The 288,358-nt window shown below is 37.9% G+C and overlaps 2 protein-coding genes and 2 long non-coding RNA genes across 7 annotated transcripts; 2 read left to right on the forward strand and 2 right to left on the reverse strand.

Annotated features, from left to right (window-relative positions):
- Positions 1 to 38,996: 38,996 nt before the first annotated feature.
- Positions 38,997 to 63,740, reverse strand: LOC123384960. The gene is made up of 4 exons (XR_006596810.1): positions 63,613 to 63,740; positions 61,004 to 61,172; positions 40,420 to 41,117; positions 38,997 to 39,232 (listed from the first exon to the last, which is right to left on the reverse strand). It is a non-coding gene; the product is annotated as an uncharacterized LOC123384960 (long non-coding RNA).
- An 8,027-nt stretch (positions 63,741 to 71,767) lies between these two features.
- Positions 71,768 to 175,746, forward strand: TNIP3 (TNFAIP3 interacting protein 3). Of its 3 annotated transcripts, XM_023252839.2 has the most exons (14): positions 71,775 to 71,905; positions 82,945 to 83,030; positions 119,813 to 119,933; positions 138,401 to 138,487; positions 142,211 to 142,291; positions 143,983 to 144,048; positions 145,494 to 145,625; positions 148,809 to 148,937; positions 153,633 to 153,752; positions 156,660 to 156,785; positions 160,844 to 160,894; positions 161,797 to 161,895; positions 165,062 to 165,122; positions 174,882 to 175,746. In XM_023252839.2, exons 1-14 carry the CDS (start codon positions 71,903 to 71,905, stop codon positions 174,911 to 174,913), a joined length of 1,194 nt encoding a protein of 397 aa, XP_023108607.2. In that variant the 5' UTR covers positions 71,775 to 71,902; the 3' UTR covers positions 174,914 to 175,746. The 3 variants fall into 3 exon arrangements, with proteins under 3 accessions (XP_044911855.1, XP_023108607.2, XP_006930946.2); XM_045055920.1 differs by lacking the exons at positions 165,062 to 165,122; positions 174,882 to 175,746 and adding an exon at positions 162,006 to 162,064 and having other exon boundaries at positions 71,768 to 71,905; XM_006930884.4 differs by lacking the exons at positions 71,775 to 71,905; positions 82,945 to 83,030; positions 119,813 to 119,933 and adding an exon at positions 127,977 to 128,132.
- LOC102899288 lies at positions 131,937 to 145,495 on the reverse strand. The gene is made up of 3 exons (XR_440123.3): positions 145,287 to 145,495; positions 138,108 to 138,173; positions 131,937 to 131,990 (listed from the first exon to the last, which is right to left on the reverse strand). It is a non-coding gene; the product is annotated as an uncharacterized LOC102899288 (long non-coding RNA).
- Positions 175,747 to 225,371: 49,625 nt separating the features above from the next.
- Positions 225,372 to 266,581, forward strand: NDNF (neuron derived neurotrophic factor). Of its 2 annotated transcripts, XM_006930885.4 has the most exons (5): positions 225,372 to 225,884; positions 239,800 to 239,888; positions 251,424 to 251,612; positions 260,190 to 260,314; positions 262,193 to 266,581. In XM_006930885.4, the coding sequence occupies exons 3-5, from the start codon at positions 251,425 to 251,427 to the stop codon at positions 263,584 to 263,586; spliced, it is 1,707 nt and encodes a 568-aa protein (XP_006930947.2). In that variant the 5' UTR covers positions 225,372 to 225,884; positions 239,800 to 239,888; position 251,424; the 3' UTR covers positions 263,587 to 266,581. The 2 variants fall into 2 exon arrangements, with proteins under 2 accessions (XP_006930947.2, XP_003985088.2); XM_003985039.5 differs by lacking the exon at positions 239,800 to 239,888 and having other exon boundaries at positions 225,373 to 225,884.
- The last annotated feature ends 21,777 nt before the right edge of the window (positions 266,582 to 288,358 follow it).

The following is a 288,358-nucleotide window of genomic DNA, read 5'->3' on the forward strand; positions in this document are numbered from 1 at the left end:
CTGACTCCCTGTTCAAGGCAGTGGAGGGAGGGTGAGAAGGAACTGTTTAGGGGGGAAAAGAATTTAAAATCTAAAACATGGGAGGTAGTGCGGTAAACTTAAAAAAATGGATTTTCAGATTTGGAACATGGAGTTAGAAAAAAGCATAGAGATGGAAGTAAGCATGTAATCAGAAAGTAAGGGTGGTGCCTTGGCTGGAAGGAGCAGGTAATAGTGAGAATAAGGAAGCCAATATTAAGGAAAATTTCTTTTTTTTATTTTCTTTTTTATTTTTTAAAATTTACATTCAAGTTAGTTAGCATATAGTGCAACAATGATTTCAAAGGAAAATTTCTAAAGGCAACAAACACATGTCACCTGCCACCAATTAGGGTCATTGTTGCTATGCATCATCATCACCCGGATCATTTCTTTGACAATGATATTTTAGAGGAACTTCCCTGACACTCTGTTTCCCAACACCAATGACATTTTCTTTTGTGTACTCTATAAATATTTTGTAGATTAGTCAAAATTGTTTGCCATGGTATCCATAAACTGAGGGGGTGGGACTATGGCAAAGATTCTGATCTGGACTCCAAACTTTATGTACAAATTTTCCAGAATCAAAATACCTGGTTCATGGACCCAGATGCAAGCTGGTATATTGCTTACGTGTCTCACCATTTGGCTGTAATGAGATATCCATGATGTTCACTGTCATTCCTGGAATACGCATCTCCTTACACTTCAAACACTCTTTGAAGGCTAGGATTAGATTTTGTCAACCTCTGCAGGTCCCTTGCCTACCAATGCATGGAACATAGGCGGTGCTCAGTAGGTATTGTTTAAGTCCATGAAGGATAGATGAGTGAATCGCTGTCACTAATGACATGACCTAGTGAGGTTGAATTGCCTGGAGCATCTCAAAGAGAACTTGTTACTTATTACATACAAGAAGCCCTGATAAAATGTGATAACCAGGCAATTACTGGAGCATGTCCACCCCCCAAATAATTTTCCAAACCTGTGAGCTTTTTTCATGACTCAACTCTTCTACACTTTGTAATAACCAAATACAGAAATGAAGGCCACATAGATCTGTATTTAATCTATTCCATCGACCTTGTTTCACTCGTCAATCAACCAAAGTCAATGAAAACTGCCTGAAGGAGCTAAATTTTAGTGAAACAAACTTTTAGATAAAAATCTAAAAGAAAAGCACACTCTGACAATGTAGCTAGTGGATGGGGGTTTCTGTTTTTCACACTGCTGAAGGTAAAAGTCACAGCAGCAGGGAGCCCATGTCACTACGGAGCAATCAGCCACAGCCCTAAAGTTCCCCTACTAACAGAGCTGCAGGTGGCCTGGAGCCAGCACAGACTGCCCTAGCCAGGCTCTGTCAACCTCACCAGGCTTCCTCCCTGTCTGCAGTATCAGTCCCACAAATGAGAACTGTAATGTCAGTTTCCATCAGAAAAGTAGCTGAAGACTATTTTTAAAAGGCTTCTGCATGCACTGTTTTGACTGATGAACAGTGGAACTGGTAGATATCCTTTTCTTCCTGGTACAGCTAGCCCCTTTGCAAATAGGATGCATCGGAGAGGGAAGGAAATTTAGAAGCATATGAAGTAAACAGTGGCCAATCATGAGGCCTCATGCCCCCACCCCCCCATAACCTTCACTGGGGGGAAAATGGGCACATCAATTAAGCAGCTAGGACATTTTTGGAGGCAGATTCTGTTACCTAGGAAGAGTCAATCCCTTTAAGAGAGCATAAAAACGGCTCTTTGGGTATTTTCAGAGCAGTGTACCAGAGATGCAGGTTAACTCAGGTGTTCAAGAAAAATGTAATTTCCTCCTTGTCAGAACTCACTTGATCTTCCTCAAGAGATCCTGCTCCTCTGAGTAGGAGGAAAAAAGTATTTAGTACAACTTGGAAAACCAAGTTTGATCTAATAATATAAATATTCTCTTGAGTAACGCTCAGTGTTTCAGGAATTGCCTCCTTCCTCACCCCAGGGCTCTAGACAGGTAGACTCCAACGGAGAGACAGAGAGACTCCCCAACAGTGTGTGGTGGGGGGTCGAGAGTTTGCATAGCCTCACAGTGACAGAGAAGAGGGGGGTCTTGGGGATCCCTGCAGAGGTCACTGAGGATCCCTCAGCTCTTCTGTTGCCATACAATGCTCCTTGCATCTGATTAGTGTACAACCGATTGGCGTATAAAGCTGAATTTTTCAGCAAATGTACTCAGCTTTCTCAGGGCCCCTTCTTGTGCACTTGGCACTACCTTGGCTCTTACCAGATCCATTTCTGTCCCTGAGTTTGAGCTCCAACTCAGCTTGTGGCCTTGGATCCAGGGTCATTTTGCCTGTGCAGCTGTGACACTCTTCTTTCACCTAAGCTGATCGACCTGGACCACGGCCTACTGTCCATGTCCTTCTGAGGGAACTCAAGATGTTTCTAATACATTTGTGCCACAAAGAGTTTAATGGGGACTCTGGAAAGTTGTATTCAGAACTTCCACTCTGGCCATATGGCCACGCAGTTTGTCGATCCCAAAACAAGAAAGGTGCAAAAGTCTCTGTTGGTGGTGGTGACAGCAGCGGCCGCAGCGGTGCTGGTGGTGGTGGTGGTGTGTGTGTGTGTGTGTGTGTGTGTGTGTTGTGCATTGCCTTCAAATTATTTATCATGCCTTCTACGTTCAAAACTTTTGCTCAGAGTCAGGTGTCTACCTGTTTTGTCTTCTATGTCTACCCTCCTCCCACAAGCCAGCAAAATGAAAAGAGGCAGACCTTCCCATTCTTCTTCTCAGGTAAGGAATTCCCTTACAATAAACTTAAGGATTAGATCTACCAGACCAGGATTTTGATATGTTTAATAAATAGGTTAGAATAAGTTAGAACATCTTTTAGTATTTTGAAAAGGCTGCTTCAGTACTATTGTCTTGCTGGAGCCTAGAGAAATCTACCTGTGAGAGGCAATGTTGATGGTAGACCTCCTATTCTTGGAGGGACTCAGCCAAGGGACTTCCAGGGGGCAGGATTCACAGGAGGAAATGAAACACATCAGTCTGTTTTACTCCAAATACTATCCCCCCTGTGGGAGGGGGGGTGGCTGCTGGATCTGTTCTGTCCCCCACTTCCCTCTCTAGAGGGCTCATGTGCCCTCTAACAGCCTCTAGGCTACCCCCTCTTCTTTCCCTGGCCCCCCTTAAGCCTGGAAGCCCCCATAAACCTGACCTCAGCCATTAATGTAAGGAATGAGGAGAAGAGCATGCCAATGGGAAGTATAAATGAGTGTGCAGTTTTCCAAGACAACCTCAGCACTATCTTAACTGTGTTTAACGAGAAAGGTACACAGGCAGCACTATTCTTGAGAGCCCTTCCTTCTATAGTAAAGTAAATTCATGCTTTGCTTCATGCAAGTGAAAACAGAAAAGAGTCTTTCCATACTTCTCTTACCTCTGTCATCAAACCAGGAATGTGATATTATAAACTGATTTCATCCTTATGTTCAGAAATTCCAGTGCTTTTTGTGCAGTTTGACAGAGAGGCATGGTATACTAATACCAATAAAAACAACAATAATTACAATTCTTCTAAGTGAATGGAGTGAGGACTTTAAGACTCACAGACGAAGAGCTCTTTGAAGCAGAGTCCTCATTTATATACATTGTGACGAATTTAAAACTCAGAATTGAGGCAAAAATTACATTTTAATTTCACACTGTTAAAACCAGAACAGTCCTTGCCAGGTCCAACTCACCCTAACAGATTTTATTTTTTGCTTTTTAGTATTTTATAGTCTTCTAATTCTCATGCTTTTGTGGTGCAGTAAAGACTAATGAGAAGCAGTAGGGAAGAATCAGAACCATCTTGCATTTTAAAAGGTGGCTCTTGAGGGGCACCTGGGTGGCTCAGTTGGTTAACCATCCCATATTTGATTTTGGCTCAGGTCATGCTTTTACTGTGAGATCCAGCCATGCATTGGGCTCTGCACTGACAGAGCCTGCTTGGGATATTCTCTCTCTCTCTCTCTCTCTCTCTCTCTCTCTCTCTCTCTCCCTCTTTCTCTTTTTACTCCTCCCCCACTTATGCTCTCATGCTGTCTCTCAAAATAAATAAAATAAACATTTTGTTAAATATGGCTGTTAAAAATAACCTTTAGAGAAGATCTAGCAGCTACCTATTAGCTCCCTGACCAGGATGTACCAAGTCATTTTGGCCAGAACTTCGTTAATGGAGGGTGGAGAGGAGGAAGAGGTGAGAATATTCTAAATGGCCAATACTCCATGCCCTTGGAGGATATGATTCAGAGTCAGACTGTTTTGACTTTTGAGTAATTTTGTTTTGTTTTGTTTTGTTTTTGTTTTTTTACAGGCTATCTTTTTTTTTTTTTTTAAGTAACCTCCACATTCAACATGAGGTTTGAACTCACAATCCCAACTGAGATCAAGAGTCACATGCTCTACTGACTGAGCCAACCAAGTGCCCCTAGTTTTGTTTTTTAAATATAGAAATGCCCTTTGGTGTGCAGAGCTTAGAAAAGGGCTGGATAAATTTGTATCCGGAGCCCAAAAGTCTTCTTGGAAGGAAAAGAGCCATCTGCTCCTAACAATTAGAAGTTAGGGAAATAGGGCATGGTGGAATGATGTGGCCCTTCCTAGAACCTGAAGGCACAAAAGAACATCTTTTCATCCTTCAGGGAAAGAGTAATGATGTAAGCTGGTGACCCAAAAGTTATGACCTGGGGCTGATTCTTGCACAAGGCTTGCTCCATATAGGAAGGCCCTCTGCTAGAGTACAGTGCTTGAGAACAAAGACCGAGCTTGTAGGCCTAATCTTGGAGCCTGGCAGAGCACCATCGAGGCTTGGACAGGGACCTGGGCCAGCATGGACATCCTGCGTTAATGCAATCACAGCCACCAGAACATGCAGGATCCAAGTAGCCATGCAGCAGCAACCGCCTGGTGTTTGGAAGAGAAGCTCTTTCTCGATGGTGTAAGTCCCTGGGAGCAAATGAAAGGAAACTTGATGACCTGTACATACCTAAGAGGTATGAACACGTTTGTATTCTGACCTGGGGAATGAGTACACTTAGGTTACAAATCAAGCCATAATCAAGATTTAGTGAACTGCTATGTTCCTGCCCCACATTTAGGTGCTTAGGCATAGAAAGTAGTTTACAGCATGGCACCTATCTGCAAGGAGTTACTGCTGAATGTTAGAGAGGTAGTTGCGTCAGAGAATAAGAGAGTGTATTGAAAGCATTAATTGTGCATAAATAATGACACATATACAACATTTACTAGTTACCAGATGCTGCTCTTGATGCTTCACATGTTTAAACTTGACACTAATCCCATTATTTCCATTTCACAGGTAAAGACAGTAAACACAAAGAATTTCAGTAATTTGCCAAAGGTCACACAGCAGTATGCGGAGAAGCCAAGACTGGAAATCCATAGTCCAGTTTCAGAGTCTGTGCTCCTAAGTAACTATGCCACATGGCCACCATGCATGAGGTCACGGGAGCTCAGAGTAAACAATAGCAAAACTTAGTGTAGATAAATGCACAAGACTAATTTAACATGGAGAATAAAAGCAAAAGTTACATTTTACAGAGCAGCAAAGAGATGTATTGAGAGCACGTGTGTTTAAGCAAAGTTAGATTGATTTCTTTAAACTACAGTGATAAGATAAAGAAATTTAAAGAAGCCATCAAGATGTTGAACACTATGTTCACGTTCTCAGAGGATTACCACAGGAGCTTAATTTCATTTTCATACATCTAGCTTCTTATCTTTTTATCTTCATGTTTGTATTCACTCAGCAAATATTTAATAAGCACTGGAGATTCAACAATGAATACGATATATTCCCTTCCTTCAAGGAACTTACAGGTAAACAGGGATGATAAATAATCAAGTAAAATGATCAAAATAGTGTGAAAAGTGCTGTGCTACAGGGGCAAATATAGAGAGCTGTGGGCACCCAAGGTGGGGAATGGCTAACTCCTGGTGCGAGTCAGGAAGGGGTGCATAAGAAGGGGTCATTTGAGCTTATGGGAGAAAGGGTAGTGTGTGGAGGACAAAGGAAGCAGCACATTTAAAGTCCTGGCAAGAGAAAGCATTTTAGGAATTAAAGTTATTTAGTACGTCTGGAAAAATTAACTTTATGTGGGAAATGGCTTGGCAGGCATGGTATCTAACGAGACAAGACACCTCTGAGTTGTATCATGAGGGTCTTACTGATTGTATTGTGAGGACAAGGGGGAATTGTGGAAAGGCTTAAAGCAGGGATATAACAAAATTTGATCTATATTAAAGAGAACAACCCTAGTAGCAGCATAGACAAGGTTTGGAGGCTGCTGATACTGGGGATGATTCCAATGAAATCAGATTCAGTGAAATTAAAGTGGAAATCAGATCCAGGAGGGTGAGATATGAATGGTGAGGAAGTAAACACTAAAAGCAAGCAAACTCTTGCTAGAAATTTGGAAATTTAGGGGATACTAAGCTAGTTTTTTTTTTTCTTCAATAGGAAAGATTAAAAACTTAACCCCAAAGAAAAATGGGACTTTGTTAAGCAATCTGAACCCTTACTCTGAGTTCTTTCTTGACTTCTAGAGAAACTAATTCTGTGGGGAAAACTTTTCAGACTTAAAAATGGTAGTAAAAAAAAAATACTTAAACCTTGACTGAGAGGATTACAGTAAGTTAATTCTCTCCTACTCTTATCCTTTCCTTCTTGGACCTGAGATAGAGTGAAAATAAGTCTTGTGAAGATAAAAATAATTTAGAGGAATTTGATGTTTGAATCTTTAGTTTCTTGTTGATTCAAAAATCTTTTCCCCATCTTGCACAGTCCACTTTAGCTTAATGAAATATAACAAGTGATGCCTTGGTATAAAGCAGAAATCATAATTAATATTCACAAGAAAGCGTTGAGCAAACATTGGTAATTACATCCATGAATAATACATTATGGGCTATTAAAATACAAAATATAATTTTAATTAAAATGAAGTTTTACAAATTTATTTAATCCCATCTTACAAATAAACACCATACAATTTTTCAGAATCATTTTTGTTGCATTATGTACAAAGACATGTAATCAATGTCCCTTTTTTTTCCCCCAGCAGGCTGATTTTTATTTAAAAAGTAGCTACTTCCTCATTTAAAAAGCTACACAAAATATTCTCAGAAATCTGGTCTGAAGACTATTTTTCATTTGAGGATTCATCCTCCTAATGGCCCTCACCACATTTTTCCTGTAAGAGAGCTTCCTTCTCTCCCTCAGTGAGTCCACCCATGTCTGGATTAAACCAGTCTTGAGTATTTACTCCACACAAGCACACTGTCCCAACAGTCTTTGCCTCAGATATCTTTATTTTATACTTTCAAAAACAGACGTGTAATAAAAGACCTTCCTTTCTTTATGGACTTGATTTAATGATCTACAATGTGTTTTTCTTTTTGTAGTCAGGAGTTTACCCAATCCATTTATACTCATCTTTATACTCCTTTATGTTCCTTTGCTCAAAGTAGGCAGGGACAAAATTAAATAATTAATTCAATAACTATAATGTATGCCAAGGTCTGTGATAAACCTTAAGAACACAAAAATGAATAAAACATGGTTTTATGATCTAATAGAGGAAGGCAGGTGTTTAAATTTAAATGTATTAAATTTGTTAAATATGTTAAAGATGCTGTCATAAAATTATGTCTTTGGTAAAGTGGATCCACAAGGAAAGGAGCAGTCTTTCTGTGGAGGGTCTGGAAGGAGTTGGGGAAAGCTTCATAAAGAAGATGGTTAGGACTAATTAAATTACAGTGCCCAGATCTTCAGTGCCTCTCTATAACAAAATTATGCCTCCACACCATTTTCTATGAGACATTACAGCTGACCTCTGAACACATAGAACTTTTGACTCCCCAGAAACTTAACTACTACTAGCCTACTGTTGACCAGAAGCCTTACCGATAACATAGAGAATTAACACATATGTTGTATGTTACATGTATTTTATACTGTATTCTTACAATAAAATAAGCTAGAGAAAAGAAAATGTTCTTAAGTAAATCCTAAGGAAGGGACGCCTGGGTGGCTCAGTTGGTTAAGTGGCTGACTCTTGATTTTGGCTCAGGTCATGATCCCAGGGTCATGGGGTTGAGTCTTGTGTTGGGCTCTGCATGCTGAGCTTGGAGCCTGCCTGAGAGTCTCTCTCTCTTTCTCTCTCTGCCCCCCCCCCACTGCCCCTCTCCTCCACTTGTCTGCACTCTCTCTAAAAAGAAAGAAAGGAGAAATTCATGAGGAAGAGAAAATACATTTACAGTGCTGATTGTAAAAACTTCATGTATAAGTGGACCCTCAGAGTTCAAACTCATGTTGTTCAAGGCTCAACTGTACTGTGACTCTGAATGTTGAATAAGGAAAGCGTACTTTTCTGCTCCATTAATTCTGTCCTTGGCCACGCACCTTGTATCGAGTAATGGAGTGTTAAAAATCTTTAAATTTATGTTAGTGATTGAGTGCTTTTCTGGACCTGCCATTCACCAAGGAGAAAAATGGGCCCTAGGTAGCCACATGTCCCTCAATGAGGGACATGAGGAATAGATGTAAACCTGACCCACAGCCTGAAACTGAGCTTCCCCAGCTCATCTGAAAACCCATCAGCATGAGATAAATGACTATGGTTGTAATCCACCAAAAATTTGGGGATTATTTATCACCTAGCATATAGCTAGATGAAAAGCTACTGAAACTTCAGTAATACAATGATCCTTCATCAAAGCAAGGAAGATGTATGTGTCAGGTGGATGGTGTATGAATGGCATTCCAAGCAGGAGGAACAGCATGAGCAAGTTCCTCCAGGTCCACAAAAGTCTTGCTGTGCACTGAAGTTATTCAATAGATGGTAATATAGGACATGAGTGGGGCATAGAATTAGACTGCAATAATCAGGATCAGACTTTCATAGAAGAGTTTGTTGCCAGGCTATGACAGTTTAGCCTTTATCCTATAGGTGTTAAAAAACCACTGGAGGGGCGCCCGGGTGGCTCAGTCGGTTAAGTGTCCGACTTTGGCTCAGGTCATGATCTCACTGTTCGTGAGTTTGAGCCCCACGTCGGGCTCTGTTCTGACCACTCAGAGCCTGCAGCCTGCTTTGGATTCTGTGTCTTCCTCTCTCTCTGCCTCTCCCCTGCTCATGCTCTCTCTCTGTCTCTCAAAAACAAATAAACATTTAAAAAGTTAAAAAAAAAAAAAAAGAAAAAGAAACCACTGGAATAGTTTAAGCAGGTAAGAGGTATAGTTAGATCCACATTTTGGAAAGAATTTAACAGCAGTGTGGGGCCAATTTGAAGCCAGGCCAAAACCAAGGAGTTTCGGGATACCATTGAGCAATACTGAGGACAGAGGAGAGTGCAGGCTCTAGAGAGGTTGTGGGATTAAGATCATCATCAACAGCATCATCATTGTTCACAAAATCAACCTTCTACAATATTTTTCTAAGGGAGCTCGGGGGAAGTTCTCAAAAAGTCAAAATTATTGACTGCCAATATTCAGACAAAGCACTGCTCTGAATAATAAGCTTCTTGAAAATCAATTAGCCAAAGGCACATTCATTTAAAGCCAATTGGCCAAATAATTCATTTCTCCCTAAAGCACCATTTCTCCTTAACCAATAGTATAAAATGAGTACAGGATCCTGTGAACATACAGAAAAGGGAGAAGCAAGGCCACATGCAGGGGCAGACACAGGAGTTAGTGTGGGGAAAGGGCACAGCAAAGTTGGAAGGGCAGGGAGAGCAGGCAAGAGGAATGGGGAAACCACAACAATCCTTAATAATTCAGCAAATTAGCTTTTGGCAACTGGCTTTCATTGATTTTTGGTGAATTGCTATTCATCAGTTGGAACCCCCCAGGGAGCAAATAGCACATTCCTGGGATAGAACTCGAAAGACTTTAATGAAGGGACGATTTAGAGAGGAATGAAAGCGAGGTCTGACGAAGCATTAAGAGACAGGCAGTAGCAAAAATGCTTTTCCACTTGGGCCTGCCGGGGTAGGCCCTGCCTTTGGGAAGAGGACTGCTGGAGAGGGATGCAGCTTCTGACCATCCTGCTGAAACTGCACCGCCCGTGCGCCCTCTTGAAAGTGTGCTCCACGGAGTTTGACGCCCTGCAACCGGAGCGTAGTGGGGAAGAGGTCCCTGGTGTATGTGCACGCATGCATGCATGTGTGCGTGTTTGTGTGGACACAGGTAGGTGAGAGAAAGGGCTTGGTCTTCTACCTCTACTTAACTGCTTCAGTTAGGGTGGCTCCATTAGTTGTTACATATTAGAGTTTCTTATAATAAAAACAAAATTAAAAAAAAAAAGACAGGACTTACTGAATTATAGACCTTCTATTATATACACACTAGAAAATACAAAACAATATGGAAGGGTCTCTGCTCCAAGTAGCCTACAGTTCAGGTGAGGAGAGAAAACATGTATCAAAATAAACAACTGTAAAAACTAATAGGCACTAGATAATAAGGGCCACAGAATTCAGAAAGAAAGGCAGCATTAAAGTTAAGGATGGTGGCTCTCTTTAATTTCTCATGATTTTGTGAATCATGTTGGTGAAAATGCTTCCCTCTTTTTTGACCTACTTTTTGGTTATTATTTGTATTTTATTTTATTATTAAATTTTTTTTAATCTTTATTTATTCTTGAGAGAGAGAGCATGAGCAGGGGAGGAACAGAGAGAGAAGGAGACACAGAATCAGAAGCAGGCTCCAGGCTCTGAGCTGTCAGCATAGAACCCGACATGGGGCTGTAACCCATGTACTGCGAGATCATGACCTGAGCTGAAGTTGGATGCTCAACCACCTGAGCCACCCAGGCGCCCCTATTATTTATATTTTAGTTGACATTCCCTGCAATATTGGTTTCAGAAGTAGAATTCAGTGATTCATCACTTACCTACAACACCCAGTGCTTATCACAGTGCCATCCTTAATACCCATCACCTATCTGGCCCATCACCCACCCACCTCCCTCCATCAGCCCTCAGTTTATTCTCTGTTGTTAAGAATCTCTTGTGGTTTACTTTACTTCTCTTCCCTACCCCCCTCTTCCCCTATGTTCATCTGTTTTGTTTCTTAAATTCCACATATCAGTGAAATAGTATGATATTGTCTTTTTCTGCTTGACTATTTCACTTAGCATAATACATTGTAGTTCCACCCACGTTGTTGCAAATGGAAAAATTTCATTCTTTTTTATGGTTGAGTAGTATTCCATTGTGTCTGTCTGTCTCTCTCTCTCTCTCTCTCTCTATATATATATATATATATATATATGCACATCTTCTTTATCCATTTATGGGTTGATGGGCACTTGGGCTTTCTCCACAGTTTGGCTATTGTTGATAGCACTGCTATAAACATCAGGGTGCATGTATCCCTCTCAATCAGTATTTTTGTATCCTTTGGGTAAATACTAAGTGCAATAGCTGGATCATAGGGTAGTTCTATTTTTAGTTTTTTTGAGGAACCTCCATACTGTTCTCTAGAGTGGCTGCACCAGTTTGCATTCCCACTAGCAATGCAAGAGGGTTCTCCTTTCTCTGCATCCTTGCCAACACCTGTTGTATCCTGTATTGTTTATTTTAGTGTTCTGACAGGTGTGAATGTTTCCGTTTTTTATTTCAGAGCAAAATTTGTGGTCCATCCTTAGGCAGTATATTGAACTTTATGGCATACATTTTATTAATATAAACTTTATCCCTGACTCCATTTTATAACATGATCTTTGTTTTTTCTTGTTCTGCTTTTTCTTACATAAGACTAGTTATTTTCATGTTTTGGAATCAGAAGAGTATGATTCAAATTCTTATGCTACGATTTATTACCTAAATGACCTCAGATAAATTATCTAATTTTCTCAGTTTAGTCACTTATAAAAGTTTAACCTAAGATAATTTTGTGAGAATGTATATTTTTAGCACATAGTACCCTAAGTATAGATTAATCTGAAGCCTCTAGTGGTGGTTTTCTTAGTCAGGACTATTACCTTCGAGATTTAGCTAAAGGGTCAGAGTTAAGGACATGAGGCAGTAATTGTCCCCATGTTCAAAACTTAACTGCTGGAGGTCTCAATGAGGGCAGTACAACTCCTCAACGGGGAATTTCTGGGAACTTGAGGGGGTAATTTTGGCTGTCAAAGGGGGTTGGAGTGCTGTCTCTGACATTTAGTGGGAGGAGGTGGGGATGCTTGACATCCTGCAATGCATAGGACAGTCCCACTCAGCAGAGAATTGCCCCACTTCCCCCACAACCTTCAACTGTCCCACTGATGGAAACCGTCTTTATAATTCTCTGAACCCAGAATTGCACATGTAAACACTTGGAACTTTTGGCACCATTTTAACAAAGTCTGATATTTCAGGGATGGAACTACTGAGTAAACAGTAGAGAAATTAACCGAGAGTTGTTCACCATTTTGGAAAGTTCCACAGGGACCCTCCCAAAGAAAATCACAAATGTGCTCAAAGGGCATCTGGTTCCACCTGCCCTGCAAGGCACTACTATCACATCAATTATAGGAACCTCTGGAGCTCTGTGCCTTTCCCCTACCCATACCTTTTGGCCACAACACACAAGAGAAGGAAGCAAGATGCAAGTAGCAGAGTTGCAAAGGCAGTAGGAAGAACAAATCATCTCTCTTCCCCACTGAAGTCTCCAAGCCACGGCACAAAATGGACACTATGAGATGATTGTATTGATTACAAGAGTATAAAATCGCACTTCTGCATTGGATTGGACTGGGAAGTTTTAAAGCCTGAAAACAAGTTGTAAGTACTGGAAAAAAAGGCATAAGAGCAAACTATGGGGCCTGTCTCAAGGGTGATATCTGACAGTGAAGATGTGTAAGAGCTGTGATGAGAGAAAAATGCAGTCAATCCCTGTCTGTTCTCCCTCTGAGATATCCCCATTCAATTCACCAGCTGCATAAGGGATCTAAACACTATTATCACCTACCCCTCTTATGGTCATGCTCTAAATAGGTGAGCTGGCAGATACTGGAAGTGAGACTCTCCTGACAACATTGTGTGAGGCACACTCTAGCCTTCAGGTAGGGGGCACATGAGTCTTTTCCTTCTAGCCTTGTTTCCACACCATACAGGGGAAGCTCTCTAAAATCAAGTCAAAGAAAAATTGAACTTTTAGGAGCTGTCAATTAGACAACCAATATGGAGATAGAACTTAGGATGTTTGAAAAAGACTGGACTAGGGCAAATACTATTCCTTTAGAAATCCCTTTCTTTCCCAAAAACTTCTGCTCCTTTAGATAGCTACACTATATTGCTGGGTTGGTCCTTAGAAGATCAAGAAGGGACTGAAAAGGGATCAGGGAAATGGAGCCATGAAATAAGTAGCCTGGTGCTGTCTCCATGCTCCATACATTTCATGGAGCCCACATCACTAGGATTGGCATGAAAAGAGTGATTCAGGTTCCACACCAGCTGGTAATCAAACAAGGTTGTTTACTATATGTTCTAACCATGTACTTTTCAGGAAGCTGGTGTATTTGTAGGCAGCTGGACAAAGATTTGAAAGTTAAGACCTAGAGAAATCCTTTCTCTAGATCACAACAACCAACTAGCCCCAGAGCAGCCCATTCTAATAGCTTTGTTTTATATCCTGGGAGAACTTCAAACATTTTCTCCCCTAGGGAAATTTGTTTCTATCATTATTTAATTATGATTATTAATAATTTGGGTTGGTAATTTGACATTTCATCTATGGAGCTGGGTTTAAAAATACTTATAAACAAGAGATAAAAGAATCTCATTTTCTGCTACTTAGAGAATGTTACATTTTTGCATGATTATTAAGTAGCAAGTTTTTTGTTCTTTTACAACTTATAGTGAAAGTATTTTTAGGAAATTTTAATTCTTAAAGTTTTTTCTAAGTTTAAGAAGCAAAAGTTGTGTTTACATATTAAAATTGTACGAGCTGTTAGATTATTGACAATTTTAATTGTCATTTCCTGAAGAACTAATTCCTAAGAAAGCTCTTTTTAGACTTAAAAACTCCCAAGTGTGGGATCTGTGTTGATTTTAATCAGTGCCCAATGGCACTCTCCCTGACTTTTCTTAAGGCTTCAATGCCGTATCTTTCCTTTCTGAATCTGAGCCTGGGAAGTATGATAGAACAAAACAGGAAGAAATGGAATAACATTAATTAATCATCTATACCAGTCATGGAGCTAAGTGTTTACTTGCTGTGGAGAAACTTATTGCATTTTAAAGTCTCTTTTTAGAGAGAACCCTGAGGACAAACTTCTTTCTGTTGGCCTTTCTGTCGGTACTAGATGTGCTCCTGAACATTGATTTTTTTAGATAACAAATGGGGCTGATCATGCTTCCCTTTCTGTTGTTTTTTTTTTCCCCCACAACAAAAATTAAAGCCAAAATTGAGTTCTCCATTTTGTAAGTATTTAGAACTTTATGGAGTGCATTTGCAGAATAGCTTCATTTCTGCCTTCTTATCTCATTTCTTATCTCATTTCTACCTTCTTATCTCCTTACATCAGTTCCAATTTATGTTATCTTTCTGCTTTGTATTCCTCTTTATAAGTTTATCTAAATCCTTATAGTCTGGAAAAAGAAGGCATCAGGCATTCATACATGAAAGCTCTTAGAATGCTGCCAGCAATATATATTCTAGAACTACTTATCAGTTGCAGGCATTACTCAGGGAGAGAAAGCCCATGAGAAAGGGAATTTATTCTATTGTCCTGGAATATTTGTACAGCTCTAACACTATGGAAAAGGGTTTCAAGCACCCTCACTTTATTTTTTTTTTTATTTACTTATCTTGAGAAAGAGATAGAGAGGGAGAAGGGAGGGGCATAGAGAGAGGGGAGAGAGAATCCCAAGCAGGCTCTATGCTGTCCGTGCAGAGCCTGACATGGGGCTTGAACTCATGAACTGTGAGATCATGATCTGAGCTGAAATCAAGAGTTGCACACTTAGGGGGGTGGGAGGGAGGGGAGGGTGGGTGATGGGTATTGAGGAGAGCACCTTTTGGGATGAGCACTGAGTGTTGTATGGAAACCAATTTGACAATAAATTTCATATATTGGGGAAAAAATAAAAAATAAATAAAAATAAATTTAAAAAAATAAAGAGTTGCACACTTAACTGACTGAGGCACCCAGGTGCCCCCAAGCAATCCTGCTTTCTAAAAAAACTACAAGACATATTTCTATGGACCTGCTCAGAGGTGTCTAACCCAGTACTTTGCTTTTTCACCCTGATATCTAGTTCTTTGGGAGGATTCAGTGAAGAGATTACAGAGGAGTGGAGAATGTTTAGATGTTTCTTCCCATTCCTACCTTAAGCCTATAGGGACTTCTCAAAGAATTACCTAAATTCTAGAAATTTGAGGACCATCTCTAAGAAGTCACCAGGCAAAGAGTGAGTGCAGTGGAAGAGCTCTTAAGAGAATGTGATGGGTGGGGCACCTGGGTGGCTCAGTTGGTTAAGTGTCCAACTCTTGATTTTAGCTTAGGTCATGATCTCATGGTTCATGAGTTCGAGCCCTGTGTTGGGCTCTGTGCTGATGGCATGAAGCCTGCTTGGTATTCTCTCTCTCTGCCCCTCCCTTGTTCCCTCCCTTTCTCTGCCTCTCTCAAAATACATAAATAAGAGAATGTGATGGGTATTACCTGGGGTTAGGAAATGTGAGCATAGAACTGGTCCCTTCTATCTGAAGAACTCTGAAGTCAGGAAGCTGGTGGGAATAGTGTACAATGGCAAGGCAAGGAGACAGGGCAGTAGTGAGAGCAGCCCCATTCAGAGAAAATTTTATGGTAATAATATGGAAGAGTTTTTCATTGTCCAGGTAGGTACTCCCAAAGGTAACTAAACTCAAGCTTATTTGTTTTATTTTTTTATTTTTTTACATTTATTTATTTATTTTGAGAGAGAGAAAGAGCACAAATGGGGTAAGGAGAGAGAGAGGGAGAGAGAATTCCAAGCAGGCTCCACACTGTCAGTGCAGAGCCCGTCGTTCAAACCCATGAACTGTGAGATCATGACCTGAGATGACATCAAGAGTTGGACACTTAACCAATGAACTACCCAGGTGCTCCTACACTCAAGCTTCTTGAAACCACTCCACTCAGTGGAGATCCCGTGCAAGGGCAAGATTACTCCAGGGGTTGTAAACCACTAGAGGTGGGAGCCCAGTAGGGGTCATGGAGGTCAGTTAGGAAGTATATTGCTCTTGTCAAGAAATTGCAGTTCGGAGGTTTCCATGGAGCCCACATATATGCCTAGGAAATTGCCAGTATTTGATTATCTGCATAATTGGAGGGCATTATTTGATCCACCACTGGAGGACATTCTGAAATCCAGCCTGTACAAATCAGCACCAGTTAAATGGTGGCTAACCCAGTACTTTGCTTTAATATATAAATATATATTAAATATATATTTAATAGTTATATTTAAATATAAAAACCTGGTCGTTTTTTTAATTGAAATATAATTGACATGCAACATTATCAGTTTCTTCTTTTTAAGTTTATTTATTTATTTTGAAAGAGATAGAGACAGCACCACTGGGGGAGGGGCAGAGAGAGAGGGAAAGAGAGAGAATCACAAATAGACTCCACATTGCCAACGCAGAGCCCAACATGGCTCCAAACCCATGAAGCCACCAGATCATGACCTGAGCCTAAATCAAGAGTTGGACACTTAACTGACTGAGCCACCTAGGTGACACACCACATTATTAGTTTTAAACATACAACATGATTCAATATTTGTATATTTTACAAAATGATCACCACAATAAGTCTAGTTAATACCAGTCACCATACATATTTATAGTATTTATTTTTCTTGTAATGAGAATTTCTAAGATTTATTCTCTCAGCAACTTTCAAAATATGCAAAGAAGTATTAACTACACTCTCCATATTGTACATTACATTATCATAACATTATTTTTTAACTGGAAGTTTGTACCTTTGGACTCCCTTTATGCATTTTTCCCCCACACAATTCCTGTCTCTGGCAACCACCAATCTGTTCTCTCTTCTATAAGCTTGTTTTTTGTTTTGTTTTATTTTGTTTTGTTTTTAGATTCCTCATACAAGTGAGATCATACAATATTTGTCTTACTCTGTCTTACTTATTTCACTCAGCATAATGCCCTCAGGTTTCATCCATGTTGTCAGAAATGGCAAGATTTCATTTTTAATGACTGAATAATATTCCATTGTGTGTGTATAATATCTATTATATTATGTATTATATTACTATTGTATATATTATCTTTATCCACACTCATCCATTGATAGGCACAGGTTGTTTCCACTTCCTGGCTCTTGTAAATAATGCTTCAATGAATGTGCAGGTCCATATATCTTTTCAAGTTAGCATTTTTATTTTCTTCAGATAAATACCCAGAAGTAGAATTGCTGCATCATATGGTAATTCTATTTCTAATTTTTTTTGAGGGAACATCTATACTCTTTTCCTTAATAGATGTACCAATTTGTATTTCCACCAATAATGCATAAGGGTTTCCTTTTCTCCACATTGTGGGTGTTGAATTATCCTTGCATCTCTGAAATAAATCCCACTTGGTTATGGTAAATGAATCCTTTTAATATCTTGTTCAATTTGGTTTGCTAATATTTGTTGAGAACTTCTGCATCTATCTTCATCAGAGATACTGGTCTGTAGTCTTGTGGTATCTTTGTGTGGCTTTCTCTTTGTCTTTGGTTTTCTGTAATTTGAACATGGTATGCCTATGTGTGTAATTTGTTTTTGTATGGTATTTATCCTGCTTGATATTCTCTGAACTTCCTGGATCTGTGGTTTAGTGTCTGTCATTAGTTTTGGAAATTCTTAGCCATTTTTGCTTTAAATATCTCTTCTTTCTGTTTTTGTATCCCATTTATACATATGTTACACCTTTTGAAATTGTTCCACATTTCTTGAAAGTCCTGGTTTTTGTTTTTTGTTCTTTCTTTCTTCTCTGTATTTTAGTTTGGAGATTCAATTGACCTATTTTGAAGCTCATGAATTCTTCCTTTGGCTGAGTGCCAGTCTGCTGGTGAGCCCATCAAATGCATTATTTATTTCTGCTACAGTTTTTTTGTTTGTTTGTTTGTTTTTCCTAGCACTTCTTTGATTCTTTCTTAGAGTTTCTGTCTCTCCGCTTACACTAACCTTATGTTCTTGCATGTTATCTATGTTTTCCATTAGAGGTCTTAACAATGTTAATAATTATTTTAAATCCCTTGTGTCACATTTGTGTCTGGCTCTGATGATTGCTTTATCTCTTGAAGTTGTGTTTCTTTTTACCATTTAACATACCTTGCTTTTTGTTGAAAGCCAGATATGATGTGTAGGATAATAACTGATCTAAAGCCTTTTATTGTGTGGTTTTATGTTAATATGGCTATAAATCAAACTATGTTTAATGTTTTTTTGTAGCTGTAGATATGAGAAGCTTTAAACTTCTCTAGTGTTCTTGATCTTCTCCCCCTATTGTCTTTGGGCTTTCCTAGAAATTCTTTAAGTCTGAGCCATGAAACTCTTTTAGTTGTAGTCCACTGTTATTATTCTGCAGTCTTATTGCTGTGACATAAAATATTGAAAGGGAAAGCATTCTATACTCTTATGATTAAATCTCAATCTGCTAGTGGGCTAGTGCCCCAGGCTGTGACCTTCACAAGTATTTCTTAGATTTTATTTTATTTTATTTTTTCCTTTTTAGGTGAGACAGGATGACTTGAGGGGCTGAAGTTGGTTAATGTTCATCCCTCTAAGTAGGATAAGGCTTTGGTAAAGCATTTTCACCAGGATAATAGCTCTTTCTTATGGAGAATGCTGTGAGCACATTTTGAAGTATTTTTCATTTCCCCCTGCCAGAGCCATAAGGGGATCTTTCCTGAGTCTTTATTGTGAAGACTTGGTGGGGTTTCTGGAGGAAAAATGCATAATAACCACAGGAGTGATGTCACATTCACTGGGGCCACCCATACTCAAGGGGAAGGGAAATGTACTAGGACAAGGCTTATTGAGGATAATATTAGAGTTCTGCCTATCACAGTGACATTCTGGCAAGCTAAATTGATAGCAAGAATTCTAGCTTAATTGAAGTGCACAATGAAGGGTCCATTTTATTATCACTCCATTGGACTGATAATAAATATAAGTTGTAGTATACTTAATACACTATATTAAGTTATAGTATACTTAGTATAGTATACTTATAGTTATAAGTATCTTTCTGAGGATCAGTTTCCTCTTCAGTAACATTCTTAACCTAACACAGTTGTTGCAGGTGTTTGTATGTCTAACTTTTATTACAGTGACAACCATGTAGTACTTGCAAATGTGGTTGTATCTGAATTATCACAGTAGCTTTGAATTTCTGTGTGCCAGAATGACCTTAAACACTGACAGCAAGAGAGAAAATTGAGGGTTCTTTAAAGCACAAGAGAGTGATAAATGAGTTCACATTGTAAATGGAAAACTGTACACATATATTAAAGGTTTCAAAAGTAGCCTTTAATAGTGAGACAAATGGAATTGCCCTTCAGCTCCTCTTAACAAAACCAATGTCCTCTTTCAAGTACCAAATAGATGTGATGGGTCAAGGGATCCAAGCTACTGTTAGAAAAGAGAAAATAACTTTTCTAACTGATAAAAAGTTATATTCTTTATAGAAACAGATCATCTGAAAGAATAATCAGGAAATAGTAGCAAAGAAATTTCTTAATAAATCATGAAATTAGTATGAGAGTGGGTGGAAGAAGCTAGTTTTACAAGCTACTAAAATACATAAAGACAAAGAATATAGTATTAGCAACACAATAGGAGACAGAGTTACAAAATTGATAGCTAAGCCCTAAAACAGATTGTTGTTTGTTGTTGTTGTTGTTTTGAGGGGAGCTAAGATATATCTGTCTGGAAAAAAAGAACAATTTGTAAATAAGAAAAAGTTATTACATCCCCTTCTTCTGCAATGTTCCAATATAAATTCTAACCTTATTTAGCTTATTGCTACTATTAATAACAGAGGCAATAATCATTACTATTCAGGAAACAGCCCTCAAACCTCTGAGTTACCTGGTTGATTGTTGTTGTTTTTTTAATGTTTTCATTTATTTTTGAGACAGAGAGAGACAGAGCATGAGCAGGGGAGGGGCAGAGACAGAGGGAGACACAGAATCTGAAGCAGGCTCCAGGTTCTGACCTGTCAGCACAGAGCCCAACACAGGGCTCGAACTCACAGAATGTGAGATCATGCCCTGAGCTGAAGTTGGACGCTTTAACCAACTGAGCCACCCAGGCTCCCCTTACCTGGTTGATTGTTAACAGCCATCAGTCCATGTCCCTCAGGTAGATGGTGGTAACCTATCAAAAGTCCTGTGCTCTGTTTCTTTCCTCCTTTTTCCTACAGAACAACACAAGGCTACAACCCTGGATAAGTGCTTCTATTCTGGAGGCTCCTATATCTTTCAGAAGTGGTAGGAAGGATAGGTTCCAAGGTGAGCCTTGTAGAGAAAACAATAGTATCATTTGACTTCCATCCCAAGCCATATTCACCAATAAAGCTTTATAGGTAGTAAAGGTTTTATTTTTATTTCATATGCCTGACTTCTACAACTGTCTTCTAATTGCTACTAAACTTGGGCTGGATAAAGCACTGCTTTATTACACCTGTCAAACTCCAACAACTGTTTGCTGAAGCAAATTATGTTTGAGCTACTCATATTATTTTACTCATTTCTTTTTACTAACTTTAGGGGCCAACGTTAATAGCTCCATTTTATAGAAGAAAGTGTTGAAGTTGAAAGACTAAATCATTCTAAAGGTCACATAAGTAGTGTAAAAAATAAAAGAGAAACAAAACTAGGTGAACATAGAAATCATTATCAAATCTCTAAAGAGAACAAAGTTGTCAGAGTTTAAAAGCAGTAGAAGTATGTAAATTTTCACTCTTATTCAACGTAGTCCTGGAAGTTCTAGCAAATTGCAATTAGGTCAGAAAAAGAAATAAAACCATACAACGTGGAAAGGGAAAAAAAAGAAAGCTTTTCTGATTTACAGGTGACATTATTGTCTACAAACACAATCCCATGGATCTACCAAAAAATCTCCTAGAACTAATGAGTGAATTCAGCAAGGTCATAGGTTACAAAATCAACACACAAAAGTGAATCATACTTTTGTGTGCTAACAATTAAACATGTTAAAACCAAAATTAGAAATTCAATGCCATTTAAAATTATTTTAAAAAATGAAATGCCTAGGTGTACATAAAATAACATTTTAGGATCCACCTGATGAAAATTACAAATGACTGGCAAAGTAAGTGGCTCAGTAGGTTGAGTGTCCATTCTTGATTTTGGCTCAGGTCATGATCTTATGGTTTGTGGTTTCAAGCCCTGTGTTGGGGACTCTCTCTTTCTCTGCCCCTCCCCTGCTCATGCTCTTTTTCTCTCTCCCCTTCTCTCTCTCAAAGTAAATAAATAAAAAACCTTATCCAAAACCTCACACCTTATACAAAAATTAACCCAGAATGACTTGTCAACTTAAATATAAATATAAAATCATAAAATGTTTATAATGTGTATTATGTTTTACAAAATTTATTTAAAAATTTTATTAAAAAACAATGAGAATTTTTTTAAGGATCTAGGGATAGGCAAAGAGTTCTTAGGACTGACATCAAAGCACAATGCATAAGAGGAATATTGATAAATTGAACTTCATCAACATTAAAAATTTCTTCTTTGGAAATACCAAGTAAAGAGGATGTAAAAATAAAGCTACAGACTGGGAGAAAGTATTTGTAAACCACTTATCTGATAAAGGGTTAGTATTTACAAATATAAAGAACTCTCAAAATTCAGCATGAAAAAATTCAATTAGATGGGATGCCTGGGTGGCTCAGTTGTTTCAGCATCCAACTTTGACTCAGGTCATGATCACATGATTTGTAGATTCAAGTCCCACATTGAGTTCTGCACTGTCAGCCTGTCAACATGGAGCCCCCTTCAGATGCTCTGTCTCCCTCTCTCTGTCCCTCTCCACCTGCCCTCTCCCCAAAATAAATAAATATGAAAAAAATGCATTTAGAAAATAGACAAATTTGTTGCATACACCAATAATAAAGCAGCAGAAAGAGAAATCAAGGAATCAATCCAATTTACAATTGTACCAAAAGCCATAAAATACCCAGGAATAAACCTAACCAAAGAGGTAAAAATCTATACACTGAAAACTATAGAAAGCTTATGAAAGGAAGAAGACACCAAAAACAAACAAACAAACAAAAAACAACAACAACCTTCCATGCTCATGGATTAGAAGAACAAATATTGTTAAAATGTTGATACTACCCAAAGCAATCTACATATTCAACGCAATCCCTATCAAAATAACACCAGAATTCTTCACAGAGCTAGAACAAACAATCCTAAAGTTTGGTTGGAACCAGAAAAAGTAATGGCTACGAAAGAAAGAAAGCCAAAGCTGGAGGCATCACAATTCTGGGCTTCAAGCTGTATTACAAAGCTGTAATCATCAAGACACATAATCAAGTATGATACTGACATGAGAACAGACACATAGATCAATGGAACAGAATAGAGAACCCAGAAATGGACCCACAAATACTGGCTGACTAATCTTTGACAAAGGAGGAAAGAGTATCCAATGGAAAAAAGACAGTCTCTTCAGCAAATGGTGCTGGGAAAACTCGACAGTGACATGCAGAAGAATGAACCTGGACCACTTTCTTACACCATACACAAAAATAAACTCAAAATGGATGAAAGACCTAAACATAAGACAGGAAGACACCAAAATCCTAGAGGAGAAAACAAGCAATGACCTCTTTGACCTTAGCTGGAGCAACTTCTTACCTGACATGTCTCCAGAGGCAAGGGAAACAAAAGCAAAAATGAACTACTCATCAAGATAAAAATCTGCACAGCAAAGAAAACAATCAGCAAAACTAAAAGGCAATGGATGGAATTGAAGAAGATATTTGAAAATTACATATTGGATAAAGGTTTAGTATCCAAAATCTATAAAGAACTTATCAAACTCAACACTTAAAAAAAACCCAAATAATCCAGTGAAGAAATGTGCAAAAGATATGAATAGACACTTTTCCAAAGAAGACATCCAGATGGCTAATAGACACATGAAAAAGTGTTCAACATCACTCATTATCATGGAAATACAAATCAAAACCACAATGAGATACCACCTCACACCAGTCAGAGTGGCTAAAATTAACAACTCAGGGAACAACAGATGTTGGTAAGAATGTAGAGAAAGGGGAACCCTCTTACACTGTTGGTGGGAATGCAAACTTGTGCAGCAACTCTAGAAACCAGTATGGAGGTTCCTCAAAAAATTAAAAATAGAACTGCCCTATGGTCCAGGAATTGTACTACTAGGTATTTATCCAAAGGATACAGGAGTGCCTATTCATAGGGCAAATGCACCCCAATGTTTATGGTATTACTATTGACAATAGCCAAAGTATGGAAAGAACCCAAATATCCATTGACTGATGAATGGATAAATAAGATGTGGTACATATATACAATGGAATATTGTATTCCTCGGCCATCACAAAGAATGAAATATTGCCTTTAGTAACAACATGGATGGAACTAGAGTGTGTTATGCTAAGTGAAATAAGTCAGTCAGAGAAAGACAAATATAATATGATTTCACTCATATGTGGAATTTAAGATACAAAACAGACGAACATAAGGGAAGGGAAACAAAAATAATATAAAAACAGAGAGGGAAAGACTCTTATATACACCCTAAAAGACTCTTATATACAAAGAACAAACTGAGGGTTGCTGGAGAGGTGTTGGGTCAGGGGGATGGGCTAAATGAGCAAGGGGTATTAAGGAGGACACTTGTTGAGATGAGCACTGGGTGTTATATGAAAGTGATGAATCACTAAATGCTATTCCTGAAATTATTATTACACTATGTGTTAACTAACTTGGATTTAAATTAAAAATAAATAAAATAAAATAGGCCTTTTGAAAATAAAAAAAGAGAAAATAAACAAAAGACATGAAGAGACATGTCATCAAAGAGAATATACAGATTGCAAATGAAAAGATGTTCAACATAATTAACCATTCAAGAAATGCAAATTAAAACCACAATGAGTTACCATTATGCATCTATCACAATTCCTGTAATTAAAAAATAATGACAATACCAAATGTTGAAGACAGTGCAGAGAACCTGAATCAGTCATACACTGCTGGTAGGAATGTAAAATGGTACAGTTACTCTGGAAAACAGTTTGGAAGTTTCAAATAGAACTAAATATGCACCCCTATTAAGATGGCTATTATTAAAGGGGAAAAAAAAGCAGAAAATAAGAGTTGGTGAGGATATGGAGAAGTTGGAACCCTGTGGGCATATAAAATTGTATAGCCACTGTGGCAAACAGTATGGTGCTTCCTCAAAAAATGAAACACTGAATTATCATAGGATCCAGAAATTTCATTTCTGGGTATATACCCAAAAGAACTGAAATCAAGAACTTAAAGAAATATTTGTACACCCACGTTAGAACAACATTATTCACAATAGCCAAAATGTAGAGGCAACCCAAGTGTCCATCTAGGGATAAATAGATAAAATGTGGTATGTACATACAATGAAATATTATTCAGCCTTAAAAGGAAAGAGATTCTGACAGATGCTACAACATGTGTAAACCTTGAAAACATGCTGAGTTAAATAAGTCTGACACAAAAGAACAAATATTTTATGATTTCACTCATATGAGATTTCCAGAATGGTCAATTTATAGACAGAAAGTAGAATAGTGGTTATACAGTGGCCTGGGGATGGGGATTAATGGAGCATTATTGTTTAATGGATAAAGAGTTTTAGTTTTGGATGAGGAAAATGTTCTGGAGGTTGTCAATTGTTACACAATAATGTGAACATACTTAATGTAAAATGGTTTAAAGTGCAAATTTTATGCTATATATCTTTTACCACACACAGACACACAAACTAAATTAAACATGCAACTACCATAGGACCCAATAACTACACTCTTGGGTATTTATCTGAAAGTAATAAGAACGTGTATGTAAATAAAATACTGTATACAAATGTTCACAACCACTTTATTTGTAATAGCCAAAACCTGTAAACAGTCCAGATACCCTTTAATGGGTGACTGGCTAACAGTCTAGATACCCCTTAATGTGGCATGTACTTACCATGGACCACTACTCAGCAATAAAAAAGAATTGACTACTGGTACACAGAATCACTTGGAAGGATCTTTAAAGAAATATTTTGAGTGAAAGAAAGCCAATTCCAAAAAGTTATATGCTTTATGGTTCCATTTATGTAACAATTTTGAGAAAATTTTAGAAATATAAAACAGATTAGTGGTTTTCAGAGGTTAGGGATAGGGAAAGAAGGGAGGCAAAGGGCAAAAGATTGTGAAAAAACCATGTAGAATAAGGAAATGCATACATTTCATACACACAAATGAATACAAATAAAACTGGGAAATCTGAATAAAACCAATGCATTATATCAATATTGGTATCATGGTTGAAATATTGTACTATTTTTTTGTAAGTTTTTTTGTTTTGTTTTGCTCAATGGTACCATTGGGAGAAAACTTGGTAAAAGGCACTTGGATCTCTGTGTATTACTTCTTACAGCTGCATGTGAATCTACAATTATATCAATAAAAATTCAAATAAAAAAAGAAAACAATAAATAACATTACACACAAAAAAAGATCAGTGTACAGGAGTTTATAAATGCTTAAAAATCTGTGCATACAAAATAAGAACATGGCCAAAATTCTAATATGAAAACAAACAGTTTTGATAGCAAATGTTATAGCAAAAGGTTCAATGAAGCCATACCCAAGAAGCCTCTGAGGGGCAAATGAGAAAAGGATGTGAATAAAAAGTTCGCTTTAGTAGTAGTGTTGTCTACTGTGTTGTCTACAGACCTGCGGAAGTCCCCAAGACACTCTATGTTGACAGTGTACAAAGTAATGGTGGGTAAACAATGCCTTAGCATGAAGCAAGACAATGGCACCAAAGTAGTAATCATTGCATTTTTCACTGCTATGCACTCAGAGTAAACGGAATGAAACAAAATAAAACAAAACAAAAAGGCCAATTTTACTGAAAAATGTCCTTGATGAAGCAGTAAAAGTGATGTTATGAGTCTTATTAAATCTTAATCCCTGAGGACACATATTGTTAATTTTCGGTGAGACAAAATGGCAAGTAGAACAAAGCACTTCTGGTGACTACCAAAGTAAAATAGTGTCTCAGGGAAGCACTTTGTCATTGTAGAAACTGCAAGCTATACCAGCCATTTTCTTTTCATGAAAGATTTTTACTTGAAAGAAATGACAGGCAAATTATAGCTACCCATACTCAGGTATTTGGCAGACTTTTGTTTTTTGTTTTGTTTTTTTTTTTTTTTTTTGAAACCAAAGGAAGTGAGCCTGTCACGTGCCAATGATGAACTCTGAGATTTCAGGTGAAAATTAGAATACTGGAAAATATATAACTACCATTGTAAACTTGGTATATTTCCATTTCTTCAAGACTTTTCTGATGATATTGGTGGCAATATTAACAAGTATGAGTTTTTGACATTTTATAATAAAATATGATAACATTTGGAAGATTTGCAGTACTCGGTGAACTAATATTTTTAAATATTAGTAAAAAAAAAATCTATCCAAAGACTAGAAACATCAGTGGATTTTAATGAAAAGAACACTAAAGCTTCATTGATATGGTTTCAGATTATGCTTTGCAAGTAATCCTCAAGGAATAGCCACTTGTCAAGGTCTGGTGTATTATCAGAAAAGAATGCCTCTATTTTCTCAGAAAAGAGAAATATCCCTCCTTTACCAAGTAGAGTAGACCCATAAACAATGTGAAGTTTAGGGACCCTGATCCCCACTGAAGTCCTAAATCCATACATAATTTTTGACTCCCCTCAAATGAAACTACTAATAGCCTATTAATTGACCAACAGATTTACTGGTAACATAGTCGATTAACAGATATTTTGTATGTTATATTCATTATATATTGTGTTTTTACAATAAGGAAACTAGGGAAAAGAAAATAATATTAAGTAAGTCATAAAGAAAAGAAATTACACTTAGAGTACTGTAGTGTAAAAAATTTGTGTATAAACAGACCCACACAGTTCAAGCCCATAAATTTCAAAGGTCAACTGTACATATCAGTGGGAGACTGAATTTTCTTCATATAATTCAACCAAAGCAACATATTGTGACTGATTAATTAACAAAGCAAGTTTGAGAATTCAGTTGTCTTCTAATCAGTGTGACATTAGAAATATTTGTAAAAATGTAAAATAATGCCACCCTTATCAAAATGTTTTTTGTTTTGGAAATTATTATCTTTCATTAAAATGTTATATGTGATAATATGTAATAGATTTATTTTTTCAGTGAATTAATAGTACATGTTTTAAAACGTCTCAGTTTCAATTTCTGATATAGTGACTTATCAAAAGATATGACCCACATAAGCAAAAATTTTAAGGTCCTCAATATTTTTAAGAGGTAAAGGATCCTGAAACTAAAAAGTTGAGCACTGCTGTAGGATAGGAAATAGAACTGGTTAGAATAACAACAGAAAGATGTTTGATCTCATTTGCAATAAAAAAATTCAAGCTAAGACAATACTAATTTTTCTTTGGAAAAATAATGCTCAAGGTGGGTAAATTATTCAAGGTAAAATAGATGTGAATGTTCAACACTTTTTTGGAGGGTAGGGACAAATTAAAAATATAAGAAGTCTACTGGGCACCTGGGTGGCTTCGTCAGTTAAGTTTCCAATCCTTGATTTCAGCCTAGGTCATCATATTACTGTTCCTGAGATTGAGCCCCATGTTGGGCTCTGCACTGACAGCACAGAGCCTGCTTGGGATCCGCTCACTCCCTCTCTCTGCCCCTATCCCACTCACATGCTTGTGTGCGCTCCTTCCCCAAACAAATAAAGTTAATAATAAGAAGAATATCAAATCCTTCAAAATTTTTGACCTGGTATTTAACTTTTAAGGATTTCAGGAAGGAAATATACCATAAGGGGAAAAGAGTACTGTGCATGAAGATGTTCATTGACACTGACTTGTACATTAATAAGAGTAGCAAAATTTTTAAATTATTTTTTAAGTTTATTTATTTATTTTGAGAGAGACAGAGACAGCATGAGTGGGAGAGGAGCAGAGAGAGAGAGGGAGAGAGAGCAAATCCCAAGCAGGCTCAGCGCTGCCAGCACAGAGCCAATGTGGGGCTTGAACCCACGAAGCCAAGAGATCGTGGCCTAAGCCAAAACCAAGAGTTCGATGCTTAACCAACTGAGTCACCCAGGTGCCCCAAAAGTAGTCAAATGTTTAAAACAATCTAAATATTGGAAAAAAAGGACAATGGCTTAGGAAACAAGAATATTGACAGTAAGTAAAGTTTTATGCAGCTCTTTAAATCACGTTTCAAATAATTTGAGCTAACATAGAAATACCTGCGTTACAACTTAAATTTTAAAAATAAGGTATATACTTTTGAATACAATAGGATTAGAAGTACACATATAACTATGAGTTTAAAAAAAGACCAGAGGGACATACACTGTAATATATGTCGTTTTTCTATCTTTATTTCTCTTATCTTTTGTAATAGGTGTGTTTTTGTTTATAACTGATTTAAAGATAAACTTTTTCAAAAAATACATGGCATTTCTACACATTCAATGTAATCCCCATCAAAATAACACCAGAATTCTTCACAGAGCTAGAACAAACAATTCTAGAATTTATATGGAATCGAAGGACTCTGAATGGCCAAAGTAATGTTGAAAAAAAAAAAAAAAAGCTGGAGGCATCATAATTTTGGACTTCAAGCTGAATTTAAAAAATGTAATCATCAAGATAGTATGGTACCGGCACAAAAACAGATACACAGTCAATGGAACAGAATAGAGAACCCAGAAGTGGGCCCACAAATGTACGGCCATGTAACCTTTGACAAAGCAGGAAAGAACATCCAATGGAAAAAAAAAAAAGTCTCTTCAGCAAATGGCTTTGGGAAAAGTGGACAGCAACATGAAGAAGAATGAATCTGAACCACTTTCTTACACCTTACATAAAAATAAATTCAAAATTGATGAAAGACCTAAATGTAAGACAGGAAGCCATCAAAATAATAGAGGAGAAAACAGGCAACAACCTCTTTGACACTGACCACAGCAGCTTCTTATTAGACTTCTTACTACTTGCCTCTGCAAACAAGGGAAACAAAAGCAAAAATAAACTATTGGGACCTCATCAAGATAAAAAGCTTCTTCACAGCAAAGGAAACAATCAACAAAGCTAAAAGGCAACTGACAGAATGGGAGAAGATATTTGTAAGTGACATATCAGATAAAGGGTTAGTATCCAAAATCTACAAAGAACTTACAAACTCAACACCCAAAAACAAATAATCCAGCCAAGAAATGGGCAAAAGACATGAATAGACACTTTTCCAAAGAAGACATCCAGATGACTAAGAGACATATGAGAAGATGATCAACATCACTCATCATCATGAGTGTTAGGTACAAAATGATAATTTTCCGGGGCACCTGGGTGCCGCAGTCGGTTAAGCGTCCGACTTCAGCCAGGTCACGATCTCGCGGTCCGTGAGTTCGAGCCCCGCGTCAGGCTCTGGGCTGATGGCTCAGAGCCTGGAGCCTGTTTCCGATTCTGTGTCTCCCTCTCTCTCTGCCCCTCCCCTGTTCATGCTCTGTCTCTCTCTGTCCCAAAAATAAATAAACGTTGAAAAAAAAAATTAAAAAAAAATAATTTTCCATTTCAATTAGTCGAGATTCTCCAAAGAAATAGAAGAAATAGGAGATTTTTCTGTACACACACACACACACACATTTATATGTGTGTGTGTCTATATGTATATATATATGTATATACACACATATACATATATATATATATATATTTACACTGGTTTCTCCTCATGGGAGGCAGATGTGGCAAAAGACTTTACATTCATTGTTTTTAAGCAAAGTACAAGATCTGTGTGCCTCTTGCCAGAGTAATTTTACTTATAGGAAGAGGAATGGAACAAATATTGGCATTATGTAAATATTACTTAGAATGATATTTTAGAGGAAATAAAAGGGCTGTAAAACCCTTTAGGCTTGTCTTTGTCTCTTGAACTCTGAAATGAACTAAAACATGCTTTGGTCTAAAAGGGGAGGAATCCAAAATTTTAGTAGATATGCTAAATATTATTGAATGATGAAGTAATTCCTGCCTCATATCCCTGGCAAAATAATCTTCAAGTAAGGTCGTAAGCAATCATCTTGGTAATGGACTTGATGTCCTTTTATTTATTTTTTTTAAATTTTTTTTTCAACGTTTATTTATTTTTGGGACAGAGAGAGACAGAGCATGAATGGGCGAGGGGCAGAGAGAGAGGGAGACACAGAATCAGAAACAGGCTCCAGGCTCCAGGCTCTGAGCCATCAGCCCAGAGCCCGACGCGGGGCTCGAACTCCCGGACCGCGAGATCGTGAGCTAGCTGAAGTCGGACGCTTAACCGACTGCGCCACCCAGGCGCCCCAATGTCCTTTTAAATATACATGTGTGTGTGTGTATATATATATATATATATATACACATATATATGTATATATGTATATATCAAATATATATATAAATATATATATAAATGTAAGTAAATATAGGATTTGATGTCCTTTTATATATATGTCCTTTTATATGTGATATCCTTATATATATATACATATATATAAATGTAAGTATATATAGTATTTACATATAAAAGGAAGTAGTGATGTCCTTTTACAAATATATAAAATGTAAATATGTATGTACATATGCATTTATATATATAAAATAAGGAGCAAACTGAGATATATTTCCTTGTGACCTAAAAATATTAATAATAGGAAATTTTATTTTATACAGAAACATATCAAGCTACATAGAAGCATAAAATTTAAGGAAAAAAATGATTATTAGCAAAGTCATTAGATTGATATTTGCATATTACATATTAAAAAAATTATTTTGAAGTGACACTGTGAGACTTCCAAGGTAACCTTTTTCAGAAAAGAGTTATAGCTTTGGCCTCTCTCTGGCTTTTGCTCTGGATCTCTATCCCTCTGTCTGGATGCTTGCCCTTGGAAAACATCCATCATTCTGTGAGGACGCCAAGCTGCCACATACAGGGGCCACATGTTGGTGTACCCACCCCATAACTGCCAGATGTTTGGGTCAGCAAATCTTCATATGACTTGACCCCTCAGCCTTGAAGTCACTCCAGCTTCAAAATGCAGGAGAGAGTAAATCAGATACAAGTTGTGCCCCCTGAGCCTTGTCCAAATAAAGTGAGCAAATACATGTTGCTGCTGTTTTAAGCCATCGTGTCTTGAGGTGGTTTGCTACAGAGAAAAAAAAAGGGGGAGGGGAAGATACAAGATACTACCTAAGTGTAAATTCAAAGCAACATGGGACACCTGGGTGGCTCAGTCAGTTGAGCGTCCAACTTCAGCTCAGGTCATGATCTCACAGTTCATGAGTTTGAGCCTCATGTCAGGCTCTGTGCTGACAGCTCAAAGCCTGGAGCCTGCTTCAGATTCTGTGTGTGTGTCTCTCTCTCTGCCCCTTCCTCACTCGCACTCTGTCTCTCTCTCTCTCAAAAATAACTAAACATTTAAAAAAATAGATTCAAGGCAACAGATGTTTTTGTATTGTTATAATAGAAAGCATATTATTTTAGGTTATTTTTCCCTCTTTGCATGTTCTTTCTGTCTCTCTCTCTCTCTCTCACACACACACACACACACACACACACACACACAGGTTCTAATATCTTAATTACTTAAAGTCTGGATCTAAACAAACACTGAGATCAGCCACAAAGAATTGCCTGAACGTGATCTGTTCTGGTAACAGGTGGTCCAACATTATGAATGTGCTTCCCAGCTCAAGCTATGTATTGATGATTTATAGCAAAAGAACACATCTGGAGATGACACAGCTGATTGTGAATGACGGTGGACCTAACAGAAGAGAGAGATGATGTTTCCAGCAAGCATTAGCATCCTGTTATGACTCACTGTGTCTTCGGGCATGAGAAAGGCACAATGTCTGTTCCCTTATCTTTAGAACATTGGAGGCATTTTGTCCCCACTTTGCTACACTGAAAGAACGGATGACTAAGCAAGAAAAGTTGAAGGTAGTGCTGATTCTTCTGAATACATTCAGAAAGTCTCTGGCAACAGTAATATAACTATTCAACTCTCCCTATTTTTCTGTGATGGTCCACAGATTAAACACAAGTATTGGTCCTTCTGTGTCAGGCACTGTGCTAGGCACTTGGGCTACCACCCTAAACAGGGCACAATCTCTGGCCACAGTAATCCTGTATCTAGAAGAGAAAGACACATATATAGACAATTTCGGCACAGAGTGATTAAAGCTGTAATGGAGTTGAATCTGTATTCAACTCCTCTGTAGGTATTCAACTGTCCTCCCAGAGAACAGAGGTATTCAATACCTCTGTAGGTATTCAACTGTCCTCCCAGAGAACAGACACTAAGCCAGTTTTGAGGATGGCTGGCTTTCACAAGGACTTTCTGGAAAAAGTGCAATCTGAATCCAGCCCTGAAGGAAGAATAGAAAGGGCCGGAAGGGAGCTTTCTTATATAGAGGATATACGGTGTCTATACGATCAAAAGCAAGACATTGCAGTACCATCAGGGAATGAAAAGCTCTTTTTATTCCTCTTTTGGTTGGTCATCTTTGGTTTTTAAAATAGAATGAGGCGTGCTAAGAGATGAGAGTAGATATGAGGACGACTGTTTGATCATGGGGTACACAAAAGTTTCCATTTGGAAGCTAAATCAGGAAGTAATATAATCATACTTGTGCTTTAAAAAAACAAAAACAACACCACTCCGGTTGCAGCATGGAGACCAGCTTAGAAAAGGCTGGATTCAAATGGAGAGTTATTGGAGTTAATTGGTTACATGCTGATAAGAAAGACAGCTGCCTCTGGTGATTTCCTCGGTGCTGGTGGGTGCCTCAAAGCTCAGGTCCTGGAGTGAGGATGGTGGTGGCTTTAGTGCTCAGCGCCCTCCCAGTTACCCTTTGTCTGTGTCCAGTGACATCATGCCACATTCTGGGTGCTTGTCGAGCCCCGCACTTTTCCAAACATCCCCAGCCCTAACAAACCAATGCAACCGTTCATTTCCACCTTCTGCCTTTTATTTAATTCTGCTTTCTGCTATGATGGTATTATTATGGTAAGGAATGAAAAATAATTGCCACATGATTCTAACAAGTAATTATGAAATAAAGTTTAGATAATAATACTACGGTAATATCTGGATAACCCTCAAACTCCTCTACACATACACTGCCTCTTCAGTTTAAAGGTAAGACTGTAAATAATACAATAAATAAAACAGGATAGACATTTTGATGGTAAATAATGGGCAAGATGGGGACAATTTGTGTAATGTTTGATGTTTAAAAGTGAATGTATATTATTTCTAAACCCTAATTTTAAAATATCTTGCATATATTCATTTTCTCCTGTGACTCTATGTAATCAGCATGTTACCAAAATTTGAAGCAGATTTATATTGTTGTTATCTAAATAATGCATTAAATTTCAGAAATGGCCTATATCTTCACCCCTGACTATATCCTCGCATTTGTTGCATAATTTTGCAGTGCCCTACCATTTTTACTTTGGGCTTAACCATATAACTTGATTTGGTCAGTGAGTTGTTAGCAAATTGGAAGCAAATAAAGACTTAAAAAGCACTTGCGCAATTCGGCCTTCTCTGTCCTGCACCTTTGCCTTTGTAATGAGAACACACTTAGACTCCCCTGCTGGAGGATGAAAGACATGTGGAGTGAAGCCTAGACACTGTGGTTGTCACAGCTGAAGCCAGTCTAGATCAGTATGCAGCCAGCTGCATATGAGGAAACCAAGCCAAACTCAAGAGAACCATCTGGTCAACCCCCATCTTCTTCCAGTCTCATGTACAATTATGCTTATTGTGGAATGCGACTGAGATTTTGCAGTTGGTACACAACATTTTAAGGCAATAAATAACTGATACAGAGAAAATAGAAAATTTCCTCTGGCGTGATTGGTCAAGATTTGTTGTTTCTTTTACAACTGCTTGTTTAGAAAAGTCTTTTTCAACCTCATTACTTATTATTGATAATGTCATTATTTGTTAAATTGACAACTGATCTTGGTTATACAACTTTTTAAGATCATTGTCAAGTTTGGGGACGGCTTTATCAAATTTCTTTTATATTTATCACAGATATAATTGTTGCTTGTATTAATACTGCTACTATTTATTGGTTTGTGTCCTACAAACATAGGAATTCTGGAAAGATCGATCTTGCATGATTTTTATCAAAATCAGGCAAAAAGCATATGGCACATTGATATTTGTATTTACTGCATTACTTAAAATGTTCCTGACAGGGAATACCTTCCATTTTGAATAGCTCTCTATGGGATCTGAAGCCTCTAATTACAATTTTACACATCTGATTGGAAGAGTTTTATGTAAACTATCTTCTAGTTTTGTACATTTAAGATCTTGATTTTCCTCCTGCATACGTGTACTTCTGATGTCACTCTCTATAGGATGTATTTGGATTTTGCCTTCACCACTGGCCCTATTCTGCATTTCCTAATACCTGATGAGTTGCCATGTGGGGCAGTAGGAATATTCCTGGCAGCCGTTTCTACTGGGGAAAGCAAGCAAAATTTAATCACATATGACAAAATGATTATGAAACACATACATATATCTTTCTATACTCAGATGTATCAACAACTGAACTTCCCTGTAGCTGGATCCCAAAAATGTCTGTGGCCACTCCAAATGCCATAAAATGAGGGGAATTACAAAAGAGGAAGACAGCAAAAATACCTTATATTTGCAAAACTTCAAAAAAGTATGACTAAGTAAACATATTTCTAAAGTTCCTCCTCCTAGAGCTTTGAAGGGAGCCCAAACAACTGAAGAAGCCCAAGCATAGTTCAGAGAGATTTAAAGAGATGAAGTAACTTGTTCCAGGGCACAATGTAGCAAGAGGCCAACTAAGACTCAGACCCACACTGTCTAAATTCAGAGCACAAAGATTTTAACCACCCCTTGTATGCTGATTCTTGCTGCAAGAAAAGGTTTAACATAACCTGAACTACAGTTAGTGATAGGAAAGAAGAAGAGGTTTTTGGAAGAAAGCTTTGACTAAGTTGTTACTCACTGGATAAATTGGTGTGGAAGATCTGAGGTTTGGCTAGGACTGTCTGCAGGGAGGGATTAAACATCAACTATGAGGAGAGGAGAGATACAGAGACTGGAAAGCCAGCTGGGCCTGGAAGTCCAGTGGGAAGATAACTGGTGTGGGAGTCATATTAAGTAGCCGAGAAGGAAGGTGAACTAGAGGAAGCAGGGATTAAAGGGTGGGTTGAGTGGATAAAGAGATTACAGATTTGGGTGATGCAGTAGTAAGGCCCTAAGTGCTCCTTGGTGGTGAGTTAAATCTGTTATAAATTTGAAATCCAAGTTTAGAGTTAAGAAGGAACTGTTTTTGAGGTTGCAAAGAATAGAGAGTGGGGGAGAGGATGAAAAGAAAAATTCAAGCAAAGTCATGAAGGCCTATCAAGAAGATAAGAAAGAAATTCATTGCCTCCTATTTAAAATTTTCTATTATTTGAAAGTTATTATTAAATCCTTCACACTTCTCCATTAACCCAAAGTAGACCTTAAGACCTTCATCAAAGGGTCTTTCTAACCTTATAGTTACTTTTGACTTATGAATTCTTGGGTTTCTTCTTTTCAGTTATCACATCTCCAAATGAGTCTATTGCACAACCTTCTAATAATGTTCTGGCTAAGGTCAGAAACAGAGAGAACTTCATTTCTACTGGTTAACCACAGTAGTGTGTTTGTTTACATCTATAATACTGTGGTGGTACATGGCCCCTCTTGCATCAATGCCAAATTCACAATACATAACAATGTAGGGGTAAGTTGGTTAGACCTTCAAAACCAATACCACCATGACTTCCCTTCCAGAGTTCATGGTTGTATGTTTATGATTTTTAACATGACGTCTACACCAGATAAACTTGTTCAAAGAAGGTAAGGCATTCTCGCTCTACAATGGCCAATGGACTGTGGACTTCAATCTTTTGAAATACTTTGCAATGAAGAGCTGTGAATGGATCCCAGTCTTTTCTCCACTTGACTTTTTATTTAGACCACAGTACTGCATCTTCCCCTTGGTAAGAGACCCCAGGCTAAAAGGGAATTGAATACCGGCAGGAGTATAAATTACCCCCTCGGTCCCTTAGCTCGCTTATTGGCCTAATGAATTCCATCTTTTGAAGTCAAAGGGTGTGGAGGCCAAAGCTTTCATTTCTGAAATGTCAAGAAATAATTAAAATCATAACACAAATAACACCAAAGGAACCTCATGGAGTTCTTGGTATCCTGGGGGGCGGGGGGGTGGGGAATTTCAGTGTATATCTCAGCCTTAAGTGTAGAGCTTTGCTGAAAACACAGAGCAGTGAAATTGTCAGTAATTTGGAAAGCCCAAATCAAATAGCCTTTGAGGGAAAATGGCTTTTTAATATTTTTAATGCAATTTGACCGATTCCATTACATACAGAGACCTAATTAATGCTGCTTTGAACCACTAACAGGAAAAGGTAACCTTGAAGAGACTCTTTGCACTGTCTAATAAGAATAAAATAAACCAAATGTGATTGTTATTGAGCCTCTTTTAAGGTAAAAAATATTTTTTACTGGGGAGCCTGGGTGGCTCAGTCGGTTGAGCGACCAACTTCGGCTCAGGTCATGATCTCACAGTTAGGGAGTTCGAGCCCCGTGTCTGTGCTGACAGCTCAGAGCCTGGAGCCTGCTTCTGATTCTGTGTCTCCCTCTCTCTCTGACCCTCCCCCGCTCATGTTCTGTCTCTCTCTGTCTCAGAAATAAATAAACATAAATAAATAAATAAATAAATAAATAAATAAATAAATAAATAATTTTTTTAAATTTTTTTTTTAACGTTTATTTATTTTTGAGACAGAGAGATAGAGCATGAACGGGGGAGGGTCAGAGAGAGAGGGAGACACAGAATCTGAAACAGGCTCCAGGCTCTGAGCTGCCAGCACAGAGCCCGACGGGGGGCTTGAACCCACAAACTGCGAGATCGTGACCTGAGCTAAGTCAGACGCTTAGCTGACTGAGCCAGGCGCCCCTAAAATAAAATTAAAAAAAATATATTTTATTGTTTTTATACAAAACTTGCTATTGCAAAATATCTATTAAAATCACTTTAAAGTTAAAAGTTTGTTCATAAACACAAATTTCTTTTATCAGTACAATAAACCTATTTGATAAGTATGGCTCATATGTTAGTTACAGTTTATATACGAGGAAGCTGAGGAGTTGTGATGCCAAGTTCACTTAAAAAAAAACCCACACAGCTAGTAAGGAGTAAATCCACACTTGAACTCAAGTTTCTAACTTCTGCACCAGCGATCTTCTCATTAACATCACCGTCAGACTCCTTCTGCAGTCAGCATTAGCCTTATCCTGTTCCTGGACACGAAGGGAGGAAGCTATTTACTGGATCTTCCAGAGCGCCTTTTAGGTGTGTAAGCCTCAGGCAAACAATTTTTGTGGATCCCCTGTTTATATTAACATTTCGATTAAAAAAATGTGTTATCAGATTGGGGCACCTGGGTGGCTCAGGTCTGACTTTGGTCCAGGTCACAATCTCACAGTACGTGAGTTTGAGCCCCAAGTAAGACTCTGTGCTGACAGCTGAGAGCCTGGAGTCTGCTTCAGATTCAGTGTCTCCCTCTCTCTTTCTGCCCCTCCCCTGCTCTCTCTCTCTCTCTCTCTCAAAATTAAATAAACATAATTTTTTTTTTAAATCCATGATCAGATTTATGGTCCCATGTGGAGTATAGTGTTTTATTGAGGAGGATTTAGAATAATGGATAAAGAAGAGGTACTTACGTATTTGTTTATTGTGTAATCAGTTTAGTGAAGATTATTTGTGGTGTCCAAGCACCATCTCTTCCTGTTCATATTCAGGAATCACCTTTTCATGTTCTTTACTGACAAACATGTGGCTTCTGGGTAATTTGACATCTCACCACAAGCAAATGGTAGCAATGCTGTTATAACTCAAAATGCTATGGATCTTTGAAACCTGCTCATCTGGAAAAAAATACAGCTCTTCTTGCCCCTGCAATTGTCCAATAACATTTATTTTATTTTTTTTATATATGAAATTTATTGACAAATTGGTTTCCATACAACACCCAGTGCTCATCCCAAAAGGTGCCCTCCTCAATACCCATCACCCACCCTCTCCCCCCTCCCACCCCCCATCAACCCTCAGTTTGTTCTCAGTTTTTAAGAGTCTCTTATGCTTTGGCTCTCTCCCACTCTAACCTGTTTTTTTTTTTTTTCCTTCCCCTCCCCCATGGGTTCCTGTTAAGTTTCTCAGGATCCACATAAGAGTGAAACCATATGGTATCTGTCTTTCGTAGCAATCTCTTACTCGACACATCCCCAAAGGCAAGGGAATTAAAAGCAAAAGTGAATTACTGGGACCTTATGAAGATAAAAAGCTTCTGCACAGCAAAGGAAACAACCAACAAAACTAAAAGGCAACCAACGGAATGGGAAAAGATATTCGCAAATGACATATCGGACAAAGGGCTAGTATCCAAAATCTATAAAGAGCTCACCAAACTCCACACCCGAAAAACAAATAACCCAGTGAAGAAATGGGCAGAAAACATGAATAGGCACTTCTCTAAAGAAGACATCCGGATGGCCAACAGGCACATGAAAAGATGTTCAGCGTCGCTCCTTATCAGGGAAATACAAATCAATAACATTTATTTAAAGCTGGTTACATCATTACTTTTGACATTGTGTGATCTATCATGCTGCCCATGAGTGCTGGCTTCCAATGACCCTCAGAAAGTTTGTCTGTATTTTATCGAAGGAGTCCACAAATAAAAGTTTTCCTCCATCTATGCAGGAAAATGAGAAAAATAGTTAATTTTTAGTTTTATAGTGACATTAAATTTACCAGCTAGAACTTTGTGCCTTAACTATAGAACTACATATCTTCCAAGTAAATCTTCTCTTGAACTCGTTAGGCCATAATCGTTGTATTCTTAGAATGTCCTCTCCTTCAAGGTCACTTGCACCCTTGCCTTCCATACATTGGTGCCAGTGAGAAGGACAGGCAAGAGACCAGTGAATAAAATAAGAAGAATAGTCCCATTGTGCAAGGACTGTCCACCCTTATCTGGCATGGTCTGAGAAAGATCTGAGAGTACAACATCATAATATTAATCAGAGGCAAGAGAGAACATGGAATGAAGGGGCTTCTGGTATCCCAGCACATTGGCCTTGAACACATTGAGACAGATAGGTGTGGCCTGCTCTGGGACACTGACCAATATATGGCAGGGAGCCTGCAGAGGAGATGGGCCTGGACACCAGAGGGGGTACACAGGCTAAAGTACATTTTCTGCCATGAACTGCCACCTTCAAGTTTTATAGAAGAGAGATGACACCCTGAAAAGTGAACAGGTGAGAGCCATGCTCAGCCCACACCTGAAGCTTGAGACCAAGGGTCAGCAGTCAATCAGAGTCTTGAACTTATTGTGTGTCTGACCTGAGAGTCACATCAAGTCACTGTGTCACTATCATGCTGATGGCCAATTTCATAGCATCCCATAAAAGAAATACACTAGTCCATAGGACAAAACATTTGTCTGGCTACCCTCCTGGAACTAGGGCCTGGTCAGGAATATAGGGGACAATACCATGGCACAAGTCCCAGAGCCCCTTGTTTGGGGGATAGAGCACCAGGGAGTGCTCTTGTGGGAAGAAACAAAAACCAGAGTCACACAAGTCTCAGTATACATTCAGAGCACCCTGCCCAGGTGGCTCTGCTGGCTTCAGCTGGTCTCAGGCACCAGAAGGGTCTTAGAAATTGAGGAAGATATTCCAAAGCCTAGGGCCTCCTGAAGTGCAAGACCTGAACAGGGGCCTTTCTTGCCCAGGCATGAATGTACTCGTCCCTCCATTCACTGCTTCTTCGTTGTCAAGACAATAAAAAGATCCAAAATATATGATAAAAACTCTCACTTGCTGTGATGAGTATCATCCATTTACCCATACAAATCATTTCCACCCCCCTTTTTACCTGCTCTTTGCCCCAGAGGCTGACTGGAAAGGAGTATATGTTCAGATTTTCTGTATCCCCTGACTTCCAGCTAGGTTTGAACAACGGGGAGCCCCTGTCAGAGATGAGAGGAAAATAGACAAATGTGATGAGGGAATCATTCTCCTAGATTTTTCCTCGTGAGGCCATTGTGGCCTAGTCCCTCCACCAAAGGCCACTGCTCCTCTCAGGAAGCCATCTCCACACTAGTCTCTCTCTCGGTCCTGGTCACCATCTCTCATTGGGACCAATTTTGCTGCTTCTAGCTCCAGGATATTGCACTATTCCTGAGGTGGGTTTAAGCCTCCTTATGACTGACCTTTCTAGAATTAGCCTTTACTGATACACATAAAAACACAATGCTTTGTTAAAAGATACACAGATTAGACAGATAGCTGACAACTAGAGAGGGCTCTTGTTCAGGGACCCGCTGCTGACATGAACTGCCTGCCAGCCTCATGAATAAGTTAACCTCATACAATTGGCTATTGGGGCCCACACTTTAAGTTTCAGATGAATGAGCTTTTCGTAAGAGAGGACTTGGGAGTCCTCCAGCTTGCACAAGGAACATGCCACTCTGCCTGCTTTTGGAGAGAGAAGGGTCCATTTCCTGGTCCTCTGCAGACAGTGTTATGGTTTGGCATAGGCTTGCAGCCAATCATCATGGTTGGTTACTCCATCTGTAAAATAAAGGAGTCAAGACTAGATCTCTGAATCAGTCCATCACTAGGGTTGGGAATTTGTAGAATGTTACCGACGTGGAAGTGCATCTCCCCAGACCTACCCTTAATATTTGCAGGACCCAGGGCAAGAGTACACATGGAGATCAATTTACTATAAGGCTAAATATTCAGAAGTTAAAAATAATGGTAACAACCAAATAAAGTGAGTTCTATATTCCTACCCTAACAAATATGTCTTTATAACAACAAACTGAAAAGTATACATAAAGCTATAGTTTTGGCAAAATATCAAAGATATTGATATCATGATTACTCATATATGAGTGTTACTTTGATAATATTTGGATGTGTAATAAAATGTGTATATATATATATATAACTTACAAGTTATTTTATATTAATTCCAAACCTTTTGGCCTCGTTTCAGTAAAGCTACTAATAATGTTATTGTTATCAAAATTTCTCCATAATTTGTATTCTACTGATCTAAATGATTAAAAAATTAATATTATTATATTCAAAGTATACAAAATTTTAATATATTTTATACAAATATAAATTATAGTAAATGTAAAAAATTTAAACATTAAAATTATTTTTCATTAATGTTTTTATTTTCTTTTAAATATTCATAACCATGAAAATTAAAATGCAAAATAAAATTAATGACTATCAAATACTTATGTCAAAATTATTTATATCAGGATTCACTTTTTATTTGGTTATTTGAAAATACAATAAAATTTTTGTATATTAAAAAAAATTTTAGAGTTCAATATTCTGCTACTGGCCAGCGTAAAATATTAGTGTTGAATTAGCATTGCAAAATGTTACTCACCAGTCATATGCCACTATTGAGAACATCAGACTAACTTGTAAATATCTGCAGAAGCACAAATTAAAACACAAAAAGTAGAAAGAAAATGGACTCCACACTGCCAAGAAACAATATTTCATTACCCCAGTGTCTGACACATGGTTGGGCATAATCAATTGTTATTATCATTACTAATAGTAGTAGTTACTAGTAGCATTTGTAGTAGTGATCGTACTTATTTTTTATTTTGTGGTTCTCTGGTTATTCCTTTGCTTTATGCCACAGAATTATTTAGTGGCAAATTTAACATGAAAGCCAATTTAATTCCTCCTGTAGTGCCACCAAATTTAGTTCTTAAAAATCCATTTACCAAATTAGAAGGTTAATTACGTCATCTCAGCAGGTGTGTCAATTTCACTTGGAAAGAAGAGATTTTTACTGTTAGAATCTATCCAAATCTACTTAGTAAAAAGTTATCTTTGATTCCAGTACGTCTTAAAACTTTTTAAGTTTATTTATTTATTTTGAGACAGAGAGAGAAAGTTCAAGTCAGGGAGGGGAGGGAGAGAGGGAGAGGATCCCAAGCAGACTCCTCACTATCAGCACAGAGCCTGACATGGCACTTGAACCCACGGATCTACAAGATCATGACCTTAGCTGAAGTCAGACTGCTTAACTGACTGAGCTACCCAGACACCCCTGATTCTAACATGTGTTAAACCAAATTTCCCTCACAATCTGAAACCTGAATTTTGGCTTCTAATTTCAAAGAGAGTAAAGTAATTGAAAGCAAAAATTTATGCAACATCTAATACTTACTTAATTTTTTTTTCAGTCCAAACAAGGCTAGGAATACTAAGCCATAAGAAATAAACTTTGCATTCAGTTATCCTATACTAATTTTTACTTCACTGTTATTTGCCCTTTTAACTTTGTCCACTGGCTTATCAAATAGAAATTGGCAGTGGATCACATTTTCTATTTCTTTGATTTTCAAAAATGGATTTTTTTTAATGTGGGTTAAGAAGTGGACCAAAAGAGATAGAGTTGATCAGAATTATTATTTTTTTAAGACATCTCTTCATACCAACAATTTCAAGAAGGTTTCTGTCACCCTCGTGTCTCTTATAAATTGGGTTCTTTCTCTTCCAGGAGAGAAAGCAGAAATCTTAAAGTCCTATTAAAATAGTAATGGTATCTGGAAATATTTTCTGTTAGTGCTATGTCAAAGACCACCTCCAACAAAATAACTTATCTTGAAACTGCCAGAAATATCACCTAAGTTTTACACGCAGAAACACCTTTTAGAATTAAGATGGTAAAATTTGTAAGTGCAGGGGTGACTGTAAGATTGTTAGGATGCTATTCTGCCTTCTCCAGCTGTTTGCCAATTTCTCTTTTCTCCCAAGAGTGGAAAGAGGGAGATATAGGCCCCAAATCTTTCTCTGTTCCCATGAGAGGAATAGTTTTATCTAGGAGAATTCCCTAATTTTCCCAAGACATTCTAGCCTGATGACAAAGGAGAGCCTGAAGTGCAGACTCTCTGAGACCTGTGTACTTAAAGAAAATATTTCTAAATAATCCAAACAAACGGAAAAGTCTCTGAAAAATGGGGCAGTAATTAATGTCTGAATAGGGGTACATCTAGTAGTCCCAAACATGGTTTATGAATATTATTCAGTTTTTTTTATTATCAGTGGCTAGACTCTGAGAGCTCTTGATGTAAAATAAAATGAAATTAAAAGATGTTGGAGCTAAGCTGGCTTTCAGAGTTTTTTAGTGTCAAAATTAAAAATAAAACAGGGGGGTAGTAACCTGTCCAATGCCTCAGTCAGACAGCCCAGTCTGTCAGACTCCGGCATAGACAGACTGCAAAGCCTTAGAGGAAGTATGATGTGGTGGGAAGACCATGGGTCATGTGATTGGGCAAAGCTTGGCTCCAATTCCAGTTTGCCATTTCCAAGATTATATTGGAGAAGTCTCTTAAGATGACTAAGCCCCTGTTAACCATTTTCACATTTTACAGAGTGAAGCATAACACCTGTTTGTGGATTAAATAAAATAGTGTCTAAAGTGCAATAGCAGATATTGTGAATGTATATTTTATTTTTCTCTTTCCAATTGAGCATTCTCTTAACTACATATACTTATATAAGATCCCATTAAGGGTAGTGAATAAAGGGGAATGGTGGGTGATATATACTTTTTAAAATCTCTGACCTAGAAAGTTCTTACTTTCAAAGCAATAGGAGGCAGTGACTCATTACTACAGCATTCAAAAATGAAGGAAGGATGGGGGTGGGGGGTTCCTATCAAAGCAAACCATAGAACACAGATGAATAAAAATACACATATACATGTTTTATACACATAAAGTATCTGCATATAGGTGTAACTAGATAAGAGAGTTCAATCATAACTGATTCTACTCTCTTCTGACTCATAAGCAGCATTAAGTAACTTCCTGTACTCTCCTGAAATGAGTTCTCTTTCTGCCCACCCCACCACCCTGCAGCCTGAGAACCTGGCTTTCCTTCAGAAGTTGAGTCACTGCCTTTATTTTAAAGGCTGTTTCTGCCAACAGATTTCTCCATCCAATTTCAGAAAATAAAGATTCACAAAGTGTGATTGCCCTTTAATACTTTGATCAGTGTCTTGTTTTCCAGGTATAATGCCATTAGACATTTAAGGTTGACCTCGGAAAAGTAGAAAAGTAATTCTGAGATGTTATATAAGTCAAAAAAGTTATTACAATATTCAAACTAAAAGAAAAATGCCAACATTTCAACATCTCTCACAGTTGAATTCAACTGCAATTTCTGATGTGCAGAAGGAAGTGGTGATTCATCTCAGTTCATAATGGGCCTCCAAAGTGCTAAATTTCTCTTACTTAGTCAGCCTCCAAAGGGACCTGAGAAATGTGGATTAATAATGTGGAGACTCAAAATCTTTTTGATTTCTTTTAGTTCTATCAATTAGACTATATGACCCTTTATTAAGCTAATGGATTGAAAATTGAAAGAAAAGCTAATTTTCTTAAAAATAATCAAATTATCATTAATTTAATTTAATTTTTAAATTCACATGGAATTAAATAATAGATAGGCACATTAGCTATTTGACTTGTCACATGAAATAAAAAGGTAGTTGTGGTGAATGCATTCAGTTTCAATATTTTATAAAACACCAAAAAAGAATTGTTACATTAAAAATGACACATGTAGCATAGTTTTATAGAAAGGAAGAACATAAGAAATGCCTTGTGATGTGTATGGTTATATCAAATACTCTTTGTCTACTCCTCTAGCTGTGAAGGCTGTGGCTTAGGGCAGGTTTCAACAATGTTTGTGCAGGCAAAACCTGCCAACCTTGCTTTAAGCCATGTCATGTGCCTCACAGTGTGGCATAGAAAGTTGTGGGAATCTGCTTGGCATTCATACATGTATTCTGGAGGGCTGGAGAGTTAACACCCATGGAGCTTGCTTGACCAGTGAAGAATGGGGCTGATAGAAATGCGTTTCCCTTGACACACAGTTCATAAGACTCTAGGAAGGTCCTACTGAGTGGAGCATCAATTCATCATAGCACCAACAGGTCTTTATATTGCCTACCCTCCTCCCTGCAGTTGATTTCCTGTGTTAGTTATCTATTTTTGTGTAACAAATTGCCTCAAATCTTAGTGACTTAAAACAACAAGTATTTATTCTCACAGTTTCCATTGTCAACAAATCAGAAGCAGTTTCAATGGAGTGGTTCTAGCTCAAAGTCTCTCATGAGCATGTAGTTCAAATCTCAGCTAGGGTCATAGTCATCAGAAGGCTTGACTGGGGCTGGAGGATCCACCTCTGAATTTACTCCTTTGGCTGTGAGCAGGAGCACTCAGTTTTTCACCATGTGGACTGGTGCTCACCTCATGACAGAGGGCTTTCCCCAGAGTGAGTGATCCTAGAGAGAAGCCAAGGGAGAGTGCAAGCAGAAATGTCTTATGTCTTATGACCTAGTTTTGGAAGGGTCATACCACCACTTCTGCTGTGTGCTCTCAGTGACCTAGAGTAACTCTGGTGCAATGTGGGAGGAGACTACACAAGAGTATGAATACCAAGAGGTGGGGACAATGGGCTCTCATGGTGATTGGCTACCGTATTTCTATCCTTCATTTATGATCGCTGGAATCACTTCCAGTAAACTACTTGTAAAAGCATTTATTTCAGGTTCTGCTTTGGGGCAGAAGCTATGCTAAGACAATGAATGATTTTCTCTATATAATTTTTTTTAATGAGTATATCTGTATGTGCATACAAAAATATTTCTAAAACATTATTAAGTGCAAAAAGAATAATGTAGAACTCTTCCAGTATATGTATATAACTAGAAGAATATTTGTAAAAACTTAATAATAGTTAATAGTGGCAGAAAAGGTAAGGAAATAAAGGCTTATTAATTTCAATTTTATTATTCACAGCATTATTTGAATTTTTGAAACACACTTATGTATTTCTTAAAAAATAATTTGAATTTTTGGGGTGATGAAATTATGGTTAATTTTTAATTTCTCTATAAGTTTATGTATTAAAAGTATACTTGTCCTTTTAAAAACAATAACTGTAACAGAGAAAATCTTTCCTGTGAGGAACTATGAAAAATGTTTAAAGGAAAGCTGAATTCAAACAGTATTTCAAACAGTACTGTGTTCAGTCTTTTTAGGCAGTGAGCTATAGTGTTAACCCAATTATTTCATACCAAAAGAAAAGTTGAGAGGCATTCCACTTCTATGAGAAATCCATGTCCAAGGACACATTTCTTGTCATTTTGTTGGCTGTCCATTATCTTAGCATTCTATTAAAACTGAGAATACATGGAAGAATTATCTGGAACCATGACCCAGAATTTTGCTCTTGTCTTCTGTTACTTTTCATATGTTTCAAACTAAGGTCAAATCCATTAACAATATGGTGCCAAGATAATGAGAATCCTACATAAAGCAGTTGAGAACTTGTTTCTATTATTTCCTCAAAGAACAGCTAGAAATTTACCTTGGAAACAATAGGCAACATTGGCTGGCAAAACAAGTGATAAACTAAAGAGTGCATCCTAAGTATCTTCCTAGCCCAAACTTCTCCAGTTAGAGCAGATGAAACAGGGGCCAAATAACCAGAAGATTTCTGGAATCAGTAGGTCTCTCCTGGTGAAACTGTTGTGGTAGCTGCCCCAGGTGATGCTCAACTATAGTTAAGACCAGGATGGATTTGGATTAAGCTTCTATATCTCTCTTGCCAACAAGACACATAGCTCCAACAGGCAATTCATAAATCTTAACATAATGTGACTTCACATTTTCATCTTTTTAAACCCTCACCTCTCTAGTTGTAAAGCAAGATTTTACTATCATAAGCAAAAGACATCTTTTGTAGCTCAGATGATATCTTAATAGTTGTAACTTCTATTAAAACAGATAAGAATTTATATTAATATATTAAAGAATTCGAATCATCTACTTCATTTGACTAACATTGTAAGTAATGGAGGAGACAGACCAAAAGGCCTACAATCTTTTTTTCCCTAAAGATGAAAAAAGCTAATTTTAGAAACATTTTTTTTCTGATGATAGGCACATTTCTTAGGAAGCAAGTTAATTTCCTACAATTTTAATTGTAAATCCAAGTGTCTTTGCCAAGTTTTCCATGTTGTCAATGAGGGACATCTGTGGCTAAGGCATTGTGTCTTTTGGGTGCTCTGGGCCATGACCACAGTGCTATTCCCATTCTGATACATATGGACACTAGCAAGGTTCATTATTGTAATCAGTATTGAGCCAGCTAATGTCTGAAATGCTAAGTGGCACCACTTTCCACTCCTCTGGTGTAAATCTCATTAATGTGGTAAAATTCAAAGTCTGATGTAAATACATAAAGAAAAAAAAAAGTTGAAGGATTTTTTTTTCATAAACTGCTTAACTTCCCCTATAAGTTTTGTCCCCTTAAAAAAAATCTTGTTGGGGGGCACTTGGGTGGCTCAGTGGGTTAAGCATCTGACTTCAGCTCAGGTCATGATCTTCCCGTCTGTGAGTTTGGGCCCCCGAGTCGGGATCTGTGCTGACAGCTCAGAGCCTGGAGCCTGCTTTGGATTCTGTGTCTCCATCTTTCTCTCTGTCCCTCCCCCGCTCACGCTCTGTCTCTGAAAAATGAATAAACCTTAAAAAAAAAATCTTGTTGGGTGGAGGTGTAGAGAATTGGATGAAGGTGGTCAAAAGGTATAAACTTCCTGTTATGAGATAAGTAAGTCCTAGAGATATAATACACAGTATGATGACTATAGTTGATAGTACTATATTATATATTTGTAAGTTGCTAAGAAAGTAGATCTTAAAAGTTCTATCACAAGAAAGAAATTGTAACTATGTGAAATGTGGATGTTAATTAAATTTATTGTAACAATCATTTCCAAGTGTGTGTATGTGTATGTATAGACACATCGTGTATATATATATATATATATATATATACACACACACACACACATATATATGTATATATGTGTATATATATACATATATATGTATGTGTATATATATGTGTGTGTATATATATGTATCCCTTAAACTTACACGGTGTTATATGTCAACTATATCTTAATAAAACTGGGGAAAAAAGTCATGAGTCTACCATATTCCTCCAAATAGCCTTCTGAAAGAAGCTATGTTCATTTAGAGTGATATAAATTGCTTGAATTTTTATTTTTGTCTTCTTATGGCAAGCTTGAATATATAGTGGGTAGATTTAACAAAGCACAGAACACAGTGGATAGCATGAATAAGGTTAAGTGTGGCTAAAAATATCCTTGCCAGCAACAGAAAGATGGGTAACTATAAAGTCTATACAACCTCAATTCCTTTTGCTCATTTATTCCTAACTCCTTTTAATCAAATATGACTGAGATGTAAATATTAATATAATATGCACATTGTTATAGCAAGTTTTCTAAATTTTTCCTTCTGCAGTGGAATGTCTTTTTTATTTTTTTATTTGAAAAATTATTTTTAATGTTTTTTGAGAGAGGGAGAGAGAGACAAACATAAGCAAGGGAGGAGCAGAGCTAGAGGGAGACACAGAATCTGAAGCAGGCTCCAGGCTTTGAGCTGTCAGCACAGACCCTGATGTGGGGCTCAAACTCAGTGAACCATGAGATCATGACCTGAGCTGAAGTCAGATGGTTAACTGCCTGAGCCACCCAGTGCCCCTGCAGTGAAAAGTCTTGAACCATAGAGAGAGGGAATCTTCCTCTTTTGCTGTCCCCTCTCATTCTTTTGGCTGGGAGAAACACTGCATTTTTCATGCCAAACCATATGTATTCTAGTCTGACTCATTAATTATTTTCATAATCACCATAAAATATAACCATAAAGTTCCTTCTCACTACGTCAAGTTTTTTTGTTACGGAAGTAAAACTAGAAAGAAATTGCTTAGGTGAGTTCCCTACATTGTTCATGATTTAGAGTTTCTCTTCAGAAAAGCTTCCCAAAGATTCTTATATTTTCAATGATATGGTAATTCACTAACTGTACATACCAGCCCTAACTGAAAGTTCTTTTTCAGACATGAGAGTAATTAAAGTTTTTATACCCTGGTTTTATCTAGGAAAATTAAAAAAAATAATATTTGGGAATTGAGAATATCAATTTAAATGTAAATAATAAAGAAAACATTATTTTCTTAGCTATATTCCAAAAGTTTCCCCTTGGGAGAGATTCAGTTTTGAAGTTAACACTTTGACAAGCCTATTTGGAGATTCCAGTGCTATAGTTTGGCCAGTACCACAGATGGATTGAGAGAGATGGCAGAAAGCTCTACTGTTCTATTTAGAGGAAGAGATTTGATACTTCATGGGATTGGCTCAGGGAGAAGTAATGGAGAAGAGAGATTGAGAATAATTTAATGTAACTCTGAGTAAAATATCATATGTTGTATAATGCAAGTTCTCCCATAGTCTTCTTCACAAAATCATTAGTGAATTTAAATTGCTCATTCATGCTTTATAGACAAGAATTCCTAAAGGTAGAAACTGAAGAAGTACTGAATCCAGCTTCAAGGCTCATATGAGGTGAAAGCAGGTGTCCACTGTAGAGATTACATAAGAAATGAGAAAAGATTTCAATGATATGATTTTCAGGCTAGAGAATCACTTCCTTATCTATGACCCCACATCTCTCATAATTTGCATAGATAGAGAAGAACCTTATATTTGCTAAGAAGAAATCTTTATAGTATTTTAAAAAGAATGGTCATATTTGTGTGTACCACCCCTAGATTTGTCAAGGAACAAGGGCTTAAAGACAAGAATACATAAGCATGGTGGCTGGAGTGACTTAAACCCCTGGAATTCTAAGTTACATGAACCAGTGATTTTCATTTAGGTTGGTTTGCAATATAAAATCTCCTGCCTGTGATGCAAATGCTTCTGCTTATCATCAGAAGGTCAGTCAGGACAGAGAGTCCTAGGGATTATAGATGGAGAATAGGTACAGTTAAAAAATCTGGTAGCTACGGTAATTTGCCATTCTATCTGCCTCAGAATGATCAATATCCAAGCTCTAGTCTCCACACTAGACTTGACCTCAGAGAAAGAAATCTAAGTGTTTCTCAATGAGAGAAACATTCTATTAAACTTTAGCTGTACCTTGTGTATTAAGGAGATAGCCAGATATTAACGTGGATGTGGAGGATGAGTAGAAGAGAAAGTTCTTTGTAGCTGGGTCAAACTTGGATGAGGAGGAAAGAAACTAATATTCTGTATAAAGGTGCACAATAAACTATAAAGGTCACTTATAGACTAAAGATCTGGCCCTTACTCCTGAATTAGTATTGACTTCTCCTTGGCCATGCTTCAGCAAATTTTTCCCAATTAGCTGCACATGCTTTCTATTTATGACCCTGGAGTAAGCCACCTTTTTCATCCTTGACCCTATTAGCTCAATCCTTCTTCCTCATACTTCCCTTGTTACTGCCTGAATCTGTCCGCCATTGGGCTAACCATGCCTCTCTCTCTAGCAGTGTTTGTGGTTGCACATCTAGATTACTGACATCTGCTCCATTCTTATACAGTATTTTGTCTTCCAAATGATATTAGGGCACCAACTTTGGCTGTTTGGAACTTTTGATTCCATTTGCTAAACTTTAAAAGTCATATGTGGAGACTTATGGGTAGCAATAACTGAACACTCCAGTCCAGGGGTAACTATAAGGGCAGAAAAAGACACAGCTTGGAAGAGAGTGGGAAAACAGAATTAAAAATTATTAATAATATTGATTTTTACTTTTTCAACATTAAAAAAAAATCTTTGTTGTACTTTATTCTATCTCCCAAAATTAATGGAAGAGTTCTAGTCATGTTTCACCAGTAGTTCAAAATGAGCCACCATGCTAGTTTCTTTCTACTCTTCTATCTGGCCCATCTATAAGTCCTCCTTCAAGAGGAAGTCTACTGAACAGCGGAATACCAGGTTAGTATTAAACTTGTTTCAACCTTCAAACTATTCTATTTTTTCTGTAACTCCTTCCAATTTGGTCTTCACCTCTAATAAAACAAGTCGTGACAAGATTGGCAAATAAACAACTTTTTTAAAACCCAGTGGGGGGGCGCCTGGGGGGCACAGTCGGTTAAGCGTCCGACTTCAGCCAGGTCACGATCTCGTGGTCCGTGAGTTCGAGCCCCGCGTCAGGCTCTGGGCTGATGGCTCAGAGCCTGGAGCCTGTTTCCGATTCTGTGTCTCCCTCTCTCTCTGCCCCTCCCCCGTTCATGCTCTGTCTCTCTCTGTCCCAAAAATAAAAATAAAAACGTTGAAAAAAAAATTAAAAAAAAAAAACCCAGTGGGAAATTTTCAAGCAGCTAACTTGACTTGTCAGGAGCATTTATATTCTAGATTCTCTCTCCTCCTTTTCTTCACTTGGCTTCCAGGACATCACATTCTCTGATTATCCCTAAGACTAAGTAGATGCTTCTCAGCCTTTTTTTTTTTTTCTAATTCCTCCTCTGCTCCATTCTTTTAACAATGGAGCACCCCAAAACTCAGTCACTGGATCTTTTCTCTTCTACACTCACTGTATTGGTGATATCTCATCTAGTGTCATGGCTTTAAGTGTATCTATACATAAATGTTTCCCCAATAAATATATATGACCTGGACTTCCTTCCTTATAGCTTCCCAGCTAATATATACAACCACCCACTTGCTGGCTTGACACGGATATGCATAACTGTAACATATCACAAACTGAATTCTAGATCTTTCTGTGTAAACCTCCTCCCCACATAGGCTTCCTCATCTTAGTAAATGGCAACACCAATCCATCCAGTTGCTTAGACCAGAAAGCCTGAGGTCATCCTTGAATCCTTTTTGTCTAATATCTAATATCCATTTCATCTGCAAATCCTATTGTGTCTGACTTCAGATTATACCCCACCAACACTACACTGCTTTAAGACATCAGAATCTTTTGTTCTAAATAGCATCCTCAATGGTCCCCTGTTTCCACTTTGCTCTCCTAGGGTTTATTTTCAACATAGCACCAAGATTCTTTTGAAAACAAAGTCAGATTATGTTATTCCCCTGCTCAAAACTATCTAGTGTCTTTCAGTGTTTCCCAGAGTAAAAGCCAATGGCCTCTGAAAGGCCAAGAAGCCCTATATAATCTGTCCCTTTTTACCCTTCCATCCTTTCTTTACTTGTATCTTTTCTCAACACACTCCTTCCGCAGGGCCTTTGCTCTTGCTTTCCCTCTGTCTGGCATACTATCCCCCATATATCCACATGTTTACTCCCTCACCTCCTTATATTTTGGTTTGAATCTCATTTTGTCAGTGGAGCCATCTCTGATTACAGTAACCCCTTTTATTCACAGAAGATATGTCTGAAGAGCCCCAGTGGATGCCTGAAGCTGCAGATAGTACCAGTGCTTGTATATGTTTTTTTCTATACAGGTGTCCTTATGATAAAGTTTAATTTATAAAAAAGACACAGTAAGAGATTAACAATAATAACTAACAATAAAATATCACAACTATAACACTATAACTCTAATAAAAGTTATGTGAATGTGGTCTGTCTCAAAATATCTTATTGTATGCATTCATCTTTCTTCTAGTAATGATGTGAGATGATAAAATGCCTACATGAGGAGATGAAATGAAGTGAATGACATAGGCATTGTGACATGGCTTTAGGCTACTATTGACCTTCTGACCATATGTCAGAAGGAGGAAACTCTGCTTCTGGACCGCGGTTGATCAGAGGTTAGAGGTGCTAAATGAAACACCAGAAAGTGAAACCATGGATAAGCAGGAATTACTGTACCAAACCCCACATCTCTACCACTTCTAGGTTTTATGTTTCTGCATATCATTTTTCACTATCTGACATAATCTATGTCTTACTTGCCTGTTAATGTTAATTTTATGTTCCACCAGGGCATAAGATTAGGTGTTCAGTAGATATTGACTAAGTGAATGAATGAACGAATGAATGATGAAAAATAAATCCATATTTCTATTATATTACCTTCCCCATACCCTCAAAGAGAGAAATTTTGTTAATAGTGCTATTCTCTCTCTGTAGGCAGTTGCAAAGACACAGGTTTTCCCCCACTCATTTGTATGCATTTTGGTTTTATCCTACATGTTTTAAGACATTTAAGTTTTAAAAATAAACAGGGATGCCTGGGTGGCTCAGCTGGTTAGCAACTGACTCTTGGTTTCGGCTCCGGTCACCATGTCGTGGTTTGTGAGTTCAGGCTCCACAGAGGGCTCTGCCCTAAGAGCCTGCTTGCAATTCTCTTTCTCCTCTCTCTCTGCCCCTCTCCTTCTCTGTGTGTGTGTGTCTCTCAAAATAAATAAATAAACATTAAAATATAAAATAAAATAAAAACAACAAAGCTGATGAAAAAAAAATAACACTGATAAGAGCTAAGGTTTCCAAAACATTAAATGTAAGCAGACAACTTAAAAATGTGTAATTATTATAAAAGATCTTGTGGAAAATCACATTTGGGGAATATATTAGTCAAAACAAACACTGAACAATTTTAAACAGGTAGACATAAACATGTTTTTAAAAATTGAAGTTAGATGGCGAATTTTCACTCCTGTTATTGATCTGCTATGAAATCTTTAGATTATACATAATATAATAATTCAGGGCCAAGGGGAGCTTTTCTTTAGCCAAGAACTGCTTTATTTCATCCACATAATGCCAAATGGAAAAGTTTTGAGACAATCACAGTGACATGCAGCATCCTCTAACTGACTTTATCAAAGTTTGGGGATATGTCTGAGAAACCATTTTTCTGATACATTAATGATATATAAGCCAAGGCATTGAGCAAGGGGAAAGTTCAGTATTAAATGGGAAATTTCATTAAGGTATCATTTTGACCAATGGATACATGAAACTTTACTTTGCCATATGCAAATTCGTTTAGGGAATGTGTTTTGTCAACAATTTACCTAGAAATGAATTAAATCAATTTGAGATTTTGAAATATGATTTTGTAAAATATATCCTAGAGATTTTTTTTTTCTTTCACAAAAGGAGGATTTAAGATCATTCACAAGGTGATAGTTTTCAATAATTTGAAGTTGATACTGAGAATCCCAGAGGCTGAAATGGTTGAGTGTAGGTTTAGTTTTGTTAATAATGAGGGGGAAGATGTCAGATATACCATACAGTAGCATCCACAAATATCCTGCTTCCTTTTTACTGCCAAATCTGTCTCATGTTATTTCTGTCTACCCACCTCAAAGGCTCCCAAGAATTCAAAATACCTTGGCAATATGTGAGGCAGAACCCCGCTCCCCTCTGTTTCCTTACTTTGTTTAAACTTCACTCTACTCTCCCATCTCACTAGAATCATATTCTTCCAGAAGCACTCATATTTTAATAAACACAATCATTTTATGCATACACAACCCTTCACACACACACACTCACACACACACACACACATCCTACATTATGCTTACATGTATACATTTTATGCTTTATCTATATATGGTGCTTCTATAAACATCAGTACCAGTAAACTGATTTATAGACCCTAATACCAACATTGGCAGAAGCTGAACAATGAAATACAAAATCAACACATGTTACAATTTTACTTGTCAACTATACCTTAACAAACCTGAAAAAAAAACCCATATATTTCTCAATTGAAAAATAAATGATAGAGAGACGATAGATAGATAAATGCAGGATTTTAATTATGTACAATTATGAACTCCAAATCATTGAAGAAATGTTATTATATGCTAGGACATAAAAATAAGTGATATACTATAGTCTACTTGAGGATATTATTTGTTGAAATTTTTTTCTAGTGGGTTTAAATTTCCTTTATCTTATTAATTTTGTTAATGAGATTTTTTCTTCATTTCCTCTAAATGTTTTCCTGTCTCCTGGAAATTGTACAAATTAATGTTTTACTCAATCTACTTGTAAATATATTAGGAGCTTTTAAGATATAGTTTGTGAAAGGGGGAATCACAGGAGGGAAGTTTACATGAGAAGGTGTTAGTTTTTCTGAGGCAATATTCAAGGTGGCTTCTAAGCTCATCACAAGTTGAACACAATTTCTCATGTCATTGGCACCATGCAATGGAAACTATACCCTAAACAACATCTTCATACTTCAAAGGGAATATAGACATGTTCTCGTATCTAGCCATCAGGCTCATTTATCATGTCAAGTTTTTATAAAATTGCCTGCATTTTAATTGTCCAAGGGTAATAAAGGCAGTCATAATAAAAAGTTTCCCACAGAATCATCATCTAGTCTTAATTTTTTCATTCATCAGAATAAGAGTTTGGCAGCTTTGTCCAAGTCTCCAAATTTCTAGAACTGGCCTTGGTACATACACTAGTTTATGTACAGCTGAAGTGGTTTTTGTGTAATTCAAATCATTACAGATTCATTTCTGTAATCTGAATGTCTTCTGTTACTTTGAAAATCTTTGTAAACTCTTTTGAGTGTTCTGCAAGGTGGCCAATTTTGAAAAACCTTTTCTTTTTAAGTGCCTTTCTAGAGGAAACATAAATAAAATAGTCATCAAAATTCTCTACGTCTCTGCAAAGGGTTTAATTCAGGGAGTTCGTGAAGTATTTCATCCAGAAAGTGATGCTATGATGTGGATGAAATGAAAAGAAGTGTAATGAAAGCAATCTTTATGCAACGAGAAAAAATCTAGCCCCACAGAAATTGTACAAATGCTTACTAGTTAAATCTTTAAACTATGAGTCATGACCTGTGATTAATGAAGTATTACTCTTCAGCTTTCAGTAACCATGAAGGTAATTTTTATAAAAGTAGTTTTTACCCTACCCAGAGTGATAGCTAGAAAAGATAAACTCCTACATAAGGCAGTGGTGGGGGCAGAGAGGGAGGAGGTTACGATCTGCGTGGGAAGCTGCGTAGGTTGTCAGGGAAGCTTCTAGTCCAAGATGGGGCTTCTATTCCTCTAGCTTGAGCAGTTACCAACCACTTTTCAGTTGTTTAGTTGACCTGTTCTCTCTCTCCCTCCCCCACCCCATTGTCAAATCCAACACATTTGTTTGAAAACCAGCATATAGCTTTTATTAAAACAATCCTTGAGTTTGTGTCAACTTGCATCAGCAAATGGACTAAATTATTAAGATTTTATTCACATACATTCTATCATCCAAGCCATGTGTTTCTGTAAATATCTTATTGAGTTACTTCTCTTAAAAATAAAGGTGCTGCACCCTTCAATATACTAATTCAGCATTTCATTGGGAATTCTCCAAGGCCTTGGGTCATACTGTTCCTAGTTTTCACCAAAGAAATAATTTCTATCTTTGCATTGCTCAATCTAAGACTGTGGGTCAAAATTATCTCCATAGAGAATACATTCCCCTTACCAAACAGAAATTGATATTCTGAATTTATTTTTCTCTTAAAACCGAAAACTTCATAAAATTGTTTTAATTAGCTTTCTTTTTATTAAAGACCAAGCACTCTAAAATGTCTACATTATATGTTTTGTGTAAACTTATATGTGTATCTATGTCCTTCTATGTACGTGTGTCTATGTGTATAAACACACACACACACTCATATACAGAGAGGTACATGAAATGAAAAAATAAAGCAGAAGTCATAGCAGCATATTTTCAAAACCTTTTTGTCAGTTTTGTAATCCCACCAACCTCTGAAAAGGTGTCTGGTAGGTAATGCTAATCTGAAAACTTGGCAGATCCATAGTTCCCGTGAAGAGTTTGAAATGATGATGAAGCCATTCACCTCGTCACTTTAGGAGCCCTTTAACTCCTCATTAATACAGGGCAATGAAACTGAGTACAAGGCTTACTTCCCCAGTCTTAACTGCCTGTCAATATAATCTGAGGAGGTACTTCCTCTTTATCCACAATTTCAGTATAAGCTTTTTCGGCCTAATTTCCAGAAATTAGCTCCCCTTCAATTATCACCCTAATTATTTCCGAAACCCCAAGGGAACCGTATCACATATACTCTAGGACAAAGGCCTCTCAGGTTTTTAGATTCCAGCTGCTGTGGCAGAGCTCACCCTTACAAGTTTGTGGTCTTCTGTGAGAACGCCAGTCCTCCAGTGTAACTCTGCTGGTGCTCCCTGGATGGCCTTGAGTTGTATCGCTACTCCACCCAATTCCCACATCGCAACTAAGACCAGAATGTAACTTTTATCAAGAATTTCTTCAGGAGTTGAACATAACAGATACACAACTCAGAAAGTACATTACAAGTGCTACTAGAGACCCAAAGATGGCCGTTTATAACTCTGGGTGACCTGCAGTAAGGGACAGTGTAACCCCTGACCCGGGAAGCTTCAGCTATCCACACCTCAGGGCTCACTGAGGGGAAATGTTCTTTTCTGCCCAAGCTGGTTAACAGCATGCCTGAGAAGATCTAGGGACTTCACTCCTCACAACAACCCTATTACAATGATAATAACCACCACCACTAGAATAATCCTTTTTACAGATGAGAAAAATAAGGTCCCAAGAAGCTAAAGGTTCAAGATCACAAAGCCAGGATTTGAAAACACAAAAGTGTCTGATTCCAGGAATCTAGAGGCAACTAAAACTCTGCTAACGGTCAGAGCGTTAACTTCACACAGGATTTAATGAAATTCTGACAGATTCTTGAGTGAAGATGAGAGAGCACTTTGCCCTGGGGAAGGAGTCAGGTGAGGGAAAGCAGCAACCAAATTCTGAGGGCTGCGGGGGGGGGGGGGGGGCCTCTGACTCTGAAATAGCACCTCCTACTGCAGACTTCCAAGCTATGATGGCATCAAAGTTTATGCACTCTGAGCCCGGGGGAACTTCCATACCTCCCTCACCCTGAGTAGAAATCCTAGCAGATCCTAATACTGTATCCCCACTATCCTGTGCAGCAGGGAGGGGAAGAGAGAGAGCGACCTGATATTATCTCTACTGTTCTTTAGAAAGCTTCCTTCCTATTCTAAGCTATGATTCATCTGATGGCTTGGTGGCTTGAACTATGAAGGTGAATATATATATATATATATATATATATATATATATATATATATGTGCATATATATACAGTTGACTCTTAAACAGCATGGGCCTGAACTGTGCAGGTCTACTTATAAGTTGATAAATATGGTACAGCACTGTAAATGTGTTTTCTCTTCTTTATGATTTTCTTCACATTTTCTTTTTTCTAGCTTACTTTATTGTAAGAATACAGTACATAAGACATATAACATACAAAATATGTGTTAACTGACTGTTTATGTTATTGGTAAGGCTTCTGGTCAACAGTAGGCTAGTAGTAGTTAAGTTTTGGGGGAGTCAAAGTTATATGTGGGGGGCCCTTGGGTGGCTCAGTTGGTTAAGTGTCTGACTTTGGCTCAGGTCATAATCTCATGGGTCATGAGTTTGAGACCCACATGGGGTCTCTGTTGTCAATGAGGAGCCCACTTTGATCCTCTGACCTCCTCTCTCTCTGCTGCTCCCTCACTAGTGCTCATGCTCTGTCACTATAATCTCTCTCTCTCTCTCTCAAAAATAAGTAAACATTAAAGTAAAAGTTTATGTGTTCAAGCCCTACGTCAGGCTCTGTGCTGATACCTCAGAGCCTGGAGTCTGCTTCAGATTCTGTGTCTCCTTCTCTCTCTGTTCTTCCCTGGCTCTCTTTCTCTCTCTCTCTCTCTCTCTCTCTCTCTCTCTATCAAAAATAAATAAAGATTAAAAAAATTAAGTTAAAAAGATATGTGGAGAATGATGTGAACACTATAGAGCCCAAGGTCAAAACCTGAGGACCCACAGGCCAAGGCTGGCAATAGGTAAGTTCTGTAAGAGGATGTGTGCCACTGGAGAGAACAGAGGCCAGAGGTGAAGAAAAAATAGTGCATCTGTACCTGGTGGGCAGTTAAGAGTCAAGCAATAAAGTCAAGACAAATTACTTGTCAGCGAGACAAACAAGAATGCAAGTTCTACTCTTTAAAAAGGTGGATAGCAATTTGTAGTGGTACTTGCTTGACATAATTAAACTCATGGAAGATGGTATAGTTCTTTGCATTTTCATGTAGATTTTACAAATACTGTAAAAAAATAACAATTTTAATGGTGTGTTACTTCATTTTATCTCCTATCTCAAATTATTTGATGCAATAGCTTCCTCTTCAAGTCAAAACACTTTTACCTTCAAAATTCAGCAAGCTTTAGCAGCAATTATAGTGAAAATTCCTGTAGAATGTATAAAGTATATCCTCAAATTAAAGTCTAAGCTGGGAAAATGGCATGCTATATAAGATTTTTACTGCAGAAATCTCTATCCTAACAACATGATACTATTTTTAAGGTGATGAATACAGGCCTAAGATAGCACACTTCTCCCCAGTCAGGGTGTAAACATAATTCTTAAAGATGTACAAATTATCTAAACAATGTATCTTAGCTCCACCCTCTAGGCATAACTAAATTTGACTTCATAATCCTAAATTCTCAGACTAGTAGCTAGGGAGCTGTTTTCAACACAGAACTTCCAGACTTGCAGAACCATCACCAGTCAAATAGCCTTCCTGTCTCAAGAACAGTTGTCCATACGGTAATACTAGAATCTGCTGGACCTGAAACAACGTCTCCCAGGAAGTTAAGGCTTACTGAATTTCCAGATTGTGATCCGATACAATTTAGTGCTTTTGTTCAACGGCACGGCACTTCCTACATGATCTTGAGTCATCCTTTCATTTGTCAAGCTTATTAACAAATGGCCAATGGACAAAATTGTATTCACTGAGAGAATTTTTCCAGGTCAGAGATTGTGATTCTTAATCCATTCCTCATACCTTCCCCCCCTTTTTAAGGTAGTTTCCAATAAGCACACAATGATTTCATCCATCCCTTCTAAATATTTTCAAGTCTATTTTATTGTAATTACCATAGTCACGTTTACCTTGATTCCTCTTCTTTTTGGACAACTTGGCTTTTTTATCTACCTATAACCATCACAGTAAAGATTCAGAAAGGATTTTTAGTGTAAGCCAAGATCACTGACCTCTGATCTCCAACACGCTTATTCCAAGTTATAAGGACAAGAAAAGCCCTGAGAATTGAGAATAGTTTGTTTTTGTTTTTGTTTTTGTTTTTAAACTCCTGGCCCTAATGGCTGATTCTAACTGACTTTGATCCAACAAACTATGTGAATGCATTGGCCTGTTTACTTCTTGGTTCCCACTCCTGACTTTCTCCAGTAACCTAATATCCTGATTCATTGTTTTGGCTGAGTTTTCTGTACCAATTGGCAAGTCAGACCTCCTGTCCTCCCACAGAAAACATCCTGATGCCCACAGTTCACCCATACATTTCTCTATTAGTACCACCAGCTGAAACTGAACCTATGTGGAGATGTTTCCCATTAAATTTCTAGCAACTACTATAACACTTGCTTTCTTATTTCCACTTGTTTGGGAACTGCTTGCCAACTTGAGGAAGTTATGTATATTCTTAAAAAGTTATCTTCTAATTGTAAACTTTATTTCCACAAAGCCTCACCTTGCTCTGTTTTTCCCCATTTAAACTCTTAGTCCAGATCCATTCTTCAGAGATGATGTTGGCAATACGTCCAGAAGAGTGTGTAGGCAGCACCCCATGTGAAGGTGTGAATGAATTTCATACTCTGAAGCTCCTTTATTTCCACATATCATCCCCCAAAAGGATTTGTCTAGGTAACAAGGTGGAGATGCTTTTCTTTAGAAGATTTTTCAGAGATTTCCTTGTAAGAAAAGAATTATGAGTGAATAGCCCAGCTTTCCAAGGAGCACAGACCACAGGTGTCCCATGAGCAAGTGAGGTCAAAGGAACAGACAGGTGCTGGATGTTCTGGCTCCCAGGGAGAGGAAGGGACAGACCCCTGGAATCATTCCCTCGGGGTGGGGAATGGCAGTGAAATGTGGCTTTTTGAGACATGGGAAGTGAAGAACCTGGCTGGGCAGGGCGTTTGTTAGAATTAGAAAGAGTGGGGGCACCTGGGTGGCGCAGTCGGTTAAGCGTCCGACTTCAGCCAGGTCACGATCTCGTGGTCCGTGAGTTCGAGCCCCGCGTCAGGCTCTGGGCTGATGGCTCAGAGCCTGGAGCCTATTTCCGATTCTGTGTCTCCCTCTCTCTCTCTGCCCCTCCCCCGTTCATGCTCTGTCTCTCTCTGTCCCCAAAATTAATAAACGTTGAAAAAAAAAAAAAAAAGAATTAGAAAGAGTGACTCCAGAACGAGGCCAGAAGTGCTCCAGGCCTGCTTGAGAGATTACAGAGCACCGGAGAGGGATTGTTTGTATTGTTTTGTTTATTTTTCTCAGAAGTGAAGCTCTGGGCTGTAGATTGGATACTCTTTAACGTTTTTTTCAGAAGACAAAAATAAAACTAGTATTGCATCACAAAGTTTAGTAGTTACTGTACATTTTTAAGTATCTGATAGGGCAGTCTAGCCATTTTTTCTGTGTAACAACTCACTCTAAAACTTAGTTATTTTATAAACAAACAATTATTTAGCTCACAATTCCATGGATTGTCAGTTTGGGCTGGGCTCAGAGAGGCAGTTTTGGTCTCAGTGGAACTCATGTATATGTTTTAGTCAGCAGCTGGCCAGGCTAGGCAATCATGCTTTGGGGGCTTGGCTGGCCTTTAAACTAGGTGGAGGAAAGGGGGTACCTGGGACACAAGTCTCTCCTCTTGATGAGAAAAACTGAAAAGTCACATCGGTTCTCCCATCAAGAGAATAAAGTCTATTTCTCTACTCCCTGAATCTGGACTGGCCTTCTAGCTAACTTTGACCACTATAATATACTGGAAGCAAAGTCATTTCTGAGCCTAGGCCTCAAGAGGCATGTTTGTTTCTGCTGTCCTTTTTCAGAACTCTATCAATTACCTATGAAACATTAATGAAATATCACTGAAATGTGAATTTCAATCTGGAGGGGAATATATGGTTCGAAACTGGCTATATCAGGTACAGAATCAAACTTGCATGATATCGTGTTGTTCAATAACTTAAGAAAACTCAGTATCTCACTTTTCACCCAACATCCATGAAGCACTACATTTCCCGAGAAATGACAAGTATTTAGGTTGATATCCTTCTTGATTTGACTATTGCAGGCTTTTTTGCTCTGCTTTACTAATAGAGCCCAGATTCCTTATGAAGGTGGTTATTACTGTGTGACTTGTAATCAAGCAGACTTCGAAGTATGGGCATAAGGGATTTCTACCATAAACTGGAGAAATTCACAGACAGCACTCCTCTAAGATCCTAAGGAAAAGACTTTGAGTCTTGTTAACAGTGACATGAGACAGGACAAAAATCAAGAGCCAAAGGAGAGATTTCTGGCCGGGGGAGGCGTGGGGTGGGGTGGGGGGGGGTGCGTCATGACCTCAGAGACATACAAACCATGTAGAATGACCTCACTGCCCAAGAACAAATGATCCAGAATAGAGAGTAACCAGGATTTCCATGGCTTCCTATCCTCATTGGAAGGCAACCACAACAGATCCAATGGAAAAAGTGATAGGAAGATGCTTGACAAAGGAGAAACAGGTCAGGTTCAAGTGGGATATATTTATAGCCAAGGATGTCTGAACCAATTTGATATTCCCACACTGAGATGAAGTAGGGAAAAATTAGCCTGCAGAGGCACTACAGTGCCTCCCAAAGGAGGGAGATCCAATTCTAGAAAATACAGTGGCCTGAGTACTAGACATACTGCCATAGCTTATGAAGTCAGACCCAGCAAATAAGAACCTGGTGGTGGAAATAATCAGGTTCCCCAATTATAATCAGCAAACATCCCACCAACAACTTACTCTCCAACTCCATACTTGCTTGCCTTGGTATACAGACTACATTCACTAATTTGACTTCATCAGGATGAGATGAGTCACAAACAAGAGACATACTTAACCCTGGCCATTCACAAACCCCTCCATGGATAGGCAATTAAAAGTTTCCTCCTTGGTAATGTTCAGTTTCTTAAAATAGTTGTTGTTTATACAGGTATATTTCAGTTTTTGAAAATTCATCAAGCTATATATTTATGATACACACACTATTTCTACATATTATACATCACTTAACAATTTAAAATAAAAACAAACAAACAAACAAACAAAACTACCTTCTAAATTCTTCCAACATTGAGGCTTGGACTTTGCTTTGGCCGTGTTAAGAAGAAACATGCAGTCACAGATTGTAACCACGCAATATCTTCCAGAGAAACAAATTTTCCTTTTCACGGTACCTATGGTCACAACCTTTGGAATGAAAGAAGGAATCACACAGACACTCCTAGCTGAGCCTGGCAGAGGCCCCAGAGTGCAGTGACATTGAACAGGGAAGAAGGAGATAAGGGTTCCTGCTAGACTGTGAATAGGAAGACTGTGAATAGAAAGACACTTCCACATTATGGAAGGTGACATAGATTTTACTAGGGTGTCACCAGAAATATTCCATAGTCATTTATTGTGAGAAGAGCAGTCACAGAGACAAAATCATGACACTTTTGGAGGGTGTATTAGAAAACACCCCAGTTGTCCACCTGCGAGTCTTTGTTGTGTCTCCTTTAATTACTATCACACTCACACAGGACACTTCAGACACTTCTGGTCACCAAATATGTGGAGATTTTCCCCCACAACAAGTAATTCTTTGCTACACCAGCTGTGTCCTACATTTCAACTCATATCTGACTCTGTCTATCCAAGATAGAGTCAGATCCCACACGTTAAGGGCTTAGCCCCACAAGACTGCCTACCTCCAACTTCAGAGGCCAGTTGCAAATCTAGATAGTCACATGTGCTTCTGACAGACTGGCTATAGATTGGGGAGTTCCAACAACCCCCAACTTGGATGTCAGACACCAGTCACAAGTCCAGGTTTTTACCTGTCTTTCTGATTGACACACTATAGATGGGAAATTCCCACCACCTCAACCTTGGTTAATTTGCTAGAGAGTAGTTCACAGAACTCAGAGAAACATTTTACTAGATTGATGGTTTATTATAAAAAGGCTCTAACTCAGGAACAGGCAGATGGAAGACATGCATACGGCAAGATATGGGGAAAGGGTGGAAAGGGCATGGAGCTTCCATGTCCTCACATGACGTGCCACTTTCCCCAAATCGCCACACATTTACCAACACAGAAGCTCTCCAAACCCCATCCTTTGGGTTTTTAATGGAGGCTTCATTATAGAAGCACAATTGATTAAATCATCGATTGATTCAACCTCTAGCCCCACTCCCCTCCCTGGAGGTCAAGGAGAGAAAGGAAAATTCCAACCCTCTAATCACATGGTTGGTTCTCCAGGCAACCTTAGGTTGGTCCAAAAGTCACTTTGTTAAAATAACGAAAGTAGCTTTATCACTCTCATCACTTAGGAAATTCCAAGGGTTTCAGGAGTTCTGTGCCAGAAAGGAAGACAAAGTCCAGACACATATTTCTTACCATAAATAACAATGTCACAGAGGTAAATGTCAGGTTCTATCCGTCCTCAAGGGAGTTGGGCTTTGTTTCCTTGACTGAGACATGACATCATTTTGGCTCACTTGGAATATTCAAGTAGAGTGGTAGGGCAGAAGGGATTGAAATGAAGAAATGAATAGGCAGAGGGAAATTGGAAATGGTGAAATCTTTTATTTTTAGTTTTGGATCTACCTTGTGCCCCAGTGGGCCTTAGAAATTCTTGGTTGATTTGTGAAATACAATAATCTCTGTGTAGGATAGGAAGAAAAGTATGTGTTTCTGAGACACACACACCCGGGTCTGAATCCTTGCCATGCTAATTGCTGGCTGAGATAAGATTGTTTAGATGGCACTTCAGTTCTTGCTTGCCAAAGCTGATGTTGGACACTTATACCTACTGTAGTTCAGGTGTCCCCTGTCATTGGCTGACGCCTGTGTTGAACCAGTTATCAAATATTTTGAATATCACTTCTGCATCTCTGAGCTTCACTTTCCTCATGGATAATAAGGAGCTAGTGATACCTTGTTTGCTAGTTACTATAAAGAATAAATGAGATAACTCAATGCTTCTCAAACTTTGATGTTCATTAATGAGATTCCCTCTCATCCCTGGAGATCTTATTAAAATGCAGATTTTGGTTCAGTAAGCCTGGGGTGGGGTCTGAGATTCTTCTTTTCTAACAAGTTTCCTGCTGATCCAAAGACTTCCCTTTAAGTAGCCAGGAGATAATGTTTGTAAGGCATCTGATATATAATAGATGATCAGAAATTATTTCTGGTCATTATTCCCAGTCATTATCATAAAATTCATATATGTGAATTGCTTCCGTTTATAGTTAATTATCATGCAACACAACAATGATGATATAAGTTATTAAATTTTATCCAAACTAATTTTTATCATGAATTTGGCTTAATTTCAACAATGGGCTCTGTCCATATATGTTTGTTCTTTATATTACATGGATTTTTTTTATTCACAATTTTAAAAACCAGAGAGAACGACCATGAAAACCTCTTGAATTTATGACATTATTTTTTATGTTTCCCTCCATTTTAGTAGATAGTGGAGACTATAATTTACTGAACTATAAGAAGTGTTCTTAGCTTCACCAAATCAGAAATATTATTGCCAATAGCAATACTTGTTAGTTTCAATCAGGAACAAAGTATTATACCTAATAATGATACCAATTATTATGTGTATAGAAAAAAAAGAAAAAGGAGGAATATGCAGCACATTACCTGAAAATGGTGTTATCTTAGGAAATCACAGCCTACTATAAGAAATTATTTCTCCATGTTTTCTCTTTCCATGTGGTATAATTTCATACTTTTAAACTTTGCATAATTCTCATGTTTGACATTTATAATTTAAACAGTTAAAGGAAATTAATTATTTCTTTTAGTCCTTGGATATGGTGGACTTTCTGAAATCCTAACATTTTGTAATATAGAGGAAATTTTCTTAAGAGTGAAGTACTTCCCCTTACTGTCAAACATTTTTACAGAACAGTGAAGAACATGATGACATTAGTTTTTTTCCTAAGGCCTACTTACTTCTTGGCAGTAAATTAGGCATTTAAATATATAAGTGTTTAGTTGTGCTGAGAGTCCAACTCTTTTAGGTCTTCGATGTTTTGGTTTAAGAGCTGAATGAGTTCATATGATTCCATGAGTAGAATTGACTCAAAATAGACACACGATAGACAATATGGAGGTTGTGTTTTTGATACCTTTTTCTCAACTATGCAGGGGACCTTAAAAACCATAAAAGCAATCAAAATGGTAATGTGCTATTTTTTATTTGGGGTGATACCAAATTATAGAATCTTCGAACTGGGATGGGATTTTAGGCATCATGTATCTAAATCTCATTTTTAGGTAAAGGAATAGAAGCCTCCAGGGGTTAAATGAATCTGATTTGTAGTAAGGTTGTTAGAATGAATGCCACTGGAGAATAATGAATTGGTTTAAGTTAAATTTCTATGGGGGCGCCTATGTGGCTCAGTCATTTAAGCCTCCGACTTCAGCTCAGGTCATGATTTCACAGTTAGTGGGTTTGAGTCCCACACTGGGCTCTGTGCTGACAACTCAGAGCTTGGAGCCTACTTTGGATTGTGTCTCCCTCTCTCTCTGCCCCTCTGCCTCTCATGCTCTGTTTCTCTCTCTCTCTCAAAAATAAATAAACATTAAAAAAAATTTGTAATTAAATTTCAATGGACAGATCTCAGCATTTTTTTCATTGATGTATAAAAGGACCTCCAATATAAGCTTTAAAATTCTTTTGTGAGTTTCAATGTGCTGGAGGTAAAGTTTTACATTTGTTATGTAATCTCCTGAGTCCTTTGGGATAAAACAATGAGGACCCCTCCCAAAGTTCAGCACAGTAAATGACTTTTCCTTAAAATAACCATAAAGCAAATCATTTTAGTAACTGTTTTTACAGTTTTAAAGTTCCTGTCTATTCCCAAATGCACAAACTCCACCATGCCGTAGATGTAGAGTTAAGATCTGAAGATCACATGAATACAATTGGCTGTAAAGAAGGGTCACAGGAGGTGGAAATCACAGCTTAAGATCAAAAGTTATTTCTTCATTTTAGATTTTCAATTGAAAACAAGAAACTTCTATACGAAAAATGTCCCTTGAAATAAGATGTATAGGGTTTCCAATACCCAAGCTCAGTTTTCCCACAGATGGGGAATGTGTCAATTATTCAATGTTAATCTTATAGAATTTAGTCCAGAATGCCTGACTTCTAAGTTAATGCTCTTTGGGTGGTAATTCCTTAAGATAGAAATGATCAAAAGCAAATTTAATATTGAAAACAGGTATGGTTCCTGGATTTGGATGAAAACATATATTCATGTGTATTGAAAACAGGAAGGAATACAGTTGTGGTGAGGGTACAGGTCAAAGAGGTTGAGTGTCAGCGTTCTCCTGGGGCGGCTCTACTTGTCAACACCTGGGGTTGTCTTGTAAAGATCACCACATCTTTGGGCCTGGTGTACAGTGATAACTGGACTTTGGTCCCAAGCAGCTGCATTTCTGATTTATCTACATCCGTGATTCTCATCCAGCCTTTCATCCTCTTTAGAAAGGAGATTTATGCCTCTCTTCCCTCCCAATCGTCTGCTTGATATATCCACTTTTTGGCAGAATTCTTCAGAATAAACTTGGTTCTGCTCCTTAGGAAAAAGCAGAATGATGATCATTTAATGGTTTAAATCATATGTTGTTTAGCCCTTCGTTATCCATAACTAGAGTTTTAAAAAAAGCATTCATGCACATACACCCACCCACACACACACACATGCACATACACATGGTAATGAGGGAGAACTCAGCAAAAATGTATAGAGTTACTCAATTCCTTAAAACAATAGTTTTATTGGGGGTGTCTGGGTGGCTCAGTTGTTGAAGTGTCCAACTCTTGATTTCAGCTCAGGTCATGATCTCACAGTTTCTGGGTTCAAGCTCCGCACTGTGCTGCCATCACAGAGCTTGCTTGGGTTTCTCTCTCTCTCTCTCTCTCTCTCTCTCTGCCTCACTCCTGCTTGCACTCTCTCTCTCTCTCAAAATAAATAAATAAACATTTTTAAAAAATAGTTCTATTGGGTAAAAAAAGGTGGAGAAAAAAGTAAAATTTAATCATTATATCATAAGTATAACTGTTCCCAGAGTTTTATGAATGGGTATTCAGTTTTGCAAAATGGCGACAAATTGTCTGTTCTCTATGTCAATTTTCATCCAGATGAGATTTCATCAAATAGCAAAGTCAGTTATACTCCTGGTTCTTATGAGAATTTGAATCCAAGAGAAAAAATTACCATCTTTTTTATGAAGTAGAAAGCTCAAATTAAGCACTAAGTTTTATTACCAATAAAGTAGGATAGGAGACAGTAGAGCACAAGCCATATTAGCCTTCTAGTTTGATATCCACCCAGCTGAGGCTCCTGGCACAACCATCTCTGTCCTTTAAGTAATATTACAGGTGATGTTCTTAAGTTATAATAAAAATACACTCTCTGCTCTGACGCTCTCATGGAAACAATAAGGACCAAAGTTTGGCAAGGGACCACGGCCTCCCTGTTGAAGGGCTCTAGAGGGCCATCAAATGTCCCTAATCCGCAGAAATTCTCACCAAACAGGCAGAATCTAGTTTGAACAACTCCCAAAGAAACTATAATGGGACAAACATTGCCAGGTTGACTTTACCATATTTCTTAGAAAACCTTAAGGTGGTGAAACCTTTGAAAGTATTTGAGGAATTTACATTCCTCAGCTGTGGTATCCACATTATTGTCTTCATTCAAACTCCATTCTTACCCATGATCTGGAATCTAGGATGTTGGGAAGCTGAGTTGGTGGCAGAGAGGAAGAGCGGCTGGCTTGGAATGGTGCCAGAAACCAAGCACTTGGAAGCACTTGGCTGGTCTTCCCAGGGACACCTGCGGTTGACCCAGGAGGTAGAGCTGAGGTCCGGGGAACCTTCTTACTGGGTGATACAGTCAGCTCATCCTTAGAGGCAGGTTGGATTTGCCTTTCCCAAGCCTAAACCCTCAAAACCTCCTTTCCTTAGAAAGTAATCTAGATTCAAGATTCCAAGTAATCTTGATATTACTTCCAGATAAAGGAAGAATCACTGAGTGTGACTTTCTTTTTCCAAACTCAACTCTCAATGGTCTTGTCTTACTTCACCAGTCTCATGTTTTCCTTCTTTCCCCTTTTCCCCCAGACACCTGTACCCTTAAGCCATGTGAAATTAATTTTGGATCAATCACTTTAGACACCAGTCTTCAAGTTTTATTAAAATGTTTTTCAATTCATTTCCTTGTTTTTCCCTAAAGGTAAATCACTAAGCAAAACACTCTTTTGTGAACAGTAAAAATTATTTGGTCAGCAAATAGCAAATTTTTCTTCCAGTTGATGTTAAGTGGCTTAGAGGCACGCTAGACGCAATGCAGTGCTTTATGACTAATAATGCCTTTATTTCATGGTGGTGTTCTATACCGTCCAGCTTCAGTTTTACAGTTCCAGTGGTGAGAGGTGGAGATAACAAGATCTGTCTTTGTGTTTTATGGACTCTCTCTTCTCCAGGATTTCATGAGATAAATGAAAACGGTGTCTTATTTCATTTTCCATTGACTAGCATCATCATCCCCACTGTGCATCCCATAATTTTCAGTAGAATAACCTTCCTGCAAAACCTTCAGTAGGCTCTGAAACACATTTCTATGCTTTCTTCACACCCTTTAATTTATGTGGTTGCCAGATGAAAAGGTGCATGGTTTGAAACAAGATTGGACACACTTTGAGAACACTTTAGAGTTATAATAACAGAAATTACATTGTGCATTTGTATAGAACTGTTATTTTAAAGGAAATTTCAGAAAAGGAAGATATTAATTAGATTCTAAAGATTCCAGTCTGTAAGAATGACCTAATCACCCTATTGCTGTTTGCTGATAAATGTCTCCTTGCTCTTTGGGTATCACACTAAAATGACATATTCTTGTGAAACATTAAGTAATTATTTTTCTCACATGGAAAGAAACTGACAAGGTAAGTGTCATTTTGTGTTATTTAATAATATTTTTTAAAAAACAGGTTCAAAAGACTTTAGGAGACATTGCAACAATGGTATTTTTATACCAAATGTTTAATAACTCATATTAAGGACAGATTGTTTACTTCCTAGTTTTAAGTTCAAAAATTTTTTTTTTAGGTTGAGTGTACATGCAAGCTACCTTGCATTATGGACTATTTTTTCTTTTGAAAAATTTCTGAAAGTGCAGAAGGAACTAAAGAAAAATACAATGCACATTCATGACTTCACCACCCAGTATTGATATTTATAACATTCTGTCGTAAAAAGTATAATGTTGAAGTTTCCTTTGTGATTCATTGATTTTGCAAAGTATTTTTGTAGAAGTGGAATTATAGAAGTGGGGTCCTCGTTAACCTACATTGTCAAATCTGTTTTCCTGAGGTGCAGTGCCTTGTGATGAGACCTGGAGCCAGTCAAACAGGCAAACTCTGATACACCCTGTCTGTTTACTTAACCTCACTGTGACTACCTGAAGAATGAATACTTCAACATAAACAAATGGTGTAATAACCACTGGTGATTACTATTGGGGACCTCATCAGCAATGATTTCATTCCTGAACTGATAGAAATGTCTTTATTGTTTGGAGAGATTTGCCACTGCTGATAGTTATATAGGCTATTTTCTCATATGATGAGAAAAATATACACAATTCCTATTCTATTGTGCAGTGAAGCAATATAGACTATATAGACTATAAATACAATTTCCCTTCTAAGTAGGAAAACATTCAGCAACTTTTTTTTTAAAGGTAGTGGGCTTATTTCTAAATTACTTTGAAGGATGAGTATTTAAATGTTAACCTGGGTGCTAGCTCTCTGAGGGAAAGAAATAGGAAGATGAAACAGAGGAACATTCCTAGAAATGAGTGTGTGACCTATGTGGTCCTTACAGTAAATTATACTAATTCTACATTTATGTTTATGTGTTGTGATCCTATTAAGCTGATATAATTTTTCCATTAAGTGGGCAGGTTGATTTCCTGTAGTCCCCCCAGTTGCTTGAAGAGGTACATTGTTTTCTTGTGTTTCCATTACAACATAGAGACTAAGAGGGAATCCTCTGTGGTATTTTCACATAGGTTGTGGATCTTTTATCTGGTGGCTGTATTTGTATCTGAGAGGTGAATATTAATAGCCTCTTGGCAGCAGTGACTCTTAAAAAAGGGGTTTCCCTCTGTATGGGTGGATTAACCTTTCAAAATATATGTTTCTACTTAAACCACTTAGTTACTGTTTGATTCAAAGAGTCAGAAAGACAGCCTCTTCACGTCTCTATTAGACCTTGTAGTACGTTTACCTAGGACTGAGCGGAACTTTCAGTATTGAACATGGTGAGTAACATAATGCTGTGTGCCTTTACTTTCATTTCGCTTGCTTATCAGAGTTTGCTGTAAGTTAATTTCTTTTTTAAATGCCTAAAGCTTTCATATTAAAATGCCTTGTGTGAGTGATTATAAGCTTGGTAATATTAGCAGTTAAGATATGGCTTCATGTATTCCAGGTGGGAAATGGAACTTATAAAATGTAGTAATGTGTGATGTTCTCCTTTAAAATTATGCAGCTCTTACCAGTTAGCCCCTTTGTCCACAACAGATAAACAAACTTTGAAATGACACACTTAACTGTATGGATGTCATCCGAGTTACTTTATTCTTTCTAACAGTTTTGTAAGTAGCAACAAAATTTAAGTACTCACGTGAATAATTTTACTATGCTTTGCCCCTTTGGTGTATTATGGGTATTAATCCTGACTAAGCAATAATCAGTGCGAGGATTCCCACAGCGTGTACCACTGTAGCAGGTGTCTTTCATCCTGTTCTTCACGGTGTCACCTAATCATGTTGATGGGAAACATAAAAAAGATCTTAAAAAGTATATTTCTAAACATAAAGTCACTGGACTGCTTTATTCAAATAGTCAAATTTTCCAAAGGAAATTGAAACATAAACTTCCTTGGGCATAATTTAGGTGTAAGCAAGCAAACTGACATCCAAGGAAAGTTCCTGTTAAACGCCAGAGGTGGACAAAGGGAGACTAAATGCCTGAGAGTCTAGGGACAATGTTTCATTAATCTAGCAACACTAGATTTCTGTCTTGGCCACAAAATTTCTTGCTGTGAAATGCAGAGGGACATCATTCTTAGGAATCTCTTCTTAGGTCATGCTCTGTTGCGAAAACTCCAAAAGCCTTCTTTTAAATGACAGCATCCACAAACCTGTCCTTGTTAGCATAAGGCTTACATAAGACCTTAACATTATGCGTGACAAGCAAGTATTTGTAGAACAGGTCAGTGTTAGCTCACTATTTTCAGATATGCTCTCCTCAATTTTTTGAGGAAATTTCTTTAAAAATAGGAATTGTAATATATTTTTAAAGTCCAGAAAAGAAGAGGAAACGTATCTTCTCATTGTCTCCTTTCCTTTTCACTTCTGTCTCTGTCTCCCTCTCAGCTTGTTTCTATTGTCTCTCCACTAAGTCTACATTCCATTACTATATTATTGGCTTCCAGGACAACTTTTCCAGTGAAATTTGTGGCCCCTGGACCATTTCCCAATTTTAATGAGGTAAATGACACATGAAGGAGGAAGACATAATAAATGCCATGGGAAATTGAATGTTAAATTCAATTCCTCCTGCTAAAAGAACCTGAAGCACATAGGTGCCAGAGGGACCTGTGGAATAACATAGGACAGTCAGGCATTCTACATGCCTATCAGTTGAGGTCCCTGGCTCTTGACCATCGGGACTCCTGGGTGGGGAGAGATTAGGCCTCTTTATCCAGCCAGTGGGGGTCAGGGCGGGGAGGAGAGCCAAGGTGCTTACTAAGTTTTTCGTCAGCTGGATACTTCCTGCTGAGGATAAAACTTCAATTTAAAAAGTGCTCTTCAATGCTTTATTTTTTTAGCGCTTTAACTATCATTTTCTAAACTTTGCATCCTCATTAAGATTAGATAATGAGGATCCTTCAGAGGAAAACCTGTGAGTCACAGTTTTTCTCCCATCTGGTTGGAGTTGTGACAGTTTGAACCTTTCAAATATTGTTTTCATGAAGGATGAAGGACTTAGAATAAAAGAAACTTAATTTACACACATATGTCCTCAAGTCTTTAAGAAAGAGGCAAAAATTAAAAATGTATTTCTACTTAAATTGCACAGAGCATGAGTAAAAAATTAATTTTATTTGAAAACACTGCCAAGATTAAATATCCCCACCGTTTTAAAATTAAAACAACATATGGGTGAAAATTATTCTAGCGGCCTCAAAGCAGTTTCAACAAATGGGTCCTCTGATTGATCTAAGAATGTAAAAAACCTTGGATGGCAGAGAAATAGTCACAGTGGGGCAGTTAGTACACAGTTAATAGATTATTATGGTAAGTAATCAAAGTTAATTAGTTTATGCTTTTGTATAAATTCTGCAAGAGGAAATATATTAAGCAGCATAATTCATAAAATACATTTAAAGGTAAATTATCCCTTTAACAGTCTTAAATTACATCTTACTTTACAAATATGGTGAAATGTTTCCTTTTGGTGTGAATAAATATTGATAAAGAGAATAAGTTATGTTCTGGTGACTCTGAAACAGATTGTACACTTACAAGTTACATCAGCATATTCTCTAATAGATGGCCATATTCACTTTTTCTCTTTCAACTTTAGAGAATACATTATCATTTTTCACAAACTCTTTACCAGGAGAAGGTGTTCAAAAGTCTTCTGGGAAGATAACTTACATTTTTTGAATTACAAAAGGAAAAACAGCCAAGGATACTAAATTAAGCAAAAAAAATTATCCAGCCCAACCCAAAGGAAAATGTGCTTTCCTTTTGAATTTTTCTTGAAGAGACAAACATAAAATGTTGGGATAGCATCAAAAGAATCAAGTTTGAGTTATAATTGAAAAAAAATGAGTAGAAAGATTTTCAACTTTAAAGTGTTAATGTAGACAGATTTTATCCTACTTAGATATGTGTCAAAAAATAAGATGAATTTCTAATTAGAGATTGTTCTGTTGCTTGTTTAAAAACAAGAAGAAAATATCAAAAAATATAACTGTAAACATTAACATTAAGACTAAGGTAATTCGTCTGAGAGGATCTTAAGTGTCACATGTAAAAACCAAAGCTTGGATTCTGTGGCTAGAATCCAGGGTTCAGTAGTCAAGCCTCATCTCAATGTTTCATTACTAACAGAAAGCATTTATCATAATTCCAGGGCTGAGTTCAGTCATCATTAATTAATTTTTATTATACTTAAAGTCTTTCATTTATTTCTATTTTACTCATACTGAGATAGCATAGTTCTTTACATAACATTTACTAAACTGGAGATAATCACCTGCTAAAATTCCAAGGTGATCTTTTATGTAGTCAGGGGTATTTAGAGTTATGGCAATTGCTTGATTTTAAATATATTTTTGAATTTATTTTTATTGAAATCATATGCATATATAGTTTATAACTCATACAGGCCTCCAAGCAGGCTCAGTGAGGTCAGTACATGGAGCCCGAGGAGGGGCTCAAACTCATGAAACCGTGAGATCGTGATCTGAGCCAAAATCAAGAGTTGAACGCTTAATAGACCAAGCCACCCAGGTGCCCCTATATTTTATTTTTTTAATTGAAGTATAATTAATGTCTTATACTAGATTCAAACATACAATATAATGATTCAACATTTCTATACATTGCTCCGTGATCTCCACTATAAGCGCACTCTTAATTCCCTTTATCTCACAATTGCTTGCTTTTAATAATAATAACAATAACAATAATAATAATAATATTTTGCAAGTATAGTCTCCGATATGGCTTATATTGCTAAAAATTTGGTGCAGGTCAGAACACATTCACCTGAAGCCAATTCCCATAAAACAAATAACACATCCATAATCTCCCATTTTATGGTTATCAGCAAAAGCATCAATTTTCGCAAACAATAACATATGTAATAACATTCATGTTCCATAAAAATTACTTTCTCTATAGGCTTTCCAGTGAGTTGTAGATATTAAACAAGAATTAAATTCCACCATATTTATTTGGGACTTACTGAATAGTCACTCTGATAGTTACTCTAGTACTAAATAGGCACTCTAATAGTACTGAACAGATGACTCTAGGCAGATGTCCTTGTAGTGCAGGTGAATTGGAAACACTTTCAAATCCAATCACTTGTTTAATATTTATGTTCTTCCCTTTGAAGACAGGAAGTATTATCCTTCACAAATGAGGATATTAGGGCTCAGAGAGTTTAAATAATTTGCCGCAAGTCACAAGTCTTACTAACTGTAAGAGATAGATTGGAACACACATCTTTTGACTTTTAATCCGATCCTCTTTACAATACACGTGTTTAAAAGGGTGAATTTATCACTTAGGGGACCTCAGTGAAGTTTTTCAGTAGAAATCTACAGTCCAAGAATAGTTCCTAAAACTAAGCAGGAAAAAGACCCAGAGTAAGCATATACTTATCTTGCTGCAGAATGAGGAACTATTATTTGGATAAAAAAATCCTCTCTATAGGGTAATAATTGGGTATTGGTTATATTTTGGTGAATCATTAAGACACGTGCTTCATGAGTGATATTGCAATGTATATAATCCTAGGATGACCAGTTCCAGAACACCTAAGTACTAGAAGGGCTCTTAGCCACTCTAGTCACAATCTCTTCTCATTTCAGAAATGGTGATGAACACCTTATCCAGGAACAAGCATGTTTAGTGACAACCCTGGTGACAGAATCTTGGTCTCCTGATTCTGGAACCAACTGGTTCAGAAACTTTTCCAGTTTCAGTGTCCAGATGTTAAGTTTTTCATATATAAGTAGTGCAGGTGGCCTGATATGACTGAGCAATAGAGAATCTGTGATGGCAAAGAATTTTACTTTAATGCTATAAAACAAAAAGACTTCTTAGAAGGAAATAGATGATAAAAGTCCCCTGATTTGACACCTTTCTCAGAAACATGAAATGGAAAGAAAAAAAAAAAAAAAACAGCAGTTCTTTTGGGTATTTCTTTCTTTTGGTTTAGCCAAACGATGTGTAGCCAAAAATCTTTCTTATTCTTAATTTCCCTTGAGCCATTACTGTAAATGAGAGTGGTATGTAATTTTCCTCTCTTCCAATTTCTTCCACGCTGCAATCTGTATGAAAAATGTTAAACTTCCATGTACAACTAACTGCTGACATAATTAATATTCTTCAATTCATTCACTGAATGTTGGTGGAACATTTAGCATATTACAGGCACTGGATTAGGTACTACAGATTCAGTTTTGAACAAGAAAGGTGTAAAATCACAAAATTTACAGTCTAGTGGAGAAGAATGGCCTTAAGCAAATAATTGCTCACACACCAAACTAGGGAAATTACAATTGTGATAAATGCTGCGAAAGGAAGGTGTATAGAGTTGTAAGCGTATATGTTAAAGGAATTTGTATAATATGGGAAGTCAAGAAAGATTTACTTTAAAGAGAAGAACAATCTAAGAAGGAACAGTTGCTTCAAAGATTATAGCAGATGGGAGCTTGGCACCTTCAAGAAACTGACAAAATTATCTTATGGGTGATAGAGAAGATGTTGGAAGGTGATGCTGGGGGGGAAGAGAACGGTTATCATAATGACTGGGGGTCAGTGATGTTAAGCATTTTGCAAGACCAGAACTGTTCCCACACAACAAAGAACCATCACTTTCTATATCCAGTATGTAACCCATTTAAGACATGCAGAGCCCTTTAGCTATGACAAGGACTTTGGTCAGTGTAATGGAAAATCATGATGGTGTGTTTATTGTGGGGGTGGAGAAAGGGGAGATGATAAGGTCAGATGCATATGTTGAAAAACAAACAAACAAAGAAAAGAAAACAAAAACTATGCCTACAATGTGGACAGCAGATAGAGGGGAGCTGAGGGAAGAGGCAGACCAGTTAAAATGATACTCTAGTGGTCCAAGTAAGAAGGAATGCTTTTACCAGTGGTTTATAGGTTTAAACCTATAAAATTCTTGAAGTTATTTCTTATCAGCCAATATAATAAAACATTAAGCATAAGGAAAACTTCCTTTGGCCCTTTAGCTCCAAAATTTATTCTCGAGCTTTGTATAAGTCACTTAATTCTACTTTAAGGAAAGCCAAACACAGAGGCAATAGCACTCCTCCCTTTAGCATTAATCTAGTAGTGATCTTCGTCACCATCCCATGCTGACAGTAGATATTTGGCAGTGATAGTCATGGTCATAGAATTTTAGAATTCAAGGAATATTAGATCTCACCCAATCAGGCCTTGATTCTACAGAAGACAACTGAGACCTAGAGAAAATGATTATGCTTAAGATTTCACATCTAGGTAATTTAGGAATTGGGACGAGAAAAAAAAAAAGTAAAAAAAAAAAATCTCATTTGGTGCTTCCCCCTGCCCCATATTTCTTTCTTAGTAATAATAACAAGGAACTTGAAAGTGTTACACATTACTATCTGCATATTGGCATCCAATAAGCTCATACTTTAGAAGTTACAAAAGGTAATGAAAAAACACTCAATAATTGATGAAAGAAAATGGAACATTTTTAAAGAGAATTGTGTTTTGTTTATTTTACTTTTTCTTTAAAAAAATGAATTTTAAAGCCTTTAGATAGGACATTCATTTACTTATTCTTCACAGGTCCTACCACCAAGTGTCACCAATTTATGTTAGCTTCCTGACTCTGCACGATTTTCCCACTCCTGACTGAAAGTATTGCTCTTTTTCTTACCTCCGCTTAACCAGCTCAGCATGTCTTAACCATGCTGTCCATTCTCTGTGTAAAACCTACAGCCTGGAACTCAAGGCTGCTGAAAGCTATTCACTTATTTCTGCCTCGAAAGTTGAGTGGTATGTTATACCAAGAGCCAGCCTTCTTTGTTCCCCTAAGTATTTATGACAGTCTTACTTTCTTCCAACTACATACTATAAGTAAAATGTATATAAGCCAATGACACAAGAGTACAAAAAAAGATACAATAAACGCTGTTCCTAAGCAAGCTAACTGAAACATCCAGTAAAGGTGAGTTGCCAAATTTAAATTGGATGTGGGTGAGAGAAACATAAAAGTTTAGACATATATCATAAAAATCTAAAAGCATTGTTTTCACATAGCTTTGTAAACATCTTGAAAATCTAATTCCCTTGTAAAGAAACTAAAACTAGAATTCACAGATTTGTTGTGGGCCAGAAAGTCAATGTGGAATACTATCAGTAGACTCCTACTTGGAAATGAGAGGTTGGCAATTGAAGTGCACCTGGGTATTTTAAGTTACACTAAATTAATATGGTGTCAATACATTAATCTTCATGAGTCCCAGCTTTAACTAGTTTTTTGGTCAACTGACTACCTGTAGATCTCTTATGTGATTGATAAGAAAGCTTTTTTATGTATTAGACACCAAAATTTCATTTCTAAAAAAAAAATCAATATTATTTCTTTTATATGGAAGTATAAGTATGTATGGAAGCATATTTTCATATAAAATATTTATTATTTATCATATATGTAGGTATAAGAATAGTAATTTTCATGATGGTTTAGTACTTGCCTAGAACACTTCATCCTAAACGTATTGACTCTGGTTAACACTTGATTTTGAATTTAGTATGGGTGGATACTGGAATGAAACAGAGTTTCTAGTTAAGAATTATGAGTTCTAAATTCTATACTCCAGAGGAAAGAGCACATTATATAGATAAAAATTCCTTGTCAGTTTAAATTTTTTTTCTGTCTTAAGTAAAGCTTTCATGCTTTTGATTACACATGTATTTTCATACATTCCAATGCTATAGCACAGGCTTGACCAGTACAAAAACTTCTACAATGGTAGAAGAATTCTTTGGCAATTTTTAAGGTGACATTTTCAAGGTCTGTGAAACCTATTTTTGCAGAGTTGACTATTACTGGTATTAGTCACATTCTAGTCCTTGAATTTGACTTTAGAAATCCAAGTGTATTAAAAGCTGTCACCACAAATGGCGAAAATCTCATAAAATTTGGTTTACTTCCAAAAGTAAGTTTATCCTCTAAAGTTGGGTTATTTTGGAACTGTGGATTGTGTAAACTTCTGCTTAAACAATCAAACAACTTATAATCTTCACTGATTTGCTGAAATCCATCCAAAAATCCAGGACACCTTTTGGTTATGTTAAACAGAGAGCAACAGATGCTTTTTGAGCAGGTGAAAAAAAAGAAAAAACTCCTTATAAAGAGGAGTAAGAGAGGGGGAAAGGAAGAGGCAGAGGAAAGTAAACAAATGAGGGAAACAAAGAAATGTATTTGCCGTTAGCTTAGAGGATGCTATCAGCCAGTTATTTTCTATGGTCTTTAACTGCAAATCTTTTGGTTAAGATTTAAACCCTAACTCTTAAGGTTAAGAGGGTTGAGGTACCCTATCTTTCCTTTATCTTTCTACTGTTTGGTTTTCAGATACAATTTGGTGTAATGAGAGTCCACCATGTTCTATGTCTAACTTGGTTGTCCCATTTAGAATGTGTTTCAAATACTTAAAATGTTTAGCAAATAGTAAAAAATATATGAAAATAGGAAATACATACATAAATAGTAAAAATATTTGAATTACACATTTTATTTATTTTTTTTTAATTTGTAAAAATTCTTTTTCATGTTTATTTATTTTTGAGAGAGAGAGAGTGTGAGTGAAGGAAGGACAGAGAAAGAGGGGGACAGAGGATCCAAAGCAGGCTTCATGCTGAGAGCAGAGATCACGATGCAAGACTCTAACTCAGGAAATATGAGATCATGATGTGAGCCCAAGTCAGACGCTTAACGAGCTGAGCCACCCAGGTGCCCCTAAATTACACATTTTATAAGAAATCAATGAACAACAATCAAAGGTAACTGCAGTGTGCTGCTGGACTTGGCACTTCTGACTGCCGTGTCTTCTGGTTTGTTGTAATGGCTTTGTTCTGGCCCCTTTCCATGTCTCCACACTGGGCAATAAAAATTCAGGAAATCCATTCCCTCCCTTTTAGATCAGTTTTGTGCTTCTGCTCAGTGAAAAACCATAGAAGAGAGAACTTCAGTAGAACTCCTTATCTTACAGTTTCATGGCACCCTGACTTGTAATTAGTGGAGATGAAGTTCAGAGGCACACAAATATTTGCTAAGTCTTATGAGACTTCAGAAATGGTTCATTTTCTCTATGATTAAAACAAATGAGGTGCTGGAGTTAAGAAAGGCACTGTGTCCTTGGGGTTGGCTTGATTTTATTTACTTCCACTTGAAAGAGAAGTCCTTTAATTGCTATCTTTTTCTGATTGTCTTCTCTGTCTGTTCCATTGGAAAAGTATCTCTGTCTGTGGAAACAGATAAACTATTGGAAGTTATAATATGGTTGGGCTATTAGCTTTCTTGATTATCATTACTTGATATTTTGACTTCCTAAACAGAATAATTACAAGTGTAAAATCTCAGCAGATGAAAAGTTTCTTTAGAAAGGAAATACAATGTTCGGTAAACTAATACCTTTGCAATAATACCAGTCTTGTGTGTTTGCACTGCCTCAGAGGTATTATCTGTGAATCTTAAACTAAAAAAAAATCCAAATCTGGAAATTTACCCCTCCATATGCTATTTTGGGGGTTGTTTACTACCAGAGTTAGTTCAGTTAATACAGTATCCTTGCCTGAGAAATATATTTTTATTGGGTTTTATTCATAATGTGAAATTTTTGTATGTTACTTTCAAAATATTTTAGTATTAAAATGAGATCTCTCTTTATTTCAAACTTGAAATTTAATCTGTATAATGTTCATTTATAACCACAGTAGAAAATCATAGACTATGAGTTCAAACGGCTTGACATCTAATCCTAGATTAGCCATTAATTAACCAAATCATTTGTCCTCTTCAGGTTTGTAAAGTGATGGCATCATAATTCTCAGAGTATTCTCTAAGGTCTCAAATTCTAGGACTCTCTGATACTCCAAGACTTCCTGTATCATTTCCAGTCTTCTGTGACATTAGTACTTTTTAAAAAGTAATTTTAAAAATAACGAAAGCATTGAAGACACTTTAAACAACTTTTTTTGCAAATTTATTTTAATTAATTAATTTAATTTAAAAAAATTCCAGAAATTACAGTACAGGAACTTTCTGCAAGTCACTCTTTGTCAAGTAGCACCTCCTCTGTCTGCCTGTTCGATGCATTTGCAGAATTGTGTAATATTTCCAGAGTGCCATATAAAACAACTGGGCACTCTTGCAATATTGCATAGTTAAGAGATAGCTGGACTAGTTGGTGGTCCAATTCCTACAACAGTCCTGAAAGGCATTTGCTTTCATCTAGCAACTGGCTACCATGGTGGTAACAGATGACTTTTAAACAGCTGTCACAAGCTGAAAACAAAACAAAATAAAAAAGCCACCCTCCCACGCTATGAACAGACAGCTTGCCAATAGCTAAAACAAATCCTTCTAAGATCGTTTTAACAAACAAACTTTTTTTTTTTTTTTTTGGTTATTGTTATAATTAAATAGACACTCATAAAACTCAGACAAGCTGGCTTCGTGTTTCCCACAGACCTGAACCGCCTGAATTTTCTAATGGGATCACAGCAATTAGTGGTTTCCAGATGCATTTAAAATGTGTCAAGTGCCTGCAGGGATTGGCTTTTAAAGCATACACAGTCTTCAAATGCTTCACTCTCAAGAATCTACTATAAGCCCCATGAGGTACTATGACGTCTATGTAATGTTAGACTGGAGTTTGGTGCTTAAGTTGCAATTAATAAGAAAAAAAAGGGGGGGGGATTCTGTGTCTTATATACAGTTTTCTTTTTACCTCCTTCTTCTCTTTTAATGGCCACATTACCAGTTCCCTTGTTATCTGAAAATCAGACATAACCATCAGCTCTCCTTGGAGAAAAAGCTGGAATGAATGGTGTTGGGAGAAGAAAGTTCTTGGTGTCCATGGGTCATGAGGCACTCCTGGAAAACTCATTCCTGGGCTGTGGCTAATTGAACTACAAACATGTCAGTCTAACAATGTTAATAGTTTATGGCACCTATGTTGAAATGTCCAGCCTTCTTTTACCTGCTCCTGGACAATCTCTCCCTGTCACAAGACTCTTCTTTAACTGAAAGACTGAGTCTTTAATGTTTATACCCAGCGTTTTACCTTTGCTTGAAACTAAGCAGAAGGCAAGTTTGTGGTCTGTTTTCTCATAATTGGCAGTGCTGAAAACAAGGCATGAGAATAAAAACATTTTTGATGAAAAATGCATTTAACGGGTGGTTTTTCTCCTCCAGTCACTGACATGGTTATCTTCCCTTGAGACACATCCAAGCCTCATGTCCTTCATATTTTTTTTCCTTTTAGATTCCATGTGGACAACGCATAAACAAAAACGAGAAACACGAAGAGAGACTGGTAATGTTCACCAATCAGCAAGAGGATTCTGAAAGGTAACCATGACATTTTATTTAGACGGTGTGTGCCTCTCCTAGTAATGTTCTAACTGGAGCACTTCTGCTGTCAGAGATGATGAGTCTATTATTAGTAGACGAGAACCTATCTGGATCAAACCATATAGAGTAGATAAGAAAAAGAGGATGGAGAACAATGTGGACGTTTTGAACACATTTTCTTTCATTGCTATCTCATGGGCAAGAATTATGGTAGTTTATGGAGGTTTTGCTTCTTCTTCTTTTTTTTTTTTTTTTTTTTTTAAGTATTTGGTAAATTTCCCTTGGCAAGTTTGGACCTTAAGATAATTTCTCTTGAATAGCAGAAATGTTCTCCTTGAAAACAACTCTATTTTATTCATAAGGTGAAGAGGTAGCTGTATCTTCACTCCTCAGTTATAAAATCCTTAGCTCATGGATAGGGTGAGAAATTTACTAAATCCTTTAGCAAAAAATCCCGTTGTCAGTCACTTTCCACATTCAATCAACCCCTTATGGCTTGTCTCAAGCCTCATCCTATTCGTTGACCTGTATAGTTATTTCTTCGACTTTTTATTTGGCACCTTTTGTGTGCAAGATATTTGCTAGCTACATGCAAAAGATGAATCAGGTACAGACTCTATCCTCTAGCTGTTTGCTGTTCGCAGGTAAAAAGCCAGGCACATACCTCAGGATAATATATATTCAGTGTTTGCCTCATAAGTGAGGCACAGATATATTGCTCTAAACAATCAGAGGAAGGTGAGAATCCTCTTTGCAGACGTAAAGAGAAGCGTGAAGAAGGAGTTGTTTGGCCTAACTTCTGGCAAAAATAAGATGGGAGAAAAGATGCAAAAGAGAAAAAATGGTGTTCCAGGTTGAAGGCGTAAATGTCCTCATAGGAAAGTTGAGGACTTTTGAAGGGACCAAGGGAGCAGTTAATTGCGGCTTCCACATCTGGCATGTAATACAAAACACATCCTGAGTGAGACACCAAATAGCCAAGAACTTATTCTGTAGGCTGAGGTTTCTCTGTCTAGAAAGACAAAACTTCTTTCAGGTAAAAGTTTATTTGAAGAAATAAGTCAGTGTTTCTCAAACTGGGGTTCTCATAAGCCCCTCGGTCTGAGGCATATGTCCAGGGCTCCGGATCTGTGAAAACCTATTCATGAAAAGGGGTTCATATGTACTTCCAATATGAGGATCATGACCACACACAAGGGCAGCCACTACAAATTTTGAACAGGGGACTGACAACAGGCGAATCTGCCTACAGTGTTTAAAACTGGCAAGGGGGAAGAGTAGGAACTTGAACAAATATAGAAATGATGATTTCTCTTATCCCTCTCAATCAGTATCTATAACAAGCATTTTATCCTATAATTGTATAAATTTAGCATTTTATTTTGTACTACTCTTTATTATTCTACAACGGTGCTGGGCGTGTAAGTCTCGTGTCCTTGTAACATTTTATCCACTTGAAGACAAAGAACATGCCATACAACAGCATAACCTGCTTTAACAGTAGGTCTACAAACAAGCATTGATCCATTTCATACAGTTTTACAACATGTAAATAAAATATAAATTTATATCACAGGAGTACTCTGGGGATTAACTGATTATATTGACAACCTCTAAGATACTACAGATATTATAGAAGCATAGAATACAATCTATGATGCTGAATGATTTCTAGGAAAGATGATACCCATTCTCCGTTGGTAGAAAGGCCCATATTTGCCAACTTTTACAGTTTAAGAGAATGAAGAAAAGCAAAGAAAGGACAGAAAAAAGGAGGGAAGGAGGAAGTAGAGGAAGGAAAGAAGACAGATCCATTGTTTCTGTGTTTTGAAGATATGTATATCTTTAGCTTTGTCTTCAGTATATCCACTCTATAAAGAGGTAGGGACTAACCTTTTCTTCAGGCAGAGAATCGTATGAACTCAGTTCCCTCTTCAGTCTTATTCTGTTGCTTCCTCCTTCAGTGCACATTAATGCTGAGATTCTATTTACCGATGATGAAAATTACACAGAATTTAGAAGTTAACATATTTTTTTTTTCTACGGTAAGAAAAAAAATTGTATTTCTGAGAGAAAGAGAGAGAGTAAGTAATTTTAAATGCTCAAGAGATGGTTTTTTAAGTTAACATTTTGAGGTGGCTATGACTCAGGGTCCAGAAGAAGGGTGACTGGATGAGGCGGACATTGTAGTCTGTTTTTGTCTCAGGCAAGTTGAAAAAGAAAGGTAAAAAAGGAGATGAGAGGCAAGAGGGCAACAACAGAATAGTGAGTGCTGAGTCATCTTTTCTTCTTGCTTTTCTGCATGGACTCCTTTCTAATTGAACCATTATAAGTTCTGCAGGGATATAACTTTCCATCTTTTGAAGCACTACATATTGATATTATGGACGTCATACCAAGCTTCTTTTTTAAAGCGAAAGTAAAAAGTGGAGGAAACAACTCTGATCCCAGTGGGAGATTATCAAAGTAAATACAATATTTTATAGTTTTTACATTACCCTTTAACAGGATGTCAAAGCAAATTGTTTTAAAAGCAATCCCACTCAACATATTATGATCCTGGATTGGTCTTTGTTTTAAAGTACTTTTATACTGCCAACTCCTCATCTTTATTGTTTTTTAATTTTTTTAATGTTTTTATTTACTTTTGAGAGAGAGACAAAGACAGAGCACGAGTCGGAGAGGGACAGAGAGAGAGGGAGACACAGAATCCGAAGCAGGCTTCAGGCTCTGAGCTGTCAGCACAGAGCCTGCAGCAGGGCTTGAACTCACGAACTGGGATATCATGACCTGAGCCGAAGTCGGACGCCCAGGCACCCCCGGCTAGCTCCCCATCTTAATTGTTCTTTCTTTTTTTAATTTTTTTAACTTTTATTTATTTTTGAGAGACAGAGAAAGACAGTCTGAGCGGAGGAGGGAAAGAAAGAGAGAAACACAGAACTCGAAGCAGGCTCCAGTCTCTGTGCTGTCAGCTCAGAGCCTGACATGGGGTTTGAATCCACAAACCACAAAATCATGACCTGAGCTGAAGTTGGATGCTTAACCGACTGAGCTACCCAGGGGCCCTCATCTTAATTTTTCTAAGGTAGATGTTTCCTTGTCTTCACATTTTATTTTATGAATTATATTTTTCAATGAATTGTGTGTTCAGAAAATTATAGCCTAGCAAGGAAAACTACTGTGATTCATTATAGCCTCAAATAGAGGTAATCTCAGAAAAATAAAGTGAATGGTAAATTCTCATGAAGTGTCTTTTACGTGGCCTTAAACTTATTCATGTTAGCACTCATTCAACCTATGTACTAAACACGATTGAATACAATCTCAGTTATTCGTTGCTTTCTGGGAACAATGTACTGGTTTCAGATGCACTTAAGGAGCTCCTGTGTCTTTCCACATATTCAAAGTGCTCAAATTTCTTTATTCAAAGCACTGGTGTACTTTAAGAAAATTAACCAATAGGGATGCCTGGCTGACTCAGTTGGTTGAGCTCTGACTCTTGATTTCGGCTTAAGTCGTGATCTCACAGTCGTGAGCTTAAGTCCTGTGTCGGGCTCCCTTGCTGGGTGTGGAGCCTGCTTAGGATTCTCTCTCTCCCTCTCTCTCTGCCCTTCCCCCCGTCCTTCTCGAAGGAAGGAAGGAAGGAAGGAAGGAAGGAAGGAAGGAAGGAAGGAAGGAGGGAGGGAGGGAGGGAAGGGACAGAAAAAGAAGCGATAGTTGCTGGGATTTTTGTTTTTTGTTTTGTTTTGGTTTTGTTTTTTTCCATATGAATACTACACTCCCCTCCAGATGCAGTACTTGGCAGTCAAACAGCTGCTGGCTATTAAGTGTCCCTTAAAGCTCCATTTTTTGCTCATAAAGGGAAGAGAAGTGTAGGGACTTTTATGGGGTGACAGGCAGATGTTTTTGTTGGAGCAAGACTATGTATGTGGTGAGCAAAAGCTAAAGTGATCTCTTTTATGATATCATCAGCATTTTTACAATTCCTTTGGCCTCTTTGTTTTTAACTGCCTTCTTACCTGACCTTAAATTAAAGTATTTTGGAAAGGTAGAATAAAGGGCCATTTATACAGTTGCTGTCCACAGACAAGTCAATGGGACCATCTACTTTCTCAGACAAACAGAGATTATTCTCTGTCCATTCATATTGTTTCATGGGGTAGAAGAGAAATTGATCTTGAAGTGCTGAGTAAGTATTTTTAATGACTCACAGAACATCACACATCATCATTTTTTCTCATAAATTTTACTAATTCTTAGTCATGCTTTAAGCAGTTTCAGTATTAAAGTTCACAAAACAAATTTGTCAGTTTTTCATGAGTTATAGATATTCAAACTAATAAAAAACCAAAGTCATACTGGGTTTCTGGACAATAGTCTAAGTCTTTTCTCTTTCTGAGAAAAGAAAGTGCTATCTCAACTATGTGTTTATGTGTAACACATTAAGTAAAATTAATGTTTATTGGATGGATAAATTCACAGAGATTTAAGCAAGGGACTTTTGGAAAACTCTGTAGCATATCTTCTGTTCTGCCTGTTTTTAATACCTCATACCTCCATAAATTCTTTGTTTGATTCCATGCAACAATCATTTGTAAAATCCCTACTATGTGCTAGGAAGTGCTGGGGAGATGTTGTTGGAAGGAATACCAAATTAGAATCCTCCAAAGAATCTACTTATCAGTTCTCTGGGAAGGACAAGTTCTGCCTCTCAGCATGAAATCTGTGTATCTGGAAACTGAATCTGCCAGCTTTTATCTTAATAGAAATGTCTTTGATATTAACTGTGGAGAGACAGAGCTTGCTTAGAGGTCTATACCAGATCCTGGGCAGGTCACAGACAACACACAGCCAGCTGAATGAGTTATGTATAAGTTTTTCCGTTTGGCAACTCTTTCTGTTTGGCAGCTCTCAGAGTTGCCGTTTTGTGCTGAAGGCTTCAGAATTTAAGCTAAAGGCATCTCCTCCAACGTGGTAATTAAATACACAGATCTTCTAAGCCAGTATAGTCAGTTTTCATGGCTCAAACTTGACACAGTTCAAAGCCCAATAACAGGATGGAAGGTACCGCATTAGCAAAATTCTGATTTTCAGCGCAGTTGGAAATAACAAATTCACAATTCCTTTCGTGCTGTTCAGACAGGAAGTTGTGTGAATACACTACGTGATACAATAATGAAGAAAAAAATGAAGGGACTCGAGTTTAGAAAGTTCAGCTTGGTTTCGGCTTAGATCTTTCTCTTTTATTCCTTAATATAAATTGAAAATTTAAATTTAATACCCTCAGTAAACTGGGTTCTTTTCATCTCTGGTAGGCTTCTGCTTCGAAAACTAGCTACGTCTGTTCAAACATGGGTTTACTTTAGAGAGTAGATATGTTATGCTCAGAATTTGTTTGCTATCAATTTTTACTCCCCACTCTTAGACATTTATATCATTTGCTAATTTGTATTTTGATATAATACTCTGCCTACCACTTTGTATTCTGAATATACTGCTCTGTTAGGATTGTAATTACTTACATCACACATCACCTCACTTTCCAAGGCAACTGGACTAGAGATTTATTTTTCCGTTTCATGTCTAGAAAATATTCTTAAGCCAGGGACATCTGCTTTCCGAGCACAACTGCTTCCATTGTTTTAACCATGTAAGATCCCTCATTCTCTTTATATTACCCGAGTGGTGTTTTCAATCATTGTGGAAGATACCAGCACATTAGAAAACAAAATAAAACTTATTTTAAGATTGAAACCATTTGGCTTACTTGCCTTTTAAAAAATGTTTTCATTTTGCTCTATACCTTACCACACTTTATTTTAGAACACAAGCAAGAAAAGAAATATAAATATTAGCAGCAAAACTTAAGTTTCACACCCTATGCTGTCATTATTAATACTTGAATGTGACATTGTTGGGGTGCTTTTATTCATAATTGTACTTACACTTGTTTACTATTTTACACAGCTCAGAACATCTTTACACATTCATGTCTACATTTAGAGTAGGTTACAATCTACACGGAAAAGTATATGATTCTTATTTATTTCCAACTGCTTCCAAGTCTTATCTGCTGAATAGTTAGTTGCTTCTAATAGGAAAAGAGCTGATCACAGTGAGTAGCGTGCATGGTAAGTGCCCTGAAAATGTTTGTTGAGTAAGGGGACACCTGGGGATTAATTTAGCCTGTAAGGTGGCTCTATTTTTATGCCAAGGGGAACCATTTTCTGGTCATTACAAAATAACCTGCCACCATGCCATCTTCTTATCCTCCTTGTCTTTTTCTTTCTATTTGAAAGTAGTTTTTATTTTCTAATTATAATATTAAAACATGAGCTATAAGTCAGTTCTTTCCATGTGTGGCCACTCTAACAGTTGCTTTATTTATGCAAAAGGCTTTACATGTTTAAAATACAGACAAAAAAGAAAGAAAAGAAAACTCAGGTTTAAACCCACTCTCCCAAATAACTACTGAATATTTCAGATCTCTCTCTTCCTTTCCATTTTTTTTTTTTCTTTAAAAATAGGTCCATTGTTGGGGAAACGGAGTGGCTCAGTCAGTTAAGCATTCAACTTTGGTTCAGGTCATGATCTCAAGAGTTCTTGAGTTCCGGCCCGCGTCAGGCTCTGTGCTGACAGCTCAGGGCCTGGAGCCTGCTCTAGATTCTGTGTCTCCCTCTCTCTCTGCCCCACTCCCCCTCAAAAAAATAAATAAACATTAAAAAAAAATTTTTAAGTAAGACCATAGCAAAAGATTGTCTTTGAAACTTTTTTTTTAATATTTATTTATTATTGAGAGGCAGAGAAAGACAGAGCATTAGCATGGGAGGAGCAGAGAGAGGGGGAGACACAGAATCTGAAGCAGGCTCCAGGCTCTGAGCTGTCAGCAAAGAGCCCAATGTGGGGCTCGAACCCACAAACTGCGAGATCATGACCTGAGCCGCAGTTGGATGCTTAACCAACTGAGCCACCCAGGCGCACCCCCCCCTTTATTATTTTTTTTAATGTTATATTATAAATATTTTCCCAGGTAAATATTTCTCAGTAGTATCCAGTTATATAACTATTTCAGCGTTTATTTAACTGGTTGCATGTTTGAGTTGAATTCAATCTTTGTCTATTACAAACGATGCTACAACGAGCCCACTTGTATTTAAACTTTTGTGCACATTCACTTTTGTTTTCTTTGGATAAATTCCTAAAAGGGGAGTGTTGAATAAAAGTTTGGAAAACCTCAAGACTTTTTATATGTACTCACAATGCTCTCAAGCAAAATAACACCAGTTTACCTTCCCTGCAGGGATACAGAGAGTAATTTTTCTGCATTATTAGTATTGCTCCACATATTATTTAGTGTTGAACCAAGTACTACTTCAGTCTGGTCAAAAGTTCTCTCCTAAGAATGTTCTCCCTCACTTGAGTTAAAAGTTGCTCTGCTGCTTTAGTTGGTTGACTTTCGAGAAGTCCTCCTCAGTAAATGAGACACCCTACCTCTGATATTTTCTCTACAGTCAATCCCTTCAGATGCTGTTTTTTCTAACACCCTCCCTTCTTGAACTCCTTGTTCAGCTCTCCAATCTGGACTGTTACTCTTTGGCCTATAGTGCACCTTTACTTCCTAGAATTTTCTGTACCACCTCAGAACTTCTGATCATTGGGTCTTTTCTGGCTGTTCAGTTTTTCTAGCGAGGACTTTTCCAAATGTGTAGTCTTGAGACATATGGCTGGTTATAGGTATTGTGAGCAAAAACGTGGGAAGAGATCTTCTATTACAGTTTTCTATGTAGATTTTCATGCAACCCCTCTCCCTCACCCCTCTCTGTCCTCCACTGAGCCTCTGTCCCTGAGCCCAGAGGCTTTTGGTTTTATCTTCCCAAAAGAATCAGTCTCTGGCTACGCATATAGTGTTAAAGATGGTTGCCAGGCTGCACGGGTTCCTGTGGGAAGAGACCTGAGGGATTCAAGTGCTCCAAAATCAGACACTGAATCACTTCCCTTGTTGCCCATTTTTTCTTCAGCCCTTTCAAATGCTTAGCCTCTCAGAAATTCTTTGGAGAAAATTGTCCTCACTTCTTGCCGGCATCTTTCTTTAAAGAGACTGGTTTTAACTTCCTGTGCCCCCATAATTCAATTGAAACCTCTTTTCTTCTTCTAGAAAGTGATTAAGAAAATCTCAGCTACTGGTGTCTCCTTTTCCAGTTCTCTTTGTCCTTGTGGGCTAATGATAGTTTCAAGAATTCATTTCTTGGGATTCTAACAGGGTTTCGAGAAAAGAAGAGTTAAATTCATGTGTGCTATACACCTTATTGATATAATGTTTATCTGCTCGTTACTGAAACAAAGTATGTCAAGATCAATTGTAAGAATTATTTCATAAGTGAGACTTGGTGTTTAATGTTATCTGACATTTTCAAATTAATGGCCAGAGATAGGTGAATTATCAAGTGTATTTACTTCCAATTAATTTCAGAGTGTTAACTTGTCTCATCTAATGCTTTGCCTCTGAATTTTACCTTACTGATCACAACCCCAACATTCTTGGTGCTTTCATTTGTCTGCTCAGCCTTAGCCCAGTCTTTACTTTTAGCCTCTCTGAATCCCTTGGTTTTGGAGTGTCTTTTGTTCAGCATAGATTTGTTTTGCTTTGTAAACCACATTGAAAATCCTGTTTATTAAGTAGCCGAGTTAATCCCATTTCCATTTGTTGATAAGACCAGTGTATCTGTTCTCGATTCTGTGTTACTATTTGATGTTAACATTAATATCAGATTTACTTTGTTTCTCTTAATCTGTCTTATTTGCTTAGATTTGGTACTTATTTTTGCACTTAGGAAAGCTTGTATTTTTGTTTTAGTAGTTGACTAACTCTGTGCTAATAACTCTTAAAATTCCCTTGATCTTTTTTTCCTTAATTAGTCTTCTACTATTTGTTAGATTTAAATGACATTTGTTGACTTCTATTTATAACTTATGCAGCAATCAATGAACTTATTCTAATATCTACTTTTTCCCTTCTCCAATTTTTTTTTCTTTTTCTAAGTTACTTTCACTTTGTAAGAGCACATACAATTTACATAACACTTTTTCATATTCGTCCTCGCCTTTGTTTTAGTTCTGGATGTATTCTTAGGTCTACTATTTTAATACTCATCAACAGTCCTTTTGCCAAAATTTCCTTTAGTTGTGATACATATAAAACAGCTTCACTGGATGCAAAATTCTTTACTCATACTTTCCTAAGTTAAAAAAAAAATCTGTGTCATTTTTGTCTTGTTTTTGTATGTTTCAGTCAAGAAACTTTGTAAGTTTCTTGGTATTTTTTTTTCCCAGATGAACATATTTTTTTTCTGATTCTTTAAAAGTAAACAGTTTTGCTAGACTCTGACTTGTAATTTCCAAGGTATATGATGGGCACTTTCAACAACAACTTTAAGGTTTTACTTTTCCTTTGATTACAGTTTTAACAATAGTTCTACTCCATTATTTTATTTTTCTTAATTGAGGAAAATCCATTGTATATAGGATCTTTTTTGCTGTTCTATATTCAGTACTTTCTTTCTGAGCCTTTCATTTTATTTTTGTTTCCTCTACTCAAAATATCTTATTAGACTTGCCATCAGATCTATTCTCCCTTGGATACTTTGTAATTTGGGCTTCATCTATGAGATGATTTTCATCATCGTCTTCAATTTCTTTCCTGAATTTGGTCATATCTCATTTTAAATTAAAAAAAAAAATTTTCCACTTCTGTCCTGAGTTTTCTGAATTTATGATTTAAAGTCCTCTTTTATATCTAACAATACTTATTTAGAAATGTTGGAGGAGAGGTGTTTTATTGCACTCTTCCTCTGTTTTATTTTTAATTAAAAAACACTTTGTAATGTTTACTTATTGTTGAGAAGGAGAGGGCAGAGCAGGGAAGGGGCAGAGAGAGGGAGAGAGACTCTGAAGCAGGCTCCACACTGTCAGCACAGAGCCCAACGTGGGGCTCCAACCCACAAATCATGGGATCATGGACCTGAGCCAAAATCAACAGTCAGTCACTTAACTGACTAAGCCATTCAGGTACCCTGTGTTTGTTGTTTTGGAGAATATTTTCATCAGCTAAAACCTTTTGATTGTCATTTTCTTTTTTCTTCTTTCAGTTTTTAATGGATGTTGCCTGTCATTCTGTAATCATTTTTCTGGACTGGGTATAGCAGGTGTTTCTGTGTAGATATGGTGAGTGTGTCTTACTAGGTTTCTTAGTCTAAGAGAACCCTCTTCTGTTGATAAAGATAACTGCTTTTTCTTTGGTAGTTGATGTATTTGAGGTTGATGTATATTCTGATTTTTATTTCCCTAGGGTTCAGTTCCACCGCTTGTTTGCTTATATCCTTTCACCACCAAATTCCACAGGACACTTCTTTCTTCCAAATCTCATGCCCTCTGTTCAGTGGTGCCTTCCCAGGGCTGCCACTGTTAAGAGATCTTGGGCTTCCAGCTTCCAGAACTTTGAGAAATACATTTCTCTTGTTGAAGCAACCCAATCTGTAGTATTTTGTCATGGAAGTCTGAGCAGCCTAAGATACTTATTTATGCTGCAGTTTCCTGTTATTGATTTTATTTGCTCTCCTTGTTGATCTGTAAGGATTTGGGAGAATGTGCGGAGGAATTTGGATGAGGCAGCTGTTAATATCTAATAGGCATCTAGAAGTCCAGGCAATGTATTGGTAAGTATTCCTTAGAGAAGCACAAGTGCTGTTATTATCAACCTTAGTTCGATTGAAGACTATTGGAAATGCTCTAGAGTGTACAAGGAGTTACCTCATCTCTATACAGTGGTGATCTTTTTAAAAAGTATTATATGGCATAATTTATTAGAGGATGGTGAAACCCCTTCTCATCAATGGCTCAGGGCAGCACACCTACCCTTCTGAGCAAAGCTGGTAGCAGAAGGTCTTATTTATTGACAAGAAAAGGGCATCTAATATTTCAATGACACCACTTAAAATCAGTATTGTGGTTAAGAGTGTGGTTTCTTGAGTCAGACTGCCTGAGTTCAAATCACACTTTTTATTTAAGTTACTTAATCTCTCTAAAATCTTCATTGTCTCATCTTCCCAACGGGGATAATCATAGTTGTGAGTATTAAATAAGATAATACGTTTAGAGCTTCTGACACATAGTAAGCATTCAATCAACATGCAGATCTATTTAAAACAACCAATTAGCAACCAAATTAGGTTATGGTATAGAAAACAGTTGCCTTAAAAGTATTTTCAACTTTCAGTAATTTTCGCTTAGAAGCAGTCATGTGAGATTAGGTGTAAATTATACGTAATACCCAAAAATGTGTCACGGATTTGTTTCTTACAATAACAAATATAAGGGACATCTAAGACAATTCTTGACCTATAGTAAACTTTAATAAATATTTGTTGAGTGAGTAAATAAAAAATCATATAACAAAATGATGTAACTGATATTTATCTCACCTCATTTGGGATCAAAGAGTAGAGGATCTTGATTCTTCTACAGTTATTTTATGGAACTTCAGAAGTACAAATAAATATGTGTGAGATTTCCCATAATTTTACTGATCTGAATGTATAAGGCTAATATGGAGGCTTGTTATTTCCTCTGGGCTCACTATTCCTTCTATATATGATGATATTTGGGTTAATATAAACAGCACTTATACCCTTTGTGGACATCTTTCTTTCTGACAGCAAATGAGTGATTTTTTGCACACCAAATTCTCCCAACACCAGCTGGGTGTTCAATTCAATTCATTCAATTCAATTCTGACACTAACGCCCTGGAATTAGCACAGGTGCCACAGTTTAAGGGTTGAGTCCTGCAAGACTGACCCCACGTTAAACCCCAACAGCCACCTATACTTCTGACTGACCAGCTATACACTTGAAGGTTCCACAGACCTCTCTTCAGGTTCAATAACTCATTAGAATGGCTCACGGAACACAATAAAACATTTTTATATTTACCAGTTTATTAGAAAGCATACAGCTCTGGAAAGGCCAAAAGGAAGAGATGCATAAGTAAGGTATGGGGGTGGGGGGAAGCCCGGACTGGGCTTCCTTGCCCTCTCAGTAAGCCAGCCCAAAGATCTCTAGGAGTCCCTCCTTGGGTCACCTCACTAGGATAAATGTAGGTGTGATCAAAAGGAGCTCCCTGTGAATAACAAGACACTCTTATCACTCAGGAAACTCCAAGGGTTTGAGGAGGTCTGCTAAGAACAAAGGCCAAAGACCACGTATACTTTTATTATGCCACACCCAGTTTTTGGCCTTCGTGTGTAAATTGCCCTCGCTCCTCTGTCTGGTCAACTATGCCTCAAATCTGCATGTTTGTTATCCTTGTTTTCATTCACTAACATCTTAACTCAGTGCTGAAGCAGTTAAATAAAACACTTAAAAATCATTATGAAGTAATGTGGAGAGTAAGATCTAAAGAAACATAGCACCTACATAGAATTAGTCAATAACAGAGTAAGTCAATGACATTTACCTATTATAAATCATGTATTGGTCTGTCCTGGTTTCTACCAGGCTTGAATAGGCTTAACCTTAATTAAATTTTCTCTGATTTTTCTGAGACTTGTTAATTTTTCGCTGTGATTTAGAAGTTCCTTCTATAATTGTCAGAATTTAATGTCTTCTTTATGTTTTAGGTTAAAATAGATCATTGACCATTGTTTTTTACTCATCCTGTGCTTGTTTTCATTGTACTTTTGAACAAATCTCTGAACATTCAGGGTCATCTTTTCAATTGCCAGTAGTTAACAATGCTAAAAAACAGGGGAAAAAAACAAACACCAAAACAAAACACAAGAAACAAAAAACAAAAAACACAAACCTAGACCACATACACAAGATATTCTCACTAATGTGACCCTCCATGACTGTTCTTTTCCAATGAGAAGATTTTCCTTTACCTGACCACCTCATTTTGTTCTTAGCCCTTTGCCCTTTGGAGTTAATACTTAAGTTTATTCCTATTGTGAGTCAAAATGTCAAGAGGCAACCCCATAAATACAAAATTAGATAGTTCTGTACCCTCAGGGGCTTAGTACAAGAAAAAACCCAGAATAGATCCAAGTCTAACATTTCAACACCTTTAAATACATTTGTATTTAAAAAATCAAAACACTAATGTGTCTGTGATAAAATGCCTCTGACAATAACGAATAATTTGTAGATTATCTTTAAGGAAGAAGTTCATCATCATTATATTTAACTTAACTGCAAATCAGGAAATAACTGTGGCTTCTTTATTATTTTAAGGTGAGGATTAAATTTGATCAAGTCTTATATTCATATCATTTGAATATATGATACATATCATATATCAACATAACTAAAAGTATGTCTTCATGGGGATTTTTTAAAGACATCCAAAATAAGAGGTTCAAAAAAAAAAAACCTCTATTTCTCTAAGTATCTCAAATTTCCTCCTCCCTCATTCTTCTCTGTCTCAATAAAGGACAACTCCATTTTTTTTTCAGGTGCTTAGTCTAAAAGAACTTTAGAGGCATCCTTTAACTATCTAACTCTCTTCTCTCTCTCTCTCTCTCTTTCTACCTCCCTGTCTCTCTTTCTCTCTCTCTTTCTCTCTCACCCCCACCTCCTTTCCTCCTCTTTCTGGTTAAATTACACCCCAAATCCAATCCTTTTCTCTCCACATCCCCACTACCACTCAATCCAAACCATTAGTATCCCTGCCTGGATTATTGCAATTATTTTCCAAATAAGTTTATACCTTTTTCCTTTACCTCCCTTTACACAGCAATCAGAGTGATCTTTCCAAAATATGTCACATCATACCACTTCTCTGCTCAAAACCCTCATCTCCTCAGAATAAAAACCAAGATTTTTTTCTTTAATTAAAGTATAGTTGACACACAATGTTACATTCAGGTATACAACATAGTGATTCAACAACTCTATACATTGTTATGCTCACCACACACACACACACACACACACACACACACCAAGATCTTTTTTAATACCCATAAGCCCTCCTTGGGTTGACTCCCTTTTACTTCTAGTATTATCAGCTACAGCCCCCCTTCTAGCTCCCTCTACTCCAGTCATACCTTCTTCCTTGCTGTTTGTTGGACATACCAAGCAAGCTCAAGCCTTAGAGTCTTGGCTAGTGGCTACCTTGACTGGAAATACTGCTTCCCCAGTACGCTACATGGGTCACTCCTATACTCACTGTAAGTCTTGCTCAAATGTCACCTTCTCAATGAGCCCTGCCTTTGATCACCTATATAAAATTACAACTCCTACCTCCCCAAACCAACACCCATAGTCCCGATCCCATTTAACTTGGTTTTTATTTTTTCTATGACCCCTATACCTGTGAAAATGCTAGACAAAGAACTACTGCAGATGGGAAAGAAAAAGGAGCCCATAGGGAAGTTCAGTGAAGAACCAGGACTAGCAATTATAGAATAGAACAAGCAAATAAATAATAACCATATTGAAATATGATCAACATCATTGGTAATTAGGAAAACACAAATTAAAACAACAATGGAATACCCATTTTGGCAAAGATATTAATACATCTAGAGCTAACTCGTAGCAAAATAAGTCCTACACATAGATGATAGAAAAGAAAATTGTTATAACCAATTTGGAAAGTAACCTGGAAGCATTCTTAAAAGTTTGAACATTCTGGGGCGCCTGGGTGGCGCAGTCGGTTAAGCGTCCGACTTCAGCCAGGTCACGATCTCACGGTCCGTGAGTTCGAGCCCCGCGTCGGGCTCTGGGCTGATGGCTCAGAGCCTGGAGCCTGTTTCCGATTCTGTGTCTCCCTCTCTCTCTGCCCCTCCCCCGTTCGTGCTCTGTCTCTCTCTGTCCCAAAAATAAATAAACGTTGAAAAAAAAAATTTTTAATAAAAAAAGTTTGAACATTCAAACCCTTTAACCCAACAATCTGGCTTTGGTAAATCTATTCTATATAAATAAAGTATCATTGTGTAAGAATATATTTAGATAAATATTTCTATTACATATTGATTGTAGTGAGATTAAAAGGGAAAAAAATAATTAGAAACAGCTTGATATTCCATTATAGGGAAATGATTAGATGAATTTGGTCCATTCATAATTTTCAAATAATATTTGGCCATTAAAAATAACTGGTTAGAGCTATATGTATGAACCTGAAAAAAATGTTCAGAGTAATACAGAATAACCAAATAATTAGCAGAGTAATGTATAATATGACTATATTTTTACTTATTTATTTTTATATATTTTTATTTTAAAACAGAAAGAAAGGAAATATTGTCTATATATATATATATATATATATATATATATATATATATACCTATATTTGTTATCAGCATAGGGAAAAATATGGAATACTTATGTTAATACTAATTATCACAGTAAGGTAGAACTCAAGGAAGAATACAAATATTATTGTTTTCTTTTTATCTTCTCTAATGCATACTTATTAAAATAGATGTACTTTTATAGTGTAAAAATTTTTTTTAAAGTTTATTAATTAAAAATACATAACCTTGGGGTGCCTGGGTGGCTCAGTCGGTTGAGCATCTGACTTCGGCTCAGGTCATGATCTCACAGTCCGTGAGTTCAAGCCCCACATCAGGCTCTGTGCTGACAGCTCGGAGCCTGGAGCCTGCTTCGGATTCTGTGTCTCCCCCTCTCTCTGCCCCTCCCCTGCTCATGCTCTGTCTGTCTCTGTCTCAAAAATAAATAAAAACATTAAAAAATTTTTAAAAATACATAGCTTAATATTTTGATAAATATGCAGTGTTTATGTATCATACCAGAGGACCTAGATTTTTTTTAAGATTTTTAAAATTTATTTTGGAGAGAGAAAGCACAGCAGGGGAGGGGCAGAGAGAGAGAGAGGAGGACAGAGGATCTGAAGCAGGCTCCAGGCTCTGTGCTGACAGCAGTGAGCCCCATGTGGGGCTTGATCTCACAAACCATGAGATCATGACCTGAGCTGAAGTTGGATGCTCAACAAACTGAGCCATCCAGGCATCCCCAGAGAACCTAGATTTTCATCTCCATTCTCAAAAAGAAAAAAAGTGACATTTTTAAATCAATTATATGATTTCAATATTGGGTTGACCTAAGGTTGTTCCTTTAACTTACATATGAGGAAAATGAGAGCCACATGCACTTAGCAGTTTCTTGGTTTATGACCATTGACTGAATGAATAACTGCATTAATTTTTAGGCAAAAAATGAGCTAAGTACTTGCCCAAATCACAGGTAGGTAGTGGCAAAGACACATCTAGAATCCAGATCTTCCAATTCCAGGTCCAGGGCTCTTTCCATGACCACATAGGCTTGGAAGACCAACAGGGAGAAAGTTGTTCGTGTTGCCTGAAACAGTGATAGGCTTGTCTAGAAAACTTACAAGTATTCCAGCTCTAAATTTGCCTACAGCAAAAATCATAGTGAAGAACCATTAGTTACGTTTTCCTCTTAGAAAGCTTATTTTTTGTTTGTTTGTTTTGGGTTCTTTTGCTTTTGTGTTTTGTTTCTTGAAGCATGCAAAATAATGCTTAGAAATTAATTTTAAACATATGAGACACAATACCAATAGAATACCTAATAACCAGATGTATTCTGGAGCCTGCTGCTCTGTCAGAAGCAGGCCAGTGACCACATGCCGTCTTGCATGGTTTCTATCGTGAGTCTTCCTGTGGTCCTTTCCAAGCACTAAATAAAGCATCAACATGGCTACCCAGTTGTTCCCTTTTGTGGAACATTTGATTAGCACCTTTTCTGGACTTTCCTCACACCCCAAAACTTCCTCTACTTGCCCTCTACTCATTCAGGCTCATCAGAAGCATCCACTGACGTAGCTTAGAGTCCATTCATAAATTAACTATAGTTACTGCAGCCACCAAATTTCCCCCTTGACCTTCAACTCCCACTCTCTTCCCCAACACACAGTTCCATTTTTACTAATATTCAGAGTCTCTTACCAAAAAGTGACCTTTACTTTCACTCTCACCTAGCATATCCAAAGAACAGTTTCACTTTGTGATAATCTCCTCCCGGTTAATTCTACCTCAGATACATTATTTTCCAGTACAGTTCTGGTTTTTCTCTTAATAGAGTCTGAGCAGAGGACTTGGAATGGCCAACCAGGCTAGGCTGGAGTTCCAGAAATCTGATGGATGAAAAGAAACAAAAAGCTCTCTGACGGAATAAAAACAAACCAAACAAACACACCAAAAATCTGCTTAAGAAAGGATAGCCAGCGTGCCTGTTTGCCCGCAGTAATTCCCTGGTCAATAAATCAATCATGCAGTAAGCGCCAGCCAGAGTTCTTTTGAATTAGATTGTTCTGTCATAGGAAAAGGATGTTTTCTGATCAGCAGTTCGTTGGTGGTTACCAAAAGCACTACAGGAACTGGAAGCCTGCTGGTCAGGGCTTGTGCGCTCAGGGATCTCTTTATGCATCCAGAGACTGCCAGTGGCCCTGCAGCTGCCAACGGCCAAAACTCTGTGTAAAGATGAAAAACGTTGCTTAGAAGCGTGGAAAATCCCCTCAGCCTGACAAGTTCTAACTAGGTACGGTTTTGAGAAATTGGGTCTAAATAAAGACTGCTGAGGGCCCTACTACATCGTTTTTGAGAAATCTTGGACTGTTAAGAGTCCTATTCTTAAAGAGTATGCAAAGGGAATTTGTCATTTTTGTAAAATGTCTTCTTTGTAAAAATTCTTCTGCAGGGGTCCTAGGAACTCGCTGCCATTACTTAGTACTCTCAGGTGGGGATGGTGTCCCCTGTTTGGGTGAGAATCGGCCAGAGGAAGTTCCTTTAGCATGTCTGTATCCCTGTGGGGGCAGTAAAGGAACTGATTCAAAGTGGTCTCAGTGCCTCGACACACAAACAGAAGAGCTGCCAAATTTCCACCCCAGTGGTGCCAGGGAGGGGCTCTGCCTCTGACTCTAGTTTTTCAGAGGGGACACAGTTGCCAGGGCACCACTAGCCCATAGAGTGCGTCGTGTGTTTGAGAAACAGGGGCCCCCTTCTTCTGGGTGTATGCAGACCTCCCCAGAGCTGTTGGCGTGGCAAGTGGGGAATGGTGACATTCCAGCCTCCCCCGCCTCCTATGTCACACAGCACAGCAGCACCCAGAACAACTGCACCCTGGCAGTTCCCCTGACAAGTTATCTGCTCCGAAGTCACCCCAAAAAGATCAAGCTCCCTTAGCTTCCTTTCTTATTGAGAGTATTAAAGGGATGCTTCACCTCTGAGCACTGTGAATTTGGGTTTACGTGCTCTGTTTTCTCTTCTCTAGAACATTCTTCTCTAGGCGTTGCAGCTTGGCACACACAATCAGTTCCAGCTGAGTGTGGGAGAATTGGGGAGATAATAATCAGTTCAGTTATAAGTTTAATCTCACACCTCGCAACTTGTCACGGGCTGAAATTTTTAATCAATGGTTGCTAGTTGCCACTTCCCTAATTCATTGACCCCTGACTCACGTCCAGGACATGTGGGGTCTGTGTTTCACCAGCCCATTTACCTCTGCCAGGCAGGGGCATCGCCAAACTACAAGAGGAGCAACATTCTTTTCTTACAGGCTTCATGCCCGAATTCTTTTACTTTTAAATAAAAACTGCTGTCAGTAACTGTTACATTTTATTAAACTTCTCCTAGCTCTTGCCCTTGCTGGGTCCCTGCGATCACGACCCTCTCCATGCCCAGGCAGGGTTTTTTTATTTTGTTTGAGTTTCACCAAATCACCCCCTAAGTTTTTTACAACTTTGTATTTCCAGCCATCATAGGATCTGTACCCTTTTCAAAAGAGCTCTTTAGAAGTTTTACATGTTCAAGATAGTATCTTTCTGAGGAACCTCCCTAATTCTTCCTTTTTATTTAAAAAGATTTAAATACTTCAGAGCTATGTGTTTTATGACATCAACTCTAGGGCCATAATGCAGATCATAGTCACTTTTGAAGAGACAGGTTGTTCTCAGAACGCATTCCGTGATTTTGTTAACATTCTCTTTAAAACTATTCATATTTTCCAAACAGATGTACTAAAATTTTAATTATTTTAAAGCAATTAATCTTCTTGATCAGTACTTGGCCCTCACTGGATCATCTTCTGAGTCATGTTTATTAACGTACCTGACAGCAAATTCACTGATAAGTGTGTTTGGAGGCCGGATAATTATTGTTGTTTTTAAGGATGTGAGCTCCACAAGAGCAGGGATTTTCTTTTTCTTTTTTGTTCATTGATATAATGTGCCAGCCATCAAGAAGAACATCTGGCACGTAGTAGGTGTTCAATAATTATCTGCTGAATAGCTGAATGATAAAAATCCAGTCTTTTTTTTTTTTTTTAATCTCTATAGAGCTGTGAGAATGATTTCATAAGTAAATAATATGTTTTGGGTTGTTTTTTTCTCTAAATGTAATTCCTTCTAATGAAAGTCGTGTACTACTTCTCGGTCTATTTCCATAAGCTTGTGTAACTTTCCTGTAGTTTATTGCTTTTGCTTTAGCATTTTGGTTTGAAAAGCCTTTAAAAATGTTGTTGCCATTGTTTACTTTTCTTTCTTGTAATTTTCATACAAAACAAAACAAAACAAAATCTCTCCTAACCCAGATTCCTGAGAGAAACCAAATATTTATACTGACCCAAAAATATATCTATTTTCTACACCCTTTAGTTCTTTTCTAGAATCTGTTGTTTTTAAACACGACAAAACATTTTTAATGCAACTCAATTTTTAAAATTGCTTTTGCCTACCTACAATCTTAGTGAAGTTTTCACATGTGTGTTTATTCAGTGAAGCAAGATTTGTCCTTACAGAAAGATTTCTTTCTGTAGCTTAAATTACTTTCATATTAGTAGATCTATATCATGAAATTACATTGCTGACAGGTAAAGTCTTTGCCTTTCTTATATGGTTCTTCTTATTAATTAAAATAATATTAGCCATCCTCATTTCTCTTTCCTGACGGCTAACATTTTTTGAGAAGGATTCCTAAATTTTCCCTCAAATTCCTTCAGAATCTTTGGGTGAATCCCAATGTTTTGTTTATGTGTAGCTTTATAGCTAGACTTAGAATAGATCCTACGTGTGCTTGAGCTTGGACTTAGGTGTTGAGGAACACACAAAATCTTTAACAGGAAAGTTGAAAATCAAGTTTCTTAACTCCAAACATCCATCTGCTTGTTTTCATTTTTTTTTTTCATAAGTTTTCACTTTAATTCCAGTTAGTCCACGTATAGTTAGTTTCTGGTGTACAATATAGTGATTCAACAATTCCATAAATCAGCTTTTACATTGTACTGATAGTCACACTGCCTTCTGACTGGTTTTTGCCTGTCTTGCTGTACTTAAATACATCGTATTTTATTGATGTTTATTAAGCCTCTTACTTTGAGCCAAGATGGTTCATGTTTATTCTTGAATGCTTTGAACTGAATTCCTTTTCTACTCACAGATTTCTTTACTGAAGGAAAGGCCTTTAATACTCTGACGATATATTAATCAGAAAAAGTAAAATATAAAAGTTTATATACCCTTAATCCCAATTTGCAAAAAAAAAATGCATGTGGCTTTATAAATAAAATAGAGTAAGTCTACCATCATTTTATTCTAAATTTTCTACATTAAAGTTGTATTCTTATTAATAGTTATTATAAAAGTATTTATTACAAAGTATTAAAATACTTGTTTTTCCTATTTATTCAGCATTGTTGAGATTTGACTGTGCCAAATATTCATGCTTATATTTGGTATGGATGTGTATTTTTAAGCAATTAAATTTTTTTCATCTACAAAGCTAAACTCTTTTCCCTGGACATTTATAATTTCATTTTTCTAAAAATAATCTGACCAATTTCTTGGCTTTCCAAATCTCATTGGAACTCTGAATCTAATTGTGCTATGATCTCCATTATGTGGTCAACCACACACAATTATTTCCTGTACCAGTTCCTAATTTTTTTAGTTCTTCAGGACCAAATCTTACATTTCTTACTGTCTTTTTTTTTTTCTTTTTTTAAATTTGTTGAAGGAAAACAAGCAAACAAACAAACAAAACTGCTTTTAAAAAAGATCTACCTTGGGACGCCTGGGTGGCGCAGTCGGTTAAGGGTCCGACTTCAGCCAGGTCACGATCTCGCGGCCCGTGAGTTCAAGCCCCGCGTCAGGCTCTGGGCTGATGGCTCAGAGCCTGGAGCCTGTTTCCGATTCTGTGTCTCCCTCTCTCTCTGCCCCTCCCCCGTTCATGCTCTGTCTCTCTCTGTCCCAAAAATAAATAAACGTTGAAAAAAAAAAAATCTACCTCTACCAGTGTCACTATGATCTAAGATTTTACCTTTGGCAGTCTACACATAATCCTTGACCAATGGAATGCATTGGTTAAGAGCTCAGCTTGGGCAAATTGTTTCATCCTCCGTGAACTTCAGTTTCTTCAACTGTAAGACAAGGGATTCAGTTCCAACCTCAGGAGAGACGTCTATGGATCGAATGAGATAAGACATATACAATGTTGGGTGCAATGCTGGGCTCAATAAATGCTCAATAAATGCTGCCATCTCTATGACTAGCCTGGCCAGGATGACTTTATGTTTGTCATATTTCAACAAACATCCCTGAGTGAGGGTGAATGTCATGTCTCTAGGTGAATGCTACTGTTTGCTATCCATCCTGTCATTACTCATAAAACCTATCACCTCATCCACCTCTTGGTCCCTATTTTTATTACAGAATGCCACTTGGCCTTTGAAGATTTTCCTTTTTCCACTGGATCTCTGAAATACCAGTTATATGTGAGATTCACTCCCACTGCCATGTATTCTGACCTACCCAATTTTCGTCATTCCTTTTCTAGTCTTCGTATAGTTGCATTTATACAAATACTAGAGGTTGCTTTAATATAAAGCCTGTAAAGATATATGAAAAACAAAAACAAATTTTATACCAAATAATAAAATTATTTTTCTTTGCTGGTTTCTTACATAATTCATGACCCTTGATAATTCCCATCTGAATTCAATGGTTTGATATTTTGGAAAAACATAAAGAAGCCAGTGTTTCTTCCATTTCACCTACAAATAAATAACCCATTCTCTATACTCAGAAATGAATAGACAAGGTCCATATAATTTTATAACTTTTGCAACTAAAAATAATACAGTGATAAACACTGATTTCAACCCCTGTGTGTCAAAGGTCATACCCTTGTGTGGAAAAAAAAAGGTAATTAATGAAAGGAAAAAAAAAATCCCCTTTTATGCACCTTTCTTTCTTTTCACAACTCATCCAAAAAGATGAGGACAGTCTTGGTTAATTTCGAAGGTTAAGAGGTCTCACACAAAGAGGTTTTAAAGAAATATTTATTGAATTAAAAGAAAAAAGTCTCTATGAGACTTTTGTTTTTCTAATGAGCATGGATTTTAACACTAACCCACATTTCCAAAAGTAGGCTTCTATAATATGAGAATTCAAAAGAGCTGACGTGTTTATTCTAAGTCCACAGGAAGGTGAAATGCCAGCCATTACAGAGCAAAGGTGAAGACATTCAAAATGTGGGGGTTTTGTTTTTTTATTTTGTGCTTTTTCCTACTTGGGCTTTAAATATTATGATGAAAATAGCTCATTTGTTTTTCTGGAATGGCTAGAACAGATCATCAAAGTAATTTGATTCATACAAATGCTCTTTCTCCACATTCTTTCAGAAAAGTAAAACAAAGCACTTAATCATCTTTGTTTTGGTCTGCATTAATCTCACAAATCTCAAAGAAGATTTATTGGCCTGTGTCTTAGCGGCTGTTACATAATGAAATGCTAATTTCATTTTCATAAAATGATTCCTACATTGAGCATGAGATAATTAAAGCATCAAACCAGATTTTATTTTGTAGGTTTAATATTTTAAGTGTTTTTTTTTAATTTTAAAATAATTTCAAAATTATCAAAAATTTCTAAATGTACAAAGAGCTTTTTACTCCTGAGCCATTCTGAAATAAATTATCACTGGATGATTTAGTGTGCATTTCCTACCACCAGGGACAATTCTTCTGTGTAACCACAAGATAATCACCTATCTGGGAGGAGAAACTTTTCCTCTACCCTCTTGTAGGGTAGTTTAGTATCAGGGGCCTGCTAATTTAACTGACAAAGGCTGCTTAACAGGAGAAAAGTAATATACATTTATTAGTATTTTTATTTGCACAGGAGTTCACAGAAAAGAAGTGAAGCTTAAAGAAGCAGATTCAGGAACGTATATATACTTCTTAACAAAGGAAAGAGGGTGTGAGCTTCAAAGGAAGATAAATCATAGGGAAGTGAGTAGGAAGTATATGGGGGAACCAGTGGATGATAAGGGCCATTTTAGTAAGGTTTATTTATGCAGATTCATTTCGGTGCTGGCTCTCCATCTCTGTGGATAAAAGTTTCTCTTTTTATCCTTTTGTACACCTTGTGTACCTTGTGTATCCTTGGTACACAAGAGGAGTGAAATTTATGCCACCTTCACAAAGGGAAGTTTATGCTCTGCTTTTAGAGAGATCAGGGAAGGGCAGAGAATTCTTCCTGTATTTTTCTACTCTTAATTGCCTTCAGCTTAAAATAATCCTATGTCAAAGTGATATAAATTCAGAAAATGAACATTGGTACAATACTACCCTCTAATCCTCAAACCCATTCAATTTTTTGCCAAATACTTTGTTCATACCCTTCATAGAAAAAAAAGGATGCAACTCACAATCATAGATTGCATTTATATTTTATGATTTTAGGTCTCTTTCAGTCTGAGATAGTTCCCCAATCTTTCCTTGACTTTCATGACCTGACACTTTAGATTACGGCCTGATATTCAGTGGAGCGTCTCTCAATTGGTTTTTGTCTAATGTTTCCTCATAATTAGATTCAGATTATGCATTTTGGGCAAAAATACCACAGATGTGAAGCTATTTTTTTCTTAATGCATCTTATCAGACGGTCAGAGTTTGGATTTTTTTCATTACAGGTGATTTTAACCTTGATCATTTGACTAAGGTGGTGCCTGCCAAGATTCTCCAATGTAAAGTTATTCTTTAGTATTTCCTTCAGTATTCACTAAGTATTGACAGGAGGGAGATCCTATGAATTATGTAAATATTCCATTCCTCATCAAAATTTTAGCCACTAGTTTCAGCATCCATTGATATTTCTTATTTGAATTATTACTGTGAGGTCTGCCAAATATTGATTTTCTAATCCATAATTTCTTCTACATTTATTAGTAGGCACTCCAGTGTAAAGAAAAGACTTCTCCTGGTCCTATTTAGGTTTGCTTTAAAATCCTTATAAGTATAAATTAATTAATGAGTTCCTATTGTAATTAATGAGTTATAATGTATTCTTCTTATTATTTATTTTGATGCTAAAATTGTCCCATTTTTTAACCAGCCTTCTGAATACTTCTTAATTTCTGACACAAAAAGAAATTCTAGGTTCATCCATTTTAGATTCATATGAATGTTACAAAAAAAGGAAATATGGACTATTGAAATTTTTAATAAACCGATTTACAATTATAGGAGGAAATCTATTTGGTACAAGTCTAGGGCATAAATGTTAAACAGTGACTGCAACTTAAAAAAAAATTCCTATAAAGAAATACAATTTTTCTAAGTTTTAAAAAAGAAAATAAACAGAAATGGGCATCAGTTATTACACATGTGTACACCACACATCTCTCTCTCTCTCTCTCTCTCTCTCTCTCTCTCTCCCTCAAAATTCAAAATGAAGATGTGAGCAACATCAGAAACTGGTTTTCACCTGAACTGAATGCAGAGTGCCCTCTAGAGGCTTCATTCAATCAATGCAGTATTTCCAACAGCGGATGAACCTACTTAAATTTCTGTATGTTTCAGACACAGTTCTTATTACATGCATAGCATTACTCCACACACAATAAGTGACCCTGAGTTGATTCAGCATAGGAGGGACTGCCTGTAACAAAATGAATGTAAGGGATCTGACGAAAAGTAGGCTTGTACCTAATCAACTACACAAAAGAATTGAAAACATGCCATCAGGAGATAGGAGAAGACATTAAATTATCAATCATGTCAGTTTATAACTTTGGTAAAGCTGTTATGAAATCTTCCAAAAATTTATCACAGAAGGAATGTCTTCATAACTGATTCCACTATTTCCTCAATATCCATAGCCAAACTGGTGTAGATTCTGATGGGAGAGCTGCCTCACTCCCCAGTCTTCATTGGTTCACTATATGCTGCTGCAGACCCAGAGACTGTCATAAATTAAAACCAAGAATGGCAACCAGGTCTTGAAATGAAACTTCAAAACAGATGTGAAAAATATCACATTTAAGCTGATATAGTTTAAATATTTAATCAATAATTAAGTAGAAAGGTAAACAATTTCTGCTATAAAATTTTTATACTGCTCTCAAGTATATAGTCTCTAGGGCGCCTGGGTGGCTCAGGCGGTTGAGCGTCCGACTTCGGTTCAGGTCATGATCTCATGGTCTGTGGGTTCGAGCCCCGCGTCAGGCTCTGTGCTGACAGCTCAGAGCCTGGAGTCTGCTTCCGATCCTGTGTCTCCCTCTCTTTCTGTCCCTCCCCCGCTCTCACTTTGTCTCACTCTGTCTCTCAAAAATAAATAAATGTAAAAAAACTTTTTTTAATAAAAAAAGTATATAGTCTCTAAATTACTTAATGTCTCAGATATAGTTATTAAAAGCATCTCTTTCTCCCCGTCTTTGCTATAATTTAGAGGAATTTGAATAAAATCCTTTTACCAGTAGCTGTTGTGTTAAAAAAAAAAAAAAAGACCTCAGCCAGGTCACGATCTCGCGGCCTGTGAGTTCGAGCCCCGCGTCAGGCTCTGGGCTGATGGCTCAGAGCCTGGAGCCTGTTTCCGATTCTGTGTCTCCCTCTCTCTCTGCCCCTCCCCCGTTCATGCTCTGTCTCTCTCTGTCCCAAAAATAAATAAACGTTGAAAAAAAAAAATTAAAAAAAAAAAAAAAGAGAATGTGGTTACATAGGCTCCTGAGTGGCTCAGTCCATTAAGTTTCCGACTCTTGATTTCGACTCTGGTCATGATGTTAGGATTTTTGAGATCAAGCCCCGAGTTGAGCTCTGTGCTGACGGTGCAGATCCTGTTTGGGATTCTCTCTCTCTCTCTCCCTCTCTCTCTCTTTCTGCCCCCCCTCCCTTGCTGTCTATCTTCCTTTCTCTCTCTCTCAAAAATAAAATAAATACTAAAAAAAAAAAAAAAAAAAAAAAAAAAGAATGTAGTTACTTCAGATGAGTATACCAGACCTAACTTACCTTCTTTGCTTTTTTGACATAGACTCAACTGTAAAATATATCATTTAATGTTTCTGTTGAAATTCTTATTTCTAAGAACATTGCAGGGAAGGAAAATTCTTTCCTCTGCCCATTTTAGGTCTTGGCTGGGCTTTGTAACAAAAGACAGCTTAAGAGAGAAAAACATAACACATGTTCATGTGATATGGGAGCCCTTGTATGGAAATGAAGACCCAAAGAAATGGCAAAACCTAAATGCTCTTCTACTAGGATGAACAAAGAGAAGCTTTTGTGGAAACATAAAATATGTTAAAGTAAGGTTAAAGAAAGATAAGAATTATTTAACAAGGTCTGTTTATGCAGAATTCTTTCAGTCTTCCTGTCCTTGATAATAAGAGTGTTCCTTTCCTCCTGGTACAGGGAGGACATCTTTCAAAGGGGGGGGGGTCTTATCCTGTTTTCAGGAAGAAAAAGGGAGAGCAGAATGCTTTTCTTACATCTACTGTTTTTCAAGTGACTTTAACCTCAAAATAATCCTGATGCTGAAGTGGCATATTTTGAAGTGGATAGTCAGCCACCCTTCAAAATTAATGATAAGATATATAACTTTTCTGTGCATGTATAGCTGGTTTAATTTTGTTCTCTTCCAGGTGTTCATCAATAAGCCAATACGAATATATTTACACTATAGAACAATGGTTCAAAAGCATTGACTAGATGATCCAAATGTTAGAGTAAATGCCAAGGTTTTCTTGACTTAAAAATGGAAGCTTAACTTGTTCATAATGCTGGTTAGGAACTGTGTTTTCTATTGCTTCAATCTTTAAAATTATTCGCTTTTTATAGTCTGCTTCTTCAAGAGAATGGAATTTTAAATAAATAAAAACCAACCTTGATGATAGTATCCCATATTAAAACAAAAATAACAAAAATACCAAAGAATCTACCCCCCTATTGATCCATAAAGCTATCAAGCTATGCTCTTCCTGTATCCCTGTCAGTGGGTGCATTTTGTGTTATTTTTAACTTTGTAATAAATGGTAAGCAGAGTAATGATGTTTGCATGACCTCTTCATGTTTCTCCTTTTCCTCTCCTACCATCCCTGCTTCCGGAAGTAGAGAAACTCACATCTTAACATTCTGTGCTCTTCCGGGCTCAGCCTGTTCATGAGATCTAGTATGGTGTCATTTTCCTCTTAATAAAATCTCAGAAGTACTGTTAGGAGAGAATCATGCTTAATATTTGCCTTTGGATAAGGTTTTACCCCTATTTATATTTCTTCTCAAGTATTGATCTGTGAGTTTGATTCCAGGGAATTGGAAAGGATTTCCCAAATCAGAAATACCTCCTGAACCCTGCTTACTGATCCCCAAAACTATACTTTGTAGCAGAAAGATGTGTCCCTGTCACAATACTCATAGCCTTTAAGTCTTTGTTGGCTCCTTTGCTCAGAGGCAGATGTATTGAAATGAGGAAGGAAGAAATAACGTAACTACCATGGGGGAAAATGCATCTAAAAAAGACAGAGGAAAAGCCTACACATGACTTTTTAATATAAGCTTCTCCTTCTTCAGTACTACCTTTTATCTTTATGGACTTCAGATCTAGTTGTTCTTGACTCTTTGTCCTCTTATCCAATATTTAATAATCCCAGCAAGGATCTGAACTGCAAGGATAAGCAAGCTAAACCTGTCCTGCTTCCAAAAGTGAATAATCTAGTGGAGAATACATGCAAGTAAACACACAATTACAATAAAGTGTAATAAGCTTTGTAACGGGAGAAATAGAGGTTGCTATGGAAGTACATAGTCGGACTGTCTCATGCAATCTAGGATTCAGTTTCCCTCCCATATTTAAGGTGAAAATCGTAGGATGGCTAACATTAAGCCAGGCAAAAAGGCCAATGTATGCACTTATTAGAGTATCTTCTGACAAAACTGTGTTTACTCATGGAAACTATATGCTACTCTCAATCTGTCACTCTGCCCTTGTGAATGAGAGTGTTTCACCTGTGCGGAACAGTTCCAACGAAGAGGCCAACTCAGTAGGATAACTGTGGGAGGATGTGGTTTCGATGTAACTTTGCTCACTGGTGCCCTTTCATGGCCTGAACAGCACCTGCAGTTCACTACATCTCTGCTCCAACCTGGCTTCTCTGCCTGCATGTTTGTCCTGGCTGCAGCCACAAGAGGTTTGACTTACTTGGGCACGTGGCACATCAGTTCAGCAACCTAGCACATTACAAAAGCTGAGAGGAAATGAATAGGGATACAGACACGAATGCAAATTGAGTGCTACAACAGAGGCCATGTTTATAAGAAATACCCCTATCCTCTGGGCTTGAGTATTAGACATGCAAAGACCATTTTTAGACACTATTTAAATTATTAAAGTACATAGCTTAGGTAAAACTTTAGAAATATCCATTTTTGCCTGAGGCCAATGCAACTTCAAAAATTCTCCGAGGGGCGTCTGGGTGGCTCAGTCGGTTGAGCATCCGACTTCCGCTCAGGTCATGATCTCGCGGGTTGTGGGTTCGAGCCCCGTGTCGGGCTCTGTGCTGACTACTCAGTGCCTGGAGCCTGCTTCAGGTTCTGTGTCTCTCCATCTCTCGGCCCCTCCTCTGCTCATGCTCTGTGTCTCTCTGTCTCTCAATAATAAATAAATGTTAAAACAATTTTTTTTTTAAATTCTCCAAGCAAACCTTTCTCTTCTACTACCTTCTTAAGCCACAAGTGTTAAAGTTCCTAATTACTAAAGTAATTAAGACACCATGACTTTATTCATCGAAAACACATATACACAAAGTAATCTTTTTTTTTATGTTTATTCATTTTTTAAGAAAGAGAGACACAGCATGAGCGGGGGAGGGGCAGAGAGAGGAGACAGAATCTGAAGCAGGTTCCAGGCTCTGAACTGTCAGCACAGAGCCGGACATGGGGCTTGAACTCATGAACCACAAGATCATGACCTGAGCCCAAGTCAGACACTTAACCGACTGAGCCACCCAGGCACCCTCACAAAGTAATCTTTATTGAGTAATTTATTTCTCTCCAAATTGGCCAAGAATATGCTCAGAGTACTAATCATAATAACAAAAAGTAAAACCTAAAAATTACTCCTTCACTATAGTCTTTTAGACAACACTTCTCATTCCAAATCACCAAAGATTACACTTCCTGGGCTTTGGACATCTGGAAGCATTACCGTTATAGAAGAACCCACTATCGATTTTTTCCTTGTCTTATATTTGCAAATATGCTTTGTTCTCCGGAATCTTTCCTAAAAAGTCTTGGCTTACGGTGTAAGATCAAAGCATAAAATGTGACCTTGGCAGCAGGCCGGGAGGAAATGTGGACATAAGAGGTGGGCGAGTGTGTGGAAGAAGGAAGAACATTAGTGTCCTTCATTCTTGCCCTGGCTTTGCTGTCATTTGACTCCCCTGAGCTTCCTTTTTCTGTCTTAAATGCAGGACTTGAATTAAATGAATTTCAGGTTATTTCTAAGATTGTAGTTATTTGTTTGTTCTTCAGGAATTTACACTACTTGCCAATAGCAATGATGCAACCATAGCATGTAACCATAATAACCAAGTCTGGTGGATTTGGGTTGCATGCTCACCATGACTCAGTATCAGAAACTATAAATTTGAGGTTTTAAAGTATAGATATCCAGTGATGTTAACATCAATGCACAAAATGTTAAAAACATGACCATGATACAGTATAAAATGAACCTGTTTGTGTTTTTTTTAATATTTTTAATGTTTATTTAGTTTTGAGAGACAGAGCATATGTGAGGAAGGGGCAGAGGGAGAGGGAGATACAGAATTCGAAGCAGGTTCCAGGCTCTAAGCCCTCAGCACAGAGCCTGATGCACGGCTCGAACCCACAAACCCCGAGATCATGACCTGAGCCAAAGTTGGACACTTAACCGACTGAGCCACCGAGGCACCTCTGTTTGTGGTTTAATTCAACTAATTAATTAATAATATCCAAAAAGATAAAAAGGCACATTCAAAGAGTATTCGAGGAGCTGGGTAGGTACAGGCAATTTAATAAAGGAATGTTAGAATAAGATGGTTAGATTAGATACAGTTAATGCCCTACAAGGCAGGAAACCATAACCTTTGATATTATCTTTTCTACCAGAAAGGATTTTACAAATGACAATGTCTAGGTTCTAATCAAATAGTAAAATTTAAATCATTAAATAATCCTTGGATGAGCCTATTAAACCATGGCATTCAAAGACATGCTATATCCTTTCCTTAACAATAATTTTTTGAAGGCTTCTGTACTGGAGACTCTTGAATATGTAATTGATGTCCAAAGGCTCCAAATACACCTGAAATCCATTCATCTCTTTCCCTATTTTCTCTGGTTGGGCCACTAGTGAATCATAATTTTCTGATGGTAGTCTAGGGGAAATCCGCTCACACAATTCACATAATTTAGATAATTTAGACATAATTTACACAATTTACATCATTTTAAAAAGCTTCTTTTTTTTTTAAAGCTTCATTGTCATATTGAATTAACCTACTATCCTACTGGTAAAATCTAATTCATATTAATACCACTTCTAAAAAACATACCTTTTCTGTTTGCTTTCTATGTTGCTTTATTTTTGTGAGTGAAAGGAAAGAATGAGGGGTAATAATGCAGGAGGTTTATATTCACTTAATTCTAAATAAACAATGAATAAGCCAAGGTCTAACAGGGATTTACTAGACTTCATTGAATTCTGTCACACTCCCCTCAGAGAACTGTTGGTTTAACAATAGTCTATGTAATTCTCTGTCCACTTGCAACTGAGTAGGGAGGCCTCCTCAAATAAACATTTTAGTAATAGTGTTTGAGTCAAAGAGTCATTTATGAATTTCTGTGGCTCCTTCATGGTAAATAAATAAATAAACAAATAAATGAAGTATCCTCTTAGAGAAAGCCACAGTGAAATTTGATTTTAAAGTGGTCACTCAAGACAATAACTTGTTGGATCAGTGATTTTCAGCTTTTTAGGGGAAGTCAAGAACTTGATAAAAACCATAAGCCCTTCCTTCAGAAAGAGACAATGAGCATATAACACATACATTATTTCATATTTCATTTTATCTGGGATGATTCATCCCATCCATGCACCTTGGTCAAGAACTCACAGCTTACTTTCCTAAGCTGCATATATAAGCTGCATAATAAGGAGCTGCATAAAAGATATGTGGCAGGTGAGACACCGATCCTCATAGCTTGACTCCCAAGCCTGTCCGAACATCTGACCTTATAAATCAGCTACATTTCAGTTGTAGACACTAGTAGGTTTTCTTTGAAGCTGAAGCAGACAACAGCCAACGAATGGAAAACCTAAACCCAATCATTTGGGGATAGCATAGCTCTCTTACGGTCCTGCTGTATTGACAATTCCTAAAATCGTGAACAACCCAATCGTAGAGTGAAATGTCATGGGCCTCAGAGTGCACCCTTGTCCTGCCCTTTATAAGTGAAATGACTTTAAGAAAGAGACTTCTTTTGGACATATGGGTGGCTCAGTCAGTTAAGCATCCAACTCTTGATTTGGGGTCAGATCATGATCCCATGGTTCATGAGATCAAGCCCCATGTCGGGCTCTGTGCTGACAGCCTGGAGCCTGCTTGGGATTGTCTGTCTCCATCTCTTTTTCTGTCCCTCCTCTGCTCTCATGCTCATGCTCTCTCTCTCTCTCTCTCTCTCTCTCTTTCAAAAATAAATAAATAAACCTAAAATGGAATGTACTCCTTTCTTAAGGCTCAAGTTACTCATCTGAATGATTAAGTAGCAGAATCCAGAGCACAGCTCATGGGAACCATAACCCTTGTTTAATCTGCTGGGTAGAATCGGGAAACAGATCCAAAGTTGAGGATATACATACCCAGTAATGCAGGGTCATGTAGGATTTGTTCTATTTGTATGTAAAAGTTTGGTAGAATGTTTTTCTTTTTCTACTCTAAATCTTAAGTCAAAATGTTATATTAAGATTATAACTATGTTTCATGCATTTAGTAATCTAAAGGGAAAAGCAGAGTTTATCAGCTATAATTCATTCTGCCTCTCACTTGTCAGAATGTTGAGCTTTATAAGCAAGAAATAAACCTTAGTAAATATGTTTTCTTTTGTAGAATAAATCTAAGGCCAATTGAAATTCATGAACTATATATAATACATTTCACTAGTTAAAAACAACAAAAAATATTTTTATCCAGCAAATTCTTATATTAAAAGAATACTGTAAAAAGATTTGCTACGAATGTCATAAAACCCAAATAGGGAATATGGTTACCTTTTTTATTCCAAGGTGTGACTAAACTTTTTGATTATCTTTTGAACCAAATTGAAATTTTTCTGTGTTTTTTAAATTATTTTTCTCTTCAGCAATATACACAGTGTATGGTTCCTACTTTCCAAACTCATTTGTTAGAGTGCTTGGTAACTGGGCCAGGCCCTCAGAATACTAACCATGCTCTCAATTATTGAGCGCCTACCACATGTCTGGCACTGTGCTAGCCCTTGCACATGTGTTATGACTAAGCCTATTGATGGTCTCTCAATGTAACATTATTTCTCTTTTTATAAACCACACCAATAAGGTTCATAGATGTTAAGGGACTTACCCTAGGTCCCACCACTAGGTTCAACTCTAAAAGCTTATTTTCTACTTTCTACTACATCATAATGCTTCCTTCAGAGGCTTCGGATGTAAGGCACACTCTGAGGCACACTCATTACAGCGACTGCAGTGGCTATAACCATGGCAATGAGAAATAAACTCAAATCCTAACTGAGGTACACTGTCTGGAGTCCCACCCGTCCTGTGTTCTTTCGGCTCCCAGCTGGATTCCTGACTGCCCAAACCCTGTCCCTGCCACAGCAGTCAATACTGAGACCCACCATCTCCATAGATCTTACCAGAAGCTCCTCACCTCTGGTCACCAACACACGATTCTCTTCCTCTTTGCTGTCACTTCTCCTCTTCCTGTAGTAGTCAAAGTTACCCACTGAGGCTCACACTGTACCAAGTCCAGGGTCCATCACCCCTATAAGACCATCCCTCTTTGGCCATTGTTCCGAGGAACATATGCTGAACCCCACCCTCAAAAGAGGGAACAGGGTCCCCTTTCGAAGCAAAACATTTACTCACTTGTCCGAATGAAAAAGGAAAGGGTGGCTGTAAGCCTCTAAGCATGTTCCCTATTAAAATTATGACAATTGGAGAATCATCACCGCATATAATTATTTCTGCAAAACGTGAACACTGCAATAGTGAACACTCAATGAATTATTGTTGAACATTGAAGAAATCACATAATTGAAGTATAAATGAACAAGGCAGCCATGAAGACAGTAATAACTGACTTAGGGTGTGCATTCTAAAGCTGCTGTTAGTGTTTCCTTGCTGAATGATTTATGTCTCAACTTTATCCGTCTTACGAGTTTGAAGTTATTTGCATACATTTTAAATAAGCATCAAACCTAATGATTGGATTTGAGTTAATGACAGGTATTTTGAGTTAAATTTCATCATAGAATCACACTGATTTAACAACAAGTACTTACTGAGTTCATACTATGCACCAAGGAAACAGAGCAGTAAATAAAAATGAAGACCCTTCTTTTAGGGGACATGTATAGGGCCTAGATGAGTGTCAGAGAGAAGAACAGTAAACAGATAGGAAATCAAAATAATAGAAAATAGAAAATTCTAAGAAGAACATAAAACAGAGTTAAGGGGGAGTAGTGATGGGTGTGAAAAACTATTTCAGATGCTTTACTCAGCAGAGGCTTTCTTGATGAAGTGACACTTGAGACAGGACCTGAATGGGGGAGCAAGTCATGTGGAGGGAATAGCAAATATCAAGGCCCTAAAGTGGAAGTCTTGCATAGCATGTTCTGTACACTGTGATGGGGCAAGTGTTCCTGGAAGGAAAATGCAGGAGGAAGAATAGAAGATGAGCTCAGAAACATAGCAAGGGAGCCAGAACATCATGGGACTTGGGGGTAGGTCATAATGGTCATATCAAAGTGGTGATCCTGTCTGGGGTTTGAAATGGCTCATTAACAAGTTTGCCACAGAGGAATATAGTACCAGGAAGTATTGTGAGCTTATGGTGGGCAAGTCTGGTTTAGAATAGGTCTGAAAGCCGCCTCAGGAACTTATTCAGTCTAGTCCAATTCCAGTGCTATTTGGGAATCTAGATAATCTGCAGGATTTGAGGCAAAGGAATTTTGTGACACTTCTCAGAGGGTTGTGGGAAACTTTGAAGCCCCAATGCCGTGAATATGCAATGATGTGGGCTGTGAAGGATTTTACTGTAGACCCAGTGACTTATAAAATACAGTGACATCATATGAAGGGCTTGAGGTACAGACATTTCACAGCCTGAAAGAAAGAGTATAAATATGAAGGTCAATGTATATTACTTAGGGATTTCACATCACAAATAACAGAAATCAAGCAAAACTAGATAGTTTTAACAAATGGAGACAATTCATTATAAGGACATGGAGTGGTTCCCAGAATACAAGGGTGGGAAGGCAGTTATGCCTTAGAAAGGGCTTTTTCAGAACTAGAAAATTGTCAGGACTCTCTCCATCTCACAGCCCTGCATTTTCCTACTCATATGCTTCATTCTTAGCTCCCTCCACACACAGAAGAAAATCTCTTTGGCTGGGATCAGTTGTTTTCTTTTGGTCCAATCAATTATAACCAAAGACGTGAGGTCAAGAAGTGTCAACAAGCCTGGCAACAAGCTCCTGGGAGTTACTCTCAAAGAAAGTAGTGGGTTGGGCAGACAAATCAAGTAACTTCAGCCACATAGGTATACAATTAGGTCATCCACCTACACATTCATTTTATGTGCAGACAACTTTGAAAAGTCCTCCTAAAAGATCTCCTACCCCAATCCTAGGTGTTATTTTTAGGGGCTGAGAAATGATAAGGCAGGCAAAAAAAAAATGTATGTGAAGAAAAATCACATAATGTATGCATTTTTCTTGTGAATTGTGGTTTTAGTGAGAAAATTTCTCCATCATGGCAAGATGGTATAATAGGAAAGAAAATGGACTTAAGTCAGAAAATCTGGTTTAAATCTTGGCACTGTTAATTAATGGTCATGAGAATGTAAGCAATTCATTCTGGTTTTCAGATAAATGATACAATTGGACGAGATTCTCCTTAAGGCAAATATTCTTTGACTCTAATATAATATTTCCATTTGGTAGCAAATAATTGCTTATAAATTTGTTCTCAGATTAATTGCAAACATACAGCAAAATGGTTAAGATAGGGAATAGTTTACAATGACTAAGACAGGGAAACTACCTGTCAGTAATGAATATATAAAGAAGTGTGTATACACACACACACACACACACACACACACACTGGAGTATTTTCAGCCACACAAAGACAAGGAAATTCAACTAGTTGTGACAACGTGGATGGACCTTAAAAGCATTATGCTAAGTGAAATAAGTCAGACAGAGAAAGACAAATACTGTAGGTACTATATGATCTCACTTATATGTGGAATGTAACAACAAAGCAAAACAAAACGAAATGAGAAAACCCCCACAGAACTCTTAGAAAAAGAGATCAGGTTTGTGGTTACCAGAGGGGGTATGGGGGAGCAAATTGGAGGAAGGAGATTAAAAGGTACAAACCTGCAGTTATGAGATAAATAAGTACTAAATATGTGATGTACCATGTGATGACTAGAGCTAACACCACTGTAGAATATACGGGAAAGTTGTGAAGAGTGTAGATCCTAAGAGTTCTCATCACAAGGAGAAGTGTTTCTTTCTTTTCTTTTTATTGTATCTGCATGAGAAGATGAACGTTAGCTGAACCTACTGTGGTAATCATTTCACAATATATGTAAATCAAACCATCATGCTGTATGCCTTAAACTTATACAGTGATGTGTGTCATTTATTTCTCAATAAAACCGGAGGAAAAAAACCAAAACATATACACAGGCTATAGAATCCTATAGATTTGAGTTTGCTTTTGGCCCTGCCAGTGTTTGACTTTGCATAAATTAGCAAATTAGTTAATTTCCTAAACCCAAGTTTGCTTCTCTACAAAATGAAGGTATGGGTGACCTCAGTGGATTGTTGTGCCACCGAATAAGAAAGTGTAGGTCACCGGGTTCACCGTGAGCACTCAATTCTGGTCATTGTTATCAGACTGTGAAAATGCCTAAGCTTGTCTGCATCTTACTCTATCACTTTGTATAAATGTGCAAGTAAGTGAAAATTAAACTCCAATAATCCTTAAAGTGTTCCAATGGCATGGACTGATGAATAAAAATGAGATTAGAGACCTGGAGATTCTAGAGAGGTACTGTACACAGATAAGACCTCCGTGCCATTGACAAACTCATTGTACCCCTGAATAGTTTGTAGTTAACTTTGTAAAATGTGACTTCCCATGTCCCCAAGCAGATGTGAAAGCATGGAGTTGGACAATAAAATCAGAGATCTGATCGAGAGGAATGATTCTCCTGATCTTAAAGGGGCCACCCCAGGAGCCACACCAGGTCACAGAAATTCATGTTCTCTAAAGGTAAGAAACCACCTTTTTTCTACTTTTTCTCAAAACACCCTTCAACAGTGTGTTCACTCAGAAGAGTTTGGGACAGTCCCCAGATCATTTACAGTAATGTGCTTCCTTGATGACTGAGAGGTTATAAAGCCAACCCACTCTAAAACCCTCTTACATAGTCACTTCCTGTTACTAAGGAAACCCTTCAGCACAAACACTTTCCCATTTAAAGCTTGATACCAGGCAGGCAACTGTGACAACAGGGAAGCAGGAACAAACTTGTGCTATGAAAAATAATGTTTAATACAGCAACATCTCTTTTGGGGAGAGGAAGTAACCCAATTTGTGTAAACTCTCTTACCTTGGGTTACTAAAATCAGCATAATCCGTTGTCCATTTTTTAAAGAAAAAACAGGCTTTCTGGATAAAAGGAGTGGTCCGACTTTGAGTTTCCTCTTGTTTCAGGATATTTGTTTACAGTGCTTCATGGAAGCAAATAAAATTCCAGGGTAAGCTCAAGCTAGGAACTTTGTGGATAACTTCCTAGAAATGCATCATAAATGACAATACGAACCCATAGCCGTTCTGATTAGAAACCATCTCTAATGACCTTTTAAAAAAATCCAATAGAAATAAGTTTGAAAGCATGGCTGACAAAAAAAAGACAAAAAACAAAAACAAAAAAAAACAAGGGTGCCTGCGTGGCTCAGTCGGTTAAGCATACAACTTTTGCTCAGGTCATGATATCATGGTTCGTGGGTTTGTGCCCGGCGTCAGGCTCTGTGCTGACAGCTCAGAGCCTGGAGCCTGTTTCAGATCTGTGTATCCTTCCCTCTCTCTCTGCCCCTCCCCTGCTCACACTCTATCTCTCTCTCTCAAAAATAAACATAAAAAAAAGAAAAGAAATAAATAAATATTTAAAAAATAAACAAAAACAACTTACATAACTTCCTTAGTCCTTATTTCTAAAGTAACTCATGTTCATTGTGAAAAAGTTATCCTAAGCATAGAGAGAGAAAACAATAAAAATCATGTGGAAACAGATTTCTGGTGGACCTATTGAAGCTTGGATCCCCATAGCCAAATATTTACTTAGGTACTTAATTTACATTCATACATTTGTATCTTTTTCTTTTAAAGGAGGCCTTAGAATTGTATATGGTATAAACTTCTGGCCTCACTACACTTATATCTGTCTCTGAAATCTCCTTTTGGCCCACCACTCCCAGAGAGCATCTCTTAGCATTTGGGGTCTCTCTGTGTGTCTCTTTTTGGCACACACACACACAGACACACATACGCACACAGAGGCACACAGAGGTTTGTTGAACTTACCTTGTTTCACTTTAAAAATATGTTATGGTCACTCCTGTAACTCTTTTGCAAGCATTTAATAAATGTATATGTGTAAATATGCATTTATACACGTATTGTGTGTTTGTTCGGTATCTATGTACTCCTGTTTAGAAATCCACTTCTTCCTGAAAAGGTAGTATCTATTTTTTTTTATTTTTCTTTTAATGTTTATTTATTTTTGACACAGAGAGAGAGAGAAAGAGCATGAGTGGGGAAGGGGCAGAGAGAGAGGGAGACACAGAATCCAAAGCAGGCTCTAGGCTCTGAGATGTCAGCACAGAGCCCGACACGGGGCTTGAACTCACAGACCACGAGATCGTGACCTGAGCCAAAGTCAGATGCTTAACTGAGCCACCCAGGCACCCCAGTAGTATCTATTTTTAAAGTTAGAAATGAGTATCTGCTGATGGTTAAGAGCCAAGGAAGGTTTAGTTCTCCACTTCTTTCTTCTCATCTTACCCCATCCTCCCAACCCTCACACATACACATCTAACTCCCACTTAGGACTTTCTTTCTTCATAAAAATGTATGCTTTTCTCAAGTGGCCTTCTTGTCTACTCCTGAAAATAAGATTTTACGGTGAGACTTTGAATCCCCTCCAGTACCCTAATCCTCATATGCTCTGATTATCAGCCCCGAGATTTATTTGCTCATGACTGACTTCCCTCTCAACTCTGTTCATTTTGTCTTCTGGATTCCTCCTTATTTGGTAAAGGCCTCTTCTACATCCTCATTGCCATCCTCTTGGTAACCAGTTTCCTCTGTTTTGGAGAGTTAACTAAAACTTGTACTTCTCTTTAAGATACAGCTTCTCTCATCACTTCCCTGATGAAATGTGCTCGTTTTCCTACATACCACACATCCAGGCAAAGGATTGAAGATTCTTAGCTGATGTTTTTGTTTTTGTTTTTGTTTCCTTTTCCTTGTGAAGTGTGAGATAAAAACATTTAGAGAAAGCGAGAAAATGAGAGGTGAGATCCAGTGTATATGGAAATTGGGATGGTAAGAAGTAGGCAGTGGGAGACAGAAAAGAGGCATAAAACTGCAATGAGTTGCTGAATAGCAGTGAGGATGGAGTTAAGCTTCACGGCCACCACTTTATGATAAGTCCGGTCACTGCATGGTATTTGAGTTCCTATATCTTCCATATCTCCATCACCTCTCACCAGCTTAAAATACGTTCTTGCCTCTTCTACCTTCTCCACTTTTAAACATATGTGAGATCCCATATTATTTTATGGGGAATGTTCTATCTCATTCTTGGGCATTATAGCCAAGCTTATTGATCAGGGTGTCCAGGGCTGTTCTGCCCCTTGTCACACCACCAATAAGCTCTATCTTGATAAATCCAATGGTCATTTTGCATCTGATTTTTCACTTGTCTTCTCATATGCATTTGATGCTATTTACTAATTGAATCTTTTAAAAATGTCTTACTCCATCAACAACTATAAAATCAATCTCTCATCATCTCCCCTCCCTTATACACACACTTTTATTTCCTCTGATCTTTCCTTCTCATTCACCTTCACTTTTTCACTTCCATAACCTGCTTATGTTATATCAGTGTTACCCAGGGATCTGTATGTAGTCCTTGGGTCATTAAACTACAAAATATGTGCTGATGACTCCACACACACATAACTTCCTAAACATGGAGCTCTTTTCTCCATGCACATCTATTTCACTCAGTATTTTCCAAAGTGAATTCAGTATCCTTTCTGCTAAAACTCCTTGTTCCTTCCCCCTTACATTTCCTACATTAGTTAATGGATCATTATTCACACAGTAATCCAAATTTGAATATAATCCTGTATTCCTCCAGGGCTACCATGCTGCCCAACTCCAGGAGGCATTCCTAGAATAATGGCCAGCCTTCACCCTGGACCCTCAAGTTCTTGCCTCTTCTACCTTCATAAAATCTTTGGACTTTGTTTCTTTTCCTTCATTCTTACTACCATATCATGGTTCAGATATTCATTATTTCTTGCTAGACTATCCCCAGAAGATGCCTAACTGGTTGTCCTTCTTAAGCGTTGCTCCACACTAATTCATATTGACCAATATAGATGTTGCTACTGTTCAAGTGCTTAGAACTTAAAAATAGACTTCCTTACCTGCATCATAAAGTCCAAATGCCTTGACTTAATATATAAAATCCTCCAGGGTCTAGTCCTGGCCTACATTTAGAATAAAACAGTAAGAATAGAATCTAATATTTGTGGGTCAATGACCATAACAGATATGGAGGTGTTTTATATTATGTTTGATAACTATAACAACACTTAATATGGCTATCTCTATCCTCATTTTCCAGATAAAAAAAAAAAACACTAATGTTCATAGAAATTTTAAAATGTTACCTAAATTCATGAAGCTGCAAAGTTCTAGTCTCAAGATAGGAAGCCAAGCCTGTGCATATTTTTCTAACAGTGTCATGCTGTCTTCTACTTATTCTGCCACTCTCCAAAATGCAACTTATGCTCTAGCCACCCCATAATCCCTTAGGAGACCATGCAGCTTCATATGCTATGCCTTTTCATGTGCTGTTTATTCTTTATGGAAACCCTTGCCTCCCCACCTATTTGATGAACTGTCTGTTATGCCAATTCAAACTTTTCGTTGTACCGTTAACCTCTCTCTCTAGTCCCACAGAGTGGCTCGAGCCCCTCCTGCTCTGTCCTAAACAATTTACCTTCCTAATAGGTCATTCATAGACTTTGTCATGTTGGGTGTTTAATCCTTTATGTATAGATATATCATCCCCACCAGTCAGACTTCTTGAGGATGAGGTATAAAATGTCACATGAAGTAGGTTTTTCTAGGAAGTATCAGTATGAAACAACACGTTTGACTTCATGAACCTTGATAAAGCTAGCTTTTCACTCAGCCTCTAGAGTCCATCCACAAGTAATTCTCAAAGTTTGTGGGGGAATCTCAAAGGTATACTCATAGATCCAGAGTCTTATCCTTTGCGTGGAAAGTACCATTTGTTCTTGCCCATTCTGGTCTCCTAAATTATTGTCAATGGTTGTCAGGTGCTTACCTATCACTGCTACTTCTAGATGTCAGCTGTACCACCCTGGGACTGCTATGGCACCACTCACTGTACTAAGTATGCCCAGCATGGGATATGGCCTCCAGGGTGCCAAATACAGCTAAACACTATTCCTGTCTCCACCTCAGTGGGAAGGCTTTTTCTTTCCCAATTTTAGCTACACAGGCTCCCAATGCTCCCTTACAGATCCAGTGTTTCACAGAGATATGTGTATGGTTTTCTATTTTGGGTGTTTTAGCTACCATCTACTGAGTGATTACTTTGGGCCAGCACTTTGAAAAGCATTTATATACAATCCTTACCCATCTATAGATGGGAATAATGAGGCTAAATCATTTTCCTACGGTCTAATGGAAATTAGACTCTGGACCTAAACTCAGTTCTGTATATCCTGAGTGGAACTTCCTGCTCTTAATTCCCTCTCCCTCACATAAATCATTTGGCAACTGGGCCATACCTCAAGCTATTATCAGGAGTGATGTTGTTGTCAGAGCAACCCCTCCTCTCTGGACTTGAAGCATATCCTTGGATCAAGCCACTGTGATGAATGAACAAGGCTGGAGTTCCCTGCCTCTGCCCTGAAGGCTCAGGAAGGTCAGTTTTCCCTTCTGGAAAACCAAGATGTTGTCCAGACAAGAATCTCCGTTTGTCCTTGCCCCAGCATCCAGGTATTTGGAGACAGCTGCACTCCCCCTACCCCTGCAGCAGGGACCAGTGAGCAACACGGTTTCTTGGGAAAATTCCCTTTTTCTGGCTCCATAGTATGAGGTAGGAGCTTCAGAGCAGGTCCTGGGAGTGGAGAAACTCTTTGTAGCTTTTGACCTACTTTTATCTTATGAAACAGTGTTTCAAACCCAGAAGGAAGCATAACCCTCCCATATCATGAAGGGGAAACTGAGGCACTGAGGAGCAGCCCTTTGGATATGGTTCTTACAGCTTCCATCTGAAGCTTCCATCAGGATCCCAGTGCTTCTGGCACCTTCTTGTCATCCTCTGGCCTAAGACAGAGTCAGAATGTGTGACCCTCCCCTAATAAAATGTTCCACAAAGACAAAAGCAAGCAAACAAACAAACATGTGCTTTTACTCTCTCTATGAGTAAAGTTTGCCAAAAACAACCCCTGGGAGTCCTTTTTCATCCCAATAGATTTCAGGCATATCTTTCTCAATTGTCGTCTGAAAGTATCTTCCAATATTTGACTCCTTGAGTAAACATAGTTTAATTTCCAGCTGGAATCTTGGCTGAGTTACTATTTACCCAAAAGCACTCTACAGGGGGACTTCTACATTCAAAACAAAATGAAAACTTTTACATTCTCACTGAGATATTGATAGAACTGGAAAAAGCATAAGAAAATTTCTTTTTGGTGTAAGACAAGAGTGAGCCAATGACAGAGTGACAGTTGGGGGTGTCTCTTGTTTTCCACTGGATGAAATAACAATAAGAGTAATAGTACAGTATACTTCCTTTCCAGGAGCAGAAAATGAATTTCTTTATAAGTTTATGAGATGGGAAAAGTGTTGCTGAATGAAGGAGACATGTTTTAATGAAAGAACCTGAGACATATGTCAAGTTCCCTTTTTGCCCAACTACCTTTGCCAAGAATAAGAGGGAGGATTACTAGAAGAGAAAATGAACAGACTGACTGTACTTTGAGGAAAGGGGACTGTACTTTGAGGAAACAGAGAAACATTATTGATGACCATGAGAAACTCCATCAGTATGAGAGCATGCTGGGACAGTTGAAGTAGACGGTTGGCAAACAAAGGGCATCAAAAGTCTGGTAAACAAAAGAAAAATAATTGCCTAAGTAAGAAAAATATTCAAATTACAAAATGCATGTTGAGTATGAGTTACACTAAACCAAGACACGGTCCTAATGCTATGAGAAAATTAATATATGAATATTAATTTGGGACCCTATAATTGTAGGTCTTTAAATACAAAAGAAAATGAGAGAAGAATTAAAGTGTATTTTTTGGACAAATATATTTCCAGTAATTATTTTTTTTTAAGTTTATTTATTTTGAGAGAGTGAGAGAGAGGGAAGGGGCAGACAGAGAGGGAGAGACAGACCCCCAAGCAGGCTTTGCACTATCAGCATGGAGCCTGACACGGGGCTGTATCTCATGAAACGTGAGATCATGACTGAGCTACAATCAAGAGTCAGATGCTTAACTGACTGAACCACCCAGGCACCCCTATTTCCAGTAATTCTTAGAAACAAGGATGCAACTTGGGAGTGAGAAAGAAAACTGTCCAAATTTTAATAAGATTCACTAGAATTGAATGTGCTTAAGAACCTTGTTTTGTCTCTGGATTCTATTTTGTTTTAACTGAGAGGCAGTACCCCAAATTGGCTTTTAGTAACTTTGCACAAGTTGAGGGAGGATTTCCCAGTAACTGAGGACAAATTCTAGATCCAGACATTCTTCCCAATGTAAAAAGCCCTGGGAAAATTCTTTTGATGATTCAGAGAGTAATATAAACTTATGACACTTGGAAAGACAATAAAGGAAAAACTTCCTGCAAAATACAGTAAGCTGACACACGTTTTCTGTAACCACATTGTTAAAAAAAAAAAAAAGCTAATTTCCTCTTCCTTATTTCCCTTTTTTTGAAAGCTAAGCTAGTATTCTTTATCAAAATACAATTTTGATGATCTAAATCTCGTTTTCTCATTTGTAAATTGGATTGCGATAAGAATACAAAGTGAGTGAAAAAGTAAAAGCATTTCATAAGTATAAAGAGCTAAACTAAACAAGCATAGCATTATTGCCATCACCATCACCATTATTTTTATGGTAGTAGGGTGACCTTGAACCCCCTCCATTTTTTTTCCATTTTTCTCATATAATGAGTAGCTTCTTTGAATCCCATTGTCTAATTTCAGTAGTGATGGCTTTGGAATGTTTTAATCCTTTTTTTTCTTCCTAACAGAAAAATATGTGTTGTTACATGAGTATTTGTTAACTCTTCATTAGGAAATGCCTGCACAGTTGGCTAGCTAAGCTCTGCCTGCATGTTCCCAGGCACCAAGAAGGCCTATCTTAGCTCAGCTGCCACACCTTGTGCTTGAAGCTCGGTGTTGGCAACCTGGGTGAAGTCACTTACATGAGCCATGTATCTTTCTCCATTTGTAAGTGCAGCTATTAGTTTTGAGTCTTCTAATTCTCAAAGTATAATCAAACTTCAAAACTAAACAGGTTAGTGGGTAAAGAAGCCAAGTTATGTTTCCCAAAAATATTTCCAGAGTTAAATTGATTCCATGGCTAGTCTAAGACTTATTCTTTCTTCCATTAATAACAAGGATTTTTAAAGCCTTCCACAATGCATGATTATCAGGTACATGTCCAGATACAGAGATCTTGCTGTGTATGCCCATCTTGAACTCTATTTTATAGTAAAGTATACCACCTGGCACAACAGAAAATAGAGACACGGGTCTGTAAGCTAAAACTGCACTCTAAGATGCAAGAATTAACTCTTACAAAAGAAGGAAGGCAAAAGCTCTCCCTAACATTTGAGAGGCATCCGTTTGGGGTAAGAGAAGTGAAGCAATAAACTGAAACACTTTTGAGAAGGACACTCTTTTCCTTACTCAAATGTTGCTCATTCCATTGCTGGGAGGATTTGCCCCAAGTTCCACAAGAAAGGGAGTTACAGAAAACTGGAAGATGCAGGTTGTCCTTTGAAAGATGGAAGCAATAGGTGGAAGAGTATTCTTTCTGCCTCAGTGAAAATAATAATTCTGGCAGCTCCAGTTTTGATCACTTGGGTCTGGAAGAACAGCATGACAACATGGGGTAAGAGTTGGGGTGGAAGCGGGGTGGCTGCTGGAGGAAGCCACCAAGACTTGGAGTGAAGAGTGACAACTGGGTGGATATTATAATTGATTTTATAATTCCAACTGATTAAAAGAATGTAAGGTATCCAGGAGTCTGCAAAGAGAAGAAAGAGAATTCAGAATCTCAGGGTTTCTACTGAACAGGTCAAAGGTGTGATCCTTCCTTTTAGAATTATTACTCTGCCTTTGATTGTCTTCTCCCACACTTGTATGATTTCAACAAGCAAATTTGAAAAAAAAAAAAAAAAACAAAACTTTAGCTAGGTCTTCTTTATTATGCAAGAAGAATAACATAAGCCTCTGGGTTAAGAAATTTGAAAACTTGTGATAGTATTAAAGAAGTGAAATATTTGGCTTCGGAGGTATTGTGAGTCATATGTTCGTAAGAGTTGTTAAGCAAATGTGTTCTTTATGTTCGTGATCTGTTTAGTTTTGTGACAGTTTGTAGATCACTCATAAGGACTTCTAAACCCTGCCTGGCTGGATTTTGGAATCCAATGTCTCAAAAGCCTTGTTTCTCAGGCAAGACTTCCCACTTATAGTTTGGTTGATCACAACTTCTTTTCACTAGTGTGGGAAAAGTACTAGCCAAGTGGGCACTGTCAGCTCTCACTGAAGAATGCTCATATCATTATAATGGCTACCTTCTAGATGAAATGTATTAAGACTTTTTTTACTTTATATTGTACTTGTGGGGAAAATAAGGCTCGACCCATAAAGTTTATAGATGTCTTTTCCTACAGGATTCTGGGGTAAGTAGCAAAAACTGAGATCAATTCTTTTTTTTTTTCCCTTTCAGTGAGGAAGCTTTACTTTTTAAAATACTTTTTTTCATCACTAAAGAGCAATTAGAAAATATTTGCAATTTTTCAGACTAGCATATTTTCTTTTGAGTCAGGCTCATTTTCAGACAAAACCTTCCTAATACACACTCTTTGCATCACCTGTGTTTCCACTGAGTTATCACCACAGGCTCCTCCGATTCCAGCATCATCTTTATATACACATGCTTTTTCTTAATTATACTTAGTTATATTTTTATTTAAGAATTGTACCTAAATCTATGTATATGATGTTGGAATGTATTGTCTCAAGAAGAAAGTAGTCTCTTCTACATAAAATGTCCAAGCTAATTACTTGGTAATTATGAAATGACACAGAAACAATGTCATCATCAATGCAGTGGTCCCTCTGATCTTCAGATTTATAGTCAAAAAACAGAAAATATGTGAAAGACATGTCTGTTTTGTGCATCTTTATATCTTGGTACTTAGCATAGTCCCAAATCCATAGTTCATAATCAATAAATATTTGTTATAAGAATATATACATGAATGAAACTGAGGTCAATGCATGAGCTAAGTAGGATAAAAATAAAGCAATCTGCATTAATATGGAGTGGTAAGGGAGAAAAGAAGAGAAAAGATTAAATTCAAGTCAGTTACCATCTCTAAATTTCAACTTAATCTTTGTTACCATCAAAGATACCTTTCCTGACAAGCTTATAGGGCTGTTATGAAGTTCAAATTAAAGCAAATAAAAAGTTCCAAACCACAGAGCTCATGTGTGTGAAATTATATATAATATATATATATATTATATATATACATATACATGTACATATACATACATATATATGTATATATAATATATATATACATATTTTTTTTTCTAAACTGAATTTACCTTTGGTCTAGGACCCCCATCCTATCTCATAGAAGATAATTTAATCTGGTTGGCTACAGGAAATGTCAGTCATTTTACTGTTTTCTCAGGCAATTTCATATTGCAAAACTTCTCTCCTCTCCCTCCTTCTCCCCATAATGGAACCTAGGGTCTGTGAAGCAGATTTTGTGACGTAATCCAAGTGGAGTAGCATTGTCAGATGTAGAAATAAAAGTACAGGATACCCAGTTAACTTTGAATTTCATACAAACAACAAAATATTGGATGGGGCATAGTTATACATAAACAAAAATCTGGAATCCAAATTTATCTGGAAGTCCTGTATTTTTTTGACCACTTTAGGGTGAAAACATTTAGGCTTCAATAATCCGCCATCTCACGATGCCATTGGGATTAATCTAAAGTACTCTTTATGGTCTTTTCATTGACCTATATCCTCACTGCAGTCACTCAAGCTTCCATACAATTCAATTCATCTCCTATCCTCAGGGCCATATGGTAAATATTCCATCTTCCTCAATTGACCACCTTTACATTTTTCTCAAGAAGGTAGCAAATTTCTGGTTCTGCTTCCACAGCACATTAGGGTTGACCTGTCTTAGGACCTCTCTACCTAGACATGCCACAAAATCTCAGCAAGGTACCATGATGGGATGGAGAAATTCTCTTCAAGACTTGCCCTTTGCCCAGGCTTCACCCAAGGGTGAGGCTAAAGCTGTCTCTGCTCTTTGCTGTTCAATTTGGGCAATTGGATACATGATGGATGAGTCCCTAGAAGTAGGGGAATAGGGCTCCATTTCTTCATGAACCCTCAAAACCATCCAGATACTCTTTTACTCTGATCTTCCTCGTTTCCCTCAGGCCATGAAACCACTTGAAAGGATAGCCACTTGAAAGGATTTTATGACATACACCTATGTGTCCACAACCTCAGTGTTGCCACCAATGTTTTTCTCTACTTATTTACCACACATCTATCCACTTACTCACCCCTTTTTCCATCAATCAATCCACATTTGATTTTGGATCAATCAAATAAAATCCACATTATTTTCTGAGGTATTCCAAAATAAACTGCACGAAAGGAATTAGTCTTTAAATTTTTTTAACATAATTTTCAGGAAAAAAATACTAGCTTTTGCAATTCAAAGCTTTGGTTTTCAAAGTTGGTTTTGGTCTCCAGAGTTTGGAGAGTCTATTTTGAAAATGACAGGTTGAACAGGGCTGTTTCTCCCTTTGCATTTACAGCAAATTTAATCAGTGCTGGAGACAAAAGATACCATTAACCAAATAAACAAAGGAGTGGTTACATAAAACAAAGAGCAGTGTTCATTTGGAGGGATCATCAGTTAATATTTCAAGATATTAACTTGTCTCTTAAGATGTAAAAAGCACTGTGCACATTTAGGAAATATTACTGAAGATCACATTTATGCCTTTTAAGAATTCCCGCATAGTAGGACACCTAGCTGGTTCAGTCACTTAGTATCTGACTCTTGATATTGGCTCAGGTTGTGATCTCATGGTAGTGCTATCAAGCCCCAGGTCTGGCTCCATGCTGAGCTTGGAGCCTGCCTGGGATTCTCTCTTCCCCTCTCTCTCTGCCCCTCCCCCACTTACACTCTTTCTCTCTCAAAATAAATAAATAAATAAACATTAAAAAAATAACAAAAGTTCCCCCATAGCTTGTACAATTATTTGTATTGATTATTTATTAAATAATAATCAAGAGTAAGAGAAAATTAAAGGGGGATTTTTATGGAGATAGATATAGATGATACAGATACAGATATAGATACATAGATATGGATAGGTAGAAAGATATAGATAAATGATAGATAGATAGAGAGATAGATCATATAACCAAAATAGGAAAGGGTAAAATATTTATACATAAAGAGAATAAAGTGAATAAAAAGTGAATGAAATAGAACAGTTTAAAAAAAAATACATTGAGGGGCGCCTGGGTGGCACAGTGGGTTAAGCGTCGGACTTCAGCCAGGTCACGATCTCGCAGTCCATGAGTTCGAGCCCTGCGTCAGGCTCTGGGCTGATGGCTCGGAGCCTGGAGCCTGTTTCCAATTCTGTGTCTCCCTCTCTCTCTGCCCCTCCCCGTTCATGCTCTGTCTCTCTGTCCCAAAAATAAATAAAAAACGTTGAAAAAAATTAAAAAAAATACATTGATATTCCTACTTGATCTTTTTTGATTTTGAGGCAAAGTGTATAACTTTGTATATCACTGTGGTCGTTATCCTCTGAACTGTATTACGAGAAGCATAGGTGTGTTATGATTTCCTACTGAAAATTCATGCGTAAACTGATTCATTCAATAAAAATGAACAGTATCACTACTCTGAACTCTGAAGGTACTATGTTAGTTCCCTATGTTCAAGTGATAAAAATTGAGTCTACTACCTTCAAGAAGCTTACAGTCTCACAGAAAAGAAAGGTACATAAAATTCATGACTGTTTTACTGTAAATACTGGAAGTGATACCTCACAGAGCACCCTGGGATCACAAAGGAGGAAGTAACTAACACTACTTTGGAGAGCCAAGGGAGACTTCAGAGGGGGACTGATGGTCAAACTGGCTCAGATCCTTTAATACTTTGTGCAGTGCTGAGAAATCTTCAGACATGGAAGTTGCATAAAGTCTGCAATTTTGTAAAGACTACAGACTAGTTGGCAAAAGTCAATTTGCCCTAAGATGTATCTGAGATGCACTAAAAACTAAAAGTATATAGTGGAAACAGACTTCAAGCAACACTTGTAAACTGCATGAAAAAATTGCTTCAGAGTTACAAGCTGGAGACACATAAGCATTTAGCCCCCATGAAGTTATAGGATTTGGGACTCCTCTCTCACCCAACTCTCTTAGTCCAAGCCCAGGCTTGGGGTCTGAAAGAGAGGTGATTTACTAGTTTTGAGGCTAAGAAGCTGAAATTCTGATCTTTATATCTTTCATAGTCTCTTAAGAAGATAGCTGATTCAGGAATATTCTTGATTTAGTTTTTGGGGAGGAGGGGCCATTATGTGTGTCTGAACATTATGTGCATGTGAGTAGGTACTAAAATAATTGGCATTATTTCAGATTTGAGAAATATGGAATGAACACAAGGGACAAAAATTATTGTCAATGAAGTTTACATTCTAATGGTGGAGAGCAACAAAGAAGAAAAATATATAGTATCTTATATATAGTACTATGGAAAAATACAGAAGGAAAGGTAGATAGAAAATGCTGGGTTGGAGAGTAATTTTATATTAGGAGGTCAGGTAAGAACTCAAGAAACAGGTGACATTTAAGCAATCACCTATTGAAGGTGAAGGGATGAGCCATGTGGATACTTAGGAAAAAGAAGTTCTAAGCAGAGAGAACAAGGAGTGTGCATAACAGGCTCATGGGGCAGCAGTGTGTACAGGACACAGAGCAGAGTGAGCAAAAGGAAGAATACTAAGAGGCCAGAGAAGCACAGGCTACAGTGTATTTGGTCTTGTGGGACACTCTACAGAGTTCTGCTTTCATCTCTGAGTGAGATGAGAAGTCACTGAAAGGTTTTGTGCAGAGAAGTGACATGAAATGACATGTTCTTAAAGACTCACAATAGCTACTATATTGATAATAGATGGAGGAAGGGAGCAAGAGTGGAAGCACAGAGGCTATTAGGTTATTGCAATAATCCATGTAAGGGATGCAGGTGGCTTGATCAGTCCAAAGATGCTAAGCGTCTTCCCAAGGTCACATAACTAGTAAACATAGAGGTAGGATGTGACACGAAGTCAGATTTCAGCCCCTATTGGATGCTCTCTAAAAATTTTCATGCAGGGGCGCCTGGGTGGCGCAGTCGGTTAAGCGTCCGACTTCAGCCAGGTCACGATCTCGCGGTCCGTGAGTTTGAGCCCCGCGTGGGGCTCTGGGCTGATGGCTCAGAGCCTGGAGCCTGTTTCCAATTCTGTGTCTCCCTCTCTCTCTGCCCCTCCCCCGTTCATGCTCTGTCTCTCTCTGTCCCAAAAATAAATAAACGTTGAAAAAAAAAATTTAAAAAAAAATTTTCATGTGAATAAAATCAGGACACAAACCCTAAAGTTCTCATTTTGAAGAAGTTATTAAAAGGCATGTCTATTTCACCTTGCCACTCTCTCATTGAATTGGGTCTTGTGCCAATGTGTTGCTCTCCTTTCTGGTATACTTTTGAAGTGCCTGCAAAATGTTCAGATAAATTGGATGCAGGTTGCGTGAGAAAGAGGAATCAAATATATAAACTCCAAGATTTGTAATATAGAGCGTGAAAGTCACCATTGACTGTAATGGGGAAGACAAGTTTTATGGGGAAGATCAGGAAATAGGTTTTACGCAAGCAGAGAAAGAGGTAAATCCAGATAGAGATGACAAGAAGACAATTAATATAGGAATGTTACTGATTCATTCTGAGTGCCCTAGATGAACTGATTGTTAAATATCTGGATTACCACACGCTGTTAAATATTTCAAATATTGTTTTTGATAATATCTACGAAGTGGTATTGCAGTTCTCAATCTCACTCATTTGTTACATAATGCATAAATCGATGTCTATTTTTATGAAAACACTACTTTGATCATGTAAAATTCCTTTTCTCAGGGATCTTCAGTGGCTCCCCCTGGCCTACGCAATAATCTCCAAATTTCTCAATGTGAAATTTAAAGTCTTTCACAATTCGATCCTAATCAACTTTAGATGAGCTCTACTCTAGTTACAGTGGGCTCCTTACAATTCTTTATACTTAGGTTTGTCCACTTCCGTTCTGTTTATGTTGTTCACATTATAGCAATATACCTCAGCTTTTACCATCTATCAAAATCCAATCCACCCTTCAAGGCCCAGCAGAAAGTACAGCTCCTTCCATAAGGATTAAGCCTGGGAGTGAGCTCTCTCTCTGAATTCTTGCAGGCAAGCAGATATATATTATGTGTATACATATTAATTTAATTGGAAGCAGGGACCTTTGCTTATTTTCCTTTGGCATCCATTCAGTGCCAAGTGAAACGTAAATTATCGATGGTCCTTTCCTTTTTTCATATTATTTGTTGCACAAATAATTTGATCAATGCCCCCCTATCTTTAAGATCATATTATTAGCAGTAGTATCTAAGTTTTTATATGTGTTCTCGCAAGTAGCAAGACGACACTATTAGGCCCCTAGGAGAAGGACACTATTACTATTCTCATTTTACAAATGTGGAAGTTGCACCTTAGAGGCCTTAAGCATCATGCCCAATGTCACGGGTAGTGAATGGGAGAGCCAACATATGAATCTAGATGACCTGAGTCAAGAGTCAGACCTTTTTGTCACCAGACAAGGCTCTCAGTCCTGCCTGGATAACACACTCACTTAAAAATTCATGCAAATAGATTCAGGAAGCAAAAGAGGTTTTCAACCCTCATTCTAAAAGGATAATAAAAAAAAGGGGGGTATGTTTATTTTACCTGATAAAGAATGCCTCCTAGCATTTGTAGAACTGTGATGATCTGTCTTAGACTAGTTCTGAGAGAATTATCATCAACTCAGATGAGAGTTACAAACTAACTAGTGGCTGGTAGTTCTTTGGTCCTTTTTCTTCACCATATCTCTCTTTGTTAATTATTTTTCTCTTTGTAATATTTTAGTGACTTGAAAAATGAAGGCTCTTCAGAATCCCCTTGGAAACACGTCTTTTTCTCTGAGAGTTATTGCAGCTAGTAAGACTTCTCACAAAACAAAGCTTGACTGAAAGCCAGACTCTTTTTTTGTTTTTTTTAGAAAGAGAGAGCATGAATGGGGGAGTGGGAGAGAAAGAGAGAGAGAGAGAGCGAATCTCAAGCAGACCCTACGCTCAGGGTGGAGCCCAATACAAGGCTTGATCCTCTGACCATGGGATCATGACCTGAGCCAAAATCAAGAGTTGGATGCTCAACCAACTGAGCCACCCAGGTACCCCTAAGAATCATCCTCTTAAGTACATAGTACATGTAAGCGGGCTGGAGGTGAGGTAAGAAGGGTATATGTAACAGAAAATGTCCAGTTTATTTCTAAGACTGGCCTAGTGCAAGCTCCTATTTTCTCAATCCAAACATGGGGCTCTCCAGAAGAGTTATTGTTAATTCATAAATTACCACATGTCTCTCTGAAGCTAATAGAAAATCTGTTTGCTGTTAAACTGCATAGCAGAAGACACAAAGGAATTGTAATGAAAAATGTAATGGTATAGGATTTCCATTCAATGGAAGCCATCACACCACGCTGTGCTGAAACAGTTGAGTATGCATCAGGATACTGTACAGAGGAGACCCAAAAGGCACCAAGGCCAAGCACTGTACTTTTTGTCAAGAAATGATCTTTCCAACTACTTTTCTAGGTCAATGTTACCATATCCACTGGGTTATTACTACCAAATACACAGATAAGGCTGGAAGGAACCTTGAACTACATCTATATATCTCTATCTCTATCTCTATCTCTGTAGCTCTATCTCTATCTCTGTCTCTATCTCTATCTCTATGTATATATAACTATGTTGTGGGGGATAGCGTTTGGAAGAAAATATTTTATTTTTTTTAATATTCATTTATTTTTGAGGGAGAGAGAGAGACCGAGTGGGAGCGGGGAGGACCAAAGAGAGAGAGGGAGACACAGAATCTGAAGCAGGCTCCAGGCTTCGAGCTGTCAGCACAGAGCCCAAAGTGGGGCTCGAACCCACAGACTGAGAAATCATGACCTGACCCAAAGTCAGCCGCCTAACCAACTGAGCCACCCAGGCACCCCTGGAAGAAACTATTTTCATGTTAGAGTTTTCTATTTCTTTTTGGATGAGCAGGTTTTAGTGTTAATGAAGTGTCAGTCTCCAGGAAATCTCTGCTTATGTCCCCTAAAATCAGATCATATGTGAGTCATAACTCTTACTTTTAGAAATCAGAACAATTTGATTCCCACCTGCATTTTTGGATATTGCCTTAAGGAAATATCACTCCATTTCACAGGTGTACCCCCAAACCAGACCAAGAAACTAGCAAAAAACAAAACCATGTATACATACACACACACAGCAAAAAGTCTATAAATGTGGCATGTAGATATTCATCAATTTATTCACTCAGCAGAATGTGTTGAATATGTGCTGTGTGTCACAGTACTGTAGATACGGAGGTGAACTTACAAACGTGTAAATACACTATGTAAATGCTAAGTAAAGGTTCTGCTTGGTTGGTAAAAGGAGATCAAATAAGGTTATGGGGTAAGAGAAGCATTAGGCAGATTTCCCAGGTCAACTGGTTGGAGGGGGCCCAGACAGGGGAATGTTCCAGCCAGAGAAAGCAGCAGGTGGTAGGTACATGGCTTGTTTCAGGAAATGAAGGGGGTTCAGGATGGCTGGATCACAGGCAGGGTTAGAAAGTGGCGCTAGATATGAAGTAGGAAAAAAAAAAGACAACAGCCACATCTTAGATACTCATCATTCTCTTTTAAAGAATTTGAATTTCAGGAATTGTAGGATTTATCCTGCATACAAGTGGCTGTCTCATAGGAAGGTGTAAACAAAAATGTAAATTAAGTAATTGACTGTAAATTCTTTGTTTTCTTCCTTCAGCAACACATTCTTTTCTTTCTGTATTCCTGGCTCTTCTGTGGTCCCTCTCCTCCAAGTCTGGAATGAGGTCTTCTGTTCTACCATGACTCATTTGTGTAGCTCCAAGCATCATCTTTGCACGCTTTTATCTGCATTACCCAGTATTTCATTCCCTCAATACCGTATGAGTCAACTCATGAACACTAAAATATTAGTGCCAAAAAAACAAAAGATTGAACCGCAAATGGATCATGGAGAAATCTGGACTTAACAAATTACCATCAAGACAGTCTTAAACTTGAGAACCAAGTTTAAACTTTCTGCCAGTATAAAACATTAGCTTTCCAAACAATGCCCATTTTTGCTCTAATGAATTTTCTCTTTTAGTTCCATAGGAATTAGTAGCACGTACAGAATTACGGATGACTCATTAAGTTCCACACAGCTAAGCTCACAGTTAGAAGGCATTGCCAGAAAATCTTGCCTTCAGGGAAGCAAGTAACCGAGTTGTCAAAAAGTCAATAGTTACCTAACTCTCTGGGAAATACAATGAAGTTATGGCAGTCTGGCTACTGAGGAAAGACTTGGTTTGCCCAGGCTTTCTGTGGTAACTTCCTCCTCCAGTGGGAGAAACTGCCAGTAAAGGAAGAATGACAATTTACATACCATAGTGAGGCTAATCGGCCTCTCCCTTAGTCACAGCCTGCCTACTTGAGACATCCTGGGAAATCCCTATTTGGAAGAGAAGAAAAGTTAAAATCACAGATGCTGTGCTTATAACCTTATTCTGTGTAATTCATATACAGAGTCACTTCTGTTCACTTTTAATGAAAAACAATTGCTGTTCTTTTCCACCATGAGTTAACAGTGCGGTCTTTTAAAAATTTTGTATATTTGGTTTCACTTTAAAAGATACCACAAGAGACATTTTCTTTCTCTTTTTCCTTCTGTCTTCCAAGACTCCAGGAAAAACAGCTTCCATGGCATATTGCGTACAGGGCACAACTAGAATGAGTGCTGCAGAAAGTTCTTCGGAGCACGGAGAGGTAAGAATACATCTTTAGGGGATGAATTGACCATATATAGCATCAATTGCATTTTTAATGGTTAATTATGCAATGATGGATAAGAGTAGAAACGGCTACTTTGCTTTCTTTAGATAATAGCTGCTCTGTATTTTTTTAAACTTTTTTTAATGTTTATTTATTTTTGAGAGAGAGAGAGAGAGAGAGAGAGAACACAAGCCTGGGAGGGGTAGAGAGAGAGAGAGAGAGAGAGAAGTAAAATATGAAGCAGGCTCCAGGCTCAGAGCTGTCGGCACAGAGCCCGACCTGGGGCTCAAGCTCACTAACAGGGGGATCATGACCTAAGCTGAAGTCGGATGCTCAACGGACTGAGCCATCCAGGCACCCCTTTGCTTTGTATTTAATCAATGTTATTTAAGGAGGAAAAAGTATCTGGGTGACTGTTGCATTTTCTTTGATCCCTCTGAGCTCCATTTCTTCTTTTACAAAGTGAGATTAAATCCTGTGCAAAGGCCCTACAGCTCCCCAGTTCTGTGGGCTCCATATTTTGCTCTTGATTTAAAGAAATTTGGTTCAACATAAATTTCAAAAAGAATATTTGTACGGTTGGAAATAGAATACAATATAGCAATAAAGTATCCCTAGTAAAATATTTATGGACCTACAATGAATACCATAGTTTTTGTTTGGTTACTGGTTACTGCAACACTTACCCAACTGAATGAATGAATGAATGAATGAATGAATGTTCTTTCTTAAAGTTCTATTTAGAGATAAGCCAACATACAATAGCAAATTAAGGGAACTCTTTTGTTCTTTAGATACTTAATTTAGCGTGTCAGGATTTGAATATCTTAGAAGTTGGTCCAGGTGTTATGGTAAATGAGAAAGAAATGCCCAGACACTTTAAACACACATTGCACCATATAAGGAATAATTGTACTGTAAGTGGGGCCCTTAGTAGAACTAATGACTAAAAATCTTTGTGTTTATTGAAACATCAGATACCTTCATTAGCAACTGGAAAGCAAAGCAAATACAAATGAAAAATTTCCCCAAATTTTGTGTTTGATTGACTTTGTTCCATTTTAATACATACCTGAGACATATGAACCATAGTAAAATAAATGTTGATTAATCTCCAGAGAAACTCCTGGTGATACATTTATGGCTTTTAAACAATTCTTATTACTGTGCTTTCTCTCTCTCACTTGCAGATTTAGTATCTAGCTTTTCAGTAACTCTTATTTACAAATAAAAAATCAAAGTCCAAAAGTTTTACTATTTCTTTCCAGAGAAAGTTATATATGGCAAAAAAAAAAAAAAAAAAAAAATGCACAGTATATAATTAACTTAATCTTAATCTGGATTCCCCGAAAGCTAAATCATACAAATGTTTGCTAGACACAGATTTTTTTTGTCTCTATCACAAATAGCAAGGGAACTTTTTAAGGACCCCAAATCTGTGTTCCCAAGAAAGGTCTGAAATAGGAGAACCTTGAACTTTAGTGTGAATCACTGTAACCTCTGAAATTTATTTAAAGTAGAGAAGGGATAAATACGCTGAGCACAGAGGATTTTTAGGGCAGTGAAACTATCCTATATGATACTATAATGTCATTAAACATTTGTTCAAACTCATAGAATGTACAACACTAAGAATGAACCCTAAAGTAAACTATGGATTTGGGTGATGTGTCAGTAACTATTCATCAATTGTAACAAATGTAACACTCTGGTGGGAGATGTTGATAAAGGTGTAGGTGTGGGGGTAGAAGGCATATGGGAAAACTCTGTCACCTTCCGCTAGATTTTCTTGTGAACCTAAAACTGCTCTAAAAAAATAAAGTCTATTAAAAAAAAATGGAGGCGCTATGATTCCCTTTTCAGAAATTCTTTTTCAGTGTTCGTGGTGCCCTACATTTTGCACGCTTCCATAGTGACTTCTATGCGTTCTTATAGTAAGAACCACTGATCTGGAATCTGGTCTCACTGTATCTCTGCTTTGCTGAGCTCAGGTTACACAACATACAGTTGGCTCACAGCATTTTCCAGATCAAAGGTACCTAATATTCAATCTGTTCTGATCCAGAATGAGTCTAGACTTCCTAAAAAAGGGAAAGCCCAATTTTAAGACCCAACATATCTGTCACCTGGATTTTGATGTTACTTCTGGAACTCAGACAAACCAGCTTCTTGAGGTCAGAAGCAAATAGAATAATTCTGAATTTATAGACACATGGAAGAATATCTTTTAAAATGAGGTCTTAGGGGCGCCTGGGTGGCTCAATCAGTTGAGTGTCCGACTTCAGCTCAGGTCATGATCTCACAGCTCCTGAGTTCAAACCCCACATCAGGCTCTGTGCCAACAGCTCAGAGCTTGGAGCCTGCTTCAGATTCTGTCTCCCTCTCTTTCTGCCCCTCCCCTGCTCACGCTCTGTCTCTCTGTCTCAAAAATAAGTAAACATTAAAAAAAATTAAAAATAAAATAAAATAAAATAAAATAAGGTCTTAACTGTACATGGGTCTAGGAAGAAGCTAAGAAAACTAAGGGCAGCTTCTATAAAGATGTAACATGTGATCCAGCCCTAAAATATTGAGTGAGACATAGGTAAGCAGAGAAAAGATAGAAAAATAGTTTTATAAATCATTTCTAATGAAAAAAGTCCTTGAAACCCCATGATGATTGTAAAAGAACACTCCCTGTAAGTGCTTTTGGCAAAAGCCAACATGTTTTGAAAATATTTAATTGTTCATGAATATCTTTAATTAATTTCCATAACTATTGAGCTTGAAACTAAGTAGCAGATTTAGGACTACCCTCATCACCAGATTTGTTGTACTGTTTATATGACTCAGAGATGAGATGGTAACAAGACTATTGAGTTACTATAGAGAAAACAGCACTTAAGTGAGCTTTGTTGGTGGTCCATTTAGACAGATGGCCCACAGTTTCCAGAGCATTTGTGCTTTCTTTAAATAAATACCCCCAACACTGAGGGGGAAAAAAAAACTGAAAAGAAAGGTGGTTAACTTTTTCGTTGTGCCAATGATTTATTATTTAAACTTATAACCTACTGGCTTTATTCAAAGGGCTGGTTAAAATTGCACAATGCCGATAATCTATGTCAATCTCTGTATAACATAATTGTATGAAGGACACTGAGGTAGCTAGTTCATTACAGTCTTAGAATGGATTTGCTGCCTTTTAGTTTTATGTCTTTGTCTGTTTTTCTTGATGATTCTGTCATTCCTCTGACTTTTGTCAGGGCCACTCTTCAGATATGGACATGTCTACAGAAATGACATTTTAGAAATGTTTATTACTATGTAAATACCCAAAATGTATCCATGAAACTTACCTGATTTCCATAAGCATTATACTCTGAATTTCCTTTTTGGGAAAAAGATTGAAATCCAAACTCATAAAATCCTAATTTCTTGTTTGACTAATGTATACATTTTTAATTTATTAGAGAATTATTTTGTTAATTAATTCACATAAAGGAATTTGAAATATAATATAATGCTTCTTCATCAACAGGTCTCTATGAAGGAATAATGGTGTGAGGATTGTTACCCCTAGAATAAGATATTTTTATAAATCACCATAGGAGAGTTAGCCAAATGCATAGAGTTTGTGAAGGACAACATTTCTCCTGCTTATTTTATAGAAGATTTTGTTTCACAATTTCTCTTTCTTTTTTTTTTTTTTTGTTTTTGTTTTTGTTTGTTTGTTTTAAGCATGATCAATCATCAAGCAGAAAGAACTTGACAAGTTCTCTTGAACAAAAGATAAGGTGCTTGGAAAAACAGAGAAAAGAGGTAATTTACAAATATTAGCTGAAGCAACATGTATCATGAGTTAATGCTGAGAATAAAATAGAGTCTAGAGTCTTTTATTTTTGTTATTGGGTCACAGTATTTATCTCTAGGATTTTGGACTGCATTATTTTGAGAGGAAGTACTTTTTTCTTATTCACTTCCATTTCTCTTACCCAGTCTTTCAGTGTTTGTGTAAATGAGTGAAAAATGACAAAGTCATAAATCTAATAATTATCTTAATTTTTCTCAAAACTTAGATGTTTCCTCCACATGGACTATGTGAGCTTATCACCTGTGCTTATGCCTTGCAACTTGACATACCTTGAAACTCAAACTGTCAAAGGCTTTAGGTGTAATTGACTTAGGCGCTATGATTTCATGAACTGGGTATCCAGCCACATAGGGGTTAAGGAACATTATTGAAAAAAAAATTTTGTTGTTGTTTATAAAATGCCATTAGGAATGTGATGGATATTATTATGAGTTCTGTTTTTCTGAGTTTAATGAATGATAGAACCTCTTTATTCTTCTTGAAGATGAAGAAGTGAAAAGTGTAACAATTTTAACACTGTGTATGTTGTCAAATTTTAAATTAGTTTCCTAAACCATTGTATATGTTTTATCCTTCATGTTCTTCTGTATGGTGCCTTCTACTCCTCTTTGATATTACATAAAATATTGTATCCTTCTGGAAAATTATTGAACTATAGCAGGGCAATGTTACCATGGCATAGAAATGTTAATCCTTAAAATGCCAACAGATAAGATATCTTTATATAATAATATAATATAGTCTATACTAAATACCCATAGCTATTTCCAGCGTAAGATTTACCTAGGGACTAGGTGTCTGGATTAGATATTTTGTTTTATAATTAGGAGAATATGTTGCTTCCTTTTAGTCGTTGTAACTATCTTCTCAATCTGTCCCATATTGAAAGTGTTGGAATTTCTCTTGATGTAGGAAGTTACAGGCTTCCCTTACAAGAAAACTAAAACACAGGACATAGGTTTTTTTCTTCCTTTTGATTAGCACATAATTTTAAAGCTTCTAAATTGCAGCCTAAATTATTTCTAAATATTCTTATGACAAAACTATTATTCCTTGAAAATCTATAATTTCAAAATGGTGATATTATCCATTCATTACATATACATTACAAGTCATGTGTTGATTTTAAAAAGCACAATATTGCAAGCACATGATGGTAAGCTATCGGGATTTGGAATTTGTTAATATAAATTCTGCTTTAGAAAAGCTAGAAGAAATATTTAATTATAATAATCAGTGTAAGCACACAGAAAAATATGGAAAGGTTTGAAAAAAGACCCTCATATATTAATAAATCTTACAGAAAACCATCAATACTCCCAAAGTTTTACTGGATTTTGATTGTATTAAACAAAGATGAAAATTTCAAATAACAAGCAAAGTTGAAAGTTCTAATAACAGTTCAGCTGACTAGTCAAGATATACGTAAGGCTAAATGGTTTTTCATATGTTAGCCAGTTATGAAAAGAGGGAGTGTGCTCAATTCAATCGTCCCAGCCCTACAAGAACTTGGTGGAAGGAATACTGTGTTCAACCGTGGCTTGCAAATCTTACCAGCCCCCCAAAAGTGATTTCATTTTGGCCAAATTTCCAAATGGGCAGAAATCCATATTGATTCACCAAATTTTAATAATTTCAGCTCCTGGAAGTTAACCAGCAATGGGATCAGCAATTTAGAAGTATGAAAGAGTTATATGAACGAAAGGTAAACACCTCTCTGTTTAGTGTTTGCTTTAGATCAGTAAGCTGGGGGACCAAGTCTGTGAAGATTCTCACTGGTTTCAGCTTAAGGAGACATGTGGCTAGCCAACTGTTGAAAAAATGATGGGGGGAGGGGGTAGGGAGAAGGTGCTGAGTGCATTATTGGTCTCTTGGTACTGAAGATTAGTGAAGGCTATCAGTGAATTATCTTGGGCATGACAAAAAAAAAAAAGGTACTAAAAATAGCCTTTAGCCTCTGGCGATGTCTCTAGAGTTCTTATGCACATTCATCATAGCTCATGGAATAACCTGTTTTGGATTTGTTACTAGCAGCCATAAATACACAAAGTTATATGTGAGGCAGGATATGGCTTAAAGTTCATACTGTTTTATACAAGGCCATTTCTCTAATTCTTTAATTAGTTGGCATAAGCTATTTCCACAGATAAAGAAACGAACAATGGTAACAGTGACAGTGTGAGGGGAAGTGGGGCATTCCCTCTTCCCCCTACAGCATATTCTCTGTCAAGAATCTTTTGCTTTGATGAGAAAGAACTTTTTGGAGAGAATATCTTTTAATAGGTCAAAGTCAATTTGTAACTTAAATTATTCCACGTTCAAAAATAGAGAAAAGGAGAAAGTAAATTCCCCTAAATAATTCAGAATTAAGAAACCTGACCACAAGTGAGTAACAGAGCAGTATTGCTCTCTTCTTCCCCATTTTGATACACTGAAGCATTAAATTTAGTTAAGTGCAGGATAATGCTCCCACTACAGCAGGCCTGTTATATTCAGTCTGGGGCAGCTTTGGGGTCTCCAAATTTTAAAGAACATGGTCCCAGAGAAAATGTGTAAGCTGCTCAGGAAGAACGGCCTGCAGGTGTGTGAAGACCCTTGGTTAACAGTGGGCATAATTCCCATCTTTGATAAAACACCCTTTTCTAAGGCCTCTCTTACTGGACCGTCATCGCTCTGAGAACTAGCTTGGCATTTCGTAGGGCGTCAAGCATTGCAGATTACTGAGGAGTTAAAAGCCATGTCTGTTTTTCTCTGGCCCAGGCAAATTCACTCACCCCTAACCCCATGCTGCCCTTTTCAGGTCAGGCAAGGCACATTTTGAGAGTTAGGAATAGAATGACAGGCTCAGAAGCGTCCCCGTCTAAGATCTAAATCTTTATTCTCTCGGAAGTGGTGTGGTTTGGAGAAAGGCGGGAAGGGGCTTAAGGCTGTTTCGATGTTTACCTTTTCCGGTAGGGGAAGCTCTTCCTTAAGTGCACAGGTCCTGACCTTTGCTAAGGCTGGTGGGAAATAGAACCTCTCTTAGGGGCCGCCCAGGAGTGGGGGCGTGTCCGTCCCTGCGTGCACGGGGTGGGGGAATAAATCCGGGGGTGGGAGGGGGTGTGAATTTCAGAAGTGGTGTCTGCCACGCTGTGTATACGACTTCCTCAGGTCGCAGAGCTGAAAATGAAACTGGACGCCGCAGAAAGGTTCCTCAGCTCGCAGGAGAAGGAGCGGCTTCAAAGTCAGAGAGAGAGCGACCGGCTGCACGACCAGACCCGCCAGCGGCTGCAGCTCGAGGAGGTGGGCGGGGCTCAGGGAGAAGACCTTCCGGGCCCCAGGGCCTGAGCACGCTCAGCGGAGAGTGGTGGGCGGGGAGTGGTGGGCGGAGACTGGTGTGCGTAGGAGCGGATGGGTTACGCAAGTCCCCGGGCCGATTCTCTGCGAACTGAAGGAAGGAGATGCCCAGCTTGCGTCCTCCTTTGTTGTCCAAATAAGCAGGCCTTTGCGTGCCAGGCTCTACCCACAGAAAGTGCTGATCCATAGGTTTGGTGCCATCTTTCTAGAGCATTTCAGCCTAGGAGATTAAATTTACCCTTTTGCTTTTACTCAGATACAGTTTTATTTCAAGTGTTAATAATAATGGGACACTACCTTGTGTTTGTACAGCTGCTTTTGAGCTTACCTAGTTTTACAAATAGGTATTGCGTTTGTAATCATAAAAAATAAAACATTTAAAAAACTGCCTCACCTTCACGATCTCATTTAACCTTCTCAGCCCATCTGTGAGGGAAATGGTATTTCTGCAATTTTTTTTAGCTTATTTATTTATTTTGAGAGAGACAGAGACAGTGTGAGTGGGGGCAGAGTGGGGGGAGGGGAGGGAGAGAGAGACAGGGAGAGAGAAAGAGAATCCCAAGCAGGCTCCACACTGTCAATGCAAAGCCTGATGTGGGTCTCAATCCCAGGAATCGGGAGATCATGACCTGAGCTGAGATCAGGAGCCCCACCCTAAACCGTCTGAGCCACCCAGGTGCCCCCTATTTTTGCCATTTTAAAGCTGAGATGTGAAGAGGTTCCAGGACTTGCCAAGCTTGCCAACCTAGGACCTGGGAAAATGGGATTTGAACCCAGCCTCCAAATTTGAAATCTCCATTAATCCCCACTGAGAGCAAGATGGTGGCCATTAAGGTGACAGTCTTCTAAAATACTCTCGGTTTTACTCTTAGTTATGGGGCTTAATGGATATTATAGAAAATGGGAGGAAAATCTTAAGCCCTAATGGATGCACATTTTTTTTTATGTATGTTAAGAAAAAATAAGTGTAAATAGTCTCAGGTGTAGCCTTGTGACAGATATCATGAAGCATTGGCTGTATTTTAACACGTGCACCAATCTTAAGGCAATAGCTGAAATCAATGCAGACAGCCGTTGGTGTAGATTTTCTTACCTCGATAAGGTTCTCCCTGTCCCAGTGAGTCAGAGGAAAACAAACAAGGTTTAGCAACTGCCTTCTGACCTTGTTGCAGTCCCTTCCTTTTCCTGACCAGGAATCATGACAATTGTTCCCTCATGAAGTTGGAACCATTTACAATTTGAAGTCACTTTTAGATTACGTCAAATTAGAAAATGATTGGCTCATTTTCTAAGTGTATATAAGCCCACTCTACTTAAGTGAACGCAAATAGGAATGTTTTCATTTAAAAAAAAAATCACCTCACATAGATATCTTTTTTTAAAAAACTTTTTAACATTTATTTATTTTTGAGAGAGAGAGAGAGATGGTGAATGTGGGGAAGGGCAGAGAGAGAGGGAGACAGAATCTGAAGCAGGCTCCAGGCTCTGAACTGTCAACACAGAACCCTACAGGGGGCTTGAACTCAGAAATGGTGAGATCATGACCTGAGCTGAAGTTGGATGCTTAACAGACTAAACCACTCAGGCACCCCACATAGATATCTTAAATCTAATTATTGTTTTGGGAAATATTAATTACTGAAACAACATATTCTAACATGTGTGTTAGCTATTTTCTCATCTTGATTTACTTAAATTCTGGGATGTTTGTTTTATTAGGTTAAAGTTTCAGTGCCATTAAGAATTCAGTACATTCCAGGAGTGCCTGGGTGATTCAGTCATTAAGTGTCTGACTCTTGATTTCAGCTCAGGTGATGATCTCAAGTTTGGTGGGATTGACCTCACATCAGGTTCTGCGTTGACAGCGTGGTTTCTGCTCGGGATTCTCTCTCTCTCTCCCTATCTCTGCCCCTCCCCACCACGCTCATGTGAGCTTGCTCTCCTTTTTTTTTTAAATTTTTTTTTAACGTTTATTTATTTTTGAGACAGAGAGAGACAGAGCATGAACAGGGGAGGAGCAGAGAGAGGGAGACACAGAATCGGAAACAGGCTCCAGGCTCTGAGCTGTCAGCACAGAGCCCGACGCGGGGCTCGAACTCACGAGCCGTGAGATCATGACCTGAGCCGAAGTCAGATGCTTAACTGACTGAGCTACCCAGGCGCCCCTCCTTCTTTAAAAATAAATAAAACTTAAAAAAAAATGCAATTCACTCCACAAAAAATTTACTATCTAAAATATAAAATTAAGAATTAGAAGATAGATATTGTCAACTAACCTTGCTTCAGTTATGTAAAACAGGACTTCTTGAAGGTAATCGGAAACATGGAGGAGTGATGGCACTTGGACTTGTTGATCTCTCCCTTTTCAAAGCAATGAACACAACAATACAGTGCTCTGAGTAATTATCTGTAGTGGAGGGTCTTATTTGCCTGAAGTTTTATCCTCTTCTCCCTCTCTTCAGTTCAGAATGATGCAGGCAGGATTGGTCTTTGAGATATTTCATATTTTTTATTGCAATCGTACTTTTTTTTTCTTTGTAGAACTTTACTTACTTTTACTAAATCGCTTACCCATCACTCTGTAACAGTACATGGGAACTTGCTTATTCTCTGAACCCATTTGACCCGTGAAAGTGAGGACTGAGGATTTTGAGCTTTTTCTGGGGTCATGAAACTTACTTAGTAGCACTAAGGAGTAAAGAAAGATTTTTTTCTATCTGAACCCTGTCCTCCAACCAAAGAATATTGCTTAAATGGAATGTCAAGGGGTGCCTGGGTGGCTCAATTGGTTAAACATCCAACTTCTGCTCAGGTTATGCTCTCACAGTTCGGTTCATGAGTTGGAGCCCCTCCTTGAGCTCTGTGCTGACAGCTCAGAGCCTGGAGCCTGCTTCAGATTCTGTGTCTCCCTCTCTCTCTGTCCGTCCCCTTCTTATGCTCGCTCTCTCTCTCTCTCTCTCTCTCTCTCTCTCTCGCTCAAAAGTAAATAAATATAAAAAAAAAATTTAAAGGAACGTTAAGTGAAAATCTAGCAGGTTCTGTTTTTATTGTATTTCAGAAGTTTTCCTACAACATTATCTCATCTGAATTTTATTGATTTCGGTGTTGTTTTCTTGCTGTTTATTTCAGAAGGAAAAGGAGAGCCTAAGTGAAGAATTACATGAATTGAAGAAAGAAAATAAGCTTTTGAAGGAAAAAAACACTCTTGCGAGCAAGAAGAAGGAACAGTATGAATGTGAAATAAAGCGCCTCAATAAGGTACCAGTCCAGGTCAATCTGGGGAGCTGGAAGGAAAGGTCCCTGTAGAAAGCACATTCCTAACTGAGAGTCACAACACAATCTGTGCAGCAGTACAGCTCCTGGTCTTGGGAGCCTGCACAGGAGCTTCTCTGTAATTTTATAAGTCACTCGTAGCTGCATTTTCAGCCAAGGCTTTAAGGAATACATGTCCCTGCAAAAAAATCATCATGAAAAAGAGAAATGAGGAGTAACTTCAGAAGACAGTAAGAACTTTTTTTTTTTTTTTTTTTTTTTTTAGTTCAAAGAACCACGTAAAGCAAGTGGGTGTTTGGGAACAATAGCATATCTCTTGGTCAACCACAAAAGTTTCCTGAGGAAACAGGCTGCTCTTTAAAATCATCACTATGGAGCTGGGTATGATGCAGACTGTATGGAATCATGCTAAAGGCCAGCCCCAAGGCTGATATGGTGGCCTTCCAGAGAAGAAGCCTAAAACTCATTTTTAATTAGGGTGTGGGGTCTGGGGAATGGGGGGGAGGAATGGAGGTAGGTGTGTTAGAAAAACACAAGTGGTTAAGTGCCTTGGCTTCAACTTAACTATTCGAAGGGGCTACCTGTGGAGTGCTGCCAAAGGATGACTCTAGAGAATTTGTGCATTTGTGTGTGTGTGTGTGTGTGTGTGTGTGTGTGTGTGTGAGAGAGAGAGAGAGAGAGAGAGAGAGAGAGAGAGAGAGAGTTTTATGGACGGATAGCTTAATTTCCCTGGGGAAGGGATTGCTCACTTATTCAAGTTAGCAATTAAATCCTTTGCTGTTGATTTTTCAAAGGGCCACATCAGATGTGGACCATAGGAGCACTGGTAGTACATGTTTGAGTCAAGATATTCATCTCTCAAGTTAGATATCTCTTGACCTAAGTAATAGAAATTGCCTTCCAAAACAAGAGTGGGTGATTGGCCTTGAAAAAGTGGTCAGTGCCTGTGCTTTTCGGACTGTGTATATTTTAGTCTGGACTGTGTATCTTTTTAGTGTTCAGAGGATCATTTAAAGATCCCCAAAGGGTTGAGTATGTGCCTGTATGGTTGACAGAATGCTTTACAAATGTGATGCTGCATTTGATCTGTTTGTGGGGCAAGTTACTGGTCAGGAGAAAATGGGAAAGTAGAGACTAACATCATAAACAATGCACTTCTCTATCCTCTATGAGAGGAAACAGTGTTCAGAGATACAAATTTAGAGCAAATAAATTTTCCCTTTTATCCTCTGTTGGAAATCCTCCACAGATGAATTAGAGGAACTAATGTTGGGATTATGCTTGAAATCTTTCCCATCTGTGATATGTTATTTGATAAGTTTTCTTCTGCTCTCTAATTCATTTCTGTAAATGTTGACACAAGAATATACACCCTATAGAAATTAGAACAGCCATGAACTCTGTTTTTTGCTCCTATGTGTACCCTTAATTTTTGTGTCTCTGTATTTATAGTCTAATATTTTCAAAGTTAGTAAAAAAATTTTTAACTCTTGTGATTATAATAAAATTGAGAAAATGAGAGAAATTAATTTGAGTAAAATTCAGGCCTTTATGCAAATGTCACCTTCTCAAAGAGGATTTTTCTGGCTACCCTAATTAAAATTACATATTCTGTCTCTGATATTCCTATTTTAATGTTTCGTTGGAATTTATTGCTATCTAATATATATTTAATGTCTCATATTAATTACCCTATTTGTTTCCTGTCTCCCAATCTTGATTGTAAGCTCCATGAGGGTAGGACTGCACAATCGACTTCTCTATTTGGCATAGTAGGCACAGTATTGAGGGCTCATAATACTTTTAGTGGCCTATTAATATGTTTAATTTCTCTCAAAATCTGAAAAAAAAATGGACCTTTAAGTCAAAAAAACATTTTCATATTAATATGAAATATATTCATCTTTGTAAGAATGCAAGTAGGAAACATAATTTTAATATGCATTTATTTGGAGGAATGGACTCACAAATACAACATAATGTAGCCTAAGTTTTTCTAATTTTTTCATTCCTGTGTTCTGGATGCCAACAATAGGGCATTGCTCACAGTATGTTCTTAAATATTTATTGAATGGATAAATTAATTAAATAATTTAGCTGGTACATAATATGTTCAGTAGCCAATTCTGGCCCCAAGATTCATGCTTTTTTTTTTTTTTAATTTTTTTTTTTTAACGTTTATTTACTTTTGAGACAGAGAGAGACAGAGCATGAACTGGGGAGGGTCAGAGAGAGAGAGGGAGACACAGAATCTGAAACAGGCTCCAGGCTCTGAGCTGTCAGCACAGAGGCCGACGCGGGGCTCGAACTCATGAGCTGTGAGATCATGACCTGAGCTGAAGTCGGATGCTTAACCGACTGAGCCACCCAGGCGCCCCCCAAGATTCATGCTTTAGCAGGCATAACACATTACTTATGAGTAGTGAAAAAAAAATAATAAAAGGATACTTTAAGCCAGATGTACTTCCACTACATCTATACCTTAAAATATCATTTAAAAAGCATAGGTAGAAAGTGATGAGCTATGAAAGGTTTTTTTCTCATTTAGTGAATGTATTAGTATCTAAGGAAACGTAAGCAATTACTATTCATACATACACTGTGGATTGTTTCTTCTCTTAGCACAGGAATAAATAAAAGTTACTTAAAACGTTCATTTGGGTAGTTGATTTTGCACACCCTCCATCACAGCTGGAATTCAGGGCCCACCCTGCTTGCACTAGCAGACCCCCTGCTGACCCATTCACCACAGCAGAAATTTGTAGCATATCAGCTTAGTAATTAACATATGGTTTTCAGAAGTTCACACAACTCTGTGTACTCAATTCGGCTTATTTGCTTTGAAGGAAATACCCAAGGGCATTGTTTTCATTGAGTTCTTAAAGAGAAGCCAGATGTTTAACCAAAGTGAGAGAAATTACCTGAGGCTCGTCAGCCAATGCCACCCATGGGCAAAATTGATTTGTCCAACATCTCACCATTGTGAGATGGGTAGATCTGTTTAGTATGCCTGTGCTGATAGTAAATTACTATTCTGGAATAGGTTACAGGTATTTGTTCAAGGAAGTTAAAAAACCCCAAGATGGAATAAATGTCTATTAAACTCACCTTTCAGTTATGACTCATTTGAAAATTTTCTAGAAGCCTGAATAGCATGAAAGGTAGACCAGGAAATTCAAATATAACAACACCCACAAAAATAGTCTGTTCATAGGTGTAGAATATGAAATCGGCATAGTTGATTGTCTTTAACTCGTTTGGCTCACCCCATCCTAGATTTTCTCCACTTTTAAAAATTGTAACTAATATACTACTTCTTAAAACCATGTAGCTTAACAACAAGTTCTAACAAAACATAAATTATGAAACAACTTTTATTGTTTCTTTAAATTCTTCTTGGAGGAAGAAAAAAGTTCTTGTTTCTCTTGCAACTTCATGAAAAATGATATTTACATTAGGCTAGACAGTATCCATAGACTATAAACACATTCTATTAGGAAATTCCTAGCCTACCTACAATATTTAAGACCATAACTTTGTTTTATTTTTCCTACTTTTATGATCATATTGTACAGTAATGCAGGAAAGTAAGTTACAAATAGTACCACCGAACGAACGTCATTGAAGCTACTAAAGAAATTCAGAGGAAGTGAAGTCTTGGAGTTCTGAAAGCGAAACTTTTCTGTTTGTATAAAGGGATCATTTGATAATGAGCAAGTAGTCGTATCGTATGTGGGCTCTGAGACCACACCAGGATGAGGTGTGTTGTGTCATAATTTTGGCGGCCGTTTTATTGAACTGGATCATGAACCAAGGTCTTCAGGATAGAGAGAATGTATTCTATATGATCTGACAAAGTATAGGATATGTAAGGTATTATGGTCTAGTGAATAATGATGGTTGTCTAAGAGACTCTTGTTTCCTTCATCTCCTCACCCCACAGTAAAGCCAATAAGTTGTACTGAATGTCAAGAAAGTAGAGCTTCTCTGCACCCTGTAGTGAGTTCATGCATGTTTTATTGGAGAATAAATATGACTGTGGCTAAGCCAGGGCATGGTATACTGAGGAGGACAGTACAATAGATCTAAGGAATAGTGATCTGCACAGGTTCACATTTCTGTGGGTTTTCTTCTCTCCCATTGGGAGCAGGGCTGTAGAACACAGTATCACTCAAAATGTCATCTGGAACCAGCAGCGTCAGCTTTTGAGGATTGCAGATTCTTAGGCCATCTCCTTAGATCAACTATTTCAGGATCTCTGGGGAAGGTGCCCAAGGATTTGCTACCTCTCCAGCTGATTCTGATACTCTAATGTTTGAACATTATTGACAGAGTCTGCTTTTGATTGAAGCAGGAAATCTGAAAAAGGGCTATTGATATGTTTTCTTTTCATAGTTGGCTTGGTGGAGCAGGACATCCCTGACATCAGTATCAGAAGCCCTCCTTAATAACAATGACAGTGAATAACATAAGCATCATCATGGAGAAAAGACAGATTCTGAAAAAAAAAAAATCGTATGCTAGAAAATGAGAAGGAAGAAAAGTAATTCAGTCATAAAAGGGGCATCAAAATGGAGTTCTTTCTTGTGGGGGGGCATTTGAGATAATTCTAATAATTATAGAAGAATTCATAAGATGTGGTAACTCTCAGTTCAACGGTGTGCTTATCTTATAACCTAGGCTCTTCAAGATGCCTTGAAAATCGAGTGTTCTTCATTTCCGGAGGATTGTTTGGGAAAATCTGAACTGGAGTGCAGACATAAGGAGATGAGAACAGAAATGGAAGTTCTCAAACAGCAGGTGAGAAGTGGAAAGTGACATGATCATGTGGAGAACACAGGGCCCATTGTTCATGCTCCTCTGGATGGTTTTGGAAGTCTTCCTATTCAAAATGTGTCCAAAATTATTGCATTTATTTTCATTAGAATTATGTAATTTTAAAGCTTGATAAGAGAATATACATCGGCTAGCCCAACTTCCACTTTATGAAAGAGGGAATTAAATTTCAAATGGGTTGAATGGCTTGTCCAAGATCATACGGTTAAAAGAAGGACTTACTAATTAACCTTTTTGGTGAGATTTAATTAGCACTGGTCCAGAGAACTTCATGTAGACATGATTTATTTTGAAAACACTATTAACCCAAACCCTGGACCTTTTCAGCAAATGGTAGCAGCCACGCTGTTACTCCGTAGCTGCTGGTTTTCAGGCCTTTGAACAATGAGGGCAGTTTTAAAGGGAAATACTGTGCAGTGATCATTATCTCTGAAGAGCCAGATCTGCTCATCTACCGCCACATATGGATGGCACCACCTAGCAATTTATTGATGCACTTCTCCTTCCTCTTCCCCACTCACCCAACCTCACTCCATGTCACCAAGTAGACAGAAGAGTAAAGGAGGCTTTCTCTAAGCTTCTATATATATCAGCAACATAGGGCTGTGGGCACTGCCTAACCTATCTGGGTCTAAATTTAGTTCAGCCAGCTGGAGCTAGCTTAGCCGAGGGGCCACCCATGCATAACACATCTCTTTTCCTGTAGAAGGTTAAATAAACTAATGAAGGTAAAGAGCTGGGACAGTTCATGGCGATGTCAATAAATATAGGATACATTCAGGAATTCTAATCTCTGAAGCACGCATTGTCAGTAATATATTAGCAATGGGGGAGAGGATGTTATGGAACAAAGGGCTGGGAAGTATGTCCCTGGAACTGATTTGTTGACTGTTTTGCTCTGAGCAAGGCCATTTACAAGGACTTTTGATGCAATACACCAAAGAATTAAGCAATTGTATTATTGTTGTTGCTGTGTATTGTTATTACTTCATAGGAAGTAACCTATCTGTAAATGTAAAAAATTCAGAGAAGCTGATGTTAAAGTTGAATTTTTTCTTCTGTCAACCCCATTTGAATAATCTGCCTCATTACATTTAGCTTCAAATACATAGTTTAAAATAAGCCTATGAAGAGAGTAAGAGTATTAAAACTCTGCCAAATTCTCAACTCCTAAAGTACCATTGGCACTAGCCAGGATTCCTCTGAAAAAAAAACTACTTCTTATGTTCGGACACTTGAATCATCTTGGATGCTCTCATATAATGTATCCCACATGCAAGTGAGTCACTCTTACACATGCATGGAGTTTACAGCAAGGGTTTAGCTCATGTTGGATGCAGACAGTGGCAGGTATCCTTTTTTTCACTATCCTCAAGAGGTCCAGAATCCATCTTCTTAGTTTTTCTGTGGCTCTTTTGCTAACTTTATGCATACGCATTTTAACTGTGCATATTTCTAAATGCTCAGCCACAATCACTGTTTCACTGAATGTCACATGATACACTAAAGGAGTTAAATTCACAAAGAAACTGAGTTGGAATCTTGGCCACCTGACTGACGTGATGACAGCGCTATCATATTGTATTTGATAAAGAGTGTTCAGTTTTGATCAGATGAGCTTCTCCCATTTCAAATGCCTCTGGTAATTGTTTACAGAGCATTGGTTTGACTCTGTCTGGAATTGAGCCTCAGCCCTTAACTAAAACCAAAACCAAAACAAAATGTCAGCTTAGCTGGGTGTAGTTCCCTTGCAATGCTTCTGGTGAATAAAACCTTCAAAATTAAATGTGTATATCTTCATCTAGATATATATATATATATATATATATATATATACAATATTTGATTTCATCCTCTCTTGCCTATTATATTCTGTTCTATTATTATTGACTTTAATCAGCCTCTAGTTAAAATGTGCTGCATTATTGGGGGTGAAGGTGCAGTGTGCATTAGTACTAATAGACAGAAATCTAGCCACTAAGTTCCCATGTAAGTTGTACTTTAAATCCTTGTCTTTAAAGGAACTCATTCCCTAAGCTTCATTTATTTTCATAGTTCCATATACTAGCCTCCAAGCCATCAGTCGACACTATTCCAATTAAAAACAATAATGATTAAATCTGTTTTTCTTTTGGTTTGATTGCTTTTCTGGAATATTTGGAGTATTTCATGAGAGGCACTCCACTAAAATATTACTATGTTTGTTTGTTTGTTTGTTTGTTTGTTTGTTTGTTTGTTTTTAATGATATACCCCCAAAATTACTGGGGCAAATTGTGAATGCCTTTTAACAATCATTTTGTTTTTCCACATCCATGAGCCTTTCATTTCTATCTTGTGTTCAACTTATTGTTATATTTGGAACCTAGCATGCCAATATTTACTGGCTTCACTTAACAGCTATTGTCAGTAAACTGTCTTTTAGAACTTCAAGCACCCTTGGTACATCAAAGCCTTGTGTTAGGGATGGGTGACTTGCTCCAGGATAGTGACACTTAACCCTGGGGGGCAGGGCTCATCACAATAAGGAAATGTGCAGCAGAATAATGGGTGAGGACAATGGGTGAGGATAATGGGTGAGAGGAATTGTTTTTCCAAAATATCTGTGCTGTTACCTTAGTTCTGAATTCCTGACACATACTCAAGGAGGAAAAAGTTGAGAACTGCCATTCTAAACAAAGCAAGAGATGAAATTTCAGCCATATTCATTAGAATAGAGTCTCACCATGAAAAAATATTCATGAAGAGGATAGGGATTATTCAGATTGGACAAACCCAGATAGTACCTCTTCTGAAATCCATCTACAATGACTTAGGATAAAAGGATGCTCACACAGTAACAGTAACAGTAACAGTAAATCAATATTTCCTAGGTGCAAATATATGAAGAAGACTTCAAAAAGGAACGATCAGACCGAGAAAGACTTAATCAAGAGAAAGAGACTCTACAGCAAATTATTCAAACTTCTCAATCCGAGTTGAATAGGCTGAATTCTCAGGTATCAGTCAAAACAAAAATAATCTTTACCAGCTCATGCGTGTTGTTTTTAATTTTTTCATTAAATTTTTCAAGACTTTGGGCTTCTGTTAATTGACATTGATTTTCTCTGAGAGGTAAGCACCTGGGATGAAATCATTCTTAAACAATCTCATAAAGAGATGAAAATGACTGGAGATTTCTTTTAACTTAAGTATATTAAGGAGTAGCCTAAGAATTTGGATTCCAAAGTCGTGTATAAAATCCAGGTCTTCTGATCTTTTTCTCATAATATTTATCTTGGTGGAATGGGAGTTGAACTACCTAGTACTCAAAATTCAAATCCAAAATGCGCCAGCACATTGAAGTTGTTTCTAAACTCTTGTCATTTTCTTTGAAGGTCTATGGTGGAATGTTCCTGTCTTCCAAAAACATACATATCTCTGAATGTCATTTATATAGATAAAATACTGAGAATTTTGTTCACTGGGTTCCCCAGCTAAATGTGACTGGCACACTCTCAAGGAAGCCACATAGCATTTGCCAGTTTATTGAAATAAAATATATTAAATATAAGCACATTACAATTAAATGCAGTAGGATATATTAAGAGTAGACTCAGCAAGTTGCCACGATGGGTAAATATTGACGTTAATGAGGAAGATGTAGCTAACACAATTTTGGCTTAAGAAAAGAAAATGAACCACAGAATTTTTGATTTGCAAAATCATCCAATACTTCTAAGTAAATAGGAAATTGTTGCGGGACATGGCGTGACAGCTCTGGAACTGCAAGATTCTTAGTCTCCAAAGAAATTTTTAACTATTTGTCATCCCCTTCTTCCTGATGGAAAGTATACTGTGAATTAAATTTAATTTCTTTTCTGATGTTTTTCAAGGATTCACTTGAAATTCCTAATTTTACATGCAAAATCATTTGGCAGAACTATTTTCCAAGAAATGGAAAGGAATAAAATCATGGTAAAAATATAATAAAATGAAAATAGTGAAAATAGTTCAGTTCTGATTACTCTTGGTGAGGAAATCACTCTGAATTTGTATCCTTTATATGCAGAGCTCCCTTAATTTGTTCTAAGTTGTCACTGCACAAGTTATCTTACCTCCAGCCATATTTTAACTTGATTCATTCTACTGTATTAAGTTCAGACTGATGATAAGTTTATGTCTGAAATTGGCAATGTCCTTGTCATTGTAGAAGGTCTAGTGCATCCAGGAACACATAACCATCTAATTATACTATAGACTATAATCCACAAGTAATTTTCATTTCTGTGTCATCTGCAAACTAACTTTCTGTTGATATTAACAAAATAATTCATTGTCTACATACAGTATGGGATAACTGTGTTAATGAACTAAGGGATAATCTTAATGATATCTTAAAACTACCAACATTTTTCTTTAAATAATGATAGTCCAAACATTTATTTTTCAAAAGTCTCACTCACTCTGGTAAAAGGATGGTAGAGTTCACAAAGGGAACTGGTAGATGGCTTAACAATCTATGTTAAATGTATTAACAGCAGATTAAATGCCATGATATAATAGAATCGGCATGATGTTATTTGAATAGCATATTACCTGTGGTCCAAATGGGCCATTTGACCAAAAAGGAATTTTTAGGTCAAATCATTCTGGCCCTAGTTGCTTACATACCAGAGGTTATTCATTCTATCACTAAGGATATTTTAAGTCAATGACTGATAAAATAAAAGTGTGGTGAAGGGCAAGATACTTAGAGATACTTAGGAGTAGGAGAAATTTAGGGGTAAAAGCTTTGTGTTTGTGCCCGCTTTGACAATCAGGAATGACATTGAGCAAGTTCTCCAACTTTTCTGTGCTTTCTTTTTCTTCCTTCATCTGTAAAATGACAAAGTCGAACCAGATGACCTCTAAAATATTTCTTCTAACTCTAAAAGCTCTGTCTCTAGAAGTGAGTTACTAATTCTCATTATACTCACCTGTAAAATATGGATGATGGTTCCTACCTCATAGACATCACAACGTTGTTTTCAGGGTTAAATGAAAACAATCTATACAAAAACATCTAGCTTCGGTCATGGATCACAGGTATTTCACAAATGATTTTTGTCTGTTGGAAGGGGACGTTTTTAAATAGAGTTTAGTTATACAATTAACATGCCACCTTTAGTTCCTTGTAATTTAATTTTGATGCTCACTTTCTTTCTGCAAGGCACTTTGTTATATACTCTGAGGAAATAAAAAAATGATCCTTGCTACTATTAAAGACTCACAGTACAATGAGGGGGACATATAGAGTCTATCCTTATCATTTGTGGACTCCGTGTTTGTGAATTTGCCTACTCACGAAGGTGTATTTGTCACAACAAAATCAATACTAGTGCCACCTAAAGTCATTTGTGAACATGCAGTGAAAAACTTGAGTCACCTTATATGCTTGTTCCCAGTTGAGGTCCAATAAGTCCTTGCCTCCTCGATTTGGCTCTCAGACTATAAAAAATGTCCTTTTTATGGTTTATTTTGTGTCACATTTTCTCATTCTTGTTCTTTTTGTTGGTTCTTTCATTGCTTAACATGGCCCTCGAACGTAAGTGCTGAAGTACTACCTAGTGTTCCTTGGCACAGGAAGGCTGCGCTGTGCCTTACAGAGAAAAGACACATGCTAGATAAGCTTTGGTTAGGGATTAACATAGTGCTGTAGGCCAAGAGTTCAATGTTAATGCATCAACGGTATATGTGAGATGTCTTTAACAGAATCATGCATAAAACAAAATTATATATTGATCGGTTAACAAAAATGGTATGACCAGAGGCTCATAAGAACCTAACCCTGCATTTCTCGACGAACACTGGTTCAGTTAGCCACTTTAGTGTTCATGGTGACTTTATTAGAACATAACTACCACAGATAATGAAAGTCGACTGTGCACAATACACATTGGACTATAAAAAGTCACACGGAAAATGTACAATGTTAAATGGGAGGACAAAGGAAGTAGAGAATAATTCTGATAGGTGAGACTTGGAATGGTATCATTCAGTGGGGATATATGCCTCACAGGGTTGTGGACCATGCTGTGGAGGGATGACGATAGCATGACTAATGAGTCCAAGAAAAAACAGCTTTCTGTCATTGTGTCAGAGGTTGAAGGAATCCAGAGTGGGTGACTCTGACTGAAGAGGTTTGGTCTTAAACAGTGAGAAGCCAGAAAGTACAGTAGTGTGACTCTGAACAAGTTACTCAACATCTCATGTCTCAGCGTCCTCATCTGCAAAGTAGTGATAATAATATTTAAGTATCACACAGAGGCACTGGGAGGATATGGTGAGTTACTATATGGAAAGCACTTAGATCAGTGCCTGGCATGGATTAAGTACGTGTACAACTTCTAACATTTATGATGGAAGCTTCTGAGTGTACAGCTGACCAGTTCCAGTACATTCAATTGGCAGTGGAAGCTGTTTCTGTATCTGTATGTATTCCTATGTCTCTAGATATTTATATCTATATCCCAGTATATCAGCCTAAAACTTAGACTTACAATACTTTCAACAAATAGGGAGAAGAGTTTAAAACTGTATTCAACTTTCCAAAACTTCATTTGGGAATTTCAAGATAGAACCAGTACACTTCTAGAAAATCCAAAACTTGACTGTTTTCACCGTTGGCATTGCTGCTATCAGTGCTTCACCCCTTGGGCGTCTGAGCAGGTCATTGACGGCTGGGTCAGGCAAGAGTAACTTTAGGGGGCACCTTGGTGGCTCAGTCTGTTAAGTGTCTGACTCTTGATTTCATCTCAGGTCATGATCTCACGGTGCATGGGATCAAGCCCTGCGTCGGGTTTCATGCTGAGTGTGGAGCATGCTTGGAATTTTCTCTACGCGCCCCCCCCTCCCCCGCCTCTCTCTCTCTCTCTCTCTCTCTCTCTCTCTCTCTCTCTCTGCCTCTCTCTTGCATGCGCTCTTTCTCTCTCTCTTTCAAAGTAAATAAGTAAACGTTAAAAAAGGTGGTAAAGAGTAACTTTAGAACAAACCATGTGAACTCTTTCACAAACAGATGTCTTTGTTTTGTCCATAGATAAAAGCTTGTCAGATGGAGAAAGAAAAACTCGAAAAGCAGTTAAAACAGGTATGTTGCTCCTGACCTGAATTTAACAATGTTCTTGTCATAGTTGAAATGGCAACCTTATGTTCCACCCCCGCATGTATTTCCAAGCACAGCAGTTCTTCGTGGTTCCAATTAAAGACATATTCAAGCTCTGCTAAAGATGGCCCAGAACACCCATACTTTTCCTTATCAACTAAAATGTCAGTGGACACATAATGCTTAGGCACATCCAAAGTTTCTCAACCCTAATGTGCATGAAAAACACATGCTTTTTGGAACATGTTAGCAGTAGCACAAGCCTTAGTGTGTGTTCATGCAAATGGAGATCCACGAACACCTGGGAAATATATTTCCTTGGTATTTTTTGCAATTGCTTACACAATTTACATTTCAAAAATTAAATCAATTATTTGTGCCTTTTTTTGAGAAAATACAGTATCTTCTTGGGCACCGAAGAATTCTGTCCCATTGGTTCTCTAGTAGCCTTCAGGAATGAATATTTCTTCTCTTAATTCTTGATTTCCTCTCTGGACTTTAGTTATGCTGTAGGAATCTCTGGCTACAATTTAAGAACACTTGTTTTATGGCTTACTGGCTGATTCTTCTTAAGCAAGGATCCTCTCTGAAGAGAACTCAAAAACATCATGTTAACTCTATTCTTTTCAAGTGTTTCCAACTTCTTCAAAATGAAAAGCTAATTAGAGTTTCACCCTAAGTGAAATTTGACCCACGAGCCTTATCTGTATCAGTCCAGAGCCTACATTGATACATCTACTATGTCAAGTTAGGATTATGCAAGAGTTAGACTAAACCTTAAGATTTAAGCCAAACCTGTGGTTGTATGAAGCAAGTATCAGTGAAGTGTCAATGTGGCTCCCCAGTTCTACCCACTTCCAGTGAACGGACAATATTATCCTCCTCAGATGTATTTCCCAATCTGTAACTGTGGCTTGAATTTCCATCTGCGGGATCCATGCACACTGGCAGACCCTGGGACTGCACAAGATCTACATAAGCACCCAGTAAGTAACAGCTTGCATTTCAACATACAAGTGCTTATATTATCTAATAAGTGCTGGTATTTTTTTTTTTTTTTTTTTTTTTTTTTTGGTAAAAATTATGTCTCTTTCAGGGGCACCTGGGTGGCTCAGTCGGTTGAGTGTCCGACTTCAGCTCAGGTCATGATCTCACGGTTTGTGAGTTCGAGCCCCACGTCAGGCTCTGTGCTGACAGCTCAGAGCCTGGAGCCTGTTTTGGATTCTGTGTCTCCCTCTCTCTCTCTCTCTGCCCTCCCCCGCTCATGCCCTGTCTCTCTCAAAAATAAATAAACATTAAAAAAAAAAAAAAAAAGAAATCATGTCTGTCTCTGTAATCTGAGCATGTAATATTCTCCACAGAAAGAGCCTCTTTTAATCCCAGCCTCTATGTTACAGTTACAGTGGTCAATTACACTATAATCATCTTTTGGGGACACTGGCCCCACAGACCACACATAGATATGAATGAATTAACTGAAATGTATCAAGTTAAGCTGTAATTCTTTGAAAGAACATACAACTTTTTATACGGGTCCTTTTAAATGAAATGCCTGACTCTTCCAAGAGGACATTTTTGTCTATAAAGAAAAGCAAAGTGAATATAGCAAGTCTGAGAGATGCCTTTTTCAGTTATAAACTTATGTTGAACTACTGTGGACATTGCTACATTTGTGTCACAGAGTTTTTGACATTTTCCAATTAAAAGGATATTCCCAAAGCATCCAAGAAAAAGTGACCCACTTAAGTTGCTCTCTGTGACTGTGTCTACCCAGGCAAAATGAAACGAATAGTGGAGCAATTATTTGTGAGTGGAATTGATTTGGACAGTCAACCCGAATAAGTCAGAACCAAAGCACCCTTCTTTCCTTTCTCCATAGCGGTATTCCACCCACCCTCCCCCATGGTCTGGATGCGTCTCTAATTTGTGTTTTGGCTACATAGACAGAATCTTTATACCAGAAAAAACATTATACATTTTTTTGCATTTTGGAAATGTTCAGACAACTCCCCTCCTCCTTAGTTTTTATTAGCTGTGTTTTTAATTATGCAAAGAATCTTGAGAATCCCTTTACCTGGGATTTTCCTAGCAGAATATGTATGGAGAGCATGATTCTTTTGATTGCCATAGTTTTGTATTTGAGTGTAACTCAAAGCTCTTTTCCCAAGGGAGGAGGTAATGACTCGTCGGGTGGCAGAAGGATGTCAGAATTTAATGAGCATCCTTTAGTTGACCCCAGTGTGACACAGCACACTGCTGAGAATTTGCTTCATTTTGTGTTGTTGCCCCATGTCACTTCTGTGACCCACCCCCATTTCCTTTTTTCTTTACCTGCTTGCTTACTTTTCAATCTTCACCAGAAACATTCCTTGGAATTCCCAAACATAGGTATAATTCCCTAAATTTGCTTTCAGAATGTAGAAGTAAATTAATATTGGGGGAAACAAAAAGAGACAGAAATGTACTTTGGAGTTATCTCCTACAGGTTGGGAAATTGTAGAATTATTCTTGTGAAAGGTTAACTTATAAAGCCAATGAGTCAGGCAAGCTCATCTAGAAGTAAAAATGACTATTTTCTTCAAATATTCATTTATGGAAAGAAGACAGAAATTCACCTAGTCTAAAAGCTCATCAAACTTTCCTGATCAGTTATAAGAGGAGTGGTCCAGACCTTGTAAAATTATTACCAAATAAAGGTCTGTATTTGAAAAAAGATTCTGAGTCATGTATATAATGGCTTGTATTCAGTTAAACAGTATTCAGTTAAACACGATCTTGCTATAACAATAGAATTTAACTCCCAGAGTTCATTTAAAAAGAATATTTAGTGTTCTATGCTTATTTCTAAGCCTGAATTAAAACACAAGCGATAGTGTTTGTAAAATTACAGTATATTTGCCTTCTTTTGGCAACTCTCCTGGAATATAAAACTGAGGCTCACGTCACTTATCCTACGTGTTATTTGAGACATCTAAAAATAAATGAGGAGATAAAAAACAGAGGTGATCTCATTTCCTCTTTTAGCTTTTTCGTGGACCAAAAGGAGCCAAGAGTCTAGGTGTCTGAGTGGGGGTAAAGTGGGGTCAGACTGTACTAAATGCAGCATTTCTTAGTGTCTTGTCAGATAATTGAACTTTAAGGCTACTTTCAGTGGTCTGGCAGCCCTGTAAATGCTCCCTGTTGGCTCATTGTTAGAGAAAATTTCCCGGAGTTATTTTCTGGAGGTAATTGAATAATAGAACAAAAGGTCTGTATTCTCCGTGTCTTGGGGGAGGAAGGGGGCAGGGGTGAGCATTGGCAGCAGGAAGACAGACCATCCTCAGGGGCAGGTGAACCTGAGATTGCTGTGTTCCAAGTGGTTCAACACAGAGACTCTCATCTTAGAACTGAATCTTGAAATGCAGGTCTATAGCTCATGATTTATTCAATGCAGTTTGTTTGACATGTTCCTTGATATTCAATATCTAGATGTTCTTAACTGGTGAAACCTAGAAGGAAATCCCACAGGGCAAATCCAAGTCTGCCCTTTTCTCTCACTGCCTCTCTAGTCTAAACCACCTGAGTGATTTAGAGAAGAGTTTCCACGGAGGAACACTACAAAGAGAAAGATCTGCCCTGCTTCACCATCCTGAGCCTCTACAAGCCATGTCCACAGTTAACGGCTTAGATTTCTTCCTTGTACCAGAAAACGTTGAGCTTGTAATTGTTTTCTCGGTCTTTCTTTTGCCTCCTGTGTGAGGGATTTAAACATAGTATTTATTGATGATAAACTGCTTTGTTTTGTTTATGGGCTGTAGTAAGTTTTACAGAAGTGTTTATACTTCTGCAGATATCCAAAACACATCTGCTTCAAAAAAAAAAAAAAAACAACAACAACAAAAAACAAAAAAAATAAAAAACACCATGACACAACCCCAAAGTACGAGAAATTCTGGCCAGCACAGTGCACAGTGTGGATTTAGAGGGGGGTTGGGAAATGGTAATAGCGATGACGGAGGTAAGAGAGATGAGCGTGATTGGCAACAGGTTTGGACAAAAATTACTTTTGTGTTGCCTGCATAATAAAAGCCACATAGTATAATTATATTTTTAATGCGCCTCTATGTTTTGTTTGAAGTCCATATTGCTATAATGTTGTATTGTTCCACACAGCCAGACTATCAGTGGTATGCTCCTGACCAGTTTCCGCCAGATGTGCAGCACAAGGCAAATGGTAAGACCACAGCTGTATTGAGCATTCTTTCATGTTTACATTTTAATGGGGTCTTTTCGGGATGTTTACTCAACATACATTCATTCATACTCAGGGAGGGCCTTCTCTAAAGTTGTGTTGCATACACAACTCTAATTTGATGCACCTGGGGTTAAATTGAACTCCTTCAGAAAAAGAAAATGTTCAAATGCAGAAATGCATGAATCTCAGTCCTGGCTTCTGTTCCCATTCCAGTCTGAGTCAGTATCCCATCTGGGGTTAGAAATGAAAACTTCAAGTAGAGCTATACTGTAACAACAACAACAAAGCTCTGTGATTCCACTACAAAGGGCAGATGCACATCCACTCTCCCAGGTTGAGTTTGCTAGACAGATGTTTTAAATGTCACTGGCAGACAGACAGAGGAAACAAAGACTCAGAACTGTGTTCCCTAGTGACTAAATGTCAGACTCCAAGTTTAGGCCAAGGTAGCCCACAACACCCACCTCTAAGTACACTGGAAAAAACCTGAAAAGGCACCTAGAAAGTACTCACAACTAACTACTCTTTTATCTTACTTTTCTTTGGTTTACCATTCTCCTCTTCTTTCCAGAATCTGCCATACTTTCTACTACTTATTTCTATGGTCTCAGGAGGCCATCTAGGAATGGGCTGTATAAACTGTGCTATAACCGTAATCTTACCTCTGTTTTCATCACATATCGTCAAAAGTCAGCCATGCCTGCTACATGCTTAAAAATCTCCTGTGACACACACTTGTGACTCTATGTTGTTAATTTCCAGAGATTTTAATCTATCCACAAAAGCTGAAGATGAGCCATATTCCAATTTCAGATCATACTTGAAACTTGATCTCATTTAGTTCAGATCTGGGATCATAGAATTCTGGTTTTTAGTATAAGGAGCCCATTATGGAGTGGAAATAGAAAGCTAGGGATAACATGTAGTCTTCCGGGTTGTATACTTCACAGTCCAAAGAGTTCTTCATGGTAGTCTATGCAAATGTAGCCCCCTACAACAAAGAGTTGTGCTTTATACAACCTGGACATCTGTACCCAGCAGCACTAGGAATGGCAAATGCCATAGCTTACAGAAGGCTTATAGAAAAAAAAAAAGGTAAAAAGTGAGAGCTGTATAATAAAATGTCTAGTTATTTATCAGAAAACTGTGGGTCTTTGTTTTTCTTTTCTTTTTACTATGAATATAGCCCTTGGCTTTAATGAAGTTCTTGGGTTCCAGCCATAACAGAGAGCTTTTATTAGAATGGCATACTATTAACCATAATGATTGTTGTATAATGTCTGTGTTTTTGAAATCCGTTGTTGTATAATAGCTGAACTGCCACCCAATTATAATTTTCCACTTCATATTATATTGGTCCAGAATGAATATTAAAGATATCTTCTCTCTGAGGTGGAGTTTAATCACTAGAAAATACAATTATGCATAGAGAATTCAGTAACATCATAAAGCCATTTATATATCACTACTAGATTCTTCTTGGACTAATATAATAGAACCTAATAATTATGTAAAATAGAAATGAATTGTCATGACCTTCAGAAACTAAATAAAATTAGGCAAAAATAGAATATTATAGTCAGTGTGCAAGACCCACAGATTTTTGTCTACTTGGGAAGACAAATTCACATAATTCACATAATGAAATTTGTGGTGTGTAATATGTTGTGTGACAGTCTATAGATTAAAACTATAATAAGAAAAAAAAATCTCTGTTATGTAGCAACCTGAGTATTTTTAAAATGTTGTTTAAATCTTCACAATATGCCATAAAATAGGTTTTGTTATTGTGCCATTTTACAGATTAGGAAACTGAGGCTTAGAGAATTTAAGTAGCATGCCTAAATCACGCAGTTGGTAAAAATTAGCCCTGAGATGAGATTCCAAATGTATAGAACTTTAAAACCTATCTTTGAATCACATCCTATCGTTCTCTTGAAAACCCCCCTCTCACTATATTAAAATTTTCTAAAATGATTGATATAAAGTGAGAATGGGGGCTTTAACTTGGATAATTATATGACCAGAATCTAACCATGAATAGTCTTTTCTTCCTATGAACTTGTAACATATGTTATTTGTGCTACTCATTTGATATTTTGCATATCATAGATAAAAGACACAGTACAATGCAAGGTTAAATACATAATAAATGCTATCAACGAGTTCATGCTTGGGCAGCCCTGGTAGAAACTGATGGGATGTGTTGCCATTTGAAACCTTTCTTTCTCCATACCAACACAGCTCTGCAGCTAACTGTGGCTTCTCTGTAGCAGAGAAGAGGGCTGATCATGGGCCAGGCCATAGAAAGAAATTCCCTACTCAGAAATCTACCTGTTTTTGATTTCTGTTGCTCCTCTTCTAGCTTCCAAAGCTGATGCTATTTTAAAGTTCAAGCCAGGTCATAAAAATTGCCAAAAGCTCTGGAATCACTCTTGTCAAAAAACAAAAACAAGAACAGAAACATCTCATGTGCCATTATTTAATTTCAGTGGCGATTCTTCTTATTTTTTTTCATTTAATTGGAAAGCTCCTTTTGATTTGTAAGTCCAACCCAATTTCTCAGAATTCCTTTTTTTTTTTAAATATTATTTATTTATTTTGAGAGAGAGAGAGAGAGCACAAGGAGGGGAGGGGCAGAGAGAGAGAGAGAGAGAGAAAATCCCAAGCAGGATCTGCACTGTCATTGCAGAGCCTGATGCAAGGACTCAGACTCACAAACCGTGAGATCATGACCTGAGCCAAAACCAAGAGTGGTATGCTTAACCAATTAAGACACCAGGGTGCCCCTAGGATTCCTTTTTTCAAATGTTTATGTATTTATTTTGAGAGAGAGAGAGAGAGAGAGAGAGAGAGAGAGAGAGAGAAAGGGAGAGCATGTGCACACAAGTTGGGGAGGGGTAGAAGAAAGAGAGGGAGAAAGAGAATCCCAAGTTTTCGGTGCAGAGCCCAATGAGGGGCTTGATCCCACGAACCATGAGATTGTGGCCTGAGCTGAAATCAAGAGTCAGACACTCAACCAGCTGAGCCACCCAGGTGCTCCCAGTTGCTCAAAATCCTTAAAAGTAGCTTTGTGGTATTATTAAATATGAGTTTAGAAATCTTTTTATTATACAGATTTTTTAAATAATAGTACTCATTGTCTTACTATATGGCTAATATGTTTATCTTTCACTATTCAGGAATATACTGCTAGCCAATATACCCTATTCTTTGGGCTATAAATACCAACAATCAAACAATAGAAGGAGAAATGAGTGGAAAATCAGGTTCTGTTTCTGATAAATTATAAACAGAAAGTATTTTTTTAATGTTTATTTATTTTTGAGAGGGAGAGAGACAGACAGAGCATGAGCGGGGGAGGGGCAGAGAGAGAGGGAGACACAGAATCAGAAGCAGGCTGCAGGCTCCAGGCTCCTAGCTGTCAGCACAGAGCCTGATGCGGGCCTCGAACTCACAAACTGTGAGATCATGACCTGATCCGAAGTCGGACACTCAACCCGACTGAGCCACCCAGGCACCCCAGAAAGTATTTTTAAAACTCATATAAATTCTATTCATGTAATAACTATGTAAGTAATTTACTTGTATTTAAATGAAAATGATCCTTTCAGAAATATGGTATTTAAATTAATACTAATTTGTATGTGTGCTTTGTACATTGCCCTAGTTCTCAGTTTTTTATTAATTTCCTGTGACTCCTGACAAATTTACTTTTTTACCGCAATATATATAGCACATTATATTTTGATCCTTATAATTATTCCTCTTAAGATCATCTAACCTGAAATAGCGGTTCTGATGTCTATGCATGAAGTGTTTGTAGAGCAGTAGCCTTGTGATTTTTCAAAGGTACAGTGGGTAATGAGTGATTAAATTGCTCTGACACCACTAGATCCTCCTTTAACATTCCCAGGGCCTGAGGCAAGAATACATGGAGAGCTGCATACTTCATGTTAAATATTTAAGTGTCATGAATCAAGCATAGAAGCTATTATAGTCTATCCTCCTACTGATAAATATACCTGGAATGGCAGAATGAAATTTAAAATGCTCATATTCCAACCAGTTCTCTTCCAGGAAACAGTGGCACAGGAACACCTGAGCCATGGCCCATCCCCTTCTCTTCCCACCTTTCCAGTGGGAGGGGTCTTGAGTGTGAATTTGAGTACAGCCCGTTTGCACATCCCAGCTTCATCCATATACCCCTCATTATGCTCTAATAGCACCCCTTCACTTCAGGCTTGGGAAAGAGGACCACATGAGGCCTAGAAGCAGAAATAGGGTCGGTTGGGCAGGAAATTTGGGGATCTGCATGTGGGTACCAACAGCTTGTTCTAGAAGAAAGCAGACTCAGGCGAAGGAGAGAGATGGCTAGAGGAGGACCACAGCAGAGCCCTGTATAAGTGTAGACTAATGAAGGACTCCCTGGCCAAGGATTAGTCTATTGAACAGTCTTTGAGTAAACTAATTTCCATCTTTGCTCTCAGTTACTGTCTCTGGTTATTTTAGAATGCTTTGGGGACGCATTGAAAATGAAGTCTTCTGGGGTGCCTGGGTGGCTCAGTCAGTTGAACACCCGACTCTTGATTTCAGGTCATGATTCCAGGGTCATGGGATTGAGCCCTGCATCAGGCTCTGTACTGAGTGTGGAGCCTGCTTAAGATTCTCTCTCCCTCCTTCTGCCCCTCTCCCAACTTGCACATGCACACTCTCTCTCTCTAAAAAAAAAAAAAAAAAAAAAAAAAAAAGAATGCACACACACAAAAAGAAAATTCTTTTTTCAAAAACTAAAGATTTAAATAAAGGTTTTCAAGACATTTAAGACTTGCTTGGCTTTCTCTCTTTATAGCACTAGATTTTAATATAGCATTTTAATATATTGAAGTACACAGATGTTAAGGGGTTACAGTTTCTGTTTAGAAACATGATTTTACGGGGGTGCCTGGGTGGCTCAGTTGGTTAAGCGTCCAACTTCGGCTCAGGTCATGATCTCGCAGTTTGTGAGTTCAAGCCCCTCATCAGGCTCTGTGCCGACAGCTTGGAGCCTGGAGCCTGCTTCATAGTCTGTGTCTCCTTCTCTCTCTGCCCCTCCCCTGCTCATGCTCTGTCTCTCTCTGTCTCTCAAAAATAAATAAATTTTAAAAAAAATTTAAAAAAATGTGATTTTACAGAGAACATTTTAATTTCATTTCATCTGTTATCAGAATAGGATGCAAAATGACTTCCATGTTTCTAGAACAATTATGACATAGTTGAGTTAGTATAACTTTGAAAACATGTTTTGTTTCTTCCTTGTGAAATGTCAAAAAGGCTATGTTTTCTAACTATTTTGCCTGCCAGTCACTTCGGTACCTTCCAAATTTTTCATATGGTGCAGACTTGAACTCTGTCTAATGAGCCAGAGCTCAATTCTTACATCTTTGGAAAGACATGAAATGTAGGCATGTGAGATTGTGTTGTGAGAAAACATAATTATTTCTTTACAATACAGAAGATCAAAGTCCAACTATTATAATTGGCCTTTACTAACGTCTAATAATAACTCATTAACTGAACACTTACTGAATTCGTTTCCTAGGGCTACCATAACCAGGAGCAAACACGAGGTGGCTTAAAAATGGCAGAAATTTATGCTCTCACACTCTGGAGGCTAGAAGTCTGAAATCCCAGTGTTGGGGTCATGCCCCATCCAGATCCTCTAGGGCAGGCTCTTTTCTTGCCTTTTCCTGCTTCTAGTAGCCCCAGAATGTACTTGGCTCGTGGTAGCAGAACACCAATCTCTGCCTTGCTCTTCACATGGCTGTCTTCCCTCTTATCTGTCTGTGTCCAAATTTTCATCTTCTTGTAAGGACTCCAGTCCTGTTGGATTAGGCTAATCCAGTATAATCTCATATTAACCTGATTCTGTATGAAAAATCCAGTTTCCAAAAAAGGTCACATTCACAGGTACCAGGGGTTAAGACTTACACATATCTTTTGGGGGGACACAATTCAACCCATAACACTAATCCTGTGCCAGGCACTATTTTAGGTGCCATATATATATATATATAATCTCCTCAAAACCTTATAGCAACCCTATGAAATGAGTACCACTGTTTGTTGCTCCTGTTTTATAATTGTGGAAACTGAGGACCAGAGACGTAATGTCACTTGTCCAAATCCACATAGCTGGTTATTGCCTACAACATAGACAAGCCCGAGCAGTCTAGCTCCAAAGCCCACATTGTAACCACTGAGCAATATGGACAACCCCTGGCTATACATTAAAATATAGTAGTGTTGTCGTTTTCATATATTTTATTTAAATAAATTCATTTTTTAAATATTTATTTATTTATTGAGAAATAGAGCAGACACGCATGCACAGGCAAGCAGAGTAGAGTGAGAGAAAGAGGGAGAGAGAGAGAATCCCAAGCAGGCTTCGTGCTATCATCAGGGAGCCCAGCACAGCACTTGAACTCATGAACCTGAGATCAAGACCTAAGCTTAACCGACTGAGCTACCCAGGCACCCCTATTTAAATAAATTCTAAGGCCCTGTCCTGAAAGCCAGAATCTTTCTCATTTTGTGTCTTTTTATAACTGTCTTTGTATCTAACCATTACTGGTAATTTTACATTGGTAAGACGGCTGGATTAGTTGGACTTTTTTTAGTACCTGGTAATATGAGGAGATACAGGAACAGTAAACAGTGTAAACAGTAAAAGCTACTTAAGAGATGTAAGAAACAGAAGAAACTTAGAGGCTACATTGGGTGGTTTTCACTACAGATGGGTAAAATATTAAGAATATATTTCTTTTATAAAATACATTACTTACTTGGGGCAGCTGGGTGGCTCAGTCAGTTAAGTGTCTGACTTCAGCTCAGGTCGTGATCTCATGGCTGGTGAGTTCAAGCCCCACGTCGGGCTCTGTGCTGACAGCTCAGAGCCTGGAGCCTGCTTCAGATTCTGTGTCTCCCTCTCTCTCTGCCCCTCTCCCACCCATGCGCTCTCTCGCGCTCTCTCTCTCTCTCTCTCTCTCAAAAACGAATAAATGTGAAAAAAAATTTTAAATATATTACTTTCATAATAATCTTACCAGGAGTTAATAAAGAGTATTAATCAATTAGAGACAGATAGTTTTATGCCTATTTCATTTCTGGAGTTTCAGAGAAGAATTGCAGGAGAAATTATAAGTTGTCCTCACCTTATAATGCTATAAAGTTCAGCTTATTGGTAAACTAAGTGATTTTGCTAAGGGAATATTAAATAAAGTGTAAATGTATATTTATATATACAGGAACATATGAAAATGCAGGTGGTAAATATATTCCTATGCAGACACTGATTTATAAGCAAAGACTAAACATTCTAGTTAACATTATATATAGATATAGGTAGGTAGATAGAACCTAGATGAGAAAAATGCACACAATAAGGCTAGACTAGTCACAATTCCACTAGGTATTGCAATATACCTCCTAAATGGAAGATAAAATTCTGTAGGGAAGCGAGGTTTATATTCCATATTGCGTCTCAACTGGGAAGAATGTTTACTTCCCTAGGTTTCCTTAGTGTTGATGTGTAAGCACCCACATTCTAAGAGGTGAGTGGGCATGATCCTCCTCTTTCTTGATTGATATCTTTGCCTTCTCTGTCCTCTTCTCTCCCCAAATTCCTTAGTTCCCCTCCAACCTGAGGGGACAGGGGAGTGTGGGGGAGAGGTCCCAGGCCCAAGATTCCATCTGCTCTCCTTCTTGGATCCCAGAGGGGGACAGGGGAAGAGGGTGGCATCCCTAACCCTCAGCAGTGAGGAAGAACAGGGCTCCTAGGGCCTGAGCTCTGACCACTACCCACCATCTCCCTTCCTCCCTGCTCCCAAGACTGGCCCATTTCTGCATGGGGCAGTGGGTTACAGCTCAGTTCGCACTGAGAATGTAAGAGCTACAAAATTTCTACTAAATTAAGTTTTGTGTCTTCAAAAGAGAGAGAAAGAGAGAAAGAGAAAGCAAAGTCCCCTCAATCCTTTTAACCTTTCTGCTGCACTGGTGCACCCTCTCCTCTCAGGGGACTTCAGATTCAGCTAATTTGATGTAGAGTCAGACATGGCCTCTGCCACCAAGATCTCTGGGTTCTATTCAGATCACTTCAGCATCATGCTATTTAACATGCACTCTTGTGAACATAAAAGCATGGAGTGTAACACATACCATTAATAGATAATAAGCCACACATTAGTGAGTAGAATTCTTTACCAATCAATAAGGCAAAGCAGACTGTGTCTAGCACTGTGAGAACCCATGATTCCCTTGTGGCATTTCTCTTGCCCTGCCATCAGAACTGTGGAGCCAAGTCTGATGACAGAAGTCTCTTCCACATTCACTATATGGGGACAGTCTGCCTTCTCTTCAAGGAACTGAAGACCTGTTTTTGCTTTTGTTCAGATTTCCATTCTGCCATGGATTTTTTTTTTTTAACGTTTTATTTATTTATTTATTTATTTTTAATTTTTTTTTCAACATTTTTTATTTATTTTTGGGACAGAGAGAGACAGAGCATGAACGGGGGAGGGGCACAGAGAGAGGGAGACACAGAATCGGAAACAGGCTCCAGGCTCCGAGCCATCAGCCCAGAGCCTGACGCGGGGCTCGAACTCACGGACCGCGAGATCGTGACCTGGCTGAAGTCGGACGCTTAACCGACTGCGCCACCCAGGCGCCCCCATTCTGCCATGGATTATCTCGTAGGTCACAACCTCCCTCCATCTAAAACATGGAGATAATGACCTTTGCCTCTGTACCTATTTCACAAGAGTGCTGTAAAAACTACAGAAGAATTATTTTTTTTAAATGTTTTAAGATATCATTAATGTATTAAATCTAAACTTTAGATTGTTTTAGACCTGTGGACTATGCTTCTGGGTCCAAATTTATGTTCTTAACATATTGGATACCTTTTTAATGTAATGGCCGCCATGCTTAGAAGAATATTTTTTAAACCTGGAAAGGAAACTGTTAGTGAGTCCATTTAAACGTTTGTTTATTTGAAATACCAAATGCAGGCCAGCAAAAATAAAACATTCAATATATTCAAAATTGTTATCATGAATAGGAAAACACCTTATTTCTTGAAATTTATATAATTGTATATATTTTATTTATTTTTTTATATTTTAAAAGTTACATATATTTTTTCTGTTGCCATGAGGAGATCTTTGATTTTGTCTTCCCTATAGTGCTTTCCTGTAGTCCTACTAAAATATACCGTGTTTTTCATATTGGTCTTCATGGGCCATTAACACATCTTAAGAACTGTGATCTTTTCTATTGCTTTGACAATAACATACCCTTTACCACACTTAAAGTAGTTTAGGTGACAGCTGTCATTCTGTGGGCTACGTAGTGAACCCCATAGTATCATATATGACTTACTTTCACAAGCAAATGCCTGAGCCACCAAAATGCCAGCAAGGATACGAAGTAGTACCGACTATTCCTCTTCAGGCGTGAGTAGAACGAGGCCACAGCTGATTTCACAAAGTGGTAAGCATATGTCAGTGCTTAAAATAATAGCCCTCCATTTCCCGCCCCTTGATTTCTCAGTGTAAACTGATGGGAACTCATGAATAAAATCTCTCTCTTTTTTTTTTTTTTTTTCCTGCCAGCCTCAATGTTTATGTTCGCCTTAAGCCAGAAGAAAAGAAATGAATTTTCATTTTTTAATCTGAAACATTTTCCTGCTGTTTTTCATAGGCTTCTCCTCAGAAAAGAAAGTCAATCAGTAGAAGCACACACACGTGCAGAGCGTACGGGCGGAGGGAGAGCTTGGCCGAGGGCCCTCATTTCTCTTTTTCCCGTGGCTTGCGTCTGCACAACTGCGTACCATCTACTCCATTATTTGTGCCCGGCAGTGTCTCCCTGTGGCATGGATAGAGGAAAAGACTTGTGACGGCTAAGATCGTGAGCAAGTCTGAGAAGCCAGTGTGACACAACCAAACACAACTTCCAGTTTCCTCGGCATGAGATTGAGCAGACAGATTATGCGCCCTTCTTTGAAACTCTCTTCAGCATATCGCTGTCAGATTTTACAGAGGTGATTTCCCAATTTCAGCGACTCCACTTTTGGTGCAGTGGTGTTATATGTTGATTGAAATATGTATTCCCTGGGGGAAAAGCATCTGCAGGGGTAAATTTGTAACATTGCTCCCGTTAGTTGTATAGGGGCTTGGTTCTTTAGCCTGTTTGATCAGATACTGTGTTCATCCTTGTTGGCCTCAGTGAACTTGTCAATAGGACTGAAGAGGTGTATATACTTCCTGAAACTCAATGAATGGTTCAATCTGAATAACATATAAACTTGAAACTGTTCTTTAAACAGATCATTCCTTTAAGATGATGGGAAATTGTGGGCCTACTTCATTTCTAGGTGGACTAGATTATGAAAGAAAACCCTACTGTGATGATGATGGTATTGGCTGTGTTCATATACATGTCCAGTAGTAGTTCGGAGATACGTGGATCTGTAGTTAAATCTGTTTTTTCTTCCTGTGGATTTGAGTAATTATTGATGAAAAACATGTCTGACTTCTCGAACCTATTAAAATGGAAAATGAATGTATCCGAATTGTGTGGCAATTAAATTGTACAGTGGCATGACAGATGTCTAAAGACTAAGCAGATTTAAAAGTATTCCGTTCATCCATTTAATAAGGGTTTTGCTACGACCAACCGGAGATCCTCTTTGTGAGATGTATAACAGGAGCGTGAGATCCACAGATATCTGTGATCCTAGACGTACCTAAAGAAAACCGGGAGCATCTGCTGAACCTGAAGTCACAAAAAACAATCCAAGATACTGCCGAAACTATCTAGCTCCGACTTCCCGAAGTTATACTACTTAATTCCAGCTCGGATGCTTTTCTTTTTCAGTTTCTGAATATACTTGAAACTTCGTGTAATGGAGAAGTGAAAGAGCTTTAGAAAGTTAACTACTTTCAGCCTGAGTCCAGCTACTCAAACCACAATTCCTGAGAAAGAACTATCCTTCTCTTACGTTAATTCTCTGAAGCTTTGTTTTTGTTTTCGCTGCTCCTTATTAAAGAGACAACCCATTCTTGAGCAATACTTCAGCATAAGTGAATCAGGAAAACAATGGAGTTTACAAGTCAGTTTCATGGAAACACATTTTTTTTTAATTTCTGTTTCCTCGGATTAGTGGAAAAGTCATTGCAGTAACAACTTTGAGTGGTGGATTAAGTTTACCAACTGAGATGTGCCTGTCAGAATAAGAACGGAACACACATACAAGAAGTACCCTTTGATGAACTCATTCTAGGTCAATCCAACAGCAATAAAACAAGACTTAACCATCCCATTACTATTACTGAAGTCTTCCTATTATTAATTAGCAAATTGGCAAACATTGGCAAGATGGCACCAATGCTAATGTAATGGGAAAAACTCCAATTTAAGTGAGACCTAATTTAATTTGAATTCCCAGTGGGTGACTGCAAATGTGAGAAGGGGACCCCTTGATCTGAATACACCTGTGCTTCCAAGAAGACAGATGTCTACAGCCTTGGCCATGGCCCGAGAGCCAGCCAGTCCCTCCTGGGTCCTTCTCCCCAAATCGTTTGTTTGGGGACTTCTGTCTCAGCCCATAATAAAGGTCATCCTCAGCTGTGGCATTTGCTTCATTATCACAACACAATTTGTGGAAATTGTGTGAGGAATAGCTGAGGGGAAGAAGTCCTACCATACAGTCTCTTTTATCTAGGAAATGTACAACTAGGGCACATTTTAAGTTTTTGAGGATCGTGGAGAATTTGATCTTGAAGGTATCACATTCACTTTGTCCTGATTGTGATGTGAAGTCAAAAGAAAACCTTCCTTGGGGTCTGGTTAGGTCTGGGAGTTAGGCCAGCCTCTGTTGCTACTAGCATAGAGTTTTACCTCATTTTCTTTTCAACAAAAAGGACATTTCAGACTAACTTGCTAATATTATTAATTATGGACAGACCACATGATTTTCTTTAGTTTATTTACTGAGCTCCATCACCCAGCAAGAGAGATATAATTACTGCCTTGTTACAGATAATTAATCTAGGGCACAGAGAGATTCAGTCATTTCTGCAAAGTCTCAAGGCAAGGAAATGGCAGAGCCAGGATTCAAAATTGTGGGCCAGGGCCACCCAGTTCTGTGCATGCTGTAATTCTGTTTTCTAGGTTACTCCAGCAAGTTCTCCTTGTTTTTATAGTTCTTTCGGGTTTTCACAAAATTGCATTACAAGAACATACTTGTTAGGAGAAAGTATTTTAATAAGGAAAATACTGTATATTGTATAGAATTTAGTAAGTTACCCCTGGAATGAAGAGAAATATCTCATTTTGGGGCGCCTGGGTGGCTCAGTTGGTTGAGCATCCCACTCTTGATTTTGGCTCAGGTCATGATCTCACGGTTCGTGGGTTCAAACCCCTCTCGGGCTATGTGCTGACTGTGGAGCCTGCTTGGTATTCTGTCTCCCTCTGTCTCAGCCCCTCTCCTGCTTGCTCTCTCTCAAAAATAAATAAATAAATAAATAAATAAATAAATAAATAAATAAATAAATAAATAAATAAATGAAGTATCTCATTTAGGCAACTACATGGGAAAAGAAAAATATACACTTAATGTTAAAGTGACATGAGGGGCACCTGGGTGGCTCAGTAAGGTAAGTATCTGACTTCGGCTCAGGTCACGATCTCACAGTTCATGGGTTTGAGCCCCATGCTGGACTCTGTGCTGACAGCTCAGAGTCTGGAGCCTGCTTCAGATTCTGTGTCTCCCTCTTTCTCTGTGTACCCCTTCTCTGATCACACTCTGTCTCTCCCAGTCTCTCTCTGTCAAAAATAAATAAACATTAAAATAAAATAAAGTGCATTACATGGTACAAGTATGGGCCTGAATGGTTGCTTTCATGTATCAATACATTTTTTAATGTTTATTTTGAGAGCAGGGAAGGGCAGCAAAAGAGGGAGAAAGAGAATCCCAGGCAGGTTCCCAACCCAGGGCTCAGTCTCACAAACTGTGAGATTATGACCTGAGCTGAAATCAAAAGTCAGACGCTTAACCAACTGAGCTATCCATGTGCCCCATAACATAGCTCAGTCACTAGTGAAATCAAATCTAAAAGACCTATGACCTCCCAACTCAATAATTCAACTTAACAGTATTTTTAATTAATTTTTTCAATGTTTATTCCTTTTTTTGAGAGACAGAAAGAGACAGAGCAAGCGGGGAAGGGGAGAGAGAGGGAGACACAGAATCTGAAGCAGGCTGCAGGCTCTGAGCTGTTAGCACAGAGCCCTATGTAGGGCTGGAACCCAGGAACTGCAAAATTATGACCTGATCTGAAATCAGATGCTCAATTGACTGAGCCACCCAGGCTGTCCTTCTCTGTATCATTCTAATCTTAGTATATATACTGCCTAAGTGAGCACAACAATTATTATATGAATACAGGCTTATTTTCAAAAATGTCTAGGCAGCACAAAACATCTCACACTGCTTTTGCCTCTGTGCACTATTTTTGGTTGAATACATATTTGAGGGTGGGGAGAGGCAGAGTCATTTAGCAGCTTTTATTCTCCTCAATTTGAGAGCCCCTTTGCCCCCTTTTCCTTTTTGCCATTTTTCTACCCATCTTCCCAGGGACCCCAATAATATCAGATCCGAAGATGATATAGAATCATTTGTGTTGCTGTTGCAGCTACACTATGGTCTTCCTTCCCTGCCTCAAAATTGCTTAATCTCCAATTATACAACTTGAAAGAAAGGAAAATATTTTCTATAATCCCTACTTTTAATAATTTTAGAAATATTTTCTCTTGCTTCATCACCATTTTACCTATCTACCTCTTCATGCTCTTTGGTCCAAGGAAGAAAGGTGTTCTGGGGGACTCCATTTGTGATTCTATAGAAAAGGAAACTTCTACCAGCACGCACTATGCACACACCCACATATAACACACACACACACACACACACACACACACACACACACATACACACACACCCTGCCTCTACCTCTCTACCTTACAGGCAACAGTTTAGGCCTCTAGTTTCTCCATTTATGTCTGGGTAGATTTATTCAATGGGAAATTTTGCATAATAAAGCTAATTTTTTTTTCCATTTTGCCTCAAATCCCTGTGTGCATAATATATTGCCAAGAATACTGACAAACTCTATCCTAAACTCCTGCAGGAAGTGATAATGTTGAGATCTAGAACCAAATAATTTGCCAGTAACTGCTGAATAATACGAGGGGACTTTTAATGTTCATGGGAGCATGTGAGTCTCACTAATTTGTGTACTGCACGGAAAGTTAAAATAATTCCTCTCTACTCTCCTTTGACTTTATTCCATTCCAACATCAGAAGGAAGAGCGCAATTTATGAGACTCAGGAAATACTGTTTGGTAAACTAAACCCAACCCTTAGGGCTACCTCATGTGCTTATTACTGAGAATTAATTTGCTGGGAGAATCCATCTTATTAACTGATTTTCCTGAGTCTGCTCTTGACTGGCAGGGGTGTGCTTAGATGGACTGGTGATTTCATTTGCACATCCATGGGGGAACCTCACGGCTTCCCTCTCTCATATCTACAGCCAAAGGATGATGACCCACATTAGTCAACCACAGACACATACACAGAGGGCAAGAATAAGAACGAGACCCCCTCTATTCAGAGACTACTTTGCAGGCAGATCTCGCAATGCTGAGTAAAAGAAAAATGAACTTGGGAGACTTGTTTGTTTCTTGGTTTCCAAATGCCCATTCCATCTTTGTTTGTTTGTTTGTTTGTTTGTTGGAATAGCACCTCAGTATCCTTTAGGAGAGTTATCTTTCCCCCACCGGAACCGGTTTGACATAAAGTGCCCTGCCCTCTCCTAGGTGAGAGGCAACCATGTGATCCACACCAGGCTATGTGGACACTCCATTGCTGGAATTTGAACTTTAAGCCAGCATAATCCTGGGGAGGCTGTGGTCATTACCTGGCACCTTAGAATTGGTCATGTTTTACAACACATTGTAGATCACGTTCTACTCACTTTGATGTGAGTAACCCAGTGTCTCTCCAATCAATTTGTTAAGTCAGAGTTTCTTGAGTTTGAAAGAAAAGAATCTTAATTAATTGCAAGTGTGAGAGTTAAAGGTCAGAAAGTAACCGTCAAGTATATTGTGAGAAATAAATATACGTTATGCACACACATTTTTTATACCTTTAAAAATGGAAAGTCAACCTTATAATAATATAATCAGATGGGTTAATTTAAATGTCATGCTTGTCGGTCTTACAAAATATTATCTTGGATCATGGTGCAATACATTTTAATATCTTTTAAAGTGGAAATACCACAATGAAAAATAAAATATACCTCTTCATTTGAATTTTCTCCTAAATCCGAAAAGCCCTTCAAGAAGATATTTTAATGAGGCAAACTTGGGAGAAGTTCCAATGAAGTAAAACCACCAAAGCCCATGTCTAACTTTCCTATTTCTTTTTATGAAGTACTAACTTGCATATAACTGTTAATTTACATTTTCATAGGTATTAATAAATAAATTATAGGAAATAGAATTCCTTTGTGTGGGAACTATACCAAATGAATTCTGCTTTAACATCTCAGTGGGATGATGTTTTGTTTTGTTTTCCCCCAGCAAAGTTAAACTCTAACATTATAAACTTCGGATTGTTCTGTAACAGAATGTTAATTGAGATACAGGGTAATTCCTCAATGAGAAGTTAAGGTAAAATTGCTGATGGCTTCAAAATCATCTGAGTTAGTACATTCAATTCTAAACATATCCTAACTCTCATCTTGATCAAATATCTATTTTGAATGTTATTATTTGTCAATGCCACTCACTAGAAACATGTTTTGTTTGCATAAAAATGTGTGTGCAGTGATGGGTGATGTAAAAGAAATAGAGCACTTTCTATTCTTTCTATTGTCTAAGGAAAATTATTCTAGCACTTGTAGGGAGGACGGACTGAAGCCAGGGAGAGTGAAGCTCCTTTTAATTTTCAACATATATTTCGGCCTTTCAACATCTTTGGAAGTATCATCCTTTTATAGAAAGCACAGAAGAAAGATAGTCAGAATTTAGCAATTTATATTAAGCAAAATATTATAATATTCAAGTGCTCTAGCAAATTTTTAAAATTTTCTTACAAAAATGTATTATTTTAATAATTGGCAAAATCTAGAATAATTTTCTCCAAAAGGACAACTAGCCTTTGATTTATTTTTATAGTATTATTAGTTCGATATGGCTCTAGCAGTATGACAGAAATCCACCTTTCTCATAAGACATTAAAAGTTAATCCCAGAATGTAGATTAATTATTAAGAAAATTTATAAGTTAAAATGGATTCTTTTTTAGATTCAATGAAGTGGAGAGTCAATGTTCTGGCATAAATTAATTTAATTTTTTTTCCAGTTTTATCATGTTTCCCTAAAGAAAATTATTACTCATACTATTTGGCAAACTTTTAATTTTCCTTTGGACATTCTTTCTTGCTTCATCACCAAATAATTTAGGATCTATCTCCTTCACTCCTCTACCAACTGGGGAGACAGCGTGTGTTAAGTTGATTTCCAGTAAGATGAAAAAAAATAATCAGGTAAAAATAAGTTTTTGTGATTTTTTTTCATTTATTTTTTTGTTTTTTGCTGATAGAAGTAGCCAAGGTAGTTTAAGAGATTTTATTCTAAATCCTTCAGGAGATCCACTTTTAGCAAAAAAAAAAAGTATAATGAATGGGTATAGCAAAATTTTGTAGAAAGAGCATGGATTTGGAGTCAGGTACAGATTCTACTCCTGGTTGTACCAGGTGTGAACACGAACAAGTGTGTGTAAGTCAGTGAACCTCAGTTTCTGTAACTGAAAAAGGACAGTAAGAAAACAATCTCAGACGATTTTTATAAAAATTAATTCATATCAAATATATAATGTTTGGCCCTGGGTGGTATTCAGTATACATTAACTTCCTTCTGCTTATTGTGATGGTTAAAGAGATCTCTCTTGAATAACATTCCTAAAATGTGCTTGTTGGAAGGGAAATAGGAGCTGTACAGGAAAGGATTCCATCCCCATGAGTGTAAGAGGTGTTTCATCCAACTCAGCCTTTACTGTAGGACACCTCTCATATCTCTTCACGTGAAAATGCAAATTGCAAAACTTACACTGTGAATTTCTCCCAACATGTAAAGATTTTAAGTTGTGTTGGTAAGGCGAACATAGAATTCACACAAAAATCAGATGCCAGTCAAGATTGATCTCTGCAAGAAAGAGGCATAAAATTCTAAATTCTTTACTAAATTTAGATATTTTATGTTTATTAAAAGATAAGACCACACACAGGAAGGGTTATGATATTATATATGGGTGAATGGGTGTGATATGCCAAATAGAAGGAGACAGAGACAAGGGAATATGTATTCCAACAAGGAGTAACAATTTTGAATTTTGTTCAAGCTGAACGTGACTGAAAATAGATCAAAGCATGCAAATCAAAAGGGCTCATCCTGATCCAGAAAGAATGAAGCAGAATATCTGGACACATTCTTAAAAAAAAAAAAAAAAACTGTATTGCAAAGATAATATAATAATCATGAATTTAAAAATAATTCTGATACAAGTTTTCAAGCTAAAAAAATCAATTGGTTTACAAAGGAACAATGGAGGGATACCAACCAATCCTGGACAACACGACATACAGGAAAACATTAATGGAGTAGCACTTGCCATTTTTTCTTTACATGATACTTTTATTTTTCATTTACTTTTTCACTCACCTTTCAGGTATCAATGTAAATAACATACTGAATGTATATAAATAATACACTGAAATTATATTAAATTTTATATAAATTACTCTGTAATTCCTAATAACTTATTATAAGGCAATTATAAATACCTTATTTCTTAGTAATATATATTTGTACTTTTAAAAATACATGTAAGTTTTATCATATCTAGGGTTAGTTAGAGTGTAGCAATGATACAATGCAAGGAGCCTGCCTCCCTGAGAGTTTATGTTCCAGTTTTGAAAATCTGAAGGTTTTATTACTGTTCTAATGTATAGGTCAAAGTTCAAGCCAAAGATTACTTGATTAAGAAATGTTTTATTTTTGAAACCTAACAGCATTTTACATTTTGGCCATTGCACAAAATCCTTTTTTATAATTTTTTATTCTATCTTGCAGTTCAGAAGAAATTCAAGTAAAACTCAGATTTCAGGTTTTCGTGTTTATATCCCTTAGAAAAACAAATCATCTCATGGAAGGAGAAACTAAATCACAGATGTGGATATAGAGTTACCAATCTAGCAGAACTACAGCTTTTTATATAATTTTCTAGCTTGTAGCCACCCTCAATGAAGCCAAACTTACATATGCCACCTTACATAGAGGAATTTTGGAGATCTGACAATATTCCAGGGTAAAGCAGCTTCGGGCACATTCGTGATAGTAATGTCTGCAAGACACCTCCAATTCCAAAAGACAATTAGATCGTTGATTAGTTTCAACAGAATATGTATCCAAGTTCTTAATTAGGTTATTTCAAAAATTAGAAGCATAAGTATTCCAAAGATACACCTGAAGCTATTTGTTTAAGGAAGAGGAAATCAGTGGTAAAAAGCGTAACATCCAAATATTTTTCCTTTATAATTAATCTGTCAAAACAACTTATATACAATTTATATATATTAAACAATGCATATATTTCTTAAGTGTAACACAAAATAGACAATTAAAATATTCTAACAGAAATGTAATAATGAAAGAAGAACTAAGCTTCTGATAAAAATATTTTTCTTTCTTTTGATAGCTTTCCAAAAGTTCTTTTGTACCAATAAACATGCCACCTGGTGCATTTCATTTCAGATTTTTGAAAAAAGTTTATTTATTTATTTTGAGAGAAGGAACTTATTTTGAAAAAGTTTATTTATTTATTTTGTGAGGGGGATGAACAGAGAGAGGGAGAGAAAGAATCCCAAGCAGACTTTATGCTGTCAGCACAGAGCCCCACGCAGGGCTCAATCTCATGAACCGTGAGATCATGACCTGAGCCAAGAGTCGGATGCTCAACCGACTGAGCCACCCAAGCGCCCCTTTAAGAATCTTTATAAGAGATATCCAAACTGATTGCTAAGGATGTTGTATGCAGCTCGTAAAAGTTAGAAACAGTCATGCTGGTGGGGCATTTGCATGTTCGTGGACAGAAGATTGCTAGAATCAGAAGCAGAACTCAGAGTGTAGTAAGCTTAAAGGAAATTCTTCTCCCATTTTCATCTAATCTGCCCCCTTTACAACCTTCTGATTTTACTAGGCTTGTAAAGTAAGGGGTAAGGAGTTGGCAGACAAAGAGATGAAGGGTTGATTGATGAGGTGGAGGAAAGGTAACATCAAAGAACACCCATCATCTGATGCATCTATGAGCAAAACAAAACAGCTTCACTTAATTGCAAACCCTGGGAACGTTACAGCCTGAAGTCAACTTAAGTGCCAATGTCTTTGAAGCACTGAGGTCCTCTGGTAAATTAGCATCCACTACAAGCTACATTGTGACCATCAACCGGGCCAGCCACCAGGAAACTTTTCTGTGAAATGCCATCTGTATGGCTCTTTATGAAACAAAAGTCATCATGTTATTTTCTGGAGTTTTTGAACCTGAGCACACAGTTCACAGCCTAAGAAGTTTCTCTGTTCTTTGCTAACATCAGGTCAGCTCTGAGAGCCCACAACAGAAAGTGGCTGTCTTTGCTCTGCTATACTGGCATTTACCAAAATCACTGGATTTTCTCCTTTTATTCTCCACAAACTTTCTTAAGAAAAAAGCTGCTTTTTCCCCCCTTCACTTTTTCATCTACTCACAATTACTGTCTTTGGTTTTTTGAAGATGGTATTTGATTGAGGACCTCCTCATATTGACCCAACACCAGCAATGCTAAACCATGTGGTCCTTCCCTCAGAGGGTCAGGACTATATTCCCTCGCCTTCTACATGGCTGACACCAGCCCTCAAAAGTCAGAGATGATCCTCATAAAATAGCGAAAAGAAAATACTGTGACCTGATGTACTTGACAAAATCTTGTACCACGAGCTCCCATATACAGGAGCTCAGAAAACACATCACCCATGTGAATGTCTAAATACAAATATTTTAAACATACATTGTAGCTAAAGAACACATTCTAGAAGGATTAAACAGTAAAAAAATGTATATATATATATATATACATAAAACCCTATAAGCAATATTTAGCATAATGGAAGAAACAACTGAAACCAATATATTTGATTTATAAAATGCTAGCATAAATATGTAACTATAAACTAGGAAAACGTGTAGGCAAACACCATAAATAAGATATGTGGTATTTACATGTAACATATAGGTGAATATCTTATAAACAACATAAATGTGTAAACATAAACCAGAAATATATATGTACATCTCATATGATGGACAGTTGGCTAACATCCTAATGTATAAATAGTTTTAATAAATTTTTAGGGGCGCCTGGGTGGCTCAGTCGGTTGGGCGTCCGACCTCGGCTCAGCGACGTCGTGATCTCAGGCTGGTGAGTTCAAGCCCGGCATCGGGCTCTGTGCTGACACCTCAGAGCCTGGAGCCTGCTTCAGATTCTGTGTCTCCTTCTCTCTCTGCCCCTCCGCTGCTCATGCTCTGTCTCTCTCTGTCTCAAAAATAAATAAAAACATAAAAAAAATTTTAATAAATAAAAAATAAATAAATTTTTAAAAGCACATTTATTTAACAAATATTGATTAAGCACTTATATTCTATTCCGTCTAAAATAAGCCTGGAACCTTCATATACTACTAGTGAGAATGTAAATTAGTTTACCTTTTCTGGAAAGCAGTTGATGCCATGTACCATGTGTTTTAATAATGCTCTTACTCTTTGATCCAGTAAAGTCCTCTTCTAAGAATCTAAAGAGTTAGTGATATGATCAAAGATCTATATGAGAATTGTTAAATAAGTTAAGAAACACATCATGAGCCATTTTGTCATTATTAAAGTCATCTACAAAAATTTAACATAGTAGAATGTTAATTTAACTTAACTATGTAAGTAAAGAAAAATCACCACTTAAAAAAACCTATTTAGGTTCACAATTCATCTTCAATTCTGAAATCTAAGAATTTCCAAATAGCAAAAACTATTTTGTAAGGCATTTAATAGCAAAATATAACCTGAATTTATATGAGGCTATTTATAGTCTTTATTCATCTTATTTATTGTAAAAATCAAAATTTCAGTATTAACATATTTGATTGCAGGGTCCTTCCCCAGACCACACTAGGGCTATTATGTAATACACAGTTTATACCTCATTATATTTTTATAGCCAATCAATTCTCAATTCCCAAGCATACTTTGGCTCCAAAAATTCAGGTAAGGGATAGAAGACCTATGCTACAGCCTTTATATATATATATATATATATATATATATATATATATATATATACACACACACACACACACACACACACACACACACACACATATCCAGGGTGCCTGGGTGACTCGGTTGGGCGTCCGACTTCGGCCCAAGTCATGATATCACAGTTTGTGGGTTCGAGCCCCGCGTCGGGCTCTGTGCTGACAGCTCAGAGCGTGGAGCCTGCTTTGAGTTCTGTGTCTCCCTCTCTCTCTCTGCACCTTCCCTACTCACACTCTGTCTCTCAAAAATAAATAAACATTGAAAAAAATTTATTCATCTGTATATTTATTTTTAATTCTATCTAGATGGATAGATAGAAGGAAAGAAGGGAGGGAGGAAGGGAAAAGGAAAGAGTACAGGCATAGGAAAGCAAGGAATTTTTCTAAAATATTAGTAGTTATCTATAAGCAGTAGGATTATGGATGGTTTTATTTTCTTTCTCTTTAATGTTTTGAATGTTCTGAAATAAGCAAGATATTAGAACCAAGAAAAAGCAAAAACATTACAAAAATATTATTTTGGAGTTATTTTACATTAGAAGCCCTTCATGGAAAACACAGAGATAAAATATTTAACCAATTTAGTGTATGAGTTATCACAAATTTACATTTTCTACCATGTCTTTTCTCTCCCCCATTGCATTTACCGCCTTCTATCATAGTACATTTATTAATTTATTATGTTTATCATCCCTGCTAGAATGTTAACTCATCGGGGTTTGGATCTTTTGTTGATTTTGTTCACAAACGTATCTCAAGTACCCAGAACAGTGCCTGGAACATATTAGGAACTCAGTGCATATTAGCTGAATTAACAAATATATATAATTCTGATATACTCAATAACAAAGAGAAAAACACACATTCAGTAATTCATAGAATCGCATAATTATCAGAATCACATTATCTGAAGGAAGCCTGAGCTCTCTTTAGTATAAATATGGCTTAGCTGAACATGGTTTTAGGACATTACTCACTATTAGATAAGCTATCCAAGTACATTATTTATTTTATGCTAAGAAATGTTTATAACCAGTTTCTAGTAGAAAATTTTCTTGAGGTTTCCTTTTCTTTAATGTTTTTCAAGTTTCCAAAGAGAAGATTAAGAACTCTTCTAGTGATACTATCATGTAATTCTGGCTTGGTGATTTATTAAAATATATCCCTTTGACCCTTTTAATCTTGTCTGAGAAAAAAAAATCCTATCATCTAGTTTTCAAGGGTAATGTAGAGCATAATAAGAATATGCAATATGAACAAAATTATCTACATTAGTTTCCACTGTGTTACCTTCATAATCTACTTCATTTGACAGTACTTTTAAATTGAATTCATAGAACCTAAAGAGCTCATGATTCTTCCTGAGAAAAAATGGCTTTCTTCTCATCTACCTGTGCCGTTTCTCCCACAGGGTACCTCAATCCTAGGATCAGGCACACAGTAACGCTAAATGTAGCCTTCATGAATTTGTATATGTGTAAACACAAAGAACACATGGAGTTGTGCAGGGGAAAGAGGCAGCTGAGCCAAACACGATTGCTCTCCCAGCATTCTTCAGGGCAAGTCATAATCCTTCTGATACTTTTGTATGCACTAACTGTGAAAGTGGACATAAGATCTTAGGCTGCTTTTGCTTTTGACAACCTGAAGTCAGAGATTAAGGGGCACCTGGGTGGCTCAGTCGATTAAGCATCCGACTCTTGACTTTGGCTCAGGTCGTGATCTCAGGATCTTTGAACTTTGGCTCAGGTCGTGGCTTGTGGGTTTTGAGCCCTGCATCAGGCTTTGCTTGGGATTCTCTGACTCTCTCTCTCTGACCCTCACCCGCTTGTTCCCTTTCTCTCTCTCTGTCTCTCTCTCTCTCTTTCTCAAAAATAAATACATTAAAAAAAATAATAAAGTCAGAGATTAAATTCCCAAATAGCAGAAGAGATAGAGGAAAACATTGATTTTTTTTTCCCTTTTCTTTTGTTCCTCTAAGAGTATCTTTCACTTATACGTTCTATTTTAGCATGGTACCTGCCATGCTAAAAGTTTCTCCCCATTGGGGGAGATTGACTTCTGTTGCTCTATGCTGTGCAGTGTAGCAGACACTTGCTTTTTTTACTGAGCCCTTTTACTTATTGTAAAACCCATATTTGGCACAGGTATTCAGTCTCAGGGAAGATTAGTCCTGTCCAGTCTCAGCCCCAGAGGGCAAATCTTGATTACCTTCAACCAACCATAATACAGTAGTTCTATTTCCCTTGCCATTTTGAAATTGAGTCAGAAGGAGGTACCTGACCCAATTCTAAGTAATAAGACAAGAATGGAAATCTGCTGGAGTACCTTGTAGGGAAAGATTCTATGCTCTTAAAAAGGGAGCTGAGAGAGAGAGAGCTCTTGTGCTTGTTTTGCCCCTGGACATTGATCTGTGAGGATGTATGGTTTGCAGATAGAATCATTTTGCATACATTAGAGGCCTATCAGAGATACCAAGGTTGGTAGAACAAAAGGAAAGACTCTGAGTATTTATTTAATGGTATTCTTAAATTGCTGAATTAACACACCCTGGAGTCTCTCTACATCTGAAACACTAGTAAAGTGCAACAATAAAGTTTCCATGTTAACCTAGCCACTTTGAGTAAAAGCTAAAGGCATGCCTCTTCAGCAATATGGTAGCAAGCTAACTTGCAATTTTTTTGAGACGGTTTGGCTATTTGCAATAATAATGCATCCTTGTAAGTTTTCAGTTCTTATCTTTGCCAACCTCGGTCTGATTTCATTTTGAGCAATCACTTGGAATTTTTGAAGTGGTCTATTACCTAAGTCCCTTTGCTTTTTGAAAAAAAAAAAAACAGTAGAATACAAAAGGCATATATGAGAAAAAAACCCTGGAGATCTAACTAGCTACAAATCAAATAATAGACTCACCCACAATCTTATTTCAAAGCTATTCTTTGAACTTAAAATTTGGCCTAAATTTGAGTATTCTCTTTTTTAACTTTTTAATGTTTATTTATTTTTTGAGAGAGAGACAGAGAAAGCGTGAATGAGGGAGGGGCAGAGAAAGAAGGAAACACAGAATCTGATTCAGGCTCCAGGCTCTGAGCTGTCAGCACAGAGCTGGACCCGGGGCTCAAACTCATGAACCGCAAGATCATGACCTGAGCCAAAGTCGGGCGCTTAATCGACTGGGCCACCCAGGTGCCCCTGAATATTTTCATCATATGGAATAGATGTGTTTCAGAATGATGACTGTGTTATGAAACTAATGCTGGTGATTTATTTGTTGTTTGGCATGATAAAATTAAAGGCATATTCCCAACCAAAAACTCCTCCAAGGAGAACTGAATTTTAAAATTTCCAGCAAAAAGAAACTGTCAGGTTCAAAAACGTGCTTGTTAATATCCTTCACAGTCATTTGAGAACTTGTAAAGATTTCTCAGATGGGATATTTTATTCTAGCGTTGCTACCAATTTTCAGTAACTCCAAAGATATGGAACTTCTCACATTTTCCCAAATTTTTTTGACCACATGTTTGTGATTCTCTAAATTTAACACTTCTTCTACTTTTAATCGGGTTTATACTATATAAATGAGGATCCTGTGGTGAATTCAATAGGAAAGAATGTTGAATAAGATTTTGCAACTCTGTCTTCCTCGCACTTGTGTCTGAGCCTACACCCAGCACTGAACATCATTTTCTCACCTTTCACACAAGTAAAATGAACTTGACCCAATGTTTCTAAAAGTTTCCCACTGAAGAACCTCTAATGGTAAAGCAACAATGAATACCTTTGCAATATAGACACTTTGTGAAAGATTTCCATCATAGATAGAACATTCAGGCCAATGTTGCCATCTAAGTCATGATATAATTTGTTTTCATATATAAATATTGAATAAAAATGAGATGTCAGAAAGATGTGCCATACATATTCTGTGACCACACTCTACTTCTACTCCAGATATACCATATTTCTCAAGGAATATACATTCTGTAGTTTTAAAACTTGACAAAATAGTTTCTTTCTCTTCTAAAATCTTAAGAATTTGTGTCTAATGATGTTAGACTGCAATATCATAGATCGTCAATAGGTGCCACCACTTAATAGAATTTACTAGAATATGACGATTCTTTAGTTCAATGTCCATAAGTTAATTAGTACATTTTTAAAAAATCATCATAAATGTGAAGATGCATAAAGTAGCTTTATTTAAAATAAGGGCATTTTCCATAAGGAATCTAGAAGTTAAGTTGTCTGGATAAATGCTGTAAAAAAGGCTTTGTGAAATTTAATGAAATCAATGAAGGATAATGAATGCATTTTTGGAAAGCATCCATTATTTTCCTGGAGTTTGGGATACCAAACTTTCTATTATGATAGATTATACCGTATTCAACCTTGAACTTTTTTTTAATGAAAAGATCTGATTGTTTCCAAATATATGAAAATCATTCTCTCTTCTTAAAGAAGTAAAGAAATAATAACAGCAAAGTGTCGTGGTGGAAAACACATGGGATTTGGAGTCAGACAGACTTACATTTGATCCCAGCTCTTCCACGGACTACTTCAACAATCTTAAACAATTTACTTGACTTTTTTTTTTTAAACCATAGAATTTGTATATCTTAATTGCAAGGCTTCCACCTCTGACAGAGTTTTTGGAAGATTAATAATGCATATAAATCACCTGACACATAGTAGTCATTCAAAAGGCAGTAGTTATTAGCAGTAGTCATGTTTTAGCAAAGCCTCAGAAACTACATTATCACCATGGCATAAATATGGTGGGGTTGAACAGTATTATTAACACCTGTAATATTAATTTTAATATGTTCCAGTGCACTATGTATCTAACATTTAAGTGGTAAATATATTTCCATATCAAATCAAATTCCATTTAACTGTTCTTTCATTGGAAACTGAAAGTGTACTTAGATTAACTAATCTGCTGACAAACCTTGAGGTAAGAAAAAAGACTAATTCCAAATGTCTGAAGCAAAACTATTTAAAGCAATGGGTTCCCACAGCCCTCTGCGTGTACTTCTGCTGCTGCTTCCAGAATCCTCCAAGATAGGCCTTTTGGCATCATTGGGGGTCAGAGCTCAGAGGAACAAAAAGAATATCCCCTTCTCTATCCCCACCCCCCGACTCGGTAAACAACTTCAGCCTAGAGTTCCTCACAGAATTTTGTTCAGGCATAGAGAAACCAGAAAGCAAAAAGACCTTCAGAGGTGACATCTGAGGTGAGTTCTGAGGTAAAACCATCTCAGAAACTCTCAGCAGGCTTAGACCTGAGCAAGACGAATAGGAAGAACTCGGCCCACTGCTACGAAGGATCTTTCCCAATATGCTATATGGCACCACTACCGTCTGCAGAGAAATCCTGACAAGTGGCTGATCATCCGAAGTGCGTAGCATCAGCAGGAATGAAGACAATGGCATCTGTGTTACGTTGCCAGGGGTGCCATAAGAAAGTACCACAGAATGGGTGGCTTTAACAACAGAAATGTATTGTCTCACAGTTCTGAAGGCCAGGAATCTGAAATCAAGGTGCCAGCAGGGTTGTTAGTTCTGAAGGAGATGAGCAAGGATCTGTTCTGTGCCTCTTCCCTAGTTGATGGTGGTTAATTGGCCATTTTCTTGGTATTCTTTGGCTTTTAGAAACATCACTCCGTCTCTATCTTCATCTGCACATGATGCTGCCTGTGGGCATGTCTGTGCTCAAATTTCTATTTTTTGTTTTTTAAGTTTATTTATTTTGAGAGAGAGAGAGAGAGAGAGAGAGAGAGAGAGAGAGAGAGGAAATCCCAAGCAGGCTCCACACTGTCAGCACACAAATTGTGAGATCATGACCTGAGCCCAAATCAAGACTTGGACACTTAACCCACTGAGCTACCCAGGTGCCCCACAAATTCCTCTTTTTTTAAGGACATTAGTCACATTAGATCAGTGGCTCGTCCAACTCCAGTATGTGTTCATTCCAACTTTAACTAAGCATATCTGTAATGACCCTATTTTTGAATAAAATTATATTGTGAGGTGCTAGGGCTAGGATTTTTATATACAAAATTTGAAGAGATACAATTCAACCCATAACAGTGTCCCTTTCCATCTTAAAAATACCCTGGTGCTATGGTCTGAATGTTCGTGCCTCTTGCCCACCACCAAATTCCTATGTTGAAAACCTAATACCCAAGGTGATGGTATTAGGGCCTTTGGGAGGTAATTAAGTGATGAGAGAAGAGTCCTCATAAATGGGATTAGTGCCCTCACAACAGAGGCTCTGGAGAGCTAGCTCGCCCTTCCACCATTTGAGGACACAGAGAGAAGCAGGCAGAAGTTCCATAATCCAGAATAAGGGTCTTGCCAGAATACAACCATGCTGGCAGCCTGATCTTGGATTTCAGGCTCCAAACTGTGAAAAATAAATTTCTCTTGTTTATGAGGCCCCCGACCTGTGGAATGTTACTGAGACACCTAGTGAACTCCACAGAAAACAGAGTTTTGAAGCAGGCCTCCACCTGGGATTGACTTTCCCTCAGCAAAAGTCCTGCCAGTGGAAAAGGTCAATCAGATAGTGATGAACAAAGGTTGGGGCAGAGTGTACTCTTAGGGTGATAGCTCAGGCACTGGCTAGTCCAACCCTTATTGGACAGTTGACCAAAACCACGTTGAAAAAAATATTTTGAGGACTAGCTGGCAAGACAACGCAATCCTGACATATTGAATTTTGTGAGCTCCATTTCTAAAGCTCATTCCAAAAGTCTTTTCAGATGTCCTTAGAAATGCTTTAACAAATAGTTAAGATCTCCACGCTTAAAGTGAGATTTTCAAGTATGAAAACAAAGTGATATACATGCCTGTGCAGGGCTTTTGGTCACAGAAGGTCTCGTAGAACAAGTTTGCCTCCCCCTCCCCCAATATTTTGTTTTCAGTCATTCCAGAATCTTCTTATTGGAATACCTTGTTTATTTTTAGCTTATTATGTGGTAACCTCCCCATGCCCTAGCTAATATTTTGCTGTTGGTAGTGGTAATAATGGTGGTTTTCCTTTGTGGATGCTCACGTTAGGTTTGTCATGAACAAAATTAATAATGATGCCTAAGTCTTGAGAAGCAGTCTACCTGGCAATAAACAATGTCATAACTACCGTGATTACATGTGATTCTTCACAAAATGGAATCATAATTAAAATTTCTGACTGACCCCCAAAAGTTAAGGATTTTTTTTAACAATTTAAAAAAGCAACATCAACAAGTTTTTTTTTTAATTGAAATATAGTTGAAGTGAAAGCAGAGGGGAAACATGTCGAATGGCCCGACACAATACTATCCAGCAAGATCAAGACCACCACAGCTAGAGCCTTGTAGCAAATTGTATCAGATCCCTGAACTTCTGGCACTGATTGAAGATAAGGAGAAAAGCTACTTTAAAGATGCCAAACATATGGCAAGAATTCTTATTTGGCAAATCGGAGAGCTAGTGTTAGTGTCGGCAATAGATACTCTGAAACAAAGTCAGCTGTCTTGCTTTGATAAAATAAGCAAACTTCTTTAGGGAATCCCTTCAAAGCAATGAAAATGAAGCCATAAAAATGACAATCACCATCATCGTGTTATTTCCAGCCTCCAGGACCCTCATCTGGCCGCTTTTTCTTCAGGTTATACCCATTGATTTCACACACCTTCCAAAACATTATTCGGTCTAAAAGAGACAAATTTATGCATGACATCTTCAGACTTTCCTGATGAAAATAATACTGCAATAATGACTATCCAGCTTTGAATCTGTTCTTTTCCTTGGACTCACTTAGGATGAGCACATCTTCTGAAAGCAAAGCAGAAGGGACTAAACTGTAAGGATCAGATCATCCTCCATGGTGGAGAAACCCAAATACTCACACGAGCTGACAACATACGGGTGCTGAGCACACCGTAAATGCTTAACAGAACACAAGCTGCTTGACTGAAGTGGGCTCAGAGTGAGTCTTTCCTGATCAGTCCATCTGAGATTTGTGGCTACCTGGCTCTAGCCCATATGCAGAGTGAGGAATGGCAACCTTGAAAATACTTACGTCATGGGAAGAGGGCTAATCGAGGTGCCTTTGTGTGTACAGTTAAATAGCACTCTACATTGGCCTTAGCATTTTGCATTTATATGGGCACATTCAAGACACTCACACCACACACGCAGAGTATGTGGCTCGAAGGGGAACAAACACGTTTTTTTCCAGAACGACAGAGCCACAACTAAAGGGTGCTGGGGAGGCTGTGTCACATTGATCTCGGCTAGGCTTTATTTTACCATCTGGCTCCTTTTCTAGGGCTCCTCAAAAGGGATATCCCTAACTAACCCATCAGGGCCTTCTCTCCCATACATCAGTCCATGTAGAAACAACAAAGGAAGTCAATTGTGTGGTTTTTCTGTGTAAGGCCCCATACCAGGCTTGTTAGCAGAAGCCTCCTCCTTCACCCAGCCTGGCTGTCCTCCCCTTCGCAGTCAGGAGTCCTCACTTAAGTCCCTTTTAATGAGAGGAGCCGCTGGAACTCAATAGTCCCAACCTTCCTCTTAAAGGGACTGAGCCCCACCCTCCACCACAGCTACTTCCAACGGCATTCCTAATAAGACTGTGTCATGTTTCCTATGATACTTATTCAGTGCCTACACATTTTCTTTTTCAGAACCAACAGTGCTATTTTTCAGAGTAAGTGTTATGTTACGCTTCTCCCATTTGAATGAGGCCTCCATTACCTACTGCTTTCCCAAATGAGCTTGTAGATTGAAAGTGACCTATTAATAGACCAGTTTATCTAACTGATATATACTAAGGAAAGGTTGGTCACTCACTCACAGATGAATATTGGAAACCCCTTCACCGGTTTGAGCTTGTTCCATAGTAGTTCTGATCTACTTATCATTTCATCGGGTTAAACCTGATACTGAGGAGATGCGTTCAGCAGTCAGAGAAAGAAGGACAGTGTGTAACAGCTATTTCAGATTCCAATTATTTCAGTGATTTCTTTGGGGCCAAATAAGCCACTTAATCTAGGAATGCTTAAGTAATGCACGAGTGAGGCCTAGCTTGCTGAATCTCAGTGGTGGCTCTTTTGATTTAAGATCTGTATGGGTTCCCAGACCTGCTTGTGGACATCACCAGGAAGTCTATTCTGTGCTAGTCTCTTTGTGCTTGTTTCCAACGGACAGCGTTCTTCAAAGAGTTGCATGTTCAAAGATATATGTAGTACAAAGTTTGCTCTGATTGGTGATTGGAGCAAATATATGCTCTCAAATTTACCTGTAAGGAATCCTTTTTTACCATTTAATGGAAAATTCACAACAAATGCTTATATTTTTCACGTCTTCCATTTACTTGGCATGACCCAATCAGCCTTGCCTAAGATTGTAATCAACTCTCTTCCACTGAGGTACAATTTATGAAACGCTTCCATATTGCACCTGTCGTCTTGTGCATGAAATCTTTGGTAAGCAGGCTGGGCAAAATTGGCAAGATCTCTTCCCTGCAGGGTGAGAGGTGCTCACATTTGCTTAAGCGTTGTCTGAACTCAGTGGCTTTACCTCAATGCTTCACAAACTGTCCACAAGCTGTGACTTTTGCCATTTAAACACTGATTTTCTCATTGTAAGAAATGACATTATTAATGTTTACAAACAATGGTTCTCAAAGTGTCGTCCCCGAGCCAGCTGCATCAGCATCTGCTGGAAGCTTGTTTGTTAGAAACACAAATTCTCAGGTCACACCCCAGAAGTTGAATCAGAAATTCCAGGAGTGGGAGTCTACTGATCTGTTTGAACAATCCCCCAGGGAGCTGATGCAGGCTGAGCTCTCATGTGTGATATACTTAGCAGACAGCAGATTTTACCTGCACATTAACACAAACAGTCTTGTGTTGCTGGAAGTCTTAATAAAGGAATGCAGAGAAGACGTTAAATGATCTTTTTCAAGCCTTTTGCCTTCACTACAGAAATGTTGAAATTTCAATATTTTCTTGTTCTCACCCAAATCCATTTTAACAATCATATTCTTTGACATTGCAAGTCCTGTTGAAAATATGGGGGTGAACAATTGTAGGCAGTGGAAACACCAGAGAGATGAACAGCAAGTATGGTTCCCACAAAATGACCCGCAGGCTGTGTGCCTCTTTTAAATATTTTAAACGTACAAATCTCCATGTGCAGGATTTTTTCTCTCTTCGTTACTGAAGCTAAATCTCTTATTCAGAATGGTTTTTGCCCAAGGACTCTAGTCTTCTCCTAATAGGCTTTCTTCTCAAGCAAAGTTTCTTTAATCCTCTCAGGTCAACTCTAAATACAGCCACTCTAATCACCTGTTCTGTTGTTGTTTATTGATTTGACATGCCAGTCATTCCCCTTAATCTTTTCACACAAATTCCCAAGTTCAGACCTTGAGCCCACATGTCCTTGCGGTCCTCTTCAGGCATTTTGGTCCTGTGTGGTCTTCGTTGTTTATTGACTATCTTCCACCTAAGCCATTATTTTATTAGTGTCCTTCAATTGGTCCTTTGCATCCCATACCTTTGCCTTTTTCAGACATCTATTTAATATCTAGCAGCATCACGTGGCCTGTAAATAGGTAAGCTGAAGAACTGTCCACAGTGACAGGATGGATCCAAGCAGGATGAGATGAGGCAGTTCCCGTGTGTGTGTGAAACATTTTAACACAACATCTGTGTGTGGAAGGGGATCCAGGTTGCTAAGTGTAATAGACAACAGATGGAAGTCAGATTGGCCAGTGTGGAGCCCTAGCTACACCATCGTTTATGTGCTCTGAACATTCTGAAGGATCTCGGATCTCTAATTCCATCTCCCATGCCCTGCTTTGCACATCGTTTCCAGCCTTGGCATACCCCAAGCCTTTGTGCCAGTTACAAAAGAAGTGGTCCCTTTAGCAGACCAACGATTAAAACTCACACACAGGATAGATATTTTGCAAAGGGCCCGTGCTGAATGGACTAAATGAACAAGTGTTTCTTTCCTCAGGTTGAGGTAGCTTTCAGGACTTAACAAGTGCATTAGGGGCTTTCAAGGCTCATTGCCACCAAAGCCCATCCTGAAGCTTTGTTTCTTGCTTGAAACTGCACAACCCTACCCATGGTGCTGCTTGTCTTTTCCCCCATTACTTACTGCTCTGTCTAAAGCAGTGGTTCCCAAAGTCTAATATTTGGACCAGTGGCACTATCACCTAGAAATGGGTTAGAAATGCAAATTCTCAAACCTGGCTGCAGACCTTCTGCCTCAGCAAGCAGCGATCTGTGTTTACACAACCCTTCCAGATGATTCTGATGCTCTCCCAAGTTCGGAAACACTAGAAGATGCCTGGTATATGATAGGTATTTGGTAAATGTTTGTGGGTTGGATGACTAAATGAATTTCTCCATTAAAATTAAGCTCAAGCATCCCCCCTCCCTGCCTTAAGAATAGCCTCCCCCAGCCTCCATCTTATCTGGCTGTGCCCCCTCTGTGTTCTCACAAGACTCTGTATCACTGTGTGATGGGATGCAATGCCCTGCAAGAAATCACTGGCTTACTTGGCTCTTCCCATGACTTCAACTGGCACTCCTTGAGGGTAGGAACTGTGCTTCCAGACTTCATTTCTGTACTCCTCAGCACAGTGTTTAGTCCACAATAGGAACTCAGTTCTCATGGAAGGAAGCAAAGGAAGACGCAAGCAAGTAACCAGGCAAAGAATAAGGTAGTCACCAGACAGGAATTGGTCCCTCCCCAAAGGGTCCTGGGCTAGCAGTTTTCTTTGTATAAAATTCTAATCAGTTCAAAAATTCATGTTCAAAAAGATATTTTCTTATTGTGCCTGAAGTAATGTGCCATTTCCTCTCATTCAATTGTTTTGCTTACTCCTACTTAAATAATAACTATTTGTTTATTAAACAAATTTGTTTAAATATTTGTTTATTAAAATATTCAAGCCACTTGTGATTTGTCAAGGGTGGCATTTGCTTCCACTTCTAGGTCTACATAGGAACGGGGCAAGGGAATGAACATGCCTGGATCCTTGAGATGCTGATCCAGTCAGCCGCAAGAGTCTAAGGATGCCGGGAAGTTCACCTTATATGGGTCAAACTCCAGGGGAGGGAATGTGTGTCAACTGTAGAAAATGGTCCCAGAACCTTCCTGTCTAGACAACTGCTTTTTAAGTTACCCAAAGGCCATTTTTATTAGAGTTATACCTTTCCTTTCCCTTCTGAGTCTCTCTTCAGCATAGCATTATGAAGGATAAGCTCCTACATCAATGAAACTACTCTACCATAGACCAAGAATACCTCAAGAAACAGGTTTTATACTTGCTTTAGTGTTTTAATATGCTGGGGCTATCACAGCAAAACACCACAGACTGGTTGACTTAAACATTAGAAATTCTATTTTCTCATAGTTCTGGAGGCTGGAAGTCCAAGATCAATGTGTCAGTAGGTTTGGTTTCTTCTTGACTTGCAGAAATCCACCTTCTCCCTGTGGCCTCACATGGTCTTTCCTGTGGCATGTGAGCATCCCTGGTGTCTCTTTTGTTCCAAATTTTCTCTTCTTATAATGATACCAGATAGGATTAGGGCCCATTATAAGGGCCTCATTTTAAATTAACCACGTCTTTAAAGATCTTATCTCCAGGGGTGCCTGGGTGGTTTAGTTAGTAAAGCATCTGACTCTTGATTTCGGCTCAGGTCATGATCTCACAGATTGAGTTTGAGCCCTGTGTCAGGCTCTGTGCTGAAAGTGCAGAGCCTGCTTGGGATTCTCTCTCTTTCTCTCTTTCCCTCCCTCTCTCTCTGCTCCTCCCCGCTCATGCACTCCCTCTCTCTCTCTCTCTCTCTCAAAACAAATAAGTAAACATTCTTTTTAAATTTTAAAAAAGGATCTCCAAATACAGTCATATTCTGAGGTACTGGAGGTCAGGGCCCCCCATGTGAATGGGAGGGGAGACATAAGTGAGGCCATAATGTATGCAAATCAAAGTAATGTGTCTCCTCTTCCTGGACTGAGTTGGGAGCAGGTTCAGCAATTAATTTGCATCTTAACAGGCCAATCAATGCACTTTCTTAGGTAGGTCAATGCCTGTTTGTCTATCCTTTTCCCTTTGATTATCTGTACTCAGGCTTGGCTGAATTTGTGGCTCCCAACTCCGTACCAGAAACTTCCAAGTTCTATCCTCTGACTTTTCTGGATGTACAAGTGCAGTTTACTCCCCTCCACTGCTCCTGATTTTATCTTTCAACATTCCTCAAATCTCTTTCATCCTCAACAAAGTGTTCTTTTTTCTTTTTCTTTTTTAATTGTGGTAAAATACATACAACATAAAACGTACCGTTTTAACCATTTTTCAGTGTTCAGTTCAGTATCATTAAGTACATTCACAATGTTACATAATCATCATCACTATCCATTTCCAGAATTTTGTTTATCATCCCATGCTGTATTCATTAACAATAGCTTCCTATCTCTCCCCATCTCCCAGCCTCTGCTGACCTCTATTCTACTTTCAGTATTTGTGAATTTGCCTATTCTCATGTAAGTAGAATCATAAAGTATTTATCCTATTGTGTCTGGCTTATTTCACATCATGTTTCCAAGGTTCATCCCTGTTGTAGCATGGGCCAGAACTTCATACCTTAACAACAACAACAAAAAAAGCCTCATTCCTTTTAAAGGCTGAATCAGATTCCATTGTATGTACGTACCACATGTGTGTATCCATTCACCTATTGATGGACACTTGGATTGTTTCCATCTTTTGGCTGTTGTGAATAATGCTGTTGTGAGTAGTAAAGCTTTTTCTGTATAGAATACTGCAGTGGTTTCAACTACTTTCCATAAAGTTGCATTTTATATATATATATATATATATATATATATATATATATATTCACTTGAGGTTGAAAATAATAGTTTCACTGGTAGAGCAGAACAAACTAAGGATTTGGAGTCAGACAGCAAATGTCATTTTTGCCTCCTATTTTCTGTGTGAACTTGTGCAAGTAATTTAATTTCTATAGCCCTCAAGTTTTTTATCTGTTAAATCGATCAATGTAATAATATCCGTTGCACAAAATTTTGTGAGAACGAATAAGACAACATCCGAAAGCACCTAGTCAAATCTTTGGTGCCAAGTAAGATGCTAGTGACTGACAGCCATTAGTATTATCTTCAAATGGCCACATACTCCAGCCCCTACACGTTTAGTTCAACCATGCTGCCTCCTTCACCCCCCTTGTCACAGGTCTGGGCTTTGTTCTCACTGTTTCCTCTTATGGCTCACAAGAGTTTGATTTTAATCGCTTGCATAGATCACAATAACACTGCTTAAGTTTCTAACCTGTTTGACACTTTATTAAAAGCTCTATTCAGCAAGTTTACCTTCAGGTCTAGGCTATAACTTCTACTACAGAGAAAGATCACTAGAGAAGACATTTTTAGAGATTCAAGACTCTCCTATCCACATCTGTCTGAATTACTTTGACATCGTAATGTACTTTCCAGTACTTAAATGGCATCAAAGACAGTTGGGGAAGACTCCTCCTGTCCTGGTGAAAGGGTGAGAATAGTTAACTTCTGACACCTAGATAGAAGACTTCTAAGGCCCGTTATCACTGAGCCACTGTCTTGCAATTGCAAAGTGGCATTTTGTCACCGTACAAATATATGAGAATTCCAGGAGGGATATCGGATATATCTAAATGGAAGATCAGCATGGGGAGGCTCTAGAATTGGTCCCAGTGTATGCAAAAGAGGTACAGAAATGCTACTTAACCTAAGACTACCCCTGGTAGTCAGTTTGTCTGCTCTGGGTTGAGCCAGTCACAGTCAGGTTATAAAAGGGATAAAAGAAAGCCAGAAATGCCCTGCCTTAAGATCCAAACACCCTTGCACCCAAAACACTATCTGTGTATTTTGAAAGATTTATTCAAACTTTAATCATTTTAATTTTAAACCAAAATAAAAGTAAATAAAGATTCAATCAACCATTTGGGTCTTTTGAAATGAAATTAGTGATAGATCTGCTTAACAGAGAGCCATTCATAGAATCATTTAAGTTCATGAGGATAACCATAACAAGAGCTATGACTTCAGGCTTACTTTTTATTCTGAGTGTTCAGACATTTACTTTGTAGGCCTTCAATCTGCTTTTAAAGATAATGTAATTAGAAGTAACACTTTGCCAAATCAATTTTAAAAATCCAACCATGGTAATATTTTGGAATATGTCCAGATGATTAATATTTGAATGAACCATCTAAATAGGTTGGCTATTTTGCTATTGTGTTGCAAATTAAGCCATTAATGAGAGGTCAAGTTTTGATATGCCCAGTGGTTCACTTTGGACTGCCAGGGATATTAGTAGGTGGCCCCTCCCCTGCCATATGACTAAAGCAACTGTCAGTATCCCACTTGCTAGAAAGTGACGAGCATGTAGTTGAAGTGGGCATCCAATAAAATGCTATTGCTGAATGAATAAATAAACAAAAGATCTCTATTGCTTTGTATTTTTGTTAACACTTGTACCAGACTTTTTTTTTTTTTTTTTTTTTACCGAGTTGTAATTATTTCTCACCTCAGTCACCCCAGCACTATCTAGATTGGTTCTCTACATTGATTAAATTAGCCAATTTTTTTAGGAAAGGGTTTTATGTAAAAGTAGGTATTTTTGTTTGTTTTCCAACTTAATCATTTAGTTTCTTGTTCAACAAATTATCTCTGCTATTATTTCAGTTAGTTTCTTCTAATGTTGACTTAGTTAACAGAAAAAGAAAAGTTTGAAATCAAAGGTTTGTTTCTAAGTAAAATGTCCACTAGATGGAACTATTGTCTCAAAAGAATGAGAGTGATGCCTTGGAAAGAGCTCATTTCTAAAACTTTCCCACTGGAAGTTACACCATAAAAACTGACAGATAATATCTTTTCTTTACTTTTTTTTTTAACTAACTTTTTTATAAAAATGACATTAACACTTAAAAATGAATGCCATTTGACAGCTTACCTTCTGAAAACTTTTGCATCTCTGACTTTTTTAGCAAAGATGCCTCCATGCTGAGTTCTATTTTAATTTTTTTTTTTCCTGTATACTTCACAGGCTTAATGAAAACAAAGGAAAATATCTTACCTATAAAACCTGCTTTAAAATAAGAATCCTAGGAACTTGTTTAATGAGTCAAAAATAACTCATAGAGCTTAAATAAAAATCTTAAAGCTGAAAGGCTTAGCAAAAACAAAAACAAAAACAAAATAAAATAAAAAACTCTCAAGTGTGGAAACACACACATAGAGACTAAATATGAGTGTCTATTAGGCATATCTGTTAAATCCTCAAAAACACAGTATTGTTGTCCACTCACATATTCTTATCCAGTGAACTCAACTGTATTTATTTATTTTTGTTTTTTTATTTAAAAAATGTTTTTAATGTTTATTTTCTTTTGAGAGAGAGAGACAGAATGTGAGCTGGGGTGGAGGTGGGGGGTAAAGAGAGAAGGAGACACAGAATCTGAAGCAAGCTCCAGGCTGTCAGCACAGAGCCCAATGTGGGGCTCAAACCCACAAACCATGAGATCCTGACCTGAGCCGAAGTCAGACCCTTAACCCACTGAGCCACCCAGGTGCCCCAACACAACTGTATTTAAAGGGCTTATTTGACTACTGGCTAATGCAAATGGCACAGTGGAGTTGCAAATCACATTCTGCTCCTGTTTGCAGTGGCTGACATGAATATAAAAATTCTCTTTATTAACTGAAATTTGTCATGGTTTGCCCTTAGTTTAGTAAACTTAAGGCAGCTTCTAAAGCATTTTTTTTGTTTCATACTATAATACTTATGACTAATATTTTTCAAGCATATACTTAATATCTTATGTTTTATAATTAAACATAGCTTGAGAATTAATTACTAACTTATCTTTAAGAAGTACAATTCTGAGGAAACCAAGTTATGATGCAGTATAAAAGCATTTTACTTGAAGGCTTCAAAACTCCAACTTTTTTTTTTTTTAAGTTTATTTTATACACAGAGAGCGTCAATAGGGGAGGGGCAGAGAGAGGGAAAGAGAGAGAATACTATGCAGGTTCCACACCGTCAATGCAGAGTCTGATGCAGGGCTGGAACTCACAAAACCGCAAGATCATGACCTGAGCCGAAACCAAGAGTCGGAAACTTAACCGACTGAGCTACCCAGGCTCCCTCAAACCTCCAACTTAATGACAAGCTTCCTCTGCATGTCATCCCACAAGTGTAATAGTTTTGATCATTGATAAAGAGAAATCAATCAGCCCCTTGGCAAACTCTTTATAATAGGAAATATCAAAGAGTAGGTATTTCATAAAGCAATCTGAGTCACCATGATGTCATTAAAAATACTGTGGTTTTTTTTTCTTTATAGAAGCTGAGCGAAATTTTTTTAAATTAAGTTGAAATAGTTATAATGCTTTCTTAAAGTGTTTTTCAAAACCTTCACCACTGAAAAATATTTAAAAATTTTTAAGAGTAAATATTCTTCCTTGCATAATTTACCTAACAGTAAAATTTAGCAAATATATTAAGGTCTTCAAAAACTAACATAGTATTTTTATACTCTTCATTTAAATCATTTGTCAAAATGAAGTTTGAAATATTAGTTTTTGACTTACTATATTATATGTACAAATACAAAAGCAGTTCATACTTTGTAAACTTTACTTTGAAACATCTAGAAGCTTATTTTCCTAAGGGTAGACAACTAAATAAGCCTACAAGGGGATTGTGGGCCAGTTGTTACAGTTGGTTACAGAAATGACCGCACACTGTTGGTGTTTGGTGTATATGGTAGATGTAGAACAGAAGTCAACCCCCTCACATGATTCTAGTAGTAAATGCAAAACAGCACAAGCCCTTGATTCCAGTGTTAAAATAATTGTGTGTCTCTTTATTTTTTTATCCATCCAATTACCCCTTCACTCATCAATCAATATTTATCAAATTCCTAATATACCTATTTTTGTATTCCATGTTTTCCATGTCTTTGTTTTTAATATGCTATCATACCTGTCTAATATGATTCCCAAATATTTAACTTTCTAAACATTAAAGAAAATTCTTCTACAGCTTCCCACCTGTCACTGAAAACAAGTCCAACTCCAAACTCTTTGGTCTGACGTGAGGGGGTTTCTTCAACATAACTCCCACTTACATTTTGAGACTTATCACCTATTCCATGTATCTTATATTTCACTCAAATATTATATACTCACTGTTCTCTAAACACCACCTTCATTTTATTGATATTTTCCCTTTGCTTAAACTGTTCTCTTGCTATATAATTGTCTACACCTCTGAGTTTCTTGCGTACTTCAAGACGTCTTAGATTTTACCTCCTCTATGAGATTCCACTCCATCCCAATTCAGAAACAACCTTTTCATTCTCTAGGCTGACATGCATTGCCTTTTATTTCTAAGTCATTTGTGTCATGTCTCACTTTCTACTTAATAACAGATTTATTATTTTTTATTATTTATTATTATTATTTATTTATTATTATTAACCAAGAGAGGACTAGAATCCTGGCATAGTCATCTTTGTGTCTTGAAAGCTCTTATCACACTAACTCCTGTTACCCAACCATCTGAACCTTCATCACTCCTTCCTCCTGTTACTTGGAGGGATTGTCACTTCCTGGTAAAGGCTAATGCTTCTACCAATATCTCATACCCTCGATCCACTTAGGGATCCCCTGCCACTGGCTGTTTTCTTCTCCTTCCTTATTGGCTTCTTCAAATGGGCATATAATGATGCTTAAGTCTCTCCTAAGGCCTTCTTTTCAATCTGATACACACTTTAGCACTCTATCTCTTTTCTTTCTTTAGCAATTGAACTTCTCGAGAGGGTTTTCTACACATGTTGTCACTATGTCTACAGCCTTCACATAGTTCTGAAGCCTATGTGATCTGGCTTCTATCCTCATCACTCAAGTGAAACTGTTCCCACAGAAGACACCAATGACTTTCTGGTTGCTGAATCCAGTGGGTACTTCTTAAACCTTTCTTTATTTGGCCTCTCTATACCAACTGACACTTGGCCATTTTTTCCTCTTTCAAGTGCCCTCTTACCTTGAAATTCTGTGACATTTTTATGTTTCTGGATTTCCTCTTGTGTCTTAACCTGTCTGTTAAAACGTGGACTTCAATCAGTGTTCTGGTATTGGCCTTCTGTTCTAAGCCTACACACTTTCCCTGAATGGTCGTCTTATCTACAACTGCAGATGTTACTAGATTGGGGACTTGTATATCTTTGTCTGATCTCCATCCTAGACTTTTCTTCTGTGCTTTATACCCACATAAAGCTTACTAGACTTTTCTGCTTGAATGGCCCACCAGAACCCAAAGTGCAACATGTTCCAAGACAAACTCATTTTCACCCTCCTGTTGCTTATTTTTTAGTTCCTCATCACACTGAAAGGCAGTAGCAGTCATCAAGCTTCCCAAGCCAGAAACCAGAGTATTTTCCCTGGATTGTTCTTCTCTTTAATTCCAAAATTCCATTCTACCAACTACAAAGCTTTTGAATATGCCCCCTTTTTTCTAATCTCTTTCCCATTATCTTGGGTAGGACCACCATAATTTCTCACCTATATTTCTACCATGTCTTCTAACTCCACTTCCAGATACTCCACCTCTAGTCTTGGTTTCTGGCAATGCATTTTCCACACTGAAGGTTGAGTAAACTTGACAAATACAGATCCGATTATCCCCCCACGTATCTCCAATGGCATCTTACACTTTATAGATTATACTGAATTGTTCTTGCCTATTTACAAACACCAGTAGGCCCAGGAATTGGTATACAGGGACTGTGTCTATTTTTTGCACAGCCATAACCACAGTACCAAATTCAGTGCCTGGCACATAGCATTGAACAATATGTATTGCAGAGATTATATACATATGTGTGTGTGTGTGTGTACATATATATATATATATACATGTAATATATGGTGAATTTTTAAAAGTAATAAAACCTACCGCACTGGAGAAAAAGGCCATCTGTGGTTGGTTCATGGTTTTTGTTTTGTTTTGTTTTGCAATGTGACTAGAAGACAATAGAAGTGATTTCATCTAAGAAGTCAATTACATGGTCATACGCATAAGCCATATCATGGAATAGTAGGGCAATTCTATCAAACTATATTTTCACAAATACACAGATGGGCAAGTCTGCACAGGTTGCCACATCATAACATTTGGGTCAGCCTACGGTAGTCAACACACCTTTAAGAGGATCAGAATAAATGAACTGGCTGGGGGACAGTCTGTATGTGCAATAAATTTAAACCCAGACTGTGTATGTGTTTACACATTGTAACATTTATATTGAAGAAGCAATTTATCATAAGTTATACTGAATTACTAGAGAAATCACTTTACTTTGTTGTGTACAATTCTAGTCATTCACAAATTAAAGTGAGTTCTTCAACTCAGTTTATAGCTTCACATCAAATGTAACATTTTTAAGTGCCTAAAATAGCTAACTGCATAAAAGAAATAAATTAGTAGCAGTGTGCTTTAATCCTAGAAAGTGTTCAGTACCTAATTGCCAATAGCTGGACAAAAGAGGGTCAACTTTCTCGAGTTTTCATTGTACAGATGAGGAAAAAGGAGTCCCTAGAGGTCAGATTTCATTGTTCAGGTCACCCTATCACATAGAAGCAAATCTCCCATCTCGTTAGTGGGATCATAGTGGAAACCACTGCCATACCTTCCTATCCAGGACGCTTTTCATTACATTGTGTTGTGGTTTACCACCCTCATTTCCCATCATTTGCACCTTGTGTGAATGCCCTCCACCTGGCTCAGAATTTCTAAGTCTTGCAACATTGAGAATATATTTCAATGACAGACATATTTTGTCTAGATAGGTTTGTAAAGAAATACCACTACTACTAAGAATAAGACCTTGGGGTTCCTGGGTGGCTCAGTCGATTGAGCATCTGACTTCAGCTCATGTCATGATCTCACGGTTCGTGAGTTCAAGCCCCGCAAAGGGCTCTGTGCTGACAGCTCAGAACCTGGAGCCTGCTTCGAATTCTTTGTCTGCCTCTCTCTCTGCCCCTCCCCACCCTCATTCTGTCTGTCTGTCTCTCTGTCTCAAATAAAAATAAAAAAGAATAAAATCTTATCAGGAACCACGGTAAGCAAAACAAAACAAAACAAACATGCAAACAAAAAACAGATACAATCAATGGATGAGTTTTCCAGGCAATTTAACTCTTCATTGTGGAATATCCAAAGTCTTTTCAAAGGTCCCATATATCTAGAGAGCAGAGCTGGAATACTACTCTAGCCTGAGGGAAGTGGAACTTTGGCAACAGGTGTTCTGGATTCTGCCATTCTCCTTGAGCTTGAAGAGAGCTGGCCAACATAACAAAGCATGACTTTGGCACGCTCATGTGCCTTCATCGTGGTAAGGTTTGTTTTGTTTTGTTTTTATCATAATCAAGCAGTAAATAATTACCACAATAAGATACTAATGTAACTCAGAGTTCATCCAAGACGAAATGATAAAAAATTGGGGGAGAGGGGCTTTCATGCTTTCTTCCTTCTTTGTCACCTTACATGCATTCATTCAACATCTTTTTTATTATTTATTGATTGATTTTTGTACTATTTGGGTCTTTGTTCACCAGCATCTCAGCTCTTACTCCCACAGCTTAGAGGCCTGACCGTGGGGGCCAACAGACAAAATTTTATTTTTATTAGCATAGTTTATGTTTCAGGCACTGGCCAGCCATAAAAGCATCCACACATTTCATCTGCAATGTGTCACTTTCCTCTTATTCATGACTCCAGGTCTACTCCATATTTCAATTTCTCAGTAGTTCTTCAATGTTTATTTCACATCCTAGCTCTCTCTTTCTTTTAATTTTTTTTATATTTATTTATTATTGAGAGAGAGAGAGTGAGCAGGGAAGGGGCAGAGAGAGAGGGAGACACAGAATCTGAAGCAGGCTCCAGGCTATGAGCTGTCAGCACAGAGCCCAATGCAGGGCTCAAACTCATGAACCATGAGATCATGACCTGAGCAGAAGTCGGAAGCTTAACCGACTCAGCCACCCAGGTGCCCCTCCTAGCTCTCTCTTGAAGCCAGGTCCAGCTCATCTAAAGGAGGCTGAGATTGTTTGTTCCCTTAAACCCTTATGGCATTTGCTCAGACTCCTTTTATTATATTCGGGTTCATCATACAGTTTCCGCAGTACTTGTCTTCTCTCTGCTCTGTCATCCACTCCTCTCTGTAATGTACACTTCTATCTTTAAGGCAGTTGTTCTGTTACTTACCTGTGAATCCACCAGAGCAACCAGCCCAGCACTTTGAAAAAAAAGAATGGGCTTTGGGAAAGACAAACTGAAGACAAATCGTAGCCTTACAATTTTTCTTTAACTTAATGTGTTGGTGATGTAACTTCTCTGTATCTCAATTTCCCCAACTGCAAAATGGGGAGAAGAGCTATTTGTAATACATTGGTTAAGACTGCAAATAATGTATATAAGGTCCTCAGCCTTGGACCAGTAAAGGAGGGATATGATTACTTAATACATTATTAGTTTCATTCACATAGCATGGTTTTCTGATCTGAAGGTCACTCTGGCTTCAGTAACTGTGTTTCCACCAGGCATCCAGGGATACATGGCCCAGACACTGGCCTGTAAACTCTGTTTTGTAAAGACAGATTTTTTTTTTCTACCCAATCTGTTTTATAATCCTCAGCACACCTAAGGGAGTGCAAGATAATGGAAAGAACAATTTGGAGCAAGAAAACCTTTTTTTAGCCTACACTTTAACTGACTGCATGATACTGAAAGAAGTCAGACATTTGCACTGTCAGTTATTACATGCTGAAAATGAGAAATCCTGTGATGTTTTCCTCACAGACTTTTTAAATGGAGCAGAGAGAATTATGTAAGTTGGAGCCATTTGGAAACTGAAGAGAGCAATACAAGTATGAATTAAACATTTGGTGGTGGTTTTTTTTTTATATTGACTAGGCAATATATAAACTTTGCATACAGGCGCCTGGGTGGCTCAGTCAGTTAAGCATCTGACTTCGGCTCAGGTCATGCATGATCTCGCAGTTCGTGAGTTCAAGCCCCGCGTCTGGCTCTGTACTGACAGCTCAGAGCCTGGAGCCTGCCTCAGATTCTGTGTCTTCCTCCCTCTCTCTGCCCCTCCCCCACTTGCACTCTGTCTCTCTCTCTCTCTCTCTCAAAAATAAATAAACATTAAAAAAAATAAAATAAATTAATAAATAAACTATGCATAAAATTCAAAAACTACAAACGCCCAGTAAAAGGTAAGTCCTCTCCCAGTCTTGTTTGCAGCCACTCAGATCTCTCATTTAGGACAACAGACGTCATCATGTTTTAAATTCATACTTCCATAGATATTATATTTATATGAAATTGATTATGTACCTATGAATAAACTCTTCAACTTCCCCCCACACCTTCCTCCAGCCCAAGGTTCCACTTACCACTGCTGACACCAGCAACACCCAGGGCTGACACCCACAGTTGGCCTACTCACACTGTTAACTGTATTTACTACTAAGAGTCTCTTAGTCACTGAGAACAATTCTGTCACAAGTCTGAAAAGGCCATCATTCCCGGCACACGATCCCCACAGGGAGCACAGGGCCCAGTGAAGCCCGAAGTTGCTACATCTTCTGCTCAGAACCATAACAACTAAGTGGTCCCTATCCTCACACATTCTAACTGCAGCTGCAATCCATTGGAAATCAATTGTTTTATTTTTTTTTCTTCTGCATGCCCTTGCTTAACTTGGATGTATACAAAATGATGTATCTGGATTTTCCCTTACATTTGCTTGAAACAAGTATACCTGGAACAATCTTAATCTTCTTTTTCCTGGTTTTTTTTTTTGAAATTTTTAATGTTTATTTATTTTTGAGAGAGAGAGAGACAGAGCATGAGCAGGGGAGAAGCAGAAGGAAAGGGAGACACAGAATCTGAAACAGGCTCCAGGCTCTGAGGTGTCAGCACAGAGCCCGATGTGGGGCTGGAATTCGCAGGGCTCCAATTACTGAACCTCAAGATCATGACCTGAGTGATCAGCCTCTTAACAGACTGAGCCACCCAGGAGTCCCTGAAACAATCTTAATCTTTGGCTGATACATATGTGATATTTACATCCTGCCATATGCACGAGATTATTGTGCAGATTAATTTAAGTATCCACATTACAAAGCTCTTCCAAATCTTTAGGCGAGAGGTCTGCAAGTATGTCGTTTTCATATCAGGGAGTCTCCCTAATCTTACACTCCAAGTGAATGTGGTAAACCTTGAAACTTCTTGAAGACTGTGTTCTTTCTTTAAACCCTTCTAGGAGGGACATCCTGAATTTCAGAAATCATGCCTGAAATGATCAAGATTCACGTTATGTCGTTATTTTATTTATGCTTCCCTTCAGTCACTTTACTAACAAAGTTTCTTCAATAAGAATGAAGCCGATGAGAGCGCCTGGGTGGCTCAGGTCATGATGTCCCAGTTCATGAGTTTGAGCCCTGCATTAGGCTCTGTGCTGACAGCTCAGAGCCTGGAGCCTGGTTCGGATTCTGTGTGTCTCTCTCTCTCTGCCCCTCCTCAGCTCACACTCTCTCACACTCTCTCTCTCTCAAAAATAAATAAACTTTAAAAAGAATGGAGCCAATGTAAAAATTCAAATTTCTTTCCATATAAGAAATAACGTGTACCAGTTAGGGTCCATCAGAAAGCACAAGTCAGATATGTTTTTAAAAGACAGAATTTAATATAAGCAGGTATTAAAGAACCAGAAAGGGCACACTGGGCAAAAGGATGTAAAAGGGACACTGAGGTCTCACAGAGGTAGCAAGTGAGAAATCAGTGGGTTCCCTTGGGCACAAAGAGAAGAGGGGGAATTGAAGCCAAGAACCTGGAGTAGAAGAAGCATGGAGGGGTTTGATGCAGCTGAGATGCCCGCTCCGAGCGGGAGTTACAGTCAGGCTCAGACCACTGTCTCTGAGATGTGGGAGAGAGCCCCCCTTGCCCACGACCCAAACCACTTGAGGACTGGTGGCCTGGTGTCCCTGAGGGAATGTACCAGACTGCTCTACATGCCAGGAACACAGTGAACTGGGACCAACTGTTGCTACTGCAAAATACCTCCACTGCCAAGGCTAGAAGTGGCGCTGGGTGAGGCAGGGAGGCACGGGAAGGAAAATAGCTGAGACAGGAAGCACAGAAGGAATGTGCTCCGCCCCCCTTCACTTCAGCCTTGCACTTTGCTCCCTTTCTCCTCCCAACCCCCCAACAGCAGAACCTGAGCAGGAGCAGCTGGGGAAGCAGAAGTGGGTTATTCAGGGTCCCAGCCTCAACACCACAAAGCAGGGGAGGCAGAGGAAGGTGGGTACAAAATGGAGTGAAAAGAACTAAACACCAGGCACAAAATTATATAGATAGATGATATAGATATAGATATAGATATAGATATAGATATAGATATAGATATATAGATATGTAACATGCACATTTTTGTATTCAAAAGGGAGCCTCATATATGTTTAGACTTCAGGAAAAGCATCATTTCCAAGCCCTAGCAATGAGGTAATAAATGAAACTTCTTTCATTGTTTTAGGAAGACTTGTGAACTTTCCACTGCCTCTTTTTTTTTTTTTTTAATTTTTTTTTTCAACGTTTATTTATTTTTGGGACAGAGAGAGACAGAGCATGAACGGGGGAGGGGCAGAGAGAGAGGGAGACACAGAATCAGAAACAGGCTCCAGGCTCTGAGCCATCAGCCCAGAGCCCAACGCGGGGCTCGAACTCACAGACCGCGAGATCGTGACCTGGCTGAAGTCGGACGCTTAACCGACTGCGCCACCCAGGCGCCCCTCCACTGCCTCTTAAACATTGGTCAATAGAGTGTATAAATGAATCTCTTCTATACTTCTGAGGTAACAATAATATTCTGGAATGTTCAATAAAACTCTACGGTATTACTCTTAGTTAAGAATTAGTGCAATATAAATCCTTTCTCCATCTCCACTCTAAAGTAGAACTACTTTTCCTTCTTAAATGAACATTTGTTTCTTTAGATGCTTGAATTAGGTGTTTCACCCACAGAAAGATGTCATGTAGAAAGAAGATATTTTGCGTTTAGGTTAACATAAATGAAGTTGGCCTTTAATTTGGTTCTTCCCTCTCATATAGTAAAAAAGATTTTCTGGTTCACTGGAACAAAGATAGTTCAAAAAACCTACAATAGACTAGAGGGGTGTGTGTGTCCGTAAAATATGTGTACTTATGTCAAATAGGATCTACGAGAATTGGCACCCCAAAATAAGAGTTAGAATAAAACGGTCGATATAGTCCTCTTCTACCTGACCTAATTCTTTAAAAGTCAGCCCCAAACATATTATGTTGTCAAAAGAACATGAAAATGACTTTCCAAACTACTATCACCTCTTTTGAATTATTGATGACTCTGTTGAGTTTTTGAACTTGTGATTATATGAGTTGAGGTGCCACAAATTCTTTACAGTTCATCCCATCAAGGAGTGGAGTCTACTTCCTCACCTCTTGAATCTGAATTGCTTTGATCAGTAGAATGAGACAGAAATGACCTCAATACCAGATGTCAAGGGGTCATTTCCTCATCTCTGCACTCTTTCTTCCAAGCCTTGGGGTGAACTACCCATTGCTCTCTTGTATTTCCTGTCTTCATAGATCTTTCAGGAGCTTCCCAATACTGTGGATTAGAGGAGATCCCTTCTGGCTTCTTCTCAACCTCGGGCTATCTCACTTCCCTTGCATGCAAAGCAGCAATGGCATGAGATATCACTTTAGATTGGTTCCATAGCAAATATTTTATTTATTTAATGTGTATGAGAAAAGAAGAACATAACCAGTATATGAAACAGATATTACTTGTTAGGTTGTTAATTTCCCTTTTAAATAAGCTATTTAGTAAAACAGAAGGTCTCCAGTTTAAACAAATCAAGTAAGGGGTGCCTGGGTGGCTCAGTCAGTTAAGCATCCGACTTCAGCTCAGGTCATGATCTCACACTCCATGAGTTTGAGCCCTGTGTCAGGCTCTGTGCTGACAGCTTAGAGCCCGGAGCCTGCTTTGGATTCTGTGTCTCCCTCTCTCTCTGCCCCTCCCCCGCTCATGCTCTGTCTCTCTCTATCTCAAAAATAAATAAAAATGTTTAAAAAATTTTTAAACAAATCAAGTAATAGTAGAAGCTATGTTTAAATATGGAAAACTTTTGGGAAGTTCTGCTTTAAGGCATATTGGCTCAAATCCCACTTGGTGCAAATATACAATCCAATTTACTTTCTCTCCTTTTACCAAGAGGACTCCTCTATCTTCAAGATCCTCCCTGCTCCAGCTTTCTATCATTTTTCCTTTCACTCAGATGAAAATCAAGCTCTTCTTTGAAGCTTTCCCAACTGATAGTGAGATGGAAATTCTTAAAACATGCTGCCCTGCCCCCCCCCCACCTGTAAATGGCATTGTCCCTATTCCATTTTGTTTTCCATTGTATAATCATCGGCTTTATGATGTACCTCTAGATTTGGTGCTAAGTCATATATCACCCCTTTTTTTCTTGGATTTCTGCACCTCTCTGATGCATTTGCTCTTTATTTTCCTGCCTTCTTCACTTCTTAAATCTTCTGCCTCCATGTCTTTACCACTGTCGTTCACCTTAACCAGTTTACTACCAGTCTTTACTTTCTCCTGGCTCTCTATTTTAAACTCTTAACCACGATCTCTTCTTCTTTTCCCTCTCCTGTCCTCTATCTCCCTATTTCCCATTGCCTTTATTCTTCGTCTTATTGTGTTTCTTCTCCTACATGTGTCTTACTGGACTTGCCTCAAAATATAGAGGAAGAGCGAGTAGGAGGTTTGTAAATATGTTTGCTCATGCAAAGATAGAGTCAAACATTTTAGCACTTTTGAAGGTCTTTGTGCACTTGGATCCTCCTGGATTTGTATCACTTATTCCCTTAAGAACTTTCTCTGTTAAATTACAACAATTCTGGTCTAGAATTGATTGGATATAAGATTACCTTTAGTTTTTGAATGAGATTCGGTGTTTAACACAAATTACATATTCCTCATAAGTCAATGTGAAATTTCCTCCATAGATAAGGTCATTGAAAAGTTCTTTCAAAATCAGAATGATTTTCCTATGTTTTGACAGACGCACAAATGAGTTCTTCGAAGGTTCGTATTTCAAATGACCTCTGAGTTTCCAACCTATTTGTTCACGATGTTATTTTCCTCAAATTTCAGAAAAATGTCCAACCCCTAGGCTTGCAGTTTCATCACACCAGAAATTCCCTCAGATTTTGACTGTGCAGTTGGTTTGGGGACTGGAACTGATACACCACCCCTGTTTATCATGTTAATACAAATGTATGTACTTAGAAAGAGAGCTACTGACAAAAGGCTAGGAAGACAAAAAAAAATCAAGGTTCCATATTGATTATATTTTATAGAGAGAAAATGTCATATAAGGATTAATCTGAAGAATGAAGATGATTTAGGTTATATCATCTAAGCTTACATTAGCAAAAATCAGAATTTTCCTTTAGAACACCAGGAGTTTTCAGAGTCACATCAGACTCTGTTGGAATGAAAGCTGTTTTCCCAAAATAATTTCAGTGATTAAATTATAATTTATTGCCCAGGAGAAAAAAAAAAATGGCTTTACTCCTTTTATAGGACCTGAAATAATGCAATTTTTTTCTTCAGTAGAGCATAATGAGAGTTGAGAAGTTATGCTCGGAAAATGAGAACCACCTCTGTTTCTCATTACCTGGAACACACAGATCTTGAGTTTTACAGAGTAGTGATTCATATTTGATCTAGTTTTACAATAGGATCTGATTTGGCACAATGAAGTAAATATTAAGACATTTCTTTCCTAGACGTGGTATTTAAGAGTAGAAATGTGACAAAATCCGGTGTTAACTGCTCTAATCCAATAAGGAATTTACTATATTTCAGTCTGATAGCACACACAAAGAAGCTGAATGGAATTTTTCCATAATGCTATTCTATTCAAGAACAGTTTTATTTTTTGAAAGGGAAAATGTTTATAAGAAATAGCTAAAAATGGATGTTGATATGACTGGAGTTGGCTCATTCTTTAATTATTTAGTTCATTCCCCCACATTTGTGAGGGAACATCTTGAATCTATTCCAAAAGGGGAGAAGAGAGTGTCATAGAAAAAAGTATTGCCTGGGTTCAAATTTCTTCTTGGCAAGAAATATGACAAATTCTGACAGCCTTAGTGGCTTCATCTCTAAAATGGGGATCATAATAATACCTCTGGATAATGGTTCTTGTGGGGACTACTGAATAGTAACAGTAGCAGGCACATAGAAACCACTCAAGGAATATAAGGATTAGACAGTCAAAAGGTTAATGTGGATGACTTTTTTTTTTAAATAATTGATCTCTAGGGTTAACAAATTACTAGTAATGGAAACTGGTTGAGTCAAAGGTACATATAGTCTATATGTCTACTTTTTATGAGCTGCACATGATAAGACTGCAAAAATTATGTGCACCCTCCTATCCATACCGTTTTTCATAGACAAGCTAATTTGTTAAGTACCTTTAGGGAAGGACCCATACTGTGTCAGGGGACAGTTTAAATGGTTGTCTAGTAAAAGACTCAGGCAGCTAAATCAGTCTGGACTGCTCCACCTCCCTCTGGTTTACTTTTCCCAACTTGGGACCTGAGAGGTTTGTGGCTACAGCTGATAAACCGGCACACTTTTGTGAAGATGGTACATGTGGTCACATTTGCTCTTATGGAGCACCAACAAGGAGCCACCAAATCAAATTCTGTGGTAAAATCCTCTCTTAAAAATTGCCCATTAACATGACAGCACCAAAAGGAGAAAAATGAATCTGTGAAAATAGTTACTAGAAAGGACAGCCTGCAGAGGCTTTGGATCAGACCCCGGCCTGGCCACTCGCGTCTCTAAATCTGTTTTCTCATCTGAGAAATGTGGAAAGTTATGTCCTTTACACTGGATATTTTAAGTAATAAGCTAGATAAATTTATAAAGAGAAAGTACTAGATATAATACATTTTGTCAAACATGAAATCACTTATTTTGGTCCTCCTAATGAGCAAGTCCTGAGTGTTCCATTCACGTTATTTTTTCACTTAAAAATGGTTTTCTGATTAGGTAGGGGCAAATGATTTATGCATTTTAAGGCAAATTAAATTCAGGGATTAAGAACTGCCAATTATTTAGTGCCTATTTTTGTAGCAGGCGATTTACATATTTGAAAGTCTAATTCTGACAATAACCCCATCAGGGAAATTTTATTATCCCCATTTTACAGATAAGAAAACAGAGCCTCAGAGGAATTAAACAATTTTCCGAGTTCACACAGTGACAGAGTTATTAAGAGCAATGTAGGAAATCATACCCAAGACCTCTGACTCAGAAGCCTGTGTATTTTCCAGTATATCTCATGCCATTCGGCTTCACAACATTTAAAAACTAACCAGGCTTTGTGTCTGTGTGGCCTTAAGGCAGTATGATATCACCAGCATGGAACTGTCAGGCACTTGGGCCAAATTACTCACATGAAAGAGTTTTCTTTTTAGCTGTGCCTAAACACAGCAATTCTTAAATGATCCCAAATTATAGGAACGTATTAATAGCAAGCCCCTGGACTCCCTGTTACAGCTCAGAACGCATCCTCACCCCTGTTTCTTTCGGCCCTTTTTATACTCCAGACTTTTCTCATCTCTCTATTTTTGTGTGCATGTATCTTTTGCACCCTTACAATATTGCTGCTAGCTTAGGCTTGCATTGTTCTTCATTGCTTTATAATATATCCAGTTCAGGATAGTGAAAACAGCAATCCATGCTGATTTGGTCAACAACCTGGACCAAAGAATAGTGAGGGAATACCAAAGGCTGAGACTCAAGGTCATCAATAGATTCCTTCCTCTAGAACAGAGGAGGAAATGTTTTCTGGATTTACATTAACAAATATTTTAGTTTTTCCAGCACATAACTGATAGAGTGTAATATATCAAAAATGCTGCTTTTACTAATTGCTATGTTAATGTATATATTGAAATGCACAGATATATTGAAATGCAATGAATGAACAAATATATACTTTAAAGTAAAACAGATAGGGGATTTTTTTTTTTTTTTGTAAGAGGAACCCATTTACTACAATCAAAAGAATCTCTCTTTTACAAATCAAGAGTGTCCTCAGGGCACCTGCCTGGCTCACTGGGTAGAGCAGGCAGCTCTTGATCTTGGGGTTGTGAGTTTGGGCTGCAAGTTGGGTGTGGAGATTACTTAAAATCTTAAAAAAATAAACATTTAAACTGTGCAAACCAGAAGTGTCCTTCTGGACTATGGCAAACGGTGCTTGCTTTAAATGTTTTAAGTTTTACCCATTGCCAAGAGGATCAAGTCCAAACCTCCTCTAACATGGTCACTACAATCTGCCCAACTTATGTATCCAATTTTTTTTCTATATTAATTCCATTAACAAAATCGATCCTAGCCGAACTATACTTTTCACTGCCTCTTAATGCATCTTGGTATTTCCTTCCTCTGAACCTTCCCCAAAAACATTTCTGTGGCTTTGATGTTCTCACCCTCTTTGCCGTCAATTCAAACCTTTCTTAAAGTGAATAAATTCTATTTTATAATTTTTATTACTCCCTTGGCAATTATCCCTTGGTGTCTGATGCTGTGACTGATATTTGAAAGCCAACTAATTTGGCACTCTTGTGCTGTAAGCACTCTGAGGGCAGGGGCAACATCTGTCTTTCTAATAATACATCCTCAGGATCTGGCAGATAAATATTTATTGAATGTCTCAAGAAAGGAAAGAAAAAATGTCTGAACTTTTCTTGCAATGTCATCCTGGACAATTACTATTCTATGTATTTTTCAGTATGTCTTTCAGCAGTGAGTATAGTGCCTTGAACAAAGCTACATAAACAAATTTCATGAAACAAATTTATGAATTTATTTTAAAGCATGAATTTATTTAAAGTAAGAATAATTTTTCTTTGCCATGTACTAACTTAATCTTTGAAAATTCATGCAAAATTATGCTTGAGGTTTTTAATACAATTTTAGATATTTTTTTAACCCAGTGATATTTTGTAAGATAATGGTAATTCTGATGTAAGTTATATTGTATTTAAATGTAATATAGCAATTTTTAAATATACCATTCAACTTCTTAAACAAACTAAAACTCAAGGAAAATATGTTGATCTTATCTACACCTTTATAATTAAGGCGATTTAATTAAGGCAATTTTCTATAGTAATGGTCTCTTTGTTACATTCCCTAAATATGTTACTCCCTAATGTAACATATGTCCCTAATAGGTAACATTCCCTATATCTGTTTTTACTTCCTTCAAACCCCATTGACTCCACATGTCTATCCTTTGACCCAAGATGACTGATCCATTTTTTAGGTTTCTGGGTGTTAGTGTTTTCAAGAATTTTTCCCCAACGTCCCACTCCCACCCTCCTCGTGGACTTGAACAGCAAGCCCACCCCCTTATTATATTACATGGTAATTACCTAATTTTCCACTAGACTACAGCCTTTGGGGAACAAGAGCTCTGCTTATTCTTTTATTCCAGCACCTAGCATAATGCATGGCATATAGTATGAGCTTAACAAATATTTATTATGAGAATGATTGCCCTCAGGAAGAATGAAAGGTGGCTCAGGCTTAACGTTTCAACTTTACATTAGTTCAGTGTGTAAGAGTCATCAAATCAGAGGATATCACTAATTTCAAAAGAATTTTTGAGAACTACTTCAAGAACTGTGTAAGCATCTTTGCCATGGAGAGGGTGGGATGGGGAAAGGATTGAAAGTGAGTCAACAAACAAAAGAATGCCCAGTACTGATTCAGTGGTATGGCCAGGACTATGACACTGGTTTATACAAGCTTCAGGATTTGTACAATGGTTTCTGCCAGTTCTTTTGTTCAGGTCCCCAGAGTAGTGATGCCAACCACAATAGTCTATGGAGTTAAGTACATGTAGAAACTATACATATACTATATACATATAGAACTATGTATACATACATATACTATACATTACTATATACATATAGAAACTATATGTGTAAAATGAGACATATATTGGACAAGTATAATTGAGGTGGTGGCCAATCTATAGGCAGAATACTATCATAGTATTGATGATCTTCAGTGTATTCCATTTTTAAACAATTATTTTCCATCTATTGATAATATTTCTATCTATTTTCATGGATTGAACCTATTCCGTATAACGGTGGTCCTCAGGAACACTTCATAGTCTTAAAATTATTGAGGATCACAAGGAACTTTGGTTTATGTGAGTTATTGCTATCAGTGTTCATTATATCATATATTAAAAGATAAATTTTTAAAAATATTTATGAATTTATTTCAAAATAACTGTGGTATGTCTGCTACATGTTAACATAACATTTTTTTCTGAAAATGACTATATTATCCAAAGAAAATAATTTAGTAAGAAAAGTGTCATTGTTTACATTTTTGCAAGTCTCTTTAATGTCTGGCTTAGTAGAAGACAGCTGAATTCTCATATCACTTCTGTATTTACTCTGTATTGCAATATGTTGTTTTGTTTGAAATAGATGAAGAATATCCCATTTCACACAGATATGTGGTTGGAAAACAGCAGCATTTTAATAAGATTCTTAATAATTCTGGATATTCTTCTTGGATGCTACAAAGTTTCTTAAACTTTGTCATTGCAGTGCGGAGTATGAAACCAAATTGGTTAATATTTCATACTCCATTATATTAACATTTTTTGATCTATCTTGTACTTTGGACATTTAACTCATGAATGATTTTATAACATCATTTGTAATTGGCCATTTGGAAAATACTGGTTCAATGAGTTATGCAGATCTTCAAAATGTCAACATATTTCATTACACAATATCAAAAAACACATTAATTAAAATGATCACAATCTAATTACAAAAGATTTTAAATATGGGAAAGCCACCAAGCTCATAATAGCAGAAACAAATTTTCTAAATTCTCTATTTTTTACTTGAAAGCTCATATTTTTCATTGAAAATAAATACTTCCAGTTGTTTACCTTGAAGTGACAAGGCTCACTTAACTTGTTTTGAAAAAAAATGTTTGCAAAATATCCAAGTGTGAATGTGAATAACCATAGTTTGTCAGTTGTTCTTTCAAGTAAAAAAAAAAAAAACAGCTTGGGGCACCTGGGTGGTTCATTCGGCTCAGGTCATGATCCCAGAGTCCTGGAATTGAACCCCACTCTGGGCTTCCCACTGAATGTAGAGCCTGCTTAACATCCTCGCTCTCTCTCTCTCTCTCTCTCTCCCTCTCTCTCTCTCTCTCTCTTTCCATCTCTAAAAAATAAATAAGTAAAATTTTAAAAAGCAACTAGTTTAGGGGCGCCTGGGTGGCTCAGTCAGTTAAACGTTCAACTTCAGCTCAGGTCATGACCTCGTTGTTCCTGGTTTCCAGCCCTGCACGGGGCTCTGTGCTGACAGCTCAGAGCCTGCAGCCTATTTCAGATTCTGTGTCTCCCTCTCTCTCTGCCCCTCTCCCGCTCATGCTCTGTCTTTCTCTCAAAAATAAATAAACATTAAAAAAATTAAAAAGAAATAAAAAACAGCTAGTTTAGCTCACAACCTAATTACACAAGCGTTTCAATTCAAGACCAACACTGTGCTTTGGTATGCCGCAGAAGAATTTTCTGTGTACTTTCCATTTTACCACACAGAATACTAAGAGGACAGAGTCAAGAGTTTAAATTTAATAAAATAAAAAAGCCTTCTGCTTCATCAAAGACATTCTTGAGTGAAAGTGACATTTGTGGCAGTGGGCACTACGACTCCTAGCATGGTTGGGCTGCACTGCCCTGGGCCATCCTCAGGTGCTAGCGGTTTTACCCGCCATTGCTTCTGTGCTGTGAGTGCAAAGATCAACACAGTAAAACAAGCAATTGATGTAATAATACAATAATACAATCTTAGAATTAATGTAACAATAGCTTTGGCCTTGCAGACCTCCCTGAAAGGGTCTCATGAACCCCTAAGGGACGTAGGCTTGAACTAGGAGTTCTCTTAAATAGCCTTGAATGATATTCTTAATTTTATAATCATTTTGAGCTTCCCCCCCAATTGAATAATCATAAAATCATAGTTTAAAAGTAATTTCAGATATAAATAATCAAATCTCTGCCAAACACTTGAATAGGGTATACTACCTAACCCTCACAAAACATCTGTAAGTCAACTATAATTCGTCCCTTTTTTATACTTGAAAAAATGAAAACATTGAAGCTCAGTGAGGCTAACCTATTTACTCCATAGCAAATAATTATCGGAGTCTAGAATTAAATGTAAGTCTGTCTGACTAACGCATGTTCTATCTAATATGTCATATCACCCAAGTCTGAAGATATCTACACATACACACACACACGCACACACACCACATACATTTTGAGAAGATAGGCATATTGATACATGCAAATCGTGATGTTCTGTTCAAAACAAAAATATCTTTAGGAACTTTCATAAAAATATTCTTCATAGAGTTCTTACAGAACTTGATACATGGATTTGGCCTGTCACGAATCGTCTGCATTAATGATAAGTCACTTTAACATCTTTTAGACTCGGTTTCTTCTCAGTGGCAATTTTAAAGCACTATTTCTGTCTCTGGTTTATTCAAACTCCCCACCAACCCTGTGAGATTCATAGACTAGTTAGGGTGCCCTGTCCGTGTTGAGGAGGGAACCGATGCTCAGAGAACTTCATGGAACTTCTCAGCCTTTCCCTTTCCACCTGCTTTTCCCTCAACTTCATGCAATTAAGACCAAGTATCTCACATAAGAAAAGCGAACAAACATACAACCTCCACACAAATGCTTTTCTTATAACTCTCTGTCCTTTCCCTCAAGTCCAAACTGCTAGGTAAATGAGCTTCTTCCCCATGATCCCACCTTCTCTACCCACTCTTATCTGGATCCTTCATATCCGTAGACCATAAACTACAATTGCTTAGGTGAAGATCACAGAGACATTGGTAAAGAGTAGTAGTTGTTTCTCAGGCTGGCTGTCGTGATTCTGCCACATTCTGCACTGGTCAATAGTCCCTTCCTCCCTTGGCTTCATCAACCCAGTTGTGCCTAGTTTCCTCCTCCCTCTCTGGTCTGCATCTCTTTTTTTGGCAGGCTCCTCTTCTCCCATCAACCCCTGCGGGAATGGAACATTGGTGTTCTGCCATGTTCCATCCTAAGTCTCTTCTTGGCTGTCTTCTTCTCCCTGGCTTCAAGAAACACCCGAATGCTGATGATTCCTGATGATCCTCCAGCTTGGGTCTTCTCTTTTAGGAACAGAGAGAAGACACACTCCTTCCAGTGGACTACATAGTGCTGCACTCAGATATTCCACCATCTCCCCCAACTCAACAAGTTTAAAATAGAACAAAATAGAATGCATTACGTTCTTCCCCAAACTGCCCCTCTCTATATGTTGTTCCTCTTGGCAAACAGCACCATCATTTGCCTTCTTGCCCCACCCAGAAATCTCCAACTCAGTCTAAACTACTCCTATTCTCTATTACCCTCCAAATTCAATCAACCACTAGGTCCTGCGTGTTCTGTTTCCTAAGTATCTCTAGAGCTGTCCCAACCTCTCAATGGGCACTGCCATTGCCTTAGTTCTGACCTAAATTTCTCTGGAAATAACCTCCTCACTGCCATCTCTCTCCTATTTGTCTTCCACAACAACAGCAGACAAAACTTTTTAAAACTCTTATCTGATGACAGTTAGAAACCATAAAATCTGTCCTTGCTTAAAGCCCTTACTAGTTTCCCAACTATGCACCCCCTTCAGGAGAGTTTTGGCTCCTTGGGCCCACAGATCCTGGTATGGCCTGGCCATGCTTACTTCCACCTGCAATCCAGCCACACCTAACTTCTCCCAGCTCCCAGGACACACCGTGTAATTGGACAATTTCCTAACCTCTTCACTTGCTTTTCTCGGTTTGTGGAATACCCTTCCTTCTCTATCCTTATTTGCCTGGCATTCTCTTCCTCATCCTTCAGAACTCTACACTAAAATCTCTATCAAGAGTACCTTCTAAAGAAGAATTAGCTGTTTCCTTTCCAGTGTTCCTACAGGAACAGGTACACATATTTATTATAGTGATAATTCTATTTCCATTTATGCCTCAGTCTCCCCACCAGGCTGTGAGCTCCTCAAAATCAGCAAGGACTATGACTTACCTTGAAATCACAGCACCAATAGCTACATAGTACACAGTAGGCACTTAACAAATGTTTGTTAATGAATGCCCAATGACCTGTTCTGGGTCATATCTGTTAAGTGTTGGAGTCACTTCTCCAGATCTTCTGAACAGACACCAAGAGATCCCTTTTTCCCACCTTATTGTCCCATATGCAAAAAAAAAAAAAAAAAAAAAAAAAATCTTGCACAGTGATGTCAACAACCCTTTTAGCCGTTTAAACATTCTATGGCTTTTGCAAAACTACTTTGTGGAGTATAAACTGTTCCATAAATCCATCTATGGCAGTATTCTCACCTAGGAGCCACAAAACCTTGGGAGCCTCATTGGACTGCCCTCTGTGACCAGGTATTTAACAAAAAGACCATAGTTGTTCATATGACCTCGGTAAGGCTGATTTGCATCTTACTTATCTTCATTTCTCTGTGGCAAGAAGAGGGCCAGTATCCTTCATGCTTTCAATACTGACACTGTATCTTAATAAACTGTTTTCTGAGAACATAAAATTTGAGAGTCTAAAAACCAGGTTTGCTGGAAACTAGGTTCGCATTTGGGAAAATGAGATCACTAAATCACTCACTACTCCCCTCGCCCCCCGCCTTTTTTTCTGTGCCCTGGCCAGGTTGCTAATTAGGTAACTTCTTATCATAATTACCTAGTCAGCCTTAATGGCTTCACACACTCTGCTCCGTCTCTCACTGGTCCTGTAGGGCCGCTTTTCAATTGTTAAAACAGCTGCTGAGTTTCAAACCGGAGGAGGCTCGGTGTGCGCCGAGGGGGAAGCGCTCCCTGAGTGAAGGCGGTGGTAGGCAGGCGGTGGGGTGAAAAGTGGGACATGAATGCACAGTTTGCACACTCTGCTTTCCGCCTCCAACCTTCTGGATTTAGCTCGTCTCCCCACCCCCGGCCCCCAATCAACCCCAGAGTTCCCCCTTATTGTGCACCCGGGGCTCCCTGACGGTGCGATGGCCCCGCGTACGCTTCTCCCTAGGTTTTGTGGCTTTGAGGGGGTCTCGGTGGGCCTCTCTCTTCTTCCCCACGACTGGCGGGGAGGTAAGAACGGCGGTGCGTCCCCTGAGATGCCGCCCGCGAAGGTCCCCGTTTGGGGAGCGCTGGGTCTCCGTGTGTGTGTGTGTGTGTGTGTGTGTGTGTGTGTGTGTGTAAGTGCGCGCGCGCGCGGTGGCGCGCAGCGGGAGGGAGGGAGGAACCGAGGGGGGAGGCAGCGGGCAGAGGAGGGAGGGGGCGGGCGGGCAGCGGTGGGGCGGGAGGGGGAGCGGCTCTGGGCTTCAGCAGTGACACTCGGGAGCGAACACACACTCCCGGCTCGGAGCCGCGAGAGAGCGGAGCGAACCGAGCCGCGCACCCGCCGCCGCCGTCGCCCCGCGCGCCCCGCTCTCCTTGCGCCGCACTCCAGCCAGGCGCCGGTGCCCCGAGCGGCCGCCCGCGGAGCCCGCGACAGCCCCCGCGGGGCTGGCAGCATCCTCGCGGCGCCCAGCCCCCGCACGTTCCCGGCCTTTTAAAAGGACCTCCCGCCACTTCCCCACTCTGCCCAGGGATCCCCCAGCCCCGCGCTGCTCCCCGCTCCACTTCGAAGCAACTTCGGCTGCCGCGCGCCGCCAGCCCTCGCCCGCCTTTGAAGTTTGCAGCGCCCACCGCAAAGTTGGGACACTTCGGCCGATTTAATTTTTCTCTATTATCGGCCTCCTCCTCCGCCTCCCAGCCCCTTCGGTTCCTGAGTACTGGTGCTTAGCATCTTGGCCGGTGCCGGGGACGTGGACTGTTTCGCACACCACACCTCGTGGAGGGATTTTTCCTCTCGCCCTCCCAGGAAAAGCAAACCGATTTTTTTTAAGGTAAGTAACGAGAGGAAAGCAACTCGTGACGTCCCGACGCCTTAGACCGCCACCCCAAGACCTGGTACAAGGAGTGTTGACACCCAAGGGCTCCTCTGGGGTTGGGGGTGGAGGCGCGCGTCCCCTAACTCAGAGGGGCCCAGTGAGGTTCTCCGTCGCGGCTGGACGAGGGCGCCAGATCCCGAGGAGCTGAGGGCTTAAGGGGCGTGGAGCAGATCTCCCTCGGTTTTCCACACTGGCTTCGTGGCTGGGCGGCCCCAGCGGTGTTAGGAGGTGGAGAGACCGTGCACGGGCCGGGGACACGGGGTTCCAGGTGCCCAGGGTGCGGCGGAGTCCCGGGAGCCGCAGAGCCTTTATCCCCGACTTGGCCTGGACACTTACTTTGCCCGCCTGCCGGGAGGGTTGCTGCCTCCCCCTCCGGTTCACCTCCTGTAGCCTTGGCTACAGAAAGTCTGTGAGACCGGCGCGTTGAGTGTGGGACGAAACGCAAGGAGTCCGGACTGCGCACCCGGCTCGCGCTGGGGCAGAGCAGGCGCGGGGTCCTGGTGGGCGGCCCCCGGCCGCAGCCAGGGGCTCGGGGATCTCGGTCCGCTTCGGCCAGCCGAACCTCTCCGCTTTGGCACCTCGTTCGCGCTCTGCCTCGGAGGCAAGCATCGTTAGAGAAACTTCCTCGAGCTGAGCAGGGGACCTGGGACCTGATCTTGCTTTTGCCGCGGTACCAGAGCAGCCACCGAGGGGACGCTCCTTCTCGCCCCAGACCGAGCGATAGGGCGTACGTAGTGCCCTAGCCCTGTCTGTGCACCAGTGGGTGCTCGCTCCAGTCCGCCCTACCTTCAGTACTGAGGTGATACTTGGGGCGGCCCCGACCCTCAGGAATGAACGAGTGGTTCCAGGTCCCCGCTGTTCCCCTGGGACACTTCGCAAACTGCAAAATTTAGGGTGTGGTTTCGTTTCATTTTGCGCCCTTCCTGCCCCCTCCCCCCCCCCCGTGCCCCCGCCCGAAGCTGGAGAATTCCCCTTAGCCCTCCGCACCGGGTCCGCGTGGGTTGCGGAGGCCCTCGGAGTTTGCCGCGGGCACCTCTGCAAAGGGCGCTGAGCTGACCTTCGGGCAGGTCGCGGTTGTGCTCCCGGCCCCCTTCGGGGCGCTGTCCATCTCCTGCTCAGGGTACAAGTAGCTCAGTGAAACCAAGACCTTGAGCGAGAAATGAACCTGAGAAAATGTCTCTGGGTTTGTTTTTTGGGTTGTTGTTGTTGTTGTTGTTTTCTTTTTCCTTTTTCTTTTCTTTTTGTTTGCTTTTTTTTTTTTTTTTTTCACATAGTTCCTTTTAGCAACTTAGTTGGACTGGTAAATTCGTCCACTTCGCATCATTCGATCCTACTATATCAAAGAAGAATTTATTTCTTCATTTAGTCTCTGACCTCTCCAACCACACTACCCTCTTTCCCCCACTCCCTCACCCACCCCTTCTTTAGCCTCGCTTCCTGAACCCTTTTTCTTTTCTGAAGGAGGGAATCTCCGCACCTCCTCCCCTTTTCCTCCCACCCGGGCTCTGAGCGCCTGTGAGAACCCGGGGAGTCGTCAATGGAAATAAATAGGACCCAGCTCCATTCTCCGCCCCCTTCAAACAAGTAGAATCCTCCCTGGGCTCACAGAAGTAGAGATAAAACATCCCTCCAGAGGGAGCGCTTTGGAGGATTTGATGGGATTGAACTGTTTTATTATCCTGAAAGATGTGATGGATGGACGCGACAGCAAATACGCGTACGGAGAGCGATCAGTAGTTATTATTATTAATTATTGTTTGTAACAGTGATCGTAAGGCCATACCCTAGCTGAAGACCGTGTTTATATTTGGTTTTGATTTTGTGTCAGTCTCTTATTACAGTGGTTTCAGAAAGTGAGTACACCAAAGGGGTATTAATTTCTCACACTCATTCTGCATGTGGAATTAATTAAATGTCAAAAAGATACTGTCATTTTACCAAAGTCTTGACCTATGAACTTTTAGAAGGTTGCAGTCTTATGAAATGCCCTCCTTTGCCTCAGTCTGTCTCCTTAAAGTTCAAAAAACATGGCAACATAATTAATTATAGTCCCAATTCCCATTTTCAATCTAAACCTATATGCAGGATTACATTAAAATATCCCATCATGTATCCTTTAAAAGTGACTCTGATGAGTTTGAATTCTTCAGGAGGGGGAGTCCGCTGGGAATGAGGGGTCCAGAAGTTAGAAAAATTGGTGACTATTTCAGATTTCACTAAAAAAACCCTTTAATTCTCCCTTTAAAGAAAGAAATTACAAGTGTTTTCTCTGCATAATTCTTAACTTCAGTGAATATCCTTAATCCTTACCACACACTAGAAACATAACAGCTTGCAGCTTTGTCTGTATTGTTTTCATTTTTATGTCAGGACGTTTGATTCATTAAACCTGTATGTGGAAGTCACAGGCTCCACGTGGCAGTAACACTCTGTTTTAATTAGTAACTATCATAAAAAAGAAGCTAGAACTCTGTAATGGGCCTAAATTGCTAGGAATTATGTGTGGTTTAAATTACGCATTTATTTCAGCAGAAATGAAACCATGAATATAAAACATCTTTTAATCACTTGCAGACACAGCTTTTATCTCCTAAGATGTAACAAAATATATAATTGAAAAATACCCTTCTAAGAATGAGGGAAGCCCTCACCCTCCGTTTATTTGTCCTGGGTCTATTGAGCATTCATGTGGCAACATATGAACGGTAAAAAAGCAAAGAGTGATGTCATAACCTTGGCAACACCATGCTGAGGGAATGCTTACATTCAATGTAGCCACAGTGGATCAGTCTTCCGATAATGTAGCGAATGTTTCAATCAGCTTCATGAACCTGGTGATTCAGATTTTAGTTTTCTCACTTGGATTTATTGACCATACTCTCCGTGTATAATACGGGGAATTTTGTGTTGTTAAACTATAATTATTTGGAAGGAAGGAGGGAAAGGTAGAAATAAAATGTATCTGTCCGTTGTTATCTTCCCATGTTCATTTCTGTAGTATCTCTAGTCAGTCTATGAAGAGGTCAGAACTTTTATTTTAAAACTGATTGTATTTTTGTTGTCATTGTTAGGACAGAACTTATTTTTCATTTTGCAGCGATGAATGAGTAGATATTGGAATTGTGACGACTATGCCTGAGTTAACAGATAGCAAGAAATAGTAAGAATTCCACATAATGTGCATGGATTAAAATTATTTTAGTCTTTTTTTCCTTAGTTATTCCAGTGATAAAGTAGTTGAGTCTAGTGACCAAGCAGTGTTCGTTCTCACACTGTTTTGCTCCCTCTTTTCTTGTCAGGTCTTGCTCTGGGGAGCCCTGCACCCATAGTACCATCCAAGTAATAAATGGAACTTGCCAGGGTCAGTTCCCATCAGCTTAGGCACCAGGAAGAAAGCATATCCCACAGTCATCTATACTGGGTCAAAGGCAAGTGTAATCTACAAAGCTAATTCAGATTATTCACTTGACCTTGAAACAATGTCTAGAACCTGTAAATGTTTATTTTGGAGCAATTATTCTGAAGAATATAATTTTTTTTTCTTTTCTAGTTGGCTCAGTCATTCATAGAAGCACCAATTAAACAAGTTATGTAGTTGAGTAGTAAACAGTAAATCGCACCAAATCTTTGCTTTCAAACTGATTTCAAAATTAAAGTCCTCAAATATTTAAATATTCCATGTAAAAATGCCTGGCCACTTAAACCCCAAAGTTAGGATAAATTTTGCCTTGTTTCCCGTTATATTACAGTGCACATTGACACCTACGACACACATAATCATGCTTCTGCATGTTATTTTTCACCTAGGAAGAAAAGGAAATACTGTGCCACTGTTGTTAAAAAGGAAAAAAAAAAAAAAAGGAATCACATAGTATGACATAGAAAAACAAAACTAATACTTTATTGCATCATATAGTGGTATGCTGATCCTAACTTCGGTTGTTTTCTGGGAAAAAAACAAAGCATGTTATGATGAGTCTGTGTTTGGACCTGTGCATAGAGATCTCTTGCCACTCCTCAGGTGACACCTGACATTTGATGTCTGTAGCCCACCAGTGCCCAAACCAGTGACAAAAGCAGGTGTGTTCTCAGCTGCTTACTTCCGAAACACATTCCCTGAACCCGAAGGTGCTATATTCACACCTTCCCCCTTTCTTTGGGTATCTTACTACAACTGCAAGCCACCTAATCTGTGTATTTTAGTATATACATATTCGGAAATATTCGGAAATTATAAACTATATAATATTAATTCACCTCAAATAAAAAAGGTATTGTTAGTTTTGCATTTTAAAAATTAAGGGTAAGGTAGTTGATCAGTAACGGAACAAAAGTGAACTAGCGATATGTTTCTGCAGATCTTTCCCTTTGGGATGAAGAGACAGACTTGACCACAGAACAGCTGGATATTGGGTCCTGTTACAATATCAGTTTTTTTTAAGCACTCACTAAGCAAAAATTGACTTAAACTTTAAAGTCCACAGACCTCAAGTCTTTAAATATAGAAACATCCAAGATTATATCTCATTATTCCTTCCGCAATTATCCATATCCCTTGGAAACTGATATATTTTAGTAAGTTGGTGGATAGTTTGGGGTTTTGATTTGTTAATTTTTCCTGTATCAAATTTGAAAAGGACATATATTTAGTATCTCATATATTTCTCTGAAATATTTATTTTTAGTTTCACTTGTGAAAACTCTGGATCTTTAAAAAAGAAAAATATGACAGAATGTATATAGTTAACTTTTCCAATGGCTCTTTTAATTGTTCTTTTGAAAGAATTTGCTGCCTTCTATATAGTTATTAGAAAAGAAAAAAAACTTTTTTAGAAACAACAGGAAATAGGGGCACCTGGGTGGCTCAGTCTGTCAAGCCTCCGACTTCTGCTTAGGTCTTGATCTCACAGTTGGTGAATTCAAGGCCCGTGTCAGTCTCTGTGCACAGAGCCTGGAGCCTGCTTCAAGTTCTGTGTCTCTCTTTCCCTCTCTGCCTCTCCTGGCCCCTGTTCACACTCTGTCTTTCTCTCTCTCTCAGAAATAAATAAACATTAAAAAAATAAAAAAGAAAGAAACAACAGGTTATATAAAGTTTGGAAAGAACTCAATAAAAACGTGATTACACGTGACTAGAAATCAGCTCAAATGAAGGGAACTCTTGGACACAGTGTGGACATTTTACATTTAATAACCAAATAACAAAAATCGAGTTAGCAACATGCACTCATGTCTGTTTTCTAATTGGAATGCTTACAGCCAGTATCACAAATAGTGGTCCTGACTGTAGTCTACAGTGACCGTACAAGTTTCTGTCTTCTCCCTAACACGAAAGCAAGGCAAACACTCTCATATTCCAGCTGTGTGCTCAGAGGACGTGTACTCCACGATCTAAAGACATAGCCGAAAAATATGGACTCTATTCATATGGGCATTTTATCCATAACTAAAAGTCATCATAACTACATCTTGTTCTCTGAGGCAATTGTCCTTGTGTACACAGATCTAGACAAAATGAGACTGAAATTTATCATTTTTAAAAAATGTTGATTTATTTATTATTTTCGAGAGAGAGAAAGAGAGTGCACAAGCACACAAGTGGGGAAGGGGCAGGGAGCCAGAGGGAGACACAGAATCTGAAGCAGGCTCCAGGCTCAGAGCCAGAGGCGGGGCTCAAACCTAGGAACCATGAGATCATGACCTGAGCTGAAGTCAGATGCTTAACCGACTGAGCCACCCCAGGAACCCCTGAAATTTATCATTTTCTAAAAGAAAGAGTAAAACCTGAACTGATCATTAGAAAGATTTGTGAAGGGTGATATCTTGTTTTTGAAATCACCATGACTGCTGTTTAATACAGAAACTATGAGGAAGTGTTTATTTGCAAAGATAGAGAATACCATATCTGGATAGTTGACAAACAAAATGAGGGGTGAAATTGTGATACTTGAAAATATTATGTTTACAAGAGAAAAGCTTGCGTAAAGGGCTTGATTTATTTAGGGATAGTTTCTCCAACTTAGGTGCGTCCTGGAGTGTAGGTGGTTACAATTTGTAGCACATGGTAGTGAAAAGTTAAACCTCAGCAATCCATGTGAACCTAAGAAATGGCTTTGATTACTCCCTTTTGTTCAGGCCATGTGTACTCTAAGCTCATGGGCATTGCCAAATGTCACATTATGCATTTTATTTCTGTAATAAAATATGTCTCTGATTAAATTATCAGAGTCATACCAAAATAATCTCACATAAAAATACACATACTTGATCATTTTAGTTATCTTGTTTAAAATACATTTAAAGACAGGTAATAAATACATGTTACCCGTTAGAATACACTAGTATATATGTCATGATTTAAATCTAAATATTATTCATATGTTGATAGCACTCAATAAATGTTGTAATTCATATTAAGTCACAGCATTCACTAAAATTCACTGATACCATCCAAAGCTTCAAGTTGGGATTGTTTCAGAAGTAACTGGATCCTATAGCTGAAGAGATATTTGCTGCCAACAGTGGTGACAGAGATCAGAAACAGCACTGGTAGTTAAAACACCTGGAAAACTGAGAGAAGACAGCAATCATTTATCTTTTGGCCTTACCAAGTCTCAAATATTTCAGTTCGAGGGGTGATCCTTCGAAGTTTGCTAAAGTGTGCTATGAACACATAGGACTTTTTTTTTATGGAAAATGAAACTGCCTCTCAAATAGAAGACAAAGATTTGATACTCCAACGATCACAGTAGCAAGTACAACCATATTAGTAGATGGACAAAAGGGCAGGTCCCCTGAGGTACTGGGGAAGGCGTCCTGCCCCCAAATGTTACCAAGGCCTCTCATGGTACTCAAATGTTACCTTTGAAAGATGATTTTTTTTTCCTTTTTAAAGTAACTTTATTTGTCAGTGTCCCCTATAAATATGAAAATACCCCTGGGAAGGAAAACAGGGGAAGGTCATTGCTAACATCTTACAGAGATGTTAATAGCTAGATAAAGCCAGACTGGAAAGAATTTTAGAGAAGGGAGATAGATACTTATCTTTGGATCTCTTAGCTCTGTCCTTTGGACAGCCTACCCTTAGTGTGTATCTGCTTTTTTCCCTTCCTCTTCCCTTCCCTTCCCACCGGTAATTGACTCTCAGTTTCTTACACTCTAGTGTAACTTATCCCCGGGGCCAGCCTCAGGGGCCACACTTGGAAGGTCTCTTGTGCTTAGTCGAATGCTCTTCTGTCACCATCTTGAAATTCTTACTTTTTGAACAAGAGGTCTTGCACTTTCCATTTTACACTGGGCCCACAAAATACGGAATTCACCTTCTTTCTTCCTTGATGCAAATTTAAGATATGGAATCTAGATGTTGAGGAATCGGTGAGGACACTTGAGATTATCTTTGCAAGGTTAGGTCTACTGAGTATTTGTATTTAAAAACATATCTTTTCAGTAAAATGAAGGAAACAGGATACTCTTTTAAATAATTGAGGCACTGAACAGATATCTGGTGTTGATCTTGTAAAGCAGAGGTCTCTAAAAAAGGGTGTCCTCTTTCCCTCACAAGATGCCTCATTATGATGAAATGAGAAAATATCAGAAACCCTATCTATACTGACTTTTATGTATAAAGAGGGAAATCTAAATATTCTGTTAACATTACGTAATAGATGGAAACATTACGTAATAGAGGGAAATCTAAATGTTCTGTTAACATTATGTATAAAGAGGGAAATCTAAATGTTCTGTTAACATTATGTAATAGATCTAATGTCAAAAGCACTCTTATTCAGTGTATCAGATGGTCAATGAAAAAGAAATAATGGCAGAGGTCACATCTTCTTTGAAGTAAAAATAATGTCAGGTGAAAATAGTGGCATTCCAATCTCCAATTCTCTGACAAGAAGTCAGCCCTACCTGAAAAAATGACATGAAGTATAGGATTACATCCAATATAATCAACTAGGATACTCACTGTGGCATAGAATGCCTTGTTATTTTATATATATGAAATACAGGTATATATTTTTTAATCACAATTCCAAAAGATTTGGGAAACAACACATTAGAGAGCCAGAGGTCTTGAACAGAAAGCTGAAAGAGCCCTCAAATAAATTAGTCACCATTGTCTTCAAAAGTATCCTTAGTTATATGTATACACATTTGATAATTCCTCTGTTACAAGTAAATAGATAATACATTCCATTATGTTCTGAAAATTTTCAGTATTCTAAGAGTTAAAAAAAAGTTGTCTAATCTGCTCTAGTAAAAATATATAAAGTGCTACATTTGGAAATTTTTATTTGAAATTTTATTGTTTATTGTAAAGTTGCTAGTTACTAACTTATGTTAAAGTTGCTTCTGTGTTTTGAATTTCACAACAGTGAATGGAAATTATTCTACTTATTAACAATATTATAACTTTGTAAAACCCATTGATTGTTTACAAGGTACTTCCACATTCATCATTTACCTTAATCTTCACAAGAACCCAGTGAGGAAGATAGTAACCCTCCTCCTGCTGAGAAATCTGAGACTCAGTTAAGAGACTTCCCTACACTCATTCACATACTTCTAAAATAAAGTAGGGACTCTTGGTTTCATAAGCAAAATTGATGGAAATGTCTAAAAATTTTTAATTGAGATTAATTGCCAAATTAATTTGCAAGGATGCATTTGCTTGGAAAATTTTTCTTTTACAATTTAATGATTAAAAAAGATCATTAATTTAGTCTCAATTGATAAGACCTTAATCACAGACAGTTTATGTGCTAGATGTTTGCTGGTTTTGGTAATTAACTTACTAGAGAAGTTTTTACAGAAAAATGATTACAATTTTCGACTTTTAATCAGTATGTGTTAAGGTACAACACTGAAAAATTAGTAATCTGCAGAATCCCTTTTTAAAATAGTGGTATTTCATAATAATAATTCATCTCTAGACTCATTCCATTATTCCACTAATAATATGGCACTTTTGAGAGAGAAGATTTGAAGTTACATCTCTTTTAAAATTATTTAAATAAATGATTCCTCCTTCTCCCAAGTTGGATGAAATTACACATTTCAGTGGAATGAAAGTTATTGTAGACACATATGATAGGATATTCCAAATATTCTAAACATTTAAAGCCCTTTAAAACATAATGAGGAATAAGTAAGTTCAAACAGTGAAGATATTTATACGCACACTCATATTAACATTTCAGCCAGCAAGGTCAATCTGTAATTGAAAACAATCTCTATATTTAAAGTTTTATTCACATTTACAAAACAATGACAACAAAGAGGCAGTTTTGAAACATTTTTTTCTCTCGGCAGGCTCTATTTTGTGTAAGGACCAATGAACATTGTTGACCCCTGACACTCACCAGCAGCAGCCTTTCCCCAATGCTTAAAAACAATTTTTTTTTAAAGGAAAACCACACCTAACGGTAGATCTTACTTTTGGAGGAGGGGAGGGATGAAATAATTGTGGTCAGTGTCTTTTGGTTTGTCATCTCTCTGTTGTAGACTTACGAGCTTGTGTTATTTCATCATAATTTACTATAAACTCTTCATTAAAAGTGACCTTGGGGTCTGCCTGCACTATCTGCCTTTTGAGTGCCCTGTTCTTTAATCATCTCTTAATCCAGACATAATAATGCAGAACATCCCAGGAACTGAGTCTGATCCTCAGCTCTCTAATCTCGACACGTGCATCTGAAATCCCTTGCTAGATCTAGTGCCTAAAAAGCCTGAGAACACTCACCTTTCAATCCGCTTAATCCATCTTTGTTTATTAAACAATATTGATGCCCTCAGATATGGTCTATCAAGGCTAACAAAAAGAATATTAAGAATTTCCTCCTGTTTATGTGATTCTTTTTTAAAACCCAACATCTTGGCCTTTCCTCTGTGTTTCTAGTCAGTCTTTAAATAGGAACCTAATCTGTTACCTGATAGATTAGGTAAATTCAGATAGAATAACCTGATGCTGAAACTCTTTCTGATACCTGTTTGAAGAGCAAGTCAAAAGATGTATCTTTTGTTGTTGAATAAAATTTTGCAACTAGTTTGAGAAGCTGTTTTATACTATTTATAGATAAATAGGACCTTTTTTCATTGTAAAAAAGCATTCACACCCACCATTTTATTTTTTATTTATTTTTTTTTAATTTTTTTTTTCAACGTTTATTTTATTTTTGGGACAGAGACAGAGCATGAACAGGGGAGGGGCAGAGAGAGAGGGAGACACAGAATCGGAAACAGGCTCCAGGCTCTGAGCCATCAGCCCAGAGCCTGACACGGGGCTCAAACTCACGGACCGCAAGATCGTGACCTGGCTGAAGTCGGACGCTTAACTGACTGCGCCACCCAGGCGCCCCCACACCCACCATTTTAAACCTCATTAACAACCCTGAGAATAAATGTTTTCCATTTATGGATGAGGAAACTCAAAGAGTATTAAGAGATTTGCTGAAAGTACAAAAGCCAATAATGGTTTGGTCAGAACTCCTTCAACTCAGATCTTCTTACTCAAAGTCTAGCGATCATTTTCTGTTTTACTTTGGCAGCCTTTTAACCGTCCCCAGGCTTGGAGACATGAGACCAGAGAGTGAGATACAGAAAGAAAAGAGAGGTGATGCATTAACTATCCTCTCTTTGAAGTTCTCTCAACTGTGAGATTGTCACGAACCAGTGTCCTTGGAGAATATTATCTCATCTCTCCGAAGACAGGGCTCTACATTTGTAGTTTGTTTTTGGCCTTGGATTTTATAAGAGGGATCGCCGAAGAAATCCATATTTTAAAACTGTTACTTGAACTTATTTCTTTTTACAAGAACACAACAACTACATACTTGTGTGCCCCTTGCTTTTTTTTTCCTTTTTTTTTTTTTTTAATCTGGAAATAATAACTTAAGGTTTAATCATTTGAACTATTTAAGGTTCCTGGTACATCTGTCTCACTCTTCTATATTTGAAGTATATTATCTTGATTACAGTATGTTTAATGACTACTTTGATTTTGTCCTTGCTTTGGCACTTGAGGCCACTTCCGAAACTCTTTGATAGCAGACAGGCTTTAATGTTGTCATATCAAAATAACTGCCAGTGGGGAGGAAAGAAGCAAAGCTTCAGGACCATCAGGTATTTGGGAGAATATGGGATTAGGTCCATGGAATCAAATGCCAATTCTTAGCTATGGTATTTACTGTTCTACGGTAATAATTATTTCTTCTTGATAGCATCTTATTTCTTAGTAGTATATTTGCCAACTTCATTAGGTATATGAATAAATTAGGATCTTGTCACAGTCTCCTAAAAAATTCCACTAGTTACTGGGCTTTAAACACAGACATATTCCCCAGAGAGAATAAACCTGCATGTCTTATTTTTTAATATAAAGAAGGTAAAAAAAAGAGAAAGCTGTGAAATTGTGTGGATGTAATAATAGTTCTCAAAGTAAAAGGAAGAAAGGAATGTATAATCTCCATGTTGTCCATGTTAAATATATGTTTAAAACATTAACATTTGGAATGAGTGAAAATTAGAAATCAGAAAGTGAGGGGGGCACAATGAGGGGCACATGGCTTGGCCAGTTGGTAGAATGTGCGACTCTTGATCTCGGGGTTGTAAGTTCAAACCCTACATTGGGTGTAGAGATTACTTAAAATATTAAAAAAAAATTTCAAGCAATGAAAATACTGGAGAAGAAAATCATCGTGCCACCATAACCAGATAATCGGTCACGGAATTGAAAGACACAGATCTACTCAAAGTGCAGCCCATGAACCATCAGCATCGTATCTCTGGGGAGCTTGTTAGAAAGGACGAGTGACAGGCAGACTTTTTGAATTAGAATCTGCATCTTCACAGGCAAGTTGAGTGATGTGAATCCACATTAAGATTTGAGAAGCACTGGTCTGTAGCATTCCTATTCTCTGATCAGAAAGTATCCCAACCAAACCATATTTCACCTATTTTCAAGGAAAAAGGTTCTCTTGAGTAATGCACTGTGTTATTCTTACATGTCCTGGTAACAGCAGAAAAAAATGCTTCCCTATACCAGGCCTCTGGACCATCCGGCACATACCACCCCTCTATGGCAGCCAGCCAACAAGTTTCCATGAGGCCCACCTCAAAAGATTAAAGAAATACTTCCCAAGTCTTTAAGTTTTACAAAACAACCTATTTTATACCCATAAAATCGCCAAAAGCATCCATAACTTGTCTCCTATTTAGCTTATTATATCTCTTATGAAACAAATCCCATAAATCAGCAATAATAGTTAATTTTATTACTTTCAATTTCATTTATTTGTTATACACAAAATGTCACGTACGTGTGCTTGGTGTTGTTCTATGACCACCATTATAACTGTCATAAACATAGCATTTCCTTTCTACAGACCCTGGGCATGTCAAGAATATGCACAAACAAAGTAAAACGGTGTGCAGTAGAAGTATGCACATAGAAAAGCACACGACTAAATTCCCTGTGGTCATAAATGTTTGAGACGTGAAGAATGAGTAGGAGTTGGCCACTGAGAGAAGCAACAAAGGTGTCCTAGGTGAAGGAGGCCACTGAGTCCTGAAGAACACACGGGAATGACAAGCCAAGTACGGACAGTTGTCGGGAATAAGTCTGGCGGAGTGAGCAGTGAGGTAAAGGACCTCATGTGCACGGACTTCATCCTCCAGTTCGGGGGAAACATCTGACTTATTTTGCTTAGCAGAAGAATGAAACATTCTTGTTCATAAAGATAATAGTGTCAGTACTGTGCAAAATGGTCAAGGAGAGCTGTGGGAAATGGGTGTGAGAAGCAATAATCTGAGGATAATCTGAGGATAATCTGAGACATTGGCAGTTTGGATAGAGAAGAGAGAACAAATTTGAGAGAATATGCAGCAGGTAGATTGGCAGGATTTGTTGGTGAACAGTGGATGGAGATCCAAAAAGGTTGGATAATGTTGAGGTTCTTCATTTGGTACGTGGCAGGACTGTGCTGCTGAGCTAATTAACACCAGCGTGTACTTGTTTTCATGCGGCATCTCAGGTAACTCTTGAGCAGCCTGGTCAGGAACACTATTCCATTTGAGTCAACACGGAAACCAGGGTGAATCAAGAAGCTGTGGGGACTTAATCTGCCCATGGACTCAGTGGTACAGAAGTGCTTGGCAGAGGAAGGCATAGAGCCCAAATTCAAACTCCTCACCAGCCTGAGTCTGGCTTGGTGAGGCCAGTGCTGAGCCACTTCACACCTTTGAATGTTAGATCCTGAGCATCAGAAGGAAAACGGGCCTGGAGCTAAGAATCAGCCTCGAGGCCTTGGCAAACAACCACCCCCAACTTCCTTGCATAGTCCAGAATCTGATGGGAGAGATTTCAGATTACCCTCTTCTTTGCAATAAATTCCTTGAAATCAGTATAATTAAGCAAATACTTATTTAGTGCCTACTTTGTATAAGAACGAAAAAAGTCTATATAGGAGATACAAGGATGAGTAAAAAGTAATCGTTTCCAGGGGACATGTACTTGAGTAAACTCATGTTGCTTCATGGAGAGCTTTTTTTTTTTTTTTTTTTTAAGGACAGGAAAAAATATTAAAATAGCTATAATTCAAGGAAGATAAGAAAGTGCCATAAGAATCAAAGTCTCTGGCTTCACTGGAAGACCTTAATTCTGCCTTATCCTCCTCTTATGTCTCCAGGGATCTTGCAACAGGCACTTAATAAACACTAGTTCACTCACTGACAGTTTACAGGGAGAGCTCAGATAACAAACCATCTAAGTAAACACTATGCCCTTACAATCCTATTAAGAATCTTCCTGCAGGTTTTATAGCCCTTTTTTTTCTTTTTTTCTTTTTCTTTTTTTGTTTTGTTTTGTTTGCAGTGTCTCAGTCCAGAAAGTCAGGAAGCATCCTTCCTCTGTCAGAACACCTACTCTTTAAACCGCTCTGTTCTGTTTAACAGCTTTGTCAGGTAAGTCTTTATTTTATTGAGCCCCAATCTCCATCCCTATAGTGCCATGCGGGCAGCTGGTACTAGCTGGGCCAGCCAGAGTGCTTCTAATCCCTCTTTCATCTGATAACAGACCTTAAAACATCTGGTGTCACCGCCCATCCCAGCATTCCTGGATTTAACACTGCCAGTCCTTCCTCGCCTCATGTGACTGTGGCCGCCTCACTGAGTCAGTGCTGTCTTCTGGTCCCTGTGGATTGTGATTGCATCCCTCTTAGTGGCTGAGGGTGACAGTTAAGGCACAGATGAGGCAGATTCCTGGACATAAAATCCAGTAGACCAAATAGGTCCTTCCCCTCAGTCTCCATGGCTTACTACTCCTCTCCATTCAATCCCCTGCTAAAATGTCACTTCCTCAGAGAGGCCATCCATGACCACTCAGCCTAGGAGGGCTCCTTCCCCCCAACCTACTCCCTCTTCTCCCCTCCAACCTCTTTGCCTGTTTCACTTTCTTCACAATGATACGCTGTCTGGAACGGTTATGTGTAGTTGTTGACTTGGTCATCATCTCCCTTACCTACTGAAGCACAGGCCCTGCAAACACAAGAACATCACACATCTTGTTCACTGCTGTGTTCCCAGTGCCCGGCACAGAGTAAGTGCCCAGTAAACATTTGTTGAATCAGCCAATGAACTCTGCAATCCCATCACACTTGCTCTTTTAGAAAAAGTTCCTGTTGTCACTGCCTTGTTGATGAGCATTGCTTTTTATTACATCACTAGAATCTGGGTTATAAAGATTTCTTTGATCAAAACTTTATGGAAGATTCAGCCCATGTGTTCAGCAGACTTAGCTGGCAGAATTACCAAAGCAATTTTTGAAACCAGGTTTGTTATAAGAACGGGAATATCTTTGAACCAGAATAATTTAAGTACCTGGTTTTTTTAGTATGGTAAGTCAAACTAAAAAGGCCTTTAAAATTTTGAAGTTTCTTTGAGAAGGTAGTATATATTACCTGAGATAGATGGAAAATATGTAAAGAAGGTAAGGTTGTTGCTAATGGGTGGGTGAAGAGCCTGATTATTTTTAGAATCTTCTGTTCCTTCTACAGTATTTTATTTTATCCTTGCTATCACTAACAAACAAAATTAGTAATGATCTCCGTTCAGAAGACATGGCGATTACTCAGTTTGGTCCACCAGTCAATCGGTATTTAGTAAATCCTTGCTATATATGTGACAAAATATCTGACAAGATTGCTGACCTTTCTCCTTTAGAGTATTCTACACTCTTTGGTGTCTCTAATGACCCTGCCAGCGATCTCTTTGCTCTCTCAAGCCTGCTTTTCCCTGCCTGTCACTGAGCTTACTACCTGCCTCATCCTTGCCCATGCCTGTGCCCTTGCCTTCATTCTCATATCAAGCCTGCTGCCTTAGGATTCCTCCGCGGATGGTGGCACTCTGCAGAAAAGTGCCCAGGAGCATCAGTTAGATGACATTTGGCAGATATGGGCTTATAGGAAGGTTTGTAAGTTGTATTTTAGCCTATCCATTTGGACACAGCTTATGAAGAAGTCTGGTCACATGCCAAACTGCAGGGCTTTCTTGTCAAATTTTCTTCATAACTTCTTTTTCTTTTTTTAATTTTTTAATGTTTATTTATTTTTGAGAGACAGAGATGAGCAGGGAAGGGCAGAGAGAGGGGGAGACCCAGAATCTGAAACAGGCTCCAGGCTCTGAGCTGTCAGCACAGAGCCCTATGCAAGGCTTGAACCAACAAACAGCAATGTCATGACCCAAGCTGAAGTCGGACACCCAACCAACTGAGCCACCCGGGTGCTCCCTTCATAACTTCTGTCTCTCTTAGTTTCCTGCTCACTGAGCATGAACAACCTGTTACCACAACTTTTTTTTTTTTTAAGTTTGTTTATTTTGAGAGAGAGAAAGGAGGGGAGGAGAGAGGGAATCCCAAGCAGGCTCCATGCTGTCAGCACAAAGCCCAATGCAGGTCTCAAACACATGAACTGTGAGATCATGACCTGAGCGGAATCTCAGTAGTAGTTTGCATCTTTGTAAACTTTGTAAAACTTAGTTTCTTTCTTATGTTGCCATCTTTCCTGTGAGGTCTGATGCACTCACCTGGACTGAAAGGGGTTCACAAGTGTAGGGCACGGAGGAGACCATCTGGGCCCACAAACCTTCAACGTGGATAGTTCTCCTGCCTGTGGTGAAAGTGTCCTGACTCAAACTGTGATTTTTCCACTGAACTGTGCCTCCTAACCTTGTGGGTGTAGGAGAGGGAAACTCTGTGTGGAAAAGAGAAGTTTTGCAAATAGGGCTCTTTGAAAAAGTAGCCTGTCCTGAGGAAGTACTTGTTCTTGCCTCCGTAGTCTTTCCCTGTGGTCCTAGGACATGATGTGGGGCTGTAGGGCCCTCTTCAGAATTCTTCCCAGGAATTCCAGCAGTTGGTAAAAAGCATAGGTTGTAAACCATGAGATACTTATCTTTTAGCTTTCCTAAGTTTTCTCTATAAAAATTATGAACCTTCACAATTACTTCCTTACTGATCTCTCTGTATAAAAATATTTTCTTCCTCACTTCTTTCCAGACCATAAATAACTCAAGAAGAAAGGATGTCTTATGTACCTGGCACCTTGTTCAGTGTTTGGCACAAAAGAAGTGCTCAGTTAACATTTGTTTGTTAACTTTTACTGCTGCAGTTCTACGTCTGTGCCTCAGCCCTGCACTTCACACCCCATCTCCCTTCCCGGCATCTGGCTCTTCTCCCCTTATCCTACTTTCTCTCTGAGTCTTGTTCTGTCTTCACCAACTCTTGGTGAGTTTTCGCTCCAACTCTGAAGGCATTTATCATATGAGCCCCCCGTTTCCTCTTGGCATTGTGCTATCTTACATTGCAGGTTACTTCTACCCATAATTAATGGCCACTCAACTCGATTGTAAGCAGCAGAACAGTCTGAATCTACATTAAACATCTTTGTGCTTTCAGTGTACTTTTGGTGTGTTACACACAACAGGGGCTCAGTATTTGTTGACCATGACAATTCATGTCTTATCTTCTAGGCTGATATGTGCTGTTGCTAGATGCTCCTGGCATGTTGCCATATTACATCTTAGCTAAATTTCAGTAGAGGATGGGGTATACAGTTTGTTAACTGCTTTGGGGAACATTGCACAGGAAGTCATTTTCATTTTGTTGCAGACCAACAGGAAACAAGGCTTAGTTGCCAAACTAAAGTAAGAAAAGCAACCAAGCATATTATTTCTCCCTTAGGGGCTTTCATTATTCTAGGAATCATTAGCTGCGCCTAAGATCATGGAAATTATCCCAGCCATCTCAGTTGCACATGCAGAGGAAATTTTGATAGGAGGAAGATGTTCACTCTTTTGTTCCAGTTTTACTTTGCATTGTCTTCTGTATTGCTTTTGAATTTATCATATCTTCTAATCACCTATCAGATGCATTTTAGGAGATCCACTCCTTCCTTTAGTAAAATGGGCCTGGCTTCCTGAATCAAAGACTACTCTTATCTGTAGTACACATTGTTGGCCATTTCTATGGTTCAGTATTCTTATTATTGGCAGTAGTGATGGTGGGAATACAGGGTAACTTACTTTAAAATCTGATCCTCTTTCAAGCTTATTCTGTAGGCATGACCATCTTTTAAAATTAGAGTGCCCTAGTCTTGGCCCCACTATGAACTACATACCATGAGGATCAGAGGGGAGGAGATGACAGAATGGAAACTGTATTCAGATCCTTGGCATGTTTTAATTTCACATTGCTTTTTCATGCTAATTTAATTTCCTTCCAGAATGAAAGTTGGCAATCATGTAGAGAAGTGGTAGAGGAGGTTGGAATCACTGCAGCTGAAATGCATGTGAAGGTCCCTAATCCATAGACCATTGACATAATGAACTCTAAAACTGTTAATAATCTTTCCCCTCTGTAATGACAGCCCGCATTTGGAGAGCTTTCGCCTGTGGGTTCTGTGCCTGACTCTGGCTCTGCCTTGTTGAGGGAGGCTTACTGCAGCTGTGCTGTATAGACACTGCGGAACGAGAGCTCACCTGGCACGTGCCACAGACCGCTCCTTAGGGCCAACCCGGGGCCTTCCACTTCCACCTGCTTCATTTCACCCTTTGCAAATATGGAAACACACCAAACCACAATATGCTCTGTATCCCTCAAATTTTCAGCCATAGCAGAGGATACTTCTGTATGTATGAGAACAACCCACTAATTTCAGTTAACATTTTTGTTGTTTGCAAAAGACAACAGAACAGAACGATTTTGGGGAATCCAACTTTTTTTATCACTAAATTTCAGCCTTGAGGGAATGTGCATGCCCACGCCGGGCATTCTGCTATTAAAGTGTGCACACAGACCCCCTTTGCTCACAGAGCAGGCTGTGGCAGACGCGGGGGCCGTTCCCCCAACAAAGGCTACATTTTTTTTTTCTTTACAGCTAGGTTAAATGCTTCAGATTTATTATCAGATGTGGCATGGATGATTCAAACAAAACAAATGCCCTTGAGTTTAAAAATAGAAGTGGAGAGACTAAATATTTGCACTTAAAAAGGAAAAGAAAATAACAGAAATCTCTGCGGCAGACCATTCCTTGAAATTATCCTCACTAAATTATAATCATGCACTTTCCACTCTCTGTAATTAAACATTAGATTTCATTTATTCCAGATGCATTTGCCTCAAGTAAATTCAGAATGCCCGTCCTTCTTTCTGGGGATTGTAAATTTATTTCATGGTTTTAGCCTACATGTGATTGGGTTCATTGAAGACTTTTTAAGTGAATCTTAATGACATTATTTTTTTTTCATTATTTGCTTGGTGTGGCCTATTGATAGAGATGAATCTGATCTTGCTGGGTTTACAACATGTAATATCTGTAAGAGCTGAATGATATATTTTGTAAATACATTCACATGTTTTTGTAAGGAACTTGCAAGCCCTTGGTGGCTGGTTGTGGAGGAATGGAGAAATTTGATTTGATCATCTCACTCACAGGTAGACTGAACTGTTGGCTGCTGTTTCTGAGGAAACTACAGCACTGATAAAGGTCACAATGTCTTCAATATACAGGACAGCTTCTATTTCAGAGAGTCTTAGACAGTTCATGAAAACCTGAAACAGCGTTTTATTTACCAGATTTGCAAATCCCTTACATTAATGGGATAATATAGCTAAACCGTAGTCTATAAATCTAAAGGCAAGCTTTTTAGTGGCTTGAAATATTTCCCTACTCTTAAGACAAGATTATCAATAGGGATTGTGGTCAAGTACATCTAATATATTTTTTAAAAGAAGTAAAAAAGTAAGCAGATTTATTTACTTATAATCATTGTTTACACAATTTCCAAAAATAAATTTTTATTTTCACTAAGTGAGCCAGTGGATTAACCAAGATGATAAATTGACTAGCCGGTCATATGTAATTAAAGATAAATTTTGCGAAATGACACTAGTGAAGTTGTAACAGACACCATAGGGCAAGTTTTATTGCTTTTACTATACTCTGCTTTTGTGGTAATAGAGGTTGTCCTGGGTGTTTAGTTGATACATTGGTAAATTATTTAAACTTCCCTTTTTTCTTGCTTGCCATTAGACTGTTTTACAATCCTCAAACATTTCTGCAGGTTTGTGGTAAAAGCGTATGCCAGGTCAGTTTGACTATTTATTTTAACTACACTAAAGGCTCTACAGAATAAAATGTTTAAGTTAATACCGAAAATAAAATCTTAGAATGAGTTGTATGTTTGCAGTTATCCATCGTATGCTCTACTCTCTACCCTTTAGGAAACGACACAAATGCTTCGTATCTCTTCATTGGCCTTTTCTTTAAAACTGATCTCCATTTCATCCCCTATGCTTCCTAGTGTCCCCTTTCCCTCTATGGGATGGGAGAACAGAGAGCCCCGCAGAGAAGATGGTGGAGAGGAATGGGAGAAGTGACCCTGGTCATCATTCCTAAAACATCCCCAAGAAAACCGCTCTCCGCTCTTCCTGATCTGTAGCTTTTACCCACTCTCCAGAGAGGGGGCAGCAAATATAAAAGTAAATTTTTATATGTATAAGATTCTTCTTTTAGAACCACTGCTCATTTGCCTTTACTCTAATATCAACTAACTGGACTCATATAATGTTTCCAAATAGTTTGACCTTAAGTGTGTGTGTGTGTGTGCGCACGTGCCATAAAAATGAATTATATTTAAAATTATTTACTTTACAGTACCCAGACCTCTCTCAATCTTTGTAAGTATAGAATGCATGGTTAATCTTTGGACAATTAGATTTCAAAAACAATTTCTCCTTTTAATCTAGGACACACGGGTTTTCCAAAGAATAAAACTATCCAATAATCTAGAGTATCCATAATCTAGACTAAAGGTTGAGGTATATCAAACCATTAGGTCATTTTTCTTTTCTCACTTCAGTCTTGGCAGGATCTGAAAGTGTGTGCCAGATACGCAGATGCTTCTGATGACATGAACAGCGTCAGAGTTTTAAATTTGCATCTAAAATCAAGTATAGCATTTATATATGTAATTCATCAGAATTTTAATTGAAACAATTTTAATTGAAACAAAGTCACTCTTCTCAATAGGATAACACCATCTAGTGTTCCTAGGCTGTGAATAATTGTGGAACCGAGTTGACTGCTGTGCCTAGAAAAATAAAAATATTTGGAATCATCCTAGCAACTTCCTACTTCTATTGGAACTAGACCCTTGATTATAAAAAGATAGCATGGTTTCTTGCTATACAGATAGGTTGCCTAGATTACTACCAGATGCCCATGACAAAAGAAATAATGCTGAAAGAGAAATTCTAAGGAATGTTATTTAACTTAAACTCTAAATCTAGATAAGCTCTGGATACCTAGAAGTAACAAAAATAAATGAGAGGAAAAGTTATGCCATTAGAGGGCACTTTTGTAATCTTAGAAGAAAAGTCAGTTCTTATAGACTGGCTTACCCAAGTCTTACTCATGAGAGGAATGTATTTTTTTAGTTGTTTATTTAAAGTGACTAATTCTTAAGCTGAGTGTCTGAGAGAGAACATTTTATTGGTAGGGGAAAAAATCTATATAATCTTAAAACAATCCTTTAAACAATATCTAAGTAAAGCTTTAAAGTTGAATTGGTGAATAGAAATTGTAAAAATATACACAACATGTCTGCACAATAGTTTTTTGATCAGCTATCGTCAGTAACCTGATGAAATTGGTCAAATGATTAACTTTCCCTAATAACAGAGTAAGCTTTTTCCCAACAGTAGATGAGTGTTATTAGATAACATTTGAAAAAGATAATCCTGTAAAATATAAAGATCTGTGCTTTGGGATCACACTATTTTTTTCTAGTTTTATTGAAAAATAGTCATCACACATCACTATAAAAATATAAGATGCGTGGCATAATAGTTTGATCTATATATATTATAAAATGATTACCACCATAGGCTTAGCTAGCATCTATCTTCTTATATGTATACAATGAAAAAAAAAGAAGAAAACAGGGATCATAAAAATTTTAAACACCTTTCCAAAAATTGTCTGTCTTGTCTATAACATATAGCAATTAATATGGTCAGAGTTGTTTCAGAAACAAAATGTTGGCCTCATAGAATTTTAGCTGGGGAAATAATTATATATATATATATATATATATATAGAGAGAGAGAGAGAGAGAGAGAGAGAGAGAGAGAAAGATAGAGTTGAGTCTACTCTCTGTTGGTGGTAATCCAAATAAAAACATCTACCTGAGCTAGTAGTGATCCAGTAAAATAATTCAGTAAGAAAAATGTAGTGTCAAAAATATGAATGAAGAATCTAAGATTTTACTCTACTTGTAAGTTAACAAGTTAACCTGTTATACATACTTTCATTGATACTAGATGACATCAGACTACTGGGTTGGAGACAAAAGCAATACTCAGAGCAACTCAGAGCAATAGCAGAATCCACAGTATTATCATTTTCTCCCCCTGGCTCACTGACTTCCAATTTCCACAGGATGAAAAGAGGGCCAGATAGCACTAGCCCCCAAATAGGGGTTTTTTTTACAAGAGAGAAGCCCTGAGCTTGGGGAACTCAGATCTTCCCTGATATAGTTATCATGCCTGCTCCAGGAGCTTTATCTTCCAAGGCTTTTCATTACACAAACATCCTTGAAAATATAATCTGGCACAAAAGCAGTCAATTCTTCTGCTTCCAAGACATGCAAAACCAATCACAGAGACCCATGGAGAATCATCTCTCACCACTTACTTTGTAGAATCCTGTCATCTTAAGTTGTTCACTGTTATTTGTTTATTTATAAATTAAAAAGTAGCTGATGTGGAGAATATACAATAATCCTACTTTTCATATTTTTAAACTTACATATGGTAAATAGTTTGTATTTTTTACATCGTATTGTATCACTATGTGATCGTACCTGTCCAAGCTTCAGTTAGATCGTTTTTGAAATGAGAGAAAGAATAGCGCCTGCATCATAGGGTTGATGTAGCATTACATGAGACTATATATATATATATATATATATATATGTATATATATATATATAGCATTTAGAAGAGTACAGCATGTTCAAAACAAACTTTGTTAATATTGTTATTTTTAACTCAAAATTCATTTCTTATCATTAGCTGATTCAATAAAGAGAAAGTTCTGCCAATGGATGGCTGAGGATACTGGAAAAATTCCCACCAGTGATAACTAGTGACCTGTCTTACTCTGGAGCTGACTTAAATATCCCAAATATCCTGGGGCACTGGGCAGCCTCTTCTGCTCGGTTATGGTGGTACTGTGCAATTGACAACTTTATGGGCAAACATAGAGCCTAATGAGGTAAAGCTGTGCATTAGAGTGGGTCTAGAGCAAATACACCTGAGTATCTCATGTTCAAGTGCTGCCATGGCATGTTGGCTCTAAGTTCCTAATAAGTATAGAAAGCCAAATTCTAACCATTTCTAAAGAGACAAATTTTATTATCTAGCTGCTTCTGCTCTCAGGGGGCAAAGTTTCAGGGACACTGCTACAGAGTAAACAGGACATATTATGCTGAAATAATAATTATTTCTTAACAGGGCCAGCAAAGCAAATTCTAGCATATCAGATTTTTCATTTCTTTTAGCCACAGGAGGAAGGGCATCAGAGGGGAGGAATTAAAGGTTGTGAGTAGAGGTCCCATTTAGTTTAGCCAACTATGTCCATGCTTGTTTCAAATAGGTTCACTGAGTTTTGATTTTGATATATCTAGCCATCTTTTGTAGTTATAAACTTCATCTGCTATTAGTAGTAACTAATGTGAGCTCCTGCTTCACATCCCCAACTGCCCTTGGATCTCATCCTGACAATCATTCGGATATCTGAGGTTCAGATTACTTAATGAAACTTAAGAAGGCCTGGCCTTCTAAACTGCTATCTAGTTGGGAAGAGGAGTTGAGTATTCAGTCTCAGAATCACCATTCGTTTTCAAAGTTTAGAGATCATCATCCAAACCCTTCAGAAAATTGAGGTCCATCTGGAGTGCTTAAGTGAATTGCCTTAGATTACACATCTAATTAGTGCTGAAACCAAAAAGTCAAATTTCTTAGCTCTCAGTCAAGTTTTCATTCAATTACAAAACAATCGAGAAATAAGGATGAAAAATAAGAGCCCTTGTAAAAAACTGTTATGCCTTTCTTGAAAATATTACAGAGGAGAAACCTTTGGGCTCTACAGTCATCTCCACCTGGATTTCTATCCCTCTCTGATTATGTAAAAGGAGATTTATTTTTATATAAGAATAGTACCTACTTCACAGATTATTGCGAGGGCTAAATGCAATAATGCAGTTAGCAAATTTGGTGCCTTTTTTTGCACATAGTAATTCTCAATTACTGCAGCTGTCTTATACGGAAAATTGCAGAACAAACGGCAAAAAAAAAAAAATGTTTTTTGAAAAAGGAAGTTAAGAGGCGCCTGGGTGGCTCAGTCGGTTAAGCGGCCGACTTCGGCTCAGGTCATGATCTCGCGGTCCGTGAGTTCTAGCCCCGCATCGGGCTCTGTGCTGACAGCTCAGAGCCGGGAGCCTGCTTCAGATTCTGTGTCTCCCTCTCTCTGACGCTCCCCTGTTCATGCTCTGTCTCTCCCTGTCTCAAAATAAATAAACGTTAAAAAAAAAAAGAAAAGAAAAAGGAAGTTAAATTTACTTTTTGGGTAAGCTCACTGTAGAAAAGTTTCTTCTCACATTCTCATAGAAAAGAAAAGTTTATTCCCTTCAAAAAATATTTTTAGTTGTATGAATCTATTTTTGATAGCACTCCAAGGAAGATAAAGTTAAAGTCAAAGGATGGTTTAAGTAGAGGTGATCTTGTAGCTATAGGAATGACTCTTTATAAATAAAACTGGTGTTCATTTCATTTCAAATTATTGCAAATATTTCCATTCGACTTTCTCACTATTTGAAGCACTTATGTGTAAAAACACTGTCTTTCCCTCATGCTTGAATTCCCTGATGTATGTTGTCAAAGAGATAAAGGAGAACAACTCCTTACAGAGTTCTTTCTGTGAGAGAGAAAGGCACCAAATCCTCAACAGAAGCAAAGCTTTCACCAGCACTTGACATGAAAAGAACTTGCCTACCTTAGACTTCCTGTTAGGGACACTGAGACGTGTAGAAGATAGTGTCCTTGACAATGTTCCTATAGCAATGTGCAGTAGAGAGTGATCCATAATTACCTAGAGGATCTTTGATAAAAGACAGTTTGAATGCCAAAATGTAACTCCATGAAAATATTCTGTTGGAGTAGTAAATACATAACTCTATGGGAGGTTAAGGCAAATGACCAACGATACAACTTTTCAGTGGTCTCATTTAACCTGAAAATGGTAATCCAAGCCCATTTCTATTACAGTAAAAGGTTTTGTTTGTTTTTTTTAATGTTTTGTTGAAGAGTTTAGTAATGAATGATAGTTAGACATCAGCAAATAACAACCTTTATTTTGGACAAATTGCTTAACCTATGAGAAAATTAAACTTTATCATCTCTAAAAATCTCTGATTTATGAAAATCTGATCTTGGGAATCAGAATAATACTATACATGTATAATCTTAGTCAAATTTCAAGAAAGAATAAAAATAATTGTGCAATGGTAATTTTCTGGCTCTCAGTGAGTCTCTGTGATTTATGTTATGGTTCAGTCATTGAGACATTTGTATACACATTTCTGCAATAACCACATTGGCTTTTCTGGCCATATTGAAGTGGGGATTTTCTCTCTAGATACCCAGGGAAGTGAATGCATCAAGAGTCCTTTTATTTCAAAATCTTTTATAAATCCTAGTGAATTTATTATCAACTCTATGAAATAGTATGGGAAAAAAAAAAAACAACAGGAAAGTTATATCCAAAATGCATAATTTGGCTCTGTCTGTCAAAACTAAAATATTCTTATCCCTTTAGAACATTTGCAATGTGCCCAAGTGTCTATCCACAGAACTAATGTAAGCAATCATTTCTTTTGCCCCAGGATGGTGCCTCTCCATTGGTGTCTGCTGTGGTTGCTACTACCACTCAGCTCAAGGACTCAGAAGTTACCCACTCGAGATGAGGAACTTTTTCAGATGCAGATCCGGGACAAAGCATTTTTTCATGATTCATCAGTAATTCCAGATGGAGCTGAAATTAGCAGTTATCTCTTTAGAGACACACCTAAAAGGTATTCTCCCTGCAGTACTCTCTTTATCAATAAGCTCATGAATGATACTAAAAAAGAAAGTAACTTTTTAGACTTAGATTAGATAACTTGCAATCAACCTCTGAATAACATTGCCTATTTTCTCTAAGAAAAGAAAATGACAGTGCAACTTCTAATCATTAAGTAGAGTCTGTTTGATCCTTACTGATTGTGATCTCTCTGGGGATGGAGAGGACAATCTTTGTAGTTCTTACATTTTGGAATGATGATTTTCTTATCTTTAGGATAGCAGGAAAATTTTAAGAAGGACTCTGTAGGATTATGATGAAATTAATCTAAAATAAGGTTCAAAAAAGGGGCATAGGAAGACCCTGAACTCACTTTCTCCCTTTGACACAACAAATCTATAGCTGCATGTAGAACAATTCTCTCTGAAGAAGACCTGAAAACTAGCTGAAGAGTTCCTTCACATAAAGGATAATGGGTCCTTTAGAGATGGGTAAGAGAAGCAGAGAAATGGTCTTGCCAAAAACCCCACCCCTAGTGTGGTAACTCGCAAAGAGGAAGGCTCTGACAAATATATAGCATATTCCTGAGGAGCAAGGGGTTTGAGCCCCATATCAGGCACCCCAACCTTGGGATCTGCATGCACCAGAGAGACAAGCCAAAACATCTGGCTTTGAAAACCAAGAGGGCTTATTTCTAGGAGACCCAAAAGGCTATAAGAAACTAAGACTCCACTCTTAAAGGGCATATGCACAAATTTACTCACCCTAAGACACAGTGAAAGCACAGTGAGTTGAAAAGTTCCTGGACCACGTGCAAAGGAGATTCATTAGCTAATCTCAAAGTGTCTTCTAGAGGGAAAGGGGTCTCTTAGAACTCTTTCCAGGCATGGAGGTGCTGGCAGGTACTATTTTTGCACTCTCCTTCTACCTTGCTAGTACCACTTAGCCCACATTTGTGCCCTCCCATGGCTCCATCCTGCTAAACCTGGCAGGCAGGCATGCCCCAGCCTGGCACTGCACCACACCCTGACTAAAGCCAGCAGGTGCACGGGCCACAAAGGGGATGGCCCCTTGAATTCCTGACCAGGATGGTTACATTTCTGAGCGCCATGGGACTGAAACAATCAGAGAGACTGTCATTAGCAGGTTACCACCACCAGGGCACTGCATAGACTAAGACTGACACACCCCCAGTCTCCCTGTGACCAATCCTTCAAAACTGAGAGAGACAGCTCTTTCACCTAATGCATAGAAACCAACAGAGTCGAGCAAATGGGGGGGGGGGGGTGGGAAACAGAGGAATATGTTGCAAATGAAAGAACAAGATGAAACTGCAGGGGTGGGGGGAACCTTAATGAAACAGAGATAAGTTATTTACCTGAAAAAGGGTTCAAAGTAGTGGTCATAAAGACACTCACCAATCTTGGGAATAGAATAGGTGAACACAGAAAATTTCAACAAAGAGATAGAAAATATAAGAAAGTACCAAACACAAGTCCTAGATCTGAAAAACTTAATAACCTAACTGAAAAACACACTAGAGGGGTCAGTAACAGACTACATAAAGCAGAAGAAAGAATCAGTAACCCAGAAGATAGGGCAGTGGAACTCACCTGAAAGAGCAGTAAAAAGAAAAAATAATTTTAAAAAGTAAAGACAGTTTAAGGAACCTGTAGGACATTAAGTAGAACAACATTTGCATAATAGAGGTCCCAGAAAGAGAAGAGAGAAAGGAACATAAAACTTATTTGAAAAAATAATGGCTATAAACTACCCTAACCTAGAAGAAAAAACACACATCCATGTCCAGAAAATCCAGAGAGTTCAAAATAAGATGGACCTGAAGAGATCCACACCAAGATATGTTACCTTAAAATGTCAAAAGTCAAAGATAAATAGAGAATGTTAAAAGCAAGAGAAAATCTTGTTGCAAATAGGGGAATACTCATAAGATAATGGCAGATTTTTTTAGTAGAAACATTGCAGGCCAGAAGGGAGTACATGATATATTCAAAGTGCTGAAAGCCAAAAACTTCCAAGACCAGGAAGATTATCATTCAGAAAAGAAGAGAGATAAAGAGTTTTCCAGACAAGCAAAAACTAAAGGAGTTCACTACCACTCAACCAGCCTTATAAGAAATGTTCAAGGGACCTCTTTAAGATGGAAAGAAAAGGCACTAACTAGTATTAAGAAAACATATGAAAGTAAAAGTCTCCCTAGTGAAGGTAAATATAGTGAAGTAATCACTTAGAAACCTCACATGAAGACTAAAAGACAAAAGAAGTAAAAAATAACTAAAACTACAGCAATTACTTAAGGTACACACACAATAAAATGATGTAAAATGTGACATTGAAAGCATAAATTGGGGACTGGGGAGTAAAAAATGTAGTTTCAGAATGTATTCATACTTAACTTGTTATCAACTTAAAATAGACTGGTATATATATACATACGTATTTGTAAGTCTTATGATGACCACAAAAGAAAAACCCAGATTACAAAAAAGATAATGAAAATGGAATCTAAACACTAAAGCAAGTCATCAAACCACAAGAGAAGAAAGCAAGGGAAGAAGAAAGGACCAAAGGAGCAAAACAGTCAGAAAACAATTAACAAAATGGCAGTAAATACACACCTACTTATAATTATTTTAAACATACATGGACTAAATTTAAACATAAATGGACTAAGTTCTCCAATCAAAAGACAATAGAGTGCCTGAATGGATTTTTAAAATATTGTATGCTCCTTACAGGAGATTCACTTTAGATATGAGGACACACACAGAGTGAAAATAAAGGGATGGAAAAAGAAATTCCATACAAATATAAACCAAAAGAAAGCTGGGGTAGATATGCTTATATCAGACAAAATAAACTTTAAAACAAAAGACTGTAATGAAAGACAAAGATGGGCATTACTTACAGCGTTCAATCCAGCATAAAGATTTAGCATTTGTAAATATTTATACACCCAATAGAGATAGGAGTACCTAAACATATAAACAAATAACAGACCAAAGGGAGAAACTGACAACAATACAATTATAGTAGGGAAAGTTAGTACCCTATATTAATCAATGGATTCATCATCCAGACAGAAAATCAATATGGAAACATTGGCCATAAATGACACAATAGACCAGATAGATATACTGGGTATATATAAAACATTCCATCTATAAGCAGCAGAATACACATTCTTCTCAAGTACACAGGATAGATTATATGTTAGGCCATAAAAAAAGTCTCAGTAAATTTAAGAAGATTGAAATTATATCAAACATCTTTTTAGACTATAATTGTATGAAACCAGAAATCAATCCACAAAAAGAAAACTGGAAAAAATCACAAATACGTGGAGATTTCAAAACATGTGACTGAACAACCAATAGGTCAACAGAAAAAAAACAAAAAATACCTTGCGACAAATGAAAATGGAAATGTAACATACCAAAATTTACGGGATGCAGCAAAAGCAGTTATAAGAGGGAAGTTCATAGCAATACAGCCTACCTCAAGAAATCAGAAAAATCTCAAATAGTCTAATTTTACACCTAAAGGAACTAGAAAAATAGGAACAAATGAAGCCCAAAGTCAGAAGAAAATAATAAACATCAGAGTGGAAACAAATGAAATAGAGACTAAAGAGACAATAGAAAAGACCAAGGAAACTAAGAGCTATTCTTTGAAAAGATAAACAAAATCGATAAACCTTTATTTAGTTTCACTCACTAAGATAAAATGAGTGGACTCAAATAAATAAAATCAGAAATGAAAAAGAGTAAGTTACACTTGATAACAAAGAAATACAAAGGACCTACTATGAGACTACTATGAACAATTATATGCCAACAATTTGGACAATCTAGGAAAATTGGATAAATCCCCCAAAACATACAATCTTTAAGACCGAATCATAAGGAAATAGAAAATCTGAATAGATGAATTACTAGCAAGGAGATTGAATCAGTAGTCAAAAGCATCTCAACAAATAGAAGTCCAGGACCAGAGAGCTTCATTGGTGAATCCTACCAAACATTCAAAGAAGATCTAATACTTATCCTTTTCAAAATATTTCAAAAATTGAAGAGGATGGAACAGTTCCAAATTCATTTTATAAGTCCAACACTACTGTGATACTGAAACCAGATAAAGACAACACACACATCAAAGAAAATTATAGGCCAATATCCCTAATAAACATAGATGCAAAAACCCTCAACAAAATATTAAGAAACCAAATTTAACAATACATTAAACATATCATACACCATGATCAAGTGGGATTTATTCCAGGGATGCAAGGATGATTCTACATCTATGAATCAATCACTGTGACACCACATTAACCAAATGAAGGATAAAAATCATCTCAATAGATGCAGAAAAAGCATTTGATAAAATTCAACATCTATTTATGATAAAAACTCTCCACAAAGCAGGTATAGAGGGAATGTACCTCAACATAATAAAAGCCATATATAACAAGCCCACAGCTAACATCACACTCAATGGTAAAAAGATGAAAATTTGTCCTCTAAGATCAAAGACAAGACAGGGATTCCCACTCTTGCCACTTATGTTTAACACAGTATTGGGATTCCTAGCCCAAGCAATTAAGAAGAAAACAATATAAAAGGTGTCCAAATTGGAAAGGAAGAAATAAAACTGTCACTGTTTGCAGGTACGATTTTTTATATATAGAAAACGCTGAAGATTCCACCAAAAAACTGTTGAAACTAATAAATTCATTAAAGTTTCAGGATACAAAATCAATATACAAAAATCTGTTTTGTTTTTATATGCTGAAAATGAACTACCAGAAAGAGAAAATAATAAAATAATCCCATTTACAATTGCATCAAAAAGGTTAAAACGCCTAGGAAAAAATTTAACCAAGAAAGTAAAAGACCTGTACACTGAAAACTGACATTGATGAAAGAAATTGAAGAAGACATAAATAGGAAGATATTCTGTTTTCATGAATTCTAAGAATTAATATTGTCAAAATGTTCATGCTACCCAAGGCAATTTATAGATTCAATGCAATCCCTATCAAAACTCCAATGGCATTTTTAACAAAAGTAGAACAAATAATTCTAAAATTTGTATGGAACCAAAAAGATCCTGAAAACCAAACCAATCTTGAGAAAGAACAAAGCTGGAGGTATTATGTTTCCTGATTTCAAACTATATTACTATACTCCAAGGTATAGTAATCAAGACAGTATGGTATTGGCATAAAAACTGATACATAGATCGATAGAACAGAATAGATGGCCCAGAAATAAAGCATGAACTTATGGTCAATTAATTTACCAATAATATACAATTTTCCAAGAATATACAATGGAAAAAGGACAGTTGTTTAGTAAATGTTGTTGGGAAAACTGGACAGCCACATGCTAAAGAGTGAAACTGGATCACTAAACTCCTGAAAGAAAACATAGGTAGTAAGAGTAAGCTCCTTAATATTAGTCATAGCAATGTTTCCTCCCTTCCCCCTGGATCTGCTAGGGCAACAAAAGCAAAAATAAGCAAGTGAGACTACATCACACTAAAAAGCTTCTGCACAGTGAAGGAAATCATTAACAAAATAAAAAGGCAACCTACTGAATGGGAGAAGATATTTGCAAATCATGTATCTAATAAGGGTTAAAATCCAAAATATATAAAGAGCGTATACAACTTAATTAACCTAATTAAACCTAATTAAAATATGGGCAAAGGATATGAATAGATATTTTCCAAAGAAGGCATACATATGGCCAACAGGTACAGGGAAAGATGCTCAACATCATTCATCATCAGGGAAATGCAAGTCAAAACCATAATGAGATATCTCCTTACACCTCTCAGAATGACTATTGTCAAAAAGACAAGAAATAACAAATAGTGGCACGGATGTGGAGAAAAGGGAATCCTTGTGCACTTTTGGTGGGACTATAAATTGGTGCAGCCTCTATGGAAAATAGTATATAGGTTCCTCAAAAATCTGTAAATAGAACTATCATATGATCCAGCAATTCTACTTCTAGGTATGTAGCCAAAAAACCCTAAGGGTTGTAATGTACAGCATAGTGACTACAGTCAATAATATTGTATTGCAAGTTATGTAACTTCACATGGTTAAAGGGATAAAGTAGACTTATTGTGATGGTCATTTCACAATACATACATGTATCAAATCATTATTATGTACAGCCAAAATTAATATATTGCATTTTAATTATATCTCAATAAATATAAGGATATTATTATAAGGATAATATTTCTTTGAACAATACGATTACATTCTTAAAATATTAAGCCAAACTATAGTAAAAACTATCACTGTTCATTTACCTTTACTCCATCAACAGATTGGGTTCATACAATGGTTATAAATATTTTAACTTTAAAAATGACACTATATATATATATATATATATATATATATAGTGTATATTGTTAACACATGCCATGCAGCCTGGCCAGAGGAAGAAAATTCTACTCTCCAATATATATTTGTTTATTCTTTCTTGTCTTTCCCCTTCCACCCCCCACAAATAAAGATTGGGGGCTTTGATATTTGGATAAAATGTTATCTTACACTAAGTGGAGAGGTGCAGCAACAATAGAAACATCACTTCTAGGTGTGAAATATGCAATGGGAGGCATTCATAGACATTGTTGATATTACAACTAAAGATGAAATTCCAGATATAATTTAGCAGCAGTGGATAGCTTTTTTCATTAATTATTCCTAGGTTTACACATAAATTCCAAAGGCTAAATGGTTCATGGAGTGTTTATCCCTCAGTTTTGGCATTATAATTTGGGACCATGTTTTCTTAGTTATTCATTACATTTCTGTCTCCCTCACCAGCCAGTAAATAGTTGGAGCACATAGATCATGCCCTGTTTTCCCTGATTGCTGTTCTCTTCCACAAGTGCTCTGCGCATGGTAGCCAACAAATGTTTCTCAAATTGTTAAAGTTTATTCAGATTATCTTTTATCCCAAATCATAAGTACTTCCATATGAAAATGTTGAGTTAGAGCGACTCCCTGCTGTTTTATATGTATAATGAGTACCTTGTGGAATGCAAGAATTGTTTTATTTGTCATTGGTTGCCTATGGCCTGTATTTAAGTTACTAAGACAGTTACTTTGGGAAATAAGCTACTTTCTTGTTTGAAGTGAGAACAGAAGGTAGTGGATGAACTGACATTGATTTCTGCTTCCACAGCTAGTGTTGCTACCCTCACAAAAATCAAAACGTAGTCGTTTTGAACATTTTTTCACTTACGTGATGCCAAATTGTTTTGTTGTATCTACTTCTTTGTAATGTAGATGAGTTCAGTTGTGTGTATAGTGTTAACACATGCCATGCAACCTGGCCAAAGGAAGAAAATTCTATTCTCCAAAAAGTACACTGAATTGAAAACTCAGCCACCTGACATATGTCTTGAAGGATGCTTATGGTACATATAACTTTCCACACAGTAAATATTTCAGTCATCTGGTTGTTTTTTCAGGATGACATCTAGCTTTACTATTTCATGAACAGGTTGTTTTGCTTTTATAGAGTCTTCACTTTATTTGTCCTCCCACTGCCCTACCCCCACCTTCCTTCTTTTAATTCATATTTGAGGGGGGATAAAGTACTTCTAATGCCATTCAGATTCTGTATCTTTCAACAGAATAGACTCTAGGTGTAAGTATCCTGGGTCTGGAACAATAGGGTTAGTGCTAGGTTTCTTGGGTTCTGTTCATTAATTTAGTAATTCATTCATTCAAAAATATTTAACAGGTACCTACTATGTGCAGACATCAGTACTAAATTCTGGGAATACAATGGCATGGCAAATGAACCTTAAATGGGCCTGTGTGGGGAAATTGACAATCAAATAATACAAATATACAGTCACAAATTTCAATAAGTGCCCCAACTGAAAAGTACAGGAGGACACTCTGAGAGTATATAAGAGAACCTGATCCAGAATGAGGAGTCAGAAAAGGCATATTGTGACACTTAAATATGTGTAAGGGCAAAGGGGTGTATTTCAGGCATACGAGAAACATCCCAGAAGTTCTAAGATAGGGTGGATCCTGGAAAACTAGGGGATCCCACGTGGTTTGAGCATAGAAGACAAGAAGCCAATGAGGCAGGCAGACCCCCACCCCCACCCCCACGGAGGAAGTTTTAGACTCTGCAAACAATTAAGGACTTTTCCCCAAAAGCCTAAAGTCTAAGCTTATTCATCAATTCATTCAACAAATACTGATTAAGAATTATTTTAGTCTCTCAGTCTTCATCAATGAACCTTGCCCTCTTGTAGCTTTCATTCTAGTTGGGGGAGATGGAAAAATAAAGAGGTAAACAAAGAAATATAATATGTCAGGTAGTGATAGCTGCTTTGAAGGCAAATGAAGAAGTGTGAAAGAAAGCTTCTTGGGAAGGAAGGTGATATTTTACATAAGGGGTCAGGGTAGATCTGTTAAACGAATGAAAACTAAAGCAGCCAGTGATTTTTCCAGTGACTCTTGATTGTAAGTCTTAGAATGAATGATCTCAGTCTGAACTGGTCCACTTCCCCATAGGTATTTCTTTGTGGTTGAAGAAGACAATACTCCACTATCAGTCACAGTGACTCCCTGCGATGCACCTTTAGAGTGGAAGCTGAGTCTCCAAGAGCTGCCAGAAGAGGCAAGCGGGGAAGGCTCAGGTAAGCAGCAGGATGAATCTGGCCCCAGACCTCTGAATGGATAGCTAAAAGGCTTATGAAATATACATCCTTCTGTTAGTAAGAAGAAAGAAAAAACAGCATGAATGCATATGTGAAGAAGCTGGAGACTTTGCAATGGAGATGAGGGAAATAGAAGGTGGCATCAAATGATGGTGATCTTAGTTAAATGGCTAAGGGAGACAGATGTGGAGACTGAATGCGTGAGGAAAAATGGAGATGTTTGGACTAGGCTCTCTAGCTGTGGTTTGCAATCTTACCAAACATTGGAATCAGTACTGGGGGCTTTAAAAACTATTGATGCCTGGATCCCACCCTTAAAGGTCCTGATTTAATTGTCCTGGAGTGTGGACTGGACATTGGGACTGTTTAAATTTCCCCCTCTGTGATTCCAATATGCAGCCAAGATCTCTGGGGAATAAAGAAGGCATTCAGCACCAGTGCAAGTCCAGGATGACAAGACAGTCATGGTGTGCGTGAGGTGTGCGTGAGGCATTTAAAGAAAATGCAGATGGTGGAAAGGAAATGCCGAGACACAGGGAAATGAGAAGAGTCCATATACGAACCTGGTGTGATCTCCTTATAAGGGGTGAAGGCATCATAGCTTAAAGATGAAGGCTTGGTGGCTGGTGCCAGGCGAAGGATGCCAGCAGGCTGCTCCACTCACAGTGATGAGAGGACGTTGTAACTAGGAAAATATGGGAAGTACAGCAGAGGAGATAGAGAATAAAGAGCCACACGAGATTGTGTTCATCTCATGGTTTGGGAATATAAAGTCTACATACCTCACTCAAGCTGCAGTAATAGGCTGAACAAGGTTCATTCCCACCCTGGCAACCCAGTCCTTCACCAATTCCTGTCAGCTTATCTGGCATTCATGTGATATCTGATGTTAACAATAAAAAGAAAAAATTTGTTTCAATACTTTCCTCCTATTATTTCTGTGCATGTGTTCTCTACACTGAAAATTAGGTACCCCTACTGGCCCTTTATATTCTATATTTTAATGAGAGATTGTCCTAGATACAAGAGCAAAATCTGTGAAATGGCTGGCCATCAAAATGCAATCAGGTTGAATCCTTTTGATAAGCAGATTGACAGTAGGGATTAGTCTCTAAAACGTTTACAGTCTTTGACCTAAAAATTCCACTAATTGGAGTCTATCCTCAAGCCTAAAGTTGAATTCAGAAAAGCCTAACATATATCTAAGAGCACTATTTTAAATGATCAAAAATTGACCAACAATATTGTTTTTATGATATAATATTAATATAATAATAACATTGAGAAAGACTGGATTCAAAAATGAAGGTTTGCCTGGGAACATATATGTATGAGAATAAATGTTATTAGGTTATAGAGAAAGATGAAATAAATCAATTGCATAGATGGAAATGAATGAAAATATTAGTAAAGGACTGTCTCAGGATCAAAAAATATTGGGGCACCTGGGTGGCTCAGTCGGTTGAGCGTCCGACTTCGGCTCAGGTCACGATCTCGCGGTCCGTGAGTTCGAGCCCCGTGTCGAGCTCTGGGCTGATGGCTCAGAGCCTGGAGCCTGCTTCCGATTCTGTGTCTCCCTCTCTCTCTGCTCCTCCCCCACTCATGCTCTGTCTCTCTCTGTCTCAAAAATAAATAAATGTTAAAAAAAATTTTTTTTAAATATTAATAAAGGACTGTCTCAGTATAAAAAGTTAATGATTTTTTATCTTATTCTTTTTCTCTATTTCCCAATTATCTACTGGGAACATTATTAGTTTTATAACAGAGAAAAAAGAAGAGTCTAAAAACACAATTTAAGGTCAGCAAGCCACAGTACACACCCTGACATGTAGCTTGTATTTCTCTCGTGTCTTCTAGGTGACCCAGAGCCTCTGGAGGAACAGAGGCAGCAGATCATTAATGAGGAAGGCACAGAATTATTCTCCTACAAAGGCAATGATGTGGAGTATTTTATATCTTCTAGTTCTCCATCTGGTTTGTATCAGTTGGAGCTTCTTTCAACAGAGAAAGACACACACTTCAAAGTCTATGCCACCACAACCCCAGAGTCTGATCAGCCCTACCCCGAATTACCTTACGACCCAAGAGTAGATGTCACGTCCCTGGGACGCACCACAGTCACCTTGGCCTGGAAACCGAGCCCTACAGCGTCTCTGCTGAAACAACCCATTCAGTACTGTGTGGTCATCAACAAAGAGCACAATTTCAAAAGTCTCTGTGCCGTTGAAGCAAAACTGAGTGCAGATGATGCTTTTATGATGGCTCCAAAACCCGGGCTGGACTTCAGCCCCTTTGACTTTGCCCACTTTGGATTTCCTTCAGATAATTTGGGTAAAGAACGCAGCTTCCTAACCAAGCCTTCCCCCAAACTGGGGCGGCATGTCTACTCGAGGCCCAAGGTTGACATTCAGAAAATCTGCATAGGAAATAAGAACATCTTCACCGTCTCAGACCTGAAACCCGACACGCAGTATTACTTTGACGTCTTCGTGGCCAACAGCAACAGCAACATGAGTACGGCTTACGTGGGCACCTTCGCCAGGACCAAGGAAGAGGCAAAACAGAAGACGGTCGAGCTCAAAGATGGAAAAGTGACAGACGTATTTGTCAAACGGAAGGGAGCCAAGTTTTTGCGGTTTGCCCCGGTCTCTTCACACCAAAAAGTCACTTTCTTCATTCACTCTTGTCTGGACGCTATCCAGATCCAAGTGAGAAGGGATGGGAAGCTTCTTCTGTCGCAGAATGTGGAAAGCATTCGGCAGTTTCAGCTCAGAGGAAAACCTAAAGCCAAGTATCTCATTCGCCTGAAAGGACACAAGAAAGGAGCATCTATGTTGAAAATACTAGCGACCACAAGGCCGAGTAAGCAGCCATTTCCCTCTCTTCCCGAAGACACAAGAATCAAAGCCTTCGACAAGCTCCGCACCTGTTCTTCGGCCACGGTGGCTTGGCTGGGCACTCAGGAGAGGAACAAGTTCTGCATCTACAAAAAGGAAGTGGATGATAACTACAATGAAGACCAGAAGAAAAGAGAGCAAAACCAATGCCTCGGACCAGATACAAGGAAGAAATCGGAAAAGGTCCTCTGTAAATATTTCCACAGTCAAAACCTACAGAAAGCAGTGACCACAGAAACAATTAAAGGACTTCTGCCTGGAAAATCTTACCTGCTGGATGTTTATGTCATAGGACATGGGGGGCACTCAGTGAAGTATCAGAGTAAAGTCGTGAAAACCAGGAAGTTCTGTTAGTTACCTCACAGAGAGAGATACTATTACATAGAACTGCAGGAGAGACACGAAATCACTTTCAGTATAAACTGACTACTCCCACAGCTGAGAGAAGTTGTGACTGGTACTGGGGAAGGAAGGATATCAACTTGTGTACATGGATGTTTATATGAGTAACTGTTGAGGAGCCTTGTTCTAGTGTGCCCCGATGGCACCTAGCGTGTGTCTGCTGCCCGTGGATGTCAAAGATAGAGGACATCTTGAAGGAACTGCCATCTCTTGCTTTGACCACTGCATGAACTGCTTCTAAATTATTTTATTACCTAAAAATCTAAGATAATGCCATTCATTGCACACATCCACAAAATGCAAATCATTCCTCTCTATAGATGCTAGGATATATATAAATTATTTTATAAAGTTGTTTTAAATGTCAGTGTTTCTATGATTGTAAACTATTAAATTCTTTTCCTGTTAAAGTACAGATCTAATCTAAGTATATTAAGTGGACAGCCCTCTAGTCAGTTATATTGCTATTGTAAATTCTTATCCGTTGAGTAAAATGTTTAAATACTATATGTATCTCATGTACAAAGTTGACATACATTATATTCATGTACATAAAATTAAAGATATTAGATTATATACTGTTCATTTTCCCAAGCAGCTACCACGGTGTATTCAATTTCTATTCTGTTCACAAAACTGCGTCTTTATAGAATTTGGCACCAGAATTGACCCTTTTTTTTTTTAACAGTTAAGAAAGCATGTTGCATCTCTCTAAAGTTTCTGTGGCATTAGAGAGAGTTGCTACAATTTGTATTTTGACACTGAATTGGAGCTGGAGCCAGGTATCAGCAGGGTTGAGGGAGCTCTAATAGACTTGTTTTAAAAGAATAGGATAAGCCAAACACTGTAGCTTGGTAAGTGTTCAACAAATCATTCTTAATGACCTAAAATGTATTTCATTTATTTTAAACATAAGCATCTGTTTTAAATACAAAATTGGGACATTGCAAGTATTTTCCATCTTCTTGAATATTAGCAAAATATTTCTTTTAATTTCTACCTGAAGCAGTCTAGCAACCACCAGTTAGGACTCGAGCTAGAAATGAGGAAACGACAGAAGCTACTGTTTTGTAACATTAACAGTCTGATACTTTGATTTGTCACGAATTTTTACAAAGTAATTTAGGTGTAAGATAAAATATAGGCAAATAATAACAGAAACCGTTTAGCAAAGACTGCACAAAGAGCCGCTTCAGATGGTTTCATTCTCCACAGTTCTATACATGAGATGTCACGAGAACATTGGCTCAGGATTCAGAGAGTGTAAAGTCTGTCATCACCAAAGCCACATAACCTTAAGAAAATCTAGTAACTCCCTTTGCCCCCCTTTTCCATTTATAAATTAGGTGGTGACAGATTCAGATAAGGAGACATTATAAGATACCTTCTTTATAAGACATTGTCTTTTGTAGAATTCTGTGAGTCTTAAATTGCAAGGTGCTCCTGTAACTACAAGTGGGGACAGATATAATCTCTTAACCTCTACACTGTCCCCTACATGCAGGCACCACCTTTCATACAGTGGGCATGCATCCGTCGCATTCCTATGGAGCACAGAATTGCTTTGGCTAAGATAAGTATAAGTGGTGGCCAATAGGAAAGGTGCTCTGATCACCTTAGGATAAAATATTCCCGCTAAAAATCTATCCTCCCACTCCTCTAGGTTATGATATTAAAAGGAAATTGATCACATCCAGATAAAACAGTAATGACACCTGAAAGAATTTTTAAAAAGAAAAAAAGAACACGTACCGAAGCCAGGTAGCCTATCAGACTGGAAGGAGAACTTTAAAATTGACAATATCCCAGAGATGTTAACATCCTAAGCTATAAACGTGGTGCATTTGGAGGGAGAACCAACTTTCTCATATTACTCACTAATATGTTATTACAGACCAAAGTGCTAAATGGAGCCACAGTGGATCAAAGAGTTATTGCAGCTTCTGAAGGCAATGGACTTAACTCTCAGATATTGCTTAATGCCTGGGAACCCCTGGGAACAGGGCCAACTCAATTTAGCCAAGTTTTTGCTTTTCAGCCAGCTGTGATGCTGGTTACTACATAGTTTGGATAAATTTGAGAATTCTTTCATGGCCCCAGTGAAATTTACCTTTTAGAACTTGTAGGGAAATTAAATACACATTGTGAAACTTTTATCAGTCACAAAGAAAGGGTAAAACCTATTAAAAATAAAGATCTCATTTACGAATATGTTAGAATTTTAGCAGCACTCAGGTGAGCTGGAGACAAGAAAGAAAAAAATTGTTCTTAATTAACAAAGAACTAGAAAGTAGCTAATACAAAAGCACCACCTTATCTTCTTTAAACTCCAGGATAGCTGTTTTGAGAACAGGGCTTTTAGAATCCCAAGGATAGCCATAGTATCATTGAGGAGGGAAGAATCTTTGAGGACACTTAATTCAAGGTCACTCTCTTTATTTTTCAGGTGCAGAAGAAATTAAAGATCAGAGAAATAAAAATAAAATTCTCATGGTCGAAACAGAGAGTGGAATTGCCCAGATTCGAAAATATTTACCAGAATGTAAATCACTAATTCTTGAGGGGGAAATGTGACTTGTGGATCATTTTCCAAAAGTAAATAATTTTTTTGTCTTATTTATTACTTAAAAGGAACTTATTCTTAAAGGCCATTTCAGATTTTCTTAAGAATGTGTGTAACCTATGACTGACTTCAAACTTGTAAGAAAAAAAATTAGTTATTTTCAGAGACATGAAGTATTTTAGGTTTTCATGCACATACAAACTTGAGGCTATAAGATCATTAATCAACTATTGTAATGATAAGCCCTGTATTTTTTGAATCGAAAACTATTCAGAATCTATAAAAAAATTATAGCAGATGATTTTCTTGGTTAAATTATTTTGTAATCAATGTCTAGCTTAAATTTTTAAGTGTGAAGCATTAAAGCGTATGTGCTGGAAAGGATATATTCATTCCTTATTTTCATTACTCAGAATACATTTGAAAAGATCATGATTTTGGTGTCTTGAAAAGCCAAATGAAATGAATTCAATCAAAAAAAAATCACTTAGGTGAACTCTCCAGTTTGAAATCAGTTTAATGATTCTTAATAGATTAGAGGTCTAGATGTATTCAATGAAAACACACACACACACACACACACACACACACACACACACACTCAGTTTTATATACAACTCAGTGGTTTTGATGGACCCCAAACCAATCAGGATCTCTTCCAATACTTTACCAACCCCTCTTAGAGATCATCTATTTCTACTAACTCATTTTATAGATGAGGAAATTGAAGCCCAACTAAGATGAGAACCCAGATTCCTGCCCTCCCAGTAAATGTTCACTCTAGGATTTCATTGTAAGCATTTCTTTACTCCAGAAAGCATGCAGTGGCTCATCCAGAGTATATTTCTTTGTCTCTCTTCCTTGGCTGGTTTCAGAGCAAAACAAAACAAGAACTAGCATCTAACTTGAAAAACAAGGTCATTTGGAGCATCTCCAACCACTTCCTTCCCCACTTTGATATGGTGTGATGGAGACAAAATCGTCTGGGAACATGACTTTGGGTTGTCACCAGCACCAACAGAAGTGACCACTGCCAGACTTCAGCTGTCCTCTGCTCTTGGTTGTCCACAGGACCTGGGAGGCATCAGGGCACACTCATTGTTGTGTTTTCCCCAGAGAATTTTGGCCAGATAAATATGCAGTGGTTTGGGATTTGAGCCTTGTCTATTGCTTGAAAGGTGGAAAGTGAGAGGAGGGCAGGGAGATGAAATGGAGTGTGGAGAAAAGTATAGTTTTAGCGAATTTCTTTCTTAAGAGGCCTGAGAGAATAAGGGCAGTGAGATATCTACTATAGCTTAACCTTATTAAGGTTTTGGGTTCTGTTTGATGTGAAATATTGTATTGGAAAATTTGATCTAGATCACCATCCACTCTATTAACATTTTATCCACTGATTGATATTCTCACTTCCTAGGAATGGTCGATCATGTTATTTGGATAAGATTTTCGCTTCTGTTTATTCACATTCCTCCTTCTCAGCCTTTGAGAAATTTAGTAATCAGAGTTCAGAGATAACGTTGCTTAGAATGGCTTTTCATATCTACCCTCACACCTCTTTCGAAGATACTTTTTAAAAGTTTATTTGTTTATTTTTAAGAGAGAGGAGAGCAGAGAGAGGAAGAGCAAGCAGGGTAGGGGCAGAGAGAGGGAGAAAGAATCCCAAGCAGGCTCCATGCCGTCAGTGCAGAGTCTGACTTGGAGCTCAAACCCATGAACCGTGAGATCATGACCTGAGCCAAAACCAAGAGTCAGACGCTTAACGGACTGAGCCACCCAGGTGCCCCTCAAAGATTTTTTTAAATATTTTTTCAAAGTGTAAAATAAATTGAAGTCTATTGATTGCCATCACAGAAAAATAATTGGCTCCGAGATTGAGGGGTGCATGGCCTTAGGCATAGTTACATTGGCATTTTGTCATTATTCAGATACTAATAAAGATATGGTGACATCAGGTACCCCACAAGTGCTAGAGGGGGAGGAAAGTAGTACAAGGAGGGACACTGAGTCCTAGTAAAAGACTCATTAAGAAACAGAAATAAGGAGGAATGTAATTCACCATCCCATTATGCTACAGAGAACCTTCAGCAAAGCGTCAGGTTTTCTTGAAACTTGTCAGAAAGGTAAATTTAAAGACTTTGAGCCAAGGACACATCAAGCACCCTCCCAGGATGTGGATGTGTCCTAAGACTTCAGAATTTGAAATAATATTTGAGTTGAGACAAAGGTGTAATAAAGAGAAGTCAGAGCAGACCAATTCTCATTGTGGGTGATGAGATCCAGACAGAACAGTCTGGGAAAAAAAGAGCCATCCTACAGCAAGAGATGTGATGAGTATGTTGCTTTGTTCTTGAGTCTGATACTATCATCAGAAACTGAGTTTTAAGCAGCAATTTCACATTGTTTTGGGTCTCTCTCTTCTTGTATAAATACTTGCCAAGATTAATGTTGCCATAATTTGGAAATAAGCAAATGTATTTCTTGTCTGTAGTTTGCTCTTGGTATAATCCTTCTAACTTGTGTAAGTAAGGCAGCACAGAATAATATAAGCAGTTGTTTAATGATATGTTTGACAAAACCCCAAATGTCCATCCTACATCATAACCCTGAAAGGGTTTTCCTTCTGAGAAAAATTGTTTATGATAAATAGAATAAAGTACATTAATACACAGCAGCGTTAGAGGTTAGACTGTTCAGTCTCATCTCTTCCTATAAAATGAACGGAGAGGTATTAAGTAAGATTAATGTGATAGCTGCTTTTCCCATTCAGGCTGGAAAATTTTCCACACCACCAGAACAACAGCAGTTTTTAGAAGCAGCTTTACCCTCAAGAGCCACAGAAATATTGCATAGGCCTCTGTGTTTGTCTGACCCATTTCATGCTCATCTGCGGATCCATATGGCAAAGTAACTAGATTTTGGCTTAACCATGTAATAGGAACAACAACAGATAGAGTTTGCTACATGAGCAATTTCTAAGAGCAGCTGGTGTCGTCACAAATACGGCCCATTTCCAAAGACTGAGTGTCCGTGTATCATGGCAGCCACAAGTAGCCTTAGACACATTTACTGTGTCCTGCTCTTTCTGGATGGAGTAAGAACTTTACCTGAGACAAGAGGCAAGGGAGACAAGTGAGAGGCACAAGTATACATATATTTGTTTATAAATAACCAAGTAAAACCCAATTAGTTTTATTACGGTAAAATGTCATCTTAAGAACAGCTTTTAAAGAAACAACAGACTGTTTGGCTGGCTATTTTTAAACGTCAGTGTTGAATATCTCCCTCCTGCTGAATAAAGCTTGCCATTCTTTCTCAAAGAGTCCAAGATCTAAATTACAGGTTGCTGAATTTTTGCCTGTTTTCACCATGTACATGATAACGGCTTCTCCTGAGTTATCCATGGTGATCTGCAGGTATGGGAATAGATGACAAAGATATCGAAAGCAGGGTAAGAGCACAGCATTTACATTTAAATTGCTTGTGTTTTGTGCAAGTTCCGTGGACTGATGGCAGAGCACTGTGCTTCAAATACAGCTGTGTGCTGAGCAAACTTGACTGCTCTACATTCTGAAAGCCAGCTGCTTTGCCAATTGCACGGGCAAGCATTCCGGGAGGCCTGAGTTGAAATGTGCAGATAAATACTCAGTTCTGGAGTTTTTGGAGCCAAAGCATACAGAATACTTATGCTCTGCTATGGAAATCTTGGAAGAACAGAACTTCTGTTTTTAATGTTTCTGAGGATTTAAGACAGTTCTTAGACTACTTATTACCTTTCATAAAACTCACTCCCACTTTTAAAATCTCTTGGTGACTTACCTATATTAAAAAGAGGAAAAGAATACTTTTTTGATTCCACCGAGTTTTCTCTTCTCTGTTGAAGTTAAACAAAGCTCTAGGGGAAAGGACCGCAGTGGAAAGAGTACATTAGAAATGGGACTTCGGGTGTGCAGATTTTTTTTTTTTAACTTCTGTGGACTCGAACTTTCTCATTTGTAAAATGAGAAGTGATGATCTCTAAGATTCCTTTTGGAAAAGCAGGGAAACTAACAACCTTTAAGCACATGCCGAGTGCCAGGCATATGAAATACAGTTATGTAATCCTAACAACTCTGAGATGAAGACACTATTGTAGTCTCACTGAACAGACAAGTAACCCAAAGAACAAAGGAATTACATAATGTGCTCAAGGTCACAAAGTGAATACAAAGTGGATACATCTGGCTCCAAATTCATGCATTCTCCTTCCACTTGTGTGGTAGTGAGCTCTGCTGCTTATTAGTTAGTGAACCAGAATTTCATCAGAATAAAATACAGTAAGAGTAGATGGATAAAAATGGGGAAAAGTTAAAATACACTTAAAGCTTGGCCTGGACATTTGTAAACAAATTATCTTTGACACAGATAAATATGGAGAGCTAGAGACAGACGAGAAATAATTCACAAAGTATTGCTAAATTCCTCTTACTGGGCGGAATGTTTCCATTTTAATGGTGTCCTATACTACACCACAACAACCTTGCTTGGCGGTTTCCTTATACATATATCTTATTATATAGAATTTACTGTAATGCTCACATATGATATAATATGTGTCTGTAATATGATGCCAATAAACCTTTATTTAATGCCTTTGTGTTTTAGCATATAAAGAGTTGTCTGTGGTTGTTTTTAGTTTTGTTTCAGTTTTGTCCTTATACTTGTTATAGTTCTTTTTTTTTTAATGGCAGATATTTACTGGGCCTTCATTATATGTAAAGCCCTGAGCTGAGGCATTATGGCATTAATTCATACAACAGTCTTATGAGGTAGAGACTACTGTTTTCCACACTTTACTGATGAAGAAACAAACCAAAGATCAGAGAGGTTAATTAGGTTGCTTCCCCAACGTCATACAGCTAATAAAAGACACAGCACAGTGTCAAATCCAAGGTTATAGATAAGCCAATGCTGGAAGGGATGACTCTTATCCCTTGCTTGTTGGTTTCCATGAAGTCCATTGGAACAAGCTTACTTTTAAAGGATGGTGACTAGTGTTCATTCTAAAAAGGACTGGGGCGCCTGGGTGGCTCAGTTGGTTGGATGTCCAACTTCGGCTCAGGTCATGATCTCGTGGTCCGTGAGTTCGAGCCCCGCATAGGGCTCTGTGCTGACAGCTCAGAGCCTGAAGCCTGTTTTGGATTCTGTGTCTCCCTCTCTCTGACCCTCCCCTGTTCATGCTCTGTCTCTCTCTGTCTCAAAAATAAATAAACGTTAAAAAAAATTTTTTTAAAGGACTTGCTTTGTTTCACATTAGGTACTTGCTATTAATATACTTTTGTTTAAATGTTTTAATGTTTATTTATTTTGAGAGAGAGAGAGAGACAGAGTGCAAGCAGAGGAAGGACAGAGAGAGAGGGAGACACAGAATCCGAAGCAGCTCCAGACTCTGACCTGTCAGCACAGAGCAGGGCTTGAACCCGTGAACCATGAGATCATGACCTGAGCCGAAGTCGGACACCGAACCAACCGAGCCATCCAGGTGCCCTGCTATTAATATTCTTCTGATTCACCTTCTTATATCTTTGTTCCCATACAAATTCTTCCTATGTATTTGGCACTTACAAAGCCCCCATAGCTATTGCCTGAATCCCAGGTGGGGTAAACTTTGTGCCCTGCATGAAGAAGGAGGGAGATTCAGGTGTTGCCTTTGGGGCTAGTTAGTTGATGTGGCTTCCTTAGTAGTGCTCTTTCTTAGACAATGCTAAGGAGGGATGAGGGCCCTTCTGCCCCTCGGCCTCCTTCCCCACCACTTTGAAAATATTTTCTCCTAATTGCTAAGGCAACATTTGGTATTAAAAAACACATAACATGAAACTTGAATCTTCACTATAATTTCAGTCTCCAAAAAAAACTATTTTTAGCAATTCTGTTCCCATTTCAATGCTTTTTACTTCCCTGTACATAAACCAATATTTATTATAATCACTCATTTTTATCAAATATGGAATTATACTCAATACACTAGTTTCATCACTGGCTTGTATTACTGAACTTGATATTTTGGCCCACCTTCCGTGTCAGCTTGATCTCATTCTTTTTTAAAAAACATCGCTTCTGGGGCGCCTGGGTGGCGCAGTCGGTTAAGCGTCCGACTTCAGCCAGGTCACGATCTCACGGTCCGTGAGTTTGAGCCCCGCGTCAGGCTCTGGGCTGACGGCTCAGAGCCTGGAGCCTGTTTCCGATTCTGTGTCTCCCTCTCTCTCTGCCCCTCCCCTGTTCATGCTCTGTCTCTCTCTGTCCCAAAAATAAATAAACGTTGAAAAAAAATAAAAAACATCGCTTCTTCCCAGACATTCTCCTCAGATGTGCGAAGTGTGTATCAGCATAAACACATGGTGGTGACCTCCATCCTCAAAGTCAGTGCTGAACCAGCACCTACCTCTCTTGCATTCGTGGTTGCACGTGAACTTTCTCTCCCAGTCAGTGGCAAAGATTCTCTTGGACCTCTCTCAAGAGGCTTGTCATTTAAGCTGTTAAAACCTGGACTTTCAGTGTCAAAAAAACCCCAAACAACAACAACAACAACAACAACAACAAAACAATAAAACAAAGACAAAAAAAAAAAAAAAAACCAAACAACCAGTGTCCTGGTAGGTCCTGCATAGGCCAATTTTTTTTTTTTTTTTATGTTTATTTTTGAGAGAGACAGAGCATGAGAAGGGGAGGGGCAGAGAGAGAGGGAGACATAGAATCTGAAGCAGCTCCAGGCTCTGAGCTGTCAGCACAGAGCCCAATGCGGGGCTTGAGCCCACGAACTGCAGGATCATAACCTGAGCCGAAGTCAGATGCTTAACCGACTGAGCCACCCAGGTGTCTCCTGCATAGGCCAATTTTTGCAAGAATTCTGCTCAGTTTAGACAGAATCCCCCACCCTGAATATCTGGTAAGTTTTAATATCTGACCAAACTTCTCATCCCTCACCACCCCAAAGATAATATCTTTTCATCCTGGCTTGCCTTCAGCCAGAATCCTGGTAGGGCAGTTTAACCAGAATGACCATACTCCCATAGTCATTTTCCATCAACAGACCCCTTCCCCACCCTGCTATTTGACTGTATATCCCTACTTCTCTTTGTTACATCTGGATCCGAAATGATCTCTCTCCCCTATTGCAAACCCCATTGCAGTGGTCTCTGGACCTATAATATCAGTCTTGAATAAAGTCTGACTTACCCTTTTAACAAATGTCAGAATAATTTTCTCTTCAACACAAGCAACACATGGTCAGACCTTGTCTTCATCTTCTACTTCATCAGTATCTTTGTGGGAGTATTCACTCCCACAATATGGAACATTGCTTAGGGGTTACTGCACACAGAATTCTAAGAAACAAACAAATATAGTCAAATGTAAGTTCAAAGGAAACATTCGAAAGCCCAGTTTAAGAGACTTTTATGTTAACATTTCTATTAAACATCATTTGGGATGGTCTGTGTTTCTGTTCCACACTAATCAAGCTGACATTTGGCAAGTGAAGCTGACCATCTACATAGAAATTGTCCATGAGCCCATGTGACATAGAGGTTGGGCTAAAAGCAGGTTACCCCCCCCCCCCGTTTCTCTTTTACTATCAACCTCACAAAGCCCTACCAACCCCCCCCCCCCCCCCCCCTGCCCAACACACACACAGACACTCACTTAATCCAATAAGAGCAAGAAATGGAGTCTTTTCAAAGGACTCTCCATTCTGCACGTGTCTTGAGCTGTAATCAGTTTCCTGTTTGGGGAAAGAATAGTGAGGAAGGAAAGTCTCTTATATTTTTACCATTACTCCCAAACAATTCTGTTCTGAGGGGGAAATGACCGACACAGTCAAGTCCCCTTAAGGCTTTCTCCAGTGTGTGCTGCCTTTGGAGCATTCAGGGAGGGGGCTGACAAAAGACAGCCAAGACCCAGGTTCAGGGCTTAGTATCTCCATCACCTGAGAGGTAAATGTAGAGACAGACACCTGTGAAAGGATCTCAATCTAAAATGGAACCAGAGGATATGAAATGGAGAACCTCTCACATGTGCCCTCAGGAAAATAAGAAGTGAGAGACCAATTTCCCATAAATGCCTGGCTTCTAGAAAACCAAAGCTTATCTCCTGGGCCAGTGAATATCTGACAAGAATCTCTCCCCATCCTCAAGCCAATGAACTTACTGACTGGACCTTGGCTGGACTTCCTGCTCTTGCACTCCTTGCCCATAAGACAACCCCCCACCCAACGCCAGATCATCAACGGCTTCCCTGTAGGTTGCTTCATTTTGCATTTCCCAAATTGCAATTCCTCTGCTCTTCTCAAATAAGCTCAATTTTTGGTCCTTCGAGCTTGCCTCCGTTACCTCTTCACTTAGGATAACACACATTTCTCAAAAAAGAGCTTGAGCAGATAGCTTTAATATTACCATTTCATGCTCATTCCAAATTCTGATTAAACAAAGCGACCATAAAAAAGTAAAATGAAACTACTCTCAAGGGACCTATAGTGGACTAAACTAAGAATTGAAAAGTATTTTTAAAGAGTATATAATAAAAATTATTACTGCATCTGCATTTTGGGTAAGATAAAATACTCAGTTTATGCCAACATCTGGTTTGTTGTACAAGTTCTGATTTATATGTATTTACAAAAAAATTATCTGTATTTTATGTAAATACACAGAGGATATAAAGTTATTTACAAAAAGCATGTATAGAATATAATAACCATAAAATGTTTGTCTTAGATTTATGCTCTCATGTTCCAGAATGAGAATGCATTCTAATTTTTCTTTCTCCTACTGCCTTTGTCTGCTTTTCTTACAAAAGTTATCTTTGCCTCACAAAATTAATTGGGGAGCTTTCCTTTTCTCTTTAAGCTCTGCAACAATTTGTATAATATTAAGGGTTATTAGTTTCTTAAATATTTGATAAAACACACCTGGGAACCATCTGGTTCTATTATCCTTTGGAGCCTTATGACTACTTATTCTATTTATTTACTGACCATATTCTACTCAGTTTTCCTATTTCCTCTTCAATCAAAATTTAACTCATGTTTTCCTTTATAACTTGCCATTACATTTTCAAATGCATTGCTCCAAAGTTATTCATAGTGTTATGTTATAGTCTTTATTCTCTCTACATATAGTTTTATTTTCTTTAATATTTCTCAAATTATTTGTATCTTGTTATTTTCTTAAAAGCTTCCCAAGAACTTATCTATTGTTTATATTTCTCAAAGAAAGCATCTTCTGCTGTCATTAATCTTCTAATTTTTTTCTTTCTTTCTTATTATTCCTTTTGGTATATTACATCCCCATGACTTATGTATTGTATAACTGGAAGTTTGTACCTCTTGACCCCCTTCACCAATTTTGCTTACACCCTCCCACACCCCTCCCCCTGGCTCTGAGAAGGATCTCAGCTCCCAACAGCCCTGTTTCTCTTTGGGTCTGTTGGCTTTAATTCCCATTGGTTTTCAGAGTCAGATATTTTGGGGCTCATCGCTCCATTGCAAGACCCAAGGATTGGGTGCCTGAGGTAAGGCACAAACCCCTTGCTCCCCAGGAAGAAACTCCAGGTCACAGCACTGGGGTGGAGTTTTTTGCAAGACAGCTTCTCTGCCTCTCTTAACCTCTTGATGTGGGTCTTTTACCATTTGTTGTGAAGGAGCTGTTCAACTAGTTTTCAGGTCTTTTTCAGGGAATTCTTTCATATGTAGCTATTGATTCGGTGTGCCTGTGGGAGGAGGTGAGTTCAGTATCTTCCTATGCCATCATCTTGAACCACCTCCTCTGGCTTTTACGTTATGTGAATTTCTAATGTTAACTCTATTTCTTTTTTCCTTCTGCTTTCTTTGCTTTAATCCTGTTTTTTAAATCACATGAGTCGAACACTTTATTTTTATTTTGTTATATTCTAACAGTATACCTTAACATATGCAAATTTTCAGAAATCATTTAAGAGGCCAGGGAATCCCAGAATGGAATACAAATTTTGACCAGAGAATCTAATTGTATTACAAATGTATGAAACAATCCCACTGTAGGGGATGGGGGTGGGGAAGTTTCTGACCTAAGTACCTTTGAAAATACGTGTAAGACTAAAAGCAAAAGAAACTACATGAGCACTGTGGTCCAGTTGATAAAGTTATTTCTCAGTGGAGTAAGTGTTAATTCTGATACTGTTAAGCATGTATACTGGAATTGTACAATTAGATTAAATGTATGGTAGATGGAAAAAGATGGGTTTCTTGCTGTCAGAATGGGAGTTTACAAATAAGCCAGGAGAAGAGGAGGCTAGAGTGATTCATGTGGTAATAGAACAGAGTTGGAGATGCTATTATAATTAATATTAATAATTAATTATAATAATTCTTAATATTATTATATATTATATATAATATTAATATAATATATACTGAATTATATATATTTATATATACTGAATTATATGTAATTATATAATGTCAGTTAATAATTAGTAATTAATATTATATTAATAATTATTAATATAATCATTAATATATAAATAATAATATATAATATTTTATATATTATATATTCAGTATATATATACTGAAAAATATATACTGAATTATATATAGTTATATAATATTAATAATTAATATATTAATACTTATTAATATAATTATTAATATTATATTAATTAATATTAACATTAACATATATAATATATAATATATATTATATAAAGTAAATTAATAACATGGATTGACATATACGCTTATGTTTCCATGCTCTTTCAGCTGAGAGGGTCCAGAAGCAATGCTACCCCAGTAGCAATGAGCACAGCTAACACCCAGATGTTGGTTTCTGTCTTAGTCTATGTGGACTACTATAACAAAATACCATACTAAGCAGCTTATAAACAACAGAAATTTAATTCTCACAGTTTTGAAGGCTGAAAGCACAAGATCAGGGCACTATTCTGGTCAGATTCTGGTGAAGGCCCCATGAAGGGTTGCAGACTGCCAATTTCTCAGTGTGTCCTTATGTGGCAGAAGTGATGAGATAGCCTTCCGGGTCTCTTTTATAAGGACACTAATTCCATTCATGTGGGCTCTGCCCTCACAAGCTAATCACCTCCCAAAGGCCCTACCTCCTAATACCATCACCTTAAGTATTAGGTTTTCAATATATGAATTTTGGGTTCAAGTTATTAAGGCCGACATCAACAGTGATAAGTGATCTTGATAGCAAGTACTCTGACATGATCTTCCATTGCCTTCCCAGGTCCCCCAAACCCATAGCCCCAACCTAATCATGAGAAAATCATCAGAGAAATTCCAACTGAGGGACGTTCTACAAAATGCCTGACCAGTACTCCTCAAAACTGTCAAGATCATCAAAAACAAGAAAAACCTGAGAAAGTGTCATAGCTAAGGGGAGCCTTAGGAGTGATGACTAAATATAATGTGGTATCCTGGATGGGATTCTGGAAAAGAAAAAGGACATTAAGTAAAAACTAAGAGAATATCAGTAAAGTATGGGCTTTGGTTAATAATAATGCACAAATATTGTTTCATTAATTGCAACAAATGTACCATAGTAATATATGAGTCTAATAATAAGAGAATTGGGTATAGGGTATATAGGAACCTCTGTACTATCTTCACAATTTTTCAGTAAATCGGAAATTGTTCTAAAAAATAGAATATATTAAAAGAAGCAGATGTTGCCTCATGACGTTAGAAAAAGCTTAAAAATGATTCCAGCATGGCCTAGTATTGAACTATAAAAATATAGTTTCCTAGTGAATCCACCAGAATGTTCTAGGTTTACATATATCCTTAAGTACCTTAATTGATATATCCACTGTATGAGGTTACTGAATATTTGCTGAATGAATAAATGAATATACAAACCATTATAAAACCAAACTCACTGTATTTGTTTTGTTTTGCTTTTGCTTTTTATTTAAAAAAAATTTTTTTTTAATGTTTATTTGTTTTTGAAGGAGAGAGAGAGACAGAGCCTGAGCAGGGGAGGGGCAGAGAGAGAGGGAGACACAGAATCTGAAACAGGCTCCAAGGTCTGAGTTGCCAGCACAGAGCCCAGTGAGGGGCTCAAACTCACAGCAGTGAGATCATGACCTGAGCTGAAGTCAGATGCCCAACTGACTGAGCCATCCAGGCACCTCTGTTTTTGTTTTTATTCATTCACTCATCAAATACTTACTAAGTATTGTCTATGGACCAGACACTATGCTAGGTATTTGGTATATAATATTTGACATATATTATATTTGGTATATAATAATAATAAAACCAGATACCATCGCTGCCTTTCCAGAAAGGGTAGTCTAGCCAACACTCAGCTATTCTTTCTGACAACCTAGCTGAGGCAGATACCTACTGAGGTTACTCCTGGCTCCAACAGTAGCAATGTACAGCCAAGAGAGCCAAAGTCTAGCCCAAATATTTTCTGAATCCTAAATATTTTAGCTTGGGGAGGAAAGGGAAAAGAAAGCATCCAATTCTTTAGAAGCAGTTTCAATCATCAAGATGTAATTTAAATAAAATAAGAAATGGAAGTAAAAGGAACTGAAAGATTGTAGCCCTGTTTTTCAGGGATTGAGAGACTGTGACCCTGACTCTGATATGTGCATATATGTTAAAATGTAGAAGTTCTCTGCCCCTGTATTGTTATCCCCTGGCCAGAGTGAGAAGGTCTGAGTGAGGGAATAGGACCATACCTTGCCACACTCCTTATTGGTGAACTAAAGTGCGGATTAATTCCTCAACAGGAGTGATTCTCCTTTTGCAATGTGTAACAGAACCTTCAAGGAAATGAGGGGTATTACAATACTCATGTAAAAAATTAAAGTAATAATAAAAGCTCTGGGTTACTCTCTAGTCAAAAAAGCTGAAAACAGTTTCTCTTTTCTTTTGGATGACGCATGATTTTACTATGTTGAACCCATTTGAGAAATCCCGTGACATTTTTGGTTGACACAACAGTATTTCAGGTACTCATTGGCATATCTGGACTTCTCATTAGTGGGCTGATTAATAAGAACATGTTTTAGGTAATTTATCTAAGCTCACTGTAACATTCACATAGAAAGGAACAAGAAGGTTAAAAAAATATATGTTTTTTTCTTCTTATTTTAGAGAGAGAGAGAGAGAGAGAGAGCAGGGGAGAGGGGCAGAGGGACAGAGAGAGAATCGCAAGTGGGCTCCAAGCTCAGCCCGACATGGGTCTTAATCCCAAGACCTCGGGACCATGATCCCAGCCAAACTCAAGAGTCAGACACTCAACTGACTGAGCCACCCAGGCACCAGGATATAAGCCCCTCTAGACTGAGAAAAAATTTTTATTTAAAATATTCAGCATACAAAGATGCACACAAAGTCAATGACAATAAAGAATAAATGTCCACAGTAAGTCATAAAGTCAAGGGAACATTCACTTGTGGAGAACATTCATAGGTGGAGAAAGCATACAACAGCTTATAACATCCCGAATATCATCTTACTCTCCCAGATCTATGATGGACAGTTTAAGTGAAAGATTATTTTGCCATTTAATCAGGAATCACGAGTACCTGCACACTCACCAGAATCAGATGCTACAGAGAAGTCTGGGATCAGCACACTTAACCCAATTAAAGGCTCCATGTTTCCCCTCATGTGTTGTTGTTGATTGCTTGGAAAGCCAATATTTCCAGCCCATTTACTTCAAATTCATTCCACTCCAAGGTGTTATTTTGCATGGCCAGCACTCCTGTGTTACCCCTGGCACAGCTGTTGATTTCTCTGTAATTAAAATCCTCGTGGGGAGAGCAGAGAGCTGGCCTTTTACATCATTTTCTCATTAGTTTGGTTTTTCACTCCTCTTGGATCACTGTTTAGGCTTGTCACAGGGAAACTTTCATTAGGGTCTTTTGGCTGAAGTGTTGTTTTAACAGAGCAAATGGAATTTAGAAACCCAAACAAATATCTCTTCATCATTTTCAATTGATAAAAGAAAGATGCTACTAAACAAAACAACCTTTAGGGCTGTTATTTCAGCTGTATTTAATACTTGATCTTCAATTTTAGGTAGAGACTGTATTGTTTAAGGAAATTTTACAAATGTTAAGTCAAAATGTTAAGGGAGTCAGTTGAGTTTTCAGAAAGGTATAGAATCTACGTGCCAGAAACTCATGAATGTGGAAACTCCCTCTGTTGTTGACTTTCTTCTCTTGGTTATGAACATTAGCCTTGAGTGCAGACCCAAAGATATAATTAAAAATTTCTGCTTTGGAGCATTGCATTTCTTTTAAATTTTATTAGTCTTGACCTCAGCCATCTCTTCCCAAATTCAACTTACCAGGGCCTATTTGAATGCCTATTTAGGCAGATATATCTTACATATCTATAAGAGAAACATCTACATATCCACGTCTAAATTTTCATCTATTGTAGAAGCCCACTTCTAACTTTGGTCAGATATGTTATTGCTAGAACAGAGTGAAGATAGTTGCTTCTCCTCATACTTCTGCTCTGGACTGACCTTTATCACCAAGGTATTTAGGGAAGCCTGGTACCAGGCTTTCACACACAGCTAGATTATACCAAGGAGCCATAAATAAACTCAAGTTTGCTGACACCATTGCAGACATCAAGATCAAAAGAGAAAACTGCATTGAAACTAAACCTGATTTCAGATAAGAAAACCTTAGCCTTCCAATTTTTGCTTTGTGTTGACATTAGTGTTACTAAAGTTTCCTCTCACACTTCCTTCGCCCACTTAAAAACTAGAATGGAGTCCCTGGAAAACTCAGCTAATGGAGTCTTGGAAAACACTTGCATTTTGAAAGTGGTAAAATCCAATGACTTCCTATTGCTTACATCACAAAACAACTATGGAAAATGTATTCCTTCGATAAAAAAAGAAAAAGTGTGTCTTAATAATAACATGTGCATGGGGAACTGGCAAACCCTACCATTTAAATGTACTATCTAAAATTACACTTTACCAAGGGCCACCTATAATTGACTGTTTGCAATAGAGGGTAAATGCCCCTCTTCTGGGACTGCTGAATGTTATGACTTGAGCTTCTGTGATTAGTTTCTTTAACACATCCCTGTTCTGAGAAGCTTATGTAATGGTCTTGCTGTTTCAGTCCTAACTTATTAAAAACATTCTGTGACCCTCCACATTTGTAATACAGATAATGTAGGTGCCCCGAAACAAGGGCTGTAAATCTGCAGTGTTATGAAACAGGCTAAAACGATGAGAAATGAACAATATACCTTGTCAACAACTCGGAAACAGAATGGAAACAACCTCACCCATCCACACAAAGTAATTTGTAGCAAGTCAAAAAACCATAGAGATAGAGAATACATAGGTAATTGATCCTGGAAGAGCTCTCTCAGCTAATCCAGTACAACATCCCCAGTTTAAAGTCAAAGAAATGCTCTCTGAGGGATTAGCAGGTTGCCCAGGGTCACACAGCAAGTTACAGAGGCTTCCTATTCAAAAGTGTTTTTTTTTTCCTACAATATTTCCTTTGTTGGGCTCCTTCATTCAGTGGCACAATTTCAAACTTAGTTAGCAAACGTTAACCTGATAGTCAAAATTATTTTTCAGAAGTATTGTTAGTGATCTAAACAACATGCAAATATAAACTTCAGAGTTAAGTGGTAAAAGTGATGGTCAGGAATACATACATCTATTCCTCTACCTGTTTCCAACCTGTAATAACATTGATCATTAAAAATACTTACATTGGAGCTTTCCTTTAGAAATAGCATTTACCAATTTGCAATAAAAATATTACAATGAGAGACTGGCCTGTAAGTCAGTTCTCCTTTTAGCCACACTTCAGCTGCATTCCGTGCCTAATCAAAAAGTCTGTTCTCTTTCAGGAAACTAGTCCTGACCCACTCCTTCCTGAGGTGCTGAGAAGCAGTAACCGTGAAGAACAACTGTGTGAACCTTACGAAGTCACCAGTTGTTTGCAGGCCTCTGGGTGGAACTAAAACCACTGCCAGCCAGAGCCAAAGGCAATGAGGTCCAATAAATGCCAGAGCTGGTACAGAAACAGAAATCTACATCCTCCATCCTTTAAAGCAAGAAGGAGCCATGAACAACACCAAAGGAAAAGGGTGACCTCAGCGGGGAGGAGAGGATGCTGCTGCTGGGTTTCCTCGCTTGTGGAATAAGGAAGGGGCCTTCCGGAGAGGCCAGCCCTTAAATAGCGGGAGCACGGGGTTCTCTGGGGCCTCCGGAGTCTCTCCTGCTACAGTAGTGTTAGCAGAGCCGAACTTGTTTCCTACACCATTGTAAACCGTCACGAGCGCGGCTGGAAGCTCTTGTTGTTTGCTTTGTTTTTTCTGTCTCTAAGATAAAGATTTAGGGGGTCAAGTAAGAATAGTGGGTGGGGAGCGCCTGGGTGGCTCAGTTGGTTAAGTCTCCGACTTGGGCTCAGGTCAATTGTCAGTTCCAGCACCCCCCCCCCCCCCCCCGCCCCCGCCACCTGCCCCCAACAGCTTTGTACACACAGCTCAGAGCCTGGAGCCTGCTTGGGATTCTGTGTCTCCCTCTCTCACTGCTCACCTCCGCACTCACACACTTTCTGTCTCTCAAAAATAAATAAACGTTAAAATTTTTTTTAAAAAAAGAATAGTGGGCAAAATCAGAATCTTAGCAATAAGCTAATGGCAGGGGCTGCTTTAAAAGTTAAGTGTAAGGGTTTACACTACAGAAGATATCCTCTTGTTTCCTTTGAAATGAAGATATAAATCTGACCTGAAAGGACAAATTGAGAGGGAAATGTTTTATTGCTCTGCTCTTGAATTCCAGAGCTTAAATATTAGAAGGGAAGCATTTGGGTGACAACACATCTGGGACCAAGAGGAAGAAAAGACAAAATCAATTAAGCAAACTTTAAGGAAATTCATCCATAGAAATAGTAACTATGTCTTTTAAATTTTTTTTTTAGTGTTTATTTTTGAAAGAGAGAGCGAGTGGAGGAGGGACAGGGTGGGGGGGGGCAGAGGATCAGAAGCAGTCTCCCGGCTGAGGGCACAGAGCTCGAGGCAGGGCTCGAGGCAGGGCTCAAATGCAGGAACCATGAGATCATGACCTGAGCTGAAGTCAGAAGCCTAACTGAGCCACCTAGGTGCCCTGATAGTAACTATTTCTATGGAGAAAGAAGGCTGATGTCCTCTAACAGTGTAACTATTGAGGTTTCATTTCTTATAGCCCTGGGTGCTTTAGCCCAGGGACCCAATGGAAACTTAACCAAGAGAGCAGAGGCTGTTGGGCCCGCTGGCTGGCCTGAAGGAGCCCTAACCTGGTTAAGCTGTACTGAGAGTCATATCCCAGGGGCCCTGTCCAGATGGCAGCCTCACCGGCTGTGGGCAGAAGCCATTTACCTTTTCAGAAGCTCCGCTTTTTCAACTGTAAAGTGAGGGATTAAATTAGAGAATCCCTAATGTTCTTTTTAATAACAAAATTCTAATTCACAATATAAATAATTCTATGCACGCTTTACTTGCATGAAATAACTGAAAATAATATTTGCAGAAAATGAAATGGCAGAACAAAACGACACTTTATGTATGCAGCAATATTTCAATGAAGAAGATTTCATTATAGCTTCAATTCATTCAAACCTTTAGCAAATTAGGCAGAATTAGGAAATGCATTTCAGGAGAGATACAAAGCTGACAACTTTCCTAGATAATAAAAACTTGGAGTGGGAGTTCTATCCAGAGATTCTTTCATGTTTCCAGTCTTAAGTAATAAAAGAGATCTTGGATAGTTTAAAATCCAGGTTCTACATCTAGTACAACCAAAGACGCAACTTTATGTTTAGATAGCTTTTCACACTACTAAACAAGTCCAATAAAAAGGATCTAAATATTGCATCATTTAGTGCTTCTATAGACACAGTGTGTCATAAAAATAACTTGACAATATTGTTTTTAACTTAGAAGATCCCAAATAATAACACCTTACATATTTGTACATCTTAGAGCACTCACATGCCCATTACTCTGCTTAGTCCTGGAAGTAATCTGGTTAGGTAGGTCTTTTACCCCTTTTAGTTGAAGATACTTAGGCTCAGAGATGTTAAGTGACTTCCTGAGGCTCACACAGCTGGAAGTAGCAGAGCTAAGACTGTGCCAACAATTCTATCATCAGAATTGCATCTATTAGTAATAGAGTGCTATTGTCTTTAGAAAGTGAGCTGTCCCAGGCAAGCAGTTTCTTCTCTTGCCCACTCTCCTATTCCTAACAGATGAGAGCCTCACTGATAGGAACTACACCAGATTTTGTTGAATGGGTGATTGGTGATTTTATTATTATAAAGCCAGTACATATTTGTCATGGCCATTTTTGAAAACATAGAAGTTAAAAAAAATACCAATATTCAACTATTCAAACACAATCACTCTTACCTTTCTGACAAATTTATTTCATTCTCTATGCACCTTTATTCGGATTTTACTTTTATGTTGTACTTTGTGATAGTATGTATTAGGCATATATATGTATGCATATATGCATATATATATATAACTGTTTTATTCTTTCCAGCACCTCTTTTGAGAAATTTCACTGTTCTTAATCCATATAGCTCAGATGGGTTGAATTTTTTTTTCCTTCAGGTCATTTAACTTTAGTCGTGGTGCTTGGTTCAATAATCATTTAGAATAATAACATTAACAATAGCTAATGATTATTAGGTGTTTACTATGTTCCAGGAACCCTAATAAGACATGTATTAATAATTTGCATGTATGATCTCATTTAATCCTCCAAATAATCCTGTAAAATACTAATTGTTTCTGCTTCCAGTTTTAAAATGAGAAAATTGAAGTAGAGAAACATAGTAATTTCCACAAATCACACAACTGGTAAATGGGAGAGCCAGGATTTTTACTTGGGTAGTGTGACTACAGAGCCCACTCCAGGCAACGTGGAGAGGCCTGCCTGAGTAAACCCAAGAAGGAACGCCAGAGATGGATGAGAAGTTGGCTCTGCCAACATTAGTTTTCCCCAGACGTAGCTATTTCTGAAGACGTTGCCACATCTAAATAGGCTGGTACATGTGTAAAGTATTCAAGGCTATTTATTGCTTCATTACCTTAATAGCAAAAGACCAGAAACAGGCCAAACGTCTACCAACAAGAGACTAGTAAAATAAATAAATAAATAAATAAATAAATAAATAAAGTGAAATATTCATACAAATGGACTTATGTGACCATTACCAAAAAGAAAAAAAGTCAACTATATAATTTAGCAACTTTCTATATCAGATACCAAAAGCCGTGTGGGAGCTTTAAGGCTGGGTGGACATTGTAAGCACAGAATGCTAAATTCTGCTGAGATCACTCAACATTTTCTTTGGGAAAACAAACACGATCACACCTTTCTTAAACTAAAGGAGTCTCTCCAACAATCCCCAATCTTATATCTGTATATATGCAATTATTACAAACTCTGTACTCTTTTGTACCATGCATGTCCTGGGCAGGAATTGGGGCATTGACTCAGCTGCAAGGAAAACAACCAGGAACCCATTGCTTATTTCAGTCCATTGGCCAACGCGTGTGCATCTCCCATAGAAGGTCTGGTAGCAGAGCTTGTGAAAGCTTCCGCTGATCTAGTTCTAGTGTCCCCTCAAACATGATGACTCCCCATTATGTGCAGACATCAGCCCTTCTCAGCTAGATACCTTACTAATATTCAGGGAAATATTGTTTATTTCCCTTTTAAATATCTCTAGTCATTCCTATAGTCCCTGAAACATAGCAACACTCCTTTCTCTACCTAAGAAGGAAAATCACATAACCTTTTGACTTTTGTAGGATACTTTTTTGGAAACACCCTTAGAGAATCCTGATTTAATTTTGTTTGTACCTAAAAATAAAAAATGGAAAATGTTACACAGGTTATATTCTCACAGATCAAACTTCACCATTAGAGTATGAGTTTCCACCAGAAGTTAAGTCCACCAGATGGCTGAATTGATCACTCTCCTCTGAGATACACAAGTCATATAAGTTAAAAAGCAAATATTTATACCAACAGTAGGTAAACTTGTAGGATGGGCCATGATGTAGGTAATGCTTCAGAATCAAAGAGGCTTCCAGAACTCTTCAGAAATAACGAAAATTATTGCGACCATACCCTTCAAAAAGAAATTTAAAAAATATTCAAAGAAGTCATCCATTGCCAAAGTAAGCTGCTGGTTCAGGCAAAAAACATTGGTAAAAATCAGAATACACATTGTTTAAGGATAATTGTGGTGTTCACAAAACTGTTGTTGGGTCATACAAAATGACCTGTTTCGGGTTATAAAAATATGTCATTTTTAAAAGAATATTGCCAAGGATGCTTCCATTATATGTCTTACTTACCAAAAACATAATCCTGGCAAGACTAAAGATGGGACATGGACAGGAATCAATGCCTACAGCTCCCTTGTATACCTCCAGCCCTCATCACCCCCACAAATGTGCAATAAGTATCTTCTGGTCATTATTTGCTTCTTCTTAGAATGTGTTGAGGCTTTTTGTCACATGAAAGGAAGTAGTAGTGAAAAATTAGTTTGATATTGTGAGATTTCCACTACCCCACAATGGTTTAGAGGGTCCCCAGACAGGTAAGCCTCTTTGATATCAGGGAATTTAAAAATGCAAAGCCTATCTATAATAATGAAAGGAGGGAAAAGAAAGTATATTTGAAAATGTGGACCTTTCAGTGTGTTTGTCAAGAAAACTCAGAAAAGTTTCCTTATATATGAAGATACATTAATAATAACTTCAACAGATGAAAAGAACACAGATGAGAACATAAATGACAAACTGAGTGAGATTGAAAAGTGTGTATAGGTGGTGTTGTTTTCTCTTTATGGTATATGATTTGAGAAATCCCTTTTTTACCCTGAGATCATAATGATAATCTCTTACTTTGAAAATCTTTAAAAATTTTTCCTTTTATATTAGGTCTTTTATCCAGCTGCAAAATACTATTTTCCCCTTTTTGGATCAACTTTATTAAGGAATCATTACTATATTATAAAATGCACCCATTTAAAACATTCAGTTCTGCAAGTGTCAGCAAAGCTATATACCCCTGTGTAACTATCACCACAATCAAAATGTAGAATATTTCCATCATTCTGGGAACTTCCCTTTTTCTTGTTCCCCAGGCTCAGGCGACCACTGGTTGCTTTTTTCAATATAGATTAGATTCCTTTTTTTTTTTTTAAGATTATTTATTTATTTTGAGGGAGAGAGAGTGTGCATGCGTGTGTGGGCAAGGAGCAGAGAGAGAGTGAGAGAGAGAGAGAGAGAGAGAGAGGGAGGGAGAGAGAATCCTAAGCAGGCTCCATACTGTCAGCGCAGAGCCCGAAGCAGGGCTCAATCTCAGGAACCATGAGACCATGACCTGAGCCGAAATCAAGAGTTGGATGCTTAACTGACTGAGCCACCCAGGTGCCCTTAGATTAGATTTCTTATTCCTAGGGCTACATATAAACGAAACCATATATGATGTACTCTGTTGTGCCTTTTGCTCTTTTTGCTCAGGATCATATTTTTGAGATCCATCCATGTTATTGTATAAATCAGTACATTGTCCCTTTGTTATTGCTGAATAGTAATCGAGTGTATGAATATATCACAGTTCCATTCACCTGTTGATAGAAATGTGGGTTGTTTCCAATTTATGGTTATTATGAATAAAGCCACTATGAATATTCACATTTAAGATGTTTTGTAGGCATATATCTTTATTCTTCCTCAATAAAGACCTAAGAAAGAATTGTAAGATCGTATTTTTATTTATATTTTATTTTAAAAAGACGTTTTATATAAACAGTATAAAGATATAGATATAGATATAGATATATCATTGGACAAATATAAGTATTTTGAATATTTTCTCTCAGCATGTACCTTGCATATCCATATTCTTAATGGTATCTTTAAAATATATTTCCAAATTCTTCAATACTCCTTCCTTCAAGAGATGGAGTTTAACCATCTCCTTTTTAGTTTGGGCTGTAGTTGTAGTTGATTTACTTCTCATTAACAGAATAAAGTAAAAGTAATGATTCGCAACTTTGGAGACTAGATCACTCTCCCATCCCTTTTTTCTCTTATCACTGTGAGCATCTCTCTTT

Source organism: Felis catus, chromosome B1 (assembly GCF_018350175.1).
Source record: "Felis catus isolate Fca126 chromosome B1, F.catus_Fca126_mat1.0, whole genome shotgun sequence".
NCBI lineage: Eukaryota > Metazoa > Chordata > Mammalia > Carnivora > Felidae > Felis > Felis catus.

Bases quoted from the DNA above. Each gene is read 5' to 3' on its own strand.
- NDNF (XM_006930885.4), top strand. From the start codon at position 251,425: ATGGTGCCTCTCCATTGGTGTCTGCTGTGGTTGCTACTACCACTCAGC. The intron at 251,613-260,189 runs GTATTCTCCCTG...ACTTCCCCATAG, and splicing joins TTTAGAGACACACCTAAAAG to GTATTTCTTTGTGGTTGAAG. The intron at 260,315-262,192 runs GTAAGCAGCAGG...CGTGTCTTCTAG, and splicing joins GGCAAGCGGGGAAGGCTCAG to GTGACCCAGAGCCTCTGGAG.
- TNIP3 (XM_023252839.2), top strand. The intron at 142,292-143,982 runs GTAATTTACAAA...TAATAATTTCAG, and splicing joins TGGAAAAACAGAGAAAAGAG to CTCCTGGAAGTTAACCAGCA. The intron at 161,896-165,061 runs GTAAGTAACAGC...TGTTCCACACAG, and splicing joins AAGATCTACATAAGCACCCA to CCAGACTATCAGTGGTATGC.